The sequence below is a fragment of the Bactrocera oleae genome, chromosome X (assembly GCF_042242935.1).
Source record: "Bactrocera oleae isolate idBacOlea1 chromosome X, idBacOlea1, whole genome shotgun sequence".
Taxonomy (NCBI): Eukaryota; Metazoa; Arthropoda; class Insecta; order Diptera; family Tephritidae; genus Bactrocera; species Bactrocera oleae.
Genome location: NC_091541.1, coordinates 34445684 through 34734041, shown reverse-complemented (window position 1 = coordinate 34734041; position 288358 = coordinate 34445684). Strand labels below are relative to the sequence as shown.

The 288358-nt window shown below is 35.4% G+C and overlaps 6 protein-coding genes, 2 long non-coding RNA genes and 4 pseudogenes across 57 annotated transcripts in view; 5 read left to right on the top strand and 7 right to left on the bottom strand.

Annotated features, from left to right (window-relative positions):
- ci (cubitus interruptus) overlaps positions 1 to 4788 on the bottom strand; it is a 20944-nt gene extending 16156 nt beyond the window's left edge. Inside the window, exon 1 of one of the 2 annotated variants that reach the window (XM_014239545.3) lies at positions 3822 to 4788. In XM_014239545.3, the coding sequence (XP_014095020.1) occupies positions 3822 to 3859 (38 nt within the window). In that variant the 5' untranslated portion in view covers positions 3860 to 4788. The remainder of the gene's footprint in view (positions 1 to 3821) is intronic. The other variant, XM_070112333.1, reaches the window with a different exon arrangement.
- Positions 4789 to 40174: 35386 nt separating this feature from the next.
- Positions 40175 to 45000, bottom strand: LOC106620889 (uncharacterized). Its single transcript, XM_014239543.3, has 3 exons — positions 44557 to 45000; positions 40761 to 40881; positions 40175 to 40672 (listed from the first exon to the last, which is right to left on the bottom strand). The coding sequence occupies exons 1-3, from the start codon at positions 44690 to 44692 to the stop codon at positions 40492 to 40494; spliced, it is 438 nt and encodes a 145-aa protein (XP_014095018.1). The 5' UTR covers positions 44693 to 45000; the 3' UTR covers positions 40175 to 40491.
- Positions 45001 to 51361: 6361 nt separating this feature from the next.
- Positions 51362 to 73571, bottom strand: Ekar (Eye-enriched kainate receptor). 4 transcript variants are annotated; one of them, XM_036373045.2, is made up of 13 exons: positions 73495 to 73564; positions 73106 to 73429; positions 68436 to 68594; positions 67889 to 68140; positions 64343 to 64509; positions 58378 to 58605; positions 58157 to 58309; positions 57884 to 58087; positions 57582 to 57785; positions 54892 to 54996; positions 54118 to 54775; positions 52227 to 52415; positions 51362 to 52068 (listed from the first exon to the last, which is right to left on the bottom strand). In XM_036373045.2, exons 2-13 carry the CDS (start codon positions 73239 to 73241, stop codon positions 51485 to 51487), a joined length of 3039 nt encoding a protein of 1012 aa, XP_036228938.1. In that variant the 5' UTR covers positions 73242 to 73429; positions 73495 to 73564; the 3' UTR covers positions 51362 to 51484. The 4 variants fall into 4 exon arrangements, with proteins under 4 accessions (XP_036228938.1, XP_036228935.1, XP_036228944.1 ...); XM_036373042.2 differs by having other exon boundaries at positions 73106 to 73571; XM_036373051.2 differs by lacking the exon at positions 58378 to 58605 and having other exon boundaries at positions 73106 to 73571.
- Positions 73572 to 75349: 1778 nt separating this feature from the next.
- Cadps (calcium-dependent secretion activator 1) lies at positions 75350 to 187528 on the bottom strand. 15 transcript variants are annotated; one of them, XM_070112317.1, is made up of 28 exons: positions 187485 to 187528; positions 187232 to 187360; positions 169608 to 169818; positions 166422 to 166998; positions 131023 to 131460; positions 128837 to 128954; positions 124175 to 124342; positions 123940 to 124115; positions 123370 to 123601; positions 120639 to 120901; positions 120570 to 120584; positions 119763 to 119996; positions 119519 to 119663; positions 119355 to 119461; positions 119047 to 119222; positions 118781 to 118987; positions 118483 to 118619; positions 118222 to 118409; positions 117866 to 118155; positions 113863 to 113975; positions 109465 to 109722; positions 98154 to 98310; positions 93893 to 94034; positions 90904 to 91065; positions 82845 to 83154; positions 79961 to 80341; positions 79635 to 79774; positions 75350 to 79569 (listed from the first exon to the last, which is right to left on the bottom strand). In XM_070112317.1, the coding sequence occupies exons 5-28, from the start codon at positions 131364 to 131366 to the stop codon at positions 79353 to 79355; spliced, it is 4680 nt and encodes a 1559-aa protein (XP_069968418.1). In that variant the 5' UTR covers positions 131367 to 131460; positions 166422 to 166998; positions 169608 to 169818; positions 187232 to 187360; positions 187485 to 187528; the 3' UTR covers positions 75350 to 79352. The 15 variants fall into 15 exon arrangements, with proteins under 15 accessions (XP_069968418.1, XP_069968414.1, XP_069968420.1 ...); XM_070112313.1 differs by having other exon boundaries at positions 187232 to 187524; XM_070112319.1 differs by having other exon boundaries at positions 119763 to 119993; positions 187232 to 187524.
- On the top strand, positions 76810 to 89796 carry LOC118682921 (uncharacterized). 4 transcript variants are annotated; one of them, XR_004978707.2, is made up of 5 exons: positions 76869 to 76993; positions 78318 to 78525; positions 78701 to 78875; positions 80472 to 81034; positions 81095 to 81377. It is a non-coding gene; the product is annotated as an uncharacterized lncRNA (long non-coding RNA). The 4 variants fall into 4 exon arrangements; XR_011397231.1 differs by lacking the exons at positions 78318 to 78525; positions 78701 to 78875 and adding an exon at positions 85572 to 89796 and having other exon boundaries at positions 76810 to 76993; positions 81095 to 85502; XR_011397230.1 differs by lacking the exons at positions 78318 to 78525; positions 78701 to 78875 and adding an exon at positions 85572 to 89796 and having other exon boundaries at positions 76810 to 76993; positions 81095 to 85506.
- Positions 176002 to 177095, top strand: LOC138858124 (uncharacterized). Its single transcript, XR_011397349.1, has 2 exons — positions 176002 to 176153; positions 176220 to 177095. It is a non-coding gene; the product is annotated as an uncharacterized lncRNA (long non-coding RNA).
- Positions 187529 to 200745: 13217 nt separating the features above from the next.
- On the bottom strand, positions 200746 to 201863 carry LOC138858213 (uncharacterized; annotated as a pseudogene).
- A 7450-nt stretch (positions 201864 to 209313) lies between these two features.
- Positions 209314 to 210010, top strand: LOC138858207 (uncharacterized; annotated as a pseudogene).
- Positions 210011 to 210079: 69 nt separating this feature from the next.
- Positions 210080 to 211374, bottom strand: LOC138858206 (uncharacterized; annotated as a pseudogene).
- Positions 211375 to 251964: 40590 nt separating this feature from the next.
- On the bottom strand, positions 251965 to 267881 carry LOC118680266 (uncharacterized; annotated as a pseudogene).
- On the top strand, positions 263112 to 277346 carry LOC106623365 (uncharacterized). 23 transcript variants are annotated; one of them, XM_070112424.1, is made up of 4 exons: positions 274396 to 274498; positions 275290 to 275361; positions 276262 to 276354; positions 276414 to 277346. In XM_070112424.1, the coding sequence occupies exons 3-4, from the start codon at positions 276309 to 276311 to the stop codon at positions 277049 to 277051; spliced, it is 684 nt and encodes a 227-aa protein (XP_069968525.1). In that variant the 5' UTR covers positions 274396 to 274498; positions 275290 to 275361; positions 276262 to 276308; the 3' UTR covers positions 277052 to 277346. The 23 variants fall into 23 exon arrangements, with proteins under 23 accessions (XP_069968526.1, XP_069968531.1, XP_069968522.1 ...); XM_070112427.1 differs by having other exon boundaries at positions 274397 to 274493; XM_070112426.1 differs by having other exon boundaries at positions 274397 to 274512.
- PIP4K (phosphatidylinositol 5-phosphate 4-kinase) lies at positions 263138 to 287325 on the top strand. Of its 7 annotated transcripts, none has more exons than XM_070112416.1 (10): positions 263138 to 263240; positions 277935 to 278250; positions 278316 to 278413; positions 278467 to 278716; positions 279022 to 279152; positions 279215 to 279380; positions 279457 to 279608; positions 279664 to 279758; positions 279993 to 280057; positions 285685 to 287325. In XM_070112416.1, the coding sequence occupies exons 2-10, from the start codon at positions 278113 to 278115 to the stop codon at positions 285799 to 285801; spliced, it is 1212 nt and encodes a 403-aa protein (XP_069968517.1). In that variant the 5' UTR covers positions 263138 to 263240; positions 277935 to 278112; the 3' UTR covers positions 285802 to 287325. The 7 variants fall into 7 exon arrangements, with proteins under 7 accessions (XP_069968517.1, XP_069968518.1, XP_069968519.1 ...); XM_070112417.1 differs by having other exon boundaries at positions 263150 to 263255; XM_070112418.1 differs by lacking the exon at positions 263138 to 263240 and adding an exon at positions 263497 to 263627.
- The last annotated feature ends 1033 nt before the right edge of the window (positions 287326 to 288358 follow it).

Here is a 288358-nt window from a genome sequence, read left to right as displayed (position 1 = left end):
ACAAAGAAATCTCAAACAGTATACTCGTTTTTTGACTTGCGAGAGTATAAAATGTTCGGTTACATCCGAACTTAGCCCTTCCCTACTTGTGGGCCCTACGACTTTGATTTTTGAAAATTGCGAGAGTATAATTTCGGTTACACCCGAACTTAGCCCTTCCTTACTTGTTACTATAAAATGTTATCTTTCGCCTTACCTGTATTTTAACGCATTCTATATACCATAAAAATAATGTGCAATATCGGATCATAACAAATATTTTATTCGATATTGCAAAAAAATTTTATTGGGTCTGTACACTAAGTTTTAAATTATATAATATAATTTTTAAATATATATAATAAATACTCATTAGCTATCTTCGATTCTTTGTTGTTTCTGGCTATGTCCGAGGTCTTTTCTCTTATCATTTTCAATTTTCATTATAAAAGTCTATTCTGCTATTCTGTTTGTATTTGATTATGCATGTTTATATGTTGTTGGCAAATCGAAGACAAACAGCTATTCTAACCAGAATGAATGCAAGAGAGATTACAACATTCTTAACATGTATGTATAGTAAGTAGTTAAATTATTAATACAGTAATGATTTCCCTTGCCTATTTTTTGTTATACGCATTCTTTTAAATCTAAAGAGCTTAGATTAGAAATAACTCATATTTTCGCACGTATAGGGATTACTGAAGAAAATTCTTATACTTACTTAATACTGAGTTTGTTTGTCTCATGTCTACATGTACATCCATATTAGGGTGTCTGCTTTCAGCATGGCACCGCCCATGAAATCTTATCTCTCAGAAACTATAAGACCAATTTCAACAAAATTTGGTTTGTGAAATTATTCAGACATTCCTACCTTACATTATGAAAATAGGCGAAATTGAACTAGAATCACGCCTATCTCCCATATATTACAATTTGAAATTCAATCTGTTTCTTTCATTTTACAGTTTATAAATGGAGAGTCAATGACTTTATTCAAAAAAAACTTTGTACAAAGAGTGTATTTTAGGTATTCCATCTTACATCTAAAAATTGTCGAAATCTGATAATAACTGTTCAAAGCACCAAATACCGAATATGTGTACCCAGTACATATGGCTGATTTGTTACCGAAAATATCGGTCATCCTGAAGGTGTAGTATTGAAAATCGGGGCAATAGTTACTCTAGCCTCCATATACCTCATATAAGAATTTTTGTTACATAAGTATACTTTACTCTTATAATAAAATTTTCACAATCAGCAGGTTATGTTTAGAGAACAACTTTTTTTCAACAACATATCAAGACTTTGTGAAAATTTAATCGGTATAGTGGCCTGAAATTACTTTATGCCCAAATGAACGAATGATTGCGCTAGTAAGTATACATAGCTATTTATTAAGTGGTACAGAAATCTGTAGTGACATAAAAAAATGTCGTAATATATACATCCCTAATAATGTGTTGAATAAATTTTATTAATTTTAATTTGTAAGTACTTATAACAGTTTTACAATATATGTGAAGACAGGTGTGATACCATATAAAATTTAATGTTAATGTGATTTACTTTATTGACGTCATATCTATAAATATTAAGTATTTTGTAGATTGATACAAGACAGTTTGAATAGAAATATTTTATAATTCATTTTAGTAATATACATAAGTACATAAATTTGATGCATTTTGGGAGATGCGGTTTAAACAAATTTATGGGAATCGAATTTGATTTATGTATCTTTTTTTGTTATCGATAAAATTCAATTTTCGGTAATGCTATTTCACAGTTTTACTTTCGGAAAAAATTGCCAGTTAACAACGCCTTCGAAAAACTTCATCGAATTGAAATGCAAAACGCATTGTATAAGATAAAACAAGTTTCAAACTTTACATTTTTCATATGCCACACGTCCCAAATAGTCTCAGCCAGCAATAGCCAACTTATGTCAAATTTCATCAGTGCGTTATAGACTTTACGACTTTTGTACTTAGAAATGTTATATTAATGAAAATTAAGAACTAAACATTTGTTAAAATCATCTATTTTATATTGTATATATGTATATATATTATTTTCAAAAAAACTTTGTATGGTTTTTAGTACAGTACTTTTAAAAATTGGTGTTATACACATGCCAAAGAGTCTAAAAAGTTGGGGTTTTTATGGAATTTTTTCACGGAAAATATCGTGGCTTCTAGCAACATTTTTGAGACCAATAGTCTACTTTTCTACTTTTACTTCTACTACTACTATACTACACTCTACATATACATTTTTATTTATTCCCATACAAAAGTTAAAAATATATCTTAAATACCTCAAATATCTCTTTCCTTCGCAAACTGCTGAATATTATATTATGTATATGGTATACGAGTAGTAGTAGTAGAGTTCAGATAAACAGAGCTGTGACATCGAGTTTCTACCTACTACTCAATTAGATGAAAGAAATAGTTACATTGGGCTAAAAGGTTTCATTTTAAAATATAGAAACCTATGCGCTTAAAAGCATACATATACATTAGTGTGGATCAAAAAATCAAATGCTTTTTACTTTACCAATTGGTTAGTAGACACCTCTAGGAAAGCTCTTAATTGTAACGGGAAGATCCCCCGCTTTGCCGTTATCTATTTTTTTCTTATTATTGGATAGAAAGATTCATATCTCGCTTCCAAATACCTGAAAAAATATTTCGTTTTGTGGATTTTGTAGAAAATTGAATACTCTTCAAAATTTATCTATTACGATTTTTTCGTTAGTTTGACAATTTTAACACAATTTTGTTTGTTTCTTTTGAATATTATAGGGCTGAAAATTTCCTACAAGACTATAAGCTTTGCAATTTAAAATAATTTTTACTCATTGAGTTATTAAATACAAAATGAAAAAACAAAATTGCTTTCAAATAGTCAAACTTCAATCCGATAATATCTTTTAAACGGTTCAATTTTCTACAATAATATATTTTTAAGTAGTTGGAAGCGAGATATTTAAATTTTTCTATCTGATAATAAGAAAAAAATAGGAAACTATAAGGCGAAGGACCTTCCCGTTACAATTAAGAGCTCATACTTGGAGAGGTGTCTACCAATCAAAGTGTCAAGAGACCTACCCGAATATATACATATTCATTCCAGTGAAGTTTAAAATTTCAAAGGTAATAAAATAAAACTCCGAGAATGCCTAGTTTCTGTTCTTACTTGACTTTTTTTGTGTGTTTTTATGTCTTATTATATTTAAATATAAACAAGTTCAACTTGAGTCATTTGCCCAAGTGGTCTTGAAATTATGATAATATTTAAAATATTTAAAAATCCATTTATAAAAACATTCGAAGCATAAATACTACTTTACACTATTTTTCTTATTACTTAAACTTTTAACTATTCAATTTCTTTCTAGGATTCTCTTGATGAATATTGTTTTAGTAAAATCAAAAAATTTTAACATAGATATGGCTAACAATGTACCGTCGGTTATATCAAATTTTAGTTTCAACTTCGACTCTTAAGTAGGTGTGACTTTTAGAAAGATAATGGGAAATTAATTTCCCTAAATATGTTTGACGGCAGTGATTACAGCTCAGAGGTAGAACATATGTTTGTATGTATGTATGTTGTTGGTGACTGCGATTTTGTGCAAATTCTGTATATTTTAGAATATTACATACGGGGCCGCTTATATTTTGACCAATTATGGCCGTTTTGGCTGCTTTACAAGCAATCGCTTCCGCGCGTTAAGTTGAAATTTCTTCAATAACAAATTTTAACAAAGTTCAGCTTTTATATAAGCATGAATCTATGTTTTAGAAGAATAAGCTAAAATTACTTACGCCAATGGAAAGTATGTTGGTAATGTATAAGCATCCATCCCTTTTTAATGAAGTCATGCGACTAATTGTTTTGTAAATTTATATGCTGCTATGTGAAGGAATGTTTCCGTGATATTTAATGATGATTATGAATGCTTATCGAGTTGATCATATAATTTCATCTATATTTGTCCTTTTTTGTACTCGTACACGTACATACATATATTCTATAACTTCACTTCAAAATCCGTTAGCTTCTAACAGAGATATTACACATCATTTTGTATTTTTTTCACAATTTCGGCAATCAGGCAGTGGCATACGTAAGTACATCTTCATGCACATGTACCATTTAATTATTTAAAATAAATGAAAATGATTGACATCGCACTTGTGATATGTAATGATTATATGTACTTATATGTAAGTATGTATGAACATAAACGTTTTGCCGGCGGAAAGTCTCCTTTTGGATTGCGGATAAATTTGATTGTGGTTTAATCGTTGCTTTACATTAATGTTTTGCATTTATATTTTAACATTTAGTCCATATAACTAAATTTTAGTTTTAATGCACTATTGAAATTTTATTTATTTTTGTTGTTTTGCATATATTCGGCTTTTTTAAATAACACAAGTAAAATGTTCAAACATTTTAATATTGACGAGTTGATTTTAATATGTGTATGTAGTATTAAATCCAGCGCTGTTTAATAAATAAGAAAGCGAAGTGTACGTATAGGTTTGTGAATGTATATAAATAAATATATGTGTATGTGACAAAAGTGGACAATCTAAGCGCGTGCGTGCACCTTTTACTTATGTTATGGTCGTACTGAATATCAGGAAATCGAGCATGGATGCAAGCGCAAACAACTTGTATCTGCAATGTTTGCTTACTGCAGCTAGAGCAGAGACGATTTCAAGCATGGACACACGTACGAAATAACAGCGGTAGCAATACGACACAGCGATCGGCAAAAAGCAACAACAAGCACATCAATGTTAATATAATGAAAGACAACTAAAAACGCCTCGAAAACTAACAAGAAGCAAAGACATGACTGGCAGTTAGACGGTGGACATACATTCACATATTCAACAGGCCATTCAGACGAAGCTGCTATGTTGTAAAAAGCAGGTTGTATGGTGGCTGCTGAGTGGAAGAATTGAGTACACACGATCGTGTGTTCTTCAATTCGACGCGTTGCTAAAGCCATATGCCATAGTAGACGGACACATACTTATACGCTTTCATATGATCAAAGAGACAGCTCACTCCTGTATTTCTCAGCTATTTTTATTATAAATTCCACATCTTTTTTACAAGCTTTAAAAGAGAGTTAGGTTTATTTAAGCAAATGAAGCGCTTCTCTTTTCAAAATAATATCTCTTATGAGTTAGATTTATTTATTCATCTGCATAAATACACATATACTTACATAGTTACATATCTAAGAGCATTGTGTATTAATACTTATGTCTTATGATTTCAACAATAGGAGCAGCCCAACATACCCGAAATATATTATTTTCGAAAACCGTGATATTCGAGATAAATATATATACTTATGTATATATATGTACATATGTACAGTGTTGCAATTTGTTATCTCACAATATTACAGTATTACTATACGTATTGGCATTTTTGTATTTGCTGTTGATCCTTGTTTTCATATTCTTTATCATGCTGTTTTGAATTTGATGATTCTCTGATAATTGTAAGGCGGGCCTCTATTTTAAACAAATTTATATAAGTGTTTGAATGTATGTAAAGAGCACATATATACATACATACATTATTCATATGTATAATACATATAACTTACAAGAAACTGCTGTTGTTACTAAAGCTTTACATATGAAATAGCTGCATTCTTTGGTGCCAGTACCACTGACAGTCAAATGAACAGTAAAATGACTGTCAATGTTTACGACTTCTCCAAAAGCAGATACTGTATACGTCGAAAAATACATTTCCAAAAAACAAAAAACGAAGGAGTTTTCTAATATAATATACGTAAATTATTATTATGTTTCAAATAAAACTATAGTTTTAGTTAATTTTCATTTTAATTTAGGCATTTTTAAATTCCGAAATATCCAAAGATGCCTACTGAACAATGTGATCAACAATGCGAGTCAGTACTTTCATATAACTGAAGTTAAGTTTTATTGGACTTTATTATACCCTGAACAGGATATATGAAGTTTGCCACGATATTTCTAACACCAAGAAGGATATGTCAGAAAATCCTATAAAATATATATGTATAAAATGTTCAGTGTAAAGTGCTAAATCGATTTATCCAAGTCCGTCTGTACATACGCCAACTAGTCCGTCAGTTTTTGAAATATCGACCTGCAATTTGCAATCGTCCTTTTCTCTCTAAGAAGCTGCCCATTTGTGCACGTGGGAATTTCTGCAACTGTTGCACATGAATGTTTGGGCGAGCATACTTCACTATGTATGTATGTACATAAGTATATGCTTCGTTGCAGGAAAATCTAATTGTAAAATCTTGTTCGTTTCCTTCTAATTATTTACATATGTATGTATACCATGTACTTACATATACATACATATATCGAAGTTTTCTTCGTAATGTGACGTTCGGATCTGTAGAAAAAGTGTACTGATTGGCCGCGTATGTCGCCTATGACCACGGTTGTGTATTCCCACAATATATTTAGGTCTGCCATAACTTCGCTTGATATTACTAAGTTGCAACTTTTTCTAGAAAATATATCTAACAAATGCAGGAAGAAAAATTCACAGTATCAAAGCTACTACCATAATTTATAACTGTTTTTACGAGTATACGATAGTTTATAACTGCTTCAATAACTGTGGCAAACTTTTCATTCATTTCTGTTTAAAACCATTATTTTCTCTTTCACATATATGCACACGTGTATATAAAAATATATAGATGTGGATATGTAGTGGTACGCTTGTGTTAATATTATATGAACATATACGATTATGTGCGCACGTTACCGTGTACACATGTGGAGGTGTACCATGTTGTCATATTTATGCTTAACATGCAATTATAATGTTTATATTTCAGCGTGAAACTATTTAATCTTGCTTGCCTTTGTATGTATGCTGCTATTTCGTACGTAGTTTCGATGTTATAGAAAAGCACAAAGTATTATTGAAATATGTATTTGCAATCATGTAAATACATACATATATGCATATATATGCACATGTGGATATATTTATGTATACAAGATCAAATTATTTTGTTATGTTTTTCACTTCAACTTCACACGGCGAAAAAGTTACCTTTGACGCAGAGTCTTAATACTTATGCATATACTCATACACATATATATATATGCATTCTTTAAAAAAAATAGAGATTCTCTTTCTTCTCTGACAAATCTCTTTGTTTACTCTTTTAACAGGGTATGCATGTATAGTATGTGTGCAATGCTCACACTCAACTGCAAGTTAAAATGCATCTATTTAGATGTATGCATGTATATAAGTATGTGTGTAACGCAGTTCGATGTCTTCATTATTGGAGTCTACCAGCGTCACACTTTTCGTAAGGTACTGAATGAAGCACCTTGGAGTTACAAATATACTAATCAATTAATTGCGTCATGGCAATGGGGTGAACGTGAATTGATCATACGAGTACATGGTGGAAATTAGTTCAAAGTTCTGGTAAAGTTAGCACTAGAAAATTTTTACCTACACTTTTCGAGTGCAGTGGCTGTTGTGAGAGTTTTAGAATTTTTAAAAATTTAGATGTTTAGAAAAGGTGTGGCTCTTGGTTCAATATTGGGTTCAAAATTCAGATATTACTCTCTGCACTTTTTCATTAAAATGGGTTTTGCTCTAGACTTGGATTGGAGCTAAACCGAGTTGGGCACCTTCCGCCCTGGTTTGCAAGATTATAAAACATTTGTCTTGATGAGAATTCGCGCCGGAAATTAAATGATTTTGTTGCTTTTTAGGGACTACTTGGTCATGGCTAACTTACATTTAAGTGGAAGTTGTTCCCCATTCAATATATAATATACGATCTTTGAATATATACAGTTGGGTTGATAAGGATAGCTGCGTTAACTGAGAACTAAGAAGAGCAAAAAAAAAAGGTTTATTTATGCGGCACATCTTCCTCTGCTTACAGAAGAATAACCTCTTCTATGATTTCATTATAGTTGACATAATGCCAGAAATTTCACAGCAATATTGATAAAAAATTTTAATTTAGTTCCTTTAATAATGATTATTCGCCCTATTCCCTAGTTATACAAGTATACAAGTATTGAATTGTATAAATGAAAGTTAAATTAATTTTATGATTATCCCAAAGGCCTATGTGAAACTCGCAGTGCCACATATACATATATACCGGTAATGAACTTTTTTCGTGATAATGAAATACTAATTTTGAATGGGAAAGTAAAAAAAATGTATTCAAAGTATTGACCATTGCTTTTTACATATTTTGGTCACCTTTATGGCAATTTGTGGATACCATGCCAGTAGAAATGCTTTTGAAGCAAACCATCAGACACCCAATTTTCGACTTCTACGACAAAACTGATTTTATTTCTTGTTTTTGAAGCAAAATTTTACAAGTGCTGTTTCGGTTTTTTATTTGTCTTTCATTCAATTCATGTGGCACCGATTTTCCACACTTTTGGATCTTTCCCATGGCTTTCAAGCGGTTTGAAATTGTTTGTTGTGCAACATTTAATATGGCTGCTATTTGCTTTTGACTCAAAGTATCATCTGCATCCAATATTGCTTGCAGTCCGGCGTCTTCAAACCTTTTTGGTGGTCATTATCATTATCTTTAAAACGTTGAAACCATTTGTTGCTTCTGATAGAGCATGATCACCATATGCCTCGACAAGCATTCGATGCGACTCTGTAGCACTTTTCTTAAAATGGGAACAAAAAATTAATGCTTTCCGCAAATCATCACTTTCCGGTACCAAATTTGGCATTTTCAACACAATGAAAAAATATTACGTTTTTTGTTCAATGACTATAAGTTTTATGAATATACTTGACAGATATCATGCTAACCAAACATTAAGGCGCGTTCACAACAAATGTCTTAACACAGTCGTATACAGAAGTACATTTCGGATAATTATGTATCGTTTATGACGGATTTGTGGTTGCTATTTTTTCCACTGAAATCTGTTACAATTAGATTTTTAACGCAGATTAAATTTCAAGTATTGTTAGTGAAAAAAAACACATTGAAGTGGAAATCAAATCGGTTTATTTTAGTGAGTTAGAAATTTTTAGGTAAATTTCAAGTGTAGTGTTTGATAGTTAAGTTTACCATTTTTTCAAGATTAATTAGTTGGTTGAATCGACATCAACAGCACTTCAATTCGAGAGATAATTTCTTCGTGTGTTTTGACGATATCCCATTACTTCTTTTATTATTGGTGAGTTTATTTTTTCCATTACTTTCAATTTGTAAACAAAATGGTGAACATAATTTGTTGTTCCGTAGGCGATATTTATTGTTAATCAGTCATTAATTCAATTAATTAAATTTGTTTGGAAGTGTAGTATCGTCGTTCAAATGTACGATCAACGCAATAAATTAGGTCAGAATATTTAATTTCTTTAGAATAAGGTGCTTTCTACGAAAATGCTGATTCCTATGCTGATAACTTTCCGATCTCGCCTGAAGAATAAATGTACGCATTATTTTGTCGTCCTTTCGTAGTTGAATACGTGCCATATATGACGACAAATTCAAATTGGCCGATTTGATTCGATTGTTCACTCAAGGAGGAATTAAGCGAAAACCAGATACAGAACAAATAATTTTGCACGAGAATGAATTATAAATTTTAATTTTTTTAAACTGTCTTTTTACAACTTTCTTTAGATTTTGTTCACATTTTGTTCAAATTCTTCAATAAAATTAAAATACATTTAACATTGTTAATAAATTGTATTTTCTATTGAATTTCGACCACTGGCAACCCTAGTTCAGATTAAAACGCAACTGTAAGTAGGCTCCCAAGCCACTGAGTTAGTAAGAAATTTAATTTGAACATTTTGTTACAGCTAGTTTTTAGAATTTAAGGAGTATATACAAGAGCGGTACGTGAAGTACTTAGCTAAACTTCGATAGCGGCGATAACTTTTTCATTTTACTAAATTTTAGCCCAGTCAGTGACTTTTTCATGTTTGAAACTGGGGATTAGATGATCCAATTTGCCCGTGGTGGGGCTGAATGTTTGAGCGGGTGCGTTGCCAGGGTGGAGGACAATCTTTTTTGTTCACGAAAGCAAAAGACCCATCGCCAACAGCTTTCTTATTTCCATTAATTAATGCAGGATATGAGTCAGGCGATTTTTTGAGCTGCATACGTTATCAACTATCGTGGAATTTTCTAACGTTATCATCCGAGGTAGCCATTTTTGGGGCACTTTGGTGTGGCTGATGAGAAAACATGCGACCACGTTGAAGCTCATAAAATACATTTTTTACTGTAGCCATTCATGGAGAAGAGTCACGACATATAGCATCCATGCGCTCTTTGATTTCACTTCGCGATTTATCTTACAAAAATAAAAGTCGATTCACCGACCGATAGTTATCTTTGCAACTTTTTCTAAAATTCGTGAACACGACAGTTTCCACACTACGAGTCCGATGTGGCTTGGCGGAAATTCTATGATCAATGGAGGGGAATGCGCTTTTATTTTGAGGATAAATGTAACATATAGACTTACAAATTTTAATCCTACTCCTAGTCCCCAATGGAATTTCTGCGAAGAAACACGATCGGGTAATCGGATAATTGAGAAAATAGCTTCGATTTTTTCGAAAACTTGCAAGTTCTAAAAAAAATATGATATACAATATTTCCAAAAGCCAATCTTAATGATAATAACCTTCATGACTCGACAATATTTTGAATAGTTTTAGATATCACTATGTATGGTATGTAGTTGTAACTTGACTAAATATCACAGCGTAAACGGTACCAGAGATAATATATACATATTAAATTTTCAGTTCATAGAAGTTTTCAGAAAGAGTCAGTAAACTAAGATTCTTGAAAAAGTAAAAAATAACGGATGTGGCCCACCCCCTAATAGGGTAAATGTAATTTTAAATGTCACAATCTATATCAACAAAAAGATTGAACCACATCTTTTCAAGCCTACTGATACCGCATATGAGAACATCAGTACATATTGCTGACTTTTTGCTGAAAGTATCGATCACTCTGGGACATACATAGGTATATTAATAAAACTCAGCTCTTAGTGATAATAATGCCATCTAACCCAATATAACCAGTAGTTATAAACATTTTCGAAGTTTCGGTTGCGGTATATCGGTAAATATGAGAGATGTTTTGATGAAATTTGGATAGATATATTTTCCTTTTAATAATGTGTCGGGATACCAAAAATGGGGTCAATATTTCCCAGCCTCCACATATCTAATATAAGACTTTCAAATTTCTGGTTGGGTTTATGCTCCATATAACAATTAGTAAAGACCAAAGTCAAATAGATATACAGTTTTGTCAACACCTAAGAATATTTCAACACCTTTGCAGAAAATGTTCGCATGTACTCGAACTTTGCCTTTCCTTGTATAATACTAGGTTTACGGACCCGCCAATTTGAAGGAACTCCTACTATGCAATGAAATATCTCGAAAACCGCTCAATCGATTTCAACCGTTTTGCATCGTAAATTAATAATTTCTTCTAAATAATTTATACACATAGTTCCCCCCTAAATCTTCTACTTTTTGAGATTCATATGTGGCATACCTATCTCTACGGCACCCGTTGACGGGTTAGCTGATTACGTAAACAATCTTTATATACTTGCTTCGCTTGTAAAATTATGTATCCAATTGCAAATATAAGAATTCACTGATTACCCTTTTCTAGCAATCATGAGTAAAAACACGAGATATTATATAATAAGAAATTTACCAAAATTTTCAGCATCAATGAGGATTGTTCTGAGGTGTCCTCCGAAGAAGATCAATATGAATTAGGTGAAAGTAATGATAACAGTGAAGATTCTGAACCTGCAGAAATAGAAGGATCCTCGGGTAGTGAAGAGGAAAATCCTTCAATATACGTCGTAACAAGAAAAGGGCACGGATTATTTCTATTTCTGACACCGAGGATGAGAGGAAAAATATTTAAAATTGCAGTTGACAGGATATCGCAGTTCCTACTGGTTACGCAAAAAGAAATATAATATTATGTCAGGTGTAACTGGTGCTTTTGAATTGATAATTGACGCTCATATTATGAAACATATAAAAGACTGCACCGAAACCGAGACACGTCGAGTTTTGAAGAACGACTAGAAAATTACAGTTTCCGAATTACGTAGTTTTTTAGCAATATTATATGCCGAGGGCGCTTACGAAGTAAGATCATTGAAAGTATCTTATCTATGGTCCAAAACTGGGGTCTTTATTTTTTCCGAGACACAATGATCAGAGATAGATTTATACAAATTCTGAGATTTATACGTGTTGATAAACGAACCAAGCACCAAGAACTAAGCACCAATCATAGAAATATACAGATAGAAAACAATAGAAAATGTGTTCCAGAAACTATTACATTTTATTATGAAACAAAGTTTGGTGTCGATGTCGCAGACCAGATGGTAGTTAAATATAGTGTGAAAGCAAGGTGTTTTCGATGGTCTCTCTAAGTTTTTTATAATATTTTAGATTTGGCAGCGATAAACGCGTGGATATTGTACAAAGAGTGTACCGGATTAAAAATGTCCAGAAAGAAATTTATTATAGTCAAAATAGTTTTTTTTACGTTTTCTTAACATTTTCTTTGAATTATTCTCTGAAAATTTGAAGTAAACATTTTTTTTGAACAGGTTACCACTGTTACTAGAAAACCGCTCGGTCAATTTCAATTAAATTTTTAAATCTTTTTGGAAACATAATAAAATCTAAGGATTTTTTAAATTTTATTTTATTATAAACACTTAATTGTTGGGTTTTGCCGAAAATCTGAAAAAATATTTCCTGTGGCGGTCTCAGTTATTTAAAAAATAAAAACTTCGACCAGGCACAAGCTTATCTAATTATAATATTAATTTTTTTTGTCCAGTTTAGAATTAACCTCCAAGGATTAGTGATGGTCACCGCAAGGAATTCCAGTTGGAACAGGATCAAAACAAACAGCCATTCCTTTTCAAACTAATAATTTTGTTTTAATTTCTGTCGAAATCTCATTTAATGATAGTATGTTTTACTTTTAAAATAAAATAATTTACGATCTCAAAAAGTTATTTAAAATTGTAATTCTTGGATCTGACAACACCTAACCCATAATTTATTTCATGTTGACCGATTAAGCCTATAAATGGAACCATTAAAATCAAGCTTAACCTCTGCATCTGGTGAATTTGGTAATGTTTTTACCCCGGAACGATCGACCAGGATGGTTTCTTTCTTAACAGGAAGGAGTAGAATATTATAAAATAATTGGAAATTCTTAGATGTATTCACAAGCGCACGCTGTCTCAGTAACTTTTTTAATCCATTATTTACCTGTCATCCAAATCATACAGTTTTTTTCATTTTTGTTATTGTAATTTTTGTGTGCGTAATGGTATATACTTTTCGCTTTATTATGTGAAGAACGTCTTCATTACGCCATCGAAAAACTCTGCAATGTGTATTGAAGATTGACTCACAAACACACATACATATGTATACACATACATATGTATACACATACATATGTATACACATGTATGTTGGTGTGTTTGTTTAACAGTACACGCTGCCAGATCGACGGTTGTTCATAAGATATTGCAGTCAAGCAATTGAATTAAGTACGGAAAACAATATCCGAAGCAACAAATAAGGGATGAAATAAGACAGTGAACACCAGTATCTCTGCATATATATTGGTATTTTTTTCAATATACCTTTAACAATGCTTTAACGCTGTGTTCTATACGAGAGTACATATGAGCCCCGCTGTCAATCCAACTATTAAAAAGTATTTTTCAACTACATAGCATGATCTAACAGCAACTCGTGTCTTTTACCATACAAGCAACTTGTGCTTTTCACGTGTTGATGCCCTTGGTTAAATTAAGAGGTCGATCCAAACAGGGATCTCACTTGGACAGCTTAGAATGCTTTAATTTGCAGCCTCAAATTATCCATATTTAATCTTCTGTTTAAGGAAACCCAAACAATCAAAAATAAAAACCTTTAATAAATTATAATAATAAATAAAATTTTTCTGACCTCAATCAGTAAATTCTAGCAATAAACTGGTACACTTCCAGACCAGTTCACTGCAGGGTGAAGTTGGTCAAAAACACATATTCTCACTTAAATTAGATGGATTGGGACAATGGGTTCGTTTTATATATTATTTCCAAATTTCTTCGGAAATTTCAAAATTTGTTTGAAATATTAAATCGATTTGGCAATAAAATACCGATGGAAGTTTTCCAAACATTTTTTGAAAGTTTAACTTGATTTGACAATAAAATACCAATGTTATAGGAATCTGTTGAAAAATATAAAAATTTAACGAATGTGTATGTATGTATTTTAAACATTATACATTTTGTAGCACTTTTAGCCAAAAATAAACAGTGTACTTTGGTGCTGCAGTTATTTCGATGTTACGATCTTTGTAAAATGAGAAGTATGTATTGTTCTCAGCATGAACTGAGGCGTGCCATAGCGACAAACTCTCGCTGGTGATAAGATCTGTTGTCGTCAGGCAGGAGAAAAAGAATTGTGTGTAAAAGAGGAATTGTAAAATAGTTGTTTTATGTTGTTCATTTACAAACTGATTGTCTTGCTATACTGCACCGTCGGATATGCTTATAAATAGTTATGCCGACTCAGTTATTGCCTGCCTTTTCATATATACGTACACGCTCATCTATGCATGTTTGTACATGGATGTATGTGTGACTTTCTTTTTCTTCCTTTTACCTGTTTCTGGGAGTATGTTTCTGATTTAGTTTAATTGCTTAATTTTATACAGATGCTGAGTAGACAGAAGGGCTGTTCGATCTTATTTGGCCGAGTTAACTTCACATCCAAATTTGTGGCGAGATTCAATATAAAACGAAGTCAACAATTAAAATCTACCGGACTAGAATTGTAAATGTGTGAGTATACACATACATATTCACATGTCGATGCCTGTTAATACATAAACATATGGACACATGTGACGAGTTTATTCGTATTTTAAACAGGTAGCATTTTTTCAAACTGTAGCAGAGTCCTATAATTTACCTGATTTTTTATAATATTGTACGTAGATAAGTAGGTACAACATATTTACCTAGATACACAAATCTGTGTACGAATGTGTAAATGCCTATACAGTGGCTCGCAGCTTATTTCGACCAGACCTTTTAAAAAACTCTACTCTCCAAGACCCTATACGGTAAAAGCTGAGCTAAACTAATTTTGAACACAATGTAAACGCACTATTATTTCATTATTCCGTGTTCTTTCAAGTATTTTTTTAAATATTTTATCTTTGTTTAAAAACGAACAATTAGCAAAAACAATGCAGTAGCTGATTTCGACCAAATACTTTGTAACGGTAACTTCTTTCTCTATGCTTTGGTACTTATATTCTGTTTAAGTTAAGTCGCGGCCAATTTAATGACCAGATCGTGCACAGGTAATTAGTACAGCAAAATGGGACGATGTGTAACAATAGAGCGCCAGAAATCACCCAAAGATTGGACAATTCAATGCTAAAAAGGCTTTTCCTAACATTAATAAAAGGTCGAAATATGATATGACCTTACTTTTTGTTAATTATTCGTTATTAATAAAAAATAACGTATTTAAAAAATACCTTAAAAACACGAAATAAAGAAATAATAATTTTTAACACTAAAGAAGTAGTGCGTTTTATAGAATGGGGTTGATAGCTGCTGCTCGAAATAAACTGTGAGCCACATTTATGCGATTTACATGTGATATTAATATTAAATATTATTATTAATGCCTTTGGCGTTGAAAAATTTACAAAAAATATGATACGATGGACTATATCGTAGTTACATGCTTAAATGAAGGATGTCGCACAATAAAAGGTACATTATCCTTCAACAACTGAACTCGACTGTATCATGCAATAAACATCCAGATTGACCGATTGTTTATTTTTTAGAACGAGGAATTGACAAGAAAGAATGAAAATCTATTCATAAATTTTCGAATATGGAACAACTTACGAATGTATGTACATACATATGATTTTTATTGTAGAGTTCTTTTTATCTAATATGCATTATTATGCACATACAGAAGATGAAAGTTCGATCAAGGCCTCAATTATTAGTTATTTTAGATCTTCGATTTTCACTGGGAATGGTGAAATTCATATTCCTGGTTAACAACTGCATTCGTTTCCCAACGTATAATATCTTTGAATTATTCTCTGAAAATTTTAAGTAAGTCTGTTAAATACTGCTCGAGTTGTTCTCGGTGTAAAATTTAAAATTAATTTTTCTTAAAACTTTTTGTTTTTGAACTGATGAGCACTGTAGCTCGAAAACCGCTTAGTAGAATTCAATAAAATTTATACAGCTTTTTAAATACATGAAAAACTAGTGCCTTATCGAAGGATTTTTTTAATTTCGATATTTTATAAACGATAAGCTTTAGTTTTTCCCGAAAATCTGGAAAAATTTTCCTGAGACCGCCCTTTTGTTAAGTTGTTGTTGTTAAAGAAAAAAATTTGTTTTCATCCGATCGTTTTAGATGAATCTCCGAGGATTAGGGATGGTTACTGCAAGGAGCTTCGCTTTCTGTCAACTCGAAAACTTTTATACATAGCATCATGTTTTTACCATTATAAAATAAAATAATTCACTGGCAAAAAAAAATATTTAAAATAGTAATTTTTTCATGTCTCTGATTACACCTAAACCTTTTAATTTAATGTGAGTTTATTGTAATTAATAGAAAGGAGTCAAATACAAATATGCGTTATTTTCATTGACCTAACATTAAGAATATTCCCTCGATCTGCGACGCATAGTTTTGAAGTTAGAATAAAAGGGGCCAACCCATGAATTAAAAAAGGTGGAGCTGCAGATGCGCTACTGCTTTATATATTCTGTACATTTATCTGTAGCCGTGGAGAAATATAAATGTGGGGGGTAAGAGAAACTTATAACTTTTTATACGGTTCGTATTATGCAATTGAACTTGTTTAAATTTGTTTACTTTACAAATTAGAGTTTTCCATCAATGTTAGTAGTTTTTTTATTCAATTTTTATCTAAAATCTACCTTTTACTTCTTCAATCCAAAAGCGAAGAAACGGCAATACGCTGATATACATAATTTTGGTTCTCAATGTTGCCATACTTTTTATTTGGATGTGACAACTTGCTTCCACTTAAATCTGAACGATTCTTTTTTATTGAATATACCTCAATGAAACCATACTTTTAAACAGTATTATGAAATAAGCACATGTGATTTGTACTTTCCTCTAGCATATAGTGTCAAAACTTCAATTACTGATTATTTTGTTCACTAATTAAGAAAATAATGCAGTCGTCACAAGCACCTTTAAACCTACATATGTATGTACGTACATCTGTTCATACATACTCATATCTATATAATGTACACATTGTTAGGACACACAGCTTTATTATCAGCATTCAAGGAAAGTATTATTCGACCCGCCAAAGTCTTAAAACATAAAAGAGTTTTCATGTCCGCTTTATGTTTCGTCCGTACCATTTTTAATTTTTTAATGAATACAATTTCATACTGCCGCAGCATGCTTCACAAGAGTATACTACTTTTCTGCACATAATGGTGCGTTATAATCCTATAAAAATAAGTAAAATGTGCTACGATTTACTTTACCATGAATATCTCCGGGTATACATTTCTCGGGTGACTTACATACTTACATACATCTAAATACACAGGTCCTATTACCCTTAAAGTTTTCACTTCATAAATAAATAAAAAATAGATTAGGCATATTTCCAATTAAGATACTCGATGTATGCAAACTCCGAAATTCTGCAAATAGAGTAGGCAACTGCTCAAGATCAGTTTCCTGATTAATAGTAATCGATAATATACACAAATTGGCGGCTGCCGAAGTGGTAATTTCGCTAATTAGGTTAACTTCTCAAAAATTATGTGGAACAGTGTAATTCGTTAATAACATAAACTTCTGAAATGTTTATTTATTTTGCATTTTCTTTCTTGATACATGAATTTGACGTTTGGATAAAATTCACATGCCTTTTATTCCAACAATCTGCAGCAGCATTTACTATTCGGTTTCACTCGCACATAGCCCAACCTCATGCTTTGTTTTTGTGTTAGTGGTTACCTACGGCACGACGGGAATTAAATGATCAAGACTGCATGTAGTGCTCTTCATACTCCAATGCGTTAGAACAGGAAATATAATAGCGACTAAAATCTTGTGAGATGGCAATGGCAGTGGGCAAAACAGCATTAACGAAAGCGACGCCAAAAACAAAAATGCCAACAACAACATCCAGTTTACTGTCTCAATTAAGATGATGACTTATTTTATAAACTATAGGGCCTGTACTGAGTAAGTCGTCTTCTTTTTTTGCCCCATTTTTCTGTTTTATTTTGGTGCCACTTGTGTTGATGCTTCACGATTGCGGTTTTGCAAGATTGTTCGCTACAATCGCTTCATCACTGCTCGTTGGTAAGAATGTGGACATGGGCATCGGTACTTACATATCAGCATACATGTTACTTACCCTACAAGAACAGTGACGGTCATCTGATGGTAAATATACAGTCATAGCTGAAAAAATTTTGTCAGCGCGCAGAACAAAGTTTCTATCATTTTCTTAAGAGCCTTGTGCAAAAACTGATGTAAACAAACGTATGTGTGTGAGCTTGCATCTCTCTTTAACACATGGGTATTCGGAATTGATTCACTATATATCTATACTGCTCACTCTCATGTCTTTTTCTGAGTCATTGCTGACAATAAATCCGTCATAGCTGAAAACTGTCAGTTATGACTGAAACGCTATCAGAAGTGAAAAATTCTTTTGCGCAGTAGATAATATAATTTTTATTTCTTTAATAAATTTCAAACATATTAATATAAAAATGAATGCAACAAAAAATATAATTAAATAATAAAATATGAAAATATAAAAATAAATTTTCCCTTGATGCCATCTCCTCCTCTCAATAGCTCTGCGTATGTCTTTCTCCACTCAGTGGATAGTTCTGAATTTAAATATAATATATACTTTTATTTGAAACTTATTTAACTTACGTATGTATATTATATTTGAAAACACCTCTCTTTCATAAAATTGTATATTAAAAAAAAAACCCAAAAGAAGCGCGTAACACTTTTCGTTTGTGGCAAGAAGAACAGTAAAATTGTTTTGCGCAGTTGTGGAGAAACTTATATGGAATTTATTCGTCCCTTTTTGAAATGGTTTTTCATTCTTACACATGTAAGCAATATAATTCGAAAATGTTTCTGTTTACAAAATAACAGTGACGGTCAGCTGACAAGTAAACTGTTCGTCAGTACTGACATATCAATTGTGAGTGTATTGGTGAACCCATCAGCAGTTTCTTGTAGGGTATTTATATACAATACATAGGTATAAACAAGTACATATACATGTACCTATGTACGTATATAATATGAATATGTCCATCATATGCCGCTCTACGGTCTTCAATGTTGTTCATATTTAGGTATGTTTGGATGCTAATGTAATGCACTACCACTTAGTATGTATTGAAGTTCTAAGCCACTCACACTTCTACGAAGCGTCCAACAATTCGCTTTTCTCTGTAATTGTACCCGATACACCATAATCAATAGTTGCCAACTTTTCTATAATTGTTTAAGGCATTGCATTCAGTGCATTGTGCCCATTTTATAGCTTTTTTCTAATATTAAAAGTTTATAAAGTTTTAAAAGAGATTGTGTCAATAAAGTCTTTCGTTAGGGTCTGAGAAAAGGAAATTCTATTGATTCCTCAAAATTTTAGATTTAAAGGTTTTGGCTAGCATTTAACATAGAATGTTAAACCAGGGGCGTGGGCCCACCCCTAAAAGATTTTATGTACGAAATATTTTCAGCTTCTGTAAAAATGGATGAAATCGCATTATAACCCCGCCCACTCCCATACAATGGTTATGTTGAAAACTTCTAAAACTGCGATAACTCAATAAATAAATGCATCAGAAAAATTCAATTTTACACCCGAGATGGCACAAAAGGGCTTCATAAGAGCCATTGTCAAAATTGGACAATAGGTGTGGCACCCCGCATCTTTAGAGGAAATCCCATACCTATTAAACTAATTTTAACCAAGTTAGGTACATAATACTACAGCTTACTTCTCATGTAGCCCAATTTTAAATTCCATCTGATTCTTTCACTTTAGAGAATACAAATCAAGCACAATAAAGATATCGAAATAAAACTTTGTACGAATAACGGTCTAAAGGCCTTATGATAATATTATACAAGGAAAACATCAACCAGAGAATCGGAAATCAGTGTATTAGAGATTTGAGGTTTGGACCCAGATCTGGACAATTCCGAACGTCGGAAGAGTTCCCCATTAATGGTTTCACCCGGTTTGAGAAGTTCATAATTTGGCCCGCCCTTCTATCTTGGCGTCATGGATCTTCGGCTTTATCGTTGACTTGGCTTGTTTGCCAGGATTTACATCTGATTTTTTTCATTTAGGGTTGTGGTAATGGATCCATTTTTCATTACTAGTCACAATCCAATACAAAAACGACTGCTTTTTGTAGGATTCAAAAAGTATTTTTTACATGCCGAATCGCCTTAGAACTCCAATTCATATAGCCCCCGATTTTCTTGATTTTGAATGTATTCGGCTGCTTTTAAGCGTTTCGAAATGGCTGCTTGAGCGACTCCGAAATATTCTGCATGCTCTTCTTGTATTTAGCAAGAATTTTCATCGAGTAATGTTACCAGTTCCTCTTCCTCGAACTTTTTTGGCCGCCAAGGACGTTTTTTGTCTTCCAAGCCGATGTCAGCACTTTTGAATCGTGCAAACTAATCTTGGCATGTTCACCATAAACTTCCACGAAAATATGATGACTTTCGGCTGACGTTTTCTTCATATTAGTGTAATGAAGTAATGCTTTCCAATGAATGTTCGGAATATTGGAACAATGGACTAATGATCAAGTTACGCCATCTTCTGGGGAACATGTTTCCATGCAATTTTATGAAGTTAACTCCCACGCTGACCGACATATTCGGCACAAAGTCCGCTAGTATAAGGAAAGTCATTATATATATTATATGGGTGCTAAGGTAGTTTAAACTATAGTGTATCCAGAATTATGCGTTCACATAATTTTGTTACGATATCTTACATCTAGCACATTAATTTTGGAGCAGCCTAATATACTCATTCTGCTACGTAACAAATTTTCTCTCATTCCGTCTCTTCAGACATATATTAAGTAAGTCATGAGTAACTACAGTGTTTGCGTACACATATGTACATACAAGTATATAATTTCATATAATTCGATATATATCAAAAACATCAGGATAACGAGTGAACAAGCGATTACTTGGGTAAAAACTGAGATATGCGAACAAAACTACGTTCTGGGGGTTCGTATAGGAAGAATTAGATGATTGTCATGATAAATGGGGTTATGACTATGTCTACATTTCCATTTGGAATTGCATCACATTTTTCTACTTTACAATACGTAAATTAAGCATCACTGGACGTATTAACCAAAAAAAAATTTCCAAAGTAGTACTTCTAACATGTGGCAATCTTCACCAATGTATCGATTAGTATGGAATTAAGTTGGCATGTTTTCCTGATAACGATGGTGGTTAAGAATAAAAATTAATAAAATCGGTTAAGACCTGCCTCTCGTCATTTTTAATTTTATACTTATGTGTACCATATATTGGCTTATACGTTGTATTTGTATTCGTTTGCACTAATAAAAAGGATATTTATGGTCTTAAGCCAATATACTCTTTATACAAGGTGCGTTCCAAAGTAAACAGTACAAAAATCACAAAGTAAACTCTAGTGGCGCCATTTATATGTCGACTAGTGCGTTGGAATCTGCTATCCTTTATCGACTTCCAGTAAAAATTTCATGACATTTCATCTATTAGAAGTAAAGTTATTCCGTTTGAAGTGTCAGTATGTTTTTGTCATCGGTGCGAAAATGAGCTTCGAACAAAGAGCCAACATTAAATTTTGTTTTAAAGTTGGTAATACCGAAACGTTTCAATTGATGAAACAAGTTTATGGCGATGACTGCTTATCCCGTAGCAGAGTGCACAAGTGGTTTCAACGTTTTCAAAGTGGTCGTGAGGACATAAATGAGAAATGAGCCGAAACCCAAAAAATCGCGCCTGGAGAAGTCAAAAGTGAAGACAATGCTATTTGTTTTTATGATTCCTATGGTATTATCCACAAAGAATTTGTTCCACCCGGCCAAAACGTTAATGCGGTATTCTACCTTGGAGTTTTGAAGCGTTTGGTGCGCCGTATTCGACGTGTTCGGCCCGAATATCGCGAAGATGGAAGTTGGCGTTTGTTGCACGATAATGCGCCGTCTCATCGATCGACGCTTGTGGCCGATTATTTGACCAAAAATCACATTTTAACAATCAACCACTCCCCGTATTCACCTGATATGGCACCGTGCGACTTCTACCTTTTCGGAAAAATGCATTTGCCGATGAAAGGAAAGTGTTATGCAGACGTGGAGGCCATGCATTCGACATGCTTTTGGACCGTGCAAAAAGCTGTATTAAAGCAGAAGAAGACTATTTTCAATAAAATTAATTGATTTTGCCGATAAAACCATTTGTTCTGTCTTGTTTTTAAAAGTCCTGTTTTCTTTGGAACGCACCTTGTACAATGTGTACTCAGTCATAAATTCGTTCTAAAAATATACATAAGTATGAGAATAACTATTTTAAAAAATTTGTTGCGCAAATTAAACCAAATGAAGCATATTTACGTAGAAATTCCAGTTGGAAATATAGCCGCCATATTATTATCATTGTATAAATGTGGAAAATCCCAAAAGCTTTAAGCGTTTCAATATTTCCATCGAATAATTTGGTGCTTTTTTATGAAGAATAGGGTGATTTCTAAACAAGTTTCAGTGAACATTTTTGCGGATATTTCACAAATATAAGTTGTCAGAAATAATAAAAATAATTGTCAAATGATGATATCAAGTGATAATCGCTCAGACCAAATTTAAAACTGCATTGCGGTTAGAGTAATCAGTTCTTTCAGTTTACGGGTTGGTGTTTTCTCATAATACTTTATGCTTTGATAGTTAGGCGTTACGGTTGCCCTCTGTTCAACTTCTCTTTTCTACTCTTAGATCATTTAAAAAGAGTCGCAAACTTACTAAGGTTTGAGAAGTCGAAGTGGGAGGAGCTTACTGTAACTCTACTAGCAAAATGGTGAACTTGGTATATAAACCCCACCCATTCTGCATGGATAATAATATTATGTTGCATTCGCGATTTTGTGTGTGTATGCATGTGTGCATGCTGGAAGGTTTAACAAATAATTTCACTGTGTTTCAAAACATGATGCGGTCATATAAGAAAACACAGCAGCCTTACGCTAATTCTCATATATTTGGGTTACAAACTAAAAAGTATTTTTTTTTTATATGAGGGATATTAAAAAAGTTCTATTAAATTTGTAGAAAACAGTATGGTTTATTCCGAAATTTATACTCTCATCATATGTAAAATAGTTTTGTTCAACTTACGGTAGTTTGTAACTCTCAAAATTAGTTTTGATATCCATATATGTATATAAAAAATTACGTGACACGTTTTGCCCAGTGTTATCTCCTAAACTACTGTCTGAATTGTCTGAAAAAACCTAAAAACAACACCTTTCTGTACTCCCATACAAACGTTTTGTAATCCGATTTGGCTGCAAATTGGTCTGTAGATAGCTTAGAATCGTCTACTGTTGTTAATGAAAATGAAAATGTAAATTATTTAGATATACTCGGAATGATATCACATAATCTTCGGTTGACAATTATTCAGAGTAATTTCAATTTACCTCAATTATGAGACGGTACACGTTTGGTAATCAAAAAAATTACAGGAACTATTATTGTAGCAACCATTTTGACTGGAAAATTAAATGGAGAAATGGTCCTCTTTTCACGTTTTCCAATGGTACTGTCAGAATGTATGATACAAATAGTGCAGAATTAAATTGAATTTTAAAATGTTTATAATTAAAAACTATACATATGGTATTATTGTTAACAATTAAGAATTAAGAAATCAACTAACAACTTTAAAAATTACTCATTTGTTTCAAACTTAAATATAAAATTAATAAAATAATAAAATCAACATATTATATTTTATGTTTATTTGTGCTTAATAACAAATCGAAGAATATTAGTATCAATCATTTTCAAATTTGGAAGTGATCCGCGGTGTTATTCTTACAACGAAAATAACGTTTTCGTTTTTATTCAAAATTATTATTATTTTGCTCAATAATTATTTAGACACGCGGGCGAACTGACGATACTTCACAAATGGACCAATATATATCACGAATAAATTCAACAGTAAGTTCGAAAATCTTTATACTAGGTACTTGGGGGCTAGGGAAAGTATTAATTCATTTTTATCCATTTTTGACACAAAGGTGTGCTGTTATGATTCAAATATTCTCTCCGAATTTGAATATTAGGTCTCACAAATTGACCGATATTTTCAGTAAAAAATCGTTACGCACTTATTTTGATTAAAATTGGTTGAGTAGTTCAGTAATAGAATTCTCAAAAATTTTATTATACACTGACGACGTAAAGCTTTTTAAATCATACACTTCAACTGAAGAAAGGTGTCTGTTGCAAACAGACTTAAACAATTTGGTTGAATGGTGTGATAGAAATGATTTGCCATTTAATCTCAATAAATGTAAGATGAGGTGCTTTTACCGTAGATCTGTGCACTTCTTCTTATGTAATAAAACACCATATTCTAGAGCAAGTTTTTAACGATGTTGATTTGGGAGTTAATAAGTTCCCTAAGCTTAATTTTAGTCTTCATATTAATACCATGGTCTTGAAAGCAAAAGCTGTCCTCAGTTTTGTTAAACGTTGGTCTAAAGAATTTAGAGATCCGTATATTGCTAAAACACTTTATACAACTTTGGTTAGACCTTTATTGGAATATGGCTCTGTTGTATGGAACCCTAGCTACCAAATCCATTCTGACAAGTTAGAGTCTGTTCAAAAACAATTTTTACTTTTCGCCTTAGCGCATTTCCGATGGGATTCTAGAGTAAGTCTACCTCCATAAACTAGTCGTTTAAAACTTATTAATCTACCTACACTTTCTAGTCGTAGGGAAATGCTTGGCATAATATTCTTAGTAAAAATTTTGAATGGAACAGTTTGCAGTTCTTTTCTCCTGTCTGAAATTAAATTTAATATCCCGGTTCGCCTTTCGAGGCAGTTTAGACCTTTACTGCTAAAATCCTGTAGATCAAATTTTGAACTAAACGAGCCATTCCGCCGTATATGTCATGATTTTATTTCTCATTCCAGCACATTTGACTTATCTGACTCAATTTTCAAAATTAAAAAGACTTTATTGTTTTCTCTTAATAAATTAAAATGTAACAATTTATTATATTGTAACTTTAAATCTTGGCTGTTGAAATTTTTGTTTCTGTAGCTGAGCAGTTTTTGATCTCAGTACTTAAAAAACTCTCTTGCCTTTTCCCCTCGCGTCGGTTGGGCGGGAGGAGGGTAATCATTGGGTTATTATTATAGATTGACCGATATTTTCAGTAAAAAATCGTTACGCACTTATTTTGATTAAAATTGGTTGAGTAGTTTCCGAGGTAAGGGATCTCACGTAAAGGTTTGCGATGCCACGCCCATTGTCCAATTTTGATGATGTGCGAATGACCTCCCAGGGACAAACTTTTCTCCTGTTTTATTTTGATAATTTAACAAATGATAACCGAAAAGATAATACCATAGGTATACAATTCTATTCCGCGAGGACTTGTGTGTACTAAGGAAATTATGAAAACAACTAGTTTTCCTTTAACACCTGTTATACTATCGCAATAGAGCATAATAGTTTTGTTCATCTATCGCAGGGGTGCTCCCTTGGCTCCTAACAACATCATTTACAACAAACACAGATTTTTTCAAGAACAATACGCAAAACGTTAACTTCAGCTGCTCCGAAGGTCTATTACCCTTCACAGGGCATTTGCTATAGCATTCAAGGGTAGCTTAATGAAATTTTTTTTAATATTTAGCGAAGACCACAACCTTTGTTTACATTTAGCCAAGTCAACAGCCTTTACATTAAGCATAACCTTTTGTTTACATTTTATGAGGTCAATGACTTCTTTTTTTTTACATTTTATGGGGTCAATGACTTATTTGTAAGTTGATTAGATCGGACTACTATAGCATATAGCTGTTTTACCAACTGACCGATCAAAATCAGTCTTCACACAATATAGCATGGGCCAAGGCAAGGCAAAAATGTTCGAACAAATTGTTCAGATCGGATCACAGTAGCATATAGCCTTTTGTGGTAATAGCAGGTAAAATTTAAGTACTTCTCCGAATTTTTATCCCTTCTACCATTAATTTCTTATTAACTATAATTAATTAATTATTATAATTATTTGTTCGTCTAAAAGTATTGTTATTATTATCTTTTTAGATTATAAATATGATTGAAATTTGTTTTTAACTGTTTTTTTTATAATTTTTCTTTAGTATTTACACCTTTAGCCCTTAAAAGCTGGCAACACTTCAAGCTCTTAAGCTGTAATTTTTTAGCTGTGTACATTTGTGTTTTTATTTTAAAAAATTCTTGAAGTTTAATTGATTTTTATTACCGTGTTAATACAAATTTTTAGTGATTAAACTCTCAGTTTCATGATAAGTATTAAATGTTCTGTTTTGTGCGGTATTAAAAAGTTTAAACTTTCCAATTTTTGTTGCCGAGTCAGCCTTTTGTTTCATTTTGTTTTATTTTATTCTATTTTCACTCTTTGTTTATCTTATTTACTTCTTTATTCACAGCTGTGTTGCGTTTAGCTTTTTATTTGTTACAGTGCTTCTTCAAATTGTCTTGGTTTTAAACTTTGATATTTGTTCTTAATTGAATTTATTATTATTAATATTTTATTAACACACTAATTTATTATTTATCTATTAAATTTTACTTTACTAATTTCTACTTACTCTTTTATTTGATCTTCATTCTTGTGGTTTATTATGTCTTGTAACTTCCCCAATTGTAACATTAAAGGCGAGTCAGATCGCTACGTTTCATGCTGGCTTTGTGATGGGCTTGCCCATATTAAATGTGCTGGACTGACTGGTAGAATCTTAGATTCTATTCTCGACTGTAAGGGATTGCGTTGGTCCTGTTTAAATTGTAGATCTATTGAAATCGATCTATTTAAAGTTTATAGGGAGACACGCAATGGCTTTAACGAAATCGGTCGTGATCTTGTAACCCTCACTGAAAAATTTAGGCACTATGAAAAATTGTTCAAATCTTTTAAGTGCCTGAATGATTCTCACGAATCCTCTAAACCTGCTCCTAAGCGTAAACGTCCTTCCGATGAAGTAACTCTTAGTTCTTCTGTTCAGAAAAGAACGTATCCTCCCAATGACCTAATAAATCTCTCTTCTCCTTGCCCTCAAGGTGATAAGCCGTCAACTTCCAAAGAGCTCAATTCCCCAAAAACTCTATCTAATAGTAATAAGTGTCTCACAATTCCAGAGGCTCCCCCTATTAACTTAGTAGCATCAGTTAATAATTTGATAGTTATTCCACCTAAAAAGTCTATATTTATTTCGAGACTTGCCAAAGATACCTTGGTGGAGGACATTAAATCTTACATTTCGTCACGTTTAAAAATCGATGATATCAATATACATAAATTTAACTTCAATTATGATAGAAGTATAACATCGTTTAAAATAGACGTATCTAGTGAAACATTCAAAAAGATGTTAGATAGTTCATTCTGGCCACCTGGGGCTTTTGTACGCGAATTTAAACATAAACTTAGAAGTCAAACTGAGGAAAACATTGTTAAATTACCAAAAGCAACCACCGATATAAAAAACTGATTGGTAGAAATTCGCTAAGCATTTATTATCAAAATGTTAGAGGTCTTAATACAAAATTAACTGACTTGTATTTGAACAGTTCCAATTTTAATTTCCATATAAATGGATTTACAGAAACTTGGTTAAAACCTCACATTTTTGATAATGAGATTTTAAACAGCGAATTTCAAATTTTTAGATGTGATCGACTGAACAGAATCGGTGGAGGTGTTCTATTTGCCGTGCATTCCTCTATCGCATCTGAAAATATTCTTGTTCCAGGGACCGACTCATTTGAATTTAAATGTATTAGAGTATACGTTAATAGTTGCTTTATTTATTTAACCCTATCTTATATACCACCCCATTCGGACTTATCTGTATACATGCAGCATGCTTCTTTAATAAATAGTGCTACCTCGATGGCAAATAATGCAGATTCAATAATTGTATTAGGTGATTTCAATTTACCGTGTGCTTCGTGGAAACCTTTCGATGACTATATCGTGCCGATTTGCAATCGGTCATGTTTTAATGAGTTTTTCGAAAAAATGTCCGAGTTGGGTTTGATTCCGAATAAATTTGGTAAATGCTTAGATTTAGTATACGTTGATACCTCTGCAAAGTGTTCCGTTATTCAGAGTAATCCTCTTGTTTTACCAGAGGACTCATATCATCCTGCTTTGGAAATATCTGTCGAAATCTCAGGCATTGTACGGGATAATAATCATCAAACTTCGTGCTTCTGTACTCGGTTTAACTTTGCAAAAGCTAATTTAAAAAAATTAAATACAGAACTTTCTACAATAACATGGCCTAATTATAATGGTGACATTGAATTGAGTGTCTCTCATTTTAATAACATTATTATGAAATTATTTGAAAAGTATGTTCCAATAGTAATTGTTAATAAAAGCAAAAGTATAAGTCCGTGGTTTTCGAAAGAGTTATATAAATTGAAAAACAGAAAAACTCGAGCCTTTAAACATTTTAAAAAAACCGGTCGACTATTCTAAATATTCTCTATTGCGTCGACAATATTTTGACCTAAACAAAAAATGTTATAATAATTACTTAAATAAAGTAAAAAAAAATATTATAAGTAATCCAAAATCGTTTTATGATTTCGTCAACTCCAAACGCAGGATTTCCAAATTTCCGTCCGCAATGAAATACAAATCTATCATTTCAAGTGACAATGATATTATATCCAATATGTTTGCAGAATTTTTCAAGTCAAACTACTGTAATAATTCTTCCAAAACTTTTTCTTATCAGCAAGTGCTGTGTTCGAAGACGTCCTTTTTAATTTAAATAAGTTAAAACCATCTTTTAGTTATGGCCCAGACATGATACCCTCATGCTTCCTAAAAAATAGTGCCAAATATATTTACTTGCCTTTGACAAGGATATTTAATTCCTCTCTTAAACACGGTATATTTCCTTCAATATGGAAACAGTCATTTATAATCCCTTTGCATAAAAGTGGATTTAGATCCAACATTGAAAACTATATAGGTATCGCAAAACTATCAGTTATACCTAAACTTTTTGAAGCTATCATCACTGACCATATAACCTTTTCGATTTCTCCGTTAATTTCCTCATCTCAGCATGGATTTCGTAAAGGGAACTCGACTATATCAAACTTACTTGAATTTGTAAACCAGGGTTTTAGGGTTTTAGGGAACATAAGCATACGGATGTTATATACACAGACTTTAGCAAAGCTTTCGATAAGGTAAATCTCTCGATTCTCATACATAAACTTGATCTGCTGGGCTTTCAGCCAAGATTCCTTCAATGGGTATCTTCCTATCTTTATAATAGAACACAACGAGTGATATTTGAGGATTGCAATTAATGTTTCTTCTGGTGTTCCGCAAGGTAGTCATCTTGGCCCGATTCTGTTCTTGTTGTTTATTAACGATATCTCTTCAGTAATAGAATTCTCAAAAATTTTATTATACGCTGACGATGTAAAGCTTTTTAAATCATACACTTCAACTGAGGAAAGGTGTCTGTTGCAAACAGACTTAAACAATTTGGTTGCATGGTGTGATAGAAATGATTTGCCATTGAATCTCAATAAATGTAAGACGATGTGCTTTTCCCGTAGATCTGTGCACGCCTCTTCTTATGTAATAAAACACCATATTCTTGAGCAAGTTTTAAACTATGTTGATTTGGGAGTTAATATGGACCCTAAGCTTAATTTCAGTCTTCATATTGATACCATGGTCTTGAAAGCAAAAGCTGTCCTCAGTTTTGTTAAACGTTGGTCTAAAGAATTTAGAGATCCGTATATTACTAAAATACTTTATACAACTTTGGTTAGACCTATATTGGAATATGGCTCTGTGGTATGGAACCCTAGCTACCAAATCCATTCTGACAAGTTAGAGTCGGTTCAAAAACAATTTTTACTTTTCGCCTTAGCGCATTTCCGATGGGATGCTAGGGTAAGTCTACCTCCATACACTAGTCGTTTAAAACTTATTAATCTACCTACACTTTCTAGTCGTAGGGAAATGCTTGGCATAACATTCTTAATGAAACTTTTGAATGGAACTGTTTGCAGTTCTTTTCTCCTGTCTGAAATTAAATTTAATATCCCGGTTCGCCTTTCGAGGCAGTTTAGACCTTTACTGCTAAAATCCTGTAGATCAAATCAAACTAAACTTGAACTTTCAAAATTAAAAAGACTTTATTGTTTTCTCTTAATAAATGAAAATGTAACAATTTATTATATTGTTACTTTAGATCTTAGCTGTTGAAATTTTTGTTTCTGTAGCTGAGCAGTTTTAGATCTCAACACTTAAAAAACTCTCTTGCCTTTTCTGACTCGGCTAATTCCGCTCGTATGCGGATTGCGCCCCTCGCGTCGGTTGGGCGGGAGGAGGGTAATCGTTGGGTTATTATTATTATCAGGGTATATTAAAGAAAGAAACGTCGGAGACCCTTCAAAATGTATATACAAGAAAACCCGTTAACTTCGGTTGCACCGAAACTATAATACCCTTTACAAAATATTCCTTACAGGAACTTGATTGTGTTAGGTTAGTTTGTTTGGCAGCTATATACTATAGTGGCCTGCTCAAAAACAACTTCTTTGGAGATTGCACCCTTGCCTTAAACAATATTACATGCCAAATCTCGTAAATATATCTCGTCAAATTAAAAAGTTTTGCCTACAAGCACTTGGTTCTGATCGTTCAGTTTGTTTGGCAGCTTTATGCTGTAGTGGTCCGAGTGTGCAAATTTGCAGATCAATATCTCAAAAACTTATGAGCAGATAGACATATGGACCGAAGGACATGGCTAAATCGACTCAGCTCATAATGCTGATCATATATACAATATAATAACTATTGAGATCAGCTCTTCTGAAAACCTTTCGAACTGTTTCCGCAGAACTTTTACCTGGTTCGTCGCTGATAGATTGAGGCTTACTTCCACTGTATTTATGTATTTGCCACTCCGAATCCCCCTCGAAAGCTCCCTCTCTTGAATTTAACTTAGCTTAGAATAAAGTGAAACAAAGCGATAACGAAACATCATGCATAATACGACTTAAACATACCATAAACATTGCTGCTGTTTAAAATAATTTGCTAGAAATCAAATTTTAATTCTAAACATACGAAAGCGTTATCGAATATGCGAGTTACTGTATATACTTTATAGGATCTCCGATATTTCCTTCTGGGTGTTATTATTTAATATCAAATTTCGTGGCAAACTTAATATATCCTGTTAAGGGTATAAATATTAAAATGCCAAAAACAGACATATAGTACATATTATCGTATGCTAGAGAAACAATATGTGTTTTAACCATATTTTAAATTTTTGTTCCAAAGCAAATGCAGTTCTGTACTACAATGGGGTTCGAGATATTGATATTATGTGGTGTTGTGCAATGTACTACGACAGAGTGCACTAAACACACCCAAAGCATTAAGTTCTTCTGTCGCTATCAAATGTTTTCCTTCATTTTTACATTTATCAATAAAAGGAAAAACGTATAAAGGAAAAAATCATAATAGAAAAAATGGAAAAAGGTTGGAAATGCCACTATAATAAAAATAAATGAACTGTGGAGGCAATTTAATAAACGGTTGCGTGAAATGCTTAAAAATAGTTATATTTATGTTATAATGTGCGCACAGCTGAAAAATGAACATTGGGTTTTGCTTGCAACGGACGAACTGCGAAATCGCATAAACAATTTGGCAAAGAAGTACAGGTTTGTAAATAATTTCACAAAGTAGTACTATTTGGATTAATGAAATATAAAAGATTATTGGCCCAAGTGGAGGGGCTCCATCGAATTGGGAATACTACGAAGACGCTCACAAAATAATAGGCACCTACAAATCCAATTTTACTCAAGATCTGGCGAAAGAGAGCATTCACGAAGTTTTTTTTTTTAATTTATTTATATATGTACATGTGTACATACCTATATCAAATGAAATAAATACATGTTTGTATGTACATACATATAAATCCATTGGATGTTTCGGGTGACACGTTACCATATAATGATGAAATAGAAAAGATACCATCAACTTCGTCGTCTGCAAAAAAAAAAAGAAAGAAAAACAATGATGAGACTTCCTCGCTAAAAAGGAGCAAAATATGATTGAGGAATATCTGAATAATATTATTGAAAACGAAGAGAAGGCCCTTGATTTAATGGAGCAAACCAAAACCATTCTTTTGGCTTAATTAAATAAAAATACGAACGAGACGAGAGAAAAAAAATGTGGAAAACGGTTGGCCTCAAGGGCCATCCCTGCAACTTCCCTCTAATTTCATACGCTAACGTTCAAATTTCGCTTTTTTCACTGCTTTTGAGCTCTTCGAAGTTTTTCGTTTTCGATATCTAGCAAGTAAATCAACCGATTTCGACCCGGTTTGCGGCAAACGATGTGTTTCTTCAAGGTTTAGAACTGATTAGTTTTTGGTGTCGATCGGTCAAGTCGTTTGGTCGTCGATTTTTCAAAATTTTTATTTTTGAGATTTCTCGAAATCTACTGGTCCGATTGGGTCCAAACTTACACGAAATTTAAGTGCAATGAAACCCTTTGGAATGCCGTTTAGTTTATTCAAATCGGTTGAGCAGTTTAATAGTTATAAGAGGGTCACATACATCCACACACACACACATACATCCACACATACATACAGACATACGGACATCATCGTAGAAATGTTCGGGGAAGCTTCCTCGACCCTCAGAACGTCGAGATCTGTTGAGAACTCGATTTTTGCAAAATGGGGTGAAACCAATATCTTCCCGATTTTTAGAAAATTTTCCATTTTCTTAGCGGGAAGTTAAAAATGTTTAGAATATCTACTGCGTAAAAAATATGTCGGAATATAATGTAATATACTCGTATTATAATATATTAACCATATATTAAATAAAATACTAATCTAAAGTATTTAAATGTGTACATTCTGTGAATAAAAATGTTAAGAATATGTACTTTGAAAAAAAGATGTCATAATTGCTTGCCTGATGGCTATTCCGCTGCTGCAGTCATGTCTGTCTGCATGGCTACCTTGCACTGTTATCGGTGTTTACTTGTTCAATCCATTTCTGATTAATTAACGCTTTCAAATGTTCGGGGAAGCTTCCTCGACCCTCAGAACGTCGAGATCTGTTGAGAACTCGATTTTTGCAAAATGGGGTGAAACCAATATCTTCCCGATTTTTAGAAAATTTTCCATTTTCTTAGCGGGAAGTTAAAAATGTTTAGAATATCTACTGCGTAAAAAATATGTCGGAATATAATGTAATATACTCGTATTATAATATATTAACCATATATTAAATAAAATACTAATCTAAAGTATTTAAATGTGTACATTCTGTGAATAAAAATGTTAAGAATATGTACTTTGAAAAAAAGATGTCATAATTGCTTGCCTGATGGCTATTCCGCTGCTGCAGTCATGTCTGTCTGCATGGCTACCTTGCACTGTTATCGGTGTTTACTTGTTCAATCCATTTCTGATTAACGCTTTCATATATATTTCTTGACTCGACTTCATTTCTGATGTTGCATATATTGACGATTTTTATACTGACTTCTAGACTTGTTTTTTATTATTATTATGAATTAGAAATTATGAATAGTGGACCTTCCTTACCTCGACCAATGCGCCTAAAGTGGGCCTTTAAATGTCCAAAAGCAGTTTCTAACACGATTGTTCAAATATGGTGGAGTCATTACTTCGTTCTGGTATCCCCATATATATATATATATGTAAATCTACATCTATAATCTATCGATGCTAATAAAACCGTTTCATACCATCATTTAATAATAATTATATATGAAATCCAAACGATTCAAACCACGTCTAAATTCATCGATTTTCGTGTCAGTCGGAGAATATGCATCATTCACTTCGTTTATTCGAATATCTCCTTACAAACGTGTACAACTATCCCCTCTGCCGTAGTGCGTTCCACTTCAAAGACACTTCCAATCGTTCTGTACTCAGCAGAAGAAGCTAATGTATATAAGGCCACAGCAATGTATTTTTTATTAATTTTGCGAACATTTTTTAGTCGATCAACTAAATAGAAGAAAGTCTCCTGGCTCACTGGTCTCCTGGAACGCTGATAAAGTAGCTGCATTGTTCGTTGCATTAAACCATTTCAAACTGCGAAAATTCAGACTTTCGTCAATGGAAATGAAGAAGATACCCAAGTTCTCGGAAGATACCTAAACTCTCCAAAGGAGCTATATTAGGGCAGTGTCAACAGATTGAGACCGTGATAAATTGCGTAATAGGTCTTGAGGAAGATTCCATGGACGAAAATGACATATTGAGTGAAATTAACGCATGGACCGAGGAACTAGAGGCTAACCATCAAACTACGGCTAAACAACTTCTTCTCAGATACTCATCCATATTTGATAAAGACGATGCCAAACCAGGAAGAACCAAAGTTGTGAAACATTTTATTAACACAAGTTATGCAAAACCAATCCGCCAGGCTCCTCGAAACGTTCCTTTAACAAAACGTGAAGTTGTAAGTCAGACCATACGTGAAATGAGCGAAAGCGGCGTAAACGAACCATCAGGGAGTCCGTGGAGGTACCTGTAGTACTTGTGAAGAAGAAAGATGGCAACATGAGATTCTGTGTGGACTATAGAAGTTTGAATGATGTAACAAAGAGAGACAGTTATACACTACCTAGAATCGATGATACGCTGGACTCGTTATCAGGCACAAAACTTTTCTGAACACTTGATTTGAAAAGTGGTTATTGACAAGTGGAGGTAGACGAAGAAGACAAAGAAAAGACAGCGTTGGAGATGGTCTATGGCAATTTACCGTAATGCCCTTTGAATTATGTAACTCTCCTGCTACTTTTGAGAGACTTATGAACCAAGTATTAAAAGGTGTGAGAACTAAAGACGCATCCTGTTAAATAAAATAACGCAACGAGTTGGGCCGCAACGGGAAAATCACGCCACTTTTAGCAACACACGCTATCCTAAAGCAACATGTTGCGACACAACAGGTTAATCACGCGACGCAAGCAACACAACGAGTATTGGGCTGCAACGGGAAAATCACTCCACTTCTAGCAACACACGCCATCCTAAAGCAACATGTTGCGACACAACAGGTTAATCACGCGACGCAAGCAACACAACGAGTATTGGGCTGCAACGGGAAAATCACTCCACTTCTAGCAACACACGCCATCCTAAGCATCATGTTGCGAACGAGCGAGCAAGCAACACACGGCTTGGCGGAAAGCAAGCAGGCCGATCAGCAGTCATTCAGGACAGGACTGTGACAGCGAGCACAACGCTGGACGGGTGATCGGAGGATATCTTCTATGGTAGGACGCGAGCAGCGGTGGAATCGGGGTAAGCCTACGCGAGCGCTTGCAGAAACGTCCGGGCGTCGTCGCGGTAGCACCCACGAGCGTCAACTCACGCAGCGGTGGAGTCGCTGTCGAGGTTATCATCGGAGCACGACACGGAACGTAAGTCATCCCGGGACGCGTAGCATACCCAGAGCGCGACAGGGTAGTATACGCGATAGTATACTAACTATTCAACGGGAGCGCGGAAAGGCAGACGATGTTTTTCGGCGTTAAGGAGTGAATGACTCGCAGTGAGTCGATCCTCTGGCAGGCATATCACTCCTTAACGTGCGAAGGCCGGAAGTCACGCGTGAAGTGGGTAGTGAGTCGATCCTCTGACCTGCTCCCCGCTTGGCTTCGCGGCCGCTGTCACTGCCCTCCGTAATAGTGACGCGCTAACGGGTTACGTGAACCACTACCCTGTCGAAACGCCAGCATCGGGTGACGCTCCTCCAACGCGGATCTAAATGTTGAGAGATTGAAAGTGGATCTACATATTGTGTAATTGGAAGACAAATAAAGTACGATTTGTAAAGAGTCCCACAGTTTACAAATTTATTGTAACGAACCCTGAACACGGCGAGTATACCTCAGCAAACCATAAGAAGCAGGGGGCAACAAAAAGCTTCGTTACAAAGGATTACACTGGAAGACCTGTTTGGTATACCTCGACGATATCATCGTGTTGGGTAAAAGCTTCATTTTAAGAACTTGGCAAAGGTTTTCCAACGGATAGCTAGCGCTGGTCTAAAGCTGATTCCAAAGAAGTGTTCCCTTTTCAAAGTAAGCTACTTAGGACACAAAGTGACAATAAATTAGGAAACAAATATGTTTTGGTAGTTATGGACTATTTCAGCGAATGGCCAGAGGTATACGAAATTCCTAACCAAGAGGCAGGAACAGTAGCGGATGTATTCATCTACAATTGGGTTGAGAAAAGTTGTGGACAAGTATCAAAAAGATGGAATACCCATATATCCTTGTTCCTGATGGCTTATGGGTCTGCTGTACATGAAAAAACGGGGAAGACTCCAGCAAGGGTAATTTTTGGTAATAATCTTCGACTACCGAATGATTTGAAATTTTAAATTAACGACAACGGCGGAAGGAATGCTAAGGAAGTCAACAGCATCCTAGAAGATGAGATGAGGGATATACATGCTATGGTGAGACAGCGCACAAAAATTATGAGCGATAAAATGAAAGCAAAATACGAGAAGACAATGAACTCTGAAGGTTTTGTTGAAGGAGATTGGGTATTGTTATATAACCCACAACGAAAGAAAGGGTTATCTCCCACATTACAGTGTAATTGTTAAGGATCAGACCAGGTTATTAAACGACTCAATGATGTAGTGTATCGTATACAGACCATAGGAAGACCAAGGAATAAAATAAAGATGGTTCATCTGGAACGGCTTGTAACGTTTGATACCGCAAATGTGTCTAATTGGGATGATCAGACTAAGGCAGTGTGGCAAACACGAATAGCAGAAAAAATCAGAATCGACGATAAACTTCCAGAAGCAACTAGACAGCGAATTCGTAGTTGCCAGAATGTTTTAGTAGCGAACTTTTGATAAAGATTTACTATATAAGGGATTGTGCAACAAACACAGCTCTAGTTGGGGTGTTGTCGTGATAAGAGCAATTGAGACATAAGCAAGAAGTTGTAAGTTGGAATTCGATATAAAGATAAGTGTATAGCATTAAATTCGGACTTTAATTTAACAATACAGTGATCGAACTCAAGAGTGAGTTACAACCGACGATTTATCGAGAAATCCATTACAATATTGATTCTTGACTTTGAGCAATAAGTGTTAAGTTGTTGGAATTCGAAATAAAGATAAGTGTATAGCATTAAATTCGGACTTAAATTTAACAATACAGTGATCGAACTCAATAGTGAGTTACAAACGACGATTTATCGAGAAATCAATTACAATATTGATTCTTGACTTACATAAGTCAAAATAAATTTTTCCATCCTTAATCAATGCTTTGTGTTTAGTTTATTAGAAATATAATTCCAAGAACTATCTTGGGCACTATTCGAACAATTTCAACCAAATGTGATGCATAAAATTATACTGGCACATATGTACTTATGTATTACAGTATGATAATGTGCTAAATCGGATATCCACGCCTACTGCTCATATAAAACAATTTTAAATTCAACTGATTCTCTCACTTTACAAAATATAAATCAAGCACAAATGAATATATCGGCAAAATAGAAATATATATAGCTCGACTTTCAATTTATATCTGAAAATTACCGAAATCGGGCTAAAACTTTTCAAGACTCCACATACTTTATATTATATATGAACTTCAATACTTGGCCTAGCCATCATAGACCTAATATTATATAAAGCTTTTCAAACTTACGTTTGACTATATATAATATTATATAATATATTGCTCCAAGGTATCTTAATAAAATACAGAGAGCATTTTTATAATGTAGTTATCGGTCAATATATAGGATATCTAACAAAATTGATTGAACATATAATAATGAATACATTATAGTATATTGCCGAAAATGGGTGAAATCGGTCAAAGAATTAATCACCACAAATATACAAGATACAATGATTTTCGTTACTCTAACGGTAATGTCAAAAGTTAATGCAATCAGCCCAGATCTATCCCCAAAACCAATATTCCTGATATAGAAATATGAATTAAATCAGTCTAGACCTTGGTCTGACCCCATATTCTTAATATAATGACATCCGATTCTCTACTTGACTCATTTGAATTCATTAGTATGTAAGTTAATATAGTATAAAATATGATTGTAATCCATTCACGGTTTCGTCGATTAATAAATTTTTAATAACGTAATATCACTTATCATAAAAAACTCAATTTCGAATTTTTTGATGATATTTTATTTCATATTTAGGCCGAATACAAATGCTTGATATTGCGTTTTTCGATTCAACAGGAATCGTAAGCGGTTATATAAAAATACGAATATCCTCTTAAAGAAGTGGAGGAATTTAAATAAGGCAATATTGTGAATGTCGCTTTGGAACTATGAGGGATAGAATGGCCAGATGGTGGAATATACATATATGTACAAGAATGCTAGTTAGGCATCCCTTTCCTTTCATATTTTGAAAGAGCAATGGCCAATATCAAAATGAAATATTTTTTGAACATAACAGTTTTTAGAGTCGCACTTTTTTGTTGTACATGGTCACATTCATCTAACCTAAAATGGTCTAAAATTGACAAATATATTTTTGCATAAATTGTAATTTACAGAAATATTTAATTTTTAAACTAGAGTGGATCAACATTCTCTTAATATTATATGATTATGGTTAAAATATACGTACGGGTATTCGCTTACATATAGATAACTCACAAATTAAATCTTTCGCGGTTTTTTCTATAACGCCGTTTTTAGTTGATCAACGCAATTGAATTTACCGAAAATAACTGTTTTCGAAACACTTAAGAGCTATAGAGTTATGTGACATTTTTTTTCGAAAATATTGAAAATGATTCTTATTAATTTTTATTGATCCGGTTGGCTTTGTTTTATATGCTTCGATTTAAGTAATATATTTTAATTAAACTCGACAGACATATGAACATATGTATTAACTACTCATATGTTAGCATTCATACGAAACATTTTTGTTAGTTTTTAAGATACAAACATATTATTCACATTATTTTTTAAAATTTTTAAATCCGGTGATATTTTTAGTTTAGTTATACGTATTTAACCTCTTTTAATATTATTTGGATTGTAAACGTATTGATCGATGAACTAGATAATATACGTAGCATTAAGTCGGCATTTATGGTCGTTTTCCCATTCTTATATTTGACTTTGATATTTGGCCAAGTTTGACTTCATGTACTTAATTCCGAACTAGGTACATTAAGGTAGCCCCAATATAGAAATAGCTGAATTTGCAATAATTTGTTCCTATTTAATGTAATGGTGTTCAATACAAACTGATTTTCTTATATGCGTCAAGCTTTAATAAGCTTATTATCCCGTTACAACACTATAAGTATTTCACTAATAAATCCGATAGTTGAAGTTCTAAAATAATAGTGGCGAGATATCTAAAAGCTGGTTCAGCTTCTCATTCATTATAATTTTAGGTGATGCAAATTTTAGGAGACAAATGCTATTACTATATACTTAAGCTATCCTATTTAATTAAAATTATAAAGACAAATATGTTTCTGTATACTTGTATACAATATATAGCAGATTGCATGTAAATTGGCAAATATGTAAATTTTTTTATTAGCAAACTTCCTGTATTGATATAATATAGACATTATTGAATTAACTTTTCATGTCAGTTTCAAAAGAGGGATAAAGCAAAAACGTTTAAAGTATAATACAATTGGTATATTTGATATTTCCTTGAGTTACTGAATTATTTTATGTATATCGAATTATGATTATATCGCTAGGTAATACGTATGTTCATATGTATAGACATATGCATGTAAATCGTAATAGATCCATGGTTGTGATTTATTAACCTCCTTTATTAAACCATAATAACCATTCCTATGCTTACAAAAAATTATTCCTTTGTCGTTTCTTCCTTTGGAATTTCAGGATATTCAAGCTTAACGCCAGGTTCACAGGTGAAGATAGGGCAGCAGTATGGGAAAGGTGCTGTCTTGTTTGTTTTTTCAGTGTCCAGTTTGCATTTTTCATTGGCTAACGGTAGTGGGCCGCAATCTTCTACCAACTCCAATAACCTGGAATAATACGAAAGTAAAAATTATGAAAATGATTATTGAAACTAATCAAGTAATATAATATTTATTAGTTTCAATTTAATAATACTTGGCCGGGGTTTCATCGTTCTGAACACACGTTGACCGACCGCAAAAGGGTGTCAGCTCCCATGTCTTTGTAGGTTCGACTGTAGCACAACGTGTGGAGGCAAAACACATACCAGGGAAATCTGAAAAAAAAGTAAACAGAAATATAGTTTTTGCGAAATTAGCAAAAATTAGATATCGAAATAGAATTGGTAACACCAAACTCCTAACATTTATTAAAGAAAAAACTTTCTGAGCTAAACATTGTTACCTCCTTTAAAAGTCATACATGTTTGCACCGGAAGTTTGCTTTGTTGTAGTTGAATGCCGAACCAGTTTTATTCCCTGCTAAGCCTGAGAAAAACAATTGTGACTTCGTCCGAGTTAAACTATTTTTGAAATACTGCTAAAAGGGTGCATAAGAATGATACACACCTTTTAAAACTTGTTGGAAATGATCATGTGGCATGGGAGATAAGAAATTTGTTTATAAAGCCATTTTTTACGCTTGGATGTGGTTATTACATGCTTTTAGGCGAAATGTTTCGTAGAGAGTTTGTTGAGATAGCTTGAAAAGTTTATAAGACATGATTTAATTAGAAAATATAATAAATTCTAGAAATAAAAAAAAGATTATTTTCATATTTCGTTAGTGTAGACATTAGAAAATTTCTCCCTGAAAGGATTTTTCAAACTTCAAATTATTTTCAAAGTTGAAGCTGTGTTAGTGTCTTGACAACTAGACCGGAAGGATAAAAGTGTTTTTCTCTACCCTTAAAGAGGTTGTAAGACAACATACAAAATTGTGTGATGAACAATCTTCAAGTGGAAGTAAGATTACATAGTAGGGAAAAACGATCCTTTATGAAGAACTTTATCTTAACTTTGATTGATCAGTTTGAATGGCAGCTTTAGTTATAATGGTCCGATATCAATTCAATTCCAAATTGTAAGACGCTACAATGATCGGGAAACTTGAAACGGGAGTTGACAGATAGTTCCCGACAGTATACTTCTCCGCCAACCCTCTGTTCACCGTCTCTCTCTTCCAGCGACTCCTTCTCCACCATACCTTTCTCGGAGGAATGTGAGCAGAGAAAAAACTCTCAGGGCTAAGCACAGCCACCTGGAAAGTTTTTGAGGTATCGATCTGAAAGTCGGCACACGTCCTTTTCTCCCTAAGAAACTGCTCATTTGTCGGTACCGCCGATATTGGATCACTATAGCATATAGCTGCCATATAAACTGAATGATCGAAATTAAGTTGTTTTTGTATGAAAAACTTTTTTATTTGACAAGATATCTTCACGAAAATTGCCATGGGTTATTGTCCAAAGCAACACTAAAATAGCTGAAGGAATTTCCCAGATCGGACCTCTATAGCATATAGCTGTCATACACACTGAGTGATAAAAATCAATATTTTTACAACGTTTTTAACGTTTTTTTTTGTTTATATCTGTATTCTTGTACACATTAAAGCAACAAGAAAGTCATTTAGTTCACTAAAGTGGTATAACTTCTTTATATGATATGTTTCTTTGACTACATCAGTATATTAGTATTTCATTTATGAGAGTTATTTGTTCGATGCGTCATTTATACCATAACTAATTTAATCTTAAAACCATTCTATTTTCAGTTGCAATCTAGGGTAAAAGTAACGTCAATGTATTGATGAATACACGCAAAAATAATATTAGTCATGAGTTTGTAATTGTGTCAGACATACATACATATGTGCATATGGCAAACAGAAGTTTAAACAAGCATATACAATAGTAAAAGCTTCAAATAATAAACCTTGAAAAACGGTATAAATCACTCGTGTCTATCAACTAGCATTTATACGTCGTGAGCAATTCAGTAGGTTGCATTACGGATATACCAATGTATATAAATATACGCAAACGTTCCTTTGATTTGCTTATATACATATATTATATTTGGGTTTATATACATACATATATATTGCACATTTAATGATTATTTAAAAACATATTAGGACAAAATAGTACATATCATGTACATGTTATAGTTGATATGCACCTCGTTTAAACTATAGTGAATAACTTGCCCTAAACTAAAGACTCGGCGATGAAATAAATACTCTAATTTAAGTCATGTTCAAATCGATTTCATAATTCGCAGTGAAAGTTATCCTGCATATGTGTATACTTGTATATTCGATTCCTTATAAATACTTATTCATAAATCATTGTTGTGATTATCATGCAAAAAACTAAGTATAAATGTACTAATCAGGATATATACAATTTTACAACTAGACATTCCGCTTAGATCTAACTAGTCAGAAAAAATCATTATTTTTTATACCAGTGGTTTGGATTTATAATCCAATTTTTTTGAACCAGTACTAGTGTGAATTGGGCCGGTACAGCAACTTTATTTAGTCACTTGTCTGTACATACATATATGTATGTACGTATGGGGGACGTAGCAAATTACTATTAATTGTAACTGGCAACTGTAATGTATTACGTTGCCATTTCAGCAAGAAGTACAATTGTTTCCATAATTGTAAATTTAATTTAACGGGGTACTATTTCGACCACGACCCCGAGTCACAGGACACTAGGATACGCTATAGGTATATACGCATTCACATATAACTGCAGTGGACATCTATGATACATTCAGGAAGCATACTAATACAAAACCTGAAATTCCTGAGTACAATTGAATTTGTTTAAAAAACAATATTTTACAAGGATACTAAAAACAAACTTTTCCGTAAAAATTTTACTTGTTCCAATCATATAATCATAAATATAATAATATATATAAGAATACTTAATTTTAACGAATATAATTAATGCTTATTTTTGATTTATGCCACTGTATGTAGCTACAACTTAAAGGATATTTTTATATAGTATGGAATTGGTATATTTCCGAGCAGTATTTGAAAATTGACATCTCAATGCAGATAACCATGTAAGAAATACCACAAAATTTCGCTTGTCAGCGACTAGTTTCGCTTGAGACTAACACTAGTTGATAATTAAAAACTGCACTGCCGGGTCCAGCCAATGGTGCAATATATTTGAGGTAAAAAACAAATTAAATACAAATTATACAATCATTTCAGAGATATGTACACACGTTTTACAACTTTTTACTCACATAAATGTGTATGTGTTAGGTATAATAAAGTTTTGTGCTGTTATAGCTGATTAAGTAGACAATGATGTTGCCACTATTTTACTTACCAAAAAAATGTTTGGCTATACACATGTGCACACATGAAAACTGCATTATAATAAAAGCAAGAAAATACGTTAACCTCGGTTGCGCCAACGCTATAATACCCTTCACAAATACAAAAGTTTGCCTTGGACAGAAAACCATGTCGAATTTCGTGAAGATATCTTGTCAAATAAAACATTTTTCCACACAAAGACTATGCTATAGTGGTCCGATAGAGGCGGTTCCGACAAATGAGCGGGTTCTTTGGGAGGAAAGGGTGTGTACAAAAGCTAGATAGGAAGCGACTAGCTCGCGTATATACAGACGGACAGACAGACGATTCATTTAATGCATTGTAAAAAGGTACATTGCATAGTTTTGTCTAATGAGACCAGAGCAGTCTCAAACTAGCTTTGATTTCTTCCACTAGAACTTTATATAATAACTTTTCAATTAATTTGGTAATTTTAAATATGTATGACATAACTAATATAAAAAGTGTGTATATATTCATGTTATTACGTATGTATTATAAGTTGCAGCAATTTTGAGTTACAAAGACGGTTAGAATTTTTCATAGATAAGCACATATGGTAGTGTATCCTTACCTCGCAACACATCAGCTGGTATCAGACGCTTATAAATTTTTATTTCATTATCAGTGTTACTTTGACTGATCTTCTTATCATCCTGGCTGGCAACGCACACGTATAATGCACAAGCAACTATCAAAAAGGCTTTCATTTTTTTCTCAACTAAATAATAATTTTAAAAACTTTCAAGTGACTTTCACTAATTTAAAATGGCTTTGATTGAACCGGTGTAGTTTACTATAGTTAAAACAATTATAAAAATATTATTTTGTATATATATGTGTGTTACGTTTGCGGCTTAAATACACAAAACAAATGATTTCTGCAGGCGAATACAGTAGTAACGATCGCAGATTAAGGAGTGATCGTATCCGAAGCACTACCAAACCGTACTTAACAAGCAACTGTTGCAGGTGAAAGTGTGTACTGAATTAAATTTAAAAATAATGCAAAGACTGGTATTTATAGCCCGAGTTTAAGTCTGAGCCGCAGACGATAAACGCAGCAGATATACAGCTTTATTGCTTGCAAATATACGTATCTTACCAAAATGAGCGCAACAAATCGATATTCACCATAATATAGCCACCACACATCGGTGTATATATGGTATATAGATATATACAAGTATATATACTTATATATATGTTTAGATGTACATATACAGATACATATATATGTGTGTGAATAGCAATGTTTGAATGTGTAAGTTACCATCCTAAAAATTCCATGCATACGTACATAACCATAGAAGAAATATTTCGCTCGAGTAAAAAGATTGATTGTTGTACCATGCTTATTTATTTGCATGTGGTGAAGCCTCTAGTAATTTGGTGAGTTGGATAGTGGATTTGGTTAAATGATGGCTGCCTCTTCGCATCATATGCTTATATAAACATATGTAGATGCATATGTACATAGTTACATAAAAGTACATATACCTACATATGCTTGTAGGTAAGTTTTACTTGGGCATTAACAGCTCTAGCTCACTTTTTTGCTTAACATACATACATATATTTGCATATAATTACTCAAGTTAAATATACATAGTTATATTGGACTGTCTAGTTGAGGTTTTCCATGTATTTCGTGCAACTATAGTCCAATACCACTTTATTAGGTATGTATGTTGTGTAGAATGTTAGCCGACTCAACTGATCAGTGGTAAACTGTTTTGTTAATGCCAAAGAAACCAAGCTAAAATGGAAATCAAAACGGCAGCGTATAGCTGTAGCATTGGCAACATTTATGGCGAAACTTCGAATGGTCGTGAGCTTTAAGGCTGGTTGACTGAATTACCAAAATTCCACTCGTTACGCTATTTTAAACTAATACGTATAAGTTAATAGCTGTGGCGCTTCGAGGAAACTTTGAAATGAAACAGTTTCGGCCGACTAAAAGCCAAGTCTATGTCGGACATCATCAATGAGCACATTAAACTTGAACGGGAAGAAAACCGCGTCTTACAATTTGAAAAGTTGTAAACTAAGTTGTTTTCTATTTACAATTTCTCTGTTCGCTATCATTTTCGCGCTACTCTTTTGTCAAAAATTTGCAAGAGAGTATGCAGATACCTCATTTGAGTGATATAACCGCTATCTTCAACGTTACCAAGTTTTGTTCTGCATATTTTAGATCAGTTTTACTATTGTGAATGGCCCAAATGGCAAATTTAAATACCAATTTCATTTTTTTCACGTACATTAAAAACTTAAGACATATTCATTTGTAATAGTTTATAAAGCTAAGGGCAACACTTGCCGAATTGAAGACTGTGTGTAAGCATATATTTCCGAAATTTAAGAAGCAGTGCTCTGTTGGACGAGTTAAATCTAAACAAAAGCTTACATCTTGCCAAGCACATCAATACCAACTTTCATACCTCGCCAATAACGAAATTATTTTGACCGACCAAAATACTAACTTTTCTCTGGCAAACAGACCCATCCTTCGTAGTGCCGAACTGCCTGTGTCAAACAGTTTTTGTAAAATCTATGCCTATGAGATGGTCAGCAAAAATTCCTCTTAAATGTATCATCCGGTGTCGACTGGGCAATGGGTGTCGCTGCTTGTAAAGTCGTGATCTCAAGCTGCCTCTGAGCTGGCTGAGTAATGACATTGTAAGTAGGCGTCATCCAGAGAAGGCTGGTATATTTCCCTATACATCCCGTTATGATGGACTGCTTTGTATGCAACCTCAGAAGGAGGTGAATCGGGAAATACAACAGCTATTGCTAATGAAGTATCTGGCGGTAGGTATAAAACGCTCTACCCCCGAATTCAAATCTCAATATTCAACGAAGAAAGGAAGCCTGGGGTATTAGCCCAAACGTCGATGGGAGACAAGACTGCTACCACCGGCGCGCATAGCGATTTGACAAGCTGTGTAACGGCCACACCTCCACTGCAACGGGAGCAGGTTACGGTGGTTGTAGTACCAATGCCAAGCCAGTTCTACAGCGCACGGGTGCCACAGTCCATTAAGACTCGGGCCAAGATAGCGCTGCTGGCTGTAATAAAGAAGAGCTTCTGCGTTCCTCTGAGAAGGCGACCGAGGGTTCCAGCTCTGACAACAAGAGAGGGCCCCGGAAGCAGCAAAGCATAGTGGGGTTGAAGGCGGAAGCGCGATACAAGGCGGCGATCGGGATACGGAGGTGAACGTCAAGCATGTGGGGGGCAAGCCGACTACGTCCAAAGCAGTGGCTGTAAGTGAAACGACATCTGATTGTGCCGCTCATCGACCGCATTAACCCGCTGGAACAGATATCGCAGGAGCGGTGGAAAATATTGAAGATAAAGCTTTTGGAAGCTCTCCTCTCGGGGATGGACTCAGAGCCGAACGCACCCATGCCGTAATTTGATGGTTTAGCGGAGTCAAAATCTTGAAATGCAATGATATTCCAAGGAGAACGCGGCCCATCTCTTGAAGCGTCCTAAAAATAATCACTCAACCTTGCGACTCAAGCAAAAAATGAAGTTTCCTTGTTGGAACAAGGAGCTCGGGTCTTGCAGACGCAGGGTACGGGAATTTTTCAACTTGGCATGCAAGCGTAAAGCGAGGACTGTTGGAACGAGTATAAAGATATCTTAAGGAAATACCAAAAGAGGATGCACAGGACAAAACTGTAGTCCTGGAAGAATTTTTGTAGCATTTGTAGACTCATTAGAAAACCTAGTTAGTTTGCACTTTCCTGGCTGTAAGGACGCGATTAGTCCGAGCTATGAAGGGAATAGTGCAGTTAACTTTCCCCAATATATCATTATGAAGAATAAGATAAAATGGGCAATCTCCTCATTCGACTCGTCAAATCTCCCGGTACGGATGGAATCATTCTAGCGATGTTACAAAATGCGCTTTGTCTATCCGTGCCGTGGCTAAAGGCGATTTTTAGGGGATGCCTGAAGTTCGGCTATGTGCCACACTAATGGAGAGAGGTAGGGTGGTTTTATGCCGAAGGCAAGTAGAAACAACCCAACCTACTCGAAAGAGTTTAGGCCTATAAGCTTAACTTTCTACCTGCAGAAAATATTAGAGAAAATTGTGGATGTGCAAATCAGGGACGCAGCACTCCCTGGAAGCCTACACTACATACACTAAAGGCAGATTCGTAGAGACTGCACTCTTTACACTGGTATTCAACATCAAGAAGGCTCTAGAATATAAGGAATACACTATTGGTGTTCTTGGATATTTCTGGAGCAATAAATAACGTGGAAGCACAATGTGGACGAAAGAGTAAAAAAGGCCAGCAATGCATATGTATATGCATGTAGGCAGATGCTCGGCACAACCTGTGGGCTTTCACCCTTTCTCATGAAGTGGTGCTACACAGCGATTGTAAGACCAATTCTGTTCTACGGTGCAGTAGTGTGGTGGACAAGCAGATTACAGAAATCTATCTAGCGCAAGCCAACGCAAAGCGTTCAGAGAGCCGCTGCGCTCTGTGTAACAGGAGCTCTGAGAACCACTCCAATGGCGGCTCTTGAGCTAGTGCTACCTGTCACTTTTAGGCCTCTTCCTTGAAAACTGTGCGGCAAAATCGGCAGTGCGACTACTGGGTGCAGGGAAATTGACATATAGAACATTCGGGCATACCTCGGTGGGTAATTTCGGTTTGGCAAGCACCGATCAAGGCTTTAACCTCATCTCGCATATCGGGTAGAAATGTCTTGGAAAGCAGGGAAGCAGTGGAGAGTGTCGCCAGAAGTAAGCAACTTCACTTGTACTGAGTGCCAGGTCACAAACATCGAAGGCAATGAGATATAGTGGACGAGATTGCCAAGAGTAGTGTACGGCTGACACCCAAAAACGGGTTCAACATTGGAAAACCCAATCGTCTATACGACGATCGGGACAGAAGCATGATAGGTAGGAATATGAACGATCTACCTGGGTACAACACTGCAAAAGTCATGTGCAAAACGGTAGATCCGAAATATACAAAATTTCTTACTGGCATTCGATAAAAGGGACTCTAGGAAAATGATCGGAATACTCACTGGTCACTGTTTGGAGGTGGAAGCCGCCTGCAGAATGGGGTTGACAGATCGAGAAAGGGGTTGCAGATAATGTCATGAGAAAGGCCCCAGGGAATCTATGGACCATTTTTGTGCGCTTGTACCGCATTGCAAAGCTACGCTGGGTCCGACGGTATGAGACACTTGAAGTGGGCTAGATAGGGAGCCACAAGTCAGTTTTTGGGGTGACACCCTGCAGAACTGGCTTATGGGTTAATGCCAAGGCTGCTTCCGTCCCGTTAAAACTTTACGTTCTAATACCGTCATCATTAAGTTTGTATGGTAGGAGTAAGTTGAGATTATTCCTTCTTTGCGCTGGTCGTCTCTGAACTCATTTTCTCATAACAGATAAAGTTGGGACCATATAAGGCGACTGTCTTTCCGGGATGTGGATACCGGCTTTGAGTGGGTACCCTAAAAAGATAAGAATTATGATAAAAACAACACTTTAAATAAGGACGAGGAAGAAAGTAGGTCGGAATCGACCTCGGTGAAACTGGACGGTCTCTCGGGAGGGACACCATCCTCTAGGGAGATGAAATCGTCCCCCGAAAAGGATGAAGGCAATACCGAGAGAGCATGGTTTACCGTCGTAAGGGCGGTAAGTTGGGGGGAGTCGGTAGGAATCTGCCGACAGAAACTTAAAGTAGAGCGAAAGTACGAGGCGGAGTCGCCAGAACCAGTAGAGAAACCTCAGCTTAGTTCATGGGAGTCACGGGGCTCCCATCGAACGCTGAGGGCTCTGTGAGGAAGCGTGTGACGGCAGCTAAAAAGCTTAAGTCAGACCGTTGGTTGGCAGCCAAGATTTTGGAAAGCTACGGTGGCAAGCTGACACACTCAGAATTCTGAGCAGCAAGCTAGCACACTTGAGCGGGCCAAAAGGGTATTAGGCGGCGCGAACGAGCGGAAAGCGGCGTTTGAGAACTCGCTTTAACGACGATTTTGGGTACCAGGCATTCGTAACCTCGTTCGTGGTATATGGCACTAACTGCATGGCGCTTCAACATTTTGCGTACGTACGCTGCATTCGTGATGAAAGAGATCATATTTTGCCAACGCCCAAACAATTTGGCATTTAACTTTCTAAGCGCTGCAAACTATCGTTACTACCAACAAAAGGGGACATATTTTCCTTATGATATTCTTAGATTTTAATTGAAATTGTAATTTTTTGAACGGTCGTTTAAGGCGGTCGGTTTGTTAGCGCCTATCTGGTATCACATTTAGAAACTTATGTTATTATTATAATTAAACTTTGCTTGGCAGCACTTATGTACTTGCTGTCAAACTAGCTTCCGTTTTTACGCTCTCTTCAATAAAGGATTTCGACCCACGTGTTTTATTTCCATCCGCCTTAATCTTCCGCATCTAACCGCGAGCGTTATTAAACGTCAACAGTTGGAGACTTAAAAATTACCTTCCAGAAGCCAAATATTCCCGAAAATCAAAGGTATTTTTTCTGTAATATGCAATAACTTCTGTGTAATTTATTTTCATTCACACATTATTGTTTAGTATGAGTTTTCATGCAACAAAAAAGTTAAAGTTTTGTTACCGTGTAAAGTTATGATTTGGAAGCTACTGTTTTCTTTTTTGAATTTTCTATCAAAATAGAGGCTTGGTGCAACCGAACATTTTATCCTCGCAATTTGCAAGGATCAAAAGCAGGGAAATTAACTCCAGTTACGCTGAAGCTAGAATACCCCTCACAAATAAAAAAAATTCCATTCAAGAACTTGATTTTGATTGATCAGTATATATGAGAGCGATATGCTATAGTGGTCCGATCTGAACAATTTGTTCCGAGATTGTATTGTTGTTCTGGACAATAATCACTTCCAGGTATCGTGATGATAAAATTAGTCGAAATCGGACATTGATGTGGACCTCAGTGATTATGTCTTTTTTACTTATAACATCCGTCAATCCGTCGGATATATTATTGAAATTCATAGAGAATCATTTTCTGATATTGATGTTTGCTTGTGTCAAAAAGGGGTAAAATCATGTCAATACTTTCCAGAAGGTTTTTTGGATGACACAAAGAAACATTTTTTATCAGTAAAAGAAAAAATGGGATGAGTAGTTCTATAAGGGTGATGATGAAAACTCTTGCAGAAATAAATGCATAGCTGACAAAATTGCAATTTGTGTTCATGACATTTACTTTTTGGATATTATATTTTGATTTAAATGTGTTTGGTTTTTCTCCAACAAAAAATTTAAAAAAACGATTTAATAACAAAACTTACCACAGCAGCTGAAAAAACCCGGTTCATTCGTAAATAAAACAGGTATATTTTTAGCTTATATGTGAACGACATTAATATTCATTCATATTTATTATTCAAAATCATTGGTACTCATATATAAGGGCGATTTAGACCAATTGGCGCATTACAATATAAATACCCACATAATTTTAGTCCATATTTTTATTGGTTTCGTTCGCATTACAAGTAAATAAAGCAATTGAGCTCAGGGATGTCTGAGCTAGAGGCTCTGTAGTACTTTTACCTTGATTATGGTGCATTTCTGAATCATTAGGTGCACTTCCAATAAGGCTGCCGTGTACGGTCATTGATGCCCTAGTTTCTATGTCAATAAACTCTTTAACATCCTTAAATAAATGACATGTTGGACATCTCCGCTTCAGAGCTGGTCGTCTGTGCGAGTCCATACATCGCAATGCATAACGAAACTCGTCCAGCATTTCGCCGCAAAGTGAACGTTGTGCTGGTGGTTCTTTACAACAATATGCTGTGACATGTTTGCAAGGCAACGTCTGGTCTTCAGTGTGTATTACCTCTACGTTTTCTTTGTCCGAGTTATCAACGAAATCAAAGTCATTAAGTGCCACTTCAGTCATATTCCTCTCTACAGTATTGGGCTTCTTTTCACAGTAAACACTGCTGCGATTTCTATTGCTATAGTGATACCAGAATTCGAATACAGCAACCCAAGCGGCCAAACCTATGCCCACAAAAAGGACCACGAATACGCCACCTTCGATGGAAAATAACTATATATTTACGAATGTTTATTGGTTTTGAACATATAATCGGATATTCTACTCATAGCAATCTTTATAATTAAAGGAAAATGAAAGTTATCCGCGTAGGTGCAGAATTAAAACATTACAAGTTTGTATCAACATTACTAACCAATGTTATCCAGACCGAGGGCATTTGCCTTAGTTTGTTTGCTATTACTTTTACGTACGCAAGTGTCTCCTGCTTTTTTCCACCATCTATCGTATAGCATTTGTATATTTCCCTTTTCTTGCAATTCTAAAATGGATAGTGAAATTTTGTCGCGCCAGGGTGAACCTTTTGGTGTAGCAATTCCATAGCCTAGAATTTATTTAACAATACTATACTCAGAAGATTCGTAAAATATCGACTTTTGTAAATTAAAAATCTACCGACTGCCACAAATAGTTTCAATTTTAGATAATACTTTTATAGAGGTTAGGTTAAGTTAACTTGTCGATCTTAATAGGGAGCTCTCTTAAACAGCTTATAACGCCGGTCCGATGTGGTACCTAGAATCCTATTAAATTGATCATAGAGACCCTCATAAATCAACAAAGCACTTTGAGCCGATAACAAATTTGTTGAGGCGGCCAATGTCAGTTTCGGCTATGTCTTCTGGTTCATCGAAGATATGACTGCCGAGATGTTTGAACCTTACTCTTGCAAACGCTGGACAATGAAGGAGAAAGTGTCTGGATGTTTCCATCTCATCTTCTTTCACACAACTGTGACAATGAACTTTGCTAAGAGCAAGCAGTTCAGTTGATTTCCGTTTAGAACGTATCAACTCTAGGCCATAAGGATCTTGCACTTGCACAGGAGCTGATCGTCGACCAACGCCAGAACGCAAGATGACAACGGAGAGCCAACTCGTTCCCACTCCGATGTGAGCGGGGGGAACGGGTGCCTCCTTTAGTTAGCTTATTGGCTTTCCAGTTTCCAGCGAATTTTATTTCAAAAAATGTTGCGGAAGAATTCAACATTCATTCGGCAAAATCGTGAAAGGATTAGAATCAAATTTGTATCTTATAAACTTTTATTATTGGCCATTGATTCAATTAGTTTTATAACTATATTCTACTTCCCGTCAGCGAAAATTATATTAAAATCATCTTCAAATAAGATATATCTGACCTAATTTAACACAAAAGGCTAAATTTAATATAATATATTGACTTTATTTGAAAAAACGTCAACCAGAGGATCGGAATTGATTATATTAAAAATATGAGGTTTGGACCAAAGTCTAAACCAATTCTATTTATACTCAGCGCTAAATCACATAATTTTTAAGAAAGCTTGTCAACTTTATTATGATATCACACATTTTGACCAACATAAACGGTTTAACTAAAGACAGGTGGGAAGTCGGAAAACATTATATAGGATATATTGGGGGCAGTAAAGACCTGAACTGATTTCAGTAACTTTTGACATTGCTCATGTATATTCAAAAACACACTTTGTGGTTTGTGAGAATAACTAACTACAACCACACCTACTTCTCATATAACACAATTTTAAATCATCACTATGAATGTATCGGGATACATCTTTACACGAACTGCCTTATTACCAAAAGGTGTCCAAATCAGGTTAACATTTTATTGAATATATCGGTCAATCTGTGATATAAAAATAAAAATTCGAAAATAATCCTTTTTTTGATAATATGTCCGTATGGTAAAAATGGGTTGTATCGGGTCAATAATTCCTTTAGCCCCCATATAATTAATAGAAAGATTTTCGAATTACCGGCTGACTTTTTATCTCTTATGTCGGGAAATAAGTAAAATACCTTAGCAAAATTTACTCAGCTTATAATATTGGATATACTATAGTTTAATGCCGAAAATATGGGAAATTCGTCCACAAATTACCCAAACTACCATATACTGAAGGTATTTCCCTAGCTTTGATCCTGTTAAGTTGCAAAAGTATGAAATGTTCGGTTACACCCGAACTTAGTTATTTTTGATATTGTTATATAAATCATTATATACAATGGGATTAAACTTACCTTTAGTATCCAGAAGGCCTCCGATTTGAGTTAAATTACAATCTCGCTGTACTATGTAATCAAGCATTGTAGATTCCATTAGAAATGCAAAATTACCTTGATTAACTCGTTTTATACCCTCCTCATAGGTGGAAGTAAAAGCAATGGACTTTTTATTCTCCATATTACGCCACATTTTTTTGTATGTCTCGATAATTGAGTCGCGAAAAAATGTCATCGTAGAGCCACTCTCGAGAGTACCATATGAAATTTCTGTTTGACTGGCTAAGTCCTCAGCATTTTCAATGGGCGTTATCATTCGCTCAACCGTCAAAAATGCCGCCAGATTAGCGGTGTATGAGGCAATTATAATCAAGGTGAAGAACCACCATATAGCGCTGACTATTCTCGTCGATAGCGATTTTGGATTTATATCTGATCCTTGTTGCATCAATGTACCGATTGTAAACCAAAAACTGTTAGCTAACGTAAACTGGTTGGTAATTATAGGATTCTTCATGTCGCATGGATACTTATCGCGCCATTCTATTGGCGACAACTTTGCTACTATATAGATTGTGAAAGATACTAGAAAATATGCCGCTAAAACATATAGCCATACATCATACGCCAGCGGATTCATAAAAGAAAATAAACGAGAAGCCGGACTTGATGGCACCTAATTGAGGCAGGATTTAATATAAATGAAGTTGCGATTAATTTGAAATTATTTCTCTCAATATCGGCTCTTTTCAAAACGTACGCCTTTCATTAAAAGTGTAAACATCTGATTACCTTGAATAAAATACTGATGCCCAGATTCATAAATGGTTTGGTAAAATCGATAACACTTTCCCGTGCATATGTAATTGTCATGGATCCAACGGCCAAATCCGCTTTCTACAATGAAAAGAAAAACTCATAATAAAGGTACTCAGGGCAAAGGTTAAGTCAGGTCGGCGGAAATCCTCTTAGCTATATCCTTCACGCAGGTGCTGATAGGAGTAGAAATTCCCTGAAATTAAAACTATACATGGAGGAAAACAAACACAAAAAGCGGGCTGGGATATCAGCCAAAAGTCGGTGGACGAAGAGGCTGCTACCACCGTCGGACACAGTTGCAGTTAGCTGCAAGTGCAACCGGACGAAGGAAGAAGAGGAGAGCTTGGACTAAAGAGAAAATTACGGATGGCCGAGCCTACTATTAACCGCGACCGCAATTCTCGTCAAAGGATACGAAATTTGCGAACCAGATCGAGTAGGGAACACGCATTTTCTAGGGTGTACGGACACTATTAACTTTAAACTTGGGAGAAATAGCGTACTAGTCTGCATCCACTCGGATATTATAACGAAGGCTACACTCATCCCCCTAAGGGACGTCCCCTGGTAGGGACGGCGTTTTCCCAGCCGAACAGTGCTGATACCATACCTGATGGCAATACATATATGAGGGAGGTTTAAGGCTTAGCTATGTGCCTATCATTTGAAGAGAGGCGAGGGTCATATTCATAACAAAGGCGGACAAAATAGTTTCCCTGTATTCGAAAGAATATAGACCAATAAGTCTAACATCATTCCTTCTGAAGTCACTCGAAAAGATTATAGATGCCTACATCAGGGACAAGATTTCATCGGCTAACGTATGGAAAGTTCAGCACGCCTATAAGAAGGATAGATCCACTGCGACTGCACTTCACTCGTTAACCTTAAATATAGAGAGAGCTCTAGGGCATAAGTAATATGCCCTGGGCGTCTTTCTTGACATAAGCGGAGCATTTATTAATGACTCCAATGGGGCTATCGTTAGTAGTCTGAAAAAAGCCAGGATAGAGCCAGCCATTGCTACATGGCTAAAAGCTCTACTAATCTGTAGAAAGATTAACGCAGAATGGAATGAAGCCAGATTGCTCAGACTAGCGCGATCAGGAACTCCTTAGCGCGGGTACTGTCTCCTCTCCTGTGGTCACTCGAAGCCTATGAGCTTCTGGGAAATTTTGAAGGAAGAGCACCCAACCTATGCAGACGACATAGCTATACTAGAGACGAGTAAGTTCCCAGACACAATTATTAGCGTGATGAATAGCGCTCTCAAAGTCATACAAGAAGTGGGCATTATCGACTAACCTAGAGCTTTAATGTAGAGGAGAGGATGAAAAAGGTCAGTGGTGCTCTTTACTCATGTAAGAAGATGCTAGCGTCAACATGGGGCCTTTAACCTGTCCTTATGCATTGGTGGTACACAGCAGTAGTCAAGCCAATCTTACTTTACGGTGTTCTGGTGTGGTAGACCGCTTCCAGTAAAATATCATAGAGGAAACTGTTGAAGCGAATACAACGGCTCACTGCTCTCTGCAAAACGGGAGTGCTAAGAACCGCCCCAATGGCTGCACTTGAAAGGTCACTCAACCAGCCACCAATTGACATTGCTGTAGAAAGCTTGGCAGCGAAATCAGCAGCAAGATTGGCAGCGTTTGGCGAATTTTCCACGAGAACATTTGGACATAGCTCGATAGGCATAGGGTCGGTAAATAGGATAGACCACATACTCTCACGCTTTATCTGGGAGAGAGGGTTTCAAGTCACGCTAAAAGGGGGTGGAGAGAGTGAGCGCCGGGATCTATTTCGTGGAGCCAGATCTCAGGCGACCCTTCAGGCTTTCGGAATTCCGGAATTACAAAGGACCAGTAAGTCTATGTATGGCGTGACAGCCAGCCAGTTTAACATAACCTAAAGGTAAAGTCAAATGGTTGTTTGAAAGTCCTTATATAAGGTATATGGAGGCTAGGGGGAGTATTTACTTTAATTTATCCATTTTTCACTAATTCTCTCCAAATTTCATTAAGATATACTACATAATGACCAATATGTGCGGTGCAAAGTCAACCTCAAGTTTAATATTTATAATATTGATGGCTTACAAGAGTAATATTTTTGAAACGAAATAAGTTTGTTGCTTTGCTACCCATACTATCGATTTGTGATATCATTAGGCCGGCAAGTTGAATTGGTATAAGTTAAGGTACCAAAGACACAACTGTTGTTCAACAAGAGGGTTAATGAAAGCTAACACAAAGATTAATTATATTATTTGAGCTGAGCCTATTCTTGTACTCAAGCTTATGCTCAATATGTGAGTTCGTTGACTGGCCAGCATAGCAACAAACAACAATACCCGCATAGCTCGGATTTCCCGCCAAGATCTGCAGTTCGAAAGAGCAACAAAGGACTTTTTCTCCGTAGAGCAAGTAACAACAGTAACTCAGCTATGATCTTATGAAGCCAGGGGTAGTATTCACTCGACCTAATCCTTTTTAAGCACAATGATACACTGATTCTTTCTGAATTTCATTAAGATATCTTATATATTGACCAATATGTGCGGATGGCTTGCAAAGATAAAATATTATAATATAATATATTAAACTGTGATTCTGAATTCCCAGAAATTATTGAACTGTGTAATGGTATTTCACCTTGCTTACATATTTCATAAGTTGAGCCACCATTCCGTTCCATTCGCCTGAAAATGGATCTTGTGCGCCATATTTTCGATCAGGCACTAGGTCAAGAATATAGTCAAAGCCAACGTCACGAGCTATCAAATCCAGTATGTCTACGCAAAATCCATAGAACCTATCATTTCCAGTATAATTTTTGCCGTAGTGCATCATCACATAAGGGGTTTCCTGCAAGGAAAACGTGTACCGTGATTGAATTGAAATATTAATTTTAGTCTTTATTACATATTTCATCGACCCCATTGTGTTAATAAACTTTTTCTCACCAATATTGTAATTACGACCAGCGTCACATTCATTGTGCCGCCATCAAAAAACAGCGCAGGCTCAGTTATATTAAGACGTGTTTGTGGAGTCCACTCTCCCACTTTCACCAAGGAGTGCTGCCTCAATTTTACAAGGTCCAATTTAAATTTAACACGCCTTCCTTCTTTGAATTGTATGGGGCCCGTCAGCCCCCTCCACTCAACCTTTTTACAAATGCAAATGTAAATTAACATAATTTCTTGATGGAAAAATGAGATATTTAGATGAATTACTGAATTTATATAGTTTATCAAACTCAAACCGCCATCCCATGGGATTTCACTGGCACACGAAGCATTCGAAACGCCAAGAGTCAGCGACTGTTTTAAACTAGTTAATCCTATTGCAAATACATAAACTGAATCATACGCTAAGGCGGGTTCCGTCTGAAAATATTGAAATTGAAATTCGTCTTATTACAACAAAAAATGTGTGTTCATTGGAATAACTAAACCTTAATGGTACGCAACTTTCTGTAGTAAGCTGTCTTATTATTATAATCGTAGTTATAAGCTTCCATGTCTTTGAGAATGTTTCTCACACTTACATCGCCAACATCTACAAGGCGGAACGAGGTAACATTCACGAAATTATTTTTAAAATCCTCCAAATCAAATGTTTCAATGTCGAAACTAGTAAATAAGTAATGATACTTATATTCATTCATTTGCAGTTGCAGAATCTGAAATATTTTTATTATAGGGTTAAATTAAAGTCACTGTAACATAACGTTATGTATACCCATAACTATCACTGTTATAAAATTAGTATATATTAATAAATAATACTTATATTAACTATAAAGAATAATTATTAAATTATTGCAAAAAAAACTTTGAATCCGTTAATTTTTCTCGGGAACAGTTGTGAATCAAGAGCGACAGTTTTTATCTGTCAAGGAAGAGACCCTTTCATTATTTATTCTTGGATATTTAGAGCCGTTTTCGCAATGCCCTGTTAATATTATCCTTAACCGCTGGTAGCTTAACTGGCAGAGCCGTTTTCACCAAGTTGTGGTTAGCTCACCCACGGATAGTTTGATTATTGTGATTGTGTGGAGAAAACAGTTCACAAAACTTGCATTGTGAACACGAAAAACTGTGTAAACACCATGAGCCATGTATGTGCATATTCAGACGAGGATTTTTTTTGCCACCAAAATCGGTTGTCGTTGGCGAGGGAACAACGAGGAAAAACAAAGAAACCGTTCCGCTAGTCCTCGGGTGGCACGCTTTGTGTTCTTTTCCATAACAGCTCGCTCCTACGCATTTCGGCATTCCTTTTCATTTTGAAATTCCTCTCATGGTTGCAACTGCGCTTGGTTTCAAAGCAATAATTACATTATGTTCGGAAATTTAGATGTTATTACCCCTTTTTGTATGTAATATGCACATATAAATATATACTTCTTGACTGGAATATCTTTATTTTTGTTATTCGATAGTCACCCTCGTGTTCTTAGCCTTGCCAATCCACTCAAAGAAAAAAAGCCTTCTTTTATGACAACTGTCAGATCAACGTGGTGCTGCCAGATTACAAATAGCTTAAAATACCTTAAAAATAACTTTTTACACTACAATTTGGCCTAGGTAGGTAGGTAGAGTGGTTGTCTGACGACGCACCTAGGCTTATAGGAGGCCCATGGTGATACCACCGGGACTAATATTCCCCCACTCTATTGTCTACTCTCTGAACACTGTGCTTCTGATGAAGTTCATTAGTATAAATAGTTTTGTATGAGCAACTTCCGATACGTCGTCAAGGAACCGATAGTTGCGATTCTTTTCCTATATAAAGCCTTACATTCGCATAGAAGATGTTTTATCGACTTCTCTTCTTTCACCTCCTGACAGCTTCTACCATCCATTCCTGCCACGTTTGTCTACTAGTTGAGCAAGTTAGTGATTGTCTCCACCGAGACTCAGTTAGATTTATAACAAGTTTGCTGATTAAATGTTTACAAGTTGCCATAGGCATAAAAATTCATTCAACTCGGCTTAAACTGACATTCAATCGAACTCGATTAACTTATTCAATCATTCAGTTTCCTCAAAAAATTTTTAACCTCTACAATAATCATTTGACGGAACGGTTATTTTGAATAGCGAATGTTGCCTTCTAAGCCCATATCCTCTACACCCTGTTCTGGTCCCAACCACTTTTCATGCGACTTGAATCAATCACATAATTTTCAATATCTGTAAATACATACAGATATGTCAACACTTACTTACTACATATGGACTCTTGTACTTAGGAATTAATTTTTTATCTACATTTTTTATTACTACCACTTTGTGTATCTCCATCTTCTTTTCTAGCGCCAGTACCAATGAGTTACCGTTAGTAACGAGTACAAATGGAATGTACTAAATCAATCCAGTGCATTGACAATTGCAAGTGTTTTTAGCTCGAAGCTATGATATCTCGACCCCGCGTCAGTAGTTGTTTTCGAAAAATATGCAACTGGGTGAGATTTATTATCATCCTGTCTTTAGAGTAATACTGCGCCATACCCACGGGAACACGCTTCTGTATATCGCTCTGTTTCATACTGTGGATCAAATATACATAGAACGGGTGAGTCCGTTAACTTATATTTTAATGTTACAAAAGCATTCATAAACTCATCCGTCCACTGGAATTTTGCGTTTTTCGCGTTAACCGATTTAAAGGGGCAGCTATTCGTGAAAAATCTTGAACAAAACGTCAAAAGTAGGAAAACGAACCCATACATTGCTTTACCTCTTTAGTGTTTTTTGGAACTGGATAATTCTTAATTGCTTGGAGGTGTGCTTCATTCGGGCTAATACCACTTTTATTTACACGATATCCCAAGTACACCCCCTCCTTATATGCCAATCTACACTTGGACAAATTTATTCCAACAGATTTTAGTAGTCTCAACACGCCAGTCAAAATCTTAACGTGGTCCTCAAAAGTTTTCGGAGCCACAATAATGTTGTCTAAATACACTACAATCTTCTCCGAACGTATTGAATCCTCGCTTATAGGCACTTGATGAAACCCATTTTTCAAATTAAGAGTACTGAAATAAGTTTTGCCACCCCAACAATCTTCAATAAGCCTTAAAGGAACACTATTGGCGAAGCGTAGGGAGACTCACTTTGTCATATGGTTCCCTGAGCCAATAACTCATCGATTGTTCTTCGGACTTCCAACTTCTCCTTAAACGAGAGTTTTCTCGCACTACTGTACACTGAAGTATTGCCTTTCTATTTAATCTTGATTGAGTAACCATTAACTCCCGGCCCATTAGTGTCGGAGAACATCTGTATCTGTTTTGTCTAATTGTGCATCTGTTTTAATCAAATCGTTCATATTACTTTCTTAAGTTGCATCAACAGACAAAATAACTTCGTCATGATCTGCTAGGTCCCTTTGTTCAATCAATTTTAGAACATAAATACTCTTACGAAAGCGGGATTCACTCATTTTTAAATCTGACACAACGTTTAATTCCATTTTCCAACATGACTTTTTATCAACATTTCCCAAATTTACAATCTTCTGTTCTTTAGTGGTAGCAGACTGGCAACTAGCTAGTGGGCTGCTATATAGATCAAAAAAGCGAAGTGCACTGACAAGTTTTTCCGAAACACAAAATTTATTTTGAGCTTTTATGTTGAATGTTCATTTGGCTTAAAACTAATTATCTTTGTTTAGCACAATGCTATTTGCATTTTGGTTAAAAGGTTATGCCCAAATAACACTGGTACAACCGCATCTGAATCTGGCAAAATAGTAGATCAATTCGTGCTAACGAAATAAAAATTTACATATCAAAATGTCATAAATTCTTAATTGTTTATTACCGATTCCACGATATTGCGTCAAACTCTGTTTACGCTGAGTTTTACTGATTGTGGTACGTAAGACCGCTTTATGTCGTTTTTGCCAGTATCAAATAAAGCAAAAAGAGAAATTACATCTGTGCACTTTTCTTCATTGAGGAAGGCAACACTCACCCAATTATTTGAAGAAAATCCTTCAGCCAGTTGATGGATTCATGATTTGCATCATCTCCTACAGCCGCTGCAATATTTCGGTTGTTTCCTGGTAAAGCGTGACGAGGACAGTTGTGGCGCGTGTGGCCGATTTCGGCGCTGAGACTGCGAAAATTTTCGGCTACGTTTCATAGCGCTCCATTAGAGTCTTCAAATCTCTGATTGAATTGGCGCCATACAACATCGATACATAATTTGTCTATCAAACCATCAATGATTATATCAACCAAATCAGCTTTAAGCACTTCAGCTCGGCTCAATATTGAATTTCGCCAACGTATTGTTGCAGTGTTTCTCGTTGTTTAATGCGACGAGATTTTAGCTGATTGAAAACATTTTGAAGTGAAAAGGAACGACGATATTCCAATACAAAGCAGTTTTAAGACCCTCATACGAACGCACTGTGGCAACATCAATGAATCTTTTAGCGTGGCCAATTGTAAAATGTCGAGCAGTAATTAACTAGTCTCTATCACTGTAACGATAAACATCAATCATCGCCTCCATATCTCTAATCCATTTCGTGACATCTTAGTTAGTTAAGCTCCCGTTGTAGCTCGACCATTTCGCGTTTTTTACGAGCAATAGCGAGCATGCGATCAAGATGTTTTTCTTGAGCCTTCAGGTCATCAACTGAAGATCGTGAATCCACACCGATCCCAACGCTGGCGCTGACCTCTGGTACATCCAGCGCATTTTCACCTTCCAATTTTCCGTCTGACATGTTTTCATCTAGGGCTTCCCCATCTGGTACGCTCTCACCTGGCATGTTCTCAACTGGGGTCCTCGGTGGATTAGCAACCACCTCATCGTACAGAGCACGCAGTTGTACAACCGTGGCTTCCTTATCAAAATCAATACCAACTGCTGCTGCTAAAGTATTGATCATTTGCTGGCATGTAAGCATATTTACCATTGCGAACTCCAACTTCTTCAATATTTTTAATTTTCCTTTTTTTGTGGTATTTGTCTCTCGATTTCCACACCTGACGTGTACCTGTTGACTGGATTACCTTTATTATTGCTTTTCATTAGTCAACCTCGTGTTCTTAGGCTTGCGAATACACTCAAAGAAAAAAACCGGAATCCCCCTTCTATGACAGCTGTCAAAACGACATAGTGCTGCCGATTACAAATAGAAATAAATTATAGCTTAAAATACCTTAAAAATAACTTATTATACTACAAATGCAAATACGCATAATAACTAATGATAATGAATGACAATAGAATCCCCGTCTGAATGTCGTCTATGCTTATAGATTTTACAGCTGACAGATTTCATTTCATGTTATGGTTAGAAACTAACCAAGACTCCTTTTTTCGGTAAAGTCTACCGGAACTTAACTGACAGATGGTTGGCAACCAGATATTGAGAAAACCATTATTCAACATGTTGCCGATAAAGTCCTGGATAAGCGCTTCACCATATATTGAGAAAACGGCTTTTAGATTGTAACATTTTATTTCCGTTCAACCATAAAGTCTGGAAATCGATTGAAATATTTTCAAAAAGTAATATTGATACTATATACAAATATAACAATGTACTTGTAAATATAAAATAACACCATAAATTGCGGAATGGGTTTTTAGGATGTAGTATAACCTTTCATTTCAAATAAAATGCAGAAGAATTAATCACATGGCAGTTTTTTTTAACTTTTCGGCAAATTTCAAGCCATTTAGGGTGTGAACCGAATTCCGGACATACGTCTGATCAAATTTGACATGAACTGGCAATATATAATATATACAAAAAAATTTTTCTTATTTAAATACAAATATTTATTATCGTCTTCTAAATAGGTGTTATAAACCTCGGCTGGGAGGACTTTAGTGTCTTCCGGTTTTCTTTAATTTTTGGAGCGCCATTCGCTAGATTCTTCGACAGTTTCGACGTCATATTCATAAACCGACGTAAAAGATTCAGGTCTTTTGATAAGAGTTTGTTTTTAATATAAATATTTATTATATATATTTGCACACTACATACGCAAAGCATTAACCAAAATGTGTTGAGTCAATCCATAAGCGATGTTGATATACTCTACTATTTCTCTGACGAAAATTTTCGAGCACTGTTTATATAGTTCTTTCGATTTTTCCGTCAATAACAGAGGTGGATGTATGACTCGCATGAGGCAAATTAGATGACTTCACGACCTTCACTTAATACTTTTTAGAAATACAAAATTGTTGTTCATTTTTTTCCAATCGCCAGACAAATCTTTCGAGATTTCATCAATTCGATTGTCTGAAGCAAAACTTGTATGTGAATCAGCTTTTACTCGTTGGGAACAAAACATTGCAGTGCAAAGGTGTAAGGCGACTTGCCCAACTGGTGAACACATACACATTAATTTTTAATTATAAACCACTGTAATTTACCCCTTTCAGTAGGATGGAAATATTTGCAGCGTTCGTATCGATTATCAGATTGTGAATTTCTTTGTCTTTCAGCTCATTTAATATTTTAACGTAAGTTGTGGGATTCACCAGACGCAGATATGTTTCTATGTCATACATCTGACCAAATTTGCGTAACTGCAGGACTCCTGAAAACCATAAAAAGTATTGATATTACTAGCTATGTTTGCTCACTTCTTCATAAAGTACATTTTACGAAAGAGCATAACATATAACACCGTATTTATATTTTTTTTACCAAATCTCCTTGTTTCAAGTGCAACGTTCCGACCCAATCGTTCGAAGTCTAACCCACTAATCGGTTTAGTCAGGATAACGTTACCCGAAGAATAAGCTATCACCAACTAAGTGCCAAATACGTAATAATACTACTTTTGGACATGAAATCATAAATTTATTGTCAATCGAAGTGTTTCAGAACTTCGCTGTAAGAACGATTTTTTAAACATGCTTTTATCTCAATAACTACAGTCGACCGAAGAATGACCGGTCTGTCTGAAATCACAAGCCAGTAGTAAGAAAGTCATCGAAAATTTTATCGTTGCCGTATATTTGTGAGCCATTTTGCACTCATCTCAAAATTATGATTGAACTTTTTCGCAACAATGCGGCATTCTAGTATTTTTTTATGTTGCGTTTGGTTTGTTATGTTATGAATAGTTATGACAACTTGAATGTTGAATGTGTCATTCTCCCACCCTCCAAAGTAGCCGCATTATCGGACGATGTGACATTGTGTGTGTTGTGAACGAACCTTGGCAAGTATCAACCATATTTGAGATGCTTTACCGGTGTTCTCGCGCTGGCCTTGTTTTCACAGTAGTCTGTCGCAGACGATCGTCCCGATGTTTTCAAGATTTTTTTGATCGACTCTCTGATGTGCTGATCCTTTGAGCAGTATTTCTTGGTATGATTTGTCCTACTGACTCATGATTTCTTCCAGCACACTGCATACAGTGTGTAAAAGTTTATAAAAATCGGCTCATTAGTTTAGAAGTTCATCGCGACTCATCTTATTTGATCTAAGCCCTAAATATCTAATTTAGCCCTAAACATCTAATTTATGAAAAAAGTCAAGCGTAAGGACAGACATCAATAGAACCTAATATGTATATAGGCGAGAGGCATATAAGGATACATTGCATCTCCTTTTGGTACAATACTTATTTGTGGTGACTGTAAAATGTGCCTTTGAAGGAGGTTTAGCTCAGTAGCCTACATATCGTGGTGAAGCTAACTAGTCAACGGAGTTACTATTTCATTATATGTAAGTTAGGCGTGGTCGTGGACCCATTTACGAACAATTTTCACAACAGCCGGTTCTGCGTTACCGCAGCTGCAACGGACTCCAGAGCACGATCGAGGAGATAGTTAAAACACGGTATATTTCCTTCAATATGGAAACAGTCATTCATAACTCCTTTGCATAAAAGTGGGTTTAGATCCAACATTGAAAGCTATAGAGGTATCGCAAAACTATCAGTTATACCTAAACTTTTTGAAGCTATTATCACTGACCATATAACCTTTTCGATTTCTCCGTTAATTTCCTCATCTCAGCATGGATTTCGTAAAGAGAATTCGACTATAACAAACTTACTTGAATTTGTAAACCATGTATCATTGGGTTTTAGGGAACATAAGCATACGGATGTTATATACACAGACTTTAGCAAAGCTTTCGATAGGGTAAATCTCTCGATTCTCATACATAAATTTGATCTGCTGGGCTTTCAGCCAAGATTCCTTCAATGGGTATCTTCCTATCTTTATAATAGAACACAACGAGTGATATTTGAGGATACACCTTCAGATACAATTAATGTTTCTTCTGGTGTTCCGCAAGGTAGTCATCTTGGCCCGATTCTGTTCTTCTTGTTTATTAACGATATCTCTTCAGTAATAGAATTCTCAAATATTTTGTTATACGCTGACGACGTAAAGCTTTTTAAATCATACACTTCAACTGAAGAAAGGTGTCTGTTGCAAACAGACTTAAACAATTTGGTTGCATAGTGTGATAGAAATGATTTGCCATTGAATCTCAATAAATGTAAGATGATGTGCTTTTCCCGTAGATCTGTGCACCACTCTTCTTATGTAATAAAACATCATATTCTAGAGCAAGTTTTTAACTATGTTGATTTGGGAGTTAATATGGACCCTAAGCTTAATTTTAGTCTTCATATTGATACCATGGTCTTGAAAGCAAAAGCTCTCCTCAGTTTTGTTAAACGTTGGTCTAAAGAATTTAGAGATCCGTATATTACTAAAATACTTTATACAACTTTGGTTAGACCTATATTGGAATATGGCTCTGTGGTATGGAACCCTAGCTACCAAATCCATTCTGACAAGTTAGAGTCTGTTCAAAAACAATTTTTACTTTTCGCCTTAGCGCATTTCCGATGGGATTCTAGGGTAAGTCTACCTCCGTACACTAGTCGTTTAAAACTTATTAATCTACCTACACTTTCTAGTCGTAGGGAAATGCTTGGCATAATATTCTTAGTGAAAATTTTGAATGGAACAGTTTGCAGTTCTTTTCTCCTGTCTGAAATTAAATTTAATATTACGGATCGCCTTTCGAGGCAGTTTAGTTTTACTGCTAAATACTACCTTTACTGCTAAAATCCTGATCAAATTTTGAACTAAACGAGCCATTCCGCCGTATATGTCATGATTTTAATTCTCATTCCAGCACATTTGACTTATCTGACTCAATTTTCAAAATTAAAAAGACTTTATTGTTTTGCAGTTTGCAGTTTCTGCTTGGATGTTTTCGCATAAAATACCCCTGCAGTCGTCTGATTGAACCGTAACCGCCTCCTTGAAACATCAAAAGGTCCTTCCTTGATTACGTCGACGACATTGGATAGGACACCGACCAGAACTTGGACGCAACTAACTTCAGACATGCACTGACCGCCATTCAAAGCGGAGCCATCAACAACCTTACCTACTCCCTCTCAGTGAATGGCGTGCTTGGAGTCAAACCACCACCCATCGTAGACGAAGAGCTCGAGTTGCCTGAGCTAAAGTGACCCTCGCGCAACTTCGTTCTGCATATTGTAGCAGGTTAAACTCCAACTTATCCAGAATCGACCCCGACATACCAAATATATATTCAGCATGCAATGAGTCTCCGTATGGCACTAACCACCTCTTTGCATGCCCAACGAACTCCACTCATCTAACACCCGTCTCCCTATGGTTCGACCCCGTCGAAACAGCTCGTTTTCTGGGCCTCCTGTTAGATGATCTCGACGACAACCAAACTAAAACTTACCACCCAAGCGGGGGGGATTGGATAAGCCTTACAACAACAACAACCCATTTACGAAAGCAATATATCTATATATTTCAAGTTTTTATCGTATGGTAAGTTTAAAGCGAGTTTGAATGTGCGGGAAAGGTTCGGTCGTGACCAACGAGCCTTAATGATATGGAAAACTAACTTCCTGCTGCATCGCTTACATGAATGTATTAAAAGTTATTTTATCATACCAAAATCTTTCTCATAAAGTATTCCTGCCTTGGTCCAATTCAGGTAACGAATGATATCTTCGAATGCTAAGTTCACGTACTCTTTCGCTGGATGCAAATTAATGGAAAACTCTGTATTGGCCACCTTATGTGATAATCGTGATTCTATGTGTGGTATATCGAGGGCATCGCATATTGAATGAATATGAACTCCCAATATAGTGTTAAATGGTCCAAAAACCGCGTGTATGCCTGACTCGATTAGGGCGCAAACTTAAAATATATACATATATGTAAAATTATATTTACCAGTCAGTAGTTACATAGTTAATGAGTTTAAAAATAATATTAATCTAATCGTCTAAATATATCAATAACCAATTTTAATAAAAATTTAAAACCGTCGCGTGAACGATACTATAACTTCTATTGAAATGAGATTATCGTACACTTTTGACGAATGCATTTTCTTGATGCATTATTAGTTGCGTTAGCATATTAGCTTACTGAGAGCAATAGACTTGTGACGCCTAGTGTATAAAATCACACATTCATATGACTTGCATACCTTTTTGACAGGCATGAAATGAATCATCGTTGGCCACGTGCTGTAAATCGAATGTCATTTTCGACTCTGGAATCAAGCTTGCATCCTTATTGATGCTGTGTATAGCGTATTTGAAGGCGAGATCGATCGGACCATCCTGTATGTCGGAAGAGATGGCACCTACGATGAATAATAGACTCTAATTCATATATATGTATGTATATGCAAAAAGTATTAATTTAGTATCGGATGCCAATTTCAAAGAAAGGTTTAATATTTCAGTAATAAATGTAATTATTTGTATAATGTTTTATTTGTTATATTGTAACTAACGTAAACCACATCGTGGTCACATACGCCCGATTAATATATTAAAACGTCACACATATTGTCCGATATTCATATACATATATAAAGTCTACTGGAAAGTCAGATCTATATATAGGCTATATAGGGAATTTCTGAGCTTATTGCATTTACTTTTGTCATAAACTTCTTACTTCCCATATATTACATTAAATGTAATTCTTTTACTTTACAGTATTTTATTTCTGTACAATTTAGAAAATATCAAAATAATGCCTTCGACGTATAATATCTTGATACCATGTGGAATTCAGTGCCTATGTCTGACTTTAATCGAAAATATGGGTGAATATTTAAGGTATTTAATTAAAATTTAGAGTACGCCTTTTCTAACAATAATGCAACTTTTTTTCCAAAAATCGGGTCTATAATTCCCTATCCTCCATATAACTAATATAAGGATTTTCGACTTCTGGTTGACTTAATACAATATATGTCGGTCAGTCAGGGCCGGATCCGCCAATTCTAAGGCTTTTCTGCCTTAACAACAAAATTTCTAACTTTTATTCAGTTAATTATATATAAAAACAAGTAAGGAAGGGCTAAGTTCGGATGTAACCGAACATTTTATACGCTCGCAAAGTCAAATGGTATACTCGTTTGAAATTTCTTTGTGGATTGACTGATATTTTCGGTAGAAGGTCAACTATAGGCACTGGGGTCCACATATTTAGTCCTTAGGGGCTTGAACAGTTTTAGTTGGATTTAGACAATTTTTGGTCACAAGGTGGCATACCTTAAACGTATTATTCACGCAAAGTTTTACCCCGATATAATCATTGTTGCTTGATATGCATAGTGGAAAGTGAAAGAATCAGATGGAATTGAAAATGGTGTTATACGGGAAATAGACGTGGTTGTAGTCCGATTTCGCCCATTTTCGTACTATAACATAGAAATATGAAAAGAACGTTATGCACCGAATTTGGTTTAAATCGGTTAAGCAGATCCCAAGATATGGGGTTTCACCTAAAAGTGGGCGGTGCCACGCCCACTGTCTAATTTTGAACGCGGTTCCTATAAAGTCATCTCATACCATCCCAGAGATAAAATTTAATATCTCTGGCGTGTTTAGTGCTTGATTTATCGCGCTTTTAGTAGTTTTTAACAGTACCGTTATAAGGGGAGTGGGCGGAGTTGCCACCCGATTTCAACAATTTTCACACTCTAGGTAGAGGTTCTAAAAAAATTTGCTTCCGGTGAATTTTCTTATTATAGCATAAGCGGTTTAGGAGATATGCATATTAAACCTATTAGGGGCGGGACCACGCCCACTTTAAAAAAAATTTTTAACTACAGATACCTCCCTACCAAATAACACTCTTGTATCTTATTGCGGAGCTTAGCTATGGCAATTTATTTGTTTTTGATTATTGGCGTTTTGTGGATGTGGCAGTTGTCCGATTATCTGCAATACCAACCGTCTCACGGTACCAAGAAACATGTCTACCAAGTTTCATAAAGATATCTCAATTTTTACTCAAGTTAGAGCTTGCATGGACGGACGGACGGACAGACAGTCACCCGGATTTCAATTCGTCTCTTCATCCTGATCATTTATATATATATAACGCTATATCTAACTCGATTAGTTTTAGGTGATACAAACAACCGTTAGGTGAACAAAACTATTATACTCTGTAGCAACAGGTTGCGAGAGTATAAAAAAATACTAATTTTTTAATGGTTTAATATAATTATTTAAAAAGATTTTAAGTAGTAGTACAATAAAAAATTAAATATTGGTAAAGTAAAAAGTTCGTTCGGTGTTTTATTGATTTTTCAAAAGATGATAACTTTGTATAGATTTGTCCGATTTAAGTCAAATATGCGCCGTTTTGTTCGTAAACTTGTTGCCAACTTCATTATACCCCTCTTGTAGAAGACTGCGTCACTATTGCCAAAAAACTCGGAGAGCCAATTTTCACAGGCCTCTCTTGAGCCCAACTTCTCACCATTAAGAGTGTTCGCCATGGACAGGAAAAGATAGTAATCACTTGGTGCCAGTACCGGACTATAAGGTGGGTGCATTAGAACCTCCGATCCGAGCTCCAGGAGCTTCTGGCGAGTCACCAAAGACGTGTGTGGACTGGCGTTGTCCTGATAAAACACAATTCGGCCTCTGTTGATCAAAGATGGCCTCTTCTGGATGAGTGCTGCCTTCAAGCGGTCCAGTTGTTGGCAGTAGAGGGCCGAATTGAGCGTTTGGCCATAGGGGAGCAGCTCGCAGTAGATCATTCCTTGCCCATCCCACCAAACACACAGCAAAACCTTCCTGGTCTTGGCCACCATCTGAGCCGCTTCCCCGAGCTTTGACCACTACCGTTTGCGCTCGATGTTGTCATAAGTGACCCATTTTTCATCCCAGTCACAATCCGCTTCAGAAACGGGTCGATTTTGTTGCGATTCTGCAGCGATTTGCAGATGGAAATTCGGTCCATCATGTTTTTTGCGTTAGTTCGTGTGACACCCAAACATCGAGCTCCTTTTTGAATCCAAGGTTATGCAAATGGTTAGTACCTTAGCAATTAAATAAGTGCCACGTGACGATCTGTTTCCACTATTTTCATGATTTTATCGCAATTTTCGACGACAGGCCTCCCGACGCGTGGTGCATCTTTGACATCGAAATTACCGGAACGGAACCTAGCAAATCACTTTTGTGCTACACGTTCGTTTACAGTATCGGGCCCATAAACTAAATTAATGTTTTCAGCCGCTTTGATCGAAAAAAAATTGTAAAATATAGCGAATTTTCTCTTTGTTGGTGTCCATCTTTGACGAGCGCTCACAACGAACTGAGTAAATCAATCGAAAAACTGTCAAAGACAAACTTTTAGCGCGAATAAACACATTTTCAGCGTATGACATGATGCGACACGTAACACTAATACTATGGACAATAACGCCATATCTTAGATAAAAACCGGACGAACTTTTTACTTTACCTAATATTTAAATCTTCGTGCCTTTTATTTGGAAAATCAGGCACAATTGTTAAGAGTTTATGGCCTTCATTTTCCATTGATAATGTTGCCAAGCCTGCCAATCTTTCTTCGAAAGTTTAAATTAGGGAAACTGCGCTCTCCACAAGCTACCGACACAGGAAGTATTAGCTACATCCATGTTGCCGTTAATAAATTTGAAAGGAAATAATTTAAAACGTCCAGTGGTGTACTTTTATGAGCAATTCTTCTGCTAATTGCTTGTACTTCGTTGCATAAATCGGATGCATCTATATCCGTCAAACCACCGTGAGTTAATGACATTTCTGATTGTGAATTTTTTAAAAAGGAAATGAGGAAATCTGAGGACTAGATTGCGTATATACAGACAGACGGACAAGGCTAAATCGACTTAGCTTAATCGTCACGCTGATTATTTATATAGGTACATACATATGTATATACTTTATAGGGTATCCAACGGATCTCCTTCTCGGTGTTACAAACTTCGTGGCACCCTGTTCAGGAGATAGTGGGAAACCAAATATGATCCATTCTCGTTTTCGGTGAATAATAAGTATTGAATTTGTTTGCCAAATAAAAATTTCAGACTTGTTTTGATATACATTACTCTATGTCTATCTCGATTAGTTTTACAAACAAAGACTATTACCCTCTGTGTAACAATAGTCCATCTATACCATGTACATATGTAAGTATATATGTATATACTAACTGTAGCTGGTGATAATGTTTAACCAGATGCACCTGGATAGCTTGGACAAAATCAATCACATGTTCTAAGGAATCACATTTCCTTAGTGTTTTCTTCAATTCACACTAATTAACAAACCGATTTATATACAGTTGTACATACATAATTATATCGTAATATAATATATACAAGGATTATTATATCTTCTTCAAATTCACTTAAATTAAGATCTTTTCATCAGTTATAAAAATAGTATTTTTACTTAATTCTTTCATCTTAGTTTTAGTTTGCAATATTTCGGATCAATAAAAAAAATTCAAAGGAGTCAAGAACTTTCCTTTTTTATAGTATCATTTAAAACATAAACAAATGAATAATGACGAATTAATAACATACAAATTATGTATGCAGCAATTCCTCTAAATTCGTTTATTTCTGAATGCAAGTCTGTTTTATATTTGTAAGTTGTCAAAATTTTACCTAGCTCGGGAGCTGCCTAAAATTCTAACATTCGGATTCACCACAAAAAAGTCAAAATTTCACTTTTATCTGTCAGAATTTAAATTTTTCTATAGTTTGGCACAAAGCCTATGAACAAAAATGTCTTTATTATAAATTATTATATTCCAAATCAAACTGGGATTAACTGCGGCACATACACTCACCCACAGGGACGACTGGCTGCAGTGAAGATGAGGCTTTTACTACTATTAGTATAAGTAAAGAAATATGAAATGTTCGCTTAAAAGAAAAATCATTTTTAACTTTCCCTGATAATATTTTGTTTTCGAGTATGTTCATTGTATTGTCAGATGTATTTAACCGTAAACTACTGTAGCATTACTGTAGTACTGTAGCAGTTTCAAACTCATATTTATAAATTAAACATACAAAAATGTGGTAACAAGTATTATATTTTTATAATTCAACAAAGATTTCAAAGCAGGGAGTATCTGTTTTTCGGTACGTTTTGTATGCAGGCCTTTCTCCTAAAATAATACCACTATTAATATTTAAAACACTTTTAGTTCCTATTTTCAGAACACATTTTTACTTATGCCTTTCTAATTTTTAAAATATTTTCTAAATCGTGATACTGTCAGAGAATGTGATACGGTTTGCGAGTAAACAGCTTTTGTACTGAAGCCATACAACTTCAAGAGAAAATATTCTGTGGGTGTAAAGTCTTTTCCTTATGTTTAACTACCCCCCTAGGGATGTTGAGAACAAAACCAAATAGCTTAATACTTATGTATTGTTGAGTTGCCTTCATTAAGTTGTCGTTGGGTTTTAAGAAATTTTAATACTTTTTTTTTTACAATAGAAATAAAATGTTACATATATTTTTCAACGAATTTGCTTCTATTCAAATCAATATAACTGACAGAAAGGGTTTCATGGATTGTTTGTAGGATGCTCGAGAATTCTGAATTCGCTAAGTAGCTAGCACGACAGCCCGATTTTATCAGACTGGGAACTGACGGTGATCCGCTGTCCAATACGTTCTAGCGCCTTATCTATCCATTGCAATAAATGCACCTTAGAAAGGTGCACGTTTGTCGCTGTTGCAGGAAGGCAAAGTAAATATATATCGACACTCACATCTCCACTGTTCACCTTTCGCTAGACTGAGGTTGAGTTATGAGCTTCGTTTGATCTATACCTGCATTATTCACATCACAAATGACCCACGTTCCTAGCTGTTCAAGTGGGATCCTTTGTGACCCTTGTCGCATTGATAATATTAGCGCTTTTACGGACTAACCACTCTTTTTTGGTACTAAACTTCACTTTAGCGAGGGAAATAATTTTTGAACATATTACTATCCGATATATACATGTATATGTTATGATATACATATGTAGATATACAGTATCCGGAGGCTGGGAAACACGATAAACGGATATCAATCACCTTTTTCACCGACTTTTAGCGAAAAACACATATTCAATGGTTTCTTCAAAAGACGGATTTACGGTAGATACACCGATATGTAAACTAAAAAATGCATCGAAAGGTTTATACTGTACATATAGGGAATATTGGGGGAGGGAAAATTCGAACGTTTTTAAAGATCTCCAGAACGTTTACATGAACATGCACCGTTCGTTTTTAATTTGTTTCTTCATTCATACTTATGTATCTGCATTTCAAAATCTTACCTGCCCTGAATAAAAATGTAAAAATACCAAATTAGAATTTAAATTTTTTCAAAAAACGGCTATTATAGACAATCAGACTTTTTATACGCCGAACAGGGTATTTTAAGGAAGTGTCGAAGACTCTATGAAGTGTGTATATTAAGGATCTGAATGACGAGCTGAGCCAATTTTCTTGAGGAAAAAAGGACGGGAGCGGAATTTTAGACCGATATCTCCAAAATTGTGGGACTTGTTCGCATATATAAAGACAGATGGTCATGGCTAAATCGGCTCAGCTCGTCACGCAGATTCTTCATTTGACGGAACTGGCGATATCGGCTTACTATAGCATATAGCTGCCACACATATCACGCAAGTCTTTGTATAGAAAACTTTTTAATTTGACAAGCTCTGTTCAAAAAATTTGGTACAAATTATACTATAATCTCCGAAGATATTGTTCGGATTGGACCACTGTGGCATATAGCTGTCATACAAACTGACCGATCCATATAAAGCTCGAGCATGAAAACTTTTTTACTAGAAAAATAATATTATATTATATCACGAAATTCGGGAATATATTATTGTCAAAGGTAGCCCTGATTACATGTGTCGAGATTCCGAGTAGGAAAACAATGTTTTATTAAAAATTTACTGTAATCAAATACTTTAATCCAAAAGCTGTAATAAAATATTTTTGAAATAAATGTATTAACGTTTTATGTACAAATGTATGTAATTGTTAAAATTAAGAGGCGCCTCCATTTCATTGTTAAACTTTATTCAAAAGAAAAAATATAATTTTATAATTATTTTTCAACTTGACTGAAAGTTTTTATTTGAGAGTTAAGCAACTGTTTCTTCATAATACCAATCCTTTGGGTTAACATTTGTTTTCCTTGTACAAATATGTATGTACATAATTATAAGAGTGAATATTTCCATTATTTGCAAGAATTAAACGCTTTTATATTGGCGAGGTGCGAAAATGGAATAAGCTCAATATATGTATATGGTACATACTAAATTTTTTTTTTGCTTAGCCTGAGAGTAAAATCTATAGATTATAAAAAAAACAAAATTTTTTTTAACATCTAGAGTTCACTCAGTTTTAAAGTAAATTTCGAGTTAAAAGTTTTTTTGAACAAGAAAAAATAATTTTTGGCTTAAACTCTTTACATTTATATAAAAATTACCGAATGTGACGGTTTTTGACTCAAAATTTATTTTAACGCTTAAGGAAACCATGTTATCGCTTAAGACTTTTAAAACTCCAATAATGACCACAAAGAATTATTTTAAGGTGATAACTTTTAATTGGTCAGAAAGAGAACTCTCCGCAGCTTATCAAAAGTTTTTTACGAAATAAAAATTTTAGCTCGAAAATTTACGTTAAAACTGAGTGGGGCGCTAGATGTTAAAATAATTTATTTATTTTTGTCAAACAATTTTCTTTTTTTTTAATCTACAAATTTTACCCTCGGGCTAAGCAAAAAAAAACAACTTTTGTTCTCGCTCCACTCTTGTACATACATGCACATCACAGTTCACAGTTTACATAGTAAGCATGAATTTTCTACATGTATGTATGTATGATATAGAAGCTGGATACAATTTAGCATTCAATTACATACATGGTACATATTTATGTTTAAGTTCTATATTTATGTTTAAGTTATATATACCTACTACCATATACTTCTTATATACACAAGTACGTACCTAGTTGTGTTCTGCGCACATACACCTGCAAATATTATTATCATATATTTACGTACATTTGTAGACTTATTGGTACTTGTAAATGTATGTATATGTAATGTATTTGCAGTTTCAATGCGATACATTGTAATATTTCTTATAATTAAAATTATTACTTTATATAATTAAATTACAATAATTCGATTCAATATATATATTTTTGGTGTTTTTTTGGTGCTTATTGTTTGATTGATTTATTTGCTAAAAAAATTTTTATCTTTAGATATACATATGTACATAAGTACATTCACTTACTTGTACATATTTGTGCACATACTGAGCACCCACGATAACTCGATACAATTATAATTAGTATCCACGTCCGAGATGACACATTTTTTTCAGTTGTTAATGTGTGTGGTTTGCACTGAGAAACATGCAACGGAAATTTTTCGCGATTAAATACATTTATATCAGTATTAAGTAACTGTTCAAGATAAGCTATTTCAATCAATCCCTTTTCGGAAGAATTTCTTATTGTATTAATGAGAAAAGGATGTTGTTATTCAGTAAAAGGATATATGTATATGTACCTATATACACGAATTAATTATTGATTTATGAAATTGTTCAATGGACTAAAGCGAGTTCGAGTTAGTGGTTAAACAAGTTTTAAGGGTATTGAAGTTACCGCGAGTTAACTGTACGTAAGTATTTTAAATATGCCGATTTGTATGTATGTATAATTTACATACATACATACATGTATACAGTTATTTATGTAAATTATTTTATTTTTATGTCCATATACGTGTTGATTTTATTGGTTTTCTCTATGCAATTATTTTTAGTTATATTAAACAAGTCATAATAAGTTCTAACATAGAGCTGAACTAAAGTTGTTCATTCGGAATATATCCTATATATGACTGATATATTAATTATATGTTACTTATTAAAGTATTATATACATAGGTACATATCGTATATGTATATACTTGTATGCTTGTAATAATAACTCTTAATATATTTTAGGTTAATTGAAATTATTTCTCTGCAAATTTCACTCTTAAAAACTCGTTTAGATACTCTATACTCGTATAATGCAACGGTAATATATGTGTAGCTAACAATTTCTGCGCAAAAATAGTTTTTCGATATAAAATACTGTTACATATATCTGTGTAATTACAATCCTTTAAACAGAATGATGTGTTTGAAGATTGTAATGCTGCCTTGGAGAATAAGCTGTGCCAAATTTAGTGAAGAAAAAGAGAAATCAAATAAAAAGATATCCTGTTATATAAAAAGTTTATCATAAAAAGACTTGATTTACATCGTTCAGTATATATAGCACCTATATACTTTTGTTGTCCGATATGGTCGGTTCCGACAAATGAGCAGCTTTTTTACAACAAATTATCTGGTAAATGACGTTAAAACCAAGTTACCACGAATAGTTGAACATCGACAACACTACGCGTCAAAAAAGTGAAAAGTAACGGGAAATAAGTTGACCTCAATAATAAGGAAGACCAAGTTAGCAGATACTTTCTCTCTTCATACTTAACCTGGTTAATTTACAAGTTCAAAACATTAAAAGGAGTAAATAAATCAAATAGGTTTATTTATCCACTATAACTTTTCTCAAAGAAATTTCTCAATGCCATATTTTTTTTGACAGTTATTAGAGTCTAGGATTATACTTTTTTCTCTAAGCAGCTTACACTAATAAAGAATGAAAATAATAAGTATGAGGTATTACATCTAAGTATAACTTCGTTTACTAAGTACATTCCAAAAAATGGAAGTAGTCTATCTTTGGTGAATATTTTCAAAAGACATTCATGAATAATTTTCTTAACTTCTTTTAAATTTTTTATGATTCACTAAATTTATCTTATTCGTTATTCAGGATTTTCGTTAAAGAAATGTATTTTATATCGAGGTACTACTGTATTCGCAGTTCCATGAAGAATGTATAATTAATATTTCAAGTGTTTCTTGACATTAATCTTATCCTGAATTTAGGTTATTATTGGAGCGGTGGTTGTGTTAATGGTGATGTAGCAGTAGTATTGGTGGTGTTGGTGAAACTCAGTAAAATTGTACTCCCGCTGTGTATGTACTACATATGCACGTGTAAGGCTGGTGTTAAATTGCGAGATAGTGAAACTGGATATATATTGTAGATTTTGTTATATGTTTCTATTGCATGGACTTGGCTCTCAGTATCAAAGTGAGTATATTGCCCTGTTTTAAACGTTTTTATATTTATCAATTACGAACATTTTCGCAAGATTTCCGCGACGGTAAACGTTTAAAGACGTACAGATTATTAGTATTCATAATTAAATTAAATAATTTATATAAAAATTGATAATAGTATTTTCTATACTCTCGCCTAATTTCAGATAGCATTTATAATATAATGCAGATAAACGCGTGTACATGGAATTATATAATTATTATATGTATAAAGACATAGCATAAATGTTGCTGTTAATATCGAAAAAAAATCACCTATCTTGAGAAATCGATACGATATTTCAGTGAGACGCTCATTGTTTAATATATATATATGAATATGTACGTATGTATATTTAAAACCATATGTAGTATATTAGAATATATATCTATATACGTCTTAGCTTCTAGTAACATAAAAATTTTTTAACTTTTTTTAGGTTTTCGCTAGTTCTTAAATGTTATATCAGAAAAGGAAGAAAAATTTATTAACTTACTGTAGGTATTGAATAAAACGTTGTTATGTTTAATAATTTTACCGTTTAGCAAACATTTTTTTATGGTTAACTATTGTAGAAACATAGGTGTTATGTATGTAGATTAATATAATTCGTATTTATAAGCTTTATTAGGTATATATTAGATATATATGTATGTAAGAATATTATTACAGGCATATACATGTACATATTTAAAAGTTCACGTTGTAGCTTTGTTATATGGTTGTATGCTATATAACCGCCGTAATACCGATCAATTCTTTTTGCCCGTGAATCGCTATTAGGCTCCTTAATATCAATACGTTACATTGGGTTGGCTTTAAAACCAGCTTCCACCTCCCAACTTTGAGCTAAGTCCACCAATACCTTTTCCTAATAAATTGCCAACCCGACCAGCCACGACGTTAGTTACGGCTGCAGCTTGTGCGGCGGCAATTTTCGGTTTGGGTAAACCACGTGAAGCGCCTCCACCACCACCACCATCTTCACCGGCGCCATCTTCGTCAGCTCCTTCACCTTTTAGCCCGTCCACGCTCCTTCAATAAATAAACTTTATACTAAAAACCTATATATTAAACTAAAGATTTCATTTGTTGCTTACTCGTCACACTCGGCAACATCGGGCATGGTTAAAGCGCACGTCGCCTCCTCAGTGGCCATACGTTGGGCAACAGTTTGATATGCTTTGGAATTGAGTTTATCCTCTAGTACTCCTTGCAGCTCAAAATCGGAATAAATTTTCTGCGGATAATAGTTTAAAAAAATAATTAAGCGATCATATATATATATATATATATATGTACTTATATTTATTATATAATATAAAGTAACACAATTGCAAATTTTTTGACATATATGTTAGGCTCATTTTTTGGCTTGTGCTATTATTAACATAAGATGACATTACACCAATATCTATTTACGCACCTTTGTTATATGTGATATGGACGTAACTTGAGCATAGTGGAGAGCATGATCTAGCCTCTCGGAGAGCCAATTACAAAGCATGTTAATCTGCTGCGTATACCACTGTTCGAAAAAGTTTAGTGTCCACAAATCGTCACCGATTTTACCACGTATTTGATCCATGTTATTACGAAAGAAATTTACATAACCTTGACCGAGGTCCTTCCCTGAGCTGGACACGTTTGTAAAGCTAAGTATGGAACCAATCAAGCTGCCTTCGTCGTAACGTGCCAGTTTCGACAAAGTCGACTCTAGCACAGACATAAGTTTACTACTGAGTCCTTGTGTCATAGCTACATTCGCTTTATCGATTTGGTCATCAATTTTTGCATGAAATTTGTACTAAAAATATGCAATAAAACACATTCAAAAGTGTCTATATATTATAATGATATCATATACCTATAAGCATTACCCAATCAAGCTGATAATAATAATCTTATTAATTAATATTTCTTCATTATTATTATAGAGTATATATCAGCAGTCGTTTACTTAGAAGCAGACGACTAATTTGTAAAGAATACGTAATGAAAACATAAAGCATTTTGAAAATATTTCCGGTTGACAATTATTGACCGGACATAAAGCCGTCTCCTAAATATTGGGCCAATGGACCACTTGGATTCTTGTATAAATTACTATGCTCCGGGTTCGGCACCTTAAAAAATGGTTTCAGCGACTAACACGATCTAATACAACTATAGCGCAAATAACATACGCGTCAATAAACAGTTTGTCCTTCTTACAGACAAGAAAGTTTGAAAAAATTAAAATTGATACGAAGACTTGGATACATTTATAAGAACAAGTGAGGCGAACTTCAGAAAAAATGACCCAACTCTTGTAAGCAACAATTCTTCCAATTTTTATACGGGAATGGTTACGACATGGTTATGGCTGGAATTTAAACGGGCTCTGTCTAATATAAAAGAAAGCCATCCACTTAAAAGAATCGCACTTATATACACAAAGTGATTTTAAAGATTTAGTACGTGATTTGAATATGTCTAAAAATCAGGCTGAATTTTCTAGGTAACCAATAATCGAGAAATTACAAAGACTTAATAAATGAATATATAATATTTTATAAAGCTTTTAGGTGTAATATGTCCTTAAAAATACAAATTCTAAATTCTCATCTGGATGAGAGTGACAAACAAGGCGAGACATTTCCTTAATGGAGAAGCGCTATCAGGGAATATGGAGCGCAGGAATGTTAGTAGATTATTGTTGGAGACTTAAAGAAGACATTCCAGTAGCCAAATATTGACGAAAATCATAAGCATTTTTTTCTATATTGAGCAATAATTTCTATAAATACAGCTGATGTTTGTAATTTTTAAGAATATATAATATAGTTTTGATAAAAGCCTGACGAGTAAATTTTCATTCACATATTATTATTTAATGGCCCTAGCACATTCAAAACTTGATATGATTCATATATCATGTGACAAAAAAAGCTAAAATTGTGTTGACCAGTGTTATCATTGATTGGCTCTGATCATCTGATCTAATCATAGCGCCATTGGCGGCTGCTTCACGTTTAATATATGACGACCGCGATCCAGGATTGCGATATCGATTAAACGTTTTGTATGACATAACAATAAATTTCGATCCATATCACAAAATATTTAAATACGTTTATTAAAAACAATCCAGATGGCGGATTGTGGATCGCGCGATGAATATTGAAATTTTCGCTCATTTTGTATGTAAATTCGAGATACAAAAGAACAAAGTATTGATATTTATTATTACTCACTTTTTTATATTTATATAAACATTTTAGCATTTTCAAATAATTCTTCACAATGGTTCCCAGCCTTTTCTTCTTCAATGCTGTCTTTGAATTTTTACTTCAGAGCCAAACACGGTTTTCTTCCGTTTTCTTACGACAATTCGTCTAAAAAACGGGAAATGACATATAATAAATCAAAGCCATTTTTAAAAACCTTTTTTTTTCAAAAACAGGGGTTATTACGAATAGATACTGGCGCGATAAGTATTGAATGTGTCGCATTCACTCGCGATTTATCAAGTCCTAATATGGATCACAATCCCATTATCACAAATAATATTGAACGTGTGACAAGCGCCATTAGCTTGCGCAACTATCTCAAAAGACTTTGTGACTTTGAGTAGTATCAGATATGGTCGGCATAGATTAGTGTGTATGGCAGCTATTTGCTTTACCGACCGAATTCTCCGGAAATTGTACCGTTGCCTTGAACAATAAAGTGTGCCAAATTCCGTGAAGATTCCTCGTCAAATAAAAATGTTTTTCATACAAGGCCATGTATTTGATCATTTAGTTTATATGGTAACTATATACCATAGTTGTCTGATCTGAACCAATTGTTCGAATATTGTAGCACTGTTTTGGACAATAGTCTATGCGTGAAGATATCCCACCAAAAAAAAAATAGTTTTCTATAAAAGGACATGTATTTGATCGTTCAATCTGTATGGCAGCTATACGCTATAGCCGTCCGATTCCGTGAAATGAGCAGCTTCTTTGGGAGAAAAGGACTTGTGTAAAAATTCAGATCGATATCTCAAATACTGAGTGATTAGTTCGCTTATATACAGACAGATGGACATGGCAAAAATAGCTCGTCGTGCTTATCATTTATATTTATATATATCTTATAGGATCTCCAACATTTCCTTCAGAATCAGTTTACGAATTTAAACAATTGAAATATAAAATTACTATTAATACATATGTATTGCAGATATTTTGGCATACACATGGTATATGTTCTCGTATATATGCATAAAAAGATATTGATTAAAAAATTAGTTTTTGTTTTATATGGTATAAAATTGTACCTACCAAATCAATACCATCTATTGTAGTTAGTTTAAAGCTTTGATTTTTAGCATCTAATATCACATTAACCATTGCGCACATCTCCGAAGGTATTATATAATCGGTTGAAATGAAGGCCACGTTTTTCTTTAGCCACGACTGAAATGATGAATCCGTACGCTGGATACATTGTTCAATCATTTCAGTTGCCATCATTTTCAGGCGTTGCTCCAAATGTTGACGAAACTCTGCATCCGGCCAATGGAGATCACGTATGAACGATTGTAAGGCATCTAATTTCCAAAAGAGATCCTCGGATGTGGCACAACCATTTCTATATATGTACACAAATATCCCAAGGAAAAAATATAAATTTTGTATTGTAAATGGTAATGGAAACAAATGAAGAAATTACGAAAGATTAACTATAGAACTCCCAATATAATTCAGTGACATATCGAATACTAAGCATTATGTATGTATGAAAACTATCATAAATTTCACATGTGTGCAATCGCCATAAATATGACAAGAACGAAATTAATATAAACAAGAAATATATAAAGCTTTTTTAATGCAAAATTTTTTCAATGTACGTATGCGAGCTTACTTGTAGGTACACATACAGCTAAAGCTCTTTAAAGACAGTCTTTTAAAATCAACAATACCAGTTAACAAAAACTTCATTCACATCTGGCTTTGTTACCCTTTGAAAAAATAATCAATTATATTTCTAATACATGCAAAGATTTTTTTTAGGAATTCGAAAACCGTTTATGAGGGCAATCTTTATTTATCATGGCGCCATTCAAAATAATTATAAAATATTTTGGTTAAAATGTAGATGGTGTTTTTTTAACATAATAAAGCAGCATACAATAATTAGAAAACCTAACCACCACACTACACTTCCTACTACTCAAAGAGACCATGCATAAGGTACCCATAAGTAGTAATATCTACGTTCATATAGCAAGGAAATAACTTAAAAAAACATAATAAAAGAGTACTTCTATTACCTAACACTTGCTACTTAAATTTGTAACGAGGGAGGAATTAAGAAAAAAAGCGTTTGAATCTCCTACTAAGATCGGTGGTGTTTCACCAAAGCCTTTGTCTGTGCACTATTTCTGGAAGAAATATTTATTTTTTTTTCGATAGTACATTTGCAATTTAATTCCTACTGATAAAAATTCAATTCTGTTTCTCACACTTCAAGAAATGCTCTGGTAATTGGGGTGGTAAAAATCCATTCTCTCAAAATAATCAGAAGTAGACGCAAGTTAGACGTTTGATATTTTAATTGAATCAGCAGTAATTTTTTGTGTATATCTCTTATAAAGGTAAAAAAGATAAACACTAACATTTACATACATTATGTAACATTACAAGAGGTTATTATGAGAGGCATACGATATGATTTAAAATCAAATACCCAAGTGTTATGCATGTGTGGCGCTTTTTGCGTTGTTTAAGACTCATGTGGACCAACGCTAATTATTCCATAACAATACGCCTAAATATTTTTAATAGCTTTTATTAAAAAATTGTATGGCTTGGACAGTGTTGTGCAGCTCGCCGAGAATTTTTAAACCCTCTCTACTCGCCAAGCACAAAATATCTTTGTAAACTACAAATTTTAGAGTAACTCTCTACATTTTAATTTTGTTATGAAATATGTAAATAGCAGTAACGTTTAATTTTATTGAGGAGTAAAATTTTTTATAAATAATATATAAAACAATAATTTAAATTAAGTACTCTAATGTCCTCATGCAAAATAATTTGATGAGAGTGAATGTTTTACATTAACATAACCACTGAGAGATCTTGATTTGTCCACAGGTACATACGTACTAACATATATTTATATAAACAAATTCAAGAGTTCCATTAATATGTAGATTTATACGCATGTATAAATATTAATATATGTATTTGTATGTAATAACGTTCTCCCAAGCTGTTTTATTATTCGTATATATACCATAGATAGAAGGTATGTTTCTTAAAGGATCAGAATTAAAGCAGCTTCGTTATTGCGATATTAAATCCTGAAGTGGATCTTCTTTTAACATGAGTTTTGAGACTTTGAAAGGAATAATAAAGTAGTAACTAATTCCCATTTAATGACTATTTAATGAAACCAGCCAAACAATTGACGTTCTCAAAAAGAGTAGTAATAACTTATAAATAGCACGTCAATTACCTATAGAACATACATATGTATATACATATGTACATACATACACTTATTTATTGATGATCCCAGCAAACTAGCTGCAAAACAATTGAAAGTATCTATAGTTTATTTTGACCATCGATTTCTTATACCATTACTAGAATTACAAATTTCACTTAATAAAGCTACATAACGATATAGTCTCGTAATACCAAATGTGAAGCCTAATTTTGGATAATATTGCAGCAAGTCTCGGCTACGGAAACTCAAATAAATTGAAGAAATTAACGCGGAAAGTGACATACACACCGTGCAACTTATAAGCGTAAGAAGGAGAAGAACGTTCACACGTACACAAGAGTTTCGGTTAGAATTATCAATTGGGCCTTAAGAAACTCATAGAAACTTTAACAGAAGTCTGTCATAGCGCTGTTGGGTAGTTAAACAGATGATAGCCTCAAAATCATCTTTTCATTCTTGGTGGTTGTGGTTTCAAAATCGTAGGTGCAGACAATTTTTAAAATAATATACAAATTATTGAATTTAACTATATTCTACAAATTAATTAGGTGTTGGATGAGTTAGAAGGAATGTTGCGGAGATATTTACCATCGGTAAAAATTGCTAATGTTCTGAAATGCCGGCTGCAGATAACCTCAGTTATTTATACATGCAGCCGCAATTCAGAATTTTTGGCGCCACGATTTTGCAGAATTTTAATTATTAAGAACCGTGGAAAAATAAAAATTCCAAAGAAACCTCCATTTGATTTAGTATATCTAATTTTGGAGTATAAAATCATGAAATTGAAACCAGCCAGCGTTATTGTTCCTTTTTTAAACCCTCACAACGACCATATTGCGGTCTTGGAAGTTATTGTAAACAAAATCACCAACAGCTTTCCTAGCATGATCAGCTTTCTCAAACAAGTCAACCTATAAATAAATACCTAATTACCTATTAACGTATTACCAGTCTAAATATTAGTCATAAAACTTGCGCCAAATTTTAGTAAATATTTCAAATCTGTTTGTATCACTTGTTTGTTTGTATTCTAAAAATTTATGTTCTCAATCCAACTTGGTTTTATATAAATTATTTGCATAATAATCGGCAACTGAAACTAAAAAGGAAAATATTGTTTGCAAACATATAAAAAATATTTTTAATAAAATTTTACATACTGTGAGCGTCAAATATAAGTAAACAGCAGTTCAACCATCATTGTTTTATTTCAAATTGTTATTACAACGTAATCTTTAATACAAAAACAAACAACAAGAAGTTTTGTCATAAAATCAATGTTTATCTTATAAGAGTCTAACTTAGTATGAATAAAATCTTTAGGCGAAATCGGAGAAATAGTTAGAAGACATCATTGTACAATAAAACAATTTATTTAAAAGTATAGTAAACACCACATTGTTGAAAATTTGCCACGGCCGACTAAAGCGCCTTATTGACACTGAAGAGCGAGTACCAGAAGTAAAAGTCCAGTTTTAAGCGCTGTTCAAATATCAAAAGATATAGCAGAGACATCATGTAAACCAGGGCAATCAGAAGAACATTGCAAAGAAGCGGTCTGCATGGACAAGTACCACGCAAATAGCCCAACAAGTCAAAGGCGAATCAACAGAAGCGCTTGGATTTTTTAAAAAAATATATAAATGAGGCTGCAAACTTCTGGAACAATATTTTGTATACGGACGAAAGCAAATTCGAAATATTTGGATCGAAACAACCTCCTAAAGTTTGGCGATCCAAAAACAAAGCTATTCATGAAAAGTTTGTTACCAACACGGTGGAGGGTTGGTTATGGTCTGGGCTGTATGTCAGCATCTGGTGTTGGGAATTTGGTTTTCATTACGTCCACGATGAACAAATTGGATTATTTTAATATTTTAAAAAACAATGTTGCTCCTAGTATTTATAAATTAGGACTAACAGGGAATGGGATATTTCAACAGGACAACGATCCCAAACACAAGTCTAAAATTGTTAGTGAGTGGCTGTTATATCGAACACCAAAAATCTAGATCACCCCCACAGTGCCCAGACCTTAATCCTATCGAGCACATGTGGGAGTACCTTGACCGAAAAATCAGGCAGATGGACATTTCTAATGAGGACGACCTAAAAAAGGCTTTGGTTGAATAATGGAGCAATATCTCTTCAGAATTTACAAAAAATCTTGCAGAATCAATGCCTTGTATTGTGGAGTTTTTTGAGTTTAAGTAAATTATTTTTGGCTGTGTTTTGTTTTTGTTTATTATTTATACTAAGTTAAACTCTAATAATATAAGCCTTGAATTTTATAACGCAACTTCTTGTTGTTGCATCAAAGACTGCGTTGTAATACTTGTATATTAATATAATTGCTGTTTACTTATTTTTGACGCTCACGCACATTATATTTTCTAAATAAACCAAAATTAAAGCAAAACTATCTGCGGTATACCTAAAGCTTGATAAAAATATTATAATGTCAATTAAATGTGCTTATGTTAAATATATTAATTAATTTTTTAAGCCTAGTAAACAAAGTTTTTAATTTGTATTATCATGAGTTTTTTTCATATTATTGGATTGTTGTATTAGCACAGCTAAATGCACTGAATAAACCAGGAGAGAAGGCTCTAATTTCGGTTGTAACCGAACATTTAAAACTCTCGTGATTTGAAAGGTTCAAAGCTGGGAAAACCTTTCTTGTTTGGCGAAACTTTATATTAAACAAGTAAGAAAGTGCTAAGTTCGGATGTAACCGAACATTTTATACTCTCGCAAAGTCAAATGGTATACTCGTTTTAGGCTTCTTTGTGGATCTTGCCGCCTTGTTCTATGTTGACCGATATTTTCGGTAAAAAGTCAACTATAGGCACTGGGGTCCACATATTCAATGCCTAGGGGCTTGAACAGTTTTGGTTCGACTTAGACAATTTTTGGTCACAAGATGGAATACTTTAAACGTATTATTCATGCACGTCCACTGTCTAACTGTGAACACGGTTCCTCTAAAGCCATATCATACCATACCAGAGTCAAAATGTAATGTCGCTGGCGTGTTTAGTGCTTGATTTATAGCTCTTAAGTGGTTTTTAACAGTACCGTTATATGGGGAGTGGGCGGGGTTGTCACCCGATTTCACTCATTTCCACACCGTCGATAAAAATGCTAAAAACATTTCTTCCCAGTGAATTTTGTTATTATGGCTTTAGTGGCTTAGGAGATATGCACCTATTAGGGGCGGGAAAACGCCCACTTTTTTAAAAAATTTAAACTGCAGATGCCTCTTCCTAATTTGATCCTATGTACCAAATCACAGTCTTGTATCTTATTGTGGAGCTTAGTTATGATAATTTATTTGTTTTTGATTAATGGCGTTTTGTGGGCGTTTTGTGGTCCGATTACGACCATCTGCGGTACCAACCGTCTTACTGTACTAAGCAACACGTGTACCAAGTTTCATAAAGATATGTCAATTTTGACTCAAGTTACAACTTGTACAGACGGACGGACGGACGGACAGATAGTCACCCGGATATCAACTCATCTCTTTATCCAAATCATTTATATATCTAAAACCCTATATCTAACTCAATTAGTTTTAGGTGATACAAACAACCGTTAGGTGAACAAAACTTTTATACTCTGTAGCAACAAGTTGCGAGAGTATAAAAATGTTGCGTATGAATTCAACATTCGTTATTCGACGAAACCATAAATGGAAAACTTTTAAAAGTTCGATAACTGACTAAATAAAACCGTCAGATGAGTTAAATATAATATCACCGCCATGATGGGTCGGAAAGGCTTCATAGGAGCTGTTGCCAAAACTTTTTGATGCAAATACTGTCCTGATATTTCTATGAACAAGAAAATCGAAAAAAATCACCTACTTCCATATATCAGAATTTTTAAATCCATATGATTTTCGCTTTACAATATATTATATAAATCAAACCTATGTGCCTTTCGGTCCAAAATAGGTAAAAGCGGGTAATATTTCCGGTAGCCACCATAGGTCAAATTGCAAGTTATCTTATCTAAATCACGGAACGTATAATATTGGATATTCTATAGTTTATTGCTGAATATGTGTGAAATTGCTCCATGATCAAAAGTTAATGCAATCAATCCAGCCCTTTCCCTTGACCCAAAATATCCAATATACTGATTTCTGGCTTCCACCTGACGTTAAACGGTTTATGTTAGTTAAAATGTATTTTAATGAATCAATGCTCTGGTTGAATTTATCTCATTTGTATTAAAAGTGTCTATGACCTATAATATAAATTAATAAGATAGCAATGATTGTAATTCGTCGAAAAATGAATATTAAATTATTACGAAATGTTGCGCTTGAACTTAGCTCTTTCTTACTTATTTAATAGAAAGTTTTGCCATCACCTGAACGTGCTTTCGGGATTTCATCCTTACAATTTTCAATGGTATAAAATGTTAAGTTACACCAGAACTTAACGCTTCCTTGCATGTTATTTATGTGAATTATATTTAAAATAAGAGCTTAGATATAAAAATAAAAAAATATCGTTAATAATTACTTTATCAGTCAAAAAGGCATACCTACGCTATGCTGAATTAAGAAGTACTACATTTTTAAGGGCAATTGCTACAATTAAAAATACTAGTTTAATCATGTTAGTATGTATATTAATACGATTCAAAGCTACGAAATGAGAAAAATTAATTTTCATGGAGTATTTATAAAACAATTTTGGTACATTATTCTATTGGAAAGTGCCTAAATAAATAAAAATTAAAGTTTACACATTTTCTTTAAAAGAATTTCTGAGCAAGAGCAAGTTGCCATGAATAAAATAAATGTTGCTATACGGTTGCCTAGTGACTACCACACTGGCGCCATGGTAATATTTCCATTAATATAAGCGATAGTAGGATATTGAAATATGGATATTTATAACAACATAGGTACTATCAGTTTTGAAATCGATTTCAAATTAAAAAATAATAATAAGCAAGCATTAACTGCAAATTTGCTGAGAATTTTGTTGAAATATATGCTATAATAGTTGATTTATATATATCGTATTTATTGTTATCTTGGGGAAAAGTAATAGCTACATTTTTGAATATCGCTTAGCAGATAAGCTCTTAAATTATACGATGGACAATTATTAAGATATTATCGCGGTACGAGTAGCCGTAGTAAACATCAAAAGTTTAAGTTCGTTCCAAAATTCACATATATTTAAATATATTTCCATATGCAGACATGTATGTACATATGTACCTAAGATGACTTTTAATAAACAAAACGTAACAGTCTTTAAATGAAATGGCTTATAATAATATAAACTCAACTATATTTAACTGTTTTTTGCATTGCATATGTATGTGTAACCGTATTTTTTGTACTCTTAGACAATTATAAATGAGCCCAGAAGAAAAATTTTAAATAACAGCTCATAAGTTTTCGAAATAATGCAATATACCATGTAGAAAGAAAATAATTTTTTTTTGCATATAGCATATCATTTAATTCTCGATTAAAAATCATCAACCCATGAGTTTACGAAACACATTGTTTATGAATATATTTGTTTGCTTATAATGTATTTGCATAATATTTTTCTGTTGTAATATTAAAAGAAAATCCATATCTTTTTCTGAAAATTGATTTTGTTATTTGTTCTGTTCTTTATTTCCTGGTACGGTTTTGCAACGATTACAAAACAAATACGACATACATGTGTTGCATTATCTACATACTGTATGCTCACTAATGAAAATCATGAAAAGCAATACAGGAATACTTATTTAAAATTTACTAGAAAGTTTCGATATATGTATATACGCTAATATTTATTGATTGTGTATTTTTTATTTGATTTTATTATTTATTATTAAATAAGTAAAAACCTCGTATCTTCGTTAGCATTAACAGAACGCCTTGGTAGCTTTGGTATATAGAAATTGACCTGATCTTTTTTGCTCCCAAGTAGCGCCGCCGGATTAAGGGCTGCGGTATTTAAAGCCTGGGCCGCGTTATTTAATGTCGCTGGATTTAAAGCTGCATTAATCCTATATAATACGTCGTTTTTAGTTGTCGATTACCATAAATGATGTGAGAACAAATATTTAAGTCATATTGAAAGGGCAAATACAAATACCAAAGAATTAAGTTAAAGTATTAAAAGAAGGAAAAGAGAAATAGGGAGAGAAGAAGAGAAAACACATTAAAAAATTGAGATAAAAGTAGACAGTGAAAACAAGCTTTATTCAATTAATTTTTACTGTGATTTACAAACACCAAAGTTATAAAATAATTTCATACATACATACATGTATAAGCTAAGAGTAAATTACGCCCCGCAATCTTTATAAACGGAGACGATTCCTTCATTTTGGCATAAATGTGACCTACCATTTTGACGTGTGGATGAAATAATCAAATTCGGAATAAGAAAATGTTACACTCATGATTTTTGAGAACTTCAAACAAGTGGTTCATGAAAATGGCAATCAATTGCTCTTATGGAAAACGATGACACACTTAAAGTAATGAAAACAATTTTAAATTTTTTACATTTTTTGGAACAAGGAAAATTGTTAAAATTCATTGATTATGTATCCGGAGATACCGAGTTCAGTTATGGTATGATACAAATTTCAGTTGAATACGTGAAAGACTAGCAAAATTTCCTGCGGCATACTGGCCGTGTTATCGTGAAATAACTAAAATTTTGTACTACTAGGGTTTCAGCTTCGAATCTGTTGCAAGAGGGTACATAAATATGTGCATATGTATATACACATTGAATGAATAAATAAGCAATAATGAAGAGTAGTACAAAAGCTTAACAAAATATTAAAATTATTAGAATAGCTTAATTTAAAAGAAAACTAAATATGAATAAAATATAAAAACATAAAATTTTACTTAAAATGTTAAAATATGTTTTGGTACATAAATATTATAAAACGAATGTGAATGAACTTTTGACTACCTCATGTTTCGTAACGTTTTTCACGATGATAAAAACGGCAGGAGCTTTTATGAAAAGACCATGAGCGTGAACTACTATAGAGCTCGATGTACCAACCGTTTTCGGACTATTAGTTATTCACTGCAATAATCCTCAAACCACTTGATCTATATTTCGTGCGCTTGTATTGAAATAGAAATGTTCACTCTAAACGCTTAAGAAACTTATTCTTGATTGCGGAAATTTTGGTTCGAACTATATGTATGGTAAATAAAAATTAAAAAATCTTCGGTACAAAACACTTACGTGTCAAGTTTTTAATGCAGATTAGAAATTTTGCAAAATCGGACCTTCATCCGGTGCAAATGCTACTTTCTGCGACATGGAGCCAGAAACTCCCGATCTCTTGATACTAGACTGTCTGTAGACGCAGGCATAGATCACATCGCCTCAACCGCACCCAACAAGATACTGGAATTGATCAGTGTGCTGGGCCTATGTGATTCGTTGTGACAGAGAGGAGGACACAATAGAGCTTAGGTCGCGGAGCAAATCTCAATTTATTTTTATCTAACCGTGTAAATCTGTAGTCATCGCCTTAGGGCATTTCCGATGGGATTCTAGGTTAAGACTACCTAGACTAGTGTACCTATGGTGTAAGTCGTTTAAAACTTATAAACACTTACAGTCGTAGGGAAATGCTTGGCATAATATTCTTAGTAAAATCCTGAATGGAACAGTTTACAGTTCTTGAATGAAATTAATTTAATATCCCCGTTCGCTTTTCGAAGCAGTTTAGACCTTTACTGTTAAAATCTAGTAGATCGAATTTTGAACTAGACGAACCATTCCGTCGCATGTGTCATGATTTTAATTCTCATTCCTGCATTTTTGATTGATCTCTTAATAAAAAAAATCGTAACAATTTATATAACGTAATTTTAAATCTTGAAATTTTGTTCTGTTGAAATTTTTGTTTCTGTAGCTCTCTTGCCTTTCATGACTCTTCTAATTCCGCACAATTCGGATTGCGCCCCTCGCGGCGGTCGAGCGGGTGGAGTGTAATCTTTGGGTTATTATTATTATTATCGTTAGTCACACGTATCACCTTACAACTGTGCCCTTTTAATTAGGTTTAAAGAAATACGACAAATAGTAAAACTCATGAATTCTATAACATTTTTATATTCTACATAAATGTACGATTATAATTTTTAATTATGTTTCTTCTGTTTAAAAATGTTTACGCTCATCAACAGAACCCTTCACGTCTATTCCAAATAAGAGGTAATCGTTATTAGGAAAAATATGCAATATAATGAGAAATGGGATAGCGAAAGATAGCTGAAAGTTTGTCAGAATATAAAATCCATATTTATGCGTACGTATACTTTCTAAATGATTTAATATTTTACTAAAGTTATAGTATTAACGTAGCTAATTAATTTAGCAGTCTTTCCCATATAAAATTGTTAAAAAGATTTAGTATTTTAATGAGAAAAGATACAATCCAATACTTGATACTTAGTACGGGACTCGAAATTTCAATCGATGAAGGTATATTCTATTTGTCCCGCATAATAAATTAAAAATATTAAAAAAAAAATCGGAAAAGTATAAAAATATATATATTTAAATATGTAAAAAGTTATTTGTGATATCTTTTAAGAGCACCTAATGAGAGTACTGTACAGACAACTACAGTACATCAAACTTTTCGAAGACAGCGAAATCATAACTATTGAATTATTTGTTTTATACCTTCAGTAATTAAATTATGGTAATTTTAAGTAAATAAAGCTGCACACATATATGGTTGAGGCTATATTCTTTATATTTGCTACATTTAGATTTCATATTTCTTATAAATAATCGCGAGGGTAGAAATGAGAAATTAGTTAGAGTTTTTGGTACACACTTACCCTTTACTATCCCAGCGTTCCTTTTCGAAGCCCTTGTGTATTGATTGAGCGATTGATGACTCCATGAGATCGACGTAGCGTACAACTAGTGGTGCAAACGTGTCACGCAAGTGCTGATGAAAGCGCCCGTTCCGCAAATTGTCTACATATAATTCATTCATGTATACAATTGCTTGTATGTATTTTGAATATAAGTAAGTAAGAACTAAATTCGGGCCCGTCTGGCCGAATTTATCACGAATATGTTAAACAAAAATCTTTTTACTAAATAAGGAAGTTACAATAATATTGAGATTCTTCTTTGCAAAAACCAATGAAATTACATAATAGATTGAATTGAAAGGATAAATAGAATTGAAAGGTTTTTTAGGGCTGAAAATTAACCACTGCCAATTTCATCAACTTCATCTTACATTTTCTACCTTTTGTCAGATTTTTACACCGGCCACTGTAAGCAATTTAACGTCACCCAACAACACTACACACCATAAACACTAAAGAAATCACATATTCCAGATCACATATTACACTTAATTGTCCTACTGCTAATCTTTCTCTTACAATTATTGTTGTAAATATGGAAGTTCGCCATAGTAGACGATAGCGGTGTATGGGGCGCGATTAGCTATGTTGCCGCCGTAAAAACGGGGCAGCTTAGCTCCTTGGCATTTGGGCTTCACGAATTCGTTGTTCCGTCTGCGAAAATGCTAATAGAGCGAAGTACGAGACGTTCCTTAGGACTGTTATAACCGAGAATGTCCAAGTTCGTGGGGAAATGAACGGCCTTGGAGGGGGTTGTGGGGTTCTTCTCCGCCGAACAGATCAATGCCATCTGTATCGGATGCCTGCTCTTCCAGCACCTCTGCTCGAGGCAATAACGCCGGTGTTGTTAAAGCCGGTTGAGACCTAGTCGGTGGTGGTAAGAAGGAAAGCTCAGGACGTTGCACTCGAAGGTATGTAATAATTACAGTACTAATTATTAAGTACTGAGTGATGGAGGAATAACCATATTTTAATTCAAATAGACAATGTATGTCCTCAAAACCCTTACTCGAAGGTTGCGAGTTCAATGCAGCAATGACGTGTATACATATATGTGTGGAATGATGTGAAGTTGAATTTCAGCTTTATCAAGGATATATAGACGATACGACGAAGAATATTCGGACCCAGTTAGGGTTGTTTGGTTTGTTTATACGTGAGTTTTTTGGGTGAATGATGTGTGTGTGAAATGTAAGTATGGACTAACGGCTATGAGGTCTGACCGAAATCTTAATTCTGATATCTCTGATAGCAACAGCCCTTGGAATTCGCTACAAATTGTTCATGCGAAACGACCATTCTATGATTGTGGCTTAATACTAATACCCAATGCCCGAAGAGTTGACCTTGTGTCAGTTCTATGTAGAGTTGTATTGCAACTGGTTGACGATCCAAAACTACGGTAGTGTTTATAGATTAACCTGGAACCTAATACCTACCTTTGTACTGTAATCCCTAGCATTCACGGGGCGCTGATCAAGGAATCTACTTTTTATACTCCTAAATGTTAAGGGTGTTGGCTAGACAAAATGTTTTTATTTTCACATGATTCAGCATTGAAAAAGACATATATTTTCACATTTTCACACTTATACGATTAACCCCTGATTTTTATATTATTTCGTTCCATCCACAGATCCACAAGATACGAATCGAGTATAATAATTGTAGTATACTACAATTTTCATGTATAGTTCTATCAATAAATCAGTTATCCCCGCCAGGTGTCTCCCGTTGTCACTTCTGAACCAGCAAACAATAAGGAGTGGGGATGAAAACGAAGCTAGTTTTCTTTTTCTCACTCTCTATACAATTTTGGCCCAGTTTTTTATTTGATCTCATTTGTGTCTCGATCGTAGTAGTGACTGTTATGCGTATCATTTTAAATTTTCTGTGCAACTCTCTAGTTAATTTTATTCTTATAGTAAATTTAACAGTATTTATTAGTGGTAAAGATATCGATATCGTAGACATGCGACAATTAAATTGCACAGAAACACAAATTTATTTACTACAAGTATTTAGTACTGTTGACATGTTTCCCGATCAGAGCACAAATGTTGTGAGATAATCATAAAAGTTCAATGACTGATGATATTATATATGTATCGACATCGTACAAAATGCAACGATCTAACGATATCACTCAGTGATGCAATGACATTGCGAATTTACCAATCAGCCATTTCGGTATGAGTTCACCAAATCGGAGTGCATTTGATTTAATCAACACAGATATAAATCGTGAAGCGCAGTATGATACTGACGACTCAGCAACTATTACTCGCAACTTCCACTACTAAGTGATGTATACAATTTTGCGGCACTCTGTTACTCTTTTCAGGTGATTTCAAACAAGAACAACGTACGCTAATAATATTAACGCTTGCTTAAAACTATCGCGACTGTAACGTAATGTTGAAAAAGTACAACTGACAGCGATCATGCGCATTAGTACGCTTCAAGATCCATCTGTCGAAACTTTCTGAAAACAACTGTTAAATATTGTCAAAAGAATAGTTGCTAAACGTGGAAATACTGGTTGCATCAAATTGCCAACTGATTTCTGCGCCATCATCAACTCACAAATACTCTCATCGACAATATATTTCCCAGTGTACACACAAAATATAAAAATCTTGGATGACTGGCAGGAAGAGTGATTTTTGCAACAAAAAATGTGAACGTCAATGGATTAAATTCAAGTAATATAACAGTTGTTGCCATGGGACTTGGTGTCATACAAATCTATCGAGGCCAAGGAAACTGTGAATTACCCAATTGACTTTTTGAATTCGTAGGGTCTTCAATTATTTTTCGTCATAATTTGAACCCACTACGACTTTGCAATAGCACACGATTAGTAAATTTTATATTAAAGAAAGTATTGATCCGGTTCAAACCATTTTTGACACAAGGAGATACTATTATCGAGAGTTTTATTTATTTATTTTATTATATGAGTTTCAAAAAAAAATATCTTACCGATATTTTCGGTAAAAATTCAACTATTTGTTCTGAGGTCCACATATTCGGTACCTAGGGGCTTGAACAGTTTTAGTTCGATTTAGACAATTTTTAGGGGGCGGGACCACGGCCACTTTAAAAAAAAAATGTTAACTGCAGATGCCCCTTCCTAATTTGATCCTGTATACCAAATAACAGTCTTGTATCTTATTGTGAAGCATAGTTATGGCAATTTATTTGTTTTTGATTAAGGGCGTTTTGTGGGCGTAGCAGTGGTCCGATTACGCCCTTCTGCTATACCAACCGTCTTACGGTACCAAAAACATGTGTACGATGTTTCACAAAGATATATCAATTTCTTCTGAAGTTACAGCTTTCACAGACAGACGGACGGACGGACAGACGAACAGACAGTCAGCCACATTTCAACTCGTCTCTTCATTATGATCATTTATATATATATAACGCTATATCTAACTCGAATAGTTTTAGGTAAAACAAACAACTGTTAGGTGAACAAAACCACTATACTCTGTAACAACATGTTGCGAGAGTATAAAAATTAATGAAGACATTATCGAAGCCAAAATTTAAATGCCAATTGAATTCAAATACTCTCAATTTCCAATTAGATTTGCAATCGCTTTCCAACGCGCAACTGTAGGTGGCATGTTCTCGCAAGGGCAAACCATTTCGTAAAGACTGACTGACTAAAAATATTGTGCACTTCATTGCCTAGATAAAATAATCTTTGTTTATTTTTAGTTGCCATAGTTAGTAGTAGAAATATGAAATATTGATTACTTTTGATGTTTAGATAGCTAACAATAAATGCAATTTAACGCATAACTATTTGTTACTTTATTAAATAATAATTTATTAGCTTTAATAAAGTTTACTTTAATTGTGTACAACTCTTCATTCCTCTTTCAATTATAATTACATCCCCCACACACTTATATCTAGTGTTAGTGTTTTTAAAAATATTTTCTAAAAATAACGCTTGCCAGGTCAGCTAGTTATGTATAAATATATTTTTTTTTTTAGTTTGTTAAGAGTCAAAAATCGAAAAAATATAATAATAGTCCAACTTGATAGAAAATGTTTCTTGTTATCAGGCTTAGTTAAGTTATGGGCTTTGAATTACACTGACTACCCTGCGGAGAACTAATTACACATTATTTTAATAAATAATCATAAATTAATATAATACTCGTTAAAACTACATTGATATTTAAAAAAGTATGCTTACCGTCTGCACGCAAATAGTCATTAAGTATTTGAAATAGGGGAAATGAGTCCCACGTATCTGGTGGCTGCTCGGTGAGTACCCTATCCATGTCCACAGCAAATAGCGACCAGAAGATTTCTGCATGCTCCACCAACAGGTCACTGAACCATGCGAATGCCTAAACAGTGGAATGGAAAAAATAAAAAAAACACTTATACAAGTATTACAACACTCATTTAATTTGAGCGTCGTTTGGAAGGAAACGCCTTGCCAGCAAGAGCATGTGTCTATGTAGTTGCATGTGCATACTTGTAGTACATATGTGTTGAATTTAATGAAAGTCAGAATGAATACAAATGTGTATAAATAGTATACAACAGTTTTCTAAAATCTAAGTGTATATTTTTATTTATAAATGCATTACTATTCAACACTGTAAATATTGTAAAAGCAAACGTACTCGTGCATAGCTTTAAGTCATTCAAACAATGATAATAAATGTGATTCTATCCGCTTTCAATTACCAATAATATTTTTTAATATTATACTGTACAACAACAGTTTTCGTAATTTTTAAAATCCCATTAATGAATACTTAACAAAAAGTGGCCTAGTACCTCGTTATTATCTGATATATGGCTACAATAGAATTAAAAAAAGGTAAGACGGTGAATTCTGAAATACATGCAATCGCAAAAACAACGAATAACCAATTAGAATAAATTACTTCCTTTCTTCAAGAGGTAGATAGTTGCGGAGTTCGGACTGGAGTACGTGTAATAATTATCACGCATAAAACAACGGTCATAAAACTGATATTTTTATTTCATATGTTATTGGTAAAACTATTGATAAATATGTTTACAAAATTTTAAATGAAAATTCCGACTTGTTCTATTGTTATATGCCATTAAAGAGAGTAGCTTTCCTTCAAACCCGAACGAAAGAGTTTTTCAAACGTTTTTTTTTTATTTGCGTACTACGGTTTTTAAATTTGCGTACACGGTAGTTTGAAAAGTTTTCAAACAATCGCTTGGAAAACTGGCAGTTACTTTCTTCATAGTATGAGTTTAAAATCAGTAAAGTATTATTTAAAATATATTATTTTTTGTAAAAAACATAAAAAGTTAGAAAAACCATGCTTTATTATTTTGACGTCTGTTAAAATTTAAATTCTCTATTCTTTTTATATATTTTTGGCATTACTACATATTATTAACACAGAAAGAAGTTCTCTGAGTTTCATTAAGGTACTTCACATACCATCACCAATATATAAGGAATGAAGTCAACCTGATCTTTGAATATCCTGATATTAGTTATATGGGGGCTAGGACAAGTTTTAACCCGACTTTATCCATAGGCACAAAGATGCACCGTTATTAGAAAAGCACGGGGTATTCTGGATTATAAATTTAAAAATATCATATACTTGTAGTATAACCCTTTAAGAATGTCCCAAAAAGATTTTTCCAAATTTCAATTATTTTCGGAGTTACAGCTCATTTTGTGATGCGCCAACCAAGTCGACTGGCAGCTCGGTGCGAGCTTTAAAGTCGTTTTTCTCTGAACTGCTTTTTTTTAGAAACGGTGTGCATGATAACTCAAGTTCTACTTAATCGATTTACTTGAAATCTATACAGAGCTTTTTTATACATTATACTATCGCCCTACGAGAGGATTTTTGGAATTTTTTTTTTTTATATTTTTAAAAAATTCAAAAAAAAAACAAGGAAATAACGAAACATATTTTTCAAACAGCTGCCAATTTGTGCAATTTTTTTCCATTATCCTCTCGTAGTGCATTATTATTAACAATTTCCATTTCGGGTTACTGGGAGTCCTGATATCCTACACACCAGGACACTCCATTTTTTCATTAGTCTCCATTTTGCCGGCCTGGAATTTTTTGGAAATTTTCTTTTTTAACTTCCCGCTAAGAAAATGGAAAATTTTCTAAAAATCGGGAAGATATTGGTTTCACCCCATTTTGCAAAAATCGAGTTCTCAACAGATCTCGACGTTCTGAGGGTCAAGAAAGCTTCCCCGAACATTTCTACGATGATGTCCGTATGTCTGTATGTATGTGTGGATGTATGTGTGTGTGTGTGGATGTATGTGACCCTCTTATAACTATTAAACTGCTCAACCGATTTGAATAAACTAAACGGCATTCCAAAGGGTTTCATTGCACTTGAATTTCGTGTAAGTTTGGACCCAATCGGACCAGTAGATTTCGAGAAATCTCAAAAATAAAAATTTTGAAAAATCGACGACCAAACGATTTGACCGATCGACACCAAAAACTAATCAGTTCTAAACCTTGAAGAAACACATCCTTTGCCGCAAACCGGGTCGAAATCGGTTGATTTACTTGCTAGATATCGAAAACGAAAAATTTCTAAGAGCTCAAAAGCAGTGAAAAAAGCGAAATTTGAACGTTAGTGTATGAAATTAGAGGGAAGTTGCAGGGATGGCCCTTGAGGCCAACCGTTTTCCACATTTTTTTTAATACTATAATTGATATGTACTCTTTAAATATCAAAAATATCAAATGGACAAAATATTTTTTGTTTTTCGGCTTCTAAACCAGAATACCCCCTTAAGGTGTTACATAGGTTTCGCGGCTTCAAAAAAAAAATTTTTTTTATTGTCTTATTTAATTCTATAATATCTCTAGAATATTGTCCCAATTTCTCAAGTTGATATCAGTAATAGTTTTGGAGATAAAGTTGCGTGCTCGAGGTCAGCTATATGGCTACTTAAAACTTTAAACACGTTTTTCTCAAAACTGTGTTTTCAAAGTCGGTTGTCAAGATTTCTCGCGAACTACTCAACCGATCTTGATGAAATTTTATACAGGTGTTTGAGATACAATTTGCTCGTAAATGGACGAAGGATATTTTTTTTTCAATTACAACTATTAAACAAGTAAGGAAGGGCTAAGTTCGGATGTAACCGAACATTTTATACTCTCGCAAAGTCAATTGGTATACTTGTTTGAGATTTCTTTGTGGATTGACTGATATTTTCAGTAGAAGGTCAACTATAGGCACTGGGGTTCACATATTTAGTACTTAGGGGTTTGAACAGTTTTGGTTCGATTTAGACAATTTTTGGCCGCAAGGTGGCATACTTTAATTGCATTATTTACGCAAAGTTTTACCCCGATATAATCATTGTTACCTGATTTGCATAGTGGAAAGTGAAAGAATCAGATGGAATTGAAAATGGTGTTACATGGGAAGTAAGCGCGGTTGTAATCCGATTTCGCCCATTTTCGCACTATGACATAGAAACATGAAAAGAACGTTATGCACCGAATTTGGTTGAAAGCGGTTGAGCAGATCTCAAGATATGGGTTTTCACCTAAAAGTGGGCTGTGCCACGTCCACTATCTAATTTTGAACGCGGTTCCTATAAAGTCATCTTATACCATCTCAGAGATAAAATTTAATGTCTCTGGCGTGTTTAGTGCTTGATTTATCGCGCTTTTAGTAGTTTTTAACAGTACCGTTATATGGGGAGTGGGCGGAGTTGACACCCGATTTCAACTATTTTCACACCGTCAATAGAAGTGCTAAAAACATTTGCTTCCAGTGAATTTTGTTATTATAGCATTAGCGGTTTAGGAGATATGCACATTAAACCTATTAGAGGCGGGACCACGCCCACTTTTTAAAAAAAAATTTTAACTGCAGATGCCCCTCCCTAATGTGATCCTGTGTACCAAATAACAGTCTTGTATCTTATTGCGGAGCTTAGTTATGGCAAGTTATTTGTTTTTGATTAATGGCGTTTTGTGGGCGTGGCAGTGGTCCGATTACGCCCATCTGCAATACCAACCGTCTCACGGTACCAAGAAACATGTCTACCAAGTTTCATAAAGATATCTCAATTTTTACTCAAGTTAGAGCTTGCACGGACGGACGGACGGACGGACGGACAGACAGTCACCCGGATTTCAACTCGTCTCTTCATCCTGATCATTTATATATATATAACCCTATATCTAACTCGATTAGTTTTAGGTGATACAAACAACCGTTAGGTGAACAAAACTATTATACTCTGTAGCAACAGGTTGCGAGAGTATAAAAAAAAGAAATGGCGAGCAAATTTGACAGAAATTTAAATTTTTTTAGAAAGAGGTCTGCCAAAATTCCAATTTTATCTTCATTTTGATGAAATTTTATACAGGTGTTTGAGACACAATTTGCTCGTAAATGGACGAAGGATGGTTTTTTTTTTAATTACATCTTTTTAAAAAAAAGAAATGTCGAGCAAATTTGACCGAAATTTTCATTTTTTTGGAAAAACGTCTGCCAAAAGTTCCAATTTTAATTTTTTATTTTTTTCCTTCATTCAAGTACGAGTTTGTGGTCTTAACTAAAACACATTTATTTTTTTTTTTCATTTTAAATGTTCCTGTCAGGAGTTATGCTGACAACGCGGACGCACCTTTTTTTGAAAGGTCACCGGAAGTGACGTTACAATGGCAGAATTTTTATTTCGTTTTTTTGAAAATCTCAGAACTTATTCTTTAAATGTTTATCTTTAAGACAGAAAAAAGTTTGAATTAAATAAATAACTTTTTATATAGAAAAAAATCATTGAAAATAAGCCTTTTTTTACCCGACGAAACCCGTGTAACCTCTTAAGATCACTCACATATTGGCCGATCTATGCGGTATGAAGTCTGCCGGAAGTTCGAAAGTATTTATACTAGGTATATGGGGCTAAGGGAAGTTTTGACAGAATTGAACCCATTTTTGACATACAGACATACTATTATCAAAAAAGGAAGGAAAGAAACTCCAAATTTCAATTATATATCTATATATGGTATATTTTAACCGATATTTTCAGTAAAAAGTCAGGCACAGGCCCTTGGCTATACATATTCGGTGCATGGGGATTGAACAATTATGGTCCGATTTTGACAATTTTTAGAGTTGAGACCTTAAAAAGACTATCTGTGCAATATTTTATCCCGATATAACTATTTTTGTTTGATTTATATACCGGAAAGTGAAAGAATCAGATGGAATTTAAAGTTGTGTTGTATGGGAAGTAAGCGTGGTTGTTATCCGATTTTTCCAATTTGCACAACGTGTGATAAAAATGTTTGGATAATCTTTGACACCAAATTTGGTGTTGTTTAAGTAGTTCCTGAGATATAGGATTTCACCTGAAGGGGGGCGGTGCCAAACTCCAAATTTTACACGTGCTCTTATAAAGCTTATGTGTACCATCAATGTTGTTCAATTTAATGCTTGTCGCGCATTTATTCAGTGAGTTATTGCACTTTTAGTAGTTTTCAATATAACCGTATATGAAGAGTGGACGTGGTTTTTATCTGATTCCATTCCAATTTGGATCATTTAGATCTAGTGGTTTGGAAGATATGAACATAAAACCATTTAGGAGGCCCACTTTGTAACATTTTTTCGTCCATAGACGAAACCCTCTACTGCAACCTGTACTATACTACAGTTTTGTATCTTAATTAAGTGCTTAGTTATGGCACTTTATTAGTTTTTGTTTATTAGTCGTCCGATTACGCCCATATGCACGCGATCTCCCTTGGGCGTCAGGGGACATATGTATGTAGCCAGTTTCACCAAGTTATCGCTTGCACGGACAGACAGACAGTCACCCGGATTTTAACTCGTCTCGTTTTCCTGATCATTTATATATATATAACCCTATATCTAACTCGATTAGTTTTAGGTGATACAAACAACCGTTAGGTGAACAAAACTATTATACTCTGTAGCAACAGGTTGCGAGAGTATAAAAGAATAATAATAATAATTATTATAGTTTTAAGTAAAACGAAAAATTGAAATATCATTTAGTTTTCAATAAACAAATATTTGTATGAATCATTTTTAAAATTAAATCTCAAGTACAATATTTTGGATCCTTACACCAACAATAACATTTTCTCCTTTCTTCGTAAATAATATTTATTTTTAAACACAGCCACAGCAATAAGGGGCCGGATCTACTAGTATTTATATAAAACATACCAAAAACTTTTAATAAAATATTTATAAATTTCATAAATATAAGTATTCATTGGACGATGAACCGCTATTATCTTTTGTTTATAAATTCAGTACTACTAATTATTTCAGAGCTTCAGTGAACTCTCTCAAACGGAATACCTTTGGTGAATTGATTTTGGTTGTGTAACGCCTTTTGTTGTTTTGGATGCAGATGAAATAATTAATTCACTCAAAACAATTGATTTCAATTTAAGTCGAAACATGCGTAATAAGTGTAAATGGATATATGTAAAATATACGTTTCAGGACAAGACGCGCACACTTTGTAAAACATAATTATCGCTCGTGCAGAAAAAAATATTAGCGTACAGGTCAAAACAATAAAAGGCATATGGATGCTGCATAGTAATACTATGTGTATGTACTTATTTTCGTGAAAATAGATACATATGTATGTAGGTAATTGCAATCAAGATATGATTAAATGTAAATTGATTATAAATGAAATCTGTCAAATATACAGAGTAGAATTTTCGTTTGTAGGTATATGCATGTGTATGGTATATAAATATAAGCTGCTGTTACTCACAGACGGTCCCGTATCCCTTAAAATTTCCAATTAATTAATATCAATCTAAACGTCCAAATTTTTTTTAATTATTTTAAAATTTGAAATAAGATGAAACTATATTGGGAGAGAGCGACCAAGTCAATCAGTCACAGTTAAATATGACAAAAATCAAGCACGTCAACTCAGTTACACTCCGTTAAAATTGCAATACGCACCTACAATTATGCATACCTTAAAATCTCATACTGTCTTCTAAAAGCTACAATTATGTAAAAGTCTTATATAATACACATTCTATTCGATTTTACTATAATTATTATTAACTTTGTAAACTATTGTACTATTAAATTTTTACAACGAAAAATGAAAATGCTATTCTAAGATTCCAGAAGCATTTTGGTTATTTTTTTTACAGTAATTTAACCGCTTTTCCTTGTGGATATTACCAGAGTTGTCAATAGTGCATTAAAAATAGTTTGAGCTAAACTATTTTTTGAATTTTAAAAATTACTTTTAATTTTTAATACCAAATGCCGGATTTTAATCCCAAGCAGTTAATTAAGAATTAAAAAATTATTTTAGAATTAACATTTTTTCGCGTTTGCGCACTTCGTGTTCTACCATTTTGAGCTTGAGCTCGCACAGAGACATCATCTTCAATACTCTAGAACACTGGTCGACAAACTTATGCATTCAAACGATTTATGTTTTATCTATTTTTAATTTTAATATTGTAAATAAAAATTAAAACAGCGGAAAAAATGCAAATTCAAATTAATGTAAAATCCATTTGTCACAGTAAGTTACAGAACAAGATTACAGATTGGCATAGTGTTAACACAGAAATACATAAACATAGATATTAGCTATTTATACCGAACGCTGTTAATAGCGCCGCCGAATACTGTTTAATTATAATTATATTGTGAGGACAATTTTTCCAGGCCGCTGGAACTTAAGGTCTTATCAGTTAAAACTTGTAGCCACTTTAGTTGGTAAGCCAACCAACTTACAGTCTAATGTATGCAAGTATATTGTTTTCAAATCAAACAACCATTATATTGGGTTGGCAACTAAATAATTGCGGAATTTAAAAAAAAAATCAAAGACAATTTTTTCATGGAACTAAATAACTTTATTCTGTAATGTATTGCCCATTTTGATCAATGACCTTTTGCCATCTTGCAGGCAGCATCATAATCCCATGTTCATAAAACTTCTGGTTTTTATTAGCAAAAAACTGAATCAGGTACGATTTGACATCATCATCATTATTGAAATTTTTACCATTCAGGGAGTTTTGTAAAGCTCAAAACAAAAAATAATCCGATGGTGCAAGGTCAGGACTATATGGTGGATGTGGCAAAACATCCTAACCATGCTCCAATAATTTTTGCCGAGGGACCAAAGAATGGTGTGGCCTTGCATTGTCATGATGGAATACAACACCTTTTCGGTTTATCAATTCGGGCCGCTTTTCTTCAAGTGCATTATTTTATTTCGTTAGTTGTTCAATGTAGACAACAGAATTGATCGTTAAGTTGGGTGGTAAGAGTTACAAGTATACAATTCCTTTATAATCCCACCAAACTGATAACAAAACCTTCTTTTAATGAATGCCAGCTTTTGATGTTGTTTGAGCTGGTTCACCTGGCCTGCTCCACGATTTTTCCGCCCGATATTGTTGTAAACAACCCATTTTTCATCGCCGGTTATCATTCGTTTTAAAAATGGATAATTTTCATTACGTTTCTTTAGCAAATCGCAGCTGTTAATGCGTTGCGTTAAATGCGTTTCTTTCAGTTCGTGAGGAACCCATGTATCGAGTTTTTAAACATAGCCAAGTTGTTTTAAGTGATTTTCAATGCATGTATGTGATACCTGAAGCGTCTCTGCAATCTTACGTGTTGTACTGTGACGATCCGAATCGATTATTGCTTTGATTAGGTCGTCATCAACCTCAACTGGACGACCAGAGCGTTTTTCATCTTTGAGTGAAAAATCACCAGAACGAAATTTGGCAAACCAATTTTGACACTGCCGTTCTTTTATGGCTTCGTCGCCATAAGCAGTCCATAACTTTTTGTGAGCTTGCGATGCGTTTTTCCCATCCATCCATGAGTGAAATCCGCAATTACCTAGTTGCCAACCCAATATGTAGAGATACTCTGTAAGCTCAAGGCAAATAAAAAATGTGGAAGGTACTTTTGTTTGGTTTTACATACATTGTTATTTTATGAAGAATCTGACCCCAGAATATTTCAAAGATTGCGATACGCTACGTTAAACGAACGAATAACACGAGGAAATTGTACATCTGCCAAACTTGCATAGCAATTTAAAAAGAGTCATTCGCATTCTTTGGTTCATGATGTCACGACCCGAGCATTTATCGTGCATAAAATGTCGTAGTCTCTTATTTTATAATTTTTGCATGTCAAAGCAACAACATGCTTTGGAGTCTTAAGGTTTTAATAAAGTAAACAATAGCTGTCTTCGATTCGCCATTTCTTTACTCGCTGTTCTCTTGTCAAAAAAAAAATTACATGTTAAAGCAACAACAAAGTTATCGAGTGGAATTCGTACAAGAGGGTAAGCGGATACGCCATTCAAGTGGCATAATCGCTATCTTCAATGCTATCAAGTTTACCAATTTCTTTGTTTTCTTTGATTTAAAAAATTTAAGACTTAAAATCAATCATAATATTTTACAGAAATTAAAGCTAACGGGTTACTAAAACGTTTTTTGATGCGTAAAAAAGAATTTCTCCATCAGGAAAGAATCGTTGTACAATTGCACATGCGTCAGAGGACATGCTAGTGCAAGGTTGCACCACAAGTGGTGTCCGTTTGTTAGCACATCTAGTATAGTTTGTTCGATTCGCTTCTCTCAAACGATTGGCGAATTGAAGACAGGTAATGATTGTAAAAAAAAAATGAAGTACGATGTTGATATACAATTAGGAGGTCTGTTATATTATATTTTAGTATAGTCAAACATTTACAACGTAGTTGTGTCATCTGTCAATTTATTAAAATTACATTTACATGTCAAAGCTTTGCATAAGGGGCGTAAAATATTTATCATGCAATCCCAGAAAACATATACGACCGTCAACTAATCCGTTCCCACGACAGTCAGGTCTATGTAACTGGGACAGACCCGGCTTTTTTTATCCGCCAAGGACTTACAACTTACAACAGCAACAACAACTGTCCATTAATTCTCCCTTGAAGTTGTATAGTCTAAGAATTTCAACGCAACATATGTACATAGTCTTGCGATAAATTCTGTCACAAAGTTTACAATGCATGAGCTTCTCAAAAATCTTAACATTTTGAGAATCTTTGTTTACCGCACTGTTGATCGCTTTTCTCCTAACATCTACAGTTTATGACAGAGATAGAAGTAGTTGGAATCAATTTAGCATAAAAACTGTTGGCGAACGCTTTCGCAGAAATCTCCTAAGAACACAGAAAATTATGTAATGGATATATTGACCAGATCAATTCGAAGTGATCTTCACATGAAAGCATACTGTCGGTGAAGTAATCATATTTTGATAACGTGCTTGAAGCAAATTTGGCTCAACAGATGCAAGCGGCTTCTTCAGTGACACGCAGTGAAAGTATCCTTTTTACAGAAGAAAACATTTTCACTGCTGAAAGAAAAATGACAAAATCTACGCAAAAACTTGCAAACACACAAAACATTTTATTGCAAGGGTTTAAGATAGTCACCATCCAACTGCTGTAATGGTTTGGAGGGGTGTCTCCTGTAAAGGCGTTACACGTGTTCGCTTCTATGAAGAACTGGGGGAAAAGTGTACCATCAGGATGTTTTAAAAGGCATAGCAAAAAAGTTAAGCAATGCTTTATGCGATGGACTTCATTGGATCACCAACAGGATTCTGCTCCAGCACATAACGCCACCTAGCAATGGCATAATAGCAATATACCTGATTTCATAGTTTCAGATGGTTGGCCATCTGGAAGGCCATATTTGAATCCATTGGACTACAGTTTGTAGTCAGAGTTGGAGAACATGACCTGTCGAGTACCTCATACAAATTTTAAGTGTCTTAAAAAATCGTTGGTTCGAGCAGCATCGCCAATACCAAAGGAAACTGTGCGTGCTGCTATTGATCAATGGCCATCGCTCTTTTAATATATGTATGTAATATTAATTAAAATTTGCTTTATTAAAAAATGTATCTAAGGTAAACAGCTTAAACTTGTAACAGAACTTATGGCAGGATTAAGTATGTACATATTTGAGAGCAATGATGATTAATTGACAATATTTAAATTTTTGGACTCCAAATCTTTCGCACTATGAATTGTATCAGAAAAAATATACTGTTTACCTATGTGTGTATTCGGTCCTCGTTCTATCAATCGCAATGATAAATTTGTTAATTTATGTACTTAAGCAAAAACCAAAACAAAAGTTCTAAAGCGATCATTGTAATACTGGCTTGAAATAAGACATACTAAGGTACTTTTAATTAATAAATATAAAATACCAAACTAGATCTATATGGATTTAAGCAAACTAGTTTAAAATTATGTACGGACTTCTTAGTGACCAATGCAAGTTCAACATATGTACATATGTATTTATGCAATTTTATAAATCGAAACTACTTGTAGGTAAGCATTGATGTGGTTTAATCAAATTTCTTGATATGTGATTGGATGCATATTAAAACGAAAACATTAGTTGATTTTATAATCAGGTACATGCCGTTGGTACTGGTGAGGTATATACTGCATGTGTTGGCATGCAGTAGCGAAACGCTGTTGCTCCATCTGCTCCTGAAGCTCCCGCTTCTGGGGCCGATTTTCCAGCATCACCATCATTACTGCCGATACCGGCGGCGGCTGTTGCTCCTAGCCCATTTATACCTTGCCCCGCAGCGCCCAATGTAGCAGCTTCGGCTGTTTCCTCTTTTGTGCCTTGACCTTCCTTTTTTTCCTTATTCTTTTTCTCATGCTTTCGAAGCTATAAGGTACATACATTTAAATGTGCATACGCATGTATATGTTTTATGTACATTCTATACAATATATGAGTAATATATCTAATGAATATGTTAACATACAAATCTTTGTGATTGGCATTCGAATTAAAGAAGACAAAGGTGCCTTATTACCACTCCGTTGATTATACTTTTAATTTAGTCCTAAAGCACTAGGTAAATATGGGTAAATATACAATGAGTAATATTGCGAAATACATCTTCGAAACCACAATAAAAACTGAATAATATGTGTCTGAGTAAAGCAGCTCGTTAGATTAAGTAAGGTAATAACGCATATTTATTATTGTGATGCCCAGAACTCCCTAAGTATGGATAAAAAAGACCGTTGAATTTCAACAAATCGCCTTGAGCAACAAATAATTTCTCTTGGACTTTAAGTTCAACTTGGACGCCGGTCCGTTATGATGTCCAGAACTCCCTAAGTATGGATCGAAAAGACCGTCGCATATCGACAAAGCGCCTTGCGCCACTAACTTGTTGAGACGGCTAATAGCAGTTCCAGCCAATTCGCCTGGTTCGTAGAATGTATGACTAAAGAGATACTTCAACCTTAGTCTATTGGAAGCTGAGTGGAGGAGAAAATTTCTAAATGTTACCACCTTACATTTCACCATGCAACTTGGACAATTTGCGTCCTCCAAAATCTTTAGCAGGGGTGCCAATAGGGCACCGTCCAGTTAGTACTCCTATTATTTCGGCAAGAAGATAACCTAACCTTGTACCCTTAGTATATTCTTGTAGACGATTACTGTGAAAATTTCAGCCGAATAAGACTCGGTGTCATGAAACATGGATTTACTGGTATACATCAGAGACCAGGCGAAGACTATCCTATCTTAATCCGGAAATAGGGTGGTATTTTTTCAAGATGTGTTCTATATCGACTAAATACTGGAAGCCAAAACGGTCAGAGGGCTCTGCAAATTAAAGAAGTTGGAGAATCGCTGTGAGCTAAAGCGAGGTTAGGTTAGGTTAGATTCCATGGCTGGATCGCACTTGGACTACTATATGAAGTCCTTTGTGAAGCATTAAAAATATAACTCCCGTATCAGATTAAAGAAGTTGGAGAATCGCTGGGTGACGAGCTAAAGCGAGGTTAAGTTTGGTTAGATTCCATGGCTGGATCGCACTTGGACTACTATATGAAGTCCTCTGTGAAGCATTAAAAATATAACTCCCGTATCCGATGTTATGATTCGGCAAAGCGCCTTGTGGTCAGTACGAATTAGCTTAGGAGTCTAATTTATATTCCCACAAGCTCGGTGGGACATCTGAAAGTGTAAGCTCCTAAGTATTTAAGCGTTGATCTCGCAAAGAGAGGACAATCAAGAAAGAAGTGTTGAAATGTTTCCACCTGGTCTCTTTTCATACAGGTAGATTCTCAACCTTACAGCGTGGACCTCCCCGACCTGGCAATAGCCTATTAGAACTTCCACAACTAGAGAGAGGCTAGCCTTACTAAAACGATACTAAGTTGAAAAACATTTCGCCTATATATCCAAAATTTTCGAAACTAAACCACCGCCTGTCAACTAAATTAGGGAGGTGAATTCTATTCAAAAGGGTATGGGGGTTTGCCATTAAAGTGTTCTTACCGCTTTCTTCAATTCTCCAAACATTTTTTAATGTTTTAGACCTGTGCTGTTGTGAACTGCTCAAATAACAAATTACTCTCAAAAATGGTAATACACAGAGTTTTTTATTGCCTTTAGCTAAATATTAATAATAAGTTTGCTACTCAAACTGGTATCATCATTATCAGAGAATGTGTTTTGGCTTTGGTATCATACATACCATTCTGTTTTTGTTTGGCCGAACTATTAATTGAATGTTAAGGGAATTGAATGGTATTGGAGAAGCTACTAAAATTTATGGCGGAAAGAAGTATTTCTCTAGGTACGCAGCAGAATAGCACATTGTTCAGAGGGCATGTTAGCGCAAGCTTGTAGAGCTGCAAAACAGTCGATGGGACTATCGATAGTTTTATTTTCGTCTCACTATCGATAGTTTACTTTGACTATCGATGGCTTATGCCTTAACTAGATTACCAAACATTTTCATAAAATTGCAAAATTTCACTTAACATATCTACATACTAATATAGTCTGGTAATACCAAAAGTGAATTATTAATTTTGGATAACTTGGTAACACCTAAAACTATCTTATTAAATTTAACCACTTTTTACACTTTAATTAGGTGTTGGATGCGTTAGAAGGAAAAATAAGTAGATTTCAAGAGAAAAAACTATCGATAGTATTTTTTCAACTATTGGAACTATCGAGTGGTCCGACTATCGATAATTTTGCAGCTCTACAAGGCTGTCCAGCAAGTGCTGCCAGTCTGTTTAAGCAACTGTTGTGATTTGTTCGATTCGATACTCTTCAACGCTTGGCGAATCGAAGACAAATTATAACCAACCAATTATAAACAACCAGAACCAATGCGTTGTAATTAAAAAATAATTTTAGGACAAACAATTGTGTAAGGCAAAGCCTCAAATTGTCTGTTAAACCCGAACCAATCAAAGCATTTACAAAACAACTTAATATAGAGTTGGTATTATATACTAAATATAACTTTCATTTCACACAACAGCCAATAGTACAATATATATGTATATATAGCGACACGACTTATATACATACAAATGTAAGTGTATACTACTCGATATGTGACCGTATACTAAGTCGTTTCTGGTGTGATAAACAACCTATGAAGTCTATATGTATATTAAAAACTATTCCAATAAATATTTGCATAAGTTGTGATCCTCACCCTTGTAATGGAAAATACTGCTAACAAAGCAGCAGTAGAGACGTCATATTATATTCCTCAAACCAATATTCTTTTCCCAGCACTTCTATCTTATATCCAGAAAAAGGTGTCATAACGGTTTGCAAAAATTGCTGTAGGGGGAGATTCGGGTGTAACCGAACATTTGTCGCAATTTGCAAGCTTGAAAGTCTGGGATATTCTTTTAGGTGCTGGCAAAACTTTATGTGACAAAATATTGCGCAAGGATGCAACATTTATTTTGTGAAGAATCCAAATAGTTTCCAATCAAATTTGGTATCTTATCAACTTCTGTATTTTATACTTATATATTGTAGGTCGTGGTTTCACTCAGTTCCATAACTACATTTTGCTTGTTCATTTCGGATTTATATTAAAGAAAGAAATCCTTTTAATTTCATTAAAGTAAATAAAGTCAGACGAAAAGTTAAAGAAAGATCCGAGCCGATTGCTAGAATAACGAAAATCATGATACGATTTTATCCATTTTAGGCACAAGTACACAATGTGAGGCTAATGTATGTACCGATTTTATCAGTTTCGATTTAAGCGTACCTATTATCAGGGAAAGATTCTTTCAATAATATACCTGATATTGTAAAATCAGCTATAAGCACTGCACATACTCGATATCTGTAAAGTAAAAGATTCATATTGAATGTGGTAAGCTAACGAAGTTATGCTACCAGACCTCAATAAGAGCATTTTTAAATTCAGAAACATCAACTTTGATTCTAGAGATGCTGCAGTAAGCGTGTTTTTAGAAGAAATTTCATACCTCACAAAATCATGGTCATCTACATATATATATATACATTCTGTGGTCTGCTCAAAATAATACAAGTGTATCTAAGGTATCCAGTTTTAGTTTAGTAAGCTTTGAAATACTTATACATATGTGTCTGGTTCAGTAGAGTGTCAATATAAATAAAATCCAATAGAAATATGATTGGGTATCATAAGCCACGACATTTTTTAAAAAGTTAGTTTTGCAGCATGACTATTTACGTTCAAAACATAGAGACACACATACAGGATTTGCATTTATTTATACACATATTTATACATATTTAGTAGGTATGCAAGTTTATAAACGCGTTCATTCCTCCATATTGATTACATTTGTGAGTATAGCACATATAGTAAATAATATTATGTATGTCATTTTTTAATTATAAGTTTAATTGAAATACGCATTACGTTTTGTAGGTATACAAATATAAGCATATTTCGCTAAAAAGTGTATAATATACAAACATAAGAATAAATCATAACATGTTTTTGCTGTGTTTTTGCAAACATACCTCTGCATAGTGTTCTTCATTTTGTTGTAGCAAATCAACACAAAGTTCAGCCAGATGTATGAGGTCTTCGAGTTTCTTCGCTGCCGGTACCATGATTTCACCACGGAGATCCTCTTTAAACATGTAAAAATAAGAGAATTAATTCAACGATATAAAAATAGACACATAGTCAGGGCATTAAGATTACACTACCGACAATTGTGTGGAATCATAATAATATGTTATATAAGTATGTTATATTTCGGTGTGATACCCGAATGAGCCACAATCATTAAATTTCACGTCCACCTTTAGGTGAATTCTTATATCTCAGGAACCCAACCAATTTTAGCCAAATTTGGTATGTGAGATTACCCAGTCATTCACTGTGAAATGAAATCGGACAAACACGCTTACTTCCCATATAACACAACTTTAAATTCCCTTTATCACTTCCAGTATACAAATTAAACACCAATGAATATCTATATATATTATATAAAACAAAGTCGGGTTTGTTACAACACTTATAACTCGAGATCGGCTAGACCAATTTTCGTGGTTTTTGGTTCGTTGGATGAGAATAAATCTTAAAAATAATGAAAACTCGACGAAAACATAATTCTAAAAGATGAATCATTTTCCCCTAATGTTACTTTGTTTTGTACCTGTCAAACATTTTTTGTCCATCATGTCAAATACGATAAGTAATGGTTGACATGCGTTCAGAAATAATGACAAATGATTAACGTTTACGCGTGCGTTCATAACTTTATTTTGTGTAAATTAAAGACTATATACTCGAAAAAATTTCTAAGATTTATTTTATACGTTAACGAAAAAGTAAATGTCTTTTTATGTTGTCTGTGATTTTTCTATGATTAATACTTACTAAGGTTAAAAAGTGCACTATCCAAAGTAGTAATCTATGATCTAAACTATTGTATTTCCGAAAACCATTTCTAAAATTTATTTTATAGGTTAACGAAAACGAAAATGTCTTTTTATGTTGTCTATGATTTTTTAAAGATGTATTACCAAGGTTAAAAAGTGCACTATCCAAAGTAGTAGTCTATTATCTAAACTATTGTCTCTGTCTCGAAAGTTCAGGTACTCTTTAAATTTGTTTGCAAAAACGAGGCTTGCCGGATGCACACATTCTAATTTGGTTAGTCGAAAGAATTCGGCCAGATCAAATAGATGACATCATATGTGCGGAGATTCCTGATCCTGAAACCGACCCAGACCTACATGATGTTGTAATCAAGAATATGATTCATGGGCCGTGTGGCACCATCAACCACCAATCACCGTGCATGGTCAAGTGCTCCAAACGGTATTCACGAAAAATGACGGCAATGATGGTTATCCACTGTATAGGCGTCGATCGCCCGATGATAATGGTAGAACTATCACAACTAAAGTGAAAGGAAACGATTTTGTGGTCGACAACAGTTGGGTTGTTCCACATTTGCGACTTCTTTCTAAAACATTCAAGGCACATTGTAATGTAGAGTATTGCAATTCGGTCAAGTCAATTAAATACATTTGCAAATATGTCACGAAAGGCAGCGACATGGCGGTTTTTGGAATCCAAACATTCAATACCAACGATGAAATTACGCGCTATCAAGTCGGTAGATATGTGAACTGCAATGAAGCAATTTGGCGTATATTCTCATTCCCTATTCTCGAACGTCATCCCACTGTTGTACATTTGGCGGGTGCATCTAGAGAACGGTCAGAGAGTTTATTTCACAACGTCGAATGCTGCTCAACGTGCCACAACACCTCCAGCGACAACAGTGACCAGTTTATTTGCGATTCGTCAAAGCGATCCGTTCGCAAGAACGTTGCTATACTCATAAATGCTACGTTTTTACACTTGGAACGCTACATCCAAGTAAGGCAATTGATGATGGAAATGATGGTTTATTTTTTCTGGATGCCCCTGGCGGAGATGCAAAGACCTCCATTCATGTCAGTGATTTTGGCCACAACAAAGAATGTCGTTTACCACGAGGTGCTTGAATGAACAGAGTTAATCCGAGGGCATCACATGCTGCACAACATACTTTAATTAATTTTTTTTTTCTGACACGTGTTTGAAGTACTTAATTTTTATTTGTATTCTCTTTCTGTATGTATTGTTGATCATAATAAAATACTTTTATATATCTATCCATGTTCATATTTATTTTGTATCATTGTATTACGTTCATCAAAGCCTAAATTAGTTCAGCTAAAAGGTAACACGACATTAATTGACTGTTAGGCGGTACGAAGTTCGCCGGGTCAGCTAGGAAATGAATATATCGTGATAAAACTTTGCACAAGTGGTACCCTTAAGATACTTAATCTTATGCCCGTAAATTGTCAAAATCCGGCTATAACTTTTCAAGGACCCAGACGTTAATATCTGGACCCCAGTGCATTTAGTTGATATTTTACCGAACATATCGGTCAATATGTAAGTACTAAAGTTCGGGGAGAATATTTTTGTGATGACAGCATGCCCTTGCGCCAAAACTAGGTAAAATTGGGTCAACAGGAGGTATTGTTAGCGCCCATATACCTAATATAAATATTTTTGAACTTCTGGTTGACTTCTATCGGTCAATATGTAAGAAATCTTAGTGAAATTAAGTAAGATTCTCGTTCTAATAACTATGCAGCTTCTAGCCTGTGATTGTAAATAATGAATGCAATACTTCCTACTTTTAATTAAAACATATCACATACCTTGCGAGAGTAAAAAATGTTCGGTTACACCCGAACTTAATCCTTCCTTACTTATTTAAGGTTGGGTTTAATATTCTTACATCTGTAAGTTGTTGGAAAATTACTGTCTTTTAGAGAGAATTTTGTAACAGGCCTCAGAATACGTTCCCCCACGTCATCATTAGCTGGTGAGGTAAGAGTTAGTTGAGAATATTCCCTCTTTACGCTGGTCGGTTCTGATCGCACTGCCCCATAAGGGCGTACGTCTACCCTAGCCTTACCTGTTGAGAGTGGAGCACCAGTTACCATGAACTTTTTAAACAAAATTAACGAGGAAAAGGCAGCATCGGGAAGTGAAGACCTATCTCTAGGAGTCTAGCACCCAAAGTGGCGGAACCGTCAGGCACCAAGGCTACGAAAGGGGCTGGTGTAGCCTCCATTTCGGCTGGCTTCCCAGAGTGTGCTAGAGGATTTGCCTCAAACGACAGTGAAGTGGCAAAAGTCATATGAGGATACAGGAAAGAGGCCAAATTTAGCGAAATCGAACGATCGGTAACTCTCTACAAAGAAGTAGCTCATCCGTCTAGGATATTCTATAGGAAAAAAACTTAGGAAAACGATCTGGAACCTATATTGCAGGAAACTCCGACTGGTCTTCCAGAGACGGAAGGGGAGCCGGTCGGTTATCAATTACACAGCCTCAATATGGTCACCTGGATGCAGCTGAAGAAGACTAATCAGAACCTAACGCATTCCTTCCAAGCAGTTTCTGCGTGGATGTTTTAGGAGAGGTATTTATAACTCATTTACTCCTTATTCGGTAGCACTCTAACTCTAACTGTGTCTAATGTCAGTCCGGCAGCCCTTAATATTATATTATTGTAATTATATACATACATACATAGTAGATCGTTACCAAAACATCGCCACTCGAACAACAGTGTCTGGTTGTTTCTGTCAATTTGTCGTCGATTTTGTTCTATTTTGGCATTCGTGTTCGCCACAATATTAATCAGTCAAAACCCTTCCGAGGCATACCGCTTGCAGTGAGTGGCTTTAGATTTTTCGACTGACTAAACTCAACCTTATAAAATGTCTTATTTACATTAAGTGGGAATACTTTCTTGAGCATGCTTTAGTTTAATGCCAAATTGCTATAAATATTATATTAACATAGCTTCTATACCGAGTATGACATAATTCAACTTTCTGAATTAAGTTTATTAAGTAAATATCTAAGAAATCGAAATCTGAATATATTTGAAATGAAGCATGCAGTTTTAAGAGTATATTGTTTACGCACCTTCAATTCTTGCTTCCGAAGATAGCCGTGTATAATTAACTAGGGCTGCTGTTTCTAAACTCTTCTTGATCATCATACGCACTTCTTCCGGTGGTACGGGTGTAACAATGTCCTTCATAAGTACACGCTCTAAGAGAGACAGGGTAGCTTTTAAAGCACCTTCCGGACGACCGAATGGAAAACAAAAGCGAAAATTTGTTATTTGATACTCAAGTAATATCCGAAGGCGCTCTTTGATTTCAGCGAACTTTTCCTTTTCCTCGTGCGTTATGCTACCAACGCCATCGGGTCTATCAATACATAAGACCATCATGTTTCTACAGAATTACTATTTATAAGTATAAATTCGTTTGTACCTATTTCCGTGCACGTGGCTAGCGCAAAACGCAAACGAGTAATGTATCAACGTGGGGTCAATCATGTACTGCTTTTCTGCCCTATCTAACAAATCTGATAAATAACACAGATGCCTGTAGCAACCACGCACTCCATATCGCGCACAATATTCGTCGAGCACGAAGACCTGACCAGGACTGAACCAACCCTGTTTGCCAGAAATAATTTGTTGAAGATAAATCTATTTATACAATTATCTTTTTTAAACTTATTTAACGTACCAATGACGCAAAAGGATCGTTGAGGCGATACTCGAGCGTAAGATTTTGTAGTACTTTGAAGAGAGCAGCGTGGTCGAATAAGCAAGGATCTGCACTTATATAATCTTCCATTCCATGCTTTCGAGCTTTGTCGGCATCTGCACTTTGAAACAAAAATTAGGTTTATAATTTAGCGTTGTTCCAGGTTCCTATTTGATGTGGAATAGTAAACATTATAATATATTTCTAGAGGGTTATCTCCCTCATAATAATATTATAGCAACTATCATAAGTTTTATTGTACAAATTTATATATTACCGCCTTGTATTTTTGATATCGCCGAATTTTTATCCTGGGTTACTGGAGGTGTGGGTTTGTGTGATTGCCCCGTAGCCCTATACATAGCCATGACCCAGAGACTACATTCATTTTCATCATCGCAGGCAAATGCAATACTATCACCTTCTCGAACTGCATTGAAAAAATATCGCCCTCCATTTAAATCGATGCCAAACATTAAATTGGCTGCAATGCAAAAGAAAGAAAAGGATGTTTGCTATTACGGCTCTAAGGTATTCACCTACCGCTCGCCGCTTCTATGTAATCAACTGTGTATCCATCCAATTGCATCATTTCCGATGGCTCAGACTTCTTCTCTTTGTAGCTACACATTGCGAATGTGTACTGGGACACCTGAACTAACACGAAATACCGTTTCTTCCACTTCTTCCAAACTGATTTACCAATTGCATAAAGGTACCTGCAAATAAGTTAAAAGGATGAAATCAGAAAACGACTACCAACTACTTAACTTGCTTCTTTAGTGTCTAATTTCCTAAACCTCTCATTTATTTAAACGAATATACATGTATACGTATTGCTGTATACTTACCCACAGTGCTTCATATTTAGAGGTTTGTCCAACCGACAAGCAATCTTAATTCGGAGGTCTTGATCTGGAAGATTTTTAGGCACTACCATTCGATGCCATTCAGGAGACTAAAATATATTGACGAATTTTAGATTAACTCCGATGTATGGAATCTTATATTATACCTTCGACGAAAGTGGTGTTGGTTTTATTGTAACTTTGCCCAGTTCTTTGTCTTCTAATGCCAACATACCAGGGTTTTCTGTATATAGTTTTACTTTAACTACTGGCAATGGGTGTGTCGTTGTGAAGTCACCTTGCGTATCCCACCTAAGTATTGAATATACACTTTACAGTATGATATCACTTCTAAATGATTTTTGGTGGTTCAGAACTATTATTGTATATACACTGGTGCTTTATACTCACATTGGTTTTGAAGCCTCCGCCTGATCGGTTTGTAGTTTTTCACCGTTTTCTACTTCCATAGTGCAATACACAATTCGATTAGGCGCCAAAGATTTGAGACCCTTAACTTCCATGACGATAACTTCCAATTGAAATGTAAGCACAACATCCAATTTAGTTAGTTGCGTTATGCCCTCATCTGCGTCACCTTCCAATTTCGAAAGTGAGCCATGTGATCGCAATATCATCTTCCTACTTAAATACACATCCAGAAAAAAATAAAATTATACCAAAATCATATTGCTGTTTTCTGGACGAGCACATTCTTAGTTAGGATACTTTGCTACCGTCTTTTTTTTAGTTACATCATTATTAATTTCATAATTTAATTGTTAAGATTCCGACTGCGTTGAATATATCTGATTGTTCTTTATAGCGATTTTGAAATTCACCAGATAAGTAAATACATATTTCGTGAAAATGCCGTAATCTGGTACAAAATAATGTTAGTTATGGCGTTTCAAACAAAATCATGTGTTATTCTTTGACAAACAAAATCATGTGTTATTCTTTGACATCTATTTAATTTAAAAGAATATCATAAGTGAAAATTGTCGATAAAAAGTCCTGTCCTTAGTAGAAAACCTAGATTAATTTAAAGAGGCCTCTCAAAACATTGAATTTTCTATAAGCTATTTCGGTAATAGTTCAGTATTGACTTTGATTATCATATATATTAGTTTCCCCTAATACTTAAAAAAATATATATACATGTATGTATGTATGTATATATATGCACTAAAAATATTTTACATGGCTTATACTTACAGAAAGGATGGAGTGCTGCAATAGAAAAAATTATGCATTTAATAACATTCAAAAATTACACATACTTACAGAAATATGTACCTATGATTGTATCGTTTGAGTTTTTGTAATCCATATTTGCTATCCATATTTCCTTTAGATACTGGTAAGGATTCCAAATTCGCCATCAGAAGGTTTATGGACGATTTTAACTCTTCAATATAAAGAGACTCCATCTCTTTAAGAACAAACTTTGGCATTAGTTTTCGGTTCTTTTCCATTTCGCTAACTCGTTGCATTCGACCGTCTAGCTCACGACGGATAGCAGCTGCTTGCTCATCGGCTGAATCAAGCTGAAAAAAATGTTTTTAATTCGTTCATAAGCAAATGAATATTAATTTTTTTCTCCATCCCAGATTCTGGTAGAGGAGACTTGTGTCGGTTGTTTGAAAGTTCATCTATAAGTCTAATTTTTTAAATTTCGCTATCTGAATAAAAACCAAGCCATTTAAACATACCATGTGTAACCAGAGAACTTAAAACAATGAGAAGGTGCAAATTGAATTTTGTATGATGCTCGATTGGTTGGTTGAAAATTTGAGATCAAGGAGTTCACCACTTTCTGTATAGTTTTGCTGTTATTTAACAGAAATGAGAATTTTTAACAACGTTCTCTGACAAAATACGTATCTACCAATATAAAGAGAAAAATGAAATGAAATGAATGAGAAAACAAGAAATACAAATGCCACTTCACATATGCATGATTATTTTTTGCCATATAAACGATTTTTATGATGAAAAATTGATAAATTATTATTTTTTTGCACAAATGCTACATTGATAAAATGTGAAAGATTATGCAAAAAATGATATTTTACTATTTTCATAATTTTCTAATTTCAATTTTTACAGAATTAATAATTTATGTATGTACATCAATATGTTATATTATATAATATAATAATATATTATCAATTATCAATAAATACATGTGAGCGCACTGCTCTATATGTAAGTATGTATGTACAAATATGCATATGACCGCGAAAAATAAGTAATGCATACACAAATCTACATACATTTAAGCGTACAAATGTAAGTACGTCAGCCAATAAGAAAAATACAAACATTGTTGTACAAAAACAACAATTGTCTCAAATAGCATCAGCACCAGAAATCAATATGGCAGCCAAATTGACAAATCCTAAATTTGTAGTAAATCACACACCAACAACATTTTCATTCATGAACGCTGGCGCACAAGCAATAAGCTAAGTCGTTTCATTCATAAAAGCAAACGCCTAACACATCTCCCCGAGCATGCGTTTGCCTACAAGCGTCTTTTCGCGACAAGCGTCTTTTTTTTGTTTTAAGTTCTCTGGTGTAACATACAAGTATAATGAAAGCAATGTAAAAACAAGTAAGGAAGGGCGAACATTTTATACTCTCGCAAAGTCAAATGGTATACTCGTTTTAGATTTCTTTGTGGCCTTGTTCTATGTTGACCGATATTTTCGGTAAAAAGTCGATTATATTGTTTTGGTTCGATTTAGATAATTTTTGGTCACAAAGTGGCATACTTTAAACGTATTATTCACGCAAAGTTTGACGCCGATATAATCATTGTTGCTTGATTTGCATACTGGAAAGTGAAAAAATCAGATGAAATTTAAAATTATGTTACATGGGAAATAGGCGTGGTTGTAATCCGATTTCGCCCATTTTCGTACTATTATATAACATAGAAATATGAGAAGAATATTATGTACCGAATTTGGTTGAAATCGGTTAAACAGATCCCAAGATATGGGATCTTATACCGTATATGGTGAGTGGGCGGGGTTGTCACCCGATTTCACTCATTTTCACACCGTCGATAGAGATGCTAACAACATTTGTTCCCAGTGAAGTTTGTTATTATAGCTTCAGTGGTATAAGAGATACTCTGTAGCAACAAGTTGCGAAAGTATAATTAAAATTTTTATATTGCTTTAGCTATATATTCACTTGTGCTTAAAGCTAGTTAAGAATTTATTATAAATAAAAGAGGGCGGTCCAATAATGTCACTGATAGCGCCTTTATCACAAGAGAAATTTATAATCATTCGCACCCGTGAGACTACTTCACAGCTGTGTGTGATGCTGTATTAAACGCAATTTATTATAAATAAAAGAGGGCGGTCCAATAATGTCACTGATAGCGCCCCTATCACAAGAGAAATTTATAATCATTCGCACCCGTGAGACTACTTCACAGCCGTGTGTGATGCTGTATTAAACGCAATCCGAAGGAGTTTAAACCTTATTTGTGATCATCAACGAAACATAGACCTGCTGGTACATACCTGAGACTTCATAGGCGAACCTCCTACGAAGAGGGCGAAAACTATCGCATTGGCCAGGAAAGAGAATGATCGCCGTTTTCCGGGATTCACAAGGTGAGGTCTCCACCTAATTTGAATACCTCCAGAAACCATAGATTAGAGACATGTTAAAGAAGTTGGCGAATCGCTGGATCAAGTCTACCGGGAAAAAAGCAGACTATGTTGAGAAATAAATCGCCATTTCTCCAAATTTTTCGCTAATAATTATTGGACCACCCTCTTATGTACTACTACGTATGCGCTCGTATCTATGTATACTAAAAATTATATGGTAATGATGGTGAGACATACCGAAATAAATTACTACATATGTCTCTTATTTCTATACTACTTTCTACTTTGATGAATGGATATAACAATCTCGAATTTTTGATGAAGTAACATCGTTTGATTTTGAATAAAAAAGTTGCATTATTACCACCACGCTTACTTACCATTAACGCGTTGAATAGAATTTGGTGTTCAAATTTCTTAACACTCAAAATCTGTTGAAACATATCGTACAACTGTTCCTTAGACAAAATCAATTCACTATTAAGTGATTGCTGCATTCTCGAAGGTCGTTTGGAGTCTTCTTCACCAGTGCCTTTAAGTATTATATCGAATTTGGCCATCCACGAAGTAAGAACCGTTTCCTTGCTTAGACCATCGATTTCAGGTAAAGACCTTCAAAAGGTGTGAAAAGTTGTTGGTTTTAATTAAATTTTTATTTTATCTATGAAACTATTTTCAACCAAACGGACCATCTACAAATAACTTAACACAATTAAGAATTCTCTTGGAGACTAAGTTCATTGAAATCAAAAATAATTGTTTTTAAAAAATGTCGCGATAGATCGAGTCTAGATGATCACTTTAACTACTCGACTAAGGCAGGTGCATAATGCTACCATAAATAACAATATCTTTATAATTAAAAACGTAAGTTATAAACACATACGGCGTCAGAGTATTGTGAGGATGAGTAGTGATTTAAAAATATATTTGCTTTTCATTTAATTTACCTCACGCGTTTCTCGATGTTATTTCGGAAAACCTCACGAAAATCATGTTGGGAGCACGCTCCCGATTGTACCATTTTTTGTACTCGCTCTGATTTCAAGAAAACATCATGATAACTTTGTACAGCATTTTGAAAGGCTTCATCAGCCATTATTTGTGTTTCGCCCTTTAGAAAAGCCTAAAATAAGATTATTTTCCGAAATGATACCATTTTTGACCGTAAGAATATGAAAGTACTTGAAATCGCTGAGTAATTGTGTCCAATTGTTGCTTGGCTATTTTAGGCTGCCTCTTGGTCATGTCAGTCGGCTGCTTGGCATTGAATGGATACGATATACAACGTGAAACAAAAACATATAATTGTATACGCCGCTTACGATCCTCTTCTTCACGTTCATGTTTTTCCTAGTATTCGTAAAAGTAAATCTTACTACACAATATTTTTAATAATTACGAATAAATGTTATGAAAACAAATAAATGTTTCAAAATGAAAGAAAAAACAAAGAAGAATGTTAAATTCGGCAGCACTTCTGGATGAGTAGGAGTTTAACCTGCTCTAGATTCTCGTGGTATCTCGAGCTTTTCGCCTGTTATGGATGACTTTATAGGTCGTTTTGAATGGCAGCTACATACATGCTACAGTGGACCGATCTGAACAATTTGTCAAATAAAAAAGTTGTCCATATAAGAACATAATTTTGATCGCTTAGTTTGTATATACCTAAAAATGAAATAAAAAGTAGTTTGATAAAAAAAAGTGTATTATAATTCACTACATCGCATCACATATATCAGTCCGGCCAATTTAGGACTAAAATAAAGAGGAAGGTTACAAAAATGGTTAAGAAGCTGAATCTCGGCAAAATTGCTCAAAACATAATTATAAAAGAAATCTCAAAAGTCCTCATCATTCTGGTGTGTTCCAAAAAACTGGCACGAGGTCAAAGGTCAAAAAATTAGTTTTACGCGATTTTCAGCAAAACCGTGAGATTTTTCGCAAAATTATTCAAGAACAAAATTGTAGATCACTAAATTCTCAACATAAAATGTATCAATAGTAATTTTTTCTAAGGGCCATCATTTTGGATATATAACGCTTTAAAAAGTTGGATATTTGATAACTATGAAGTAGTGTACTTAGCGCGTTTTTTTAACGTGATTTCCCCAGTAGGACTATTCCACGGGTCTGCTGTGATTCTATTTGTTTTAAAACTATTGTAAAATTATATCATTCATATGGGTTGGTAAAAATGAAGGCGGCGTAATAAAAGAGAAAATAGCTAAGTTCATTGGTCGGATTCATCGTTTTCAAATATTTCTGCTTTCTCTTTTTCTTCATCTTCTTCTCTTTTCTTTAAAACGGTGTTACATGGGAAATAGGCGTGGTTATTATCCGATTTCGCCCATTTTTGCACTATAACATAGAAATATGAGAAAAATGTTAGGTACCTAATTTGGTTGAAATCGGTTAAGCAGATCCCAAGATATGGGTTTTCACCTAAAAGTGCCACGCCCACTATCTAATTTTGAACGTGGTTCCTATAACGTCATCTCATACCATCCCAGACATAAAACTTAATGTCTCTGGCGTGTTTAGTGCTTGATTTTACCACGCTTTTAGTAGTTTTTAACAGTACGATATATGAGGAGTGGGCGGAGTTGTCACCCGATTTCAGCCACTTCCTCACTGTCGATAGAGGTGCTAAAAGCATTTGTTCCCAGTGAATTTCGTTATTATAGCTTTAGCGGCTTAGGAGATATGAACATTAAACCTATTTGGGGGCTTATTAAAAAATTTTAAATTGCAGATGCCCCGCCCTAATTTGAATTTTAAATAACAGTCTTGTATATTTGTTTTTGATTAATGGCGTTTTGTGGGCGTAGCAGTGGTCCGATTACGCCCATCAGCAATACCAACCGTCTTACGGTACCAAGAAACATGTTTCGAAGTTTCATAAAGGGATCTCAATTTTTACTCAAGTTACAGCTTGCACAGACAGACGGACGGACAGACAGTCACCCGGATTTCAACTCGTCTCTTAATCCTGATCATTTATCTATTATATAAAAATAAGTCGGGTTTTCCTTCCTGACGCTATAACTCCAGAACGCACGAACCGATTTCCACGGTTTTGTATTCGTTGGAAAGGTCTCGGGCTCCGTGAGGTTTATAGCAAAGAAAATTCAGGAAATATTTTAACAGAAAGGCGGGAAAATCTTTTTTCACTACAGCGCCATCTCTGATACATAGCATGTACTACAAACCAATATTTTAAGTAGATGGCGCCGGTGCGTGATACATTGTTTGACAGCTACTCATTGTTCTCTGCTCAATTAATTTTATGTGACAAACCGGTATTGTGTTCACTGTGAAATTGTGAAAAATAAGTTATTCGTTCATTACAATTGGAACTAACATTTCAATTGGAAACCATCAAATCAATCACGTGTATTGTGCAAATTTTTATTCAATTTCAACAACAGGCATTTGTCTTTAAGGTGGTAAGTTGAACTGTATAAATTATGTGGAGCGTGCATTTGAGGTTAAATTCACCACTCTATCCATAGCCTAAAATGCCTAGAGGACGACGTGCCAACATCGGCCGCCGCACAAGCATGCAAGCCAGCAACACGTGTGATTGAGACAACGCGTGAGCACACGAAGATCATTGGCATCATACAATCGCTTGGCATTCCAATCTGATCCCACTGCGAACTACAGTGATGATGCAAACTTAGATATTGGACCAATGACGACTATATGCCGATATTGCAATGCGTTAAAGTTCAAAAGAGAAACGGCTGGATTGTGCTGCGCAAGTGGAAAAGTCAAACTGGATCCATTACTTACACCACCACAGCCACTGAAACCATTGTTCGATGGAAGTGATCCCGATTCCAGCCATTTTCTTCAACACATCCTTGAATACAATAACTGCTTTCGCATGACAAAAAAAAACACCATCACACGATCATAAGTTACACCGTATTCTTCAACAAATGATTGTTTGCAATTACAGATACAAGGACAAATATATCATTTGCATGGTTCAATGGTGCCAACACCAGATGAACCGCATAAATTTCTGCAAATATATTTCATTTCGTCGATGGTCGATCAGCTGAATGAGCGGTGCAATATACAGGGAACACAACAGTTAAAGAGACGAATTATTGAACAGTTGCAAGCATTTTTTCACGCTAATAATGCTGTGGTTAATATGTTCAAAACAGCATTGGAACGAATGCCATCGGATACGCACAAATTTGTCAAAATGCTGATTGTACCCCAACAGGTAAACATGTGCGAAGATTCAATGCACCCACCGTTAATGATGTTGCTGCAATTATTGTTGACAGGCAGACGTTGCCAGTAATTCCCCGTGGAACGGCTGCAGATGAATTGAATGCTTGCCTGAAGGCATCACCTTTATGGACCACTAATATGAGAGTTCAACTTCAAAATGATCGAATTGCTGCACAATTTTCCAAACAATTGTTAGCTGTTGGAAATGGAAAAGTCAGAGTTGATGCGACATCTGGATTAATTACTCTTACCAACGACTTTTGCCGATTTGTAGACTCTCAATTAGCTATTTTTGAAAATGTTTTCCAAACCATTAGTGCGAATTATCAGAATTATGGTTGGTTAAGTCAACGAGCAATTCTTGCCGCAAAGAATAATGATGCACAGGCACTGAGTTTCACCATTCAATCAAAAATTGCTGGCGATTTGGTGACATACAATTCCGTTGATTCCATAACAAATCCCGATGATGTAGTAAATTATCCAACGGAGTTTTTGAACTCTCTGGAGTTACCAGGATTTCCACCATATAACTTGCAACTCAAAGTTGGTACAGTTATTATGATATTGCGTAATTTGAATCCGCCGCGACTTTGCAACGGTACTCGATTTTCGGTAAAAAGACTTATGCCGAATTTGATTGAAGCAACCATTATTAACGGAAAGTACGCAGGTGAAAATGTATATATTTCGACTGATCTTCCGTTTGACTTCAAACGATTGCAATTTCCAGTTCGCCTTGCGTTCGCAATGACAATTAACAAGTCGCATGGCCAATCGCTTAGTGTTTGCGGGATAAATTTAGAAAATCATTGTTTTTCACATGGGCAGTTATACGTTGCGTGTTCACGAGTTGGGAAACCATCCGCTTTGTTTGTGTTAACGTCAGACCAAAAAACAAAAAATGTGGTTTTCCAAAGAGCACTTCAATGAAACGGATAATTTGCGGACACGTATAACGCTTCGATTCAGTTTTTACTTTGGATCCACTTTCATTTACTTAGAGAAGTTCAACTAAATAACACTTCATTTTTCATTTCAAATGAAATAAAATTTTTCCTTTCCAAATATAAAACAAAAAAAAAATGTTCTTCATCTTTTAATCACCAAACGAAATATTACATAAAACAAAGCCATCTGGTGGCGAAACGGGGTTCGCCAGGTTTGCTAGTATATGTATATATAACGCTTTATTTAACGCGATTAGTTTTAGGTAATACAAACAACCGTTAGGTGAACAAAACTATTATACTCTGTAGCAACAGGTTGCGAGAGTATAAAAATACTGCAAAAGAAGTAAATAAATAATTATAATCGCATATGTTGATAAAAAAAATGCTATGCAATAGCTTTACCCCGGCAGTCCCCGATGACAGCAGATTCTTTTGTTACTTGTAGGTTTACTAAATACAATGACCACAACCTAAACTGGTACTCATAAAAGCTCAGTTATAAACACAAACATGCTATGTAGACTCCGAAATTATTATATTCATCAAAGACTTAAAACAAGTATAACTCTTCATTAATTAAAAACTAAAATAAACTAATTTTTTAATTTAAAATAAAGTATGAAATTTGTCAACTTACATGTACGGCTCCATCATTTTTATCGCTCACAACTGACGGTGATGGCGATATCGGTCGAGGTAGAGAATTTGCACGTGATGAGCCAACACTTTGGTTGAGCGTCTCTTGTGAATTACCGCTGGAAGTTGGTGCCATGATTCGATTGTAAACATACTTAATATTACATTTAGCATAAGCATAGCGATTTTGAAAATTTGTGCATTTGACATATTCAAATTGTAACCAAAACCACTACCATAAACACCTGTATCACTACTAGTGTTGCAACTTGAAAAAATCTTTGAGTACCAAAGTATCTACCAAATCTGTTGCAAAACTACTAAATTTTCGTATCATAAAAAAATTGGATCAGATCACATTTGGAAGATACATATGTATGTATATACAAATAAACTTTAGAGGTCAATTAAATTTAGCAGCATTCGCTCTCTTCCTTTCCCGTGGACATTGCCGGCAGGTGTATTGCTGCGAAATGCGCTCTTAGCTACAGGGAAGGGTATATGAAAATATCCGAACTGGGACAAGCCTAAATTCTCTCCTGCTTCAACTGCTTTCCTGAAAACTTTGATCACTGCGTCGCAGAGGCTACTCGTGGAGGCTTTTCGCTGTTCACAAACCGACTGGGGATATGTAGATTAGAAGAAGTCGTTGAAGAAGAAGCGCAGTGAGCTTTTTCACAGATGGCTCGAAGCTGTGAAGGAAGGTTGGAGGAAGAGTTTTTTATAAGGAGCTCTCCGTCAATCTTAGCTATAGGCTACCAGACCACTGACGTGTTTTGCAGGCAGAAGCGGCTGCTATTATGGTGGCAGTAGACGTACCACTACGGAGTGCAATCTCTTTCAGGGAGGTGAGCATTGACTCCGACAGCAGAGCGACAATACTAGCGCTAAGCTCGCTAACTATGCGCTCAAGGCTTGTCAAGAAGTGTTTGTACTCACTAAAAATTGCATATACTTACTTCATCATCAGACTCGTTAGGGTGCATGGTCATAGTGGAATCGCTGGTAACTGCAAATCCGATGAGCTATACAGTGGGGGCACTCTTGCCCCGCTGACATTGGAATAGGACCGAGTTGAATATCCATTGGCGTCTTGCGTTCTAGCACTTGACCAATGATCTCGCGAGCGCGTAGCAGGCGCTAGTCGATAACCCATTCCTGTGAGATTGCGAGATTCTTTTGGCCTAGAGTAAAACACATGAGATCCATTGAACTACTTGCTCTTAGCCAAGTTAATCTTGCTGAAATCGTAGGGGCTCTTACTGGACACTTCCCAATGCGGTAAGGCTAAAAATTTTGTCACACGCTAGTTTTCAAAGTTGTGTGGAGCAGATGAGGTGAATCATCCAGGTGTTTTCTACTCCATTGTCTAGCCTTTGCAAGACCTAGGTTGAAACATCTCGACAGTCTTACATTCGGCAAACCAGAAGACATAGCCGAGACTGACATTAGCCGTCTCAACAAATTTTTGATAGACTCAAAGCACTTTATCGATTTGTGGGGGTTTTATGATCTATTATATTGGAGTTTTAGCTACCATAACAGATCGTCGTTCTAATATGTCTAAGTGGGATCAATGATAGCATCGACCTCGTAAGCAAAGCTAACCTAACACCCTTCCTTTTCTTCAAGCCACACGACCCTTAACCAGTCCTTACGAAATTTTCGCTTTGATGGTGAGCATTCATCACAACAAAATCAAGTTTAAGCTTTCATTTACCTGAGATCGTTATGATTTTGTTAGCTTAGTGTAGAGGTTTTAGGTACTTTATTGTTATACATAAAATCCAGTTGAAAAGTACAATATTAACCATTATTTAAGGTAAAACTAAAGTATTTATGCGTGAGCCCTTTTTTTAATTGGGTGCGTGAAGCTGAAGGAATGCGCGAATATATCAAATTATTTACACTTTCCATCTGTATTTTACAGTTCCAACGTATTGTACTGATGGAATTATAGTTATCTAAAGACTAACTTTCATTCTAAATACATCTGATAAAAAATATTGCCTAAGGTGAGTATGAGGAGTTTGATTGTTACTGATACGCATATGCATATAGGTACATATATATCCAAAAATGGAAATATACTAATACGTATATTTATGTACAAACATTATTTTTTGTGTATGTAAATTCATATTTTTTTATGTATGTACATCTAAAGTATTCTGCTAAATAATTTACCTTGGTATGGCACTGTTTGGTACTTCTAAATTTCCTGAGGCATCACCACTGGTCATCATATGGGTCCCATGCTCTAACTTGCTGTTACCACTTGCCGCTCCATTGCCAAGTTCAGATGCATTGCCAGAGGTGCTAGCTGTACCCCCAAATGATTTATGCGCAGAGATTTGAAAATGGTCGCCATTATGTTTAGAACCGGAGAAGTTCAAGTCGGCATTTGCAGTGGCATTAACATTAGGCTTGGAATTTGAAGTAGAAGACACTGTTGCAGCTGCGCGGCCTTTCGGTGCAACCACCACGGGATCGTCATCGCCTTCCTCCTCACTTGAACTGGGGTCAATCATGGTTTAATTGGTATTGACGTTTTACAATAAATCGCGTTACGTAGACTTTCCTTTCTAAATATCCTTAGTATTCGCTCAGTAATTATACATAAATCTAAAAACAAAAATGTACCAGACATTTTATGTTATAGCAAAAGTGTTGAATGGCAAATAATGTTAGGAACAAATTCTGAAAGTAATTCCAGAATTTAAATAGATGGATCTCTTAAATCCAGATCAAACGGAAAATATTTTCAGGTGGTGTCAAAATTTCAAATTCCAAATCTTGAATATAATTTCAGTATTCGTTATTCGATGAACTAATAAATGCAGAAAGTGGGCCTCTGGCTGGAATTTATTCGAGCCAGTCGCGGCGGCCATTTGCCCGAAATCGTTTTTCGTCCCCATTGGGTGCAAGCTACGCTGATAAACGTGGCGCTGGAAGTGCTTTTAAGTAATCCAGGGTCGCCGCTGTCATGCACAGATGCCGGCTGGTACCAGGGCCAACTTTCGTTGTTGATTTACGTGAGTACCTGCCGGTGACGGCCTTACCTCACGGTGCTCCAAAGCACAACGTATCAATACAATGCATTGATAAGCGCCCCAAATAATACGAGCTATTTGCCAGTATTAATTTGGTTACCAGTGGCAGTGTGTCTGGGCACACACTACCATCTTGGTAAGATTCGAGGCCGACCTAAAACCTCTTCCGTTTTCGGGTACGGAACCCAGTTGCTTTTTGCAACTTCTTTTTAGAACTGAAAAAACAGTTAGGCTGAATTTTCAGTTCTTCCTGCATTTAGGTTTCAACCACAGCCACCACGAGTCTCCCCAAAGGGGCCATAACCCAATGAGCAGATTGGACCGAAGTCCAAAAGCTTTCTGCTCCCCGTGGTACCATAAAGTCTCCGGTAAGACTGTGTAGCCGAAACTACTGCCAGTTGAGCTACCCTTTACTCAATGACTGGTGACGCTTGAACCCCTACCCCTACCCGCAGGGGGAAGTAGATAGGGACAGAGGGAATCTCGTTAATCCATTCATGCGAATTATGTATAATGACGGCATGCACTGCACCACATCGCATGATTCGCCAATACGTGACTCAAACAGCAGACTCAGCATATTTTGAGCTTGCTGGAATGTGCGGTACAGCCGGACATAGCATCAAGCTCGTGTTGCCGATCTGGTGTGAAGCAGTCTGATTTGAGAGACAACACAAACGAGTTGTGTGTTTTAATTGTATAATTGGTTTCTACTAAATATATAATTGGTGCAGTCGACGTTCCGCGACCCAGATGGGAAATAAATAAATAAAAATAATAAATGAAAAGCAGAATCAAGTGCTGTGATTTCAAACTACAAGAAAAAAATGTTTTAATTTAATAACTATTTAAAATATCGGCATTGAAAGCTAAACACAAATTCTCCAATGCAGCAGCAAAGAGTAGAACTTTTTGAAAAAGTCAATTTATTTTTGGAAAAATTAAAGAACTGAAAACAATCGTTTAAAAAGTGACATATACATGTGTATATATATAACAAAAAAAAAAAAACAAACCAGTGTGATTCCTGAGACTTTCCTACTTCAAATCGTACGCCAGTTGAAATAACTAAAAGAGAAGAGTTTTATAATAAACAACAATAACAGCAGCAGCAGTAGCAGCAAGCAACATTAACAGTAAGGGCAACAACAATAACAACAGCAGCAGTAGCAGCAAGCAACAGTAGCGAAATGGCAATACAAAAAAAAAAAAAAATAACAACAGCAGCAGTACGTGGAGAGCATTAACAATAGTAAAAACGGCAAGTGAATGTTATGGATTCGAAGCATACCTTTATAAACTTATATTAATTTATATCATACAATATTATTAAAATAATTTGAATCATGCGAAAGGGACTTAAAATATCTAGCTCCTTTCGAAGGAAATGTAAAAAAATGCCATCCTTCATTGAGGCTATTGACAGAGTACGAAGGGACTATGTAGGACAGGAAGAAATAGTTTTTAGAGTGATCTATGACTTAAAAATTGGTGGTTCAGCAAAAATTTTTTTGCAAGCAAACCTACCTCAAGATTGGGCAACTTGTAAAGCTAAATTAAAACAGCACTTCAGACCAACAAAAGACCAGATGACTTTGACCAACGACATCACCAATCTTAGAGTGGCAAGTATCAATGAACTTAGTAGAAAAGCAAAGGAAATAATTGATAATATTACGGAATTTTGTGCATTAAGTGAGTCAGGAAACATAATAAAAGAAATATTTACAGGAATGCTTATACAAAAGATAAAACAATTAGCAGCAGGAACATTCGCCTATATGGTACGAAATATAACGGCATGGACAGACATGGCAAATACAATCCACAATTTCATAGGGATGATGGAAACTTAAACCCTTTGTTTTTAACAAAATATAGAAATTCTGTTTCATTTTCCCAAAATACTAGAAATTTTAACAGTAACAGAAACCCGAATAATCAAACAACTATAGGAGACAAAATGGTAGTGAGCAAAATATTGATCGTTTCCAAAGTAATTCAGGACTACATCCCCGTAATAATAATTATTATTATTCACAAAATAGTTCCGGACGATACTCCCAAAGAAATACAAACTTTTCAGGGCAAAATAATTATCACCCAAATAATTTCCATAGACAAACTAATTCAGGAAATTCAGGTCAAAATAGTCAATATCGTAGTAATAACGGTTACGGCAATTCTGCAAGGCAACCTGTACAGAATGGCACTCGGCAATCAAGACGCTCAAATGGCCCAACGCCCATGGAGGTTGACGCTATGAGCAGAACAGAGGAAACAAATAACAACGAGGAATTTTTTACCAATTAGCCTCGGAAAATCAAAATAAAATTTTAATTTCACTCACTCTATTTAATAAGAAATGGTGTGCATTAGTAGACCCAGGCTCTACCATAAGCATAATGAAAAGAGCGAGTTTCAAAAAGTATAATTTACCAGTTTTAGAAAAAAATAAAACAATAATCAGTACACTGAATGGAGAAATAAAGGCGATGAACGAAAGAGTTAAGACAGCATGCCCATACGACCTTATACTGGGGAATGATTTTATATTTAAAAATATGAAAACGATAAACATTGAAAACAAAGAAATGGCGTTGAGAAATGGTGTCAAGCTTCCATTCCATACGAAAATTATGCAGGAGCAAGTTTATTCGTTGGAAGAAAGTGAAGTTAGTAACATTCAACTCGACTATTTAAACCCAGAAGAAAATATAAAAATAAGTAAACTATTAAAAAAGTACGAAAAGCTAATTTATAAAGAAGGAGATGATCTGACAAACACGAATACCGTTGTTCATGAAATTAGAACAACAACGGATCAGCAAATTAATTCCCGAATTTACAGATTGCCCCCCAAACATGCGGACGAGGCGTCTATAGATCTAGCTAAAGGTTACCATCAGATCCTAATGGCAGAGAAGGATATAGAGAAAACAGCTTTTGTGACTCCAGCAGGCCTGTATGAATACGTCAGGATGCCTTTTGGGCTTAAAAATGCTCCAGCCACTTTTCAGAGATTAATGAACGACATCCTAAGGGAGCATATTAATAAAATATGTGTAGTCTATCTAGATGACATATTAATATTTTCTACGTCGTTAGAAGAACACATACATTCACTAGGAAAAATTTTGTCAAAGCTTCAGGAAAATAACCTGAAAATTCAAGCAAATAAGTGTAGTTTTTTAAAAAGAGAAACCGAATTTTTGGGCCACGTTTTGACAAAAGACGGCATTAAGCCCAACCCAGAAAAAATTTTAGCCATTCAAAATTTACCCATTCCAACAACAGAAAGGGAATTAAAAGGGTTTTTAGGGACCACAGGCTATTATAGAAAGTTTATTAAAGATTACTCTAGAATAGCTTACCCAATGATAAAATATTTAAAGAAAGATAACACAATAAATCCGAGAGATCCTCAATATATAGCCAGCTTTAAAAATTTAAAAATCTTTGTCTCATCACATCCAATTTTAAAATTTCCTGAATATGACAAAAAATTTACAATTACTACGGATGCAAGCGATTACGCTATTGGAGCTGTTCTTTCACAGCAAGGCCAACCAATATGCTTCATCTCAAGAACACTAAATAATCATGAGCAGAATTATGCGACGACAGACAAAGAATTCCTTGCAATCATGTATGCAGTGACTTATTTTAGACCATACATATACGGAGCAAAATTTAAGATAGTAACTGATCACTGCCCGATTAAGTATCTAAATAACAAGTATAAAGGGAAAGAATTTGCACCACGCCATCAAAGGTGGCTTCTAAAACTCCAGGAGTACAATTACGAAATAGAGTATGTAGAGGGTAAAGATAACGTAGTAGCGGACTTTCTTAGTCGAATTGAAAATTCGCCTAAAATAACAGATGGGAACGACGATGAATTAAATTTAGAAATGTCGGATACAGTACATTCGGCAGAAGAAGAACTGCTAGAACACTTTGTAATCAAGGAAGAAATAGTGAATAAGCATAAAATTCAAATCATATAATATTAACGTACAGTCCAAAATTTTAAATGCAGAGACTCCATGGAAGAAAGATGATAGAGATCAACGCAATGGAGGAAGAGTACATAATAAAAGAGGTGTTAAGTCGGTATATTAAAGGAAAAGGATGTGTCGGCATATTCTCAGAAGTCACTGAATCTGATTATCATAAAATTCAGATTTTAATGATTTCAATGTTTTCACATGATAATAATTTTAAATATGTCGAATGTACAAAAAGAGCAGGAGAAATAGAAAAAGAAGAAGATTTACATAAGTAAATCTCACTTTACCATAGTAATGAGTCAATGCATAGCGGAATAAACGAAACTTACAATAGACTTACAGACAAAATGTACTATCCCAAATTCAAAGAGCACATACAGTTAATAATAAATAACTGTGAAAAGTGCCAAAGAGTTAAGTATTATAGGAAACCGATAAGACCAAAGTTTAAACTAACAGAAACACCGACAGATAAAAACGAAATAATACATGTAGACATTTTTCATTTCAAAAAGCAGTCGTTTGTCACAGTAATTGACAAACTGACAAAATTCGCGGCAGCATACAACATAACTGATAGAAATTGGAGGACAAAGAAGGTTATTATAATTGAACATTTCGCGAAATTTGGAAAACCGAAACAAATCATAATGGACAATGAATTCAGGGCCGAACAGTTGATACAGTTCTTAAATGCAGAAGAAGTAGAGGTACACCTAACAAAACCAAATTCCCACACAGGCAATGCAGACATTGAGAAGCTGCACTCAACCCTGTTAGAGAAACTAACAGGAATTGATGATCCAAGTCTCTCAACAGAAATGAGGATACAGATCGTTATAGGTAACTATAATGACCGATATCACTCAACTATTAAATGTACACCCAATAACGCAAAAAATAGTATAGATCCAACCATTTAAAAAAAACAATAGACCAGGTGAAACAACACATAATACAAGAAAGAAATAGGTACAGAGAAGACTACGAAGAACTGAGATCGTCAGGGCCAATAAAAAACTACAAACGAGTATGACACAAGGACGAACCGTATTTCCGAATTATCCCCCTGCAAAACATTCATGTAGCAAACAGAAAGAGGTCACTTAAATTAGCTAAAGCAGAGAAGTTAGGCACCGAAGAAGAGGATGAGAGGTTGATCATAATAGTACATAATGGTGACATATAAAAAAAAAAAGAAGCTAATTCACAGGCAAATGTATTTTCAGACCATGTGGACAATAGCTTTTCTGATGACCGCCATAAAATTGGTGACAGTGTTCCTGCAAGTAACACCGATAATTGAAGATGCAGGATACACCATGATCCAACTCGGCGATGTAGAAATAGTTAATGAAGTATGTACAATACTTCATATTATTCACCCAAAAGAACTAACAATTTTATTAGAAGAAATAGAGAAAAATGTAAGACAGGCAGACATAAGTAACGAAGAACTTCTTTTCAATGAAATTCAAATAATAAAAGCAACAATTAGATCCATTACACCCAAGGAGCAGGAAAGAAAGAAGAGGGGTTTAATCAATCTAGGAGGGACAATGTACAAATGGTTGTTCGGGGTAATGGACGACGGAGACCGACAGCACATAATTTGGCATTTAGAAATAATAGAGGGTAATACTCACAACGCAATAGGAAATATAAATAAACAGATTTTAATAAATGAGCATTTTAATGACCCAATTAACCTAATGAAAACAATAATAGAAAAGGACAGGATTAAAATTTTAAAAGAATTAAATCAGATACAAAAGGAAAATAGAGAATTAGCGAAATTGGTGCTGTACAATGATCAAATGAGCAAACTAAGGTATATTGAAAGTCAAATTCACGAAATTCAGGATAATATAGCTGCGGCTAAAAACAATTTGATACATCCCGGAATGTTAACAAAAGAAGAAATAGATGGGTTCGATATTGATTTCTATAAATTGAAATTAGCCAAAATAGGAGTTGTGGCATACAAAGAGGAAGCATTAATATTCGCTATACAAATCCCAAGAAGTTTTTTTTAAGAAAATGTAAAATTAATTACGCCTCTACCTAATAAACAAAACTTGAAAATAAATCAAGAGGATGAATTAATTGTAATAATAAATAAAGAACACTATGTCTATAAGGAAAATACTGTATTTAAAAAATTAAAACTAAGCAAGAATTGTATATTTTCTGATGATTGTGAATTTATGTATAACAATATAACATTAATTCAAGAAATAAGTGATGACACTTTAATAATAAAGAATGCACATAATGAAAGTTTCATTCAGACTTGTGATGAAAGAAACTTCATATTGCAAAATAATTATATTATAAATTATGCAAATTGTAAAATAAAGATTAATCACGAAAGTTTTAATAACAACAAAACCAAATTTATTGAGAAACTTGTGCATCCTGCATATGTATAATGACGGCATGCACTGCACCACATCGCATGATCCGCCAGTACGTGACTCAAACAGCAGACTCAGCATATTTTGAGCTTGCTGGAATGTGCGGTACAGCCGGACATAGCATCAAGCTCGAGTTGCCGATCTGGTGTGAAGCAGTCTGATTTGAGAGACAACACAAACGAGTTGTGTGTTTTAATTGTATAATTGGTTTCTACTAAATATATAATTTGCGCGTCACTAATTACCCTATACCCCGGAGCCAGGCTGGTAGCGGTCGAAAGGAAAGACATCCCATCCCGACCAAGGGCAAGGGTATGGATCTTAGCTACACCCTCGCAGCCGGACCAGATAATGCGGCTCATCAGAGCCTGCAACCCAAAGCTGCCAACTGAACTACCTACTGCTACTAACAAAGGAATCCATAGAACTACGGGGAGATTAACTATGGATTTACGAAGGTGAAGATCGTGACATACAAGTCAGACGCTAATACTGATGTAGATAGCATTGAGCAAGGTGAGTGTTCGTCGGGGTCTGAGCTTGTTGACACTCTAAATTATATACTGAGAGAGAGCTTCCGAGCGACTCTCAAGAAGATGCATATAAGACAATTGTTAATGCGTCTTCTTTAAAATAATCTCCACCATAGCAAATTAGCTTCTCTAGACATCACAGCCATAACCTGGGAGACGGACACAAATAAATACCGACTGGTGTCATGCTATATGTCATAAGAAGAGGAGGAAATATCATCGCAGCTGATCAAAGAGCTGGTACGAGACAGCAAAGCATCCAAGTGCTCGATTATACTTGGATGCGACTCCAACGCACACCACACATTATAGAGTATCAGTGACATCAATGAAAGAGGTGAGTTGCTCTTTAATTACTTACTAGGAACTAAACTTTTGTTTTGCAACAGAGGCAGTATGCAAACATTTATAACAAGAAATCGACAGGAAGTATTAGATATAACACTATGTAGTGCCGGAAGAACTGATAGATAAAATAACCCATTGGAGAGTTCTTGAGGAACACTCCTTTTCGGGTCCCCGCTACATTGAATGTAAATTTGAAAACTATGTAGCCAGAGTTGAAAAATTCAGGAATCATTAAGAAACGAACTGGCAAGTACACCTGCAAAAGCTGAAGAAACGTATTCCTATGATTCCCCCATTCCAACCCAAGAACAAAGAGGACCTAATCCTCGTTGATCAATTCACAGTATCGTGTCGGCAAGCATTAGAGGTGGCTTGTCCAATAACTCGTATAAGGGAAAGAATTAGGTCCCATGGTAGTCTCCCTAATTCAAAAAATTACAAAAGCATTGCGGAAGCAGTTTAATCTAGCTAAACTATCCCGACGTGAAGATGAGTGGGATAGATATTACAACCTCTAAAGGACATACAAAAAGTAGGTTAGGAAAGCAAACAGAAATTATTGGAAATCTTTTTGGAATGAGATCGAGAATACGGCGGAAGCGTTTCGTCTTAGGAAAATAATGGCACAATCGGTGCATAGCATTAGATACGTTCAGAAGCCAGACTAAAGCTGGACGGTATCCAGTGAAGAGTCTTTAGGCCTACTAATGGATACTAACTTCCCAGGTAGTTTTGAAAATTATACGATTGAGTATATTTAGCACAGGGGAATCAAAATAGTTTCCATTCCTGTAGATATAGTGTCAGAAAGCAATGTATATTGGGCAGTAAGAAGTTTCAAGCCTTTCAAATAGCTGTTATGGAGAAAAGTCAAAGTGATATACATACATATATACCAAAAGCGGGCAAAAGCTCACATATGGCTATTTCGCCGCATACGTATTCTAAAGAAAAATTCACAGAAACAACACTTAGCTCAGTTGTAACAGAAACTAAAAAAACTTTGGAGGTTAAAAAATATACCCTAGTAGCCTTCTTAGACATAGAAGGCGCTATCAATAACATCCAACCTAGGACCATACTGAGCGCGCTTAAAGATTTGGACATCTCTGAACCTTTCAGAAAATTTTTTGAATGTTCACGAGCAGGTCAATAACTTCAACGCTGGGAGCTTCAACGATGTGCAGATCGGTTTAAAGAGGAACACCTCAAGGAGGCGTGTTAACTCCACTTCTGTGGATCTTAATATTAAATAAATGGTTGTTGGGCCTAGAAAATAACGGGGTACATGTTGTAGCTTACGCTGATGATGTGGTGGTTTTGGGTAGAGATGAATTCCCGAATACCCTCGCTAACCTTAAGCAAAAAATATTAAATGACATACCATAAATCGTTGGGACGTATCGTGCGGACCAAACCTTAATGCTAGTAAGACGGAGCTAGTATTGTTCACTAGGAAACCAGAAGTTATGCCGCTATTATTAAATGGTACATATCTAACAAAAGGAGATAAAGCAAGCTAGTTAGGACTCATTTTATATATAGCCCTTTACACCTGCAAAGGATGGGACCAAATGGGAAGTAACGACCGATTATGACATATGGTATATTGGTATGGTGGCCAATAACGGAAAAGAAATACGCGGTAAGACGTACGGAAAGGGGAGCTCTCTGAACTCTCTGACAGTAAAACATCGTTTATGCGAACTTTTCACAGGAAAGAGAATTACAACTATCGGTCCAGAGTTTCTGGACTATGGTTCAGAGATTGCGCAAATACAACTTTTTGTTCTGATGAATTTCATTAGGAGCACAGGGTGGTTCCGAAGGGAGACAATAGAGTGGGGGGATATTGATCCCGGTGGTATCACAATGGGCCTCCTAAAGTAGGCCTAGATGCGCCGTCAGACAACCTACTCTCTACCTACCTACCTCTTTGCGCTGGTCAGCTCTGAACGCATCGCCTACTTAAGGCATTTATCAATCCTCGTCTTGGGTTACGGTGCGGAATCACCAGCACCAGTAGAAACCTTAGCTAAGATAATAAGAGGTTCCAAGGCCCCGGCAATTTCTAAACGTAAAAAAACTCGTGACGGCAGATAAGAAAAAACTGAAATCGGATCGTCGTTTGGCAGCTAAGATCTTGGAGCGCTACGCAGAGAGTGCAGAGCTGCGGAGATGAAGACAGAGCAGGCTCGAGCTCCAATTCTTGAGCAACCGACAGAAGTCACAGGAGGGCGAAGCCTCCCTAAGCAAAAAGCCACGGAGAGGATGACAACAACTTCTCGCGAAATCGCTAAACTAGCACGCAGCTGAACATGGTATGTTTGACGGTAGCAGGGAAGGTCGAACCATCTCCCGTGTATAATGGAAGCGAATAGCGGCGAAAGTTAGACAACTAGAGGCGGAGGATGGGAAATTGAGCAGATTTTGCGCTACTGCAATTTTTCTCTACCCACTATGGACTGTATGCTGATCAGGCTGAAGAGCAGGCGGGCAGTTCTTTTCGCGACATCAAGAAGACCACAAGCTATGGGTTCGAGAGAATCCAGGAGTGACGGACGAGTCCTAAAAGGGCATGAAAATCGACCCCGTCTTTTCGAACGAGGTCAGTATATCGAGAGAAAGGCGGATCGTCGATCGATGGATCGAAGAACCCGGCAGCATTATTGATGGTGGTGCGAAACTCGGGCATCTGGAAAGAACCCTGTAGGTTTAAGATCCTTCGGTGTTGCTGAGGAGATCTCCGGGATAGTCCGGAGAATTCGGTCTAAAGGAGCTCGGACATAAATGTTAAAGGAGAGTAACTTCGGTATCAGAGGGCTTGAGCAGTTGTGGTCCGACAAATTTTAGACCTGAGATTGAATAGCTCAAAGTTATTATTTGTACAAAGTTTTATCCTGATATATTCATTGGTGTTTGTGTTGTATACTGCAAACTTGTGTTGTATAAGAAATAGCCGTGGTTTATCTTCAATTTTGTCAATTTTCACATCGTAATATAGAAATATCTGTATAAAATTACCTACCAAATTTGGTTGAAATTAGTGGAACTGGTCCTGAGCTATGGGTTTTCAACAGTCAGGAAAAAGTACGCGGAATTGTTCATTTTCCGCCTTTTCAACTCTAGTTGACACTTTACGCACAATTGACTACTTTTTGACACTATTTGATAAAAGGCGAAAATATTTATATGATACATATGTACTCGTATGTATCTAAAGTCTCTTTGTAGTAAAATTTTTATTTTCGACTTAAAGAATACGATATATTAGGTGCATATATGATATACAGTATGGCACCACATGCACAGCAAGTCACGGCTACGGAGACTCCAATACATTGAAAGAAATAGCGCTGAAACTAACACATGTACACCATACAACTGCAAGTTAGAATTGTCATTTGGGCCTAAAGAAGCTCATAGAAACTTTAACTGATCTCTGGTTGCTTAATTCAGCGGTGATTGAACCGATAGGTGGCTTGCAGGGTATAAATTAAAAGTGAGTGTAACTTCGAGAAGGGGAAGAAATAAGTTGACAAATAGCAAAGCGACAAGTGCGTTTTTTTTAGCATGATGGATACGTAAATATATTATGGAGTAAATTTAATGGAACTAATTATTAAGTCTGGGTGACTTATTTACAACTAGTCAAAGACGCAAAATCGTATACCATGTCAGCTGACACGACCTATCTTATGAAAGCGCAACGTAAGTGAAAAATCACCACTACGTTCTGCGTCCGTTTCTACCGTACGTAACGTGGATAACCACGAAAATTGGATTTTTCCTGTAGAAACGTGTCAGCTGATTACTCTCTTATAACGCAGAGTTGTCAGTCTCGATATGTTGTAGTAAATCAAAACATAACCTTAAATATATTTAAAATAAAATAGTTGTAAACTAATTAAAAATCACAGTCGAGTACTGCTATTTATAAATAGGTAGACTAAATTATATACTCTTAAAAACCTATATACTCTTAAAACTAATATTACTATTACTTCCTATTTTTATACTCTTAAAAACTTATACCATTATACACTCAAAATAATCGAGCTAGATATAATTTTATACATGTATATTTTAGTTTTTTTCCGGCAGGCACTCGGTTGATGGCTACTGCAAAGTATTGAAATACGACTGTCGGTCATACAGTTCATTTGAACCATGCACGACCAAAAAAATCAAACTGTATCGATTGCAGTTTTGGCAGCTCAAATACTTGCTTAGTTAATTATTGTTAACTACTCCCTCTTTCTTAACATGTGCGTCCTCGACCATACCCAACCTTTCCAATACTCGTCGCATTAGTATGACAATTACTCCAATTGTGATTACGGAGATAATATCACAGATTGCAGCAGTACCGAGTGGTGATTCAATTGCTCGAATGCCCAATTCAGAGATACGCTGCAAGTTCTATTCACTCAGCTTATGAAGAAATGGTAAGCTTAGCATGGCATGATGGTATGTTTCATTGAGTCGCGCTGAAGTCGCCTGTTGGGGAAGTCTCTTTGAACGTAACAAGGTAAGTGCCGTTCACAAACAGTTCAGGGCCTGGCCTTGCGCGCAGGGTTTCTCTACGAAACGTTACCATTGGTGTATCTATGCAGGAAGTAACAGCGGCAATGCAGTCAGCTACGGTGTTATCTGACAGGTCCATTACACGACCAGTATGCGGTACGTGAAAAATAGTGATATTTTTACATAATAACTTAGGTCTAGGGAAGCTGATTACAAATTTTATTATACCCTTATTTCCTAAAACCTTAACTCTACCTACACTAAGCAATTGGGTTATTCTAATTCCCGTGAAACCCTCTTCGTGACGGCCTTAAAGTCATTCGTATTAATAATGGCAGGTTTTATTACATTGAGTTTTGCCAGGGTGATTGCAATCATTAAATTTTGAGTTTCAAGAGTAAGAATCCTGTTCCTAGCCAAAAGTGTTTCCTAAACGAGCGGTTAATCTACTTCTTCTCATTCCTTTTTGCTACGAATTTCATTGACCTTTACCTTTAGGGCTGACCCTAGAAAGTTTCAGCTCCGAGAATGTCTATGGTGAAATCGTAAAGTCCCTAACAAGGTACGCACATGCTTAGTGTCTACCTCCAGGATTTTTCTCATGTGGGATTGTGGGCATTAATTAATTCTATGGTCGCTTATATGTATTGTCCGTATTACGTTTAGTTCAATGTATGGCTTATATAAGTTGTCTCGTTATAAATGACTGCAGTACCATCCAAGATTGTTATGTAGTCCGCCTTGGAGTAGTCTGTTAATTAAGAGTCAGCCAACACAGCTCAAGTCAAAAATGCGTAGATATAAAAATACCTGAAGTTTATTTAAAAGAAACTGTATTAAAACTATTGTATCGGGAGTTTTTCATTTGAGGTTGTCCTTGTGGACCACTCTCCCTTTAAACAAGAATGGTTGTTCCTAAATCAGCGTCAACATTTTCTTCACTATACAATGGGGTGATCTTATCACATATAAGCAAATCTGCACCGTTTTACTAATGCCTGATGTACCATCTCCATTAAACGTCTATTCATTTCAGTACCACTGCGTTCACAATTGCCCACTTTATTGCTACGACGTTTACGTTTCAACATCAATTTAAATGCCAGCTATGAGCAGCACACTACCTTTTTAATGGTGCATAATAGTGCTATTTGTGGCGCTACGAAAATGTCATCTTCGCCCTCGGGATGACCGATGTTAAATAAAACACGTTCTTGCTCGAATCGTCCACCTCTTCTTCCTCAGTTAGCATAATGAATTCGTTCTCAGAGATAATATCTTCTTTGTCACCACGTCGCTGGTAGCTTGTTCTTCTGCGGGCTTTAAATTGTCATCAATTGGTCTAGGCGAAATTGTTTTAACTTCTTTTTGTGGAACACTTTCCGTTTCCACTTAACTAGTAAGCTTTTCTTCGTCATTGACAATTTCAGATTTTCTTTCTTCCACGTTGATTCTGATCTTCTTTCTTCCACGTTGGAATGGCAATTTACAGTTTAATAATTTAGTACTTTTCTGGAGACGACGAATTTCACGTAACGCCACTGTACCGAGAGGATAACGATGGGGGTTATTTAACACCACCAGTTGCCGGAGCACTTTCACGAGCTGTTCTTTCACGTTGGGCGCCAGTTATTTTTTTCTTTCTATTCCTTACTTAGTCAGTAGCGACGGTGTTGTCGACTACCCACGGATTTGTCAGTTATTTTTACTTTCTTTTTCGTAATATGCAGTAGTGACGGGGGTACCCACAGATCTTTGAGATATACTCGTATAATTGAAATGCTAGAAAAATGTTTTTTTGATGATAATAGTTGTGTCAAAAATGGGTTGAATCGGACCAATACTTTCCATAGCCCTCATATACCTAATATTACGATGCACGATTTGAGTTCCGTTCAAAAACTGATTTATTAAAATTATTTTTCCCTTATTTATAACCTACTATTACTATTGCCGCTACTGCCGTCGACTCTGCTTTTCTAAATTTTTGCTGACGACAAAGCTTGTGCAAGGTATTGCGTTACATCCGCCGGTCACACGGTCGATGCAAGGTGTTGAATTACGGCATTCGGTCATACAGTTCCTCATGGATTGCAGTTTGGGCAGCTCAAAACACTAGCATAGTTAAGTATTGTTAACTTTTATAAATCCGAATGTATGTCCGTCCGGAATCGGACAGTAACCACACCTTACCATACAACATAACTTTAAATTCCATTTGATTTTTTTCACTTTCCAGTATACAAATCAAGCACAAATTAATATAATATATCGGGATACAAATTTGCACGAATATTTCCATTCAGGTATGCCTTTTCAGATTTAAGAAATGTCAAAATCGGACCATAACTATTCTAGCCTATGGCTGGCTTTTTGCCGAAAATATTTGTCAATCTTTTGGATATACTCGTATAATTGAAATTCTGGAAAAATGTTGTTTTGATAAGAATAGTTATACCCTTGTGTCAAAAATGGGTTGAATCTGATCAATACTTCCCTTGGCTCTCATATACATAATATAATATTAGGTCAAGTAAAAAGTTCGTTCGGTTTTTATCTAAGAGATGGCGTTGTTGTCCATAGTACTAGTGTTACGTGTCGCATCATGTCATACTATACGGCGCTGAAAACGTGTTTATTGTTGTCTTTGACAGTTTTTCGATTGGTTGACCCAGTTCGTTGTGAGCGCTCGTCAAAGATGGACACTAGCAAAGAGAAAATTCGCTATATCTTACAATTTTTCTTCGATAAAGGCGAAAAAGCAGCCAAAGCGGCTGAAAAAATTAATTTAGTTTATGGGCCCGATACTGTAAACGAACGTGTAGCACAAAAGTGATGTGCTAGGTTCCGTTCCGGTAATTTCGATGTCAAAGATGCACCACGCGTCGGGAGGCCTGTCGTCGAAAATTGCGATAAAATCATGAAAATAGTGGAAACAGATCGTCACGTGAGCACTTATTTAATTGCTAAGGTACTAACCATTTGCAAACCTTGGATTCAAAAAGAAGCTCAATGTTTGGGTGCCACACGAACTAACCCAAAAAAACATGATGGACCGAATTTCCATCTGCGAATCGCTGCTGAATCGCAACAAAATTAACCCGTTTCTGAAGCGGATTGTGACTGGCGATGAAAAATGGGTCACTTACGACAACATCGAGCGCAAACGGTTGTGGTCAAAGTTCAGGGAAGCGGCCCAGACGGTGTACAAGACCGGATTGACGGCCAGGAAGGTTTTGCTGTGTGGTGGGGTTGGCAAGGAATCATCTACTACGAGCTGCTGCCCTATGGCCAAACGCTCAATTCGGCCTTCTACTGCCAACAACTGGACCGCTTGAAGACAGCACTCATCCAGAAGAGGTCATCTTTGATCAACAGAGGCCGAATTGTGTTCCATCAGGACAACGCCAGGCCACACACGTCTTTGGTGACGCGCCAGAAGCTTCGGGAGCTCGGATGGGAGGTCCTAATGCACCCACCTTATAGCCCAGACAAGTGATTACCATCTTTTCCTGTCCATGGTGAACGCGCTTAATGGTGAAAAGCTTGCCTCTAGAGAGGCCTGTGAAAATTGACTCTCCGAGTTTTTTGCCAATAGGGACGCAGCCTTCTACGAGAGGGGTACAATGTTGGCATCTTGTTGCCAACAAGTTTACGAACAAAGCGGCGCATATTTGACTTAAATCGGGCAAATGTACACAAAGTTATCATTAAACCGAACGAACTTTCTACTTGACCTAATATAAAGATTTTCGAACTTCCAGTTGACCACATACAGTCAAAGACAAAAGTTTAAATACACCAACAAAATATCACTTTTTATGCAAACAAAGCATTTTAACGCAAATGTAAGCATGAAGTTTAATTTTAGTAAATTATTTATTAACATTGAAACCAAAAAAAACATCCAATGTAGCTTAAATAGCGGTTAATTCATCAGAAACATAAAATTCCACGGAACAAAAGTTTAAATACAACCAGTGAAAAATACGCATCGCATATGGTTCACAAAATTCTTTAGAAAAAAGTGCCGTTATATGCGATGGTTTAGGAACTTATACAGTTGTATTCGGTATTAGAAGCGATTTCTTCTCCAAGAGTGGACATAGAATAAAAAAATGGGTAAAGGAAAACAAAGAAAGTTTCGTTAAAAATTTAATAATTAAACATTTTCAAGATGGAAAATCTTACCGAGATATAGGGAAAATCCTTAATATGTCTTGTGCAAGTGTGCAAAATATTATTCGAAAGTACAAAACGCACGAATCCGTGGAAAATTGGCCAAGGTCTGGGCGTCCAAGGAAGCTTTCTCGGCGAGATGTTAGTTTAATCATCAAAGAAGTGACAAAAAATCCCAAAATAAGTGCTCCAAAGATAGCCGATAGCATCGCTGCAGCTTCTGGTAAATCTGTACACCCAAAAACTGTAGCAAGAGCCTTGCGGGAAAATAGCTATCAAAGCAGAGTTCCACGAAAAAAACCTCTCATATCTGAGAAAAATAAGCAACTTCGTCTAGAATTTGCAAACAAATACAAGGATATGAATGAATCTTTTTGGAGAAGAGTCCTGTTTACTGACGAATCTAAGTTCAACCTTTTCGGAAGCGATGGTCGTACAAAAATTTGGCGTAAAACAGGAACAGCATATCAAACCCAAAATTTAATACCAACCGTTAAACATGGGGGGGTAGCGTCATGGTTTGGGGAGCGGCTGGCGTAGGACATCTAACGTTTATCGATGGTATAATGAACAAATATGTTTACAAAAGTATTTTGGAACAACATATGCAGTCTTCGGTGGATTGCTTAGGCCTCGGAAGTTCTTGGATATTCCAACAAGACAATGACCCTAAGCATACCGCGGGTTTGGTGAAGGATTGGCTGTTGTAATATGCTCCTCGTCAACTCTATAGTCCGCCACAATCACCAGACTTGAACCCGATTGAGCATGTTTGGGAGCTATTGGCACGGAAAATTGATAATGCGTGTTCAACTAGCAAAACATCCTTGAAAGAAGCTCTGAAAAAGGCATGGTCGGAAATTGCGCCATCGGAAACAGAAAATTTGGTTCTATCTATGCCACGGCGTCTAAAAGCAGTTATTGAAGCACGAGGTGGACCAACAAAATACTAAATTTATTTTATGTCTTATATTTTAGTTTAATTTAGTCGCGATATGAAACTCTATGTAATGTATTTAAACTTTTGTCCCGCGTAATTTTATGTTTTTGATGAATTTACAGTTATCTAAGCTATATTGAAAGTTTTTTTTAATTTCAATGCATGTAAATAATTGACTATAAATAAACTTCCCACTTACATTTTTGTTAAAATAATTTTTTCCAATAAAAAGTGAAATTGAGAAAAAGAAGAAATGGGAGGAACTACGCGAGGATGTTAACAAAAACCCCTGGGGACTCGGGTATAAAATAGTAATGAAAACTAGAGCTGAACCACCAAACTTAACCGCTGTCAAAATGGACCACATAGTAAGCGGGCTATTTTCCACACACGAGAAAAGGCCTCGCGATCCAGAATGGACCATAAGACGAAACTCGAATTGGTGCGGTGGAATTACATTACTGTCATAGAGGAAAGGAGACATCTTTCATAGTAAAACATTTGCAAACATTTTGAAAAGGCAGGGTAGGAGGCTAATTGTTAAGTCTTTCCCGGGTTCATCTATCATGATGATATGCGACTTTTTCCAAGAATTCGGATGAAATCCGAATCTAAAAATTGCATTACAAAGTGAGGAGAACATTACTACAGCAATATTTGGTAGATTCTTTAGCATCTTTGGAGTGATTTTATCGTGCTTGATGACTTTTTTGGACTTATTTCTTTTATAATGTTTTTAATTTTAAAATTTGAGGTACATGTATCAGCAGTTATCATGATCGGAATATAAGTCAGTACATGTATCAGCAGTTAATATATCTATATTTTTGATTAGACTAAAATCCATTAAATCTGGTATTTTCATTCGATCATTGGGCCAGTATGTTGGCTTACCAGGGAAATTATGTCAAGGTTATTTTGCCTATTCATAAGAGTGTTACCTTCCTTTCGTGTTACTTATATCCTTTACTTATGCTGACAAGGTCCGACTTTTTAAATGTGTATGATTTTTCTCATAAAATATTCGATTTTTCGGAGTCGACCTTTACCTTCCGAAATCAATCAAGAATCGATTCTTGACATTCGATTTTACGTCAAATCGTAAAATCTCTTCCAATTTTTCTCTTAAAAATTCACCCCCCGGTACTCCGAATAATGACTTAGAGTTGTACTTATGCTTCTATGAAGTGTAAGTTTAAGGATAATTCGATATCAGGTAACACTTTATCTAAACTAAAAAGTAGTCGAGCGCTTGTCACTTTTGCAATCATCGGTGCTAAAGTTCGGTTTATTCTTTCAACTTGGCCATTAGTCTGGGATGATCCAGTTGCCACTTTGATATGCTTTACACTATTATCTTTGAGGAATACCTGAAATTCCTTTGAAGTAAATCGCTGCGACCGGCAGTATTTCTGAATATGTACAACGCCTGCCTCGAAGCCGGAATATTCCCTGAACCTTGGAAAAAAACAACGACTGGATCAGTAAAGGAAAAGGTGATCCCAACTTGCCATCAGCATATCGTCCACTATGTATGCTCGACACAGCGAGTAAGCTTTATAAAAAGCTACTTAAGCCCAGACTCGAAGCCGCCATCAACGAAGCCGGAGGACTCTTCCCTGGACAACATTTTTGGATTTAGACCCGGCAGGACAACTTTAGGAGTTATTAAATGCGTCATTGAAAGTGTAGAAGCCACACAGCGCAGATGTCATATGTACAAAAGAATAGTTTTTCTGGCGACCTTAGATGTCCGAAACGTCTTCAACAGCGCTAGATGGGTGGACATGATTGACACTCTCAAAAAAAGTTTCACAATCCCCGACTACCTCAGGGCGGTGGTGCGGAGCTATCTTAACAAGAGAAAATTGTTGTACAAAACTAGAGAGGGATCACGATAGATAGCGGTTACGTCAGGAGCAGCACAAGGATCCATTTAAGACCCAGACATGTGGAACATCAGTTACGACGCCATACTAAAACTCGACATGCCAGACGAATGCTACCTAATTAGCTACGCGGACGACATCGCAGCAGTAATTATAGCCCGAGACACAGAAGATGTGCTAGGAAAATTAAACCAGGTCAAGATACGGACTCAAGCATGGCTTGACTTACACAACCTACAGCTCGCTACCGAAAAAAAACAGAGCTACTACTGCTAACAAATAAGCACATACCTCTCGAAATAAGAATGCAAACGACTACCCTAAGGACACAAAAAGCTGTGAACTACCTGGGCGTAAGACTGGACCCCAAATTAACTTTCTGGGTACAAATCCAGCACGCCGCAGGAAAGGCAGCGAACATCACCTCCCAACTCAGCAGACTAATGGCCAACATAGGGGGGCCCAGCCAAGAAAAGAGAAAGCTCCTAATGTCCACGACCATCGGCATCCTATTATACGGAGCAGAGATTTGGGCAGATGTGCTAAAAGAGGAAAACCGGCGTAAGGTATTGCCAAGAGTATACCGCACCGCAGCCCTCAGAGTTACATCAGCTTACCGAACAGTGTCAGGTGATGCAATATTATAAGCGGTAATGTCCCAATTGACCATCTGAAAGAAAAAAGCTGTGGGAGTTAAAGAAAGGCCTGAATATAACAAGAAAGCATTAGAACAAATAAAGAAATAGTATCTTTCTTGGCATGGCAATGAAGATTGGAGAACGAGAGTCGCGGTAGATTGCCGGCCAAACTTATAAAAGATGTAAACCAATGGACAAGTCGTAAATTCCACCCCCTCGCCCGCATAAAACAAAAAAATTTTATTAAAGGGGAAAGGGGATGTACCATCCCTTTCGCGATATTATGCATAAAATCTTTGAGGCGCCCATGTTCTGAGGAAAAACTAATGCATTTTAAACAGTTGGTGATGTGATCTTTAATTTTCTCTCTCATTTTTTAAAACCAATAACTTTGGGTAACTGCATGTAATACTTTGTCATATCATATGGAGTTTATCTCTCTCTCTTTGTTCAGCGTTAGAATCACAATCCCTCACTATACGAAACTTCAATGCTTGCAAATATATCCTAAAGCTTCTCAATGCATATATTCTAATTCTAATTTGAAACTGTGGTATTTGGACTCAGGTTCAGTAATTCTTTTGTCATAATATGACTCCAAATCTGCAAGCACTTCCATCGCAGTGTAGTTCCGTTTCATCCTTAGGGTCATTAATAGAGTTGGTAAAAAGCCTCAATCAGTTTCACCTTTAATCTCTCAAAACAACTCATTGCTGTACTTTCTAATTTAAAACTGGTGTCTTTCTTTATCTATAGTATAGTACATTAGTAAATATATATTAGTGGCAATCATTATATCATTTAAGTAAATAGCATTTTTACCTTCTTACACAAGATCGTGGATTACGGAGTTTACGAAACGCTGAAAAGTGGATGGGACATTTTTAAGCCCAAACGCAGTGTATTTTATAGAATCCTGTTTCATGTTAACATGATAAAAAAACACTCTTTAAATCTAGAAAGGAAAATATAGTTTTATTTGCTAATCTGTCCAGAAGTTGATCGATTAATGGTAGCGAGTAATTTTCCTTCCGTGTATTTTTATTCAAAGCTCGATAGTCTTTACAAAGTCTTATGTCGCCTGTCTTTTTCCACACAACCACAACTGGTGAAGAATATTCGGATTTACTTTCCCTAATTACATTTTTCTGCAATAATTCATCTAATATGGTTTGTATTTTCTCTTTTTCATCATAGGCTAACCTACGTGGGGAGCATCGCAAGGGCTTTTCATTATTTAATCCCAACTAATATAAATGCGAAAGTACGTTTGTTTGTTACGCTTTCACGCAAAAACTACTTAACCGATCATTATGAAACTTTGTACACATATGCCTTATGATATTGGAAAGGACATAGAATATTTATTATTAAAAAAATAAATATATTTTTCACGAATTGAGAAAAATATTATTTAATATCTCTTTGTAAAATAAATATTAATAAAATTATTTTGGCAGATATGATTGTCGAAAAATTTCAAAATGTAACAAAACAAAAATGCTTAAAAGCGTAAATCGGAGAAATTGAGGTTTTTTGGTTACCACCACTACCACGAGGATGATCATCACGATATACATTATATTATTATTATTATATTTTTATTTAGCATTTGTTTTTTATACTCTCGCAACCTGTTGCTACAGAGTATAATAGTTTTGTTCACCTAACGGTTGTTGATTTAGATATGGGGTTATATGTTATATATATAAATGATCAGGATGAAGAGATGAGTTGAAATCCGGGTGAATGTCTGTAAAATAGTATCTATCTAAAATAGTAAATCTATGATCAATAACATAAGTTTATAAGATACCAAATAATAATCAAATAATAAATGTTGAATTCTTTCGCAACATTTTTATACTCTGCAACATGTTGCAACAGAGTATAGTTTTGTTCACCAATCGTTCAGTTAATATGCCAGCTATATGCTATAGTCGTATAATAATGCATGCCAAATTTCGTGAAGATAGCTCGTCAAATGAAAGAGTTTTCCATACAAGCACTTTATTCCGATTGTTCAGTTTGTATGGCAGCTATATGCTATAGTCATCCGATCAGAATAATTTCTTTGGAGATTACATTTTTGCCTCAAAGAATAATCCATGCCAAATTTCGTGAAGATACCTCGTCAAATGAAAGAGTTTCCAATACAAGAACTTGATTCCGATTGTTCAGTTTGTATGGCAGCTATATGCTATAGTCAACCGATCTATACAATTTCTTCGAGGATTGGATAATTGCCTTAAATAATAATACACGCCAAATTTCATGAAGATACCTCCTCAAATGAAAGAATTTTCCATACAAACACTTGATTCCGATTGTTCAGTTTGTATGGCAGCTATATGCTATAGCGGTCCGATATCGGCCGTTCCGACAAATGAGCAGCTTCTTTGTTAGAAAAGGACAGGTGCAAAATTTCAGATCGATATTTCAAAAACTGAGGGACTAGTACGCGTATATACAGACAGACGGACATGGCTAAATCAACTCAGCTCGTCACGGTGATTATTTATATAATATATTATATATACTTTATATGATCTCCGACGCTTCCTTCTGGACTTTGTATAGAGCAAAAATATCTTTCTAGAAAAAATCGCGTGAGATAAGTATTAGTAGTGTAGTAGCAAAAGGGCTAAAAATTCATTTTATGTGGTAATAGATAAACTGCGACCCCATCGGTTAAAATGCTATTATCTATTATAATATTTCAGTTTTGCGACACATTTTAATATGAAGGTCATGAGGTGAACTGTAAACTCAAGAAAATTACATTTAAGTAATTTTTGGGATTTACCCAGCGCCGTTGGCAGCTTATGAAAGGTTTAGATATTCAGAAAGAAAGAAGAAAATCTACATACCTGCTCTACATATGTGTGTACCATACTTAATTATATGTAAGTTATTGTTAATTTAGCCTTCATAAGCAGACCTTTCAAAATAGGTACCATAGATCCCTGTTTTAAAAACCGTTAGACAAAAGCAATTTACGGAGGGGTTTTCCGAGCGCTTAATTTCAATACAATAAAATAAAGTACTAATTTCTAATATATAAATATAAATAAATAATCTGTATTATTATGTTATTGAATATCTATGTAATATATACAAAAGTACGTAAGCTGTGTGTACAAAAATATACCAAAATAAAACTATTTACTCTGTAGCAACATGTTGCAAGAGTACAATAAATATCAGTACACTGTGTTTGTAGTTTCAGTTACACTAGATTTCTTGACCAGCAAAGTGCTGCATTCAAACAAATTTCACTGTATTAGTTATATCAGAGAACTTAAAAAAATTGTTTTAAGTTCTCTGGTTATATAGTGTTTAAACATTTGTTATATACAGTGGCAAGCAAAAACGTATTATATACAGTGGCGAGCAATCATATATAATATATACGCACCAGTATACCATAGTACCTATACACCGAACAGGAAAGGAGTCATAGCAAGAATTCAACTACAGTGAAAGAGAGCAGCACCTAGGATCCAACTTTTCAGACCCGGACGGACGGAATTATATAAGAATTATATATAAGTATTTTATATATTAGGCCAATTATTATTGATTAATTATGCCTAGATTAAGTGGAAAATCTGTATTACTAACTCGTCTTCAGAATAGAACACGTATGAGAGTTCTTTATGCAATTTCTTTTACTGTAAGTCACGCTAATCGTAGATTAGATTCCGATGTACGTCTGTCCGAACAAATTATCAATACAAATCAACGTAGAACCAGGCGAGAAAATCTCGAGGTACAGTCTTTTGAACAAAATTTAAATACTGTTCAACATAGGGCAAGACGTCTAAGTCCCCAAGTCCGCTCTGAAGAGCAAATAAGAAATACTTGAGGTCATAGATCTCGGCGCGAAGACCCCGAGGTTCGATCTGTTGAGCAAGTTGTAAATACTGTTCAACAAAGAACAAGGCGGCAAGATCCACAAATTCGCTCTGAAGAGCAAATAAGAATTACTCGAGGTCATAGATATCGGCGCGAAGACCCCGAGGTTCGATCTATGGAGAAAGTCTTAATACTGTTCAACATAGAACAAGGCGGCAAGATCCACAAATTCGCTCTGAAGAGCAAATAAGAGATACTCGAGGTCATAGATCTCGGCGCGAAGACCCCGAGGTTCGATCTGTTGAGCAAATGAGAAATACTCGAGGTCATAGATCTCGGCGCAAAGACCTCGAGGTTCGATCTGTTGGGCAAGCTGTAAATACTGTTCGACATAGAACAAGGCAGCAAGATCCACAAATTCGCTCTGAATAGCAAATTAGAAATACTCGAGGTCATAGATCTCGGCGCGAAGACCCCAAATATGTTGAGCAAATGAGAAATACTGTTCAACATAGAACAACACGGCAAGATCCACAAATTCGCTCTGAAGAGAAAATAAGAAATACTCGAGGTCGTAGGTCTCGTCGAGAAAATCCCGAGGTACGTTATGATGAGCAAAGTAGGAACACTAGGGATCATAGAGAATTTCGCGAAATCCTGAGTATAGGAATTTAGAGCGCATTCGTGATCAAATGCAAAGGGAACATGCAAGAAGAAATCCTGAAATAAGGAGAGAGGAGCGTGATGCAGAAACACAACTTCAACAGCTTAGTAGGAGGGGTATGAGGGAAGAAATTTTGAAAAAGAGACGTCTTAGAGAAGGTCAAGTTCGCCTTCGTAGAGATAACCCACTCAATAGGCAAATTGAAAACCAAAGGCAGTCCCAACGAATCCGATTAACGAGAGAAAATAATGTTATAAAAACTGATAATAGTGGCAATTTAACAGATTTCAAAAACATTTATTTCCAAAATATAAATAAGGGCCCTACTGAAATATGTATTTGCTGTGGCGGCTTATGGTTTTCACACCAAGTTCTCAAATTAAATTTCGAAACTATTGCGCAAGGTCACCCGAATGCTGCATCCGCCTTCTTTTGAATGCAAAAATTTCCTTCAGAAGATGGACAATTTTTGTGCTACTTGCAAAAATTCCATTGTTAAAAAGAACGTTCCAAAAATATGTTTAGCTAACGGTCTAGACTTTCCTGAAATACCGGATCGTTTGAGAAACACAACGTCGACAGCTTAGTAGGAGGGGTAGGAGGGAAGAAATTTTGAATCAGAGACGTCTTAGAAAAGGTCAAGTTCGCCTTCGTAGAGATAACCCACTCAATAGGCAAATTGAAAACCAAAGGCAGTCCCAACGATTTCGATTAACGAGAGAAAATAATGTTATAGAAACTGACAATAGTGGCAATTTAACAGATTTCAAAACCATTTATTTCCAAAATATAAATAAGGGCCCTACTGAAATATGTATTTGCTGTGGCGGCTTATGGTTTTCACACCAAGTTCGCAAATTAAATTTCGAAACTATTGCGCAAGGTCACCCGAATGCTGCATCCGCCTTCTTTTTAATGCAAAAATTTACTTCAAAAGATGGAAATTACAATTTTTGTGCTACTTGCAAAAATGCCATTGTTAAAAAGAACGTTCCAAAAATATGTTTAACTAACGAACTCGACTTTCCTGAAATACCGGATTGTTTGAAAGGTTTGAACCCAATTGAAGAACGTCTCATAATGCCTAAATTGCCTTTTATGACAATCCGTCCGTTAGGATATCAAGGTGAGAGTTTGCTCAAAGGTGCTGTTGTTAATATACCAATTTCTGTTAACAATATTGTGACATCTCTACCAAGGTTCGTTGATGAGGCTCATGTTATACAAATTGACTTAAGAAGGCGTTTGGAATACAATCATGATTACATGATCGATACCATACGCCCCGCAAAGATTATGGAAGCTTTGCAGTTCTTAGTAAATACCCCTCTGTATCGTGAGCACAATATCCATTTTAATGAAAACTGGATTTCAGAATTTAATAACCAAAAAGGAGTTCCGTTTGTTGCATCTGCAGAGGATTCCCGATTGTTTCAATCTTTTCATGCAGCACAAACTTCTCATGATAATCCCTCAGGTAATAATATTCCCACGGGTCTTATACCTTCAGAGCTAAATCCAGGCGGTCAAGAAACTCTTTTGGACAATATTCCTGTAGAAAACTTAGACTATAACCGTTTATATATACGTTGGGCCGAAGCGTACATGCTCTGAAACGTATAGCAAGATAATTCGTTCTGAAATTCGCCGTTTTGACAGAAGAGCGTGTACCATTCCAAAGTTGTTCTATGATTACAAAACATTAGAACTGCTACAAATTAAGAATAGTACATCCATTTGCCTTAGAAAGTTTTCAGGTCGCAACCGAGTTACGGCCCAAAATCTATTAAACGAAAATTTTGTTCAAAACTTGATTCAACACGATGATGGTTACAAGGTTTTGAAAGGCGTTAGATCCTCACCTGCGCACTGGGAAGCTGAGAAGAAAAAGGCAATCGCTATGATTCGCCAATTTGGGCTTCCAACCTTCTTTATCACTTTATCGGCTGCAGAATCTCAGTGGGTTAAGCTTTTGGTCATCCTCTCTAAAACTGTTGATTCTAAAGATATTTCGGAAGAGGAAGCCAACAATTTAACAACCCAAGATATATATCGCTTAATTCGGTCAGACGCGGTTACTTGTGCTAGACATTTTGAGTACCGCTATTGACAAATTCTTAAGCTTTTTAAAGATAACGCCGGCATTTTTGGAGAGCATTTTGTTACAAATTTCTACTGGAGAGTGGAGTTTCAACAAAGAGGTTTCCCGCATGTACATGGCATGTATTGGCTTAATAATGCTCCCAGGATCAACCTTCAAGATCCTCAGACATTCCCTGATGTCATTAGTTTTATTGACAATTATATTTCTACAGATGGTTCGATCAGCCACTTAGAAAATTATTTGGGTTTCAAAAGCATAACCACAGTCGGTCCTGTACTAGGGAAAGAAGAGGACAACAGTTTTGTCGTTTTGGTATACCATATCCACCAATGCCTTCAACGCAAATACTGTTACCTCTTACAGAAACAAGTCAAAATTCAGAAAGACACAAGGAAAACTTTTTCAAAATTCAAAACTTTTTAAATTCAAATATGACTACAGAAGACATTTCTAATTTAAACGATTTTGAACACTTCCTGTCTGATACTCGTAGTAGAATAAATATGTCTTTTGAAGACTATTTGTTAGCTCTTAGGTCAAGTTTAACAAAACCCAAAATTTTTCTACAAAGAAAATTACAGGATCGTTTTATAAACGCTTATAATTCTCTGATTTTGGAACTCCATAGAGCAAATATGGATATCCAATATATACTGGATGCATATTCTTGCTGTTCATATATAATTAATTATATTAACAAGTCTAACAGAAGAATTTCTAGGCTCTTAAATGAAGCTATATCAGAGGTAAATGCTGGAAATTATACTATTAAGCAAAAACTTAAACATATAGGTCACAAATTTATATCAGGCACAGAAATATCTGCACGAGAAGCAGTATATTGCTGCATTGGGCACCATCTTTCGGAAGCAAGTAATGCAGAAATATTTATAAATACCTCTCGACCTGAGGAACGTGTTCGAATGGTGAAACCTAGAGCAGAACTTCAGAACCTTCCTTCAGGTTCGACTGAAATATTCGTAGCTGGTATTTTAGACCGTTATGTTTAAAGATCCGATCAGTTAGAAACTCTTTGCTTAGCTGATTTTGCATCTATGTATAAATATGTTAAATCTAGTAGAAGAGCACAAGACAGTAATAATGAAGAAGAAGAGAGGGAAGACGATAATTTACCATAAAGCGGGGTTGTCATGCCTCTTAAAGACGGTAGCGGTTTTGTTGAGAAACGTACCAAACCTTGTATTATTCGGTATAGAAGGTTTAACCCAGATTTGGCCAGAGTTGAGTATTTCCGCGAAATGGTAATGCTTTACTATCCATGGCGGAATGAACAGCAAGATCTCATTGTAAACGATAATGAGCAGACTTGCATACACATCGTATTATAATTGAGGAAAATCAAAGAAAATATGATGTTTTTGAGCAAAGAGAACTTCAAAATGTTTTAGAAAGTCTTTATAATGAAATAGACTTGGACGAAGGTGCTCAAAATGAACCACCTATAGTGGAAAATGAGTTCAGAGTGTTGGCACTTCCAGAAATAAACCCAAATATAAATTTGCTGAACTTGCATGGTGAAGATTCAACAGATAATGGCACTGAATCTGATTCCAATATTAGACTTATAAAACTACCCCCTTTAATTTCAGTTGAGGAATTATTTTCTTTAGTTCAAAGTCTAAATACTAAGCAAAGAACCTATTTGACACATTTGACGCACCAGCTAAAAACAAATCGCCCATTTTATGAGTTCATTGGCGGTGGTGCAGGTGTAGGAAAGAGTCGTTTGATATCTGCAATATATCAAGCACTTAACCATCGCTACAATTCTACACCTGGATCCAATCCAAGTTCCTTAAAAGTTCTTCTTTGCGCACCTAAGGGTAAAGCAGCATTCGGAATAGGTGGAATGACACTTCATTCAATATTCTCTTTACCTGTTAATCAGTTGAATAGAGAGTTGACGCCACTTAGCAATGACACAGTTAATTCATTGTATTCCAGACTTATCGATTTAAAATTAATCATATTTGATGAAATATCGATGGTAGGTGCTCCTGTGTTTAGCTCTGTTGATGCGAGATTAAAACAAATGGTAATGCTTTACTATCCATGGCGGAATGAACAGCAAGATCTCATTGTAAACGATAATGAGCAGACTTGCATACACATCGTATTATAATTGAGGAAAATCAAAGAAAATATGATGTTTTTGAGCAAAGAGAACTTGAAAATGTTTTAGAAAGTCTTTATAATGAAATAGACTTGGACGAAGGTGCTCAAAATGAACCACCTATAGTGGAAAATGAGTTCAGAGTGTTGGCACTTCCAGAAATAAACCCAAATATAAATTTGCTGAACTTGCATGGTGAAGATTCAACAGATAATGGCACTGAATCTGAATCCAATATTAGACTTATAAAACTACCCCCTTTAATTTCAGTTGAGGAATTATTTTCTTTAGTTCAAAGTCTAAATACTAAGCAAAGAACCTATTTGACACATTTGACGCACCAGCTTAAAACAAATCGCCCATTTTATGAGTTCATTGGCGGTGGTGCAGGTGTAGGAAAGAGTCGTTTGATATCTGCAATATATCAAGCACTTAACCATCGCTACAATTCTACACCTGGTTCCAATCCAAGTTCCTTAAAAGTTCTTCTTTGCGCACCTACGGGTAAAGCAGCATTCGGAATAGGTGGAATGACACTTCATTCAATATTCTCTTTACCTGTTAATCAGTTGAATAGAGAGTTGACGCCACTTAGCAATGACACAGTTAATTCATTGTATTCCAGACTTATCGATTTAAAATTAATCATAATTGATGAAATATCGATGGTAGGTGCTCGTATGTTTAGCTCTGTTGATGCGAGATTAAAACAAATTTTCAAAACAGACAGCCCCTTCGGTGGTATACCGATCATCGTGTTTGGTGATTTGAAGCAACTCTCACCTGTTGGAAATAGGTGGGTATTCTCTCCAAATCCCAATGATGCATACAGCACTTTAGTTGGTTCCCCTTTGTGGGAGTTATTTTAATACTTTGAATTAACAGAAATAATGAGATCTGGTACTATGACAAATGAGGACATTTAACTCATTGAAACTCGAGTAGTTAATTTCGAAGAAGTTCTCGATGATGCCATACATTTATTTTGGTCCATTGAAGAGACAAATAATTTCAATGCCCTTAAGTTCAGTCGAATCCCAACTGGAGCTATCCTTTCAACTGCAAAAGACTCAATTAAAGGAATTGGTATAAGTGAAAATGAGAATATTTTGGAAACAGTTAAACTTTTCAAAACTTCTGAAACGCAGGAACTGCCCTATGAATGGAGCAGCTGGACAACTTATGCATATTGATTTCCAATCTATACAGAAATTCAGCTTTCTCTGTCAGACATTTAATCGTAGAACTTCAGGAAGTCCTTACTTCTGAATTATGCAATCAAAATGTGATAATTGTTGGAGATTTCAACATTTGCTTAATGTCTACAGGGAATTCAATAGGAAATCTATTCCTAGAAAAAAACTTTAGTTCCCTGCTTGGTATAGAATATTCAACTACACCTGCTGGTACACAAATTGATTGGGCATTTTCAAACATGGATCCTTCCCATGTTAATGCAAATACTTTTGAGACAGTACACAGCTATCACGACAGTATTTGTGTCTCTATTTCCAACTAAAGTTTTCAGACTTATTGCAATAATTCTTCATTTTTTAAAGTTTTTTTTTAGTTTTTAAGACAATTTTAAGAAAAATATGTAAATAATCTAATTAAGAAAATTTAAATTATATGTATAATTTGTTATTATATAAGACATTATTGTATAAATATATGATAGAAATTAAATAGTATAAGGAGAAAAGAAATATGATTTGGATATATGTATAAGAATCTATATACAAATTTATGTTTAATATTGTAAATATTATATACAACTTAATATAATAATATAATTATATTAAGTTGTATATATGTAATATTATCCACTACCTAGAATCAATGACACACTGGACTCGTTATCAGGCACAAAATGGTTCTCAACACTTGATTTGAAAAGTGCTTATTGGCAAGTGGAGGTAAACGAAGAAGACAAAGAAAAGACGGCTTTCAGCGTTGGAGATGGTCTAGGCAATTTACCGTAATACCCTTTGGATTATGTAACGCTCCTGCTACTTTTGAGAGACTTATGGACCAGGTATTAAAAGGATTACACTTGAAGACCTGTTTGGTATACCTCGACGATATCATCGTGTTGGGTAAAAGCATCGATGAACACCTTAAGAACTTGGAAGAGGTTTTCCAACGGATAGCTAGCGCTGGTCTGAAGCTGAGTCCAAAGAAGTGTTCCCTTTTCAAAAAATAAGTAAGCTACTTAGGACACAAAGTGACAACGGAGAGCATTTGCACAGCTAATGAAAAGATCGAGGCAGTAAGAGATTGACCCGCTCCTAAAAATGTACATGAATTGCAGAGATTCCTTGGACTGTGTACTTATTATAGACGATTCGTCCCAAGTTTTGCCAGTGCTAGTGGATTTGCAGTAGGTGGCGTTCTATCACAAGTCATTGATCATGAGAAAGTGGTTGCGTATTACAGCCAGACCATAAGCAAGCCAGAGAGAAATTATTGTGTTACTCGGAAGGAATTACTGGCCTTGGTGAAGTGCATCAAACATCTTCATAAGTACCTTTATGGCCAGCGATTTCGGGTGAGGACAGATCATGCAGCATTAAAATGGCTTCTGAAATTCAGGAACCCAGAAGGACAGTTGGCACGCTGGATTGAGAGACTTCAAAGTTACGACTTCTATATAGAACATCGCAAAGGTAGTTATCATGGAAATGCTGATGCCATGTCCCGCCGTCCCTGTAATCTGGAATGCAGGCATTGCTCAAAAGCTGAGGCCAAATAAGGCATTATAGATGTCCGATTAATGACTATAACATCAGACTGGGATCCGGAGGAGCTACGGAAATGTCAGCAAGAGGATCCAGATTTGGAAAGTGTAATACATGGATTCGAGATGAATAAACGTCCAACGAGAGAAGAAATAGCTGCAGAAAGCCCAGTCGCTAAGGCTTATTGGGCACAATGGAATAGTTTAAAATTAGTGTCTGACTGCCTGCATCGCGTATCGGAAAGCGAAGATGGGCAAAGTTCACAAGCCCTGATGATTATTCCAAAAGTAAGAATTCCTGAAGTTCTCAACGAGCTGCACAACGGTTAAAGTGGAGGACACATGGGTATCACTAAAACCTTGGAGAAAATAAAACAAAGATTTTATTGGGTTGGTTGTCGTCAATCAGTTACGGAGTAGATCGCCAATTGTGTCGAGTGCATTGCTGCTAAAGGGCCGCGGTCCAGGAGTCATGGTCAGATGAAGCAGTACAATTCAGAACAGATATGTTTTGGTAGTCATGGACTATTTCTCAGCTAATGGCCAGAGGTATACGCAATTCCTAACCAAGAGGCAGGAACAGTAGCGGATGTATTCATCAACAATTGGGTATCGAGATATGGTGTTCCAATAGAATTACATTCTGAACAAGGGAGAAATTTTGAATCAGCTCCAATACAGGAGATATGCCAGAAGCTGGATATCTGGAAAACCCGTACAACTGCACTACATCCGCAGTCCGATGGCATGGTAGAACGATTCAATCGAACTTTGGAAGACCATTTGAGGAAAGTTGTGGACAAGTATCAAAAAGATTGGGATTACCCATATATCCTTACTCCTGATGGATTATCGGTCTGCTGTACATGAATCAATGGGGCAGACTCCAGCAAGGTTAATTTTTGGTAATGATCTTCGACTACCGATTAATTTAAAATTTGGAATTAACGCCAACGAATGAATGACAATGAAAGCAAAATACGACAAGGCAATAAACTCTGAGGGTTTCATTGAAGGCGATTGGGTATTGTTATATAAACCAAAACGAAAGAAAGGGTTATCTCTCAAAATACAGTGTAATTGGGAAGGACCATACCAGGTTATTAAACGACTCAATGATGTAGTGTATTGCATACAGACCATTGCAAGACCAAGGAATAAAATGAAGGTGGTTCATCTGGAACGGCTTGCAGCGTTTGGTACCGCAAATATGTCTAATCGGGACGATCAGACTTAGGTAGAGGGCAGTGTGGCGGACACGAATACCAGAACAAATCAGAATCGACGATAAACTGCCAGAAGCAACTAGACAGCGAATTTGTAGTTGCCAGAATGTTCTAGTAGCGAACTTTTGTTAAAAATTTACTATATAAGGGCTGCCGGATTGTGCAGCAGACACAGTTCTAATTAGAGTGTTGACGTGTAAAAAGCAATTAAGCAGTAAGTTGTAAACTCGAATATCGAGCAATAAGTGTTAAGTTGTTGGAATAAAGATAAGTGTATAGCCATTAAATTGGGACTTTAATTTAACAATCCAGTGATCGAACTCAAGAGTGAGTCAATATTATTGGTCGATGATGATGCGCCTACGCTTATTTGTCACTTCCGCGGATGTTTGATTACAAAAGGCATATTGAGGGACATACATACATACAGTGGCTCCATCGCATAATCGGACAAGAGTTTGTCTAATATTAATGTTCAGTATACATAAAAAGAAAAAAGCATACTGTGTTATTTTTCGCTTTTATTTACATTTCATAACCCTATCTAACTCATCAATAAGAAAAAAAACAGCTATCCTTAATGATAACTTTAAATTTTAGTAGAAAAACATAAATAGCTCAATTTTCTGCACTCAACGAATAATCGGACAAATCTCACTAGCATTGCAAAAAGTGCCGTTATTTTGTAAATGAACAGTTCATAATCGTGTTTTTTGGTCTCATTCAGTAAAAAAATGTATTTAGTGTTAAGGAGTTCAGAAATTAAAGAATTGTTTTTAAAATGGCTCCAAAAGGAAAGCAAACTTCGGTCGAAATAAGGCAACTTATATTGAAATTAAATGGTGAAGGTAAAACCGTGCGTGAAATCGCTGAATTGGTAGGAAGAAGCAAATCCACAGTCCATGATGTGATCAAGAGGTTCCATGATGAGTTCAGATTGGCCAATAGAAGCAGAGAAGGTCAGGGTAAGATATTATCTATGCGAGAAGAGCGTTCTATACTAAAGGAAGATCCTTTCAAAACGGCAAAATAACTGCAAATTTCTTTAAAATTTCGAAGTAGAAAAGATGTTTGCCTAAATACTGTTCGTAATACGTTACACAAATACGATTACTATGGTACAGTTGCAAGGAAAAAACTTTTTATTCGCCTTTAAAATAAAAACAAAAGGCTAAAATATGCTAAGGAGTATTTATTAAAATCAGAAGACTTTTGGAATCAGGTAGTTTCACATTATTTTATCTCAAAATACATTTATTTTGATAGTTTTCACTTTTTTTAAGGTTTTATTCATAGATGAAAGCAAATTTAATTTGCATGGATCAGATGGCAAAATGTTTGTGTGGCGTAAACCAAATGCCGAATTTGATCATAAAAATAGCCACGGTAAAGCACGGAGGGGGTTCTATCATGGTTTGAGGCTGCATGTCAAGTGCTGGAGTAGACAATTTGGCTATCTCAATATTTTGAAGGAAAATGTTAAGCAATGTGCAAAAAAGTTGGGTATTGCCAACAATTTTGCTTTCTGTCAAGACAACGACCCCATACACACATCGGGCGTTGCAAAGCTTTGGTTGATACACAACTGCCCCAAACTACTTGTAATTCGAACACCTGCGCAGAGCCCTGACTTCAATGTAATCGAGCATTTGTGGGAGGAATTAGCTAGAAGAGTGTATCAGGAAAAGTTTAACACCTTAGGTCAGCTAAAGGAGGTTTTATTACAGGCTTGGAATTCCATAGAGATGGAGGTTTGTCAAAATTTAGTCAAATCTGTTCCAAAGCGCTTACAGGCTGTTCTGGAAACAAGTAATATGCAACTAAGTATTGACTCCTTTTGTTTTATTGTATATATATAGTGGCACTATTTGGTTTTGTCCGATTATTCGTTGAGCACAAAAAATTGGATTGCTTTAGGTTTTTGTTTAAATTGACAGAATGAGGTGTAAATAAAAGCCACTATTAGTATTAGGCAAACTCTTGTCCGATTATGCGATGGAGCCACTGTATGTACATACATTAAAATATATTTGCACATGCGAATGAAAGAAAGGCAATTTTGAGAATTTTAAAATTGTTCATTTGAAAGAAGTACACGAAGATAGCTGTCTGAGTACACACATTAAACTAATTTGTTAGGATATTGCCTGTGGTGCTGCTAGTATAGCAGAATTCCTTATTGCACCATCAATAATTTTTCATAAGTTCAAATCCTATCACAGGTACTTTTTTATTTTTATTACCCTTTTTTATTAAATGACATTTTAATTATATTCTCATTATTATTTCCCTCATTATTTACATTTTCTTTTCATAAGTTAATTACCATACTTTTTATTATTTTGATTTTTGTTCATGCGCATGCCAAAGAATATCTGTGCATATGTATGTATGTACATTTTGCTTGGTTCCCAGTGGTGTAGTTCGTTGCGTTCCCTGATAGGGTGGTGAAATTTTATTTGCGAACTTGCGCGTTTTCGATGTTCCCTCATAATGATTTACATTTTAGAACAGCTAACACTTGCGCTTTCTCTATTCATTAACATTCTCTGCTTCTGAGCATATTTTACATTCAGAGCTCAGCTCTGTTCACGCGCCACTTTTAAAATTTCTCCTTCCGAGCTAGCTATGGTGAAACACGCTCATCGCATTTTGTTAGGTTTTGACAATTCACACGCTTGTCCGTAGTTGGACCTTCTCTCTGATATACGTTCTCTGCCAGATGTGTGTAAAACCATATATACCAATTGATCAATGGCAACATTGCTCAAATAAAAACAAAAGAGAACAACTAATTCTACGTTGTCATCAAGAATGATAGAATACAAGATTCCGCCAACCGCCATCTTGTGACGTAATTATGTTGGAATGGGAAGAGGCAACATAGAAAACTTTCAAATAGCCTGTAAATTGTAAACAAAAACGTAAATTTATTGGTTTATAGTGAAATGAATAAAATAATGTCAAATACAATAATCTTATATATAAAAAAATAAATACTATTTCGTTATGCATCTGTAGAACGTCCAAACCACAGCATGGAAAGACGTAAAACTTTGCACAGTTATTCGATAATTCTTGAAAAAGGTCCTAACGGAGGCTTTTTTTGCAAAATCACCGCCAATTTTGCAGTCTATTTATATATATTAAGGAAAGTCGTGTTAGTTACACTATTTATAATCCAAGAACGGCTGATCTGATTTGGCTGAAAATGGGTGGATAGGTAGATTAGAATCAATTAATATATAATAAAAGTATATTTCAAATCATAAGCATGTGTTCAAAATACATGTAAGAATCATTTGAATATTTTATTTCTTCAAAAAATAAAATAACAACACATAGCTATTGTAAGTAATTTTTGAACAAGGTGGATGGCACATCTAAACGGCGCTATTTGTGCAAAGTTTTAAATCGATATCTCTGTTGGCTCTCAATTTCTATAATATGAAGTGACAGAATCAGAAGTTTTAAATTTTTTTGTATGAGAAGTAGGTGCGGTTGTAGACCGAATTCGCAGAATAATGTTATAAACGTAATTTCGTTGCAATTGGTCAAGTAGCTCATAAAAATATATTTAACGAGGATTTCAATAGGACAGACAGACAGTCACGGATTTAAACTCGACCTGTCATCCTGATCGTTTTTATATATAACTCTATATCTATCTCGATTGGTTTAGGTGTAGGTGATACTATGTAGCAAGATGTTGAGAGTGTAAAAAGTGCGTAACAGGGCACTCCGGGTACAGCTAGTAACAAATAAATACAACCGTCCCATCTACATTCGTCCCATTACCATCGCTTTTAATCATTCACTTAATTGGCAATTATGTTGTCAATAGATAAAAACATTTTCCTGTAACATTATTCTAATCTCAACTCACTCAAGCCTCAGTAACTAAACAGACGATTATACTCGGAAAAAGCTGGCACACCATAATTCTGCCCATCACATAATCAGCAATACACCACATATTTGAAAACACCATAGTCGACGATACCACATTCGCACACAACACAATACACCGTACCTGTACACTACCCTACTCAACAAAAAGGATGGACAACAGGACAGCCGGGATCTTTCTCAAAACCACACTTGATGACTCAACATTCAACACGCCACCGATTCCGTGCGCTACGGACATATGATTATAGCGATCGACATCACTCCGCAACCAGATTCGTTTCAATCAACACAGTTACTGTTTGCTGCTTTTATCCGATTTGTTGACAAAAGCGATCCTGGGCGTTGCGGAGTTATTTTCTACTATTTTTAATTTCGTTAAAATTGAAAGACGTTGTTCTTATATTACGGAATAAATGAAAACTTATTATGTATCGAGACACGGAGTTTTCCTGTAACATAAGGCGAGCTTTAATTCTAAGTCAGTGGTGTGTGAACCCCAATAAATTGTGTATCTATTAAATTATGGTCCTTCAAGCCCTAGTGAAAGGCACTATGGGATTTTAACAAACATTAAATCAAGGGATTAAACATACAAACACACATCCTTCAAAAAATCCCATTGAGGAAAATGAAAATGAGCGTATTCATTCTATTTTGTCTTAATTTATTATATGCATATATGTGTATATAAAAATAAAAGTTTTATATATTATATATTAATATAAAATTGGTTATTTCAAATACCGTTTTAACGACATAATAAAACGGTTACCAAACTGTTATAAGTTTTGGATTTAAACTACGGGAAAAACCGAAAACAGTTTGGTACAATATATGTTTCGAAATATATATTTACAAAATTCATTATATAATTACTAATGCCTATATAAAATTTACATGTGTGGTCTCAGACCACAACACAAAATTTAACGAAAAAACAGGCAAAAAACAAAAAAAATTCAAGTATTTACTTGCAAACCATTTCCAGCAATACCCCTTATGCTTAATAAAGCAAAAAGCTTGCTTGCATAACATACATTACCATAAGTAACAAAGGCGAAATAGCAAGTATTTAATAAAATATTAAACCAAAACGAAGACATAAAAAAAAACATATATACATACTTATATGCATAATAACTTGCCACCTTCATATAATATATACATACATATGCTATCTTTCATATACAATGCACACACAATACATATGGTACATATTAGTAACAAATCAATGTTACAGAGAATACGAATATTACATACATTGATGTATTATCAACACAAAATTTCAAATTTACATATATACATACATAACTGCATTTGGGAAATACCTGGATAATGCCAATTTCATTTCGCACTCTCTTCGTATTGCCAACATGCGTACGAACATTTACATAAAATCATACGGCATAGAATTTGCCTATCTCTTCTTACTCTATACTGGCCACAATTAAATTATTAAAATTTAAAATAATTTCTAAAAATATACACTTAAAATTCGCAAGCAATTTAACAGCGGTAAAGTGAAAACGAATTCACTAAATTAATATATTAAAAACAAAAACAAAAACTAATAATAAAATATTTCCAACAACATACTTACATACATATGCATACATATATTAGTATATAACGGGTGTTTTTTCGAGGTATAGAACTGTAAGTTGGCATTACTGTTCAATAAGGCGACCGATTTAACAGCTGTCAAGTGATTTATTCTCAGTTTGGTACATGGATAAAATGATCCGAAACTCTTTGATTTGAGAGAGCGCTGTCAAAGTCCACATTTTTTATAACATTTGACAATGGTGCCACTAGTGAAAGAAATACGTTTTGAGATTTTTTAATGTATTTCTTGGGTATTTTTCGGTTTTCATTTTACAGAAAAATATACATAATTAAAATTAATTTAACAGGCTAGATATCCTATATGACTTCTAAATATATGTACATGTATATTTTAATTCCAAAAGATTTTCTAAATTAACGTTTAAAACTAATTTTAATAAAATATTTTAATATTTCAAAACACTTTCAAGTTTTAAATAAGCTAAACATAAACGTTACGGAAGTCAAAGTTTACATAACATTTGCTGGGAGTTCTAGCTAAAATATGTATATACGTTGACAATTGGTACTGCTAAGCAAAGCAATACTCTGCGACAAAATACACGCTCTTTCTTAAAATCAAAGCTATTGTGGGATGAGCCACAATATAATATTATATACGACAATATAACATGGCAACACCATGTCAGCAAGTCAGCTGATCCTGGCTTACAAGGAACGCTGAAACGAATACGACACAAAATGGAACAGCGAATACATAGTCAACAGTTAGGCTCGAGGACGCCTGCTGTTATTATAAAAGACTATACAACACGGTTAACGGCCTCTTCTCCTGCTGGCAGCCACCACGTGCGCATCGTTCCTGCACATCAATCACCACAACTGGTGACCCCGACGTGATTTATTAGTTTTTCCGCGATTTTGCAAATATAATTTTAAAATTCGCTAACTAATTCGTCTACAGTGCATTTCGTTTACAAGTTTCAACACTTGTGCATAAATTTGCGATTATAGTGCACTTTGTGTATTGGTTTTTGTGCATAATCGCGCACGTGGCTGCCCACGCATACGACCGATTGGAGGACAGCTAGAGTTTTCGCGCATTCCTAATCTTCACAGCTTGAGCGCAGCACATAAAACGTTCCAATCATTTCATTTTCTTCTGCAAAAATAGCTATGCCAGATAGCGTAGACACTTGCACGTCCGACAGTATAACGCCCCTCCAACGTGTTTCTATACGGTGTCCGTTATTCAATTCCGAACGACCAGCCTTGTGGTTCGCCCAACTTGAGGGACAATTTCATCTCGTCGGAATTTCCGATGAAATTACGCAATACCACTATGCTTCTTCATCTTGACGCCAGGGTCGCAGCAGTTTCTCCGACATCTCAGAAGCCTTGACAACACTGTTTCTGACAATATTCTACGAACTAAGTGGCTCAGCACACTTCCGATGACAACCCAATCTATAGCCAGCAGCAACATCAGCAGTCCAATCACGCATTTCTCGTCTCCAAGCTTCAATTAATGAGCTAGCTTCCAGTTTTAAGAGACAAGTCATATCTCGTTCCCGTTCTCGTCATCGCTTTCGTTCGCGCACATCTTCCCCAGCACCGAACAACGACACGTGCTGGTATCATCAAAATTTCGGCAATAAAGCGAAACGTTGCCGGTCGCCTTGCACATTTCAGTGAAACCTACCGTCGGACCGTTAGTGGCGGTTAACGGCTCCTCACTCGAATCAAACCGCCTCTTCGTAACAGATCGTGCCACCAAAATCCAATTTCTGGTGGATACTGGCGCTGATCTCTGCACGTTTCCCAAGTCTCTCGCACCTTGGTCGCCGGAACAAATCAACTATAATCTCACAGCAGCAAATGGGTCTACGATAAACACGTACGGTTTCATAACTCTATCACTAAACCTTGGCCTCAGACGAAATTTTACATGGCGATTCGTAGTGGCGGACATAACGAAACGTATTATTGGCGCAGATTTTTCAGCACATTTCGCTATCTTACCCGACCTAAAGAACAACTGCCTTATCGACTCGATCACTGGACTAAAAGTCGCATGTAAATTATCAGCATCCAACATCATTTCGGAAATTAAAGAACTGCCCGTCGTCCCTATATGGGCAGATACTCTAGTGGAGTTCCCTAATCTGACAAAGCCGGAAGGAATCTGTCAGCCAACGAAACATACGACGCAGCACCATATATCTACTACGCCGGGACCTCCTGTTTCCTGTAAGGCCCGAAGACTTGTTTCCGACAAACTCAAAATTGCAAAGACAGAGTTCGAAAAAATGTTACAATTAGGAATCGCTCAACGTTCGAAGAGCTCCTGGTCATCTCCGCTCCACCTGGTTCCAAAGAAGTCTGGTGAATGGCGATCTTGTGGAGATTATCGACGACTTAACGCCCGTACAGAGCCAGACCGATATCCTGTCACCAAAGAAGATATCGACAAAACTGCAATTATAACACCGTTTGGTCTTTTAGCATTTCCGTTCATGACGTTCGGACTTCGGAATGCTGAGCAAACATTCCAACGATTTATCGACGAAGTAACCCGAGGATTAGATGACTTTGTATTCCCATACATAGATGACATCCTAATCGCTTCTAAGGATGTTACGGAACACCGCAGTCACCTTCGCTCGCTTTTCCAACGGCTCACTGAGTATGGTGTCGTAATTAACACCGCTAAGTGCCGTTTTGGTCTGTCTGAAGTGGATTTTTTGGGACACCGCATCTCAGCAACAGGAATCTTACCTCTTTCAGGTAAAGTAGACGCAATCGTTAACTTTCCTCGTCCAACAACGATCCGAAAACTGCGTGAGTTCCTCGGCATGATAAATTTCTATCGTAAATTTCTTAAAAACGCTGCCAAGTTTCAGGCACCCCTGCACGAGTACACTCAAGGGGTTTCAATAAAAGGTTCTCATCCGGTCCCCTGGACACCAGAAGGAGAAGCAGCGTTCGTCCGATGCAAAGAAGAGCTACGCAAAGCAACGATATTAGCATACCCGGACACAACGCTTCCTTGGGCAATATTTACTGATTCCTCCGAGTATGCTATCGGCGCCGTTCTCCAACAAAGACGCGGACAACACTGGGAACCATTGGCTTTCTTCAGCCAGAAGCTTCAACCCGCTCTGAGGAAACACTGTCCATACGACCGTGAGATTCACGCTATCTACTCAGCTTTACGAAAATTTCGCTATATTTTCGTAGCACGACATGTCACGATATTCACGGATCACAAATCTTTGCTACATGCTTTTGCTCAGGACCCTGATCGAGCGACACCTTGGCAATACCACCGCTTCATCAGCCAGTTTACAACCGATATCCAGTATATAGCCGGCAAAGACAACATTGTCGCAGATGCTCTTTTCCGCATCGAAGAAATATCAACGGCAGTATCCTCAAACGAACTTTCTCAAGCACAAGCTGAAGACGAGGAACTTCAGCAACGTATACGAAGGGAACACCACGATTCACTGAACTTACGACCAGTCAACATTCCAGGCTGCAATAAACCAATTTATTGTGACGTTGCTAGCGACCTTATTCGTCCCTACGTTCCTGCAGCGCTTAGGAAGAGAATATTCGAAGCTCTCCATAGCATTAGCCATCCCGGAGCACGAGCCTCCGCCAAATTGTTAACGCAACGATACGTTTGGCCCAGCATTAACCGCGATTGCCGTTTGTGGGCCCGAACGTGCCTAGCTTGCCAACGAAATAAGGTATCACGCCGTGGACCATACGTACCATCAAGAGGATATCGTAACTGTTTGACAATCATTGACCGTTTCACCAGGTTTCCAGAGGCATTTCCTATTGATAATATCGGGGCCGAATGTGTCGCTCGCACACTTTTCGCCGGATGGATATGCCGCTACGGAGTACCGTTACGAATCACGACCGACCAGGGTACACAGTTTGAGAGTCAACTTTTTAAAGCCAGTTCGTCTACCAGGTGAATTCCTCGCTCCTTCGCCACGATCTGTTTTGCCACCATCCAATATGGCAGAACGCTTGAGAAACTACTTCGCAGACCTCGCACCTCAACCTACCGTCCGACATGGTCAGAGGAAAATATTCATTTTTAAAGAACTATCGACATGTTGACACGTTTTTGTTCGGCGCGACGCTCCCCACCACTCATTCACTTCACCGTATGAAGGACCTCACCGGGTCATTTCAAGGCATGAGAAACATTTCATCGTAAACGTCAGAGGCGACAACACTACAGTTTCGATCGATCGACTAAAGCCTGTCTACCTCCTTCCCGACGATAAGCTCAACGACAGTGAGCAGAACAACGACGATGACAACAACACAACGATTATTACATTATCTTCACCGGAGTCATCCGAATCTGGGACATCTCGATTTTCGTCGTCATCATACCGCCCATCAGAATCCGATTTCAGCTCACCTACACCGTTACCCAAGAGACGCGTCAGATTCCGTTGAACTACTGATCACCTTCTTAAATTATCAATGATTTCGATAACGTACTCCGAGAAGGGGAGTACTTGTGGGATGAGCCACAATATAATATTATATACGACAATATAACATGGCAACACCATGTCAGCAAGTCAGCTGATCCTGGCTTACAAGGAACGCTGAAACGAATACGACACAAAATGGAACAGCGAATACATAGTCAACAGTTAGGCTCGAGGACGCCTGCTGTTATTATAAAAGACTATACAACACGGTTAACGGCCTCTTCTCCTGCTGGCAGCCACCGCGTGCGCATCGTTCCTGCTCATCAATCACCACACTATATTAAAACTCATTAAATAAAGATTAGAAATATACGTAAAAGTCACCAAAAAATCTGATCTCACAAATTACCCACTGATTTCGCATTTTATTTCTGCGGGATTTTTAGTGGTAGTTCATTGTTTTGGTTGTCATCTGTTCAGTAGCTCATGAACTCGTGGTTTTTCTTGGCAGCACTGAAAGTTCATGAGCTCTCTCAGAAGGTAAAGAGAGGAGTTTCGGATCATTTTATCTATGGTTTGGTTTGGCGATTCATCATGAATAGACTCACGCCTGAACAACGCTTGTAAATAGTGCAATTTTATTTCGAAAATAATGGTTCTGCGTGGAATACGTATCGCGCACTACGTTCATTTTATCGTATGATGCGATGAAGCGCACTTCTGGTTGAATGGCAACAAACAAAACTGCCGCATTTGGAGTGAAGCTAATCCTCAAGTGTATGTCGAGATACCGTTACATCCAGAAAAACTGACTGTGTGGTGCGCTTTATGGGCAGGTGGAATCATTGGTCCGTACTTCTTCAAAAACGATGATGGCCAGAACGTTACAGTCAATGGTGATCGGTATAGAGCCATGATTACTAACTTTTTCCTTCCCGAATTGAACAACCATGATGTCCAGGAGCTGTAGTTCCAACAAGACGGCGCAACATGTCACACAGCTCGTGCCACAATCGATTTATTGGAAGACACGTTTGGCGACCGCCTAATTTACGTTTTGAACCTGTGAATTGGCCTCTAAGATCTTGTGATTTAACACCGCTAGAGTACTTGTAAAGTCATTGGTCTATGCGGATAAGCCACAAACGCTTAACCATTTGTAAGACAACATTCGCCGTGTTATTGCCGATATACACACACAACGCCACAAATGTTGGAAAAAGTCATCGAAAATTGGACGTCCAGATTGGACTACATCCGAACCAGTCGTGGCGGCCATATGCCAGAAATCATATTTAAAATGTAATGCCACAAAATTATCTTTCGAATAAATTAAATTCATGTCAATCGAATAATCCATCGTCGTTTTATTGCAATTTAAAGTTCTATACCTCTAAAAAACACCCTTTAAAGTTTTACACATATTAAATGTCTTCATGGGCAAATATCTCGCAATACCCCTTGTTCTTTGGCAAACAAAAACAAGCAGGATTGCGTACAAAAAAAGCGCATTGATCTATTCAACGAGCTCTCAATTGCAAAAGAACATAAGTACGTACAAACAAGTCCATCAATTACGGTGTACCTCTATATAAAACATTCGGACATAACAAATACAAATAAATTAAAAGAGCGGTTAAAGAACAAAAACAAATATATATTATATCTATTATATAAAAATAAGTCGGGTTTTCCTTCCTGACGCTATAACTCCAGAACGCACGAACCGATTTCCACGGTTTTGTATTCGTTGGAAAGGTCTCGGGCTCCGTGAGGTTTATAGCAAAGAAAATTCAGGAAATATTTTAACAGAAAGGCGGGAAAATCTTTTTTCACTACAGCGCCATCTCTGATACATAGCATGTACTACAAACCAATATTTTAAGTAGATGGCGCCGGTGCGTGATACATTGTTTGACAGCTACTCATTGTTCTCTGCTCAATTAATTTTATGTGACAAACCGGTATTGTGTTCACTGTGAAATTGTGAAAAATAAGTTATTCGTTCATTACAATTGGAACTAACATTTCAATTGGAAACCATCAAATCAATCACGTGTATTGTGCAAATTTTTATTCAATTTCAACAACAGGCATTTGTCTTTAAGGTGGTAAGTTGAACTGTATAAATTATGTGGAGCGTGCATTTGAGGTTAAATTCACCACTCTATCCATAGCCCAAAATGCCTAGAGGACGACGTGCCAACATCGGCCGCCGCACAAGCATGCAAGCCAGCAACACGTGTGATTGAGACAACGCGTGAGCACACGAAGATCATTGGCATCATACAATCGCTTGGCATTCCAATCTGATCCCACTGCGAACTACAGTGATGATGCAAACTTAGATATTGGACCAATGACGACTATATGCCGATATTGCAATGCGTTAAAGTTCAAAAGAGAAACGGCTGGATTGTGCTGCGCAAGTGGAAAAGTCAAACTGGATCCATTACTTACACCACCACAGCCACTGAAACCATTGTTCGATGGAAGTGATCCCGATTCCAGCCATTTTCTTCAACACATCCTTGAATACAATAACTGCTTTCGCATGACAAAAAAAAACACCATCACACGATCATAAGTTACACCGTATTCTTCAACAAATGATTGTTTGCAATTACAGATACAAGGACAAATATATCATTTGCATGGTTCAATGGTGCCAACACCAGATGAACCGCATAAATTTCTGCAAATATATTTCATTTCGTCGATGGTCGATCAGCTGAATGAGCGGTGCAATATACAGGGAACACAACAGTTAAAGAGACGAATTATTGAACAGTTGCAAGCATTTTTTCACGCTAATAATGCTGTGGTTAATATGTTCAAAACAGCATTGGAACGAATGCCATCGGATACGCACAAATTTGTCAAAATGCTGATTGTACCCCAACAGGTAAACATGTGCGAAGATTCAATGCACCCACCGTTAATGATGTTGCTGCAATTATTGTTGACAGGCAGACGTTGCCAGTAATTCCCCGTGGAACGGCTGCAGATGAATTGAATGCTTGCCTGAAGGCATCACCTTTATGGACCACTAATATGAGAGTTCAACTTCAAAATGATCGAATTGCTGCACAATTTTCCAAACAATTGTTAGCTGTTGGAAATGGAAAAGTCAGAGTTGATGCGACATCTGGATTAATTACTCTTACCAACGACTTTTGCCGATTTGTAGACTCTCAATTAGCTATTTTTGAAAATGTTTTCCAAACCATTAGTGCGAATTATCAGAATTATGCTTGGTTAAGTCAACGAGCAATTCTTGCCGCAAAGAATAATGATGCACAGGCACTGAGTTTCACCATTCAATCAAAAATTGCTGGCGATTTGGTGACATACAATTCCGTTGATTCCATAACAAATCCCGATGATGTAGTAAATTATCCAACGGAGTTTTTGAACTCTCTGGAGTTACCAGGATTTCCATCATATAACTTGCAACTCAAAGTTGGTACAGTTATTATGATATTGCGTAATTTGAATCCGCCGCGACTTTGCAACGGTACTCGATTTTCGGTAAAAAGACTTATGCCGAATTTGATTGAAGCAACCATTATTAACGGAAAGTACGCAGGTGAAAATGTATATATTTCGACTGATCTTCCGTTTGACTTCAAACGATTGCAATTTCCAGTTCGCCTTGCGTTCGCAATGACAATTAACAAGTCGCATGGCCAATCGCTTAGTGTTTGCGGGATAAATTTAGAAAATCATTGTTTTTCACATGGGCAGTTATACGTTGCGTGTTCACGAGTTGGGAAACCATCCGCTTTGTTTGTGTTAACGTCAGACCAAAAAACAAAAAATGTGGTTTTCCAAAGAGCACTTCAATGAAACGGATAATTTGCGGACACGTATAACGCTTCGATTCAGTTTTTACTTTGGATCCACTTTCATTTACTTAGAGAAGTTCAACTAAATAACACTTCATTTTTCATTTCAAATGAAATAAAATTTTTCCTTTCCAAATATAAAACAAAAAAAAAATGTTCTTCATCTTTTAATCACCAAACGAAATATTACATAAAACAAAGCCATCTGGTGGCGAAACGGGGTTCGCCAGGTTTGCTAGTATATATATAATAATAACAATAATAATATTGCAAATAAATTGGGAACTGTATTAATAAACGTTTTTACCAATATAATATAAATAACAAATACATATTTACCGAAAGGAGTAATATAATTTATTACTTTATTCAAATCAGTATACACTGAAAAAATTTTAGTTCCTTTTGACACTTATTTAAACATATAAATAAAAAGATAAGAAAAACAAAATACATCTGGATCTACACGCTCAAAACAGGTTGCTATATTTATTGTAGAAAGTGACAGGTTAATAAGATACTGCACTACTCTGAAGGGTAGTCTTGAATCGGTATTAGAAATCAAAATTAAAAATCTCGAAAATTTTTGGACACGACTCCAAGCGGTCCATGACGCCATAGTAGAATCTGACGATTCAGATCTACCACAAAGCTTTAAATAATTGGCTTACGCCATATATGAAAACTGCCTAGACCAGTATGAATCTACAAAAGCTATGATCTCCCATCAATTAAAGCTAATAAAAGCAATTACACCTACTCCGCATCCGAGAGTAGAGTTGCAATAAATACAAAGTCAAAAGGAAAGTTCAGGCATCCACCTCGAGGTGCCCGCATGTGACATAGAAACATTTTATGAAGGTTATGAAGAATGGCCGTCCTTTTGGGATATGTTTACAACCATTTACATCAAGCATCCCAAGTTATCAAAAGCACAAAAATTGTATCCCCTCCGATACAAAACTAAAGGTCAAGCAGGCGTAATAGTCAAACAGTTCGCACTTAATGACGACAATTTCAATTTGGCTTGGGAAGCTCTAAAATCTACAATAGATATGAAAACGAAAGAATATTGGTCGTTCAAAAAGTAACGACACTAATAAACTTGCCTGAAATTCAAAAGAAACAAGTAAAAATTTATAAGACTACAATCCACTGTTTCAAACATAAAATATTCCCAGAGACAGCTGGGACCCAATTCTGGTAAACATATGCACCGCCTCATTACCAGAAAAGTCTCATCTCGAAACAAAAATCCCAACGTAGAAACAAATGAAAGAATTTCCCCCTACCCAGTACGAAATCGCTGAAAGGGTAGACACAAAAATTATTAAAACCAAAAACTATCAAACCAACCTCAATAGAAGCTTCAACAGTCGTTCACATCCGAACAGGATAGCCATACTCATGCGAACTATGCACAAGAGGACATAAATTAAAATCTTGCGATAAGTTTAAAAACTTAAAAGTTAACAAACATAATAGTTTTGTCTGATCGAAAAAAAATTATTTACAAATTGCTTATCACATACGCTTATATATAAAAGTTGCAAAAGCAAATTCAGTTGCTTATATTGTTACAAAAGACTCCACTCAATGCTTCATTACAGCAAGTTTCCTATATCACCCCAAAGAAGCGCTTATACAAAAAGAACCATAGGTTTAGTGGTAACAACTCCCAAAAACCAAAATCCCGAAAATTGCCAAAAAGCACCATGCTGCTCAAAGGCATTAAAAACTCAAGCGCATCATATACATTGAAAATCAAAGTAGAGAACTATTTCCCACAGCAGTCGTCTCCATTGAACAGCGAGGAGAACTTAGGGCCTTAATAGACCAAGAATCACAACGACCTTCATAGCGTCTAAGGCACAAAATGGACTAAAACTGCGAACAAAACGATCAAATATTGAAATTACGGGATTGGGTCCAAAACTCAAATAAAATCTGAACCATTACCCTAATTTGCCCCCAAGCGGATAAGCGAATTGTAGCAGAAGCTATAGTCCTTCCGCAACTTACTATCATACTTTCAAGCTATAATATAAATAGCAAGCATTGGCTAAAGGTTTCACACCTAAAGCTTGAAGATCTCAACTGCAACACCATCGCTCAAATAGATATTTTAATAGGCAGCGACCTTATACCGCAAATAATACTTGAAGGTGTTGAAAAAATTTCAACCACCCTTCTAACCCAAAACACTATATTTGGTTGGATTCAAAGTGGACTAGTTACAGAACCAGTTTCCACATCAACAACTCAAGTTTAAGAAAACTCTAAAGAATACATTAATTCACAATTGAGGAAATTTGGGGAGTTAGAAAAATGCCCCCTGATATTATTTACAACCTCAGAAAATCAGTATTATTAAGTATTATTCTACAAAGCTACGACTACTCGATCAAATAATGGCCGGTACGTCGTACAACTACCAGTAAAGCCACAACTTTCCAACACTCCACAAGTTGGCACAAAAACCAAGTCAGGCCTTCTTCTGACAACCCAGTGTTGAAAACATATATATATATAATTCAACCAAATCATCCAAATATATTACTAAGTATTCCAAAAGAAAATTTGTTGTACACTAATTTCCTTAAATTCGAAAAGGGTAGTACAACAAAAAAAAACAGGGGATTTAATGGAATGCGATATCTGACCAGTTTTCATATCTTACTGAGCCAATATCCGTAATAACAATTTCGACCCTGCAGGATGGCTTTCGCCAATTATGATACAAGCGAAAATCCTAATTCTTCTTCACTTAGAAAAATGGTCACCATTCTCAAACAATCTAAACGATATCCGAATCTCCCGATTCTTGGCCACAATCGCCCACTTCCATACATAATATCGTCCGCAACATACGAGTAATTGACCTAGAAAGTCGAAAAATCGACACCTCTCTTACTATAGTGCCTCATAGTTACCTAAATTTTCATAATTATAACACATTTCAAAATTAAAGTTAAGGGATCACCATACTTCCAATGTGATACAGTGACGCACACAGACTTACAAAAAGCAAATTTCGCCATTATCGCATCTATCTAAGCGCTCATCATACGGGTAGTTCATGGCTATCCTATAAACCAATAATCATATTAGAACTATCACAACTAAAGCGAAAGGAAACGATTTTGTGGTCGACAACAGTTGGGTTGTTCCACATTTGCCACTTCTTTCCAAAACATTCAAGGCACATTGTAATGTAGAGTATTGCAATTCGGTCAAGTCAATTAAATGCATTTGCAAATATGTCACGAAAGGCAGCGACATGGCGGTTTTTGGTATCCCAACATCCAATACCAACGATGAAATTACGCGCTATCAAGTCGGTAGATATGTGAACTGCATCTAGAGAACGATCAGAGAGTTTATTTCACACGGTCGAATGCTGCTCAACGTGCCACAACACCTCCAGCGACAACACTGACCAGTTTCTTTGCGATTCGTCAAAGCGATCCGTTCGCACGAACGTTGCTATACTCAGAGATGCTACATTTTTACACTTGGAACGCTACATCGAAGAAATTTCAACGTCGAAAGCAAGGCCATCCAGTTCCTGGTCATCCAGATATGCGTTCTACTCATGCTCTTGGTCGTATTTACATAGTTCATCCGAAGAATGATGAATGTTTCTATTTGCGGTTGTTGCTGGTACATGTTCGAGGGCCAACATCATTTGAATCACTACGAACTGTTAATGGTATAGTGTGCCCCACATTTCATGTCAAGAGCTCAATTTGCTTGAAAACGATGCTCATTGGGACACAACAATCGCTGAATCAATTGTTTCAGCATCTCCAAATCAGATACGTACATTATTTGCTATCATCATTTCGACATGCTTCCCATCGAACCCACGTTACCTGTGGAACAAATACAAAGATAACATGTCAGAAGACATTTTACATCGAATTCGTGTCAGCACAAGAAATCCCGATATTGAGGCGAATGAGGAGATGCATAACCAGGCTTTGCTCTTGATCGAAGATATATGCTACCCCATTTGCGGCAGTTTCTTAGTCAGGTTAGGAATGCCAGCGCCTGATCGCGGAATCAATGACGCATTTAATAGAGAATTAGAACGTGAACGTCCACATAAATTAGTACAATCAGTTAGAACGAATGTACCACTGTTGAATCCTAAACAGAGGGAAGTCTATGATACATTGATTAATGCAATTGATGATGGTTTATTTTTTCTGGATACCCCTGGCGGAGATGGAAAGACATTCCACATGTCAGTGATTTTGGCCACTGTACGTGCGAGATCAGAATTGCGGCCACATTGTTAGACGAATGCCGTACGGCTCACTCAGCGTTAAAATTGCCATTAAACCTTCAAACTACTGAACAACCGACATGTAACATTTCGAAACACTCCGCAATGGCCAAAGTTTTATAGCATAAAAAATCATAATATGGGACGAATACACAATGGCGCACAAAGGCGCATTGAAAGCTCTTGACCGAACATTAAAAGATCTATGCAATGACTCGAGATGTTTTGGTGAGACAATGATTTTACTATCTGGCGATTTCTGACAAACACTACCAGTCATTCCAAGATCTACTGCTGCCAACGAAATCAACGCTTGCCTTAAAGCATCAAATCAGTGGCGATATGCAAAGAAACTTCAACTGTCAGTAAATATGAGAGTTGCATTGTTGAACGATCTATCTGCTGATGATTTCTCCCTGCAATTGCTAACTATCGGTAATGGCCGTGTTCCTGTTGACGAATCGAGCGGATTGATTGCGTTTCCTTAAAATTTTTGCAATTTCGTCTCATCGAAAGACGGGCTTATCAACAAAGTATTCCCGGATATCATTGCTAACCACAAAAATACTAAATGGTTAAGTGAGCGAGCAATTTTGACGGCTAAAAATAAAGATGTAGCTATAATTCAAAATTCAATTTTTCTCATGGTCTATTGAACGTGGCATGTTCACGTGTCGGTAAACCATCCGCCTTATTTGTTCTTGCGCCTGACAAAAAAACAAAGAATGTCGTTTACCACGAGGTGCTTGAATGAACAGAGTTAATCCGAGGGCATCACATGCTACACAACATACTTTAATTTGATCATTTTTTTCTGACACGTGTTTGAAGTACTTAATTTTTATTTGTATTCTCTTTATGTATGTATTGTTGATCATAATAAAATAATTTTATGTATCTATCTATGTTCAAATTTTTGTTTATCGTTGTATTACGTTCATCAAAGCCTAAATTAGTTCAGCTAAAAGGTAACACGACATTAATTGACTGTTAGGCGGTACGAAGTTCGCCGGGTCAGCTAGTGTATATATTATATAAATGATCAACATGATGAGACGAAACGAGACTGTCTGTCCAAGATATCTTTTACTCAAGATATCTTGATGAAACTTGATACACGTATTCCTTGGAACAAAAGTGAAGACGAAGTCGTTGATGGGCGTAATCTAACCGCTGTCACACCCTCAAAACGCCATTAATCGGAAACCTATAAAATGTCATAACAAAATACTGAATTAAGATATAAAACTGTAAATTAGTGCAGGAGATTACAGTAGCGAGGGGCACTTGTAGGCTAAAAATTTTGAAAATGGGGGCGTGGTCCCGCTCTCTAATATGTTTAATGTACATATTTTGTAAATAACTAAAGCTACAATAACCAAAACCTCTACCGACAATGTCACTGACACTGTTTGGGGGTACTGAAAGGGCTGGATCAAGGTGTCATGCGACCTGTGCCTGGCTGAGGCCCTTAAATAGCCCAGTCTCGAACGGAGCTTACGGATACTTGGCGCCTTTCGTAATATGATAGCCTTACTTGTTTAGAGGGGGCTATGCGCAAAGAGGACATACTTTCCCCTACACTCGTGGGTTAAACACATGAGTCAGAATAATAACAACAAAGAACTAAAGGAGTTTGAATCTCTTATAAAATAGGCGGAGCTAACTAGTTCCGAGGAGCTTACGAAGGCGCTCCAGGAATCCATTGATTGCACCAAAGAAGTCTTGCCTAACTTTAAGCTTGAACCGTCCGCAGTGCCAGGCAAGCGACAGAGGTCAGCTGAAGAGGCCGTCAGCCAAATGACCAAGGACAAAGGATGTAATGCCCGCAAAATCGTTTGCTGACGTTGTTTGGAACCACATTATCATTGGTGTGCGTAATGAAGGAGATCCCGAAAAAAAATCCCCAGAGCCCAATGGAAATAGGTGCAAGCTGCGCTGACACACGTCATACCCAGGTGCCGGCTGGTACCAGGACCAGATCAAAATGATAGCTTATGATGACGAGAGATCGGTCCAGTTTTATAAGACCGCAGTAGCCGTTGGGGAGGTATATTCCAGAGCCTGGCTGGTAGCGGTCGATAAGAAAGAGATAAAATTCCGAGCTAGGGCAAGGGTATAGAACTCGGCTACACCATCGCAGCCGGACCAGATAATGCAGCTAGTCAGAGCCTGCAACCCAAATCTGCCACCTGAGGGGTGGAGATTCGTTAAAGCCTTCGTGGACCCCGCAGCAGAATCTGGCGAGGAGACTAAAAGTGTCACGAAGCAGATCCTACTGCTACTAAAAAAGGAATCCATAGAACCGCTGGCGATAAGTGGCGTGTGTGAAGATCATGACCTACAAGTCAGACGCCGATGTCGAGATGGGTGAAGTCGAGGAAGATCCCATGGGGTTTTCGATTGATGCAGATAGCATTGAGCAAGGTAAGTGTTCTTCGGGGTCTGAGCTTGTTGACAGACTCTCTAAATTAAATTCTGAGAGAGATTCTGAGCGACTCTCAATAAGATGTAGATAAGACAATAGTTGATGCGTATTCTTCAAATTAGTCTCCACCATAGCAAATTAGCTTCTTTAGCCATGCGGTTGGGTGACAGAACAGCCTGATTTCGTTCTCTATCAGGAGACATGGGTTAATGGGGAGCGCATTTGCGAACTGAGGGCACCGAGCTACAAACAAGGCTAATTGCGAAGGTAAGGTTAGGACATGTTTATTGGCTAAGAAAAACCTTAACGTTTTCATGTTATATAGCTCTAGCAACCAAGACACCACAACAATTAGCTAGGAGGCGTAGAAAAATAAATATTGGCTGGTGTCATACAATAACCCGTACGAAGAAGTGGAAGTATCATCGCAGCTGATTAAAGAGCTGGTACGAGACAGCAAAGCATCCAAGTGCTCAATTACATTTCGATGCGACTCTAACGCATACAACACACTATGGGGCAGCACAGACATCAACGAAAGGGTTCAGTTTCTCTTTAATTATTCACTAGCAACTAAGCTTTTGTTGTGCAACAGAGGCAGGTCAACATTTATACCAAGAAACCGGCAGAAAGTATTAGACATAACACTTATGTCAGAAGAACGAACAAATAAAATGACCCATTGGAGAGTTTTTGAGGATCATGGAAGAAATTGTAGGCAGGGTAGAAAATTTCAGGAATCAGAGAAAAACGAACTGGTAAGTGCACCTTCAAGAGCTAAAGAAACCTATGATTCCCCTATTCCAACCTGAGAACAAAGAGGATCTATACTGCAAGAGAATAAAACGTTGCATCACACCCGAACTTAACCCTTAATCACCTTTTCGACTAAATTCGGCACAATTAAAAATTATCAAATAGCATCCTTGGTTTTCACCTATAGGTGGGCAATGCCACACTTATTGTCCAATTTTGGGATCAGGCATTTATTTATTGAGCTTTAGTAGTTTTCAATATAACCGTAGGTGAGGTTATAATCCGATTTCACACTGTCAAAGGGCATTTCGAAAATATTTGTCCTGAGAAATTTTGAGACCCTAACACGGTGGTTTATGTAAAAAAAAATTTGTATCTTACAAGGGCGTTTACTTATAGCGTTTTGTAGGTTTTCGATTAATGGCATTGTATGGGCGCGACATGGGTCCAATTTCGCCCGTCTGCATTGCCAAACTCTCTTGGGTACCAACGACCACGTGTACCAAGTTTCATTACCATATTTTAGTTTTTACTCAAGGTATCACGTACACAGAAAGAGGGACGAACAGACAGTCAACCGGATTTCAACTCGACTCGTCATCCTGATCATTTAAACATACATAACTTTATATTTATCTCGATTAGTTTTAGGTCTTACAAAGCACCTTAACAAACAAACTATAAAACCCTGTAGCATCGTGTTGGGAGAGTATCATAAAAGTTAGTTTATATTTCGATACCCAAATCAGTAATATAACATTTCCAGTTGGAAACATTTTATATAAAAATTTTTAAGAATCTCAGGTTAATTACAGGCACAGCTATGTTAGAAAATAGCTGAATATGGGCGTAACAACTATACTCTTATATGTAAAAAATTCTATATTAATCGTAATCGAAATGCTACTCATAATTATGTAAGTACAAATGCGGGTAGCATATACAATATATATCTTGACTATTGTTTTTCTAATGATACAACTATCATTGGTAAAAATTGAAGGACAAGGCAGGTGCTTTCACAAAAACGGAGCAATTTGTCTGGATACATGTATGTATGTTTGTGGAAGCCCTATAGTACTGTAGTATAATATTATTATCAGCTTAGACGGAATATATTTTTAAAAATATTTTATTTATAGAAAAGCTTAAAGTTAAAGTTGTAGACATTAACAAAAACTCGAAACGTTTCAAAAATATAAAGATAACGTTGATAACTGACAGGAAAAGCTATGCATTTCTCGACAGGGTATGTAATCGTACACACACTAGTTCATTCGCATATGTACCCGTATATGCAATTAGCATTTTTAAGTTTTCTTTACTGAAGTAACATTACAATTAAGAAAATTATATATGGAACTAATTCTGTAACGCATATGTTTTAGAAAGGCATAGTTACTTCGATAAATGTACTGAAAATATTTAAATATTTATAGTATAACCAAAACTTACGCATATTACAATAGTAATTCTCTTAAACTAAGAGCGTTATGCAGCTCAACTTAACCATTGCCAGAAAATGTTTTAACCACTGGTTAGGTTTTTTTTAATTATACATGGTTTATAGCGGCAGTAGCCGATTTGGAAGCCGTCGATTTGCGTTCATCATGTTGTTTCGTTGATATATTATCAATTTTTATGCATATGTTTGTACGTATGTACATACAGACATTGTTTCCACGCCATGTTGAGTGGCAAAAAAAATTTGCTGAGGTCATTGGTGAAATAACGTAACATAATTTATGCGCATGTGCATCAAGTCACTCCCTGGTTTCCACATTTTTTATATATTATTAAAGAATTTATTTTAGTTTGGTTTAATAAAAAAATCATAATTTTGAAACTCAAGAAAAATGATCTTACCTTCGTTACTTTCAATGATAATTTGTCTATCTCACACTTATTCTATGTATATACATAATTAAAAATGTTATCAACTTTTAGTATTTGTCAATTTTGCGGAGTATATGTCTCCCTCATTGCACATGATCCCTATATAAATGAATAATTTAACTTTAAGTCTATGATTATTTTTGATTAATTTTTAAGAACCAGCTCAGTATGAGATCTTTTGAAACATTTTTTTTTATCAAAGTTGTCTCATTTTATTTATTACCACACGCCAAGGACTTAACGGCAAAACTGTTATATCTAAAATCGCTAGCAAAGTGTTTGCGCCGCCGTGGAAATAGAGTTGCCAACCCTACGATATTAAAAACTAATTTATAGAGTTCATTGTATACTTTTAGGATGAATACGGTTGATTATCTTATTAATGTCCTTTTTTACGTTTAAGATGAACCACAATTTATTTTGATAATATAACAGTATCCTACAGAACATTTAAATTTAAAAATTAAAGGAAAGACTGTTACTAAATGGGCATACATTGCATAAGAAACATATTAGTTTTTAAAAGCATATAAGAATCATTCTAATATTGCCATATATGGTGCTACCGAGCACATCAAAAAGCAGCACAAATATATCCACCTCAAAACTAAAATTGTTGAAACAGTAATAAGAAATGGAGGCAGCGATTTTCACTGTGAAAATATTCCAGTTTTAAGACTAATTAATTTCTTTTCAATGTTTTACCATCAAATGATCAGGATGGCGAGAAGAGTTGACTTCTAGGACTGTGTGATCGTTTGTCCGTCAGTCTGTCTGTTCGTGGAAGGTATGTATGTATAACTTGAGTAAAAACTGGTACACGTGTTCGTTGGCTCCCAAGGGAGATTGGTACTGCAGATGGGCGGATTAAAATCATTGCCACACCCACAAAATGCCGTTAAGCAAAAAATTATGAAAGGCAATAACAAAGCCACAAATTAAGATACAAAACTGTAAAGAGAATGGTAACTATTGTAGGGCATCGAAGTATGGAAGAGCATGATTTTGCATGATAGAGAATGGGTCATATCCGTCTTTTTTCAACCAAACTCGGAGCTGATAGTTATTAAATTACATTGTAAGAATTCATGAAATCAGTCAACCCCAACGTTTACTTCCCATATATTACAATTCTAAATTCCATATGATTCTTTCACTTTACAATATATTATATAAATCGAAAGCCAATGACGTGATCGAAATAAAACTTTGCACAAGTCGTGGCTTTAAGGTCTACCATCTCACGACTAAAAATGATCGAAATCGGATAATAACTTATCACGCAATGTAAATTCCGAATATGTGGACACCAGCGCCTATGGCTGGCTTTTTACCGAAAATAGCGGTAAGTCCGTGAGATATATGAATTTTAAAACTTCCGGTTAACTTTACACGATATAGGTACATACGTATATCGGTCAGTATAGAAGGCATATTAATGAAGCTCAGAAAGCATTTTTTGCTGGTAGTAATATGTCAAAAATTTATAAAACCAGGTAAATACTAGTTCTCATATACCTTATATAAGAATTTCAAACATCTGGTTGGCTTTATATGGTTTATATCGGTCAATATGTAAGATGCTTTAACACAATTCAATTTAGTTAAGTAAGCGAATAATATTGGTCATACGATGAATATGTGTGAAATCCGTTAGCAAAGTACACCAGCTCACATATACCACATACAATAATTTTCGTTATTCTTCTTAGTTATCTTCATAAAATCATAAATGTGGCAGCATTTTCTCGAGTATACTTGGGTAATGTCACAGTTAATGCCATCAATTCCGACCTTCCCCTAGCTCCAATCAAACTTTAAACTCTTTGTGATATCTTAGAGGAATGAAGTGGACACATTTTCCTAAACATGTGGTTTAACGCTCAAAATGAATGAGATTGGTGTAGACCTTGGTCTTAACCACATATCAATATAATAATGATTTCCAATTCTGTTGTTCACTTTTACCGTCTGCCGTGCAGACGTTGAGTAAGCATTTAGATATCGTGATGAAACTTGGCACACGTGGGACCATGAAAAAACTCGGCACCCAAGGGATACCATACCTCCCAACAGGGAGATGGGTGTAATGAGAAGTTTGCCCTACCCACAAAATGTCACTAAACGAAAACTTATAAAGTGCATTCCTAAACTTCACAATATAATATAAAACTGTTATTTGGTACAACTAATCGCATTAGGTAGAGTTGGAAATTTTTTTTAAAAATATGGCGATTAATATATGTACATATCTCCCAAACTGTTAAAGTTCAATTGACCAAATTCGATCAGGACAAATATTTTTGGCATACCCACTGACAGTGCGAAAATGAATAGAAACCGAGCCCACTCCACATATAACGGTTATGTTGAAAACTACTAAATACGCCATAATTTACTAAATAAATGCGTCAGAAACATTAAATTTTAGACCCAAGATGGTATAGACAATTGGCACCGTCCACCTTTAAGTAAAATCCCATATTCCAGGACCTGCTCGACTAATTTTAACCAAATTCGTTACTTAACATTTCTATAGTACATGACCAATAGTACATGATAGTAGGATCAGAACCTTGCTAACTTACATTTAACACAACTGTGATTCTTCCACTTGCCCGTATACAAATCAATCAAGATTATATCGGGCTATCTCAAATCTAAATATGGTCATAATGGAATCATAAGTGTTCAAGCCCCCAGAGATCAAATATGTTGACCTCAGTGCTTATGACTGTGAGATATAATATTTAAATTCGGAGGTAGTCTTTTCCAGATATATAAGGGTTAATATGAAGATGAGCTAGCAAAATTACGGGTAAAATTGATCTACGAATTACGCCAGCTCGCTTATACCACATATAATGATTTTCGTTATTCTAGCAGACTTTAACCGAATATCAGAGAGTAAGTTATCTTCATAAAAATGCGTGGAAACAAGTTTCTGAATACGTATATACGTGAGTAATGTCACAAGTTAACGCAGTCAGTTCAGACCTTCCCCTATCTCACATTTCCCCGATATAACGATTTCAAACTTTTTAGCTGACTTGAACCCGCTTATGTTGAGCAATATATGTGATATTTCAATGTTTTTATAAACACAATATGGTTTAGCCTTGAATATAAATTAAATTGGTGTGGACCATGATCTAAGCCCCTAATATTATATATATAATGATTTAAGTTTCACTGGTCGATTTCGTCCTCATATACCCCATATATTAAATTTAATCTCTTTGGTTGAGTTTATATAATATTATATCATTTGAGTCAACAGGGTTGATTTTGGTACCAAATTCCCGGATATGTAGCAAAATATAGTAATGAGACTAATTCAGTCTACGATCTCTAATATTGGTTAATAAGATAACACACATGATTGTAATCGTTTCATTCTTTCGTCGAAAATTTAGGGATAAAATGGGTATGGGCAGATAGGGTGTGTTCTTCAAATCAAAAATATATGACCCATATACCCATCGAAAATTTATATTGAATTTTTTCGTGCGGATTATTTATTTTTTGAGTTATTTGAGGCAAAACATTGGACACATAATTTTATATTTCGACTCAAAATAAAAATTTTGGAGATATGAATCTGTAAAATTTCAACCGAACTCGAAAATGTATTTTCACACATAAAAACAAACTTAATAAAATAATTCCAAATTGAAAAAAAAAATTATTTGTTTATAAAAATGTATATTATGTTATGAGAAAAAATCGTAAAAATTAGACCGACTGGTTATTGTCTAATTAAATATTTTTCTTCGTATACGCAAATGTTTCACGGTGTTTTCTCAAGCGTTGAAATTTTGAAAAAAAATTTTGACTCCAAAATTTTTCATTTTGAGTAGAACGAAAAAAAATACATGTCCAATATATTGAATGTAAAACTTGAATGGAATGACCTATATACATATGTATATAGCCGCGGTAGACTTATAATTTTAAGAAAACTTTAATTACGATTTAAAACTATTTGTGCGCTATTTAATATTAAAAAAATATGTAAAAACTATTATAAGATGTGGTAGTGGATATAATATTGAATAATATTTGTGTTAAATTCATAATGCGAATATTTCAAAAACTATACGTCTCCTGCGACTATATATAATATGTATAATTTTAATCTGGAGAATATCCTTTATACACCCATATCCATTTTATCCCTGAATTCGAGGGTTGCTATACACAATTAAATTGGTATTACTCTACAAAACTGATTGAGAAGTATTATATATATGTATGCAACTCCGAGAACAAAACCCATCTTAAATTTTTGATTCGAAACTCGATTGTAACTAAAAATTGTTCTCGGCACGGTGCAAATGGCCTACTATGGTAATATAACCAAATAAACACAATTATTTTGTTAATAATATTTACAGTATTCTAACGGCTTAAACCAAGTTCAATCCAATAGGATATTATTTAAATTCTATTTATTTTAATGGCATAATAAACTTTCACCTGAGTAATAGTATAGAAAAAGAGTTTCGTAACTAAACTTTATATTAGATAAAATGTTATATAGCAATTCGGAGACGTGATGAAGACAGAAGCGACATTTTGTTCAACTTACCCACTTTGTTAGGTAACAATCAGATGTTGTGAAACGTTTCATTATTTTAAAATTTTATTTAACACAACAAATTCAATAATTATTTTTTAAACACATCGGTTTTTGCAGTGAAACCAATCAAGCGAAATTGAAATAATAAAACTTTAACAATGTTGACTACGTCAGCACATTTATTTATCTCGCTATGTCTCGATGTACTGTATTAATTCGCGTACATAATAGGGTGGGTCAGTGAAAAAAAAATTATAAATTGGAAAACTCATAGTTTTGTAGAAAATTTACTGCTCTCCAAAAAAAGTTCACTTATAATAAAAAACAAAAATGTATACATATGTATATCTATATACATATATAAAAGAAAGTCGTGTTAGTTACACTGAAGAACGGCTGAACCATTTAAATGAAAAAGGTAGCTTAGAACCAGGGGACGAACATAGGATAATTTTTATTTATGTATGTTAAAAGCCAATACAATTCATAAATACAAAAATTATATTTCAAATCATAAGCATGTGTTCAAACTCATGTAAGAATCATTTGAATATTTTATTACTCACAAAATTTCTCGAATCATTGCACAGAACAATGCAATATTTAAACGGCAGCGATGAAGTTTTCGGTGGTGCTGTATTATTACTGTCTGCTGATTGCCGACAGCCCGGTCATCCTTCGCTTTTCATAAGCCAATGAGATTAACGTGTGTTTAAGTATACGCTCGCACGAAAAAAATTGATTAAAGAGAGTATATTCCTGAAAGTAAAAATTAATTGTTCGGCTCATAACTGGTTCAGTAATTAATCACCGATTTGGCTGAAAATTGGTTGGTAGACTAAAACCAAGGGACGAACATAGAATATTTTTTATTTCTTTACGTTAAAAGTCAATACAATTCATAAATACAATACAAGAATTATATTTCACATCGTAAGCATGTGTTTAAAATTCATGTAAGAATCTTTTGAATATTTTATTACTTCAAAAAAATAGTAATAATAACAACACATAGCTACTGCAAGGGTACAGTAATTTTCGTATACATACATATATGGATTATACTGATTGTTGCTACTGAACGAGGCGGTTTTTTTAGGGCGGTGGTGCTATCTTACCACTGTACAATAGCAAATTGATTCAACTGCACAAATATGTTGCGAACAATTGCTAGATATTAGAAAGGTAGAATAGAATTGCAGTAAAATATATTACTAGCCAATTTCTGCCAATTCCTGTTCACGAAATAAATTTATTAATTGAGAGTATATTCCTGAAAGTAAAGATTAATTGTTTGGATCATATGTTAACTGGCTCAGTAATCAGGCTACATTGCGGCCAAAAATGTAGATGTCGACGAAATTAGTTTCCAGATACAACAGTTGTTGCTAGGCTATCAGATCTATTTTACGAGTTAATCATTCGCTACTGTTGTTGATGAAAATAAAAACGTAAATTATATACCCAGGAATTATTATTATTTTGCGTAATTTCAATCCAACTTAATTATGCAACGGTACACGTTTGGCAGTCAAAAAGATTACAGGAAATATTATTGTAGCAACCATTTTGACTAGAAAATTTAAAAAGCAAATACAGTAAATTAATAGTTTATAATTAATGTAAACTTTACCCCCGACCTTGTTCGGCTGATGAGCGATAGCCTAGCGCTGGCATATATCCCAGAACCATGGCGCACTGCAAAGGTGATCTTCATATTCAAGTAGTGCGCACCAGGATAGCTCAAACCACAGTTAGCGATACCAGAACTCGTCTTGGCACAACAAAAGGTTTCCCACCGTGTGGAGTGCTATCCCCCCTACTTTGGAGCCTAGTTGTGGACGATCTTCTTGAGCTGCCAACTAGCAATGGAATCCTCTGTCAGAGACATGCGGACGACATTGTTATCTTAATCTTGGCAAAGGGGTGGGGTTGGCTTAAACATCAACCCTTCTAAAACTACAATAATACCGTTTACCAGGCGAGGGTCACTGCCAGGTCTCAGATATCTATCCCTTGGCGGCAGGAAGCTGGAGATGGCTAACACGGTCAAGTATCTAGGCCTCATGCTGGATTCCACTCTACGGTGGAAGCAGCATGTGGACCGAACCTTTATTAAAGCTACGAAAGCCCTCATGGTGTGCAATCGACTTGCTGGGAAATCCTGGGGCTGCAACCCGAGGACTATCAGATGGATGTACACCATGATTGTGAGACCGATCATCACATACGGAGTGATCAAACAGACAGCCAAACAAACTCTGCTTCAAATGACAGCAGAAGAGTTTGGCAGAGGGAAGGTATTTCGTCCCAACAGATGAATGCTCTAAGTGACGAAATGCCACTAGCCCTTCTCCCAAGGGACGCTTGGCTGTAAGGAAAAATGGAAAGATTCCTCGCTGGACCTACTGCTAAGGGATAGTACTATCAAGTACACGGACGGCTCGAAAACGTCGAAGGGGATTGGTATGAGTCGGTGTGTAGAAATAAAACTCCAACGCAACTTTCACCGTTAATGTATTGCCATACTTAGCGATAGTCAGGCGGCACTAAAAGCGATCTCTGCCTATGAGATCAAATCGCTACCAGTGCAGGATTGTATAGAACGGCTGAACAGCCTATCAAACTGCAACCAAGTGCACCATATTTGGGTGCCTGGTCACAGGGGTATAAACAGGAATGAACTGGCTGGCGAACAGGCCAGCTCTGCAGCCTCCACAAGAATGGTAAGGCCATGGTGTCGCGGTTGGTCCGCACACCATTAAGGAGCTACTCCTTAGTGAAGAAAGAGCAGGCAGGGAGAGACATTGGCAACAACTCCAAGGCATGCACCATGCCAGGTTGCTAATGGGGGGTTACGACCTCAGAAGGTTTAAAAATCTAATCAATATCCTAAGAAACAAGTTCCGGCTACTTGTCGCGTTCTATACTGGCCATTTCAGGCTCATGAAGCAGCTTTACAACATGGATCCTCTTGTGCAATCTGTCGGTTCTGCGACATGATGCCGGAAACCCCAGATCACCTGCTAGTAGACGGCGTAGCAGTCTGCAGACGCAAAATTAAGGCTATTGGATCCATGTCTCCTAATAGGGATCACATCGCTTCACTAGGACCTAGCAGTATATTGGAGTTCATCAATGTGCTGGGGTATGGTGAGTCGTTGTGACTTAGGGGAGGGCACAATAGACTATAGGTCGTGGTGCATACCTCTATTCTATCTATCTAACTATACATATATGCATTATACTGATTGTTGCTACTGAACAAGGCCGTTTTTTGTTAGAACTCACCATGTGGAACCGTTAAGACATTTGGAATGTCAAAACAGAAAATCACATTGACATTTTTAGTTTAAGTTGATTAATGAGAAAATAAGTTCTAATACTATTCAGTCGACTCAAGAACTGGTTTTAATTCAATCGACGTTTTTTGCAAGGTAATTTTCTTTAACCAGTTATCCGAGGATCTGAGCAGGTGATTGTCGACTTAATTCAATCCGAGTTTTTTAGAAAACTTTGGATTTTGTGCTGTTGCTTTTATTCCACATTTTTCCAAAATTTTTAAATTTATAATCATGTAATTTCAATATAACAGTATTGTCAATATATTCGTAACCAACAGATTCAAATCTACGTTTAAGGTCGTCATATATTTTTTTAGCTTTATCAGTAAATGCACCTTTTTATGATAGGTTGTAACTGTATAAATGTATATTGATAAGAATAAAACAAACGTTTGATGAAATAATGAAAATATTAATATTAAAACCAAAGCACAAATGAACATGACGAACAAAACGCAAACATAAAAACACAGAAACTAAATATACACGTAAGACAGACCATAGATGTACATTAGAGTGGCCCTTAATTTGAAACGAGGTCGGATTCTCCAACCGATTAAAAATTAATCTTCTCTATATAATTACGCTAATAAAAGAATTTGTGTTCCCTTTTTGAATGTATTGCCGTTGACATATGCGTCAACGAGAACACAGGTAAAAATTCGTTAAGGCAAATTTAGCGACTACAACAACTATAAGCGCGGTGGCGCGTTTTCATTCACATGTTATTTCTCCTTTGCGCGTCACACTTAAAATATACAACATAAGTACATTTTGTCGCTATCCTGTATAAGTTGCAAATACATACATATAACGGATAATTGTGTATCGTTTACGGCGGATTTGTGGTTGCGTTTTTTTTCCACTTTTAATTGTCTTCGGACTTTGCGTGTTTCAACACTGAATTCTGTTACAATTACATTTTTAACGCACATTAAATTTCAAGTATTGTTTGTGAAAAAAACACATTGAAGTGGAAATTTGGACTTTGATATCAATTGTTTTATTTTGGTGAGCTTAAAATTTTTAGATTAATTTCAAGTGCATGTGTTATAAATAGTTTTTTGAAAAAAAAATTTCCGAGTTCAATTTTATGTAGTTGGTTGAATCAACAACAACGATGAAATAGTTTATTTCCTAATTTCATTTCTTTTTTTCTTGCTTTCACTGCATACAAGCAATTTGATTTCGTGATGGCAGAGGATAGGAAATTGTTTGACTATTTACGACGGGAGCAAGATGTTATGCAAAGTCGCATTGTCGAAATTGTGGCTTCATTATTCATTCATTCACGGTTCATTGAATAATAACTGCGATCAAAGGATTAATGCGATAAATTGCGTCAGAATGTTGAATTTCTTCAGCAGAAGGTGCTGTCTACGAAATTACTGATTCCTATGCCGATAACTTTCCGATATCACCTGAAGAACAAATGTACACAGCAGAAGACAAGATATTTCTTTGTTGAAAAGATTTCAAACTGGAGCATCAGTTCACAACTTCATCGATATTTAATTCAAACAATTCATCAATATTGTACACTAATTATTTTGGCATCCCTTCGCAGGGTCATACGTGGCCACATATGACGACAAATTAAAATTGACCGATTTGATTCGATTATTCATTCAAGAAAGAATTCAGCCATATACAGAAACAGAACAAATCATTTTGCACAAGAATGAATTATAAATTTTAAATTTTTTTTAAATTTATTTTTTTAATTTATTTTTTTAAATTTAATTTTTCAAATTGTTCACTACAACTTTCTTTAGATATTGTTCACATTTTGTTCAATATCTTCAATAAAATGTAAATACTATTAACATTGTTAATAAATTGTATTTTCTATTGGTCGAATTTCGACCACTGGCGACGATTCTTTTCAAACAAAAAAACACACTAATTGTTAAGGTAATTCAAACGTTGTCAAGATCAACTTCCTTCAATTACGGCCATATAAAATTGATTAACATCGAACTATACCGCTCTCCATTGATAGTAACGTTGTCACCAGCTTCATTTCGAAAGAAGTACGGACCTATGATTCCACCAAACCACATCAATCGTTCAATTTAGGTGAACGTAATGGTCGTTCATGAATAATTTGTGGATTTTCTTCGCACCAGAATCGAAAGTTTTGTTTATTTACCGCACCACTCAGAAGAAAGAGAGCCTCATCGGAGAGGATGATTTTCTTAAAAAAAAATCGTTAAAATCGTATATCTTTCCATGATGAAATTGTAAACATTACTGAATTCAAGGAAGAAATATTACATATCATGACATATCAAAAAGGCCCTAAACGACACTTCATACATCCCTATTGGAAACCCCGATATACAATATAAAAATTTCTATCCAATCAGATAAAATTTAGAGGTGGCTCACGGTGATTGAAATCTTGATCAATTTTTAATTTCTACTTTATTTAACTTTTAGCCGCCCATATTATGTTTATTGCTGCTTCATTAGAACCATTTTAAGATCTAAAGGTTCTTACCATTCCAAATTGATTAAAACCCTATAAATTGGTGAATTGATAACAGAATTACAGAGCAAAGTTATTCATATGAAAACGACACATGTTTATCATTTTCCGTCATAATAGGACTAATTTTATTGAAGTTTCAAATTTTGTGTCTCTTAAAAGTCAATTTTCTAATGACACCGTCGAAGCAAGTCGAAGAAAAACGCGACGCATAGGCCATCTTTAAACATAATATCAAAATGAGTAGATACAATATACGGTAAAAATTTTTTTAGTTGGGACGGAGTATTCTCATATTCTTGGTACAAAGCTACCATCGAATAAACAAGCGTTGTCAGTTTTTAATATAATATAATCATAATGTAGTGAACTTATCAATACGTGTTTTGGAAAAAAGGCTGGAATTCCAATTAAAAGTGAGCACCATTTCATTGCGAAATTAGGCAATGAAGGAATAAAAAGCAATCGAAAAACAAGTAAGAAAGACTAAGTTCGGACGTAACCGAACATTTTATACTCTCGCAAAGTCAAATAGTATACTCGTTTTAGATTTCTATGTGGATCTTGCCGCTTTGTTCTATGTTGACCGATACTTTCGGTAAAAAGTCAACTATAGGCACTGGGGTCCATAAATTCAGTACCTAGGGGTTTGAACAGTTTTGATTGAATTTAGATAATTTTTGGTCACAAGATGACACACTTGAAACGTACTATTCACGCAAAGTTTTACGCCGATATAATCATCGTTGCTTGATTTGCATACTAAAAAGTGAAAAAATCAGATGGAATTTAAAATGATGTTATATAGGAAATAGGGGTGATTGTAATCCGACTTCGCCTATTTTCATACAATAACATAGAAATGTGAGAAGAATATTATGTACCGAATTTGGTTGAAATCGGTTAAGCAGATCCCAAGATATGGGTTTTCACCTAAAAGTGGGCGGTGCCACGCCCACTATTTAATTTTGAACTTGGTTCCTATAAAGTCATCTCATACCCTCCTAGAGATAAATTTTAATGTCTCTGACTTGTTTAGTGTTTGATTTATCGCGCTTTTAGTAGTTTTTAACAGTACCATTGTATGAGGAGTGGGCGGGGTTGTCACCCGATTTCACCCATTTTCACACTATAGGTAGAGGCTAAAAACATTTGCTTCCAGTGAATTTTGTTATTATGGCTTTAGTGGCTTAGGAGATATGCACCCATTAGTGGCGGGACCACGCTCACTTTAAAAAAAAAAATTTAACTACAGATGCCCCTCCCTAATGTGATCCTGTGTACCAAATAAGAGTCTTGTATCTTATTGCGGATATTAGTTATGGCAATTTATTTGTTTTTGATTAATGACGTTTTGTGGGCACGTCGTGGCAGTGGTCCGATTACGCCAATCTGCATTACCAACCGTCTTACGGTACCAAGAAACATGAGTACCAAGTTTCATAAAGATATCTCAATTTTTACTCATGTTACAGCTTGCGCAGACGGACGGGCAGACAGACAGTCACCCGGATTTCAATTCGTCTCTTCATCCTGATCATTTGTATATACATAACCCTATATCTAACTCGATTAGTTTTAGGTGACACAAACAACCGTTAGGTGAACAAAACTACTATACTCTGTAGCAACAAGTTGCGAGAGTATAACAACAAAAATCGTTCAACTGATACGCAGAAAAACAAAACAGATCAGGTTAGATGATTCATTAGATATTGCTCATACTAATGCATGTGAAATAATTAGAATTGAATCCAACAAACAAGTTTTAATAAATTAACGTAAAATACTCAACCATTCTTTCTTAGTGAAGAAATTATTTTTTTCACTTTAAAAGACGTTGCTGTAACCCTTTAATTTGGTTTTCTATAAATTATAATTGATTCTAAGTCTTATGTTTTAAAAATACAAAAAAAAAAAAAATTTATTTCAACTGTCATTTGAACCATTCACTATAGTAAAAGTGATTTAAAATATGCAAAACAAAACTTGGCACCATTGAAGATAGAAATTATACCACTTTATTGAGATATTCGCATACTCTCGTGCTTCAATTCAGCTCGATAACTTTGTTGTTGCTTTTACATAGAAATTTTTTGACAAGAGAGCAGAGAAATGTCGAATCGAAGACAGCTATTAATTTTGTTTACCTAACAGTTATTTGTAACGCTGCAAAGGAATCGAGATGGATATAATCGAATCATTACTATTACTTCAAATATAGTTTTAACTGTGACTTAAAGTAAAAAACTATACTTATTTTGAACAAATACTTATTTTTGAACAATGTGGTCGGTTAAGCACGTGGGTGAAAACGGTGTCGGAAACATGCAGTTTATTACTGATAAAATAGATCACTGGCAATATATTCAAAAATTAAAAGATAATTTAAATCTTAGCGCGGATGAATCCGGACTTTCCGGTAAATATGTAACGATTTCAACAGGACAGCGACCCGAAACATACACCTAATAATACAAAGCTGTGGATATTCTACAATATACCAAAAGTTTTATAAACGCCACCTCAGTTCCCGGATCTTAATCCGATTGAGCACTTTTCGACAGATTTAGAGCGTGCTATCCGCAAGCATAACATAACATTCAAAGCCGGCTTCCAAGAAATAATCCTCTTAGATGGTCCATCCGTTGAGTCCAATTTTCGATGACCCGTTCGAGCATTTCGACTGGTAACTGGCAAATGACACGCGAGTTTTGGTTGTTCGAGCGGAGGAAAAAATAAAAATGCCGACGATGTTACTTCTGTGACATTATATTTTATTCTGTTTCTTTTTCAAATTATGTTCTGCTTATATAACTACTAAAGTGATTACAATTTTCTTAATCTTTTTCTTTGTTTTTCTATTTTCTTATGAAATACAATATTTGTTAAATGTAATCTTATTTTCTATTGAATGCAAACAAACATGATTGTGTGGTTTACCCGATAATGTCTGGGTTATCATTACAGTCAAACATAAGGACCAAAACATGTTTGTATGCATTTGCATTATGTTCTTTATCTCTACTTTTTATCTTATTTGTTGTAATGTTTACTTGTTTTTCTTTTATTTTGTCCAATTTACAATATTTTGTTGTGTGGTGTCTGGTTGGGATGATAGTGTACACATAACTCCTCCCTCCCTTAATTAAAAACTCTCCTGAGTTTGAATAGTATTGTTTTTCTTTTTTTTAATTTTACAAGATATTAAAATTATTATTATAATCATAATAAAACTTAAAATTGATATTCAAATATCAGAGATATTTTTGTGATGTTTAAATTCATTAATTTCTTTTAAATTTTTACGTTTTTAAATACAAGGTCGTTAATTGTAATTTTGTTAGTGAAATTGTGAGTATCATAGTTTGGATAATAAAATCTTTGATTGTATGATATTTTAGTATTTGAGAATGTTTGGTATAGGATCTTAATTGTGCAGTTATTATAATGAATCAATGTAGTGTTTTTCAACTTAATTTTTCTGTTGTCGCAGTTCTGGTTTAGTTCTATGCCATTTGCATTTTTTATTAAAATAGTTTCTTCATCAATTTGAAAAATTTCTGTAATGCTATTTTTGATAAGTTCACAATTTAATAAGTAGATGCAATGTTTAGAAATTTGTAGTTCATTGAGTGCTTTAGCTTCTTCGAATTTATAAGTGACATTTTTGTATTCAAAAACATTTTCAATTTCTGCTGTTATTTCTTTGCCTGCTGTATTTGGTATAGGAATAAAAGTTTTTAATTGTACCGATTAAAATTCTTTTGGGATTTTGACCACGAACCTTAACAAATTTTCTTTATATTCCAAGGCGCATAATTTTATATATTGAAGTTTGTTGAGGTCTATGTTGTAATTATAAATTTCTTCATTTGTTAAAATGCTTGGGTGAAAAATACCACTTTTTGCTGAAATAATGTTTTTCTGAATCTGGTTTACTGCGTCTTTGAGAATGTTTATCTTTATTGTTTGTTCATGAAGAATCAATATTTTGTCTGTTCTCTCTTGATACATTAAAGAATTCTTTCTTTCGTCTTCAATAATTTGTTTTAATTTTGTGAACGTGTTCGAATAGAAATTATTAATTTTTATTTAGTGGTTGAGAGCTGTAATTGAATTATGTAAATTTTCTTCTACTTTCTTAAGGTGATTTTCAATATCTATTCTATCTCCATCATCCATCGTTCCAAATAGAAATTTATGTACAGAACCTATACCGTTAATTAAACCTCTCTTTTTTCTACTAACTTCTTTTCTTGGGATTAATGTTTTGATTTTACCTCTCAAGATTTCAATTTCTTTAGGGAACCCTTAGATAGGGTGTAGTAATGTAGATGTGAATATGTTTGCGAGATTTTTGTTATATTATTTAGTATGTAAAGAATTTCACGAGAGTCAATTATGTGAATTACGAGGTCAGATGATGTAACAATCTGTTTAGTGTTGGTGATAATTTCTGCGTATCCATTGTCGGTATGTATTTGATGTACTTCCAGTTTGGCTGCATTACTAATTATTACATTTTAATCAAATTTTTATCAGTTTTTCCATTTATGACCACAAGAGGTGTGGTTTTAATTGTAGAATGACAAGATTTGTTATACTATTCTATGCTTTAAAATAGTTTTCCGCTGTCGAAAGGCTTGGTTTTTCAATTTCTAGTACTCTAATTCTTTCGCAGAGAGTATTATGAAATCTTTCGATATCTGAATTCCCAGTATGACTGTTTGGTTTTGTAAAATGAACTTCTATTTCTTCTTTCCTAAAAAAATCTTTTATGTTAATTGAGTTGAATTCATTATCTAATATTAACTTTCTGGTTCTTCCTTTGATAGAAAAGAATAATCTAAGCTTTTCTATAATAGTTATACTGTTTCTATCTTCTAGCTGAAATGCCATAGCAAATTTCGCAAATTTGTCTATAAAAGTAAGGAAGTAACATTTTTTATTTATGTGCGTGATTATGCGTGAACTATTTTATTTATATCTGATGGTGTTTTCGTTAATTGAAATTTTGGTTTTAAAGGTTTTCTATCATATTTTGCTTTATTGCAAACATCGCAATTATTTATATATTTTCGAATCAAAACTTTCAAATTTTTCCAGTATATTAGTTTTTTCAATTTTTCATAATTATCGTTAATACCTGCATGGCCTGTTTCATTTTTATGATATTGAGCAATTTGTTTATAAACTTGTTCTTCATTTTTCATATCTTTAGCATGGAATTCACATTTAAAAAACTTTACCTGTCTATTAAATATTTGAATAAGCTTTTGTTAAACTATATTTTACTGATTATCGGTTAAATAAGAAAAAATACCTACTTTTCCACTATTTATGTGTCTACGACAAAGATCTATGAAATTATTATTTTTTATATCTTCTGCGCTAATAAAAATTTTCTTCGCCTAGTTGCCTAGTTCTTCAGATTTTATAATTTTCTTTTTTGTTAAAATGATTTGTGTATTGAAGCGATTTACAATAGTATGTAAAATTGGAAAATGATCATTTAGTTCCTCCTCTTGAGAGTGGATTGTAGCATTTGTGCTTATGTTGTCTTCTTCCAATGAATGAATCTCGCCTGTGTTACTATCTAATCTACTTAGAAAATCGGCTACGTTATTTTCCTTTCCTTTCACGCAATTTACATTAATATTGTATTCACCTAGTTTAATTAACCATCTTTGCAATCTTGGGTTAATGTCTTTTCCCTTGTTTTTTATTTGGAGCCACTTAAGTGGTTGGTGATCGGTTAAGAGATCAAATGCTCTGCCGTAAATGGTCTATAATATGTCACTGCCCAGACAATAGCTAGTAGTTCTTTTTCTGTAGTGGAATAACTTCTTTCGTGTTTGTTAAGTGTTCGACTAGCATAGCTTATAGGATGACTGTCCCGGGTTAGTACTGCGCCAATTGCAAAGTCACTTGCATCAGTTGAAATGACAAATTTTTTGTTAAACTCAGGATATTTCAATATTGGTGGGCTTACTAATAGATTTTTAAGTTTTTCAAAGTATTATATGTACTGAGGATCGCGAGTGTTTATTTTAATATCCTTATTTAAATATTTTGTTAAACCATGTGCTACTTTAGCGTAATCTCATACAAATTTTCTATAATAAGCTGTTATACCTAGGAATGATTTAATTTGCTTTGATGTAGTAGACAACTTTAGTTTTTGTATGTTTTCGATTTTGCTTAAATTTGGTTGTATCCCTTCTGTTGTTAAAGTGTGACCTAGAAATTCAGTTGTTTTCGCGAAAAGATTTGCATTTATCTACCTGAATCTTTAAATTATGTTTTCTTAATGCTGAAAATATTTTGTTGATATTTTGGGTATGTTCTTCAATACTTGAACTAAAAATTAAGATGTCGTCTAAATAAACTACACATATTTTGTTGATATATTCCCTAAGAACTGAAGTCATTAAACGTTGGAAAGTTGCTGGTGCATTCTTTAGTCCGAAAGGCATTCTTATAAATTCAAAGTGTCCGTGGGGTGTAGATAAAGCTGTTTTTGGTCTACTTGTTTTTGTAACAATTTCATGCTGAATTTCATGAGTATGAGAAAGGTTTTTACCTTCTTGGAAAAATAAATCGCTATTTGCTTTTAGAATGTATTCTAATTTTTGCTTTTCTTCTTCATTCATGTCACTATTTGATAAAATATCTAGCAAATTCTCTTTACATTCTGTAAGTATATTAATATCTTCGTAATTGTAAGGGCATGAGTTTATAAATTTAATTTTGTTGCCGTTTATTTCTACATACTCCTTTTCTAAATTAATTATTGCTTTAATAGGTTTTAAAATATTCTGTCCTATTATAGCATCAACGTTATTATTTTTTATGTTGGTTAGTTTCCAATGTATAAAACTTTTTTCATTGAATTCGTTTGGGGTTGGGGTGACTAACTCTTTATTTAGGGAAAAATTTTCCTTAATGGTGCTAAAGTGTATTGGTTTATCAAGCTCAATGCATTCATCATCTTTTAACACATTATATTTCAATGATGATGTTGTAGACCCTGTGTCAATAAGACATTTAATTTTTGAATTTTTTATGGTCACTTCTATTATCGGTGACGATTGTTTTGGGCTGGCAACCGGAAATTTGCTAGTTCTTGAACGTGAATCCATCGGTTCGGGGGGGGTTTTGTCTCCTTTGGACTGAATTATATCTTCTAGATTGTTGAGAATTATTTTGCCTATTTTGTCCGAAGCTAAATTGCTGATAATTGTCATTTTGGTTAGAATTGTTACGAAATTCTCTCTGCTGATTTTGTCCAAATTGAAAATTAATGGAATTTTGCATATACTGTTTATTATTGAAATTGCCAAAATTGTGAGCCAAAGAATTTCTATTTAAAAAATTCTATAATTATTTCTTTGATAATTGTTTTGTCTTTTATCTAATTGTATTAGCAAACCTGTCTCTTGAAGAACGCTAAAAGCCTCTCTAGTGGTACTTATATTTCTACTAATCACTACACTGCTTAAGTTGGGGTGTATCCCATTTAAAAATGTTTTTAGAATTAAACTTTCGTTGTTAATTGGAAAAAATTCTATAGGCTTTATCCCTTATGGTTAAGGGAAAGTTCCTGAATACCGTTTACGAGCTCACCGAAGGGTACCTGAACGTGGTATCTAGGTGGGCGAATAGAAGCGGCCTAGCCGTCAACCCAAGTAAAACCGAATTGGTTTTATTTATCAGGAGGTATAAGATACCAAATGTGCCTCTCGCTTCCTTCGGGGGTTCACTTCTTCAGCCTGCTGAGAAAGTGAAATACCTAGGGCTCATCCTCGATAGCAAACTTTCCTGGAGGCCAAATATAGAGGAGAGAGTTAAGAAGGCTTCGGTCGCCTTATACTGCTGCAAAGGGGCTTTGGGAAAAGGTGGGGACTCTCACCTAAGGTGGTGTTCTGGCTCTACGAAACCGTAGTTAAGCCAATAATGTTCTATGGTGTGTTCGTCTGGTGGAGAGCGCTCGAGAGGACCACACTGGCTAAAAAGCTTGAAAGGGTCCAAAGAGCGGCGCTCATCGGAATCTCCGGTGCACTGCGGACCACACCGACACTAGCTCTTAATACTATTTTAAACATAGCACCTGTGGACATTGCCGGTAGGTGCATTGCCGCGAAGTGTGCTCTAAGGCTCAGGGAAGCTGGGCTTTTGAAGAGGTCCGAACAAGGGCACTCCGAAATTCTTTCCTCCTTCAGCGGCATCCCGGAAAATATAGATCACTGCGTCACTGTAGCCACTCGAGGCGGTTCCTTCTCCGCTCATATCCCAACGAGGAACATGTGGGTGGGAAGAAGCCGTTGGAGAAGAGGCGCGGTGAGCTTTTTCACGGATGGATCGAGGCTAGGAGGGAAGGTTGGAGGGGGGGTTTTCTGTAAGGAGCTCTCCGTCAGTCTTAGCTTCAGGCTACCGGACCACTGTAGTGTTTTTCAGGCGGAAGTGGCTGCTATTAAGGCGGCGGTAGAAGTACTGCTGCGTAGTGCAGCCTTGTTTGTAGAAGTGAGCATTCACTCTGATAATAGGGCAGCAATACTAGCTTTGAGCGCGCGTACCGTGCAATCAAAGCTAGTCAAGGAGTGTCTGTCCTCTTTAGAGGTAGCGTCTGGCTATTTCAACATCAGGCTCGTTTGGGTGCCTGGTCACAGCGGAATCGCTGGAAACTGCAAAGCCGATGAGCTAGCCAGGGGGGGCACCTTTGCCCCGCTCACATCGGAATGGGATCGGGTTGGATCTCCGTTAGCGTCCTGCGCTCTAACTTTGGATCAATGGATCTCGCGTGCACTCAGCAGACGTTGGTCGACGACTAGGTCCTGTGCGACCGCGAGATCCTTCTGGCCAAGAGTGGATCGCAGGAGGTCGGGGGAACTTCTCGCCCTGAGCAAAGTGCATCTAGCCGCTATTGTAGGAGTTCTCACTGGACACTGTCCAATGGGCACTCATGCGGTACGGCTTGGTGTACTACCCGATGCCAGTTGCCAAAGTTGTATGGAGGAGGGCGAGGTGGAATCATCCCAGCACTTTCTCCTCCAATGTCCGGCATTCGCTTACCTATCCGTAATGGATATTGGCCATCTTAACAAGTTTGTAGTCAGCACAAGACGTCTTGTCGACTTGTAAGGGTCTTTTGATCCGGACTATAGGAGTCGTAGGTATCACAACGGACTGGCGTCTTAAGCTGTCCAAGTGGGATCCCTTCTGGGATCGACCTCCTAACCTAACCTAACCTAACCTATCCTATCGAATTCATGTTTTAAATTTAGTTTATCTAAAATATCTTTTAAATTTTGAAAATATTGACTTACGTTATAGTTTCGTAGTACAATCGCCTGATTGTAAAGGGTGTGGTACGACTCCTTTACTCCAAAATTCTTTATGAGTTCTTCTCTCATTTGCTGCCATGTTGGTGTAGGTCCTCAAGGCCGAATGACACTTGCTGCTTCTCCTTTCTATTTTGTTTTGACGTGTCGCTGCATTACAAATTCCAACATTGATGGGTTGGGGTTGAATAAAGGAAGGATCATGTCAACTTCCCTGATGAACGATGATAAATCTCTGCCGTCAAAGTCCATGATTCTTGAAGCTTCCTTCCAAATTTGCGATCCTGTCATCTGAAGTGGTTGCTGCTCGCCTGGATTCATTGCTGATGTATCCTCTTTTAATACAACTGAACTTGTTGTTGTTGCTTTGTATGGTGCACTTCGCTCTCTCTGCGTCTTCTGTGTGTGGGGCATTAATCTTTAATCCCACTTTTCCTGGTAATATTGATGGGCGGAATAAAGCTATTCTTCGCCTTCACAAATTGTAATCCTCGGAGTCGCTCTCCGACGTTCCAGATAACTTGTGTAGAAACTTGAGTTTCTTAAACTTGGCTATCTGTGCCGACCGACTTATATATTTATATTATATATATATAAGAGATCTTTAAAATGGGAGCTAATCTTAGGATTTGCTTCCCGTTGCTAAAGCTTACGAAACTTAAAAAACTTCAGTTTTTAGTATCGCTTAACTTTGCAGTTTGTTTTTACCGACTGCGCCAGTTTTGGTTGTTCGAGCGGAGGAAAAAATAAAAATCCCGACGATGTTACTTCTGTGACATTATATTTTATTCTGTTTCTTTTTCAAATGTTCTGCTTATATAACTACTAAAGTCATTACAATTTTCTTAATCTATTTCTTTGTTTTTCTATTTTCTTATGAAATACAATATTTGTTAAATGTAATCTTATTTTCTATTGAATGCAAGCAAACATGAGTGTGTGGTTTACCCGATAATGTCTGGGTTATCATTACAGTCAAACATAAGGACCAAAACATATTTGTATGCATTTGCATTATGTTCTTTATCTCTACTTGTTATCTTATTTTTTGTAATGTTTACTTGTTTTTCTTTAATCTTTTATTTTGTCCAATTTACAATATTTTGTTGTGTGGTGTCTGGTTGGGATGATAGTGTATACATAACTCGCATGATGTTTCGCTCCAAGGATTAAATAGAAGCGGAAGAACGGTGTGTATCACACGATCTTGGTGGCCAATCGACCAGCCCAAAACGTGAAGTTATCTGCTCACCGAAGTGTTTCTCTCAAAAAATCCATTGATTGATGTGATGGGAAATAGCGCCGTCTTCTTAAAATCAAATGTCGCCGAAATCACGAACTTCAATTTCAGGAAACAAATAGTCGGTTTTCATGGCGCGATAACGGTCTCCAATGACGGTTACGTTCTCACCGGCATCATTTTTGAAGAAATATGGACCGATTATTCCACCGGCTCATAAACCACACCAGACCGTTGTTTTTTCTGGATGAAGTGGCAGCTCTTGAATCTCTTCAGGTTGCTCTTCGTCCCAAATGCGGCAATTTTGCTTGTTTACATACCCATTGATCCAGAAATGGGCCTCATCGCTGAACAAAATTTGACTCGAAAACGTCGGATCTTCTTACACAAGCTGTATTTTGTACGCTTTCAATTTAAGATCTCGACGTAAAATGTGCCAAGTCGTTTCATACGTCAGTGCAAGTTGCTGCGAACGGCGCCGAATTGACTCTCCACGCGAAGCACATTCTTTACCGAACGTGAATTTTCGTAATAAAGTTGAACGATTTGTAAACGTTGTTCAGGCGTAAGTCTTTCCTTGATGAACTGCTAAACAATACTTTCTTTCAAAATTAAAACTTAATTTTTGTGTTTAAATAAAAGTTAAAACTACAATACAGTAAATAAACAATATATTATATTTCAATAATAATAAAACTTTTGTAAGAATCGCATGCAATTTGCTTCTTGAAATTAATATTCCGAATACTTTTGTGAGGCTAAGTGATAACTGTCGATATCATCGGCGTACGCCAGTAATTAGAGACTCTTGTAAAATATGGTCTTGTAAAAGATGTATTGTCTTCAAGCAGTGATAACGGGTAAACAACTTCAGAAAGCGAAATTGAAGTACATACGCATCCATTGTACTCCAACTCTATCAGCAAACGAGGAACAGAATATGTTTTTAATGAAAGAGTGGAATCTGTTTTGGACTAATGCAAAGTTCCGGTTATTGTTTATTATAAAAACGGTGAAGAATTAATAGCAGCTCTGACGTTGCCTGCTGCATTTCGAAATCGCTGATGCACTGTATGAACTGTTATTTGAATGGAATTTGGAAAAACGCATTGTAACCTGTTGATTTGATACAACTTCGACAAACACGTGCATAATAAAAGGGGCTATAACATTGTTTGAAAAAACAAATCGAACGAAAACTATTATATTTACCTTGCCAACATCATAGGTATAAACTTTTACTGAAAGCAGTTTTCGAATGTTATTTTCCAGTGAATACCAGCATGTTCAATTATTTCAGCCATTTGAAGAAAGTTGGTAAGACATTAACATCAAAAAACTTCAAAGATTTGCTACAAAATGACAATCTTAAAAAAAATTTTAATTGCACTAGAGTTAGCTTTACGTATTTTTGTAAAGAAGAATTAAAAAAGAAAATAATTAGGAACGACCACAGAGAATTACTGGAATTGACTTCTATATGCTTAGGAACAAGTGATAAGATAACATTTCGTGGACCTCGTCCTACTCATCATGCACGCTGGAAGTCGAAGGCCTTATATTGCTTGAAAATGTATTTATTTCGTGAAGAATTTAAGCTAACAGAATACGAAAATAATGCTTTAGCCGATAATGTGCTTTTATCATTTGATTGTGTGTCAAGCTTTGGTTTAATTGCGTTTATCCATCTAAAGCACTTCATTAGAACTTAACGTTTATTATTTATTTATTTATTAAAGGAAATACAATTATAAATAATTATACTACCTATAAAATATAACAGCACTAGCGACAAGGCCTTCAGCTGTGGGCTTAATTTTACTTGTACTTTTTTGTATGATATTTTACTTATGAATATGTATGTACAAGTATATACTAATACTTATGGTTATACTTAAATACTAATGTCTATTCTTATGCTTAGAATTAAGGGGTAGCAATATTTGTTAGTATAGGAAAATTTTGGAAAATTTTATTATGGTAGTTTTAGATGAGATGCTTTAGTTGGGCTCTGGAGATGAAGTTGTAAATTTCTTTTATGTTGGCAGTTGACGGTTCTTTGAGGAGTTTCGAAGGAGAAGACTCGACATAGTCTCGTCTTATATGACGAAAGGTAGGACATATGTTCAGTATGTGTTCTACAGAATTTGTTGGACTGTTGCATAGCCGGCAGCCAGGCGTTATGTTGCGGTCCAGAATATGTTGGTGCGTTAAAATGGTGTGTCCTAAACGGAGTCGTGTAAAAATTTTGATCTCCGGGATGCTACATGTAGAGGGGTATACTGCTTTTCTTTGTTCGGGATTAACGAGCCGGTAACGGTTTCGTAAGTATACCAGTCCGCTTTAGCTTTAAGCTTTGAGAAATTTTCAACAAATCGCACAATGTCTTTGCTTTCATTAGTTCTCACGTAAATACATGGACTAAGAGTGGCGTTTTTTGCTTCTTTATCAGCGAGTTCGTTTCCTGGAATGTCACAGTGTCCTGGAATCCACATTACTTTAATTTTATTTCGGCTATCAATCAATTTGTCCCGAATTTCACTGATTAGAGGGCTGCTGTTGGATGTATTTCGAATAGCTGTGACTGTTGCAAGGCTGGCGGTACAGATAACATATTTACCTTTGGAAGACGTGATCCATTGGATATCTTCTTTTATTGCGTATGCTTCTGCGGCAAAAACAGAAGATGGTAATAAAAGTAATCCATTTTTAATGATTTCCGAGTTCTCGGAAACCACTGCATATGCGGTGTTGTGGGGATTATTTGACCCATCGGTGTAAATGAATTTCCATCCTTCTGAATAGAGATCTCTTGTTTATACACCTCGTAGTTAGTGGAGGCTTTGTTCCAGGTCATCAGTTTGTCTTCTATAACAGAAGAGTCTAGAGCCCATGGAGGATGTTTGCTAATCTTCGAACGTTTGGGTGAAAGGTGAATATCAAGTTCATCAACGTACTTTAGAATTAGGTGTATTGTTGATAAGAACTTGGATGTTCGTTTTTTACGGGTGGCCGAACGTATGTCGTTGAGCAAATTCGGGTTAGAGCCTAGATATACCTTTGGTATCAGTCGTAATGTGTTAATCTCCAATCTTTCGTTAATGTGTGGCATTCCGGATTCAGCGAGAATGCTTTTGGTGCTTGAAGTTGGGAACGCCCTAAGACTATGTCTTACTGCCATGTGATAAGGCGCATAGAGTTTCTTTAGCTCGCTGCCGGCGTGATATCCGTATATTGGTAGTCCATAATCGATAATTGAGAGTAGTAAAGATCTCACGATATTGATAAGTATTGTAGGATGAACAAAAGAATGTCGTGAAGCTAAAAACTTTATTATATTTAATCTATCGAAAAGTTTTTTTCTTATATATAAACAATGTTTTTTGAACTTATTCATATATTTCATTTACAGTAGGTATTTTTATGTTATTAAAAGAGAAAGTAATATTATCACATTTTCTTTTACAACACATATGTAAGATATTACATTTATCTAAGGATAACTTAGCCCCGGATGTGAGCGACCAGTTAGATATATTATTAAGTATTTCCGTAAAAGTTAATTTGACGTTATTCAGATCGAGTTGTTTTGAAAATACAGTAGTAGACTAGGAAATTGGATAGTATCTCACTGATTTCATTAAATACAATTATAAATATGACCACAGACAAAGGGGAACCTTGAGGAACTCCATTTTCTAAAGGCAAACAGTGGGAAAAATTATTGTGAACTTTAACCCGAAATCTTCGATTTGTTAAAAAAATTTTAATTAGGTTGCAATATTTAGGTCCCAATTTCCATTTTTCTAATTGTTGTAGAACTTTATGAAGTACGATACGATCATACGCTTTTTCAAAGTCTAAGCTAAGGCAGGTAACGTGCCCCTTGTTTGAGATAATTTTGGAAGAATGGTGCTCGAAGTGTAAAAGGGCATCCATTGTACCTTGATTCTTTCTGAATGCGACTTGGTTGTGACTGATTAGTCTACTCTTCTCTGCGTACCACATTAAACGTTTAGAGATTATTTTCTCCAAAACTTTTCCTAAACAAGAAAGCAGCGGAATTGGCCTATAGCTTGTAAATTCTGATGAAGATTTTCCAGGTTTCGGTATTGGGACGATTTCAGCGATTTTCCAACTTTGAGGGTATATACCGTTTGAAAGTATTTTATTGTAAAGATATACTAACCTTTTTTTAACGTCATGGGGGATGTGTCTTAACATGTCATAGGTAATCCTGTCGACACCAGGTGTTTTACCTCTGGAGTTTGATAGTGCGACGTCAAACTCATCAGTGGAAATATTAGATTCTAAACTTAGCGCTGGATTGCTAAGATTTCCGCTAGGTAAAAGTTTATGGCCTAAATATTTTTGTTTTTCAGCTGCGAACTGTTTTGTGAAAGTAGAATCACTTGAATAGGAGCTCCAGAACGTGGCGAACTCGTTCGCTATAATATTTGGGTCATTAGTTAATCCAGATTGGGTGTTTAAGTAAGTGATTGTAATAGGTTTTTTCACGCCAGACAAGCGTCTTATGTCACGCCAAATAAGTTGAGGAGAGGTTTTGGAGTTAATATTTTCAGTAAATTTTTCCAGACATATTTTCTTAGCCTTCTTAGTTTGTCGTTTAAAGATAGCATTATCACGTTTATATGTTAAGAGATCAAGAAGGTTGCGTGTTTTTTTATATTTATACCAGCTTTTGCGTTTTTGCGTTCGAAAGATTTCTAGTTCACTATTCCACCATGGTATATATCGGTGTTGATATGTATTCTTGGTTTGAGGGATGGTGTGGTGCGCTGACGAACATATTATTTTTCTTACAAGTGCGGCCTCTTGATTAATATTATTCGAAACAATGAATTTACTAGATATTCATGAGCAGAGATTTTTTTATTTCTCCCAATTGGCTTTATGTGTTAGAAAAATTGGTTTAAACTTTTTTGTGGACGTGTCTGGGTGAAATCCGATTTATATCATCAATGGGAAATGATCACTACCATGGAGGTCCCTAAGGGCCTTCCAAGAACACAACGGAAAGATATTGGAGGAACATGTCGTGACATCTACATGAGTGAACGATTGAGGGGTGGAGAAGTGTGTAGGACTACCATAGTTTAAAACTATGAGGTTGCTGCTTAATAAGACGTCTTCAATCTTTGTACCTCTATCGTTTGATATAGGAAAACCCCAGATCGGGCTCCATGAGTTGAAATCGCCCATCCAAAGTATAGGATTTTGCGTTTTATTTAAAATATTTAAGATATCTGAGCAAGAGAAACTTTGCTTGGGAGGGATGTAGGTATTGATTATTGTTAGTTTTGGATCAAATAATATCTCAATCGCAATAGTGAGTAAGGTGATATTGGAAAAAACAATTTTGTGAGGTATGCCTTCTTTTACCAAAATTGCAACACCTTGTTTGCTGTATTGGTATTGAGGGCTATTAAGGAAATAACCATTATAGCCATATGGAGGTTTAGGGTCGAAATTATGACGTATATGTGTTTCTTGTAAACATAACACTGAAGGTTTCAGGTCTTTAATTAGTAGCTGCAGTTCGTGAAAATTATTGAAATATCCGTGGATATTCCATTGCAAAATTGAAATCATTAAGAAGTTAAGAGAATTGTGGGAGTATTATGTTATTATATGTGTGTATATATGATTAGTATTGTGTGGCTAGGTCTTCTATTGATAATGAAGTTTTGTTGTTGGAGTGGGAAGAAGGACTGGTGAAAGAAGAATTGTGTGAATCGTTTGGATTAGAATTTTGTGCTTTTTCGATGCCTATATGTTGTAGGTTGTTATTGTAGGCAAGTCTATAAGAAGTATTATTGTTTTCGGTTGGATTGTTGTTTTGGGAAGGAATTTCATTGTTTTCTTGCGCAGGTAGAATGTTTTGGTAATCGATTATTCGTTGTGATAAAAATTCGTATAGTTCGTTATCACTGTTTGGGATTTGTGGAAAGGTGGTGAGGTTCGATGTTAGGTTTTGTTGTTGATCAGAAGTATGCTCAAAACTGGTTTTTCCGCTTACGTTTTTTGTAGTTTGCTTTGGAATATGTTTTTGGTTGTTATTTATTATTGGGCTTTTGATAATAGATGAGAAAGAAGGACCACCAACAATAGATGGGCATTGATTTTTATATATGTTTATCGCTTCTCTCATTGTACATTTGTTTTGTAATTGCAATTTCAATATCTCTTTAGATTGCAAAAATTTGGGACAAGATCTGTCAAAAGATGGGTGCTCTCCTGCGCAGTTTGTACACATTGTACGTGTGCATATTTCAGGGTTATGGGGAGGTAGATTGCAGCGATCGCACATTTTTGGGTTGTTGCAGCGTTTGGCAGTATGATTTAATTTCCCACAGTTTTTGCATCGCATTGGGTTTGGAAAATATGGTCTAACCTTAACAGAATGCCATGTGACATCTATGTGGTTGGGAAGACTCCGGTATGTTTTGGTTTTCCATCTATGTTTTTGATAAATTTGTACACTTCAACAACTCCTTGGTCAGATAAGTTTTTAATGATTTCCTCTTCACTCAGGTCGATAAGGTAGGGAGCATATTTTGTGCCTTTAATATAATTAAGTTTTTCATGGTATTTTGTATTCACTTCACAGACACCGTGTAAGAATTTAGTACGAATGAACTTTTCGGCGGTTGATTTGTCTTTTAGTAATAGGCAAAGACTTCCGTCGCGTAGTTCTGTGATTTTTATGATTTCTTTGCATACTAATTTTAATGCGGAATGAATTGCAAAGCAATTATACTTATTTAATGGTTTATTTATATCAACGGACGATAATACAACGTACTTAGGATTTTTCACTTCTATTTCTGGGAGATTTGGAAAAGGCTTAAATTGTTTTTTTTATTTTTTTCCGTTTTGGTTGGGGGTCAGACGCCAGCAAGGCAAATCTGTTATCCCCAAGATTGGGGTTCCCGGGGGCCATTGTTTCTTATGTCCCAAACTATAAGTTTGTAGTTACTATATATATATGTTTTTTTTTTTTATGTACTAGAAATTACAGAATAGCTCAAGGAGCAAACACACTGTGAAGTAACTATAGCACAAATAGAAACCGAAGAATACAGAACCAAAAGTCAAAAAATTTCCGATATTGCAATATTAAAGACGTGCAACCACGTACTGTCTAATGAATGCCTAGCAATGGCGTTGTTTGGAGTTGACGTTTCTATTGGGAATACATTTGATTTTTTGATAGATTTGGTATTTCCTCTCAATTTCTGGATGCAGATCCTCCATACTGGGATGATACGAATACTTATAAAAAGGAAGGGATACTGTTATGAATATAAAAGTAATAAACGATACTGCAGAACGGAGCGTAAAATTTATTGAGGACTATAATGAAGAAGAAAAACAAAATTTGTTACAAGTTGATTATAGAAAAAAAAAGTCATTCTTGACAATTAAAATTAAATATATATTTTATACACAATATTAATAATTTTATAATAATAAAAACATTTACAATAAAATGAAGTACATATTTACATATTCTATGGGGTGAGACCGGGGCTTCTATTTTTCTCAATACAGCTAACCACCCTAATGTATACATAGTACATTCACACGTACATATGAGCAAGACATTACAAAACTGTTTGGTAGAAACACAAGAACAACACAGAGAGGGGCTTTATTTGTGGGCAAGACAGGGATCACAACATTTTCTCTACTTCAAATCAACACATAAAGAAGAATACACCACTCGACAGGTCACTGGTGAAACAATAGGTAAACATATTATGACATAAAGATCACTTAGTTATATAGTCTATGCCTTTGTGTTTAATATTCATTGCACCTTAGCTCAATTAAAAGCGATTTAATATTACAATTATATTTTCTTAAGAAGGCCAAGTTAAAAGCCCCGTTCACTGCACATCTCGCTTGATTTTATGTATCTTTTCACTCTTTATTCGTAGAACGTTCGACCGGGATAGACCAAAGTTGAACTTACCGTTTTTTTTATTGTTCTTATAAAAAATAGGTTGATACTTAAAGTGCCAAATTTCGGACATTCTTTTTTTTACTTTTGGGCTATGAAATGGACAACAGTGGAATGATAGAATAGAGCTGAAACCAAATACATGGATTATACTGCCAGAAAATTTCTGCACTACTGTTCACGAAAAAAATTTTATTAATTTTCAGTATATTCCTGAAAGTAAATATTCATTGTTTGGATCATAACTGGCTCAGTAATCGGGCTACATATTTTCTAGTTACAACAGTTGTTAACAGGCTATCAGATATATTTTAAATCATTCGCTACTGATGTTGTTGAAAATGAAAATGCAAATTATTTAGATATACTCGGAATGACATCACATAATCTTCGGTTGAAAAATGTTCAACTATTAATATTCAGTGTAATTTAAATCCAACTCAATTGTGCAGCGGTACACGTTTGGCATTTAAAAAGATTACAGGAAATATTATTGTAGCAACCATTTTGACTGGACTATTTAATAGAGAACTTGTCACCTTGCCACATTTTCCAATGATACTCTCAGGGGGCTTAATTAAATTCCATTTGAAAATATTTATAATTAAAAGCTATAAGTATTATTGCTAAAAATTACGAATCATCTACCCTTTTATTATCTCAAATGTTATCAGCTAACAACTTTGAAAATTACTCATCTGTTACAAACTTGAATATATAATTAATAAAATCAAAAATGTAACATCTTATATCTTATGTTTATTTGTGCTTAATAACAAAACTAAGAAACTTGGTATTAATTATTTTCAAATTTGGGAGTAATGTTCAAAATTTAACTCCTTGGGTTCTTACACCGGAAATAACGTATACGTTTTTATTCATAAAAACAGTTTTACTGTAATGCATACTTAATAATTAATGTATACCTTAGCCACAGCAGTCCGTCGACGGGTTCCCCTAGTATGTACTTATATAAAAACGATATGAAGAAATATTAATAATTATTTATTGTCAGCTACTGACATTCACTTTTAAGTACATACCTACATACACGGATAAAAATACTGGTATATTTTTCAAATAATTTCACTAACTTTATAAAATAAACACTCGTACCGTGCGGTGAAAATAAATTGACGTACCGAAAGTCGACACAGAAAAACTGTTGTGCTTTTTTTACAAGTTTTGCTGGAACGCACTTACCGCCTATATAAAACGAAATTTGTCAAACGTTATATAATATTTTGTTGGTACTTATATTACTCTACATTACTACATATTATAAAATTCTAAATAATTACCATCAACCCACCAGCACACCAGGGGCGTGGCTATGCTCTAGAATGCACCATGGTCCTTTTGCACTACACACAGGTGTTTTTTCACCCATCTGCGACATCTAGCGGCCGGAGTATGTAAGCTAGATGGGTCAGGTCAGGTCGACTGGTATACTTCGTGAGGCGCAAACTGCTCTTTTGTTTCTTCTTCTTCCAAACATCGGATTTTAGCCTGTAGTGACAACGTAGAACTCAGTTGCGAAAGAATTCAACATTCATTGTTCGACGAAATTGAATGGTTTATAATAAAATTTGTATCTTATTAACTTATATTATTAGTCATAGATTCAAATAGTTTTACAACTTTATTTTATCTCCCGTCAGCGAAAATTATATTAAAATCATCTTCAAATAATATCTGAAATAAACTCAACCGAAAAGGCTAAATTTTAAATATTGAGTTGATGTGCAAAACGACGGTTCGGAATTGATTATATTAAGGATATGAAGTTTGGATCAAAGTCTAAACCAATTCCAATCATATTCAGCGCTAAACCACATAATTTTTACCAAATTTTCTCCACTTTAATTTATACAAATATCACATATTTCCACCAACCTAAACGGTTTAAATAGGTGGGAAGTCGAAAGTAATTTTATAACAAAGCGTATATTGGGGCAGTAAAGATCTGGGCTAACTTTTGACATTGTTCAGATATATTTAAGAACATATTTTTAAGAAATTTTATAAATATATAACTCATACATTGGTCGACATATTTAGAATAGAGTTTGTTGGAATAACTAAAATTATGTAGTATATGGGGGTTTGGGTAATTCGTAGTCCAATATCACATATTTTCAGCATTAAACTATAGTATCTCCAATATTGTACATCCAGCTAATTTTGTTAAGATATCATTGACATTAACCGATATATACGGTATAAAGCTAACCAGGAGTTTGAAAATCTTATATTAGGTATATGGGAGATATGGGTAGTACTAAACCTTTTTTATCTATTTTTGCCATTACCACATATTCTTAAAAGAAATTGATGATCTCTGAGTTTCATTCAGGTACCATCAATAAAATATAAGGAGTAAATTTTATAAATGATAATTACAATACCATTTCGAAAAGCTGAGCCGTAGGCCCTGGCAGCCAGTGTTCTCTGTTTTTTTATACTCTCGCAACTTGTTGCTACAGAGTATAATAGTTTTGTTTACCTAACGGTTGTTTGTATCACCTAAAACTAATCGATTTAGATGTAGGGTTATATATATTATATAATATATAAATGATCAGGATGAAGAGACGAGTTGAAATCCGGGTGACTGTCTGTCCGTCCGTCCATCCGACCGTCTGTGCAAGCTGTAGCTTGAGTAAAAATTGAGATATCTTTATGAAACTTGGTACACATGTTTCTTGGTACCGTAAGACGGTTGGTACTGCAGATGGGCGTAATCGGACCACTTTCACGCCCACAAAACGCCATGTATCAAAAACAAATAAATTGCCATAACTAAGCTCAACAACAAGATACAAGACTCTTATTTGGTATACAGGATCACATTAGGGATTGGCATATCTCCTAAGTCACTAAAGCTATAATAACAAAATTCACTGGGAACAAATGCTTTTAGTATCTCTATCGACGGTGTGAAAATGGGTGAAATCGGGTGACAACCCCGCCCGTTCCTAAAAGCGCGATAAATCAAGCACTAAAGAAGCCAGAAACCATCTGATTTTTTCACTTTCCAGTATGCAAATCAAGCAACAATGATTATATCGGTCGGTAAAACTCTGCGTGAATAATACGTTTTAAGTGTGCCACCTTGTGACCAAAAATTATTTAAATTGAACCAAAACTGTTCAAGCCCCTAGGTACTGAATATGTGGACCCCAGTGCCTATAGTTGACATTTTACCGAAAATATCGGTCAACATAGAACAAGGCGGCAAGATCCACAAAGAAATCTAAAACGAATATACCATTTGACTTTGCGAGAGTATAAAATGTTCGGTTACATCCGAACTTAGCGCTTCCTTACTTGTTATACTCTCGCAACTTGTTGCTACAGAGTATAATAGTTTTGTTCACCTAACGGTTGTTTGCATCACCTAAAACTAATCGAGTTGGATATAGAGTTATATACTTATATATATAAATGATCAGGATGAAAAGACGAGTTAAAATCCGGGTGACTGTCTGTCCGTCCGTCCGTGCAACCTGTAACTTGACAAAAAATTGAGATATCTTGAATAAACTTGGTACACAGATTTCTTGGCACGGTAAGAAGGCGTACTCGGATCACTGCCACGCCCACAAAACGCCATTAATCGAAAATCATTAATTGCCATAACTAAGCTCCACAATAATATACAATACTATTATTTTGTATGACGAATCGCATTAGAGAAAGGTATCGGCACTTTAAAAAAATCTTGAGAAAATGGGCGTATCCCCGCCCTCTAATAGGTTTACTGGGCATATCTCCTTAGCCACTAAAGCTATAAGAACCAAATTCACTCAGGGCAAGTATTAGCACCCCTACCGACAGTGTGAATATGGGTGAAATCGGGTGCTAACCCCGCGCAGTCACCATATAATGATTTTAATTAAAACTACTAAAAGTGCGATAACTTAATAACTAAAGTAGAAAGAGACTTTAAATTTTACACATTGGATGGTACAATTAAGCTTTATCGGAGCCAATTCAAAAATTGGACGATGACCGTAGCACCGCCCACCTTTAGGTGAAAACTCATATCTTGGGATCTACCCAACCGATTTCAGCCAAATTTAGTAAGTAACATTAACCTAATAGGCCAATGTTACAATACGAAAATGGGCAAAATCGAATTACAACCACGCCTACTTCCCATATAACCCAAATTTAAATTCAATCTGTCTTTTGATTTTTTAGTAGACAAATCAAACATTAATAAATATATTGAAATAAAACTTTGCAAAAAGAGTGCTTTTAATATATGCTATCTCAAGCCTACAAATTGTCGGAATTCGGCCATAACTGTTCAACCCCCCATATACCGAAGTGTCTATGGTTAACTTTTTACCGAAATTATCGTTTAATGTATGAGATATATAATTGGAATTCGGAGAGAATCCTTTCCTTATAATTTTATGTCTGTATGTCAAAAATTGGTATAATTGGGTCAATACTTATCTTAGCCCCCACATACCTAATAGAAAGATTTTCGAACGGCTGACCCTATACCGCATATATCAGCCAATTTGTAAATTATTTATAAAATTGACTGGGCGTGTTTTTCAAATAATGGTGCATATCAGTGCGCAGCATAAGTGAAGGTACGGTTGGGTAATTCCACTATTTTGGATAATATTACTAAAAAATAATAAAAATAACCTAAATAACTTGTTGGCATTTCTTTATTTAATTATTTATTTCTCTTATAAAAACAAAAACCACATAGTTTTAGTTGACGCAACAACAAAATTACTCAAAGTTCATTTAAAATATAAAAAATAGCATCGCAAAAGTCTAGGTACGGCGCCACTCACTCACTTTTCTTATGAAGTTAACGGTACTTTTGTGTCGCGAGTGCTATTTTTTCTGTTCGATTATAAATTTTCTGTCATTCAGTTTAGTTTAAGTAAAGCAATTAAAAGCATTGTGAAAAGTAATAATTTTAAACACTATGAAGAGAAGAGAATTAAGTTTAAAAGAAAGAAAGAAAAATTGTAATTTCTAACTTCAAAGATAGTAAATCTTTATCGGAAATCGGAAAAATTGTGGGAAGAAGCAAATCAACTATACAAAATGTGGTAAATCGTTATAAATGTGAGAAAAGAATAGAAAATTTACAAAGGTCTGGCAGACCAAAATTGCTTTCGGATCGTGATGAACGCTTTATCAAAGGCATAGTCAAAAAGAATCCATTTGAAAGTGCTCCAAAAATAGCCCCTACTTTGGAAATAGCTAAAAATATAATATATCAGTGTCATCAGATACAGTGCGCAGAGCAATCCATCGTAGTGGTTATAACTCCAGAACGCCCAGAAAGAAACCCTTTGTTAGTGATGTCAATAAACAGAAGAGACTCATATTTGCTAAGCAATACGAAAGCAAAGATTTAGCTTTTTGGGACAAAGTTATATTTTCGGATGAGTCAACATTTAATATATTTGGTTCAGATGGACGTATTAGAGTATGGAGAAAGCCTAACGATGAACTCAATCCGAAAAATACCATAAAAACAGTTAAACACGGAGGAGGTGGTGTTTTAGTATGGGGGTGTATGTCCAGTGCTGGTGTCGGAAACCTTGTTATAATCGATGAAACAATGACCAAAGAGGTTTACCTTAATTTATTGAAAAATAATTTGTTGCAGAGTGCGGAAAAAATGGGGATAAAGGAAGATTTCTACTTCCAACAGGACAACGATCCTAAACATACTGCACAAATTGTCAAAATGTGGCTGATACATAAAGTACTTTTGGAAACACCTCCACAAAGTCCTGATGTTAATGCAATCGAACATTTATGGAAATACTTAGAAGATAGAATTCGAAAACATGAAATACATTCAAAAACTCAACTGAAAGAAGTGATAATGAAAGAATGGCAGCTAATATCATCAGATGTGACCAAAAAGTTAACCCACTCCATGCCAAAACGGTTAAAAGAGGTTATTAGACTTAAAGGATACCCTGCGAAATATTAATTTTAAGTTCCATTTTAAATTTTATTTTCTTTATTAAAATTAAATACTTATTCTTTAGCCGTACCAAGACTTTTGCGATGTCATTTTTCATATTTTTAATGAACTTTGAGCATTTTTGATGTTATTGAAAAAGAAAAATGTGTTTTTTTGTTTTTATAAGAGAAATAAATAATTAAATAAAGAAATGCTAACAAGTTATTCGGGTTATTTTTATTATTTTTTAGTAATATTATCCAAAATAGTGGAATTAACCAACCGTACCTTCACTTATGCTGTACACTGTATGTGCCTAAAATAGATAAAATCATTTTCAAACATCCGATTGACTTTACTTGTATTTTTAAACTTCCGGTTGGCTTTATTCCGGATATATCGACCAATATGTACGATATCATTAGAAAACTTAAGTGAACGTATAATATTAGTTATACTATAGTCCAGTATCGAAAAAACGTGAATTTAGTATACGAAATACCCAATTCCCATATACTACATATGTATATAAAATGACTTTTGTTATTTTTACAAATCTTATGCTGAATATTTCGGTCAGTGTGTAAGTTATTTATTTATACAATTGCTTGAAAATATGTTCTCAAGTATACATTAACAATGTCAAAGGTTAATGTAACAAGCTTAGAAATTCCTTTGCCCCTGTATATGTTAGGTTAGGTTAGGTTAGATGTCTAATCCTTCGGTATGGAGGAATCACACTTAGACTGATAATATTCAGCTCTTTGTGAAGTCAAAAACTTCTGTGGTTGGATAACTAGCTAGCGGTAAAACGCCTTGAACCTATCACAAATCTGTTAAGGTGTTTCATCTCTATTTTTGCTATTTCACCTGGATGTCTGAGTGTGTGACATCCGATTTGTTTTTGCCTTGCCGGGACATTCGAGGAGGAAGTGTTGAGATTTTTCTATCTCATCTTCTTCCAAACAGCTGCCATCCGGTAAGATGTTCAAGCTTACTGCATGAATACCGATAGGACAGTGTCCAGTTAAAACTCCTACTAGGTCAACTAGGCAGCATGACTCCCAGTATATATTTGAAAATTTCCCAAATATTTTCACGTAACATTATTTTATTCATTTCACTAAAAAAAATTTCACTTTAAACTTATAACTCAAGTTTGTTTCATGAATTAACAAAAGTGTCTACGTTTTTGTTAACAATTTACATGCTGTTCTATACCTCTTCTTCTCATCTCAAAAAAATTTCGTCACAAAATGGCAGTAGAGCACCGCCATATGTCACAAGATGACGATCCGCACCGACTAATAGCACAAACATTCCTCCCTTTCGTACTTACCACCCGTATCAAACTAAATTTGTCAAAAACTATGCCCGTAGTGGCAACGTAGAAATTTGTTGTTTTCTTTTGTTTCCATTTCACCCATACTCATGACCCATTCTCATAATTTTTGCAAAAGCAAAAAATGCAAAAGCTCAAAACTAAGATCCCACTATTAAAAAAAGGGTAAATATGTACTTAATGACCCCCACTTCGTATAGGGTTGGGGTAGTAAGGGGTGACACAATTAAGTGTCCTTTTTATGAATTCGAAGGAATTACCCGTCGGTCACCCCTTAAAAAAAAGTTATGGAGGGTGGAAATACAAATATTTTTTTATTAATTAAATGGCTGATTTCGATTATTACAATATAATTATTTTAGATTTATTTAAGTGTTACAAATTAAGTTTTATTGATATTTTACAATTACTCGCAAAATAATGATATACTTTTGAATTTAAGAAGATGATTCTGAGGGAAAATCATCTTCTGCAATCGGGTACATCACATTTATCGCATTAAAAATTACATCAATTCGTTCATGATACTTATAATGACGTTTGGATAAGAATTCAGCAATGTACATCGGCCATTTATTTGTTCGTCGTCAATATTTAGGCACTGCACCTCTTAGATCTCTCGACACTCGCTCAATATTTTGAGTATGAGCACCTGTCTCGAGGTCTACGAAGTTCAGTAAATGATTAACGGTTAAATGACTGTACCCTCTACTATTTAAACAGTTATATGCACGCCAGCAATCTGATATAATCATTGTTCCATCAATGATATACCGTCTGATCACCGCTAATAAACTATCAGCATCTCTACTTCTTACAGGTACTATGAAGATCTCCTTTGTTGAGCGATTGATACCGCCAAACACCCATTGACCTGTTATCAGTCGACCTTTATGATATTTCCTTTTTCCAAGCTTTGCTTCGTCTATTTCAACAACTTGACCAACACCACCTATTCGTTTTTGATGTTGATGAACCCAATGAAGGCAAACCTGATTAATAATCATGTTAATTTATACACTAACAACGTACAGGATGATAAATTAAAGTAATGATTTTTAAAATGTTACCTCGCGACAAAAAGATAGATAATCTATACAGATTTTGCTTGAAATCGATAATTCTGCCATTAGAAACTCAACATGAGGGAGTGGAAAGCACACAAAGAAGGCAATAAATATACAAATCCTCTCCAAATTTCGTGTATGATGAAACCAGGAACCCGTTAGTGCTGAAACGCGATATGTACAGCGAACTCTTTTACGTTTTCTGTTACTAATATATTTATAGGTACTCGATGGACATTGTAATTTTAATGTATTTCGATTCACATGAATAAAAGTACCACACTCTCGGCACACAATATGTTCACGAATTAATCGTTTCTCGAACACACATAAGGAGGCCTCAAAAATGAAAATTTTTTTTTTAAATCTTCTTATTTTTACGCGTAGATTACAAATCCGTGAGCGGAAAGTGAATTTTTTCAATAATTTATGTATATTTTTCAATATTTATTTACACACTTTGCACATATCACATATTCAAGTCACTTAGTTGTTGTTGTTGTTGTAGCGGCAAAGTTCTGTAGAACTCAGATCTCTTAGCTGTAATTAAAGTTCAGTGTGTTAAACATTTTCTTATGAAAAAAATATACTGAAGAAATGTAATAGTCAAAATTTCTTTTGTGCCGCGTTTTTATGGAATGAATGAATATCGGAGATCGTCGAACTCCTTTCCGCACTGGCGGCCTTCGGCCGCGCTTAAAAAAAATAACCCTGGTCGGTCAAAAACCGGGGTGTTCATAATTCAATCGCGTCAAACTCTTTTCTGCACTGGCGGCCTTCGGCCGCGCCTTAAAAAAAATAACCCTGGTCGGTCCAAAACTGGGGTGTTCATAATTCAATTGCGTCAAACTCCTTTCTGCACAAACAGCAGCGAAAAGGATTTTGACGCGATGGAATTATGAACACCCCGGTTTTGGACCGACCAGAGTTATTTTTTTGAAGCGCGGCCGAAGGCCGCCAGTGTAGAAAAGCTGGTCGCTTATATATCCCGAGAAAAGATCTCAACCTCGATGATAATTTTCTACACGATGCAGAGTATGTGTAATTATTAATATCACAATAAAAGTGCACTAACATTGATATTTTCATATACATTTTCAGAAAGGTTTATGAAGAAAAGGAGTAAATACACCAAAAAACTTGAACAATATGTGATTTTTCAAAGAAAAAATAAAACAATTAATTTAGGTAGATAGGTCATAGCAGCTGATTCGGTCCACGGTTTTGCGTCGTTGACTGTTTGTGCCATAAGTGGTAAAGTCAGTAAAATAAAAGCTAAGTAAATCTTTCATTCACTGTCTGTCAAAAATGCCTATGTTCCCACGACAGTCGAGTCTACGTAATCGGAACATACCCGAATTTTTATCCATCCAGCCAAGGACCGTCAACTCGGCAGAATTCCTCCAAATTACGTCAGGGATATTTTCTGCCGTTATAACAACAACAACAATGCATATGCAATGTATAATGCAATGTATGTATATATTTATAATATTTTTATTATCTGAATCATGACTTAGAGTCGCTTAATGCTTAAATATCTACATTAAATTATCATTACCATATTTTCATACTCTCGCAACTTGTTGCTACAGAGTATAATAGTTTTGTTCCCCTAACGTTTGTATGTATCACCTAAAACTAATCGAGTTATATATGTATAAATGATCAGGATGAAGAGACGAGTTGAAATCCGGGTGACTGTCTGTCCGTTCGTCCATCCGACCGTCTGTGCAAGCTGTAACTTGAGTAAAAATTGAGATATCTTTATGAAACTTGGTACACATGTTTCTTGGTACTGTAAGACGGTTGGTATTGCAGATGGTCGTAATCGGACCACTGCCACGCCCACAAAACGTCATTAAAGAAAAACAAATAAATTGCCATAACTAATCTCCGCAATAAGATACAAGACTCTTATTTGGTACACAGGATCACATTAAGGAGGGGCATCTGTTGTTAAAATTTTTTTTTTAAAGTGAGCGTCGTCCCGCTCCTAATAGGTGCATATCTCCTAAATCACTAAAGCCATAATAACAAAATTCACTGGAAGCAAATGTTTTTAGCACCTCTACCTACAGTGTGAAAATTGATGAAATCGGGTGACACTCCCCCCAGTCCCCATATAACGGTACTGTTAAAAAATACTAAAAGCGCGATCCCAAAACAGCCGGTTCTACGTTACCGGAATTGACCCGGATTTTATCCTGTCATGGGCTGTTATTTCGGCGATCTAACCCTGTTTGGATCGGTAAGTTCTAGGTTAAGTTTGTCGTCATTGGAGCAAGGCTTAGCAGCAGGGTTGCTGCTGCCGAAGAATTTTACTGCTGCGTTTGCGCTAGAAGGCTCCAGCCAAACTCCACCTCGGTTAGGTACAATATATGCAATGGATGGAGACATCTTAAGACCTGCTCAGGCCTTAAGACACACAGGGAGTGGACCACGAGTTACGTGGCCCCATACTGTCAACGCAATACTGCGACATCTGCCTCAACGGCTGTGCAACCTGCACCTTGTTCGCGCACTGCGCGTCCACTCCAGTCGAGTGGTCAAGATAGGACTTCCACGGCAGTCAATCACACAACGCTACTTGAGGACATCGAACAATCTACGCTCTCTTCAGGGCTGAAGCGGTAGACCATGAACTACCTGAGCGGTCGGCATTCATCCGTACTGTTTCGAGGTTAAAACTCCAAACTGAGAAGAATTAAACAGGGGGTTCCGCAGGGTGGCGTCCTCTCCCCTTTACTGTTTAACTTCTACATCTCGAAACTCCCCCAACCACCAGAGGTAATTTCCGTGACCTCGTACGCTGATGACTGCACGATATTGACGTCGGGCAATGGAATCGATGGCATGTGCTTAAATGTAAACAGTTATCTCTTCGATCTTTCTCGCTTCTTCTCTGCAAGGAGTCTGACACTCTCCCCCACTAAATTCACAGCGACCATATTTACGAACAGGACGAAGGAGTATAGACTGGATCTAAACATTTCAGTCTATGGTACCGAAATTCCGACCGTAAACAACCCTAAAATTTTAGGCGTTACACTAGACAGTCTTTGCTCCTTCACTCCTCACACGATCGCGATAACTGCCAAAGTACAGAGCCGCTACATAATCCTCAAATCGCTTGCCGGCAGCTCTTGGAGAAAAGACAAAGAAACGTTTCTGGCGACATACAAGGCAATCGGCCGGCCGGTCCTAAACTATGCAGCCCCAATATGCTCGCTGGATGTAGTGCTACGCAGACGAGGAAGCTCCAGACCTGTCAGAACACTGCACTCCGGACTATCACGGGATGCCTCTTGATGTCCCCAATCGAACACCTACACAGTGAGGCCCGTATGCTTCCGGTTAAGGAACATAACGAGCTCCTCTCCAAGCAGTTTCTGCTGGGTTGTTTTCTTAGAAACCACCCCTGCAGTCGTCTGCTTGCAGCGGAGCCGCCTCCTAGGAACATCAAGAGGTCTTTCCTTGATTACGTCGACGACATTGGACAGTACGCCGACCGGACTTCGGACGCAACGAACTTCAGACAGGTACTGACTGCCATTCACAGTGGAGCCATCAACACCTTCACCGACTCCCTCTCAGTGATCCGCTTAACCAATTTCAACCAAATTCTGTATATAATATTCTCCTCATATTTCTATGTTATAGTACGAAAATGGGTGAAATCGGATTACAACCACGCCTATTTCCCATATAAAATCATTTTAAACTCCATCTGATTTTTTCTCCTTTCCAGTATGCAAATCAAGAAACAATGATTATATCGGCGTAAAACTTTGCGTGAATAATACGTTTAAAGTATGCCACCTTGTGACCAAAACTTATCTAAATTGAACCAAAACTGTTCAAGCCCCTAGGTACTGAATATGTGGACCCCAGTGCCCATAGTTGACTTTTCACCGAAAATATCGGTCAACATAGAACAAGGCGGCAAGATTCATGAATATCGGAGATCGTCGAACTCCTTTCCGCACTGGCGGCCTTCGGCCGCGCTTCAAAAAAAATAACCCTGGTCGGTCAAAAACCGGGGTGTTCATAATTCAATCGCGTCAAACTCTTTTCAAGTGTAATGATTAATATCACAATAAAAGTGCACTAACATTGATATTTTCATATACATTTTCAGAAAGGTTTATGAAGAAAAGGAGTAAATACACCAAAAAACTTGAACAATATGTGATTTTTCAAAGAAAAAAATAAAACAATTAATTTAAATGTTTTACAATTTTTTACTTTTAATGCATATATATAAAAAAAAAAAATTAAAAAAACGTTTTTTTTTTTTTCAAAATAGAAATATTGAAAAGATTCACTTTCCGATCACGGATTTGTAATCTACGAGTCAAAATAAGACGATTTAAAAAAAAAAATTCAATTTTGAGTCCTCCTTAGTTGGGGGACCTAAACTATACAGAGGGGTGGGGGGTGTTTGAAGGCAAAGGGGCTGTGTGAATAGTCAGAGTACAGAAATGAAACCCTGAATATTAAAAAAATATATTTTACTTTTCAATTTTTGAATATCATATAATTTGGGAATATGCTGTTTTCACGAAATTTTAACCCTTCATATAATTTTTTTGAAGGGTGGCCGACGGCGAAATCCAGTGAAATTGTATTTCACAGACTCCATCCACATACCATCTGCAACCCCAACCCCCTCCGAAGTGGTGGTCATTAAGTACATAATTACCTTCAAGTTTATTTCCTTATTACGTGTACTACAAAATATCGAGATTGGCAACCCTGCGTTGCAAGAGATTGCTCTCTCGCTCTCAGCTCACTCGTTTCTACGGCAAAAACCCATATTTCGCGGATATCCTACCCTACGTACTGTTGAAGCGGACGGTAGAAGCGGTAGTGACTGTTCATTTACATTGCGCTCTCATAAGATAGATCGTAGCAGCTGATTCGGTCCACGGTTTTGCGTCGTTGACTGTTTGTGCCATAAGTGGTAAAGTCAGTAAAATAAAAGCTAAGTAAATCTTTCATTCACTGTCTGTCAAAAATGCCTATGTTCCCACGACAGTCGAGTCTACGTAATCGGAACATACCCGAATTTTTATCCATCCAGCCAAGGACCGTCAACTCGGCAGAATTCCTCCAAATTACGTCAGGGATATTTTCTGCCGTTATAACAACAACAACAATGCATATGCAATGTATAATGCAATGTATGTATATATTTATAATATTTTTATTATCTGAATCATGACTTAGAGTCGCTTAATGCTTAAATATCTACATTAAATTATCATTACCATATTTTCATACTCTCGCAACTTGTTGCTACAGAGTATAATAGTTTTGTTCCCCTAACGTTTGTATGTATCACCTAAAACTAATCGAGTTATATATGTATAAATGATCAGGATGAAGAGACGAGTTGAAATCCGGGTGACTGTCTGTCCGTCCGTCCATCCGACCGTCTGTGCAAGCTGTAACTTGAGTAAAAATTGAGATATCTTTATGAAACTTGGTACACATGTTTCTTGGTACTGTAAGACGGTTGGTATTGCAGATGGTCGTAATCGGACCACTGCCACGCCCACAAAACGTCATTAAAGAAAAACAAATAAATTGCCATAACTAATCTCCGCAATAAGATACAAGACTCTTATTTGGTACACAGGATCACATTAAGGAGGGGCATCTGTTGTTAAAATTTTTTTTTTAAAGTGAGCGTCGTCCCGCTCCTAATAGGTGCATATCTCCTAAATCACTAAAGCCATAATAACAAAATTCACTGGAAGCAAATGTTTTTAGCACCTCTACCTACAGTGTGAAAATTGATGAAATCGGGTGACACTCCCCCCAGTCCCCATATAACGGTACTGTTAAAAAATACTAAAAGCGCGATCCCAAAACAGCCGGTTCTACGTTACCGGAATTGACCCGGATTTTATCCTGTCATGGGCTGTTATTTCGGCGATCTAACCCTGTTTGGATCGGTAAGTTCTAGGTTAAGTTTGTCGTCATTGGAGCAAGGCTTAGCAGCAGGGTTGCTGCTGCCGAAGAATTTTACTGCTGCGTTTGCGCTAGAAGGCTCCAGCCAAACTCCACCTCGGTTAGGTACAATATATGCAATGGATGGAGACATCTTAAGACCTGCTCAGGCCTTAAGACACACAGGGAGTGGACCACGAGTTACGTGGCCCCATACTGTCAACGCAATACTGCGACATCTGCCTCAACGGCTGTGCAACCTGCACCTTGTTCGCGCACTGCGCGGCCACTCCAGTCGAGTGGTCAAGATAGGACCTCCACGGCAGTCAATCACACAACGCTACTTGAGGACATCGAACAATCTACGCTCTCTTCAGGGCTGAAGCGGTAGACCATGAACTACCTGAGCGGTCGGCATTCATCCGTACTGTTTCGAGGTTAAAACTCCAAACTGAGAAGAATTAAACAGGGGGTTCCGCAGGGTGGTGTCCTCTCCCCTTTACTGTTTAACTTCTACATCTCGAAACTCCCCCAACCACCAGAGGTAGTTTCCGTGACCTCGTACGCTGATGACTGCACGATATTGACGTCGGGCAATGGAATCGAGGCACGTGCTTAAATGTAAACAGTTATCTCTTCGATCTTTCTCGCTTCTTCTCTGCAAGGAGTCTGACACTCTCCCCCACTAAATCCACAGCGACCATATTTACGAACAGGACGAAGGAGTATAGACTGGATCTAAACATTTCAGTCTATGGTACCAAAATTCCGACCGTAAACAACCCTAAAATTTTAGGCGTTACACTAGACAGTCTTTGCTCCTTCACTCCTCACACGACCGCGATACAGAGCCGCAACAAAATCCTCAAATCGCTTGCTGGCAGCTCTTGGGGAAAAGACAAAGAAACGTTACTGGCGACATACAATGCAATCGGCCGGCCGGTCCTAAATTATGCAGCCCCAATATGGTCGCTTGGATGTAGTGCCATGCAGACGAAGAAGCTCCAGACCTGTCAGTACACAGTGTCTGTACACAGTGAGGCCCGTATGCTTCCGCTTAAGGAACATAACGAGCTCCTCTCTAAGCAGTTTCTGCTGGGTTGTTTTCGTAGAAACCACCCCTGCAGTCGTCTGCTTGCAGCGGAGCCGCCTCCTAGGAACATCAAGAGGTCTTTCCTTGATTACGTCGACGACATTGGACAGTACGCCGACCGGACTTCGGACGCAACGAACTTCAGACAGGTACTGACTGCCATTCACAGTGGAGCCATCAACACCTTCACCGACTCCCTCTCAGTGATCCGCTTAACCGATTTCAACCAAATTCTGTATATAATATTCTCCTCATATTTCTATGTTATAGTACGAAAATGGGTGAAATCGGATTACAACCACGCCTATTTCCCATATAAAATCATTTTAAACTCCATCTGATTTTTTCTCCTTTCCAGTATGCAAATCAAGAAACAATGATTATATCGGCGTAAAACTTTGCGTGAATAATACGTTTAAAGTATGCCACCTTGTGACCAAAACTTATCTAAATTGAACCAAAACTGTTCAAGCCCCTAGGTACTGAATATGTGGACCCCAGAGGCCATAGTTGACTTTTTACCGAAAATATCGGTCAACATAGAACAAGGCGGCAAGATTCATGAATATCGAAGATCGTCGAACTCCTTTCCGCACTGGCGGCCTTCGGCCGCGCTTCAAAAAAATAACCCTGGTCGGTCAAAAACCGGGGTGTTCATAATTCAATTGCGTCTAATTTCTTTCTGCACAAACAGCAGCGAAAAGGATTTTGACGCGATGGAATTATGAACACCCCGGTTTTGGACCGACCAGAGTTATTTTTTTGAAGCGCGGCCGAAGGCCGCCAGTGTAGAAAGGCTGGTCGCTTATATATCCCGAGAAAAGATCTCAACCTCGATGATAATTTTCAACACGATGTAGAGTATGTGTAATTATTAATATCACAATAAAAGTGCACTAACATTGATATTTTCATATACATTTTCAGAAAGGTTTATGAAGAAAAGGAGTAAATACACCAAAAAACTTGAACAATATGTGATTTTTCAAAGAAAAAAATAAAACAATTAATTTAAATGTATCACAATTTTTTACTTTTAATGCATATATATAAAAAAAAAATATAAAAAAAACGTTTTTTTTTTTTTAAAAAACTCCCTGGTGACTGTTCATTTACATTGCGCTCTCATAAGATAGGTCGTAGCAGCTGATTCGGTCCACGGTTTTGCGTCGTTGACTGTTTGTGCCATAAGTGGTAAAGTCAGTAAAATAAAAGCTAAGTAAATCTTTCATTCACTGTCTGTCAAAAATGCCTATGTTCCCACGACAGTCGGGTCTACGTAATCGGAACATACCCGAATTTTTATCCATCCAGCCAAGGACCGTCAACTCGGCAGAATTCCTCCAAATTACGTCAGGGATATTTTCTGCCGTTATAACAACAACAACAATGCATATGCAATGTATAATGCAATGTATGTATATATTTATAATATTTTTATTATCTGAATCATGACTTAGAGTCGCTTAATGCTTAAATATCTACATTAAATTATCATTACCATATTTTCATACTCTCGCAACTTGTTGCTACAGAGTATAATAGTTTTGTTCCCCTAACGTTTGTTTGTATCACCTAAAACTAATCGAGTTATATATGTATAAATGATTAGGATGAAGAGACAAGTTGAAATCCGGGTAACTGTCTGTCCGTCCGTCCATCCGACCGTCTGTGCAAGCTGTAACTTGAGTAAAAATTGAGATATCTTTATGAAACTTGGTACACATGTTTTTTGGTACTGTAAGACGGTTGGTATTGCAGATGGTCGTAATCGGACCACTGCCACGCCCACAAAACGTCATTAAAGAAAAACAAATAAATTGCCAGAACTAATCTCCGCAATAAGATACAAGACTCTTATTTGGTACACAGGATCACATTAAGGAGGGGCATCTGTTGTTAAAATTTTTTTTTAAAGTGAGCGTCGTCCCGCTCCTAATAGGTGCATATCTCCTAAATCACTAAAGCCATAATAACAAAATTCACTGGAAGCAAATGTTTTTAGCACCTCTACCTACAGTGTGAAAATTGATGAAATCGGGTGACACTCCCCCCAGTCCCCATATAACGGTACTGTTAAAAAATACTAAAAGCGCGATCCCAAAACAGCCGGTTCTACGTTACCGGAATTGACCCGGATTTTATCCTGTCATGGGCTGTTATTTCGGCGATCTAACCCTGTTTGGATCGGTAAGTTCTAGGTTAAGTTTGTCGTCATTGGAGCAAGGCTTAGCAGCAGGGTTGCTGTTGCCGAAGAATTTTACTGCTGCGTTTGCGCTAGAAGGCTCCAGCCAAACTCCACCTCGGTTAGGTACAATATATGCAATGCATGGAGACATCTTAAGACCTGCTCAGGCCTTAAGACACACAGGGAGTGGACCACGAGTTACGTGGCCCCATACTGTCAACGCAATACTGCGACATCTGCCTCAACGGCTGTGCAACCTGCACCTTGTTCGCGCACTGCGCGGCCACTCCAGTCGAGTGGTCAAGATAGGACCTCCACGGCCCTAAGGAACTCACACAGACAGCATAACTCCCAGTCAATCACACAACGCTACTTGAGGACATCGAACAATCTACGCTCTCTTCAGGGCTGAAGCGGTAGACCATGAACTACCTGAGCGGTCGGCATTCATCCGTACTGTTTCGAGGTTAAAACTCCAAACTGAGAAGAATTAAACAGGGGGTTCCGCAGGGTGGTGTCCTCTCCCCTTTACTGTTTAACTTCTACATCTCGAAACTCCCCCAACCACCAGAGGTAGTTTCCGTGACCTCGTACGCTGATGACTGCACGATATTGACGTCGGGCAATGGAATCGATGGCATGTGCTTAAATGTAAACAGTTATCTCTTCGATCTTTCTCGCTTCTTCTCTGCAAGGAGTCTGACACTCTCCCCCACTAAATTCACAGCGACCATATTTACGAACAGGACGAAGGAGTATAGACTGGATCTAAACATTTCAGTCTATGGTACCAAAATTCCAACCGTAAACAACCCTAAAATTTTAGGCGTTACACTAGACAGTCTTTGCTCATTCACTCCTCACACGATCGCGATAACTGCCAAAGTACAGAGCCGCTACATAATCCTCAAATCGCTTGCCGGCAGCTCTTGGAGAAAAGACAAAGAAACGTTTCTGGCGACATACAAGGCAATCGGCCGGCCGGTCCTAAACTATGCAGCCCCAATATGCTCGCTGGATGTAGTGCTACGCAGACGAGGAAGCTCCAGACCTGTCAGAACACTGCACTAAGGACTATTACGCGATGCCTCTTGATGTCCCCAATCGAACACCTACACAGTGAGGCCCGTATGCTTCCGGTTAAGGAACATAACGAGCTCCTCTCTAAGCAGTTTCTGCTGGGTTGTTTTCGTAGAAACCACCCCTGCAGTCGTCTGCTTGCAGCGGAGCCGCCTCCTAGGAACATCAAGAGGTCTTTCCTTGATTACGTCGACGACATTAGACAGTACGCCGACCGGACTTCGAAAGCAACGAACTTCAGACAGGTACTGACCGCCATTCACAGTGGAGCCATCAACACCTTCACCGACTCCCTCTCAGTGAATGGCGTACTACGAGTCAAACCACCACCCATAGCAGACGTAAAGCTCGAGTTGTCTCGCGAAACCAGAGTGACCCTCGCGCAACTTCGTTCTGCATATTGTAGCAGGTTAAACTCCAACTTATCCAGAATAGACCTCGACATACCAAACACATGTCCTGCGTGCAATGAGTCTCCGCATGACACTAACCACCTCTTTGCATGCCCAACGAGCCCCACTCATCTAACACCCTTTTCCCTATGGTCCGACCCCGTTGAAACAGCTCGTTTCCTGGGCCTCCCGTTAGATGACCTCGACGACAACCAACCTGGAATTTATCACCCAAACGGAGATTAGGTAACCGTTACAACAACAACAACAACTAAAAGCGCGATAAAGCAAGCACTAAACAAGTCAGAGACATTAAATTTAACTCTAGGATGGTATGAGATGACTTTATAGGAACCGCATTCAAAATTAGTCAGTGGGTGTGGCACCGCCAACTTTTAGGTGAAAACCCATATATTGGGATCCGCTTAACCGATTTCAACCAAATTCTGTACATAATATTCTCCTCATATTTCTATGTTATAGTACGAAAATGGGCGAAATCGGATTACAACCACGCCTATTTCCCATATAAAATCATTTTAAACTCCATCTGATTTTTTCTCCTTTCCAGTAAGATAATCAAGAAACAATGATTATATCGGCGTAAAACTTTGCGTGAATAATACGTTTAAAGTATGCCACCTTGTGACCAAAACTTATCTAAATTGAACCAAAACTGTTCAAGCCCCTAGGTACTGAATATGTGGACCCCAGTGCCCATAGTTGACTTTTTACCGAAAATATCGGTCAACATAGAACAAGGCGGCAAGATTCACAAAGAAATCTAAAACGAATATACCATTTGACTTTGCGAGAGTATAAAATATTCGGTTACATCCGAACTTAGCCCTTCCTCACTTGTTAAGTATTAAAAACAAAATAATATCATGTATTACATTATATATTTAATCAGCAATATACATAGAATAGCAATAGAGATTTATTATTTATTTCCTGCCATTGGGGTATTATCTCATTTCTTTATTCCTTTTGGTTCTTTTGTGGAATATGTAGGTACGATAACACTGATTATGTGTTATACTGCAGAATTGAACAAATTTTAATTCTCCCCCACTAAATCCACAGCGACCATATTTACGAACAGGACGAAGGAGTATAGACTGGATCTAAACATTTCAGTCTATGGTACCAAAATTCCGACCGTAAACAACCCTAAAATTTTAGGCGTTACACTAGACAGTCTTTGCTCCTTCACTCCTCACACGACCGCGATACAGAGCCGCAACAAAATCCTCAAATCGCTTGCTGGCAGCTCTTGGGGAAAAGACAAAGAAACGTTACTGGCGACATACAATGCAATCGGCCGGCCGGTCCTAAATTATGCAGCCCCAATATGGTCGCTTGGATGTAGTGCCATGCAGACGAAGAAGCTCCAGACCTGTCAGTACACAGTGTCTGTACACAGTGAGGCCCGTATGCTTCCGCTTAAGGAACATAACGAGCTCCTCTCTCAGCAGTTTCTGCTGGGTTGTTTTCGTAGAAACCACCCCTGCAGTCGTCTGCTTGCAGCGGAGCCGCCTCCTAGGAACATCAAGAGGTCTTTCCTTGATTACGTCGACGACATTGGACAGTACGCCGACCGGACTTCGGACGCAACGAACTTCAGACAGGTACTGACTGCCATTCACAGTGGAGCCATCAACACCTTCACCGACTCCCTCTCAGTGATCCGCTTAACCGATTTCAACCAAATTCTGTATATAATATTCTCCTCATATTTCTATGTTATAGTACGAAAATGGGTGAAATCGGATTACAACCACGCCTATTTCCCATATAAAATCATTTTAAACTCCATCTGATTTTTTCTCCTTTCCAGTATGCAAATCAAGAAACAATGATTATATCGGCGTAAAACTTTGCGTGAATAATACGTTTAAAGTATGCCACCTTGTGACCAAAACTTATCTAAATTGAACCAAAACTGTTCAAGCCCCTAGGTACTGAATATGTGGACCCCAGAGGCCATAGTTGACTTTTTACCGAAAATATCGGTCAACATAGAACAAGGCGGCAAGATTCATGAATATCGAAGATCGTCGAACTCCTTTCCGCATTGGCGGCCTTCGGCCGCGCTTCAAAAAAATAACCCTGGTCGGTCAAAAACCGGGGTGTTCATAATTCAATTGCGTCTAATTTCTTTCTGCACAAACAGCAGCGAAAAGGATTTTGACGCGATGGAATTATGAACACCCCGGTTTTGGACCGACCAGAGTTATTTTTTTGAAGCGCGGCCGAAGGCCGCCAGTGTAGAAAGGCTGGTCGCTTATATATCCCGAGAAAAGATCTCAACCTCGATGATAATTTTCAACACGATGTAGAGTATGTGTAATTATTAATATCACAATAAAAGTGCACTAACATTGATATTTTCATATACATTTTCAGAAAGGTTTATGAAGAAAAGGAGTAAATACACCAAAAAACTTGAACAATATGTGATTTTTCAAAGAAAAAAAAAAAACAATTAATTTAAATGTATCACAATTTTTTACTTTTAATGCATATATATAAAAAAAAAATATAAAAAAAACGTTTTTTTTTTTTTAAAAAACTCCCTGGTGACTGTTCATTTACATTGCGCTCTCATAAGATAGATCGTAGCAGCTGATTCGGTCCACGGTTTTGCGTCGTTGACTGTTTGTGCCATAAGTGGTAAAGTCAGTAAAATAAAAGCTAAGTAAATCTTTCATTCACTGTCTGTCAAAAATGCCTATGTTCCCACGACAGTCGGGTCTACGTAATCGGAACATACCCGAATTTTTATCCATCCAGCCAAGGACCGTCAACTCGGCAGAATTCCTCCAAATTACGTCAGGGATATTTTCTGCCGTTATAACAACAACAACAATGCATATGCAATGTATAATGCAATGTATGTATATATTTATAATATTTTTATTATCTGAATCATGACTTAGAGTCGCTTAATGCTTAAATATCTACATTAAATTATCATTACCATATTTTCATACTCTCGCAACTTGTTGCTACAGAGTATAATAGTTTTGTTCCCCTAACGTTTGTTTGTATCACCTAAAACTAATCGAGTTATATATGTATAAATGATTAGGATGAAGAGACAAGTTGAAATCCGGGTAACTGTCTGTCCGTCCGTCCATCCGACCGTCTGTGCAAGCTGTAACTTGAGTAAAAATTGAGATATCTTTATGAAACTTGGTACACATGTTTTTTGGTACTGTAAGACGGTTGGTATTGCAGATGGTCGTAATCGGACCACTGCCACGCCCACAAAACGTCATTAAAGAAAAACAAATAAATTGCCAGAACTAATCTCCGCAATAAGATACAAGACTCTTATTTGGTACACAGGATCACATTAAGGAGGGGCATCTGTTGTTAAAATTTTTTTTTTAAAGTGAGCGTCGTCCCGCTCCTAATAGGTGCATATCTCCTAAATCACTAAAGCCATAATAACAAAATTCACTGGAAGCAAATGTTTTTAGCACCTCTACCTACAGTGTGAAAATTGATGAAATCGGGTGACACTCCCCCCAGTCCCCATATAACGGTACTGTTAAAAAATACTAAAAGCGCGATCCCAAAACAGCCGGTTCTACGTTACCGGAATTGACCCGGATTTTATCCTGTCATGGGCTGTTATTTCGGCGATCTAACCCTGTTTGGATCGGTAAGTTCTAGGTTAAGTTTGTCGTCATTGGAGCAAGGCTTAGCAGCAGGGTTGCTGTTGCCGAAGAATTTTACTGCTGCGTTTGCGCTAGAAGGCTCCAGCCAAACTCCACCTCGGTTAGGTACAATATATGCAATGCATGGAGACATCTTAAGACCTGCTCAGGCCTTAAGACACACAGGGAGTGGACCACGAGTTACGTGGCCCCATACTGTCAACGCAATACTGCGACATCTGCCTCAACGGCTGTGCAACCTGCACCTTGTTCGCGCACTGCGCGGCCACTCCAGTCGAGTGGTCAAGATAGGACCTCCACGGCCCTAAGGAACTCACACAGACAGCATAACTCCCAGTCAATCACACAACGCTACTTGAGGACATCGAACAATCTACGCTCTCTTCAGGGCTGAAGCGGTAGACCATGAACTACCTGAGCGGTCGGCATTCATCCGTACTGTTTCGAGGTTAAAACTCCAAACTGAGAAGAATTAAACAGGGGGTTCCGCAGGGTGGTGTCCTCTCCCCTTTACTGTTTAACTTCTACATCTCGAAACTCCCCCAACCACCAGAGGTAGTTTCCGTGACCTCGTACGCTGATGACTGCACGATATTGACGTCGGGCAATGGAATCGATGGCATGTGCTTAAATGTAAACAGTTATCTCTTCGATCTTTCTCGCTTCTTCTCTGCAAGGAGTCTGACACTCTCCCCCACTAAATTCACAGCGACCATATTTACGAACAGGACGAAGGAGTATAGACTGGATCTAAACATTTCAGTCTATGGTACCAAAATTCCAACCGTAAACAACCCTAAAATTTTAGGCGTTACACTAGACAGTCTTTGCTCATTCACTCCTCACACGATCGCGATAACTGCCAAAGTACAGAGCCGCTACATAATCCTCAAATCGCTTGCCGGCAGCTCTTGGAGAAAAGACAAAGAAACGTTTCTGGCGACATACAAGGCAATCGGCCGGCCGGTCCTAAACTATGCAGCCCCAATATGCTCGCTGGATGTAGTGCTACGCAGACGAGGAAGCTCCAGACCTGTCAGAACACTGCACTCCGGACTATCACGCGATGCCTCTTGATGTCCCCAATCGAACACCTACACAGTGAGGCCCGTATGCTTCCGGTTAAGGAACATAACGAGCTCCTCTCCAAGCAGTTTCTGCTGGGTTGTTTTCGTAGAAACCACCCCTGCAGTCGTCTGCTTGCAGCGGAGCCGCCTCCTAGGAACATCAAGAGGTCTTTCCTTGATTACGTCGACGACATTAGACAGTACGCCGACCGGACTTCGAAAGCAACGAACTTCAGACAGGTACTGACCGCCATTCACAGTGGAGCCATCAACACCTTCACCGACTCCCTCTCAGTGAATGGCGTACTACGAGTCAAACCACCACCCATAGCAGACGTAAAGCTCGAGTTGTCTCGCGAAACCAGAGTGACCCTCGCGCAACTTCGTTCTGCATATTGTAGCAGGTTAAACTCCAACTTATCCAGAATAGACCTCGACATACCAAACACATGTCCTGCGTGCAATGAGTCTCCGCATGACACTAACCACCTCTTTGCATGCCCAACGAGCCCCACTCATCTAACACCCTTTTCCCTATGGTCCGACCCCGTTGAAACAGCTCGTTTCCTGGGCCTCCCGTTAGATGACCTCGACGACAACCAACCTGGAATTTATCACCCAAACGGAGATTAGGTAACCGTTACAACAACAACAACAACTAAAAGCGCGATAAAGCAAGCACTAAACAAGTCAGAGACATTAAATTTAACTCTAGGATGGTATGAGATGACTTTATAGGAACCGCATTCAAAATTAGTCAGTGGGTGTGGCACCGCCAACTTTTAGGTGAAAACCCATATATTGGGATCCGCTTAACCGATTTCAACCAAATTCTGTACATAATATTCTCCTCATATTTCTATGTTATAGTACGAAAATGGGCGAAATCGGATTACAACCACTCCTATTTCCCATATAAAATCATTTTAAACTCCATCTGATTTTTTCTCCTTTCCAGTAAGATAATCAAGAAACAATGATTATATCGGCGTAAAACTTTGCGTGAATAATACGTTTAAAGTATGCCACCTTGTGACCAAAACTTATCTAAATTGAACCAAAACTGTTCAAGCCCCTAGGTACTGAATATGTGGACCCCAGTGCCCATAGTTGACTTTTTACCGAAAATATCGGTCAACATAGAACAAGGCGGCAAGATTCACAAAGAAATCTAAAACGAATATACCATTTGACTTTGCGAGAGTATAAAATATTCGGTTACATCCGAACTTAGCCCTTCCTCACTTGTTAAGTATTAAAAACAAAATAATATCATGTATTACATTATATATTTAATCAGCAATATACATAGAATAGCAATAGAGATTTATTATTTATTTCCTGCCATTGGGGTATTATCTCATTTCTTTATTCCTTTTGGTTCTTTTGTGGAATATGTAGGTACGATAACACTGATTATGTGTTATACTGCAGAATTGAACAAATTTTAAATATTGAATTAAAGTTACTTTTGTACATCTAATATAAAATAAATGTGTAGAAGTGTAAGTATATATAAAAGTTAAGTGTAAGTATATATAAAAGTTAAGTGTAAGTATATATAAAAGTTAAGTGTATGTATATATAAAAGTTAAGTGTAAGTATATATGAAAGTTATAAATAAAAATAATTTTTCCCATCCCTTACTTTCTACCCATGTTTCATTTCTCTAAGAAAACTCCAAAAATCCGTAATGTTTTTACCTAAGCCTGTAACATTCTAAAACACCACTTTGAAGTCATCGTCTGCTGTTTCATTTCCCCTGTCTATTAAAAATTCGTCTTTTCTATATTACTTTGTATTTGTTGCCACGAGAGCCATTTTCCCTCAACGCACATTTTTCAATATCTCTGATCGTTTTTTCTTATATCTTTCGCTTCTTGAGCTATTCTCCACTGCACTTTTCTTTCTTCACGCGTGAGATCGTTTTCAATGAAAATCGTATTTACTAGCACATTTTTATTCTTCATTTTCTCTTTGGTTTTTCTTTTTTTCAGTTTCACAATCACCACGTTTTTATCTTTACCTTGTAGCCACATGTCCTCAGCATCTACCTTCACTCTAAACTTTTCTTTTATAAACCTTAAAGTCGTTTGCTTCGGATCATCATCTGTGTCTATTCGACCTTTAATGACGATGTTATGTTATTTCTCAATCTGCTCCATTTTCTCAATTTCGGAGATATTTCTTGCCTGCTGCTGTTGAATTTTATCTTTTTCCTCTTTCAATTGAAAACAATCTTCCGATAGAGTTTGTGGTACCCCTCTGTCATTTTTTTAATTTTATCTTCCATCAGGTCAATGTGTTCTTTTAATCTTTCTCTTCATGTTTTTCTTCTGCTCATCAATTTCTTTTTTAAACTTCGGTTTTATTTCTTCTTTATTTCTTTTTCGCCATGTTGTCTTTATTTTCTGTAGTTCTCCCATGATTACACTGAGCGATTTTTCAATACTTGTGGCATCATTTTTTTTAGTTCCAGCCTGACTCGTACTTCTAGTGTTTATTGTGTAAGTTATTTTTTATTTGTATTTCCTGTTACTTTATTCGGTAACGACGGTGTTGTCGACTACCACGGAATTATGTTTGAATATTTCCGTTCGCTGTGAGTGGTTGCGATGGTGCTTTCGACTACCCACGAACTATTTAAATAATATTCCGTTTATGCGGTAGCGACGGTGTTGTCGCCTACCACGGAATTTTATTTTAAATTATAACGATTTGAGTTCCGTTCTAAAACTGATCTATTTTAATTATATTGCCCTTATTTATAACCTACTATTACAAGTAGAATTACCGCTGCTGCCGTTTACGCTGCTAATGTTTCTGCTGAGTTCAATACCTGTGCGAGGTATTGAGTTACACCTGACGGTCACACGGTTGACGGCTACTGTAATGTATTGAATTGCAGTTGCCGGTCATACAGAAACTCAGACTGCACAGGTTGCAATTTTGGCAATTCAAGAAACTGATTTAAATAACTACTGTTAACTTGTATTAAATTGCAGTTCCCGGTCATACAGTTCATTTGAATCATGCGCGATCAAACTGCATGGATTTCAGTTTTGGCAGCTCAAAAGACCAGCTTAGTTAACTGGTGTAGCAATTATTCGTTGCGTAATTCAGAGATGCGTTCCAAGTTCTTTTCGCTGAACTTGTGAAGAAAGGGTAGGTAAGCTTAGCAGGGCATGATGGTAGGTTACGTTTTTTAAAGTGGGCGTGGTCCTGCCCCTAATATGTGCATATCTCCTAAGCCACTAAAGCCATAATAACAAAATTCACTGGAGGCAAATGTTTTTAGCACCTCTACCTACAGTGTGAACATGGGTGAAATCGGGTGAAATGAGTGTACGCTTGTGACTCTCTGATTGGAATTTATATATAAATGTATGTGTGTATGCTGCTGATGCCTGCCAAAGCGCTGATCACAATGACCGTGTCCGTGTTGTTTTTGTCTCTAAAAATCTATTATTTTTTATACCTATTATTATTATTTTGTTGGAACGAACCTCAAGCTGTCTGAAATGTTAGAGAATGGCATAGGTAGTGGTATCAGAGAATGTAAATGAATCATTTACATTCTCTGGTGGTATACCTCAGCTTCACTCAACTGCCACGAACTTGATAAGAAATGACTTTGGCTCGTTACGAGTTTTTTTTTGTTTTTGGAAAGTTATGTAGCCCTGTTCCTCATAAGTGCTTCTTCTTCCCTTCATTCGCTATCAACAAAAATCGTAAGCAATATTTTCGTCGCTGTTTGACATGAAAATAAATGTCAGTAGCTTGCGCACTTCATACGACAACAACAGCGGCGGCGTTTTGCCTTTGAATCGTTTTAAGTGGCACTTGTGGTAACGGTTCTACGTACACCATGCAACACATATGTAACTGCCACACAACACTCCATATGTTTGGTTTATTTTTTTAACAAAAGTAAACAAATTACTTTGAGTACATTTCGTGTGAAGCTATGAGTTGAATTGACGATTAGAAAGCTGCCGAGTTGCCGACAAAAGTCATCAATTTTCGTGCCTCATTACATTTGTGTCGCGTAGTAAATGTGATAAAGGTAAAGAATAACTCTTAATATAATGATGTTAGCTGCATGAGAAGCTCTGATAAAGACACACAGTAATAAAATAAATATTTCGAAAAGTATATATTTATATGTATGTACATCTTTGTTTGTGTGTGTAAGTGCTGCTGAAATGCCACATTAATTTGCGGTAATAAATTTATATTTTACTTTGTCACTTACTCTCTCACTGCAGATTTTACTTAGAAGCAATATTTTGGTAGCTGGATGATCTTGCTGGAAAAGTGTATTAATCTTCTATTTTCTAGGTCTCTTCGAATATTAGATTTGAACTTAATCTCAGACTCAAACTTTCAGGAAATTTTTATCGAAGTATCTAAATCTATTAGTCTTTTATTATTGTCAAATTTCATCATTGCTATAAGCTGAGATAGCAAGAGGATCAAATGACACCTGTGATGCCATGTGCCATGCCACTTTTCTCTAAAAAGCAAAGAAGGCCTTTCTAACACCAGTTGATTCCTAGGGAGGATTTGAGAGCACATTTTCCAAATAGCTTGCAGCAATAGAGAGGCTCAAAGCTGACTGTAATATGACAAGAACAGAAGATCTCTCTAACATCAGCTGATACCGCATTGAAAATATTTAGTTTAGAAGACTCTGACGCAGGGTTTCGAACTCCATTTTTTGGGTAGTGTAATGTATTAAGCTTGAAGTTATACTGTGACACCACGCGAAGCCATATGCTACTCTACATGGTATTTTGAGAGAAGATCTCTCTCAAGCAGATATATCCCAAACTGTGTTTAAACAGTTAACGCTAGTGGCAATCGTTTTACAACGTGGGATTTTAATGAAAAGATTTTAACGTGGAATCCAATACGCAACAATTATGCTTACATTAGACATTCCGTTCTGTTCCGCAGCGAGACTTATTCGTCTCGTTATAACCTCAACGGAACAGGGTATACTAAGTCAGAGACCTTATGAAGTATATATAATATTATATAATACTATGTTCGCACCGAATCGAAATCCTCTTGAAAACACAATTTGTGGATTGTGGAACCAAAGTCGTTCTGACCGACATTGTGTGTTTTCGATGAGTTTTCATTGACAGTTCACACATCTATTTGTTTACATTTGTTATGTACCCTACAAGAACAGTGACGGTCATCTGATGGGTAATATGACAGTCATAGCTGAAAAAATTTTGTCAGCGCGCAGAACAAAGTTTCTATCAATTTCTTAAGAGCCTTGTGGAAAAACTGATGTAAACAAACGTATGTGTGTGAGTTTGCATCTCTCTTTAACACATGGGTATTCGGAATTGATTCACTATATATCTATACTGCCCACTCTCATGTCTTTTTCTGAGTCATTGCTGACCATAAATCCGTCATAGCTGAAAATTGTCAGTTATGACTGAAACGCTATCAGAAGTGAAAAATTCTTTTGCGCAGTAGATAATATAGTTTTTATTTCTTTAATAAATTTCAAACTTTTAATCAGAATTAGTTATAATAATATACTTAAATATAAAAAGGAATGCAACAAAAAATATAATAAAATGTGAAAATATAAAAATTAATTTTCACTTGATGCCATCTCCTCCTCTCAATAGCTCTGCGTACGTCTTTCTCCAATCAGTGGATAGTTCTGAATTTAAAAATGCAAATGTAAATTAACAGTACTGACATATCAAATGATGAACCCATCAGCAGTTTCTTGTAGGGTACGTTTAGGCCAATTGTGGAATGTAAGCAAATTGTCAACTGACATTAAGGGCTGGCAAAATATAATATGTCTTCTAATAATATCGATTAAACTAGAGCACGCACCGATTAAAATGAGTAGAATATAAGTTTTCAATGGGTTTTCAGCGAAAACTGTGTTTTCGTTTGACAGATTTTGTATGGATGAAAACACAAGTTTTCGCGTGAAAACCTCTCTTGTCTATGAAAACATGAATTTTGTGTCGGTGCGAACATAGTATAACCAGAGAACTTAAAACAATGAGAAGGTGCAGGTTCGACAGCGAACAATTTGTAGGAATTTATCAAGGAGTTCACCACAGATCCACGAGAAACAAATAACATTTTTCGCTTTTATAACAGCGGTGAATCTGTACACATACGCTCTCTTAACATAACCAACCGACGAATATTGAAGAGAATATAATATGTGAGCAAAACTGGGCATATTGATATGCCATTTGAAATATATTCCCTTTTATTGAACAATTACTTATTATTTTTCAAATTATTTTATGTTAATTCATTTTTACTTTATTATGAGAAATATATCAAAATACTTTTAAATTATTACTAATAAAGTATTTTGATATATTTCTTAAAATAATTCATTAATTGTACTTGACACCATTATGGAGTCAAAAAAGTACAGAATTGTGTTTTGCCGTCGGTATTTCACATTCATGCTTCAATTTTTCTTTTCAAATGCATGTGTAAACATATGTAACAGGACATACATATATAATATTATGTCGTTTACACATTTGTATGTATTTTTATGTAGATATGTACACTCATTACTTCATGTGAAATCTCCGTTGACACATTTTTTGCTTTTATTTCAAAGAGTCAATCTGTCGAAGAACTGACGCGACGACAAAGCGTCACAACATTGTGTTGTTGGTAGAAAATCCGAGATGTGCCATACACATTCTTACAAACATACATCGCATATGGGCAAGTGCAAAGTCAATGTGTGTACAAAAAATTCGAACGTACTTACTGTGGGACAAATATAGTCAATCCCGGTTAAGTGCCAAAACCAAAGATGCAGATTTTTTGCGCTTTGTAGTACATAAGCGAGTGGTACCAAAAAAAATTATTTCTATGTATTTAAAAAAAATTACCGTTTTCTTTAAAAAATTAAGAAAAAAAAAAGTAAGATGCAGCAAGACACCGGCAGATAAGAGGGATTGGAGGAGTGATACTTAACCGGGGTTTACTGTATACATAAATCAGAGGAATATTGAATATTTTCTTTAAAAAGTTTCTTGAATTGTAAATCGACAAATTTACTATGTTGTCACTTTTATTCTAAAATATTTTAATACTCATATTTGAGGGGTTGTCACTTTTCCCTTCTAGAGGGAATATCAGAAATTTGTTCAATTTATGATTTCTAGCTTTTGCCATCGTCGCGAAAAGACGCTTGTAGGCAAACGCATGCTCGGGGAGATGTGTAAGGCGTTTGCTTTTATGAATGAAACGACTTAGCTTATTGCTTGTGCGCCAGCGTTCATGAATGAAAATGTTGTTGGTGTGTGATTTACTACAAATTTAGGATTTGTCAATTTGGCTGCCATATTGATTTCTGGTGCTGATGCTATTTGAGACAATTGTTGTTTTTGTACAACAATGTTTGTATTTTTCTTATTGGCTGACGTACTTACATTTGTACGCTTAAATGTATGTAGATTTGTGTATGCATTACTTATTTTTCGCGGTCATATGCATATTTGTACATACATACTTACATATAGAGAAGTGCGCTCACATGTATTTATTGATAATTGATAATATATTATTATATTATATAATATAACATATTGATGTACATACATAAATTATTAATTCTGTAAATATTGAAATTAGAAAATTATGAAAACAGTAAAATATCATTTTTTGCATAATCTTTCACATTTTATCAATGTAACATTTGTGCAAAAAAAATCATATTTTATCAATTTTTCATCATAAAAATCGTTTATATGGCAAAAAATAATCATGCATATGTGAAGTGGCATTTGTATTTCTTGTTTTCTCATTCATTTCATTTCATTTTTCTCTTTATATTGGTAGATACGTATTTTGTCAGAGAACGTTGTTAAAAATGCTCATTTCTGTTAAATAACAGCAAAACTATACAGAAAGTGGTGAACTCCTTGATCTCAAATTTTCAGCCAACCAATCGAGCATCATACAAAATTCAATTTGCACCTTCTCATTGTTTTAAGTTCTCTGCTTATACCATGTGCAAATTGAATTTTGTATGATGATCTAATTTCAATTGTTACAGAATTAATAATTTATGTACATATGTACATATATACATCAATATGTTATATTATATAATATAATAATATATAACAATTAAATTTCCTACAATTTTGTTATCAATTTTTCTGTATCTAGTGTTGTTTACGAGATAATTCCAAAAAAACGCGAATTTCATGGAAAAATTAGGTTTGGGGGCCCGTACTACCCCGCAGGTGCAAGTTATAACTTTACCGCAATGGCGACTTTTGTAGAGCGTTCAATTCTGAGGAATACCTAATGACGGGTGATATAATCCCATCAACTGCCGCTGAGTTATTAAATTAAAAAGAAAAAAAATCAAGTTTTACGTGTATTTTATATGGGAAATCTTTACAGGCCTAGGTCTAGTACTTAATATTAAAATTAAAGTCCTAAATTTTTAGGGAATTTTTTTTTTGGTATTTTCAACAATGGGATCGAAAAAAAAAAATAGTTCAAAAAAAAAAAGCAGTCTAATATAACATACTAATATAATATCTTAAAAATCTTAATATATTTAAATAGTAATATATGCCAATCACACCTTTCATGATTTAAAGCTTACATACATACAAATTCAAATCAAGTTATTATCATTTATCCGTAATAACATTTGCGCGCACTGCTCTATATGTACATACATACATATGTGCTTATGACATTGCCACACAAATAATGGATACACAAACCTACGTTCATATATTCGTACACATGTAAATATGTCACCAGCAAAAACTACAAACATTGTTCTACAAAAACAACAATCGTCACAAGTCAATATGTGAGAAAAATAGGCGAAGCCCGAATTTATAGTAAATCAAACAACAACAACATTTTCATTCATGAACGCAGGCGTACTTTCAACAAGCAACCTCGCTTCATTCATAAAAACAGACACCCTCTCATCTCACCGAGCATGCGTTTGCCTACAAGCAAACGATGGCAAAAGCTAAAAATCATAAATTGAATAAATTTCTGATATTCCCTCTAGAAGGGAAAAGTTGCAAACCCACTAAACACAGAAAAAATTTACAAAACCGGCAACAAAGCTTTTGTCGATTTAAAATATTTTACAATTTTAAAATATTTTTCAATTTTAAAACATTTTTCAATTTTAAAATATTTTTCCATAACAAAAATCTCCGTCAATATGTATGCATGCTCATACATAAACATATATATTTTCGATAGTTTGTAGGCAAAGCTGTTAGAGCGGCAAGAAGCGGTGACAATCGGCGGCCGTTCGTTATTTTTTTTCGGCATAGTTTGGATTTTCTACCAACAACACAATGTTGTGACGCTTTGTCGTCGCGTCAGTCCTTCGACACAGTGACTTTTTGACAAGAAAACAAAAAACATGAGCTTCGGCCATTGGTTGTCCGTGGCAACGGAGATTTCCGTAATTATAATGGGTACTTTCATATTTGTTTACATGTACACATAATTATACATATATTATGTATAAGAATATTTGCGACCGCTTGGTCTTTTCTTATCGGGTTATGTCAAGCAAGAGGTGTACAAAATCAAACCCAGAAATCTGACGGAACTGAAGCAGTCCATTAAATAGATAATTGAGGCAATCCCGAATTAGGTGTCGCATATGCGTGGTTGAGCATGGGACAATAATTAATTGTTTAAATAAAATAAAATTTTCTATACAATAAAAAAAAATAAATGTAATGCATTGACTAAAAAGAAACTTATTACGGTTTAATTTTGTAGCACGATTCGTTCTCCATCCTGTATAGAAAGAATATCTTCAAATTATATCCAAAGTCGTTTGCGCATTTTAAATATACGAATCTGTAAGCGTACATTTCTTAACATTGAAATTTGCAGTATTTTTCTCAATTAACATTGAAAATGCACCGAATTTGGTTGAAATCGGTTAAGCAGATCTCAAGATATGGGTTTTCACCTAAAAGTCAGCTGTGCCACGCCCACTGTCTAATTTTGAACGCGGTTCCTATAAAGTCGTCTCATACCATCCTAGAGATAAAATTTAATGTCTCTGGCGTGTTTAGTGCTTGATTTATCGAGCTTTTAGTAGTTTTTAACAGTACCGTTATATGGGGAGTGGGCGGAGTTGCCACCCGATTTCAACTTTTTTCACACCGTCAATAGAAGTGCTAAAAACATTTGCTTCCAGTGAATTTTGTTATTATAGCATTAGCGGGTTAGGAGATATGCACATTAAACCTATTAGAGGCGGGACCACGCCCACTTAAAAAAAAAATTTAACTGAAGATGCCCCTCTCTAATGTGATCCTGTGTACCAAATAACAGTCTTGTATCTTATTGCGGAGCTTAGTTATGGCAATTTTTTTGTTTTTGATTAATGGCGTTTTGTGGGCGTGGCAGTGGTCCGATTACGCCCATCTGCAACACCAACCGTCTCACGGTACCAAGAAACATGTCTACGAAGTTTCATAAAGATATCTCAATTTTTACTCAAGTTAGAGCTTGCACGGACGGACGGACGGACAGACAGTCACCCGGATTTCAACTCGTCTCTTCATCCTGACCATTTATATATATTATAAATAACCCTATATCTAACTCGATTAGTTTTAGGTGATACAAACAACCGTTAGGTGAACAAAACTATTATACTCTGTAGCAACAGGTTGCGAGAGTATAAAAAACAGTTGATATTAACAATTATTTAAAGAAAAACTAAAGTATTTACTTGTGCATGAGCCTGTTTTTCTTTCATTTAATGTATGAAGTTAAAGGAATGCGCGAATATATCAAATTATTGACCCTTTCCATCTTTATTTCACAGTTTCAATTATAGTTAGATATCTCATTTTCCACACATTGAGCAGATGGTTGCTATAAAAGACTATTTTTTTAGTTATTATGAATAGCAAACTAGAAAGTATTCAATTTTAAGGGAACTAACAAATCTTAGGATTAACTTTTGTTCTAAATACATCTGATAAAAAATATTGCCTACCAAAACCTTCTGCCTACCAACCCAACTACCAAAGGCAAATGAAACCGATCTGACCAAAACGGCAACGCTGATACCACGATACGAAACTCTTTGTTTGAGATTTTTGTATTTCATCAGAGATATGTTTTATACTCCCCTTCAAGACGGGTGTCTATTAGCAAACGTGTTAACGACTTGTTATTGTTTACTTATGTATACATTAAATAATTTGTTACTTTTGTTCAGAGAGTGGAACACATCGCCGTTTGATGTTCAATGCTTTTCTCGCTCTATCCAATTGCAATTGTGGCATGCTGTCTCGTTTTAAGTTACTCTTATATGCGTAACTTGTTTGTTATGTTTTGGTTAACAGAATGACATACATTGGTTATCAAATCTGTTTAGACTGTTTAAGGTAACAAATACTTTTGTTAGCGAATAGGTTACCTATGTGTTATCCATAACAAAAATATTTGTTAGTGCTGTTGTTTTCATTAGCAGTTTGCTACCGTTAACATATAAACGTGTTAGCGTATTTGTTACCTATTTGTTAGCTATAACAAGCATATCTGTTACCTCGATTTACCTCGATATTTTATATTATTTGTTACCCATTTGTTACATCTAATAAATTCATATGTTAGCAGTTATCTTTTTGTTACCATAACCAATTCCAATTATTTTAAATAAAATAATATATTTTTTATATTATTTCGATTTCTTTCATTATATAAAACGTATTTTATAATTATTTAATTAATACCTTATATATATATAAATTATATATATATTATATATATATATAGTTAAATATAAATATCAGCAAAAAGTTTATATATAGATATTAACACTTATAATTTATACTTAAACAAGTAAAGTACATTTAATAATATAATATTATAAACAATTACTTCTACTACAATTACAAATATATTTGCATAAAAAATATGGTTTGGTCCTTTAATCACGACAACGCACCATGTCATAAAACATTAGTTGTGCGCGGATTTTTTTATTCCAAAAACTCGACTATAAATGATTTAAGCGCCTGTTTCATATCTTCTTAACATTTAAGCTATCGCATCATAGGAAATAGCATCGGTGCGACGATTCACATATGTATGTCATTTGGGCATTGCTTAGCTTTTGCTTAGAGGGTAAACGTTAGCGGTGTTCATATTTCAATTCGATACGTAGTAACCATGACGAAATGCGTGTTGGATTGAAATCGGGCTTCTCATTGTAGACATTTACGAATTCTTGATCCTCATCTCATAGTAGACATTTTCGTATTCTTGATCTTCCGAGATGACAGTTCTCTGCGTATGAATAGCAGTGTTGGCCGTTACCTTCCGCAAGATGGTGTGCCCCAAATTCTTAGCTTTTTCGACGCCGCATACCCAATGTTGTGTTATTTGACGACGCACCAACAAAATGAAAAGTGTTGAGTGTTACCTAAAAACACCTAACAAATACACAAAGTAAGTAGAGAAGACAAGAAAATGTAAGCAATTTGTCTTTCCAACTAATATCTGAAAAATATTACGCAACGCTTTACGATAGCGACACAATTGATCCAACTGGATTTTCAGCTTGGGCGGCGCATTGAGAGTTTTCCTCCATCCAATGCAATTATACATAATAAATGCTTTACAAACAACATAAAATTCAAGTACTTACTTTCTTTATAAACGCCTTTTGATGCTATAAATCAAAACAAAAAACAATTATATATAAAAGGCAAATCAGACAAAGCGCTTACCTTTAATTTTTCCATATAATGCCGGCGATTGTTGATGAAAAATGGAATAGCTTTAGCTGCATCTCTTTCTTACGTATTCCACAAATATGTATGGTGATTGTTGCTATTCTTACAACAGAATTTTGAGCTTAAAAACAAAAAGTTGGCTTTGAATATGTAGTGGTGTAATAGGTGAAACTTTACAAATGTAGTAGTGAATTGGTTACCTCCGTCTTGTACGGTTTGAACCACAAATTAACAAAATATTTTAATAATTCAAGGCACTTGCATGCAGGGATAATGGGATGCCCAACTCTTTCCAGTGTGAGAGCGCCTCAAAATTAGCGTTTTTTATAACATTTTCCATTGTAGCCAGATCAGTCAAAATAATAATTTTTGGGCATTTAAATTAAAATACCCAACATTTATTAAAATTAAATATTATCATAGGCAGAAACTATTTATACCCTTTTTTGTGATTTTGTAATATATTAAAACTTTTGATTTTTGAACGTTCAATATTTAATCAATAGAATAAATGTATTATTAGCAATACTACAAAGCATGGTATCACAAAATATTTCATCACATACATTTCAATTTCGCGTTTTCTTTCATTTTCATTGTTTTCCAATTTTTGTTAGTAATCTTCAACAGCAGCACAAATCTCTCTGTTTACATATTTTTCTGTAGGATTTTAATCTGGCCGTCCCTCTTTTTCCAATTGTTCAACGTCAGACCTACTGAACTTTGACAGTTGCTTGAGATCAGAATGTTTTGACGTTTAGCAATTGCTTTCTCATTTCCAGTGAGAGACGAGTTGGGCATTTCTTTATCTCTGCTGGCATGTTTTAAATAAACTAAACAGTAACTGTACTTCTTTTACTATGTTAGATAAACAAATAAAAATTGATAATTTATTCGAAAGTAAAAGTTTAAATAATATTTGCATTGAATCCTAACAAATATTTTATATATATGTGTGCAATATTGTTAGCAAAACAATACTCTGGAAAAAATACCCACTCTTTCTTAAAAAAACATCTTAAATTTCCCTAAATAAAAGTTAGAAAGATACGTAGAATTCTCTAAAAACTTGATTTCATAACTAACTCACTGTTTTCTCAATTTATTTTTGAGAGACTCCTAGTGGTAGCAGAGAACTTAAAACAATGAGAAGGTGCAAATTGAATTTTGTATGATGCTCGATTGGTTGGTTGAAAATTTGAGATCAAGGAGTTCACCACTTTCTGTATAGTTTTGCTGTTATTTAACAGAAATGAGAATTTTTAACAACGTTCTCTGACAAAATACGTATCTACCAATATAAAGAGAAAAATGAAATGAAATGAATGAGAAAACAAGAAATACAAATGCCACTTCACATATGCATGATTATTTTTTGCCATATAAACGATTTTTATGATGAAAAATTGATAAATTATTATTATTTTGCACAAATGCTACATTGATAAAATGTGAAAGATTATGCAAAAAATGATATTTTACTGTTTTCATAATTTTCTAATTTCAATATTTACAGAATTAATAATTTATGTATGTACATCAATATGTTATATTATATAATATAACAATATATTATCAATTATCAATAAATACATGTGAGCGCACTGCTCTATATGTAAGTATGTATGTACAAATATGCATATGACCGCGAAAAATAAGTAATGCATACACAAATCTACATACATTTAAGCGTACAAATGTATGTATATGTACAAAAAGTACGTCAGCCAATAAGAAAAATACAAACATTGTTGTACAAAAACAACAATTGTCTCAAATAGCATCAGCACCAGAAATCAATATGGCAGCCAAATTGACAAATCCTAAATTTGTAGTAAATCACACACCAACAACATTTTCATTCATGAACGCTGGCGCACAAGCAATAAGCTAAGTCGTTTCATTCATAAAAGCAAACGCCTTACACATCTCCCCGAGCATGCGTTTGCCTACAAGCGTCTTTTCGCGACGATGGCAAAAGCTAGAAATCATAAATTGAACAAATTTCTGATATTCCCTCTAGAAGGGAAAAGTGACAACCCCTCAAATATGAGTATTAAAATATTTTAGAATAAAAGTGACAACATAGTAAATTTGTCGATTTACAATTCAAGAAACTTTTTAAAGAAAATATTCAATATTCCTCTGATTTATGTATACAGTAAACCCCGGTTAAGTATCACTCCTCCAATCCCTCTTATCTGCCGGTGTCTTGCTGCATCTTACTTTTTTTTTTCTTAATTTTTTAAAGAAAACGGTAATTTTTTTTAAATACATAGAAATAATTTTTTTTGGTACCACTCGCTTATGTACTACAAAGCGCAAAAAATCTGCATCTTTGGTTTTGGCACTTAACCGGGATTGACTATATTTGTCCCACAGTAAGTACGTTCGAATTTTTTGTACACACATTGACTTTGCACTTGCCCATATGCGATGTATGTTTGTAAGAATGTGTATGGCACATCTCGGATTTTCTACCAACAACACAATGTTGTGACGCTTTGTCGTCGCGTCAGTTCTTCGACAGATTGACTCTTTGAAATAAAAGCAAAAAATGTGTCAACGGAGATTTCACATGAAGTAATGAGTGTACATATCTACATAAAAATACATACAAATGTGTAAACGACATAATATTATATATGTATGTCCTGTTACATATGTTTACACATGCATTTGAAAAGAAAAATTGAAGCATGAATGTGAAATACCGACGGCAAAACACAATTCTGTACTTTTTTGACTCCATAATGGTGTCAAGTACAATTAATGAATTATTTTAAGAAATATATCAAAATACTTTATTAGTAATAATTTAAAAGTATTTTGATATATTTCTCATAATAAAGTAAAAATGAATTAACATAAAATAATTTGAAAAATAATAAATAATAGTTCAATAAAAGGGAATATATTTCAAATGGCATATCAATATGCCCAGTTTTGCTCACATATTATATTCTCTTCAATATTCGTCGGTTGGTTATGTTAAGAGAGCGTATGTGTACGGTTTCACCGCTGTTATAAAAGCGAAAAATGTTATTTGTTTCTCGTGCATCTGTGGTGAACTCCTTGATAAATTCCTCCAATTGTTCGCTGTCGAACCTGCACCTTCTCATTGTTTTAAGTTCTCTGGTATAAGGTAGTAGCGAAAGTCTCATTCACAATAATTTCGCCACCTCTGAGGTGTACGTTCACAATAAAACCAACATGGTGGCTATGGTTAGTTAGGGTGGCGAAGTCCTAAAACGGGTTGCGCATAGCAGAAAACGCCTAAATAATTATTTATAAATATTTTAAATTTTGGTTATTAATTGATGTTTAATGCTTACAATATATAATATCATACCATGTTGATATAGGTAAATATGCGGCATATTTTTAAGCATTTTAAATAACTTATTAATGGGCAAACTTAAAATTCAATTTAACCATGAGTGGACGGGAAGAAATAACTATTGTAACTAAATTTGATACTATAAGTAATAATAATTTATATAATCAAAAAAGCAAAACTTATCATTGCCATACAAGTGATAATAATTCATTTAAACAATAAAGCAAAATTTATCATTGTAATTATATCAAGAAATTTTACTAGTGCTCTAATTTTAATATAGATTTATTTAATCACAAATTTTTTTTACGTTTTATATATCAGCAATTAATGGTGGATATATGTACAATAGTTTATTACAACTTTTGACATACAAAATTACCATATTATTATATAGTTCTTAGTTTAGTTTTTAAATATATAGACTTCTAAAATAAATTATTTTTTGAAGTTGCAATATCTTTATAGTATAAAATACGGTAGGCATATCAGGTAGTTGTCTCTGTATTTCAGCCTGTAACCATTATAATGTGTACAATATTTTACATATAACTCTTTACATAAATCAATTACCATATTGTTCTATAGTTCTAAATTTAGTTTTCAAATATACAGACTCCTAAAATAAATAATTTGTTGAAGTTGCAATATCTTTATAGTATAAAACATTTTATAAGGGTATAAAATATGGTAGATATATTTCTTTTTTAAAAAGTAATAAAATTAGCTTGCGCAACACTGTTATGCAATGCTCAATAGCAATACTGGCATTTGAATTTAATAACAACTTTTAGTCAAACGCATTAATACACACCTACTCATTGATAAAAATTCTTGTTTGAGCAGTTTTATCAGGAGCAATTAGAAATATTCATTATTTTACGAAGATTGTATTGCAAATTTTTAAACATTGCCCTCAGTTTCGTTGAATAAGCATTTTCCGCATGCCGTTATTTGACATGGTTGCTTAATTGCACCTTACATTTTTCTGTGGTGAATATCTATTAAGTTACCACAGTAAAAAAAAGGAATAAATATATATCGTAATTATTCTGAAATTTGCCAATAATAGTCGCTTTTTTAAGAACATATATTAAAATAAACTTATTCTATTTTGAAAACATATTAAAGTTTTACATATAATCAATATTTTTTGGACAACTTTTTCATAAATTAAGAGAAAATAGCAAAATGCAACCATTTTCCGGTTAAAAGTCGGCCATCTTGGCTATCAATAGTAACTCAACCCCTAGGCAGACTTGACGTTTCTCCATGGACCCCTCTCAGCTGTAGCATTGTTTACATCCATCAGCTGATTCTTTCTCTACTCCCCCTTTACGATAATTTGCAACTTTTCGTTCATTTACATACTCTGGGTGAGTTGCCCTATCTCATTATATAAGTCTATATATATTTATTCCATGGATAATACGATACGAAACTCCTTTTTTTGCTTTTTGAGAGCGCTCATGATCTCGTGATTTATTTGGCAGCACTGAAAGTCCATGAGCTACTGAACAGATGACAAGCAAAACAGCGAACTATCCCTTAGACCGGAACCGGTTTTTTAGTGACTTCTATGTATGTTTCTAATCTTTATTTAAAGATATCTAATATAGTTTTTTTATCAAAAGTGAACGTATATATAAAGTTTGGTTAGAATTCCCGTTATTTAAACTTAGGTTTCCGAATAAATCATAATAAGAGAAATGTTTATTGAGTATATAAAAAAGAAGTAAGGTCCCTGTTTAGGTAATTTAAAACATGTAAGTGTTTTAATGTATAAAACTTTTTTTTTTTTTATATTGAGCTTTAAAAGTTAATTTTGAAAATCCTTTGTGATTAAAATATACATGGACATATATTTAGACCTCATATAGGATATCTAGCTTCTCAAAATAATTTTAATGATTTGTATTTTTCTGTAAAATGGTAACCGAAAAATATCCAAGAAATACAATAAAAAATCTTTTCTTAAAACTTATTTCTTTCCTAAGTTGAACGACTGTTAAATTTAATAAAACATGTGAACTTTGACAGCGCTCTCTCGATTAAAAGAGTTTCGTATCATGTTATCCATTATTTATACAAAGCTCCACCATTTCCAGTGACAGGAGTGGCGTCGCCAACCAACACCATAGTGCGACAACCGCCCATGCGGATAGCACAGCTGCAACAACCACCACCTACACGCACCCCACTCACCCCCAGGATCACGACTGGACACCCGCGACAAACGCGATTCTTACAATTTAACTGCAACGGACTCCAGAGCAAGATCGAGGAGATAGTTGCATTTATGAGCCGGGAGCGCATAACGATAGCTGCGGTCCAAGAAACCAAGTTAAACAGCCGCTCAGATCTTCTGAGTTGTGCAGGTTTTAACGTTTTACGTAAGGATCGCGAGCGAGATAATGGTGGAGGCCTAGCCTTCATATTGCACAACACCGTGCAATATCGTCTAATCGATGTTGACATCGACCGCAGGGACACTACCCTAGAATGTCAGGGAATAGCTGTCCGGTCAGGCGATGTCGAGCTCGAAATATTTAATATATACATCCCCCCAGTTACATGTTGCCCAACAGGATATCACCCGAATATAGATGCGCTACTTCGTGGTGAAAACCGTCTGGTGCTAGGCGACTTTAACGCGCATCACGATCTTTGGCATTCCTGCCTGTCAAACGATCGTAGGGGGATGGAGCTGGCGGAACAGATAGACGATTCGACATTCTGCACAATGAATGACGAAGCCCCCACCAGAATTATGGGCACCTGTAATAGCTCGCCAGATATTACCATCGCTAGCGGTGGTCTGATAAATAGTATAACCTGGCGACCTATGCTAACTCTTGCATCAGACCATCTGCCCATAATTATCTCGATCGAGAAACCTCCTGACTTTATTTCTGTGGATAACCGCACCTATGTTAACTTTAACAAAGCTAACTGGGTCGGCTTCACAGAATTTACTGAGAGCACCTTCAAAGCACTATCCATTCCTACGGACGTCATCGTTGGCGAGCGTCAATTCCGCAAGGTGATCGCTGCTGCTACAGCTCGCTTCATACCGGCTGGAAGAATAGCGGAACTCCGCCCTAATTTCCCAGCCGAAGCAGCTGTATTAGCAAATGAGCGCGACACCTTACGCCATGCCGATCCCTGTGATCCCCGAATAAGGGATCTCAATTTGGAGATTCGGCAAATGGTAAACCATCATAAGCGGACAAAATGGATAGAGCACCTGAAGTCCTGCAACCTCTCCACCGGTGTGAGTAAGCTTTGGACTACTGTCAAGGCCCTGTCAAATCCGAGGAAACATGACGATCGGGTTGAAATCCAATTCGATGGCCATGCCTCCTCGGACCCGAAGAAGTGCGCGAGCTACTTTAGCCGGCAGTTTATACTGCACCCTTCGACCGACAAGGCCAAACGATGTGTTACCCGACGGTTGCGCAAAATGCCAAAAGACTGCGCACCACTTACTTTCACCGATGAGGAGGTTCAGAATGTCATCAATAAGGCGAAATCGTCCAAATCCATCGGCCCTGACGGAATAAACATGCTGATGTTAAAACATCTAGGCCCAACGGGAGTAAACTACCTCACCAAGGTCCTCAATCTGTCGATATCCACTCTTCAAATACCCGATGTGTGGAAAGTCGGAAGAGTGGTCCCACTACTGAAACCTGGGAAACCCGCCAACAAAGGGGAGTCTTATCGCCCGATAACTCTCCTTTCCCCAGTAGTGAAGACACTTGAGGCCTTGTTACTCCCGTCATTCACCCACCACCTGAGCCTAGCAGACCATCAGCATGGTTTCCGTAAAGTGCACAGTACCACCACAGCACTTAGCGTCATAAACGCCCAGATAGTTCATGGCCTGAACCAGAAGCCACCCTGCGAGAGGACGATCCTCGTAGCGTTGGACTTGTCAAAAGCTTTTGACACAGTCAATCACGCAACGCTACTTGAGGACCTGGAACAATCAACGCTCCCTCCAGGGTTGAAGCGGTGGACCATGAACTACCTGAGCGGTCGACACTCATCCGTACTATTTCGAGGTCAAAACTCCAAACTCAGGAAAATTAAACAGGGGGTTCCGCAGGGCGGTGTCCTCTCCCCGCTACTGTTTAATTTCTACATTTCGAAACTCCCCCAGCCACCAGCGGGAATTTCAATGACCTCGTACGCAGATGACTGTACGATATTGACGTCGGGCAATGGAATCGATGGCATGTGTTCAAAAGTAAACGGCTACCTCTCCGATCTTTCTCGCTTCTTTTCTGCAAGGAACTTAACACTCTCCCCCACTAAATCCACAGCGACCATCTTCACCAATTGGACGAAGGAGTACAGACTGGACCTGAACATTTCAGTCGATGGCACAAAAATTCCGACAGTAAATAACCCTAAAATTTTAGGCGTCACTTTGGACAGTCTGTGCTCTTTCACTCCTCACACGACCGCGATAACTGCCAAAGTACAGAGCCGCAACAAAATCCTCAAGTCGCTTGCCGGCAGCTCATGGGGAAAGGACAAAGAAACGTTGTTGGCAACATACAAGGCAATCGGCCGGCCGGTCCTCAATTATGCAGCCGCAATATGGTCGCCTGGATGTAGTGACACGCAGAATAAGAAGCTCCAGACTTGTCAGAACACTGCACTCCGGACTATCACGGGGTGCCTCTTGATGTCCCCAATCGAACACCTACACAGCGAGGCCCGTATGCTTCCGGTTAAGGAACATAATGAGCTCCTCTCCAAGCAGTTTCTGCTGGGATGTTTTCGCAGAAACCACCCCTGCAGACGCCTGCTTGCAGCGGAGCAGCCTCCTAGGAACATCAAGAGGTCCTTCCTTGACTACGTCGACGACATCAGACAGCACGTCGACCAGACTTCGGACGCAACTAACTTCAGACAAGCACTGACCGCCATTCACAGTGGAGCCATTAACACCTTCACCGACTCCCTTTCAGTGAATGGCGTAATACGAGTCAAACCACCACCCATTGCAGACACAGAGCTCGAGTTGCCTCGCGAATCTAGAGTGACCCTCGCGCAACTTCGTTCTGGATACTGTAGCAGGTTAAACTCCTACCTATCCAGAATAGACCCCGACATACCAAACACATGTCCTGCATGCAATGAGTCTCCGCATGACACTAACCACCTCTTTGCATGCCCTACAAACCCCACTCATCTAACACCCCTTTCCCTATGGTCCGACCCCGTCGAAACAGCTCGTTTCCTGGGCCTTCCGTTAGATGACCTCGACGACAACGAATCTAGAATTTATCACCCAAACGGGGATTAGATAATCGTTATAACAACAACAACAACAACAGGAGAGTTGAGCATCTTTCTAAGTATAACCTACAAGTAACAAAAGAATCAGCTGTTTTCCAAGAATTTTACACAGCTGAGATCACCTGATCGAATGCAGCCAGAGAGGTAAATAAAAGGAATGTGGTACAATAACTTTTTTGTGCAAAAGTATTTGTAATGGAAAAAATTAATGAAAACTTTCAAGAATATTTTCGAAACAAAAGTTTATTGCATATTTAGTGGTTTTGCTGCCCACCTCTGAGATTACCATGTAGGTGTTCGGTTCCCCAGGAGGCCTGTATTCACCAATATAATATACTGTTCTAAATCAGTCTACTTTTCATAAAAAATATATCTAGAAAAAATATTATATATATATATATATATATATATATATTTGGTACACTTCATTAATAGTAATTACTTAAACAATATAAGTCGAAATAATCAATTTAAACAAAAACCAAAATGAAGATATAAAATCAGGTACAATTCAATTTTATTCAATAACAATAAACAAAAACCAAAATATATATAAAAATTCGGGTACAATTCATGAACAACAATAATATAAATCAAAATAATGTACTAGATAGTAAATATTATATACAAAATATTCTACATCGCCCACAGATATACTTATTAAATGTAAATTTAATCTTTGGGAATTTTAATAATAGAAAAATATATGAATACGTACTAAAAACAATCTCAAAGTTATACATTTTCAAACATAACACGGCAGCACACTGTAGCAGATTTGAGTCAATTGGACGTTTTTGTAGAATATTAGTAGGCAACCCGTACCAAATGTGTGACTTTAGTAGTAAAATATTTGGGGGTAACCCGCACCAAATGTAACAATTTTGCTTGTGTTTACTTGAAAACTTAGGATTGGTTACTTGAAGGTTTATTCAATCGCAAATCTTTAACTCTGGTGCAATGTATAAGCCCACAAGTAACCAAAGAATCAGCTGTTTTCCTATGTGTGTGAAACAGCCGTGATCACCTGATCGAATCTGCATTTTTTTGATGTGAATAAAAGGAATGTATTGCAGTTTAACAACTTGTTTGTGAACATGTATGTACACTAAATGGAGAATATTAATGAAAACTTTCAAGAATATTTTCGCAACAAAAGATTATTATATATTTATTGCTTTTCCTCACCACCTCTGAGGTGTTCGGTTCCCCAGATGGCCTATATTTACACATATAAAATATACAGTTCTTAAACAATCTACTTTTCATAACAATTATAACTCGAAAAGATATATACATAAAATCAGGTACACGAATCAGGATCATGAATATTAATTATATTAACAATTTAACATTAACAATATAAGTTGAAATATTCGACTTGATTTGAACAAAAACGAAAATATGTATAAAGAATTAGGTACAATTCAGGAAAAATAACAATAACCAAAACAATCTACTAAGTAATAAATAATATTTACAAAATATTCTATTTGCACGTTTTAGTAGCAGAATATTGGTTGGCAACCCGTACCAAGTGTGAATTTAGTACTAGCAGAGAATGTACTCTGGTAGTAGAATATAAGTAGGCAACCCGTACTAAGTGTGACCCAGTAGTAGAATTTTCGTGGCAACCCGTACCAAGTGTGACATTTTTGCGTGTGTTTGGTGAAAATCTTAGGATTATTTACTTGTACATTTATACAATGCTGGTGAGTGTTTAAAAGGTTGGTGGAAATAGTTAAATTAAATTCTGGAATTCTGAATAAGTATTAATGTGCAAAAATAAGTTGTAAAATGAAAAAGGTGCAAAAAAGACTATAAACGTTGCGTATAACCATTTAATAACAGTGAAAGGCTTTTCGCACATTGTCCAAAATTTCTTCAAGGCGCAGGCAATATGTTTTTTTGTTCAATAAATTAAAACTCGGTATTGTATTAATGGATTCTGATAGAATTGAAGTTTGGCATGTTCGTAAATTTTACCAAAAAAATTATTCAGCAATTTTAAACATAATCCTTCAAAGTAAACGACCATATTTTAGTGACCTAAATGCAAGTTCTGCCTATCGTTACAATGTTGAAAATGAAACAAAAATGTAAGAAATAATTTAATAACGTTTTAATACCCTTTTCAATATCTGTTAAATATCCGTTACATGCTTTCATCTTGCAAAGTCATATAACACTTTCAAATTTTTCAAAAACATAGTAGGTTTGAAAAACATAAACTTTATAGTACTCTATGGCGGTGGCAATTTTCACTCACAAAAGCAAACGCTATTCATTTGGTTTGCTGTTAGCACGTTCAGTGTTGGCTCTATTAATAGTGATACAAATATCTAATATAATACGAATTATTTCAAAATTTTTGAAAGCCTAGTGAAAATAGCAGTATAAATTTGTTATTAGTTGTGAGTGCAAAAAAAAGGTGATCTGAATTGTTTCAAAGTTTTTAAAAGGTTGGTGAAAAAAGTAGTATAAAATTTATAAATTTGGTAGATGTATGTTGTGATAAGCAAAAATAAAAATTGGTGTCCAAAGAAAACTAAATACGATTTATCAACATGTTCCTACATGTATCGTTTTTTGTTCGGGTCGGCTTTAGAATAACGTCCCAGGCTTTCGGGGATAAAATGGGTATGGGCGGATAGAGGAGATCCTCCAGTTCAAGAATATATATAGATATAGCCGCGGGAAACTTATAGTTTTCGAGATATTTACGTTTAAAGTTGAAAATTTCAACTATTTAAAGTACGTATTTTTGCGATTTAAAATGAATTATACACTTATATTTTTCATTTTTTTATCCACTAACACTTGACTAATTCGCGTTTAGAAATTTTTTTTTATATTAGATGCTGCAAAAATAGCTTTATTTCAATATTTAAATCATTCTTCAATGTTATTAATTTTGACAATAACAAAATGGTTGTGAATATCAAAACATCAGTGTTGCCATACTAATATATTTTGTAAACGAAAAAAAATAAAATAAACAGAGAGATTGTACCCTAGACACAGAAAACAACGCAAAAAGAATTTCTGCGCGTAAAAACTTTGGTACACCCCGGTGTTGGATCGACCAGGGTTATTTTTTTGAAGCGCGCCCGAAGGCCGCCAACGCAAAAAGAAGTTCTGCGCAAAAAAACCTTGATACACCCCGGTGTTGGATCGACCAGGGTTATTTTTTTTGAAGCGCGGCCGAAGGCCGCCAACGCAAACACGTCTTTTTTTCTTTTTTGTTAGCATGCAAACACTTGGTTATTGTGTGAATACGAAAAAAAAGCAATTTAAAGATAACTATTTAATATAAAATAAATGTATAGCAACAATTTGGTGGTGTTGGTGTATATAAATTAAAACAATATAACTGTGTCAACTATTTAAAGTGCGTGTTTCTTTGATTTATAATAAATTTTACACCTATATTTTTAGCTTTTATGTATATCCACTAACACTACTAATTCGTTTCTACACATTTATTTTATATTTAATGGTGTAAAAATAACTTTAATTTAATATTTAACTTTGACTCCATTTATTTATACAATAACAAAATGGTTGAATGCAAACCAAAAATAAGTGCTATCATATTTTGCAAAAGATAGATTATACCGTCTATACAAAATTCATAGTTTGGATACTGGATTTGAATACTTTAAAAGTAAAATATTGAATTAAAGTGGTTTTTGCACTATTTGATACAAAACAAATGTGTAGAAACAAATTAAAGAAATGGTAGTGAATGTAAAGGTTATAAATATAAGTATAAACTTCATTATAAATCGAAAAAACAGGCACTTTAATTAGTTGAATTTTTTAACTTTAAATCCATATATTTGAAAGACGATAAGTCAGCGGAAAGTATATATATTCGTACATACCCATTTTAACCCCTACTTCGGGGGATGCTATTTTAAATCCCAGCCATCAAGTGTGAATTTAAGAAAAGTTTTAAATATTATTATTACACTGTTTAATAAAAATGTTCGCTGTACATGATATTTGAGTGCTGTGAGGATAAAATTAAAAATTGGAAAGTCCATAGATTTTACGAGAATATTGGTAAAATGATTATATAATCCTTCACAGTATACGACACTATATTTTTGGGTACAAATTTGAGTGTATCCATATACTGTGCGTCACAAAAGTATTCGGAACGTTTTTTTTTCCATTATAAAAGACCAACATTTTTTTTTATACTTGATTTATTTCTGGAAAATATAAAAATATAACCTTGTACGAAGAAAAATTTAGGTAAATAACGCATCATCTTAAGAACTATATGCATTTACATCATAAAAGTATTCGGAAAAGCAAATTCATTTGTACATATATGAATAGTACTTGTAATAACTAATATCTGGTGAAGTATCCTTTCATCTTAATAACCTCTCTTAAGCTATTCTGCTTTGAAAACACGAAATGTGTTCTCCTAGCTGATTTTTATATATTGTCGATGATCCATTTTGTCAATAATAAATTGCATATTACCGACACCATTTGCTCTCATACACCTCAACAACATTAAATTGCCACCTCTATGCTTGAGTGAACATATTGTATTGTTACGATGCATTTCAGAATTCGCCCCTCGTATCACTAAATATCACTCTTGAGCAAATCTCTCTGCCGTGATTAATGTACATTTTTGCGAACTGCAAACGCTTTAAACGGTCCTTTTTACTTATGAGCGGTTTAATGCGTGGAGTTTATCCATTACACTCAGCTGCTCTAAGCGTTCTTTGCACAGTTCCATCGCTAACGTTTCTCTAATCGTAGCGAGACGCTTATTAATTTCTGGTGCACAAGTACGTGGCTCTTCCTTCATAATTAATAGTGCTTCATCGTGAGACTTAAATTTTATTGGCTGTTGTTGTTGTTGTTGTAACGGTTACCTAATCCCCGTTTGGGTGATAAATTCCAGATTGGTTGTCGTCGATATCATCTAACGGGAGGCGCAGGAAACGAGCTGTTTCGACGGGGTCTGACCATAGGGAAAAGGTTGTTAGATGAGTGGGATTCGTTGGGCATGCAAAGAGGTGGTTAGTGTCATGCGGAGACTCATTGCACGCAGGACATGTGTTTGGTATGTCGAGGTCTATTCTGGATAAGTTGGAGTTTAATCTGCTACAATATGCAGAACGAAGTTGCGCGAGGGTCACTCTGGTTTCGCGAGGCAACTCGAGCTCTACGTCTGCTATGGGTGGTGATTTGACTCGTAGTACGCCATTCACTGAGAGGGAGTCGGTGAAGGTGTTGATGGCTCCACTGTGAATGGCGGTCAGTACCTGTCTGAAGTTCGTTGCGTCCGAAGTCCGGTCGGCGTACTGTCTAATGTCGTCGACGTAATCAAGGAAATACCTCTTGATGTTCCTAGGAGGCGGAAAAAAACCCAGCAGAAACTGCTTGGAGAGGAGCTCGTTATGTTCCTTAACCGGAAGCATACGGGCCTCACTGTGTAGGTGTTCGATTGGGGACATCAAGAGATAGTCCGGAGTGCAGTGTTCTGACAGGTCTGGAGCTTCTTCATCTGCGTAGCACTACATCCAGGCGACCATATTGGGGCTGCATAGTTTAGGACCTGCCGGCCGATTGCCTTGTATGTCGCCAGCAACGTTTCTTTGTCTTTTCCCCAAGAGCTGCCGGCAAGCAATTTGAGGATTTTGTTGCGGTTCTGTACTTTGGCAGCTATCGCGGTCGTGTGAGGAGTGAAGGAGCAAAGACTGTCTAGTGTAACGCCTAAAATTTTAGGGTTGTTTACGGTCGGAATTTTGGTACCATCGACTGAAATGTTTAGATCCAGTCTGTACTCCTTCGTCCAGTTCGTAAATATGGTCGCTGTGGATTTAGTTGGGGAGAGTGTCAGACTCCTTGCAGTGAAAAAGGGAGAAAGATCCGAGAGATAGCTTTTTACTTTTAAGCACATGCCATCGATTCCATTGCCCGACAATATCGTGCAGTCATCAGCGTACGAGGTCACGGAAATTCCCTCTGGTGGTTGGGGGAGTTTCGAGATGTAGAAGTTAAACAGTAAAAGGGAGAGGATACCACCCTGCGGAACCCCCTGCTTAATTCTTTTCAGTTTGGAGTTTGACCTCGAAACAGTACGGATGAATGCCGACCGCTCAGGTAGTTCATGGTCCACCGCTTCAGGCCTGGAGGGAGCTTAGATTGTTCGATGTCCTCAAGTAGCGTTGTGTGATTGACTGTGTCGAAGGCTTTCGACAAGTCCAACGCTACGAGGATCGTCCTCTCGCAGGGTGGCTTCTGGTTTAGGCCATGAACTATTTGGGCGTTTATGACGCTAAGTGCTGTGGTGGTGCTGTGCACTTTCCGGAAGCCATGCTGATATTCTGCTAGACTAAGGACCAATTTTATTGGCCTTCCTGATCGCTGTCTTAAGTTTAACGAAGTCCTCTGCAAAATGCTGTGGATGGTTGAAGTGCTTCTTTTTATTTATTTATTTAATACACGTACGGCAATCGGCATTATACAATAGTAATAATTATATAAAATGTAAATAAAGGGGAAAAGAAAAATATTGATTAAAATTAATTTTAGTTAATATTAAGTGCAAGAACGAAAAAATAAACAGGAGAAATAAATCAGGCTAGGGGTATTGCAGCAGACGGGGTTTAATATCAGAAAGGAAGGCACTGAGTAAGCTACTGTAGAAGTCCACTTCATTATGTAAATCGTTGACAAGTCTGACGATTCGATCGTGTGCACTGTTGAAGACAAAATTCTTAGTTGTTTTAGTAGTTTTGAGGGGACGATTGCTCCTCACGGATAACCCAGTGGGTGCAAACTCAAAGCAGCTGTTTATATCTGTATATATTGAAGAAGAATATTAAGTCGGCTACTTGACGACGAGCTTGCAACGACTCAATCATAAAATGATTGTAAATGTCACTACTTGAACCATATCCTCCAGGATGAGGTTTTGTGACACTAGATGTCTCTTTCAATGTTTTTCCTCCATTTCATAAATTGAATATTATTTTTCTTTCCTCCAAGGTAGTTTCCTTTCACTTTCTGCCCATGTTTTGTACAATTCAACGTATTTTAAATCGCTCAAAGTTAAAGGTGCCGTAACCTCCAAGTTTTACACACGAACTGCAAGGATGACATGATGCGAAACTCTCATTTTCGATGATTTTTCTGCTATTCTCTTTCCCTGATTATTAAAATCAGGGAATTTCGAACAGCTGATGTCAAAAAAGGCGGGATGCCAGAAATAAACCCGGTAAAAATAGCTAAGAAAAGCAGTGCGAAACAAAATTTCAAGGAACGACACAAATACTTTTCAATAACGTGCAATACTTTTGAATAACGTGCAACTAAATTTTATTTGTTAATTTAATTTAAAACGTTCATTATAAAACCATGATCTTTTATTATGACTTGTATTGTTTCTTTGTTATAATTTTTTTTATTTATATGCTTTTTTTATGTTATATGATTTTTTAAAAATTTTATAATATAAATACAAGTATATAGGGATGTGTATGCGTTATATAGGCCTACTCGGGGACGGAGCACCTAAAAATAATATCGAAATGCAAAATACCCACAAATTTTTTTTATAATACCCAATCCATTTTCGTTCGACAGTGGCATGATTGGCAAATGTTATAAAAAATGTGGGTTTTGACAGCTCTCTCTCGATTCAAAGAGTCTCGCATCATTTCATCCTTGCGAACTGATTGTAATATTTTGCCAAAAACGACACCATTGTATAAGCCTACAAGTAGCCAAAGAATCAGCTGTTTTCCTATGTGTGTGAAACAGCCGTGATCACCTGATCGAATATGCCTTTTTTTGACACAGAGTTTAAATAAAAGGTTGTAGTTTAACAATTTGCAATTAAAATGGAAATATCTTAACCCTGAAATCGTGTGATGCTAAACTAAAGTTTTCCCATTGCTTTTCCTCACCACCTCTGAGGTTGCAATATAGGCGCGTTACCGATCTTTTTTGGGTGTTTGTTTCCCCAGGACTAAACCGGTAAACTAAGAATTTAAATATTCAACAGACAAAGAATTTTCACTCACAAAAACATAAACATGTAAGTTAAAAAAGATAAAATTGGAAACATTTAATAATATTTCAATACAATAAATAATAATTTAAATAATACTATGTAAATTTAATCTTTAGGAATTAAAACAACCGAAAAATATTTGAATATGGAATAAAAACATTCTTAAAGTTATTAATTTTAAAACATAACACGGCAACACACTATAGCAGATTTCTGTATTTGAACGTTTTAGTAGTAGATTATTGGCTGGCAACCCGTACAAAGTGTGATTTTAGTAGCAGAATATTGGTTGGCAACCCGTACCAAGTGTGATTTTAGTAGTAGAGTTTTCGAGTCAACCCTTACCAAGTGGGATATTTTGGTGAAAATCTTAGGATTGGCTACTTGTAGATTTATACAATGAACGCCACGCATCTGGATAACGGTGTGTTTGCGATCCCGTTAAGATTAAAAAATCAGAATACTTATGTAATGTGAATTTAAGTCAATTCATGTCATTGTGTAAGTCTACAAGTAACCAAAGAAACAGCTGTTTTCGTATGTGTGTAACACAGCTGAGATCACCTGATCGAATCTGCCTTTTTTTTGACACAGAGATGTAAATAAAAGGAATGTTGTTAACAACTTGTTTGTGAACATGTATTTGTAATGGAAAACATTAATGAAAACTATCAAAAATAATTTCGAAACAAAAGTTTATCGCATATTTATAGTTTTTCCTCACCACCTCTGAGGATGCAATGTAGGGTTTCCAGTTCCCCAGGAGGCCTATATTTATCCATATTATGTAAACAGTTCGAATTCAATCTACTCTTCATAACAAATAGAACTAGAAAAAAAAATATATATAAAATCAGGTACACTTCATGGATAGTAATAACATACACAATATAGAAACTCCTACCTATCCAGAATAGACCCTGACATACCAAACACATGTCCTGCATGCAATGAGTCTCCGCATGACACTAACCACCTCTTTGCATGCCCAACAAACCCCACTCATCTAACACCCCTCTCCCTATGGTCCGACCCCGTCGAAACAGCTCGTTTCCTGGGCCTTCCGTTAGATGACCTCGACGACAACGAATCTAGAATTTATCACCCCAACGGGGATTAGATAATCGTTATAACAACAACAACAACATACACAATATAAGTCGAAATAATCTCCTTAAACAGAAATAGGTATATATAAAAAGTCGGGTACAATTCATGAACAACATAATAATAATCCAAACATTAGTACATTGTTTTAGTAAATAATATTTACAAAAGATTCTAATTTACTTACAAATTTAATCTTTAATAATGTTAATAATCGAAAAATATTTGAATATTTATTTATTTATTTATTTAAAGTATACAGACGTTTATCGGCATTATACAACTAAGTACTTGTAATACATATTATATAAAAGAAATGAGCGGGAAGGGTAGATATTTATATTATTTATATTGACAAGATTAACTAGTTAAGTGTCTTTGGGTTAAGGGTATTGCAGTAAGCGCAACTTAATTTCTTGGGCGAATGCGTTGAGTGATCCACTGTAAAAATCCACTTCTTCGTGTAGAGTGTTGACTAGCCTGGCAATTCGATCGTGTGGGCCATTGAGCACATAGTTCTTTGTAGTTTTTGTCGTTTTAAGCAGACGATTGTGTCTGAGTGGGAGACCCACTGGAGAAAACTCAAAGCAGCTGCAGATGTCTGTCACGACAATTTGACCATTGATGACTTTAAAAAAGAATATTAGATCAGCTACTTGTCGACGTGATTGCAGTTTGTTTATATTATACTGATCGTAGATATCATTCACTGAGGCATGAGGCCCAGTAAATCCAGGGTAACCTAGGTTTTTACAGAGCTTGAGTTGTATAATTTCATACGCGTGGTCGCCATGTCCGTGAATGGAAACCAGGTTACTGTGCCATACTCCAAGATAGGAAGAACTAGTGTTGAATAAAGGCGCAGCAAGGAGTTTGGATCTGAAAAGTCTGCTGAATCTAACTATAAAACCTAATATTTTAAAAGCCTGGATTGTGATTCTTTCGATATGCTTGTTGAAAGTTAGCTTATTTATTTATTTATTTATTTAAATGCCAATCGGCAATATACATAGATATAATAAAGAATTTAAGTATTATACAGAAGTAGCTAGGGTATATTAGGGTAATATCTGGAAAATATTTAAATAATTGTAAGTTAATATGTAATTCAGACTTGATTTAGATGTAATTCAGACGATCAGGTGTCTCTTGGTGTTTTCGGTAAAAGCAGCGTATGTTCCTCCATAGAAATCAATTTCACCTTGAAGTGAATTTACTAAATTAGCCAGTCTATTCTGAGGACCATGGATAACATAATTTTTCTTGGATTTCGATGTTTTTAGTAATATATTTCGCCTCAGGGTAAGACCAGCAGGGGCGAGTTCAAAACTGTTTAGGATCTCATGAGCATCAGTGATGTTATTGACTACTTTGTAGAAAAAGCAGAGGTCAGCGACCTGTCGACGAGAAGACAGTTTGTTTATACAGTAGCACTGGTAGACCTCATCAGTAGAGCAGATGTGACTTGGTGAAGATAGTTTATAGGCCAGTGACTTACAGAATTTACGCTGCACCTTTTCAACTTTATCGATTGTCGTGTTAGTGTAGGGAGACCAGATTACCGAACCATATTCCAAAATTGGTAGTACAAGTGACTTGAATAGTCTAATGAGTGTCCAAGGGTTTTTGAAATCTTTACCACTCCTCAGTATAAATCCAAGGGCTTTGAACGCCTTTGATGTAATTTTGTTTGCGTGGTGTGAGAAGGTGAGCTTATTATCAACAATGATACCTAAGTCTTTTATGTTCTCGACCTCAGCTATCTCAAGCCCAACAACTTTGTAGCTCGTGCGGATCGGTGAGTGTGAGCGAGCGAAAGATACGGCCGCACATTTGTTTACGTTGAGATCCAGCTTGTTCACTCGACACCAGTCACTGAGGGTATTTATGTCTTGTTGCAAGATTATGATGTCTGTCTCACAAGTGATCGGTTTAAATATTTTGAGGTCATCAGCATACAGAAGGAAATCAGAAGCAAAGTTATTACCAATGTCGTTGACGACGATGTTAAACAGTACAACAGTACTTATTGTCTATGATGATTCCCAAGTCCTTTACCCACTCAACCTCATTTATCGCCTCATTATTCAGGGTGTAGTTAGCTGACATAGAAAAACATTAGTAAGCAACTCGTACCAAGAGTGACATTTTTGCGTGTGTATTTGTGGAAATATTAGGATTGGTTATTTGTAGATTTATACAATGGTTCATGTTTAAAGCGGTGTCATGGATGATATGATACGAAACTCTTTGATTCGAGAGAGCTGTCAAAACCCTCATTTTTTTATAACATTTGTCAATCATGTCAATTTCGAGAGAAAATGAATAGATTATTGTAAAAATAACTTTTTGGCATTTTGCATTTCGATTTTATTTTAAGGTCCTTGGTTTCCGAGTAGACCTATATCACGCATATACAGCCCTAAATACGTGTATTCAAAAATTTAAAATTTTTACAAATCATAAAACATAATAAAATAATATAAATAAAAACAGCTATATCAAAGAAACAATACAACTCATAATAAAATATCATGATTTTATGATTAACGTCTTTAATGCAAATGTTTTGAATTTATAACAAAAAATTGCAAACAAACTTTGTTTATTCAAAAGTATTTGTGTCGTTCCTTGAAATTTCGTTTCGCACTGTTTTTTTCAGATACTTTTAGCGGGTTTATTTCTGGCATCCGTTATTCGGGTTTACAACTTATTGCTTATAGCTCCATTGATCTTTACACGCAACACTCATTAGAATTGTTTTTGCTGCACAATCCGGCCGTCCTTATATAGTAGATCTTTAACAAAAGTTCGACCCTAGAATATTCTGGCGAATTCACTGTCTAGTTGCTTCTGGTAATTTATCGTCGATATGATTTTGTTCTATCATCCGTGTTCGCCACAATATTTTGTAAGCAATTCAAACACGTAAGAATTTAAAAAAACTCAACTTCAAATAAATTTCGTAACTATTGTGATTCAAAGTCAACATATTATTTTTATTGGTAATTATACATTTTGACTGGGCTATAAATAATTTAATATTGGTTACCGGCATGTTTATTTTCATTTAGGTTTATATACATCTCTAAATAACGAAATGACACAGCTGATTAGATCTGTTCGATTTCAATTGGGAGATTTTTGTGACTGTCACGTATTGCAATGCAAAATCGTCTCCAGTCACAAAAATTGTCTCTAGTTTGAAATTTCAAATATAGGCACATGTGACTCTATCAAAGTACTGAATTCAGATATTAATATTTACATGTATTAAAAATGCGTAAACATCTACAAATATGCATTATTTAGAAAAACAATAATAGGTTTACCAAACAAGAAAACAAATTATAGGCCCTAGTATTTTTCACTTGCAACCTACAATATTTGTTTTTGGAACATATGTTATGCAAATTGGATGATGCCACAGAAGTTTGATTTGGTGTGGTGTGCTAGATTTTAATCAATTGAAAATATGTTATATAAAACGTCGAATCCTATGCCAAATTTTTTCGGCAAATTTCTTCACCGCACAATTTATCTTTTTTAATCTTAAGCTGAAAATCGAAGTCTGAAAAATTTAGTAAAGCTGCAATCTTAAATGTGGCTTTGTTTCGCCCGATATGGGAGCTTTTAATAACTAGTTGTGGAACTTATGTAGAATGTATCACGCGCATCCACATGGTAACTACCGCAGTTAAAATATACCTTTAAATGCCGATAGCACTAAGAATTGTCGATTGAACTTAATATTAATAACTGTTCTTATAGAAATTATATTATAAGTAACTAAAGAATATTTTGTGTAAGGTATATAATATAAGGTATACGTGATAATGTAATATTTCTTATAAAATTAAATACTGAAATTAAAACCACCTATGTGTATATTCCTAGGAATATGATACAGTCATACGTAGTCAAATATCTACTTTAATGCATTCCAATGTAATATTTGTTGTTGCTAAGACGCTTTACGTAGTATTCAATTAAATCTTGAAATTTATTCTAAATTAAAGGAAAATAATAGAACTTAAATAATTTTACATCACTCTTAATAAAGTGTGTCGGTGTGTTTTGCCAAAGTTGTTAGAATTTGTTTGATATTTTTTACGCTATGCTGTAAATGCTTGTCTTTGCTGGTATCTATAAAATAAAAATACTCATGAACGATAATAAATTTAATTTTATACGAAAAATTGAGAAAATGTATGAACCACATATTTTGACTAAACGAAATGAATCCAAACTGCCAAAGGCAACGTAATTTTGTTGATTTTTTTTTATGTTGTTGGTATAACGACAGAATTCTGTCGAGTTCACAGTCCTTGACCGGATAAAAATCCGGGTCTGTTCTGGTTAAATAGACCCGACTGTAATAGGAATGGTTAATTTTTCTTTATCGCTTTAGTTTAATTCAGAAATACATTTTAATATTAATACAATCGATTGGACATACATTTCTTTAATAGAATTAAATTAATAATTTTACAAACAGACGCAATGATATCCATAATAAAAATACGTTGCCTTACATTGTGGGGTTAGGTATAGTCAAAGGCATGAAAAAAATAACAATTTCAAATATTTTTTTTCGCCAGTAAATTATTTTTGTTAATAAAAGTAAAAACGGCGGGGATTAAGAATAGCAGCCGCCTTCGACGTTAGAATGGGTATGTATGAAATAATGGATTTGAACAGAAATTAAACATTGAATTGAAGTTTTTTTCCACTATTTAATATAAAATAAATGTGTATAAACGAATTAGGGAAGTGCTCGTGGATATAAAAGTTAAAAATATAAGTGTAAAAATTAATGTAAATCAAATAAACACGCACTTTAAATAGTTGAATTTTTGAATTTTAATAGAAAATATCTCAAAAACCATAAATCAGCGGCAACTAAATGTATATATTTTCTTAATTTAAAGAACCTTCTCTATTCGCACATACCCATTTCAACCACGAATTCGGGGGATGCTAAATTTATACGTAAAAACAGAGAACCATTAAATAAGATTTCGACTTGATTTGACAGAATTTGTGACAAAAAGTTTTTAAGTAATGCCTGTTTGTGTTGATCCAGTTCCATCACTAATCCTTGGAAATTTATATAAAATCAATCGGACAAAAAAATTAGTTTATTAATAGATAATTTAGTGCCTGATCAAAGCTTTTTTTAGTTAGCAAAATGACGACCTCAGGAAAATGTAAAGATAGAAATCAGGTACTATTTTTTTCATGTTTTCAAAAAGCTGTATAAATATCATTGGAATCTACCGAGCGGCTCTCGAGCTGCAGTGGTCCAAGAACATAGTCTTGAGAAAACTTATTTGAAGTTTTGTAGCTACTGTAAGCTCTCTTCCTGAACGTTTCAGAGCACCCTTTGATTATTATCGAATCACTCGGAAAGTATTTGTCGGATTTACTTCAAATTTTCAGAGACTATTTCCTAGATATCGTACAAGATACAATACATATAAATTTTTTTTTATTCTGACTACCCCTAAACCCTTCTGCGAGTTCGTCAATTGTATTTCTTTTGTTAATTTAATTTTATTTTTTTTTTTCAGAATTTTTGATTTGAATTGTTATTTGTTTCCACAGTTCAGTTGTGTTCATGTTGCGTGTTATAGAAACTCAAATAAACGGAGTCTGCTTAAAATGTAATTCTAAATTAAAAAATGTGTTGTATTTAATGTTTTGTTTTCACTGCTAACTATAGTTTTCGGCAGGATGTCATCAGAAGGTCCTATTAAAGGGCCCCGTCCTTTAGTTGTATGCGGTCCTTCGGGTTCTGGGAAGACTACTTTGCTGAAGAAACTTTTTGAAGAATTTCCTCACACATTTGGTTTTAGTATATCACACACGACACGTGCTCCACGTGCCGGTGAAGAACATGGCGTACACTACTATTTCATTGACAAGAATAAAATGAATGAACAAATCGATAATAATGAATTTATAGAAACTGCAGTTTTTAGTGGTAATATATACGGTACTACTAAAAATGAAGTTTGTAATATACAAAAGTCCGGTAAAGTGTGCGTCCTGGACATCGAACCACAAGGAGTCGAACAGATAAAAAAAACGGATTTAAATCCTATTCTAGTCTATAACAATCCACCAAGCCTTAAGGATTTGGAGTTGCGTTTGCGTAAGCGTCAAACAGAATCGGAAGAATCGTTACAGAAGCGTCTTGCGGCTGCTGATCAAGAGATAGCATATGGGTTGACCGAAGGAAATTTCCACAAAATCATACACAATGTGGGCATTGACGAATCTTATAAGGAGTTTAAAGAATTTATTGTAAAAGAACTGAAAGCTCAAGAAGACACAGGTGTCGTTATACGTTGGGAATAAAAAATATCTTGCTTTAAGAGCAGAAAAATGCTTTAACTGAAAAAATTCGGAGCAAATACTTAGTTACTCAAATAGAAATGTTGGCTTGTTACCCGCCTTCCTAAAGATTTGCTAGCAGTTATTAAAAATTTGGTTTTTAAATGCACGCAATTCCTAAATGTAAATTTTTTTCTGAGAAATATTTATGTATATACACTATATCTTATAGACATTGTTTGAATTTGTTAATATGTAATATACAGTACTATAATTTATACAATGTTTTAACTGAGTAAAGAATATGAAACAATAGAAACCACATTTTTTTAATTCATTATGTCAAGGTAATTGTTGAATATTCGCAGTATATCTATGAATACTTGTAGCCGAGAGTGTGCGGTATATTGATATTTCGGTCATTAAATGCAAATCGATTCTGTGAAATCGAGTGCGGGAGGATTTAACTAATTGTGCTACTGAGACAACTTTTCTATTTGCAACATTCTTTCTAGGCTCTTCCAAAATTATATGTTAGAACTAGATATTATTAAACTGTAGAAATAGTTTTTAGAAATGTTTGTGTAGATAAAGATCTGAGTAGATCCGTTTATTTAGAGAAACTCAGATTTTGATACAGGCCTGTAGTTCCAAATAAAGCCATTTGTCGTTTTTTTTAAATATTTTTTTTTTTTTATAATTATTTTAAGAAACCTTAATTAATATCCACAACATCCTAGATGAGTCCCTTTTTTATGCAGGTGTAGATAAAAATTCGATTGTGAAAAAAAGGAAAGATTTTAACATTTATGTTATGTAATTTAGTATAATAAAACTGTGCACATATATTGGACGACCTTTTTGCTTCTATGCTATTTTTGTTTTTTTTTGTTAAACTATTTTGCAGGTATCGTATGGTACATCCATCGAAATTTTCAATACGCACAATAACTTCTCTACTGCGGTTTGCACTGAACAAGAGATATTTTCTACAATAAAATTTTTGATGTCTAACTTTTATTAAAAGGAACGAATATAGATAAAACCGATTTAGCAATCGTCGAACCAGGCAGTATTTGTATAGTATGGACAAAAAAATGTCGTCGTCTTCGCAGCCACGTGTATTAAAAAAGAAACATTTTCGCGTAAAGCATCAAAAAGTAAAACTTTTTCGTGCCAACGAACCGATTCTGAGCGTTTTTATGTGGGGCATTAATCACACGGTGAAGATAAATTATTGTTCTGTATAACTAGTGTAAAATTAAAAATATATTGTTTATAATTTCAGATAAATGAATTAAGCCATGTTAATATTCCAGTGATGCTTTTGCCAGATGACTTTCGTGCATTCTCAAAAATCAAAGTTGATAATCATCTTTTTAATAAGTATGAATATCAACAAATTTGTGAGTAACGCAAATTTACTGTTTTAATTTTAGGGAAAATATGCCGTCACATTTCAAAGTCAAAGAATATTGTCCTTTAGTATTTCGGAACTTGCGTGAACGATTCAGTGTTGATGATGTCGATTATCGCGAGTCATTAACTCGCTCACAGCCTATACGTATTGAGTCATCAGGTAAATCCGGAGCACAGTTTTACCAAAGTTATGATAAATTTTTTATAATAAAGAGTTTGACATCGGAGGAAATCGAACGTATGCACGCATTTTTAAAGCAATATCACCCAGTGAGTATTTGTACCCGTTACTCTATTACTTTCATCTATACGTTTTTGTACTATATTGTATGTAGACTAATAAAGGGGAGCGTATATAGGTACATGGCTATAGTTTAAAAATTATCTCCTCATATTTATTTTTCATTTAGTATAAATTATTGAATTATATTTCCACATTTCCCTCCTTTTACATATTTGAAATTGGCCAGAATTATCCTACACTCGGTCCAATCCGAACCCAACCCTCTACTTGTTCTCAAACATTTAAGTATCTTTTCTTAACTTCTTTTCAACTTGTGTATTTATTCCCCTAGTACATCGTTGAAAAACATGGCAAAACTCTTTTACCGCAATATTTGGGTATGTATAGAATAACGGTTGAAAGCGGTCAACATTATTTTGTCGTTATGAGGAATGTATTTAGTTCCCATTTAACCATACACAAGTGAGTTCAAATTAAAATCAACTTCACATTATTGTTAGCATTAAGTAGCTTATATTTTTTAGAAAATTTGACTTGAAAGGCAGTACTGTTGACCGTGAAGCCTCTGAAAAGGAATTAGAAAAGTATTTACCTACTTACAAAGATAACGACTTTATAAAGCAAAAAGTCAAGATTGAAATTGGAGAAGCAAAATCAAAATTGTTGGATACATTATCAAGTGATGTTGATGTAATTATAAAGTTCATACTTGAAAAATTTAATGGACTATCAACTTTTTTCTCATCGGTTTGTTTTATTACAAAAGCTCCTTACAAAGTTGCACATAATGGACTACTCGCTCTTAGTCGGCATACATGACTGCGTTCGTGCTGAAGAGGAAGCATTGCAAGGGGAAAACTCTCAAGCGACTGGACGTAGCGAAAACAGCGAAAGCGAGGAATGTGATAGTGGAGAAAGGTGAATTCATTAAACAATATAAATATATTCAACCATATAATTACGTATATTGCAGATGGACTTACAATACACCACCTGATTCACCGCGCGGCGCTCAATATAAAGAAGTTGTCTATGAAGTGGATATCTACGCTATTCCAAGCATTGAAGGTAATATTAATTTTTTGTAACTATATTCTTAACGAGATTGTACTTGTGTTTTGTTGTAAATGAGTAAAAGTTCTGTAAATGAACTTTATACAATTAATGGGATGAGAACTTTTGGAAAATACTACCAAACATTGAATGGGTGTATTGTAAATTTTGTAAATACTAACAGCATTTATGTACAATATAATCAAATAAATTTCAATGAACTCATAACATTCTTTTTTGTAATTACAGAAAGGAGAGAAATATATTTTATTGCCATTATAGATGTGTTAACACAATATGGTGTTAAAAAGCAGGTAAGATCATATTCTTTCCTTTTCACATTATATTAATTTATGGGTAATGAGAGATTATAGAACACGGCGCGAAAATATATCCAAAGTACGGATTTATAATGCGTTTTTTAAGAAAAACTTATATTAAAGTTTACTTCGCACACCCATATTGCTATGGAAGTCGCCGCCGCGCTTCAAAAAAAAAAACCCTGGTCGGTTCAACACCGATGTGTCCATAGTTCTTTTGCGTGCAGTACAAAGTTCGTCGCGAAAAAAAATATTTTGGGTTGCCGTATTTTAAATGGACGAAAAAAACTACTTGTTCCTAAAGAGATGCAACTAAATCTTAAGGGATTAGTGTAGTCAGAGACATGATAAAATAACCATTTTAAATATTTTTTTTTATTTTGTTCGCCATTAAATTATTTTGTTATAAAAACTGTTTGTGTTAATCCAGTTTCAACCGAAGCTCCTGGCGGTGACTTTTACATATCCTTGGAGATTCTTTTAAATCCAATCGTACTAAAAACTAAATTTATTAATAGACTAGAGAACCCCATTCACGCGTTGCTGTGGTTCAGGTATACATTAATTATAAATTATTCAATACCGTAAAATTGTATTTATTGGTAAAAACGAAAACGTTATTTCCGAATTTGAAATCACTTCCAAATTTGAAAATGAATAATACGAATTTTCTTTGTTTCGTTATTAAGTACAAATAAACATAATATACATATATTATTTTTATTTTATTAATTTTATATTAGAGTTTGTAACAGATGAGTAATTTTCAAAGTTTATAACATTTGAGATAATGAAAGAGGGTAGATCATTCTTAGTTTTTGACAATAATAAAGGGTGTTTTTGTTTTTTTTAGAGGTATAGAACATTAATACGACGAATGTTGTCTTCCAAATGGTTAAGCGTTTGTGGCTTATGCGCATAGACCAATGACTTTACATAACCCCACAAAAAGTAGTCTAGCGGTGTTAAATCACAAGATCTTGGAGGCCAATTCATAGGTCCAAAACGTGAATTTAGGCGGAATCAACCAGAAGTGCACTCGACGATAAAATGAACGTAGTGCGCGATACGTATTCCACACAGAACTATTATTTTCGAAATAAAATTGCACTATTTGCAAGCGTTGTTCAGGCGTGAGTCTATTCATGATGAATTGCCAAACCAAACTGAGAATTAATCACTTGACAGCTGTTAAATCGGTCGCCATTTTGAACAGTAATGCCAACTTAAAGTTCTATACCTCGAAAAAAACACCCGTTATATATATACCTAATATTCTATGAACTAACGGTAGATCAATAATAACATCGTCTTTGAATATTATACAAGTACTAGCTGACCCGGCGAACTTCGTACCGCCATAGCGTAGCTTTGATGCACTACTTTATTTTGTATAGCTGACAGTTGTCCTATCTTAGGTATGAGTACCTATTTAATTTAAACTGGAATCTATTATATCCTCCATATACAAATGAATCAATATTTCCCTGGTCTCGCCATAACTGAGAAGGCGATAGAATTTAATTAAGTAACCACATTTCCGAACAAATGATGCACTTTCAATATAGTCTATGGCTGTGAATGACGATGACATTCGTTACGCACGTTTAATAAAATATGCAAAATGTATTTATTCAATCTTTCTGAGACATTTTCTTAGTATTTTTTTTTTGTAAGAACCTTCTACAGAGTATTAGAAAACTACAAAAAAAAAAGCAGCCAAATCGGTCTTGCCGTTCTCAAGTTATGGCGTGACAACGGGAAAGGGGTTTCATTTTTATATATATAGATTTCTGAAGTCAATTGCGAGTTCATTTTTTGCAAATCAGTGAAAGTGTGCTATTGACTGTGCAATGACGTGTGCGTTAAAATAGAGGCAAACGATAAAATTAAACGTTTTGCGAAAAAACTTTATTTGATACAATTTTGATCAAAACGTGAGTAAAGGGTTTTAATTTTATATATTTAATGTAAATTGTTGTTGTTTCATATAAATTAGGTATAAAAATGGGAAGAGCCAAGCACTGCAGTCCTGAATGCCGAAAACTGATAAAAATTTGAAGTTTACAATCAAAAAGCCATTGCGGTGGGAGTATAATGGTTTGGGATACTTCTCATATTATGGAACAGGCCCGCTATTTCGGATAGAAGGTAGAATGGATTTATTACAATAAATATGCCCCGTCAATGGGTGTTTCAACAAGATAATAGCCTGAAACACACATCGAAGCGGTCAAAGGAATGGTTGAGACAAAACGGTATCTCAGTTTTAAGGTAGACCCCGCAATCACTAGACCTTAATCCGATAGAAAATTTATGGCGGGAGGTTAAAGTGGCTCTGAGAGGCCAAAATCCATCCAATAAAGAGGATCTTTGGAGGCTAGTGAAGGCCGCATGGTATAAACTTCCAGCTGTTATGTGCCAGGATTTAGTGGATTAAATGCCCAGACTTTGCACAGCAGTTATAAAAAACAATGGATACTGCACTATATATTAATATAACAGTTATTATTCTTTATCCTTTCTATTGATTATTTTATTAAAAACTACAGAATTCAAATCACCGGAAACAAATAAATTTAAATAACGTCTTCTGGCTCTATTTTAAAGCACAGCCATAACGGGATATGCTAATGAGTTTTTAATTTTTTAAATTTAATTTTAGACTTTTAATTGGTATCTTAATATATACTTCATACGTTGTTTCTTTTCTACCAATAAAAAAAAAACCAGCAACAGTTTCGAGGTTGGTACAGAAATTCGAATCTGGGTCAGTTACAACCAGAAAATCACCCGGTCGAAACCGAAATGTTCGAATGCAACAAAAAATTGCGGTAGAGCAAGACAGTGTGAATGTGAGCCCTATGAAGTCGCTTCGTCGTCGTTCGCAACAGTTGGGTATGTCAACATCTTCGGTGCATCGAATACTGATAAAAGATGTTGTTGCGCTCGGGGCATTGTCACGTCCAAAGATCGCCCGAAGTTTACGGGCAGTCTCTGCGTAGCACTCCTCGTTTTTGTAATGAGTTTTCTCAATAAGAATGCGTTGCTCGATACTGAACTGCTCCATGGCTACAAAATGGAAAAACGTCAAATGGTCTAATCGGAGTGGTAATAGATAACAAAAATGATAGGAACAGTGCTGACAATCTTCAAACAAAAAAATCCTGCTCAATTTAAAAACTGCGTACTTTATGAAACACCCTATATCTAAGGATAAATCAGTTTGCAATTGTTCGCATATATGGTATTGTGGTGTTTCAACGTTTCACCATAAGAACAATTACTTAAACATTCGTTAATCCCATTGCATTAAGATAAGTAAAAAATGGCTGGGCATCGTTGCCGTTTAAATCTTGCATTGTTCTGTGCAATGCACCGAGAATATTTGTGGGTCATGCCTGTGCGTCGTTCGCCATAAACTAGCAAAGTATCCACTTTGCCTTGGCGATGCATGCTAGTTTCTGTTGTGATAATGTCTTACCGGTTCCACATGGTGCGTCCTAAAAAAAACCGCCATGTTCAGTATCAACAATCAGTATAACCCATATACATATGTTATTTATTCAAAATTACTGTTCTCTTGCAGTAGCTATGTGTTTTTATTGTTTTTATTGTTATTATTATTATTATTTTTTTGAGTTATAAAATATTTAAATGATTCTTACATGAATTTTGAAAGCATGCTTATGACTTTAGATATATATTTGGTATTCATAAAATCTATTGACTTTTAACATAAAGAGATAAAAAGTATAATCTGTCCGTCCCCTGATTCTAAGCTACTTTCCCGCCATTTTCAGCCAAATCGGTTAACCGTTCTTGAGTTAAAAATATTGTTACTAACACGACTCTCTTTTATATAGATATATATGATTATAAATCTGTTGTATGGGAGTATAGAAAAGTTTTTTTTTTTCAAAGGTTTTATCAGAGAATTTTTTAAATTTTTCTCTCCGAAAGATTCATACAAATATTTGTCAATAAAAAAAATTATGTATTTTTCATTAGGCATTTTACTTAAAATATTATTTTATTTATTTAATTTTATTTTTGGAATTTTGAAAACATGGTTATGTTTAGAAATATATAATATTTTTTAAGGAGTTTTTAATTTTTAAAATTGAAGATTTAAACTATCCTACCATTTATGTTGGATCAAGCTGTACACAATGTGCTAAATTTTGCTGAAATCGGTACAGTAGTTTAGGAGATAACCCCCGACAAAACGTGACACGTAATTTATATATATATATATATATAGAGATAATCTAGTGCCTGATCGAAGCTTTTTTAATACGCTTTTATTAGCTTGGGTTGTATGTATGTGATGGAATCTTAGAGCTAAATTTTCACCGGTTTTCAGAAGTCTGATCAACTTGAAACTGTGCAGACGTGTCAAGGACCGATGACAATGTAATAACTTGATAACAGTTTCCCATTATTTTAAAGGTGGGCGTAACCCCGCCCCCTAAATGGTTTAATGTATATAGGCTGAGAGGAAGTCCTTTTAGCCCTATTTCATACGCTGTGAAAATGGGCAAAATCAGATAATAACCACGCCCACTCTCCATATAACAGTTATGTTAAAATATACTAAAAGTGCGATAACTGACGAAATAAATGCGCCATAAGCATTTCACAAAAAAGATGGTAGGGAAAAAACTTAATACATTAAATTGTAAAATGGGCGTGGCACCACCAACCTTTAGGTGAAATCTTATATCTCAGAAACTATCAAACTAATGTCGATCAACCAAATTTGGTATGTGAGGTTACCCAGCCATTCCTATCACACACTTTAAAAATGGACGAAATCGTACAACGACTATAAAGCTATGAAGCTAAAAGCGGGTACTATTCAAATACAAGCATGTACTATCCAAAAATGCCCCTAAAGCTATGCAGCTAAAAGCATCAACGATCCAACATTTGAATAAGAAATTTACTCCAACGCATCCTTAAATAAAGTGACAGAAATATTGAGATTGAAAAATATTTGTATTATTGTGAGAAAGCGTGGGTTGGCTTGTGCCATATTTTTCGTATCGAGGACATCACACTTTTCTCACAATAACACAAATATTTTTCGGTCAATATTTCTGTCAGTTTATTTAAGGAATTATTTTTCACTTTTTAGTTTGAAGTGGTTTAAAAGCGTGTTTTTTAAAACTATACTTATTAAAATTAATAAAATGACGGAGAGAACCGAGAACCTTTTGCTAATTATCGAATCATTTAAAAAGTATTTGTCGGATTTACTAAAAATTTTCAGAGAATATTTCCAATGTATTATACTTTAAGCAAATACCAAAACAAAATATATTTTTTGAAATTTCTGTCCACCCCTAACTTTTTATCGCACTCTTTAGTATTTTTTTTCGTGAGGATCGGTTTGAAAGAGTAACTTTTAACGTGTAAAAAATATTTGGCCTTTATTGAAGTAAAAATTATTTATATTACTACTTGCATATAGTATAGATGTAAGGGGACAGCTTATGCCGAATATATATATTTTACTATTAAAATGTCTAAAACACAGTTTGTTTCGATGTCTTGACATTGTTTATTCGAAGATCAGAAATTAATTTCGTTTATTAATTTATAATTCTGTTTTTAAGGCCGCCAAAGCAGCTAAAACTGTGAAGTATGGAAGTAATGTAGATGGAATTTCTACTTGTGATCCCGAACAATATGCGAAACGATTTCTAGACTTCATGGACAAAGCGATCGAGTAATTAAATGCTTCCTTGTACGCGTATGCTGGTGCCCATTTTTAAAATTAACTGTGAACTGAAATATATATATGGTTATTAGGAATCGTCAACATGTGCATATGCCGTGCGAATTACGTATATATATTTATCCTGTTATTAATTCGACAATTTAAGTTTGATTAGCTCTTTAGTAGATTTGTCAATTTGATGCTTTTTATTTTCCTTAGAATTTAAATTTTTCAAAGACGCGGCGTTTAATGACGTAATGATAAGCATTAAGCTCCTACAAAGTATACGACGCTATCTTTGCTGTTTCGAGAGCCATTAACAAATATCAATTATTTTTAAAGAAATAATTACATTCCAATGGACACAGGTTCTCCCCGTGATTTCGGTTTATTATAACCTTCATCTGATTTCAATACTACCTTATTATATTTTCAATTGAATTTCATCTCCATATCAATAATAATATTTTTAATGACTTGAAATCACATGCATTGCATAGCATCTCCTATATTAACAATCTTTTAGCGAGAAAATGCTAATATCTATATATTCGAAAAAATTAGTTATACCAATGTATGTATGTTAATATTTCGATTTTACGTGAACACTTATGTTACCGGTCTGAATTTCAAACCAAAATTCATATCCGTATCGAGTAAACATGTTTGTAGCAATCTATATGCACTAATTTAAGTGTGTTGCATAGATAATCAAATCGAGATAATCGAGGTGAAACACCCAAACCCGCGGAAACCAAAAGTCTGCTTCATGACTACGTTTGTCCATATACTTGAATAGGAGTTATATTGATAGTTTTGTTTTTCATTTTTCTACGCGTAATATATTTCGGTTCCTTATGTCAGAATAGTGAGTTACATACTTGAAGTGAAAGTTACAAAAAAATAATTCATTTATTATTTGTTTATAATCAAGTTTTATAAAATATCTTCGGAACTAAATTATAAATATATTTAATTCACAAATTTTTTAAATGAACATATCTGGAGGAAATGGTTTGTAATTAAAATTTTTTTTTGTTATTCATTAACCATTTATGAATTCTGTAATACGTATCCAGATATTGATATTAATTTCTTAAATCTACAAAAAGTAGAATAATAAAAATATACTGAATTTGTATTTTTCCACCTTTAAAAGGTTTATTATTAAATGTTTTTCATTGACATGATCTGTGGAACACATTTGTTTAATACTTAATGACACTATTCTGTAAGCAGTCTCTAGTCACTATTTGAGACATTTTGAAGTAAAGTCTCAATTTGTGACAAGTTACGATTCATAATACAGAATCTAGACACAAAATATTGTTTAAAATTTGCCATTTGATAGTAAACGGGTCACAAAACTAAGGTGATTTTAATTTTAATTTTCAATATACTGACCATTCACTTAAAGAGATCATCACAGATATTAACCGATTGTCGGTTTTTATATTTTGTAAGCAACTCAATGATGTAAAAGTTAAAAACTATCAATTTCAAATAAATTTCGTAACTGTTGTGATGCAAAGCTAAATTTTATTTTTATTTGTATTGGTAATTATGTTTTTTGACTGCGTTTTAGAAAATTTAATATTTGTTATCGACATCTTTATTTTCATTCAGGTTTTATATGCATCTCTAAATAAGGAAACAGCTGATAAGATCTGTTCGTTTTCAAACGAGAAACTTGAAAATTTGTTGTGACTGTCACGTACCGCCTTGCAAAATCATCTCAAGTTACAAAAATATTATTTATATGTATATTATTATATGTATATTATTTGAAATCTCAAATTAAGAGACTTGTGACTGTATCAAAGTACAGAATTTCGATATAAATTATATTTATAGAACTGGTATTTACTTGAGTATATTCGGAAATTGTATGCAAGGCAAAGAATCGCCATAAATTGGATTGAGTCATAGTTTTTCGTAGTGAAATTACTATAAATATTTGTTGACTCAGTTTAATCTCAGACTCAGTTTCAGTGTTGATCTGATTATTCAGGGGTGTTGTAGAATCTGATAGTTGTCGGAATCAGAATAGAAAGATTGGTTTGAGGTTCGAAACAGAAATTGTATCGGTTTTGGGTGTCGCGGAAACAAATTTGATCAGTTTTGTTATCAGAAACAAAGCAAGAAGATAGTCGCTGACAGATTTGGAATGTAAGTCAACAAATTAATTTATTTTATTGTTACGAATTAACTTAACTTTACAAAGGGAAACATGAATTAAACACAAAATGCCATAATTATTGAGTTATGGAAAAAAGTGCAGATATTTTAAGAGGATTTACAAAACTTGATAAACGTAATTTTATTTGCAAATGCATTTTTATTCAAGTGGATTACTGTCATCTTTTAATATCTTTCTTTTAATTTTTTCATTGCTTTCTGCTTCCTATAAAATAAAAGCTAAAATAGCGGAATTCATTGTAAACTTTAATAAAATTGCTTTGAAATTTATTCATTTTCAAGTTTTGCACATTAGTAAACAGCTGATTCGAATATTGGTTTTCCGTATGTTCGAAAAGACGAATGACACCATTGAAAATAAAAATTGATTT

Coding starts and splice junctions, on each gene's coding strand:
- Ekar (XM_036373042.2), bottom strand. CDS start 73,241: ATGAACATACTCGAAAACAAAATATTATCAGGGAAAGTTAAAAATGAT. Junction 58,310..58,377: donor GAAAGTTGCGTACCATTAAG/GTTTAGTTATTC, acceptor CAATATTTTCAG/ACGGAACCCGCCTTAGCGTA. Junction 54,776..54,891: donor GCATCAGTATTTTATTCAAG/GTAATCAGATGT, acceptor TGCCTCAATTAG/GTGCCATCAAGTCCGGCTTC.
- Cadps (XM_070112317.1), bottom strand. CDS start 131,366: ATGATTGACCCCAGTTCAAGTGAGGAGGAAGGCGATGACGATCCCGTG. Junction 124,343..128,836: donor AAAATGATGGAGCCGTACAT/GTAAGTTGACAA, acceptor TACGAATACTAG/GAAAAACATGAACGTGAAGA. Junction 118,156..118,221: donor AGCCACGTGCACGGAAATAG/GTACAAACGAAT, acceptor ATGTATTGATAG/ACCCGATGGCGTTGGTAGCA.
- PIP4K (XM_070112416.1), top strand. CDS start 278,113: ATGGACAAAAAAATGTCGTCGTCTTCGCAGCCACGTGTATTAAAAAAG. Junction 278,717..279,021: donor TTTTAAAGCAATATCACCCA/GTGAGTATTTGT, acceptor TTATTCCCCTAG/TACATCGTTGAAAAACATGG. Junction 279,381..279,456: donor CATTATCAAGTGATGTTGAT/GTAATTATAAAG, acceptor TTATTACAAAAG/CTCCTTACAAAGTTGCACAT.
- LOC106620889 (XM_014239543.3), bottom strand. CDS start 44,692: ATGAAAGCCTTTTTGATAGTTGCTTGTGCATTATACGTGTGCGTTGCC. Junction 40,882..44,556: donor ACCAGCTGATGTGTTGCGAG/GTAAGGATACAC, acceptor CTTTTTTTTCAG/ATTTCCCTGGTATGTGTTTT. Junction 40,673..40,760: donor AACGATGAAACCCCGGCCAA/GTATTATTAAAT, acceptor GTATTATTCCAG/GTTATTGGAGTTGGTAGAAG.
- LOC106623365 (XM_070112420.1), top strand. CDS start 263,470: ATGGATTCTGATAGAATTGAAGTTTGGCATGTTCGTAAATTTTACCAA. Junction 263,628..276,261: donor GTTGAAAATGAAACAAAAAT/GTAAGAAATAAT, acceptor TTTTTTTTTCAG/AATTTTTGATTTGAATTGTT. Junction 276,355..276,423: donor AAACGGAGTCTGCTTAAAAT/GTAATTCTAAAT, acceptor AGTTTTCGGCAG/GATGTCATCAGAAGGTCCTA.